Source organism: Prinia subflava, chromosome 15, assembly GCF_021018805.1.
Source record: "Prinia subflava isolate CZ2003 ecotype Zambia chromosome 15, Cam_Psub_1.2, whole genome shotgun sequence".
NCBI classification, from domain to species: Eukaryota; Metazoa; Chordata; class Aves; order Passeriformes; family Cisticolidae; genus Prinia; species Prinia subflava.
Window position 1 is genome coordinate 2,750,937 of NC_086261.1, and position 252,776 is coordinate 3,003,712.

Below are 252,776 nucleotides of genomic sequence, written 5' to 3' on the forward strand. Positions count from 1 at the left end.
ACTAAGTTGTTATGCCTTAGGGAACATCTTCTTTGTGTTGTGGAAACAGGCAGCAGACTGAGGTGTTGTCGTCAGAACAAAAAATGGGGTAGGTTGTTGTCTTAAAGAAGCAGAATTCCTTGTGTTGATAAAATGGTCAGGGATGGGTTTATTTAATTCAGTAAAAACATTTGCAAAATAAATAAGCAGGTCTTATCTGAACATGTGCTAATCTTTCTCTGTGTCTCAAGACTTTGCTTCTGGCTGGGACTAGGGATATGGCATTTTGCCCAGTTCTAAGGTTTAATAAGACATGTCAAGTGAAAATGAAATTATGTACGTATTTCTGGAAGCTTCAAACATTTCTCCTTTTTTATTTTTTATTTTTTTTTTAATCCTCAAGTTCCTGAATTTTTCTTAGTCAGACACTTCTAAGCTATTGAGCAGGATGGGAGGACGAACCTCAGTTCATAAAACTTTTGGCTCACAACCTGCACAAGAGGGAAGGGTTTTTCCTCTGACTTCACATGGAAAGCTCTCTCCTGACCACAAGCATTATGGAAAGGTGGTTGCTTGCTGCTTTATAGCTCAGGAGTGAAGCATGCAGAAAGCATTAGGTGAAAGTGAACTATTTAATGAATCCGTTGTTCCTGGTTTGGTATGAATTCCCAAGAAGTTGAATTATGAAAGATCATATTAAAAAGCCTTCAGGAGATTTGTTTTTCCCCCCACTAGAGCAGTTATGCAAGAAGCCTCTTGCTTTACTCATGCAGATGTTCTGGAAATACCTCTAGCTGGAAGAAGCTGGGTAATAAACTATTTAACTGCTGTATAATGGTATTTAACCACTGAAGAATAATCTGGTTTGGGTATTAAAAAATCCAAAAATCAAGCAAGTGTTCAAAGACACAAAAAATTCCTGAAGTTGTTACTTGCTTGTATTAAGTATTTTTTGTTGCTTTTAGATGATTTATATGCTGGAGGAGCAGAGTTTTTTGTTTTCTTTAAATTGCAGATGAGATCTGGTTTGTGCATAGTTCTCTTAACTATTCATCAGGAGATACTGAGCACTGGAGTTAAAACTGAACAAAACAACCCACGTTGTCAGGCTCATAAAAATTATTTGGCTTTATTTATGCCTTTAAAAAACATTGTGAAATGAGGAAAGATTTTAAGAGTGATATTGCATACTTGGGCGTTTAAAAAATATGTTTCTTATGCTGGAAATTCTTAATAACAAACAGAAGAGGGAGCTGGGGAAGTGAGGGCAATGGGGGACTCTGTCAGCAGAGCTGTTCCCAGGTGTTCCAGAGTTATCTATGTCTCAATCAAAGATCAAAATGTGAATGAAAATTATAATTGCTCCTGTATCTGCAAGGAACTGCTGTCCTTGCAAAATCTGAGTGCAGGTGTGAAATGCCAGTACTAACAAATCCCATCTGCTGTGTTTTATACAGCTCTGTACTATTCTGACTCAAAACTCCAGGAGCTGGGCTCTTCTGCAGTGCTCTGTGCTCACACTCTGCTGATACTCAGCTCAGGTGTTGAGATTGTTTTTTGGAGGGGGAGTTGTGTCTTATTCCCCTCCCTGGAAGATGACTTTGCATTCCACAGCTCTGTGAAGGGGGAGAGTCTCCTGTACATTTTACCAGCAGCCCTGTTGTTAAATTGCTGCATTTAAACCCCTCTAATGGCTGTTCTTTCTCCCTTCTTGTGCATTTGGGCCCTTGCAAGCCTGGCTGCCCATCAGCACACGTGTCAGCATCAGATGCACCTTCTGGATGAATTTTGCCCTTGTACAGGCTAAAAAGCATCACCTTTTCAGGGATCAGTTTAGCCACAAGTGAGGCTCAGAGTGTTTCTGTCCGTGCTATTGCTGAAGGGTGAAATGATGCAATTTCTAGCTTAAAAAAAAAAATCTGGTCTAGACTTGGATGGGCTGAAGCTTTGGGTTTTTCTTCTTTTTTTTTTTCTTTTTCCTCCCTCCTGTATGGAATGAAAGCTTGGCTTTTGGAACAGCTCTGCAACCACAAAGGAAAAGCACAGGGCTGCTGGCTGGGTGGTGTCCTGGCCCGCCTGCACCGTTGTAGCTGATTTTGTGAGAGCTTCCAAGCCAGCCTGACACACACCCTGCCCATATTCCCAGCTCCAGAGCCAGCAACTTCAAACACTTCCGCTGTTTTCTTTATGAGCAACCCATGTCTTCAGTGGAATAGGTGCCCTCAGCTCAGCTTTGGTGGGGAAAATACACATTTCTTGTTGAAGGTTTCTGTGGCAAGGTAGGCAGGTGCTGTTCTCGTGTATTTATTGCTGTGATTTTATTTTGAAGTGCACACCTGCTAAAAAGCACTTTCAGCACAGAGCAAGATCTCCACTGGTAAACTTAAAATTTCATTTTTTCCTCTACCATAGATTCTTTCTGTGTGGTGGTTACTGAGCTGATCTTCCGAGCTGGTTCTGTGGGTAACAGTCGTGGAGGGAGGCAGGGAAAAGAACTTTAAAAATTTTATTTAGAGAGTGGAAAGGAAATGGATACTCTGAAATACCTGGCATTTAGTCTAGTTCTAGTACCCTGCATTAAAATGGGGAGTTACTGTTAACTTGGCCTAAAAATGCACTTTGAAAGAACAAAAAAACCCAGGTTATGCAGCTTTACTTTATCACATCCTGGGAGGAGGCAACACTATTTGTGAAATCCATTTCTTAGGTAATATAATTGCCACTTCTTTAGGTGTTCTGCTTTTTAAGCTATGACATCTTGATGCTTGCTTTTTAAATACACATTCTGAGCTTGTCCAGTGCACTCCTTACTCCGGTCTGGCGGCACCAAAATGGGGTGCAGAGCTCCGGTGCCTGTTCCAGCCCGCAGAGCTGCTCCTGTCACCAGCAGGATGAGACGGGGAGGTTGGGCGGGCACTTGAGGAGCTGCGTGGGGAGCAGGAGGGTTTTCCGTGGCACTGCCACATGTCCCGTCCTGAGCGGGCTCCCGGCCCCGAGCGGGCTCCCGGGCAGCTGCAGCGCGGGGCCGCGCCGGGCGATGGCGATGTCGCGCCGGCTTTCGGACCGCGGACGGTGCTGCAGCCCCTGGAACGGGCACTTCTGAGTCATTCGGCTGAGGAAAGGTTGGGACTGCGCCGTGGCACGACCAGAATAGGATGGGGGGAAAGAAAAAAAAAAAAGTGGGTGCTGGAGCTGAGAAAGGAGTTTCCGCATCACTGGGGAAAATGCAGCGGTGCTGGAAATACTGTGACAGAGACAAATGCTACTGCTTGCCCAGGGAGATTTTTTCCACCGTGAGTCTGTTACATTGAATATATGAAGTGTGCTCATTTTCCAGTGCCTGGGCAGTTTTTGAAGTATAAGTTTGAGTACTGGAACATTCATAATTAAAGTTTCTGGAGCATTTGTGGAGTAGTTCACTTCTGTAACTATTATTTTAAAATGTGGTGAAGAATGTGTCTTGGAGAAGGTATATCCTGCAAGTATTGGAGTGGATCAAAATCAGTGGGAGAAAGATGTGGTAATAATGCAAAATAGTCCTTCTTTCCTCCACAGGACAAAGTCTCCTGTGAGGAAGAAACTTTTTTCATTTGGTATTCAGGTTCTTTATTGCAAAAGGGTGACATTTATTCTGTATGCACACATACACACACACACTGGCAGCTCAAGGACTCAGCTTTTTCATTGTTTAAAAATAGGATTACTGTTTTGTTAATCTGATTATGAACCTAAACCATGTGGGCCTGTCAAGTGGGCTCTCACCGGCTGCTCCGGTGCTAATCCCGCTGGAGGGAGTGGGATGGGATCTGGAGATGAGCACACACCATGTGCACCCTCTGCAGATTTTGGAGAGCCCTGGGAATACTTCCTGCAGCCATCCCACAGGGAATTGAAAACACGCTGCATAAAAATGTGTTTATGCTTGTAGACTGTGTTACAAAAGAAAAATAGCACGTCTTTGAATATACAGTAACCGTGATATATAGTGACAGCTATTGAGAGCAAGAGCTGTATTAATAGGGAATGGCACTTAAATGTGATTATGCAGTATGACCTTTCGCTGCCATCCAGATTAAAAATACACTCTAGGCAGGTAGCAGTGTTATAATTCCACTGGAAGAACTAAGCTATGCTTTTCAAGTTTCCCCTAAATCTCTTTTTTCCCCTTTTTTCCAGCAGCTGCTCTATGCAAGAATGGGGAGGGGGCAGAAACAGTAAAAGGGGCATGTGCCTGCTTAGCACTTGGGAACATGAGTTTGGCACAATAAATGACATAAAGGGAGGCATGTGGATGTGCTGTGGGAGTTGTGTGAGCACTGCAGCATTCCCAGGTGGCACCCCCTCTTCACAGCTGCACATCTCAGCCTTGCAGCTGGGGGTGTGATCTCTATAAATCTGACTGTGCCTCCTCTCCAGGTCAAATCCTGGCACCAGGAACGCTCCTCTTCCTTCTCCTGCCTCTTCCCAAGCATTCTCTGACTGCCCCTGCACGTGGTGAGCTCCACAATTGCTCTGGAGGTGCAGCGAGGTGGGAACATGCCCAGGAGAGCTCAGGGCTGAGGAGCTCCATCAGGGGAATGTGCTGCTCTTCATCATTTCCATGTGTGCTGAAGTCGCACGGAGTTTCAGTTCTGATGACGAACTTCGTTTCTTTGTGGGAAGAAGCCAACTGACAGCTCCTCAGCCCCAGCCCCAACCTTTCTCTTTTTTATTGCCTTTTAACCACGCTAGCTCTGCCTTTTCCTGTAATTCATAGGCCACAGTGGCTTTCCCTTGAATCAGGAGATTTTTACAGCTGATTTGCAGCACGCACAGAGGAATCTCATTCCTGCTTATGGACTTGCCACATGTTCCTCTCTTGGAAAGGAGTGGCCTTGCTTTTTTTTGTAGCTTGACTGTCTCTTAGTGTCGTGTATTTCAGGACCTGATAATCAGGCTTGTGGGGAAAGGAGAGAAGCAGAGTGTAATGAAGAACCTTTTTGAAGTGCAATAAAAGATCCATGTGTGCAGAGTGGCACAGGCCAACCCCTGGAAAGGATCAGTAGTTAGAAATAGTAAACTGGGAAGTAAAAGAAATTAGAGTGGTGGCTGGGGAGGGAATGGAAAGGACAGCCCAGCTGGCTTTTGCCAAGCAATGGTGCTCCTGCCCTTTACCTGCCTTGTGTGTATTCCAGTTTGGACTGTTCTTCCTTTTCCTCTCTTTCACCATTTAGTTCTCTTCCTCTTCATACAAACACATCTTTCTCAATACATCTCTGTTCTGCCTATGGGCAAACATAAGGAGATGTCCTGCTCCTCTTTCCTGTTCACTGTTTGTATTTCTTATCTAGGTTCTATTTGTGTTCAATTTTATTATTGTTTAATGCCATAAATCCCGGTGGCACTTTCCCTGTGTTATTTGTGCTCCTGACATCACGAGTTCATTTGTGCTGACCTCGGTATGAGCATTGCACCACCACAAGAGCAATAAACCCTAAACAATAGCATTTTTTCAAGACATATCATCATGCTCATTAGATAAGCAGATTGTGTCATTACCTGCTCAATCCCAGAAGTGTGACAGTTATTTGTGATCATAAAAAATCTGTCATGGATGTCTCTCTTTGGCTTATTACTGTAGAGTATTAATGTGGTGTGACATCCTCTTTTGCAACGGTTCTTGCTCAAGAGGTTGCTGGTTACACCAAGACTTTCTTCTGCCCAGCTCGTTGGGGATGACATCATGATATAAATAAAATTTGAAATGGAAAAGACTGGCAATTGGAAAGGCCAAAGTGGGCAGGAAATGGAAGAAACCACAATGATAAGGAGGAGGTCAGTGGGTGGTACTTGATAAGTTTCTTCTGTTGAGACTGGAAGGTTTTTTTCCTGTGAAATGTGGGGGGTTTGTGGCTGCAGCATTTGAAGCTGAAGTGCTCTGTAGATGAAATGCACGTGGAGTCAGTGTGGACAAAGGAAAAAGAAATCTTCACACAATACAGAAAAAATCTTCAATCTGTTGAGCACTCACTATAGCCTGCAGATGGAAACAGACTGACCTATTTCTGGTTGGTTTAATTAGCAAGGTGGGAAAAAACAGAGAGTGCCTGTGCCTTGGCCCCCTGGCACCACAGCTTGTGCTGCAGTGGAGCAAACTGTGCACCAGTGCCAGGCAAACAGGGCTGGCAGGCTGCTCCTCTCTGCCTGCATCCCCTCGGTCTGTGTGTGCTGTTGGGCAGAGCCGGGCTTGGGCAGCAGGGACCCGACCTGGTGCCTATCCTGGATCTGTGTCCCAGTGTCTTCCCACCCTAGTCTGAAGGGCTGGGCTCCCAGTTCTGGCCCCTCAGCCAGGGTTCTGCCAAGGGGTCTTGGCACAGTGTGCTGGGATGCCTATCCTGGGGTTATGCCCAGGATCTCAGTCCCAGTCCCCAGAGCTGAGCATCCACGTTCTCTTGGCCTCCTGCCCCTCTTGATCTGGACAGCTGTGCTGGTGTCCCAGTTCTGAGGTCCCAGTGAGGGATGCTGGGCCGGTTTCCCTGTCCCCTGTGTGGAATGCTTGGTTAAGGTGCCGGTCCCTGTCACAGAACCACGGACCGGCTGGGGTTGGAAGGGCCCTTAACGCTCCTCTCATTCCAACCCCCAGCCCCGGGCAGCTCCGCACAGACCAGGCTGCCCCGAGCCCCGTCCAACCTGGCCTGGAACACTTCCAGAGACGGGGCGGGACGTGCAGCGGTGCCGCTGCAGGGTGGCGCCCCGGGAGCTGCCTCCCGTCCCGGGCTCGCCCCGCGGCTCTCGGTGCCCCCTGCCCACGGCCGTGTCCCGGAGCCCCGCGCGGGGCGGGGGCCGCACCGGGGGCTGCGCGGCCGCGGCTCCGCCAGCGCCGGGCGGGGCCAGGGGCAGCGCGGCGGGGCCGCACACGGCGCCTGTGCCGAGGGGCAGGGCCGGGGAGGCGGGCGGCCCCCCGCTCCCCTCCCTCCGCTTCCCGTCCCTGCCCCTTCCCCCATGGCGGCGCTGGGCGCCTCGGCGCGGCTGGCGGCGGCGGCGGCGCTGTGAGCAGCGGGCCGGGCGGGCATGGCGGGCCGCGGCCGCCGCGCCTGGCTCAGCGTCCTGCTGGGGCTGGTGCTGGGCTTCGTGCTCGCATCGCGCCTCGTCCTGCCCCGCGCCTCCGAGCTGGCGGCGGCGGCGCGGCCCCACCGAGCCCGCCCGCAGGGCTGCCGCCCGCCGCCCGCCGCCGCCGCCGCCGCCCCGCCGCGCCGCCCCGGCCCGCCGGCACAGAGCTTCCTCTTCGTGGGGGTCATGACGGCGCAGAAGTACCTGCGGAGCCGCGCCGTGGCCGCGCACCGGTGAGCGGCGGGGGCCGGCGGCGCCCGGCGGGGATGGGGGTCCGGCGGGCTGCATTGGGCTGGGGTCTGGGATGGGCTCGGGGTCGATTCGGGTGGTTTCGACTCGTCTCAACTCGGTTCGGTCACGTTCAGCCGAGCCGGGCTTTGCTCGGTTCGGTCCCATTCAGCTGAGCTGGGCTTGGCTCGATTCAGTCCCATTCAGCCGAGCGGGGCTTGGCTCGGTTCGGTCCCATTCAGCTGGACTCGGGCCGGTCGGCCGCTCTTCCCGGGGTAAAACCGCCCGGCCCGGGATGCCCTTGCAGCCGGGATGCCCCTGCCGGCTCCGGGCACCGCTCGCCCTTCCCCGGGGCAGGTGCGAGCGAGCCCCGGGGCACGCTCAGCCGCAGCGCTCCTCGCTCCGGCCCGGGCGCGCTGAGGAGCCCCGGGGCGCTCTCCGGGCGGCTGCGGGAGGAGCGGTGCCCCGAGCGCTGCTCCGCTGCCCAGCAGCTCGGCAGAGACGCGAGGGCTCGGGTGAGTCGCGTTGCCGCTCCCCGCAGGGTCTGACTCAGCCGGGTTCCACCTGGCAGGTGGCCCCGGTGACCTTGCCTGAGGGTCAGGCAGCCCCGCCGATGCGAGGGGACGCTGGCTGCCGGTCACCGGCGGAGACACGGGCATCGAAGTGTGTCCCTCAGTGCCTTTGCCTTGGGCGCCACGCTGGTACGGTCCTTGGCTGCTGCTCGTGGAGCGAGCTGACAGCCTGATGGCGACAGAAATAAAGTTTGGACACTGCTGTAATCCCCTGGATGGGGAAGCAAAGACCACTGTGCCAAGCCGAAAGCGTGTGCTTGGGGATGAGACCCAGAAAAGGCATCTGGGAACAAAGAGTAAAACCCACCTCGGCTCTGCACAGCTGCTGCTGAGGCTGGACCAGGTACAGAAACAGCTCAGATGAGGAGAGTCAGCCTGGGTGAAACGCTCCGTGCATCAGACTGGTTGAGCTAATGCAGGAACCAGGGTCTCCGAGCCGTGTGTTTGTTACCTGAGCACACCTGATTTTGGAGCAGGAGCAGTCCTGGTGCTTTGCACTGTGTGCTGCTCACCGTGGTCCCCAGGTGTAGCTGGGTATGGCTGTGAGTGCCACGGGCTAACGGGAATTCTGTCCAAAGCCTCGGCAGCATCAGGATAATCATCTCTCCTGTGAGAGATGTGTGTGTGGCTTTGGTGAAACTCTCTGCTCTGTTGAAATATGCTGGGATATGCTCATTGCTCCGGTGCGTGCGCCAGCAGGCAGTGCTGGGAGGCTGCAGGGGAAGCCTGCTCGGGAAATCCTAAAGAGTTAAGGGGTAAAATGTCAGCTCGGGTGTGTACCCCAGCTCTAGCTGAGCCAGCACCCTCGGAGGAGCAGCCAGGAGCTCTGGGGCAAATCTTTAATAAAACATCCCCTTGTGCTAGAACAAACCCTTATCCGTGTCCTGCCTGCCCTGGCTGAAAAGTAATTGGTCCTATTGGCCAATAAGAGCAGGATGGCAAAACTATGTATGATGGGCCATCATACTATCATTCCCAGCTCAGCTCTGGTTTCAGGAAATCTGTCTTTATATCAGCATCCAATGCAGTGAAATTGCTTTATTTGGGCAATCTGAGGCATATTGTCCACCAGTGATGGTTTTAATGGAAACTTAATTCCTTCTTCCAGCAGTAGACCTGTAATTAAGTTACAGAGAGCGCATGATTGATGCTTTGAAATGGGGGAAGGAATCTGTTTCTTCAGGGTTATGTTCTCCTTTACCATGTGGGATGGAGCATTTTAGATTGCAAATCCCAGGGGCGGTGTAATTTAGATTTACATACAGAGAGACTGGAGTCATGTTGGGACATCACATAGCAGGTTTTATGGCAGAATAGTTTGTATGTCATCCATCAGATTTTGCATCAAGAATTCGGAAAAGGGGAAATTTATCACTCTGTTATCCAGAGTGTTCTTTGGGGAGGAATTCACTTTGCTGGTGGGGGAAGGATTCTTGTCCCTAGTTTTGCCTGTGCTTGCTGAACAGTCTCATGCTGTGGCGGAGCTGGGTTTAGAGAACAAGATCTGCAACATCTGCTCACACAAAACAATGGCTAAAGATGCCACTTAACAAATTCAGCTAATGGAATCGGGCTCCTTCAGCCCTTAGATGGAGATCTGAGTATCGCTTTTTACTACACTGCTATTTTGGTTTAACCTCTAGAGATGATGTCTGTTCTTGGAAGAGACAGATAAAGAGACTCTTAGTAGGGCTAAATGCGTTTTTCTCACCTCCGTTGGTGAAAGAAATGAGCTAATGTCCTGGTGACAGGAAGACATCTTTGGGGGAAGATGGGGAGGGGGGAAGAGGAAGACAAACCTGAAATCTTAAATGGCTTTTGATTGCCATGAAGTACTCAAGCAGACAATTGCTGGGATTACTACATTGACAAAGCATCCTGGTGAGCTGAATCGCTGGCACAGCCAGGGAAATGGGAAGCTGCTAGCAAGGCATTCCCGGGGTGGCAGCGTGTGCAGAGCCTTGATACCACGCTGAAAGGAATTAGGGATTCAGAGGCTGAATACCTCCAAATTGCTGCGGCTCAAAGGCCATTTACAGACACAGCTAAAAGGGGCCGGAGCGGAAGGCATTTGCTGATCCTGGCTGCTGTGAATCCAGATAGGGTCTAACAAGAGGGGAAGCAATCCACTTCCTGAACATCAATCACGAGCGAAATGACCACTGCAAGGCAAAACAGGCCCGCTGGATTTTCGAGAGCCGCCGGCTCTTTGTAACAGTCGTGCTTTTGTCGTCTGTGAGGCAGGAATAAGCTTTAGATCCACAGGTATTCGGAGGGCAGATTTGCAGCCTCAGCGGTGATTGCATGTGACAGGCAGGTTAGCAGAGCTGCCCTTCCAGGAGGCTGCTGAAGTGCAGCAGCAGGAGCCACGGTGTCACTCGGGAGGACAGGGAACAGCCAGGAAAAGAGCAGGGCAGGAAGGAGTTAAAGGCATGGCTGGGGTTCAGGGAAAGTGCAACAATATGTGCTAATGGTTTCGCAGTTGAGGGGAGTTGTCCTAAAAAAGCTGCAGGAAGGAGAGGATGGGAATAAGCATTCTCCCAGAAGATTTAAGTCTGCTGTCTCAGGAACAGAAATATCAGGCAGTTAACCCATTTTTTTTTTTTTCCGTTTGCGTAGCAACTAGATTTCCTGGGAAACGTGGCAGGAGAGTGGTGTGAATGCGGTTAATGGCGAGATGTCAGCGGCTGGCCTTTGGCAGCATCTCTGCGGGAACACAGCTGCGGCACTTCTCGGTTCGGGACATCCCCGCGGCACCGTGGAGTGCCACGAGGGATGCCCGGGGCTGGTCTGAGCCACCGCTGTCCTGTGGCAGGAGCATGGTGCCCTTCGGAGGCTCCATTTCCAACGTGCTGCCTCTGTTGGTGGTGGCTTTCTGGAAGCTGTAAGCTTCTGGAATCCAAATACCTGAGTGCTCGGAAGAGCTTAAGTGAAAGGCAGCCAGAAGGATTTGGGTGGGGTGTAAGGGAGTTTATCTGTCTTAGCCTGCACTTACACGTTGTTGTGCTGCTCCTAAATTCAGATCTGGATCTGTTGGGTGCTTTGGCCCGTTCTGGCTGCTGGTGAGGGGATGTGATGGATTGTGGAGGGGGCCCTGTGAAGTGACTGTGAATGCTGTGCCAGCACAGTACGTGTTTCACTTCATGTGAATCCTACCACAGTATTGCAGTATTGAGAACTCAGTGTCCTGCTCAGGTACCCTCCACCAGAAACATGATGTACTTGGGATTTCTGAGCAGTGACCTAAAATTTGTGAGGATGTTTAAGGAACAGTATGAAAGAAACACAGTGAGAGCAACTGACATTGATACAGGGGGAGTAAGTAAAACAAAGTTACCTGCATCCCCCAAAATAACCATATTGCCCAAAACTCTGACACACTTGGGCATTGATCTTAGCCTGCCCCACTGACTGTCTGTGCCTGTGGATGATGGATCCATTTCTGTCCTGTGTCCACAAGGAATGTGAAAATGCATGGACAGAAAGCTAGCATCGCATAAAATTGGAGTAGTTTAGTTCAAAGGACTCAAAGAGCTGTGGAAGCTGCTTGGGTTCTCGGTTAAAGCAATCCTTCAACAACCTGAAAGGAACTTTTCCTCAAAATTCAAATTCTGTAATGCGGATCTTGGTGACAGAGATCTGGAAATTTAAAAAACCAGCTTTTTCTGGTGACCTCCCACACTGGTTATCTACAATACCACGTGCAGGAGCAGTGTGCTGGTTCCATGCTCAGTTCTCCTGCCTAAGCTGTGGTTCACTGCTTCCCCTGTAGCAAATGTTGTTGGAAGAATGGGACCTTGAAGAACAGTTATGCTAAACTAGCCCTAATTCAGCACGGAATTTAGCTGCATTCAAGACATCAGTCTTTTATGTCTGTTGTCTTGCTGAGTTCTTCACAAATTATGATTTTCTTCAGCGTAATTATAAAAGATGACTGTTTCTCAAAACTTTGAATGATTTCTCAGATCTCCTCCGAGGGAACTTCCTGAGCTGCAGACAAAAACCAAATACATTTTTTGTCATAGTCTTCAGCTTGGGTCTCTACAAAGGGAGCACTGTCTGCATAACGCCACTGACTGTGCTTCTGCCGAGTCTGCAGAGCTGATAACAAAGCAAGATAATACAAATAAATAATAAATACTGGAAACTGTAGATAAAACATTCCAGGTCTGTGCTGCTCCTGCTGCAAGCTGTGCTTTTAAGCCTCTTTTTAAATGAAGAAATAGCTTCTGACAACCTTTCATGACTACAGTTGTGGTCACTTTTTAGAAAATACTGGGGTTTTTTAGCCCTCTTGGTATGCACAAGGTTTTCTGTATTTCATGAGTACCTGGGAGCCAGCTGGGATAAAATCTTTTCACCCAGTTTGCTGGTGACTGGCTTATCCTGGGGTACACGTAGGATATCCAGTGTGCAAAACTGAGGGAGGGAGGGATGGTAAAACTGATTTGGTAGCCACCAATACTGGAGCATTACTGGACTCATGTCCTCTGCTTAGAGCTTTTTTCCTGAGGAAGCATTGCTCATTTTGTTTGTGTTTGTTTAATTTTCACTTTAATTTCCTTGTCAACACAGCCTTCTGGTTTGTGGAGTTCTGTGCCCTGTGCACTGAGAGAAACCAGGTCACACAGCATCCTGCAGGTTTTTTACCTCCTGGGGAGAGTAACAGAGAGCCTTGCTGTCCTGATTCATGCACACCCTCCTGCTTAAGCAGCAGATTCAGGTTACACGGGGGAGATAAGGTTGGGATCTGTCAGGGTTTTTAAATGACCAGTTCAGTACAGTATCAGTTGTATTCACAAGCTGATATTTCTCTCTGGACAGAGTCAAAATGGCTTTGACTGAAGCCCTCAGTGATTGATCACTGCAGCCCAGGTGGTCTCTGCAGGCAGAAATGTTGTGTCAATGTGTCTGCTCAGGGTGACAGGGGTGATGAAGAAGGAGGTTGTCAAATTCCAATAAAAATATTTTTCTTGTGTTTTTTAAATTATCAAACAGACAATTCTTTTGCAGATACAACCTGCAGGTCTTATTTTGGAGAACCTTGACCAGGAAAGTGATGTCAGCTGGTGGAAGGGGGTGATGGTGGGGCCACAGAGGTGGGGAGGTGTTGAGACAAGAGCTCTGTGCTCAGGAGCTGAAGGGTCAGGTTGCTGCCCATAACCTCAGCACAGACAAGGTGAACTACAGTGGAGGTGGGGAGACTGGCAAGAAATATGGGTTTTACACAGTAAATTACAAAATTGCTGGTGACAGAGCCAGGTCTGATGATTTGCAACATGGGATAAAAAAGTTAAAAGCAGCTTTGATCAGATTTCATCCCTGCATTTATCAGTCCTTAGTTCTGCTGATAACTGGGGTCAGAAAAACCTGCTTGCAGTTCATCTCACCCTCTGTGGTTTGGCTTCTTTGGCCCAGTGCAACAACGCATTTCCTGAGCAAACTGTTCTCCCTGTACTCTGTCCCCAAAAAGGGGGAACATAACCCTGAAGAAACAGATTCCTTCCCCCATTTCAAAGCATCAATCGTGCGCTCTCTGTGCCTTAATTACAGGTCTACTGCTGGAAGAAGGAATTAAGTTTCCATTAAAACCATTGCTGGTGGACAATATGCCTCAGATTGCCCAAATAAAGCAATTTGTTGAGCCACAGCTCACTGTGGCTTCGACGTGAGGAGCAGCCCGTGGTGGCTCCATTGTCTCAGCCTCTGCCCAAGCTGTGCTGGTGTTGACACAGACACTCAGACTGTTTTTCCATGTGGGAGTGCTCCGTCCCTTTGGGTTCAAACAATTGCTCAAAGCCACGGTCACAAATAACACGTTGAGTTGTCTCATCCTAGGGACTGCGTTGTTGGAGGAGGTGAACAAAGGCTCAGTCAAGCTGTGCTGGTGCACGGTCAAAGTGGTTGACATGAGATCCCAAGGCTGGAGTGACGCTGTGGTGCTGACCCAGGTCCCACAGAGCTCCTTGGGATGGGGATATTGTTAGGGCACGGTCTTTCTGTCCCCACTGTGCTCTTCACACATGCAGGAATGTCTCTGTTTTACCCCCTCTAATGTGAAACCTAAACATGGCTCATATGGAAAAATGGGCTCAAACTGGCTTTGAGATGAGGGCTTCAGTGCAGTAAGAAGGCTGGGAAGCAAGCAGGCCAGGGTTTATGGGTGTGCATGCATTTTGTTCCCTTTCTGTTGAATGGGAGCTCTTCTCTTGACAATAATTAGTGGTTCTTGAGGTGTGGGTACCTATTTGGAGAGCAGGGAGTAAGTTTAAACTGGGAATCAACAGAAGGGCTTGATGATTTCCAGAAAGGAGCTAAAGCTCAGAGTGATAGAAGACATCCTGTGTTATCTATAGATTATAGTCTTGATAAAGGCAGATCTTTCAGGATATGAAGAGCAAGCCTGAAAATACATTGTTTGCTTTTGAATAAAAAAGTAAACAAACAGAAATTTCCATAAGACTTCAGTTTATATCTTCAGCCTGGTGGTTGTCTGCAAAGCGTCCTGGGTCCATCCAAAGCTGTGTCTCAGTGGATGAGATGAGCTGCATTTCTCAGTAACTCCTTCTGTCCTTTCTTTCTGTGACACTAAAATTTAAATGCATTGTTAGTTAAGGAAAGTCTTCTAAGCTTAGACTGGGAGTTGACATGGGAAGAGCTGTGGATGATTTGTATGTGGAGTGTGGGTGTCAGAAAATAAACAGCAGAACTTCCTTAATAGTTAGTGAAAGTTCAGGATATGACCATGTCTCCTTTTGAAAACGGGCAGTTCTCAGTGCTTTAACAGGATATGATTTATAAGCAGTAGTAGCGTGCATTAATTGCACTGCTGATGATTAAAGGCCTCCTCACCTCTGTTGTGAACTCAGTGGGAATGTTTCCATTTGCTTTACTCTGTGCTCTTCCGGGAAGCTCAGATCTAAACTTTAGCTATGAAACACTACCCATGGCAGTAAGAAATCCAGAAGACAAAGCTTTTAAAGTAATTGGGTGATATTCATTACACACAGTGGAATTAGTGAGAAACTGTTCAAGTGTCAAAGTTGATGTTTAGGTAGTCTCATTAAATATCTCTGCATTTTCTGATGGAATTTAAGGAATAATTCTCCTGAAGTATTTTTGGATTCAGGCTTTATATAATAGCTAATTCTGAAGATTTCAAATTTCAGATGGTCTGTGCTGCCCAAAATCTGCTCAAGTGTTGGCAAGAAGCCTGTGTTGAGAGGCATCTGGTCAGAGTGACAGTGATGCATTGAGGGAATACCTAAATGTCCTTTACCTTGAGAGTGTTTTCACATCAGATTTAGGTTATATTCTGAGTATAGTTGCCAAATAAATTAGAAATTATTCTCCCTACATATAAAAAGGGGAAAAACGTCTTGGTTTACCAACTAAAATAGTTTTCTGTGAGTTTCTGTGAGGGGTATGTGATCTCTTCTCTTATCCCAGATAGAACCTCAGAAAATGGTAATTTTTGTGGGCAAGGCTGTAGCAGTTATGTGACTGAAAATCCTCCCTGGAGGATGCTGTGCCTTGAGGAATCATCCATCCTACAGCTCTTGCTGCGCTATCAGTGACCCAGTTTGCCCACGCAGGTGGGTTGGATTTGTCAGAGAAGAGCACGGGAGGTGTGGAGCAGATGTCCTTGCTGTGCTGCTCTGCGCAGGAAAGGCTCCTCCTCTGTGCTGTTCCTCTGCACTAAAACCTGGAGTGAAGTGTCTGGAAAGCTGCTGGAGATGCTGGAGGTGTTGGGTAGCACCATGTTATTGTGGGAATTATGAGTTTTACAGGCATCTCTGAGAGCTTTGCTGGTATGGACAAAGCCACTTGAGGTTACTTCTGCTCTGTGCTCTGTGCTTTGCTTTTCCACACACCATCTGGAGAAGTTGCTGTTTGGTTGGTTTCCCAAGGGATGCTGTTTCCTTAAAAGTTCATGTGAATTTACTCCCTGGAAGTCTGTATTTGTGAGTGCACATTTGAGCTTTTTGGGAGGCTCAGAGGGAACAGAAGGTGACTGTGATGCTGAATAACTTGCAGGGAAGCTCTAGAAGCAGTAAATTCAGTTGTATGTGAATTGTTGCCCCGTGTTGGCTCCCCTCTGTGTTTTGTGATCAATAGCTGTTAGTGAAAAACTGGGTGTGCTGAAGGAGTCCTGCTTCCCACTAGTGAACTGCTGCTATTGAATTATTTTTCCAATATAGGGAGGTTCAAAAATGGTACTCAGATACTTGTCATATCAGAATTTTGTGTATGTTGTACCAATTGCTGTGTGTGCTGTGTGAATGTTCTCATTTGTGTGGTAAAAATAACTTTTCAAGGTGTTCAAAAAGGAAAATTTGTAAAGCAGGTGAGCCATAGTCTGTGGTAGCACTCTCTGCCTACCCTGGTTTGCATATTTAATTATTCCTTCTTGTCTTTTTCCATCTAGAACGTGGTCCAAAACCATTCCTGGCAAGGTCGAGTTCTTCTCCAGCGAGGGTTCGGACACCTCCATCCCCATCCCCATCGTGCCCCTTCCAGGCGTAGATGACTCCTACCCACCCCAGAAGAAATCCTTCATGATGCTCAAATACATGCATGACCACTACTTGGACAAATACGAATGGTTCATGAGGGCCGACGACGACGTTTACATCAAAGGGGACAAACTGGAGAACTTCCTCAGGAGCCTGAACAGCAGCGAGCCGCTGTTCCTGGGCCAGACCGGCCTGGGCACCACGGAGGAGATGGGGAAGCTGGCGCTGGAGCCGGGCGAGAACTTCTGCATGGGGGGCCCGGGGGTGATCATGAGCAGGGAGGTGCTGCGGAGGATGGTGCCCCACATCGGCGAGTGCCTGCGGGAGATGTACACCACGCACGAGGACGTGGAGGTGGGGCGCTGCGTGCGCCGGTTCGCGGGCGTGCAGTGCGTCTGGTCCTACGAGGTAAGCACCAGGGGAATTTGCTTTTGGGGGAGGTACAGGGGAGGGTTGTGTGCACAGCATTCATTCCCTCAGCCCTCGCCTGCCTCGTCAGCATCACCATTCAACTGTGCGGTTCCTACGGCTTTTTGTTTCCTGCAAGTGTCACCCTTGGAAAGACCTACAGAAATTTCCCTCCTTACTGCTGAAATGGAGGAACATTCATTATTCATAACTGATATTTTTATTTAGATAGAATGGGAATAAGCTTAAATCAAAATGGCCTCGAGTGCCTGCGGTCCTGACTGTCCAAGCCTCTTTTATCTTCTTTAGCCGAGTACGTCATGGTGTCAGCGTGGAAAATGGATGATACAATTGCCGTGTTTCTTACTGCAGTTGAGAAGTGTGAGGCTGACAGATGTTTGCCCTGACAGTGACAGTTTTTCCCCCAACTGGAGATGTCTCATGGTGGCTGGCACTGTAACCCTGGATGCTGAGCTGCCTCCTGGCAGCCCAAATCTGTTGTTGCTCAGGGCACTCACTGGCAGCCCCATCCTGCAGGCGCCTGCTCAGCAGGTCCTTGACGTCAGCAGAGACAAGCCACCACTCTTACCGAAACTCGTGGTCTGCCCACACTGATGTGCCTGCAAATTTGGCATTTTGGAGGAAAATAAATTAGACAGCCTGCTTGTGGCAGTTTCCTGCTGCTGTTTGTTGGGAGCTGGCAGCTCCTTGCCAGGGGTGACAGGGGCTTCTCCTGCCTGGGTGTGCTGGGCTCCTTGAAGCAGGCCCTGGGTGTTTACAGACTGCCTGGTTGAAAATACCTGCTAGCCTTGAGCTGCACCTTAGCCAGGGCAAATGCTGGTGGGTCTGCCTTAAAAATACTGGAGAAGTTGAAAGCAGAAGAGAGGTTGAGCAGTTTGTCTCTGTACACAAACATTTACGACCTGACGCAGCTACGGCTTTGTCCTTTTATGAGATGTGGTGAAGGGGGGGTTTTTCAGCCTGCGTGGCAGGAGCTGTGGTCACAATGACATTGTGGTCACAGACAGTGACAGATACTGCTGCTGAGCCACTCTTTCACTGGCAAAGACTTGGGTTTAACTTTTGACACTGAGTTTCTGCCCCTGAAAGCTGTTGCTTTGTTTCAGTTCACAGTTCAGCAATGGGGAAGCCTCTGAGGAAGGGGAAGGAGGTTTCCAGCTGCAGTTATTAATGAGTATGTTTTGTGCCTGGAGATTTTCTGGACTAACAGTGCCTCTCTACGTTCCCTGCTTTCAGACCTGGAACTGGTTTATGTCTTGCCAGCATTGTGGTTTAGCCATTCGTAAAGAGTCAGTAACTTTTTCCACCGTTTTGAGCAGCATAAAATTTTTACTATCGAGGTTCAGAGTTGAAATAACTTCTGCTGTGAATGCCTGTACCATCTGGCATTTGATAAGTTACTGAAGGTCAGCATTTTGGTCCTGTTGAAACTGCAAAGAGCTCCTAAATTCAATATAACCAAACGTTGGATTGAAATAGCCAACGATAGCACACAACTGCACTGGGAATACTGTCTGACAGAAATAGATGGGGCTTTCTCATAATCAGTTTTGTTTGATGAGCTTCTGTTATTATCCTTAATGCTGAATTCTCCTAAGTGCCATGAATTGCTTAAAATTAGTTTGTGTGAAGTGTATAAACTATTGTGTGTTCAGAAGTAACCCGTGAGTGTGGGATGTTAAGGCTCAGCTGTTTGGGAGAGTAGGAAGATTTTCAATTACAAAAGCACACAGCTTCTGCAAGAAGTGGGTCCACTCTCATTTAGTTGTGGCTTTTCAATTTAAATACCTGTCATCTTTTTTGATCTGGTCCTCTCCTTGCCTAGATGAAATGTGCCTGGTATTTTATTTCAGATAAGGCAATAGCTGTGTGAAAAAACACAGCTGTCACAACAGCTGTGTTAGGAAGGCTTGGTGTAAAAGTGGCATTTTCCATGTCTTGTACGTTCATAAACATCAAGTAACAGGCCACTGTAAGTGAATTGCAAAATGTTGTGTTTCACTGAGCTTCTGATGGAGCACAAAGTTTATCTGTGCCTGCTCTGCTGGGGCACAGCCACCACACCCTTTACAATTCCCATCACAAGAAACGCTGTGACAGCACAAGGCTCAGCAGACAGAGCAGTGTTGGCCTCAGGAATCCCAAACCTCAAACTTCTCCTTTGCAGACTGCACTTCTTATTCTGAAGAGGCTCCAGTGGCAGCACAAGCGAGGAGCTCAGGTCTCTGCAGTCACCCCCCAGCTCGCTGGGTTTCATTCTGAGCATCTCGGGTGTGGAGTGCCCTGCTGGTCCTCACCGTGGGTGGCTTTTCCCTGCACTGTTCTCGTGGTGGGCTCCCTGCCCAGAATCGTTTTACTCATCTCCATGACTGTCACTGCCCCTTTTCTCTGATTTTAGGATCCCACAATGTCTTCACTGTGCTGCTCATCTTCCCTGGCCCTGGCTCTGGTGGTGTGCCCGAATGCATCCCCAGGCCTGGCTCTGTGTGGTTTTTCTGCTCTCAGCAGTCTGTCTCAAACCCCTTTTTCCCCCCTTCCTGTGTTTCTGTCCCTGCACTGCTCTCTGCAGTGCCTCTCAGACCCCTTCATTCGAGTGGCATCGCTTAGTGCCCGTTTCAAGACTTGTGGGGATTCGTTCACTCTCTCCCTGCCCTCAGGAGCTTTTCTGCAGTATTTTCACTATAATTCACAGTAGCAGAATTGACACCACCATTCTTTGGACTTCCTGTGTCATCTCAGCCCAGAAAAGCAGCAGCAGCAGCTTGTGCAAGGTTGGGGACAACTGCAGCCCCCTGGGCTCTGGGAGCTCTGACCCACCCAGGCTGCTGCTTTGGGAGCAGTTTGCAGCCCACAATGGATTTTAAGCTCCTGTGACCGGGCTCGGAGCTGTTGCCTTATTTGACAAAGGTCGAGTGAGTCACAGATGAGACATGGCTGTTAAATGTAAGTTCTTTAGGGCAAGGATTATCATCATTGTAAAAACAAAACCCGGACTGTCGCTGCTGTTTGACAAATAGCTGTAAAACTCAGCACTCTATAGGGTGGAGCAGCCAAAGCCAGAGAGTTTATGCAGCAAATGATAAGAAAATTGTCATGAAAAGAATGAAGCTGTGGAATCTCTGCTTGCAGAATGGAGCTTGAGAGTTTATGAAGAAATACAGAGTGTGGTCCTTTTTCTTGAAGAGAATTAAAGGCTTGGAGTGAGCTTTCTCAGAAGTGGTTCTGCATTTCTAGTGAATGTTGGTACTTTAGACTTCTGGCACATTGCTGAGTGTTATTATCAGGAAAAGATTGCCTACTTAAGTCTCCTTCCTTCTCCCCTTTCGTCCCACCAGTATTTCTTCCAGTCCATCTCATGTGGATCACAGGGATGTGGAAGTTTTGTTTTCTCCTGCACTGCCGTGTGGTGCCATGCAGGGTCTTGGATTTCAGCCTGAGAACATGTTCTGGTTTTGATGACAAGCTCTTTCATTTGTGGTTTAAACCATCCCAAAAGTATTGTTGATCTCAGTTTTGTGTCTAATATTTCCTTTAAATGCACCTGAATTACAAAGTCACTGCTGTGTAGCTTGGTGTTGTTTCAGCCTTGTTTTGTAGCTGTTGCTGAGTATTGTTCTAATTTGTGGTTAACAGCTTCACAACTTTATTCCAGGCTCTTTGTAGCTGCTAGAAGTCAAGGCAGTGCTGATATACCTCATTAATTTCTTCAATATTAAAACCCTTCTGACACATGCTGCTTTCAGGTGATACCTAAAAATAATAAAATATATATAAAGTCCTGCAGTGATTGATCAGATCTAAAAGACTGGAAAGAGGTGCTGCTGTTAATGGCTAACCTCCAGCTCCTTGGCTTTATCCTCTGCGAAAACTCCTAGAATCAGATATTATTATATGTGTGTATTGTCCTGCCTTCAAAGCTTGGACATTTTCTGAAGTCAGAGCATGGAAACTTGTCAAACCCTGACAGCACAGACACCTTATCTCACTGTGTGTGCAGCCCACTGCATCTCTTAATTTCAAGAAGCCTGTGATGTGAATTGTGTGAGAGAGAGGGAGGATACAAGCATGCCCAGAGTTTTAGGGTGGATGATTATAAACCATCTTCCCTCTAGCACTAAATTTTATCTTTGGAACGCCTCAGAGATGTCGTTTTGGCTTCAGATTAAGGTGTAAGTGGGTGGCCATGCATTGTGGGGATGGATGGAGATTGAGCTCCCTGAAGGTAATGAGGAATGGCATTTTGTCAAAGGACAGACAGGTAAGACTGGAGAAGAGCATTATCTGGGCAGGGGAGGTGATGCATGGGGCTCAGGGTGAGACTCAAATCCATGACTGATGTGACAGGGAGTCCATGACAACAGTGGAGGAGGCAGCGTGGTGTGACCACTGTGGTCTAATTTTAGTGTTTGCTGAGGAGGAGAGCAGAGAGGTCAAAGGGGACAGTGAAGGCTGCAGACTGGGTTTGTGAAACCACGGTGTGGGTTAGGAGGATGTAGAATGTTTGGAATGGGAGATAGGTCTGCAGCCAGGTCTCGACATGGCTCTTTCTCTTCAGAAAATAACTGAGTATTTGAGAACCAGATAGTCCAAAGAGGGAGAACTTGACATTACTGAGTGGTTTCTTACTGACTCGTGAATGCAGGTTGGTCAAGGTTTACTCTGTTGTAGAAGTGAAGAACAAGTGTTGTAACAAAACTTGAGCCTGGGTCCCACTCACTTTCTGCGGAAGATCCTTTTCAGAGAGGAGGGCTGGGGGATTCATGCTGACACAGAGAGCCTTTCCAGGCTGTACAGCCTGTTTGGGACTGACCTAGTTTTTGTGAGCACATGGTTAATCTGTCCTTAGTTAGCTGGATGACTTGACCTAATGCCTAAGCTTTAGGGTTGCTGAAATGAGGGTTTTGATGGTGTCGTGCAAACCCTTAGGAAGCCTCAGCCCTGAATCCAGCAAACACAAGTATTGCTTTCCCCCCATTACTGTTGTCTTGGAGTGCATTGATTCTGTTATAAATTGGGATCTGTGCAGCCTGTTGAGTTGAGATAGACATCAGGATTAGTTGTTATCTTGAGGACAAGTCAGGAAAGGCTAATCCTTCATAGCATGACAGGACAAAGAACTCTAATAAAAAAGCTCATCATGCCAGTTTCTTAATTAAGGTACTCAGAAGATAGTTGAGGATTTGAGTTTGTTCTGTTGAACAGAAGTGGGGATAGGCAGAAGAGAGAGACTTTCTATTGTATGTTTTTCTTTTGAGCTGATGGGAAAGCCATCCTGCTTTTGCAGGGTGAAATCTTACTTTACAGCTTGCTGGAGCTGTGAGACTCTGGTACTTGGGATGTGATCAGAGCTGCCCTGCCTCTTGTAGGGGAATCCCACCTGACTGGAGACCTTGGAAGGACATTGTTAAATTCCAAATCTAATCAATGTCAAACCCAGTAATACCTCTGTAGTCAGTTATCTCCTATGGGTCAGTGATATCTGAGAAAACATTGAGCTGGCAAGTTTCCTTTACCATTTTCTTTTGTACTTATTTCTGTGTATAAAAGATGAGGGTGGGGGGAATAAACCATTTCATGGATATCTCTGTGTAAGACCAGGATCTCTGGAAGTGTCCTGTGTGACTAGAAGTGATAAGAATAGATTAAAAATTTGTCTTTCTTGACTGAATGGGACACAAAATGTTGCGAGCTGGGGCTCTAAGTGTGGAAGTTTTTAGCTGATCTCTATGTAGAGGGTGACTGTGACCTGGATGCTTTGGGGAGGGAGGGTTAATTGTGTAAATTTGGAGAGAATATTTGCATTTCTCCCCTCAATCTATTAAAGCCAAGTTCTGAGAGCAGCTTAAAGCACCAGCAGCAAGGAGGTGTCAGAGCCTGTGAGCATGGGAGAGGAAAGCCAGACTCGTTTGGTGGTGGGAAATAGAAATGAAGTGCTGATGTGGGGAAGGGGCTTAATATAAACTTAGCTGAGGTCACCAGCGGGAGGGTAGGAATACACAGCACAAATGTTTTCAGTGCTGCCTGTACCATAATTGGAGTATGGTGTTTTAAGAAATATACTTGATTTTTTTCAATAAAGATTATCAATTTGAATTATCACTGAGAAGAAACAAAACTTGGATTTGTTTTTTCAATGGATGGGTACGATGTATCTCAGTGTAATACCTGTTTGTTACTTTAAAGAAACGCCAACAACCAAATTTAGTGTTAAAGATCATTTTCTTTTGAACTTTAAATGAATGAGCACAGATAATTACCCAGAGTTGTTCTAGACAGTGGTTGTAGCCACAGTGGTGTGTAGCACCAGCCTGCTATGAATGGTTTTTTTAATGCTTTGGGAAAGAATATTTCCTAGCAGGCTGTGTGCTGAGACACTTCCCTTGCTCCCTGGGCTGACAGGGTACCAGGGCAGTGTCTGAGGATGCATTTGTGATCTCTACAGTCACATTTTCCCCAGTTCACTCTGTTTGCAGTCACTGGTCTGCTGCCTGTGCTGGGAGAGCTCCCAAAAAGAGCTGTTAACAGCAGCTGACTCGTCACCCTGGCCAGGAACTCCCAGCTCATCTCTAGCTTCTCTGAAATTCAGTATCCGTGATGAACATTATGGTCCCCCAGTGCTGACGAGGCAGAAAATGGCATTTGGTGCTGCTTTTTCCCTAGTTTGCATCTGCAAATGAGGACTGCACATCTGGAGTGTCCCTGGGTGTTGTCCCCGAGTGTACCTCGAATATCAGGAGAGAGATTGGCTTTTTAGGCTGTGGGGGAGAACCGCTGGCCTGTGGATGGGCAAGAAAGATGCAAGATGACAACCTGCAGCAGTTTAACCCTGCTCTGGCTGTGTCTGGTGGCCCTGGGGATGGGGGGAGTCTGTAATCTGACTGCACAGAGGATTAATTGCCCTGCATTTGTCTAACCTCATTTCCTGTAGACACCTCCCAGCTTCAGAGCTGCTGTTTTGTATTCTAAACCCATCTGATTTGAAGCAGAGAACTCAATTCCACTTTGCTGGACTGTTACACCATCTTAATTGATCTTTAAAATCTTTAAAACATTTTCTCACTAATTTCCTGTGTTAAAAGCTTATCTGGACTCCTGGTGGTGTGAACTTTTCTTGGTTATCAGCTGGAGACCTCTTAAAATCTTGCCAGAAATCCCGATTGCCTGAAGGGTGGGGATTATCTTCCTGCATGCCTAGACCAAAATGACCTTTATGTGTCACAAAGAAGTTGGGGACTTAATTGGAAAAGTTTGGGGGACTAACTGGTTTTGTTTTCCTAAATTTTAAAGTTTCAGCTAAAAGTGTATTTGGGAGCCCTTGCAAAACTGAAAGTTGAGTTCTGCGTATTTCTGGTTAGTTTTTTTTACATTAAACTTCTGCTGGTACCCTCAGTGAGAGCAAGTTAGTGTCTTTTTCAGTTGTATCTTGAGCAAATTACAAGTGGTGCTACAGTAATGAAACAAAAATAAAAGTTGTGACAGAATTTTGTTGGGGGGACTCTTGAGAACCTATTGAACTCCATGCCAGTTACTTGCAGCTTGTGTGGTAATGGTGAGATCAGGAAAAGAATCAATGCCTGCATATAATTTATATTGCTATTAGGAACCCAAGCTAATAGGGACCATTCTTTTAAAGGCTCTTTGAATAGGAAATGTCTGTTTATCCATTTATCTCTTGTCCATGCTTCAGTGAGGTGCACTGATGTGAAGTATTGGTGGTAAGAGCAGGACTACTACAGGGAGCTCCCTTTTCTAGGTGAGCATGGAAGCAGTTTTTCCTTTTCACAGAGAGCTCTGAAGCCTGTGTGATGCCATTCTCACCTGAGCTGCTGGCAGGGTCTCACTCCCAGGGCTGCAGTGGTCAGCTTCCATGCTTGGTGATCTGATGTCCTGGGAGCATTGCCACAAACTGCTTCATTTGGTTCTGTGCTGGTTTATACTGAGAGCACACGGGTGTGAGTCCTGAATATTTGTGCAGAGCTGTGAGATGAGGCTCCTGGAGCCAGTGCTTTGGAGTCATTAGCTTAGAAAGAGGTTTAGGAAAAGGCAAAGGCACGACATGCTCTTGTGTAATGAAGAGAGCACAGGTAGGGTCATGCCCACTGGATCTAAGTTTCATCCAAGTCTCTGGGTTTAATCCTTCCTACTGAATGGCTTTAGGGAGCTCCAGCTGAGTACTGTATTTTTGTTCTTGGAAGCAGTCTTCAGAAGCATCCGGTACTCTTTGTGGATTAAGCACAGGTTCTTACACAGAGGCTAGGATTAGCAATGAAATAAATGGGAACCCATGGTTTGGACTCGGCCAGCAGTTCATTAGAAAGCAGAAAAGAGTAGTAGAAAACTGCCTGTAGTTCCTGAAGTGCCACTGTCACCTTCTTTCAGCTGCAAAGAAAAGCGTGTTATCAGAAAAATAAAGGAGGACATTACCAGAAAGCTCCTGTACCTCAGGGCTGCCCCAGCCCTTCGAGGAGGCAGCCAGCACTTGGATGCTGTGTCCTCGCCTGCTGTCCTCGTGGCTGTGCTCAGCCATGTGTCAGAGTGTCTTCTGAAAGGCAGCCACAAGTCTGCTCATGAAAACTTGTTGCCTGCTCTTGTTCATGGTTGCCACTTCAGATTGGTGCAGCTGGTTCGAAAAGCGCTCCGAGAACAGCGGCGGGGTATTAATGAAGGTTCCTCTGCTCATGGGCCTTCAATGGGTGTAATTACTTGGCAGTAACTTCTTTAAACCTTATTTGAATTAAGGCTACATGTTTTGGCTGGTTATGTCACCACTGTATTAGTGAGGAATGCAGGAGAGAGTGCTAGTTTGCATTAACTGAGCTGCCTTAATCCTTTGTAACCATACTTTTTATTGTGTGTTCCTGTCTTAGAGAGAGAGAAAACACTTGCCCAAGGGGCAGCAGAATTCACACCTCAGCATCTCTGCATAAGGCCAATGTTCTTTGTCCTCAGAGGAACAAAGTTCTTAGTAGATGGTTGTTGAGAATTAATGTAATGTGTAATTCCGCATAGGTACTTAATGGGGAACTGTCTGTATCTAAGGTCTGAATTTTTTATAAAGCTTTTTTCCTGCAGTCTCTCTCAATGTTAGGGTGCAGAGTGGGTTAAATGCCTGATCCATTTTTTTTAATGGTTTCCTACAGTCTTCAGACCATATGCTTGAAAAAAAGTCTTGTCCAACATGAGTGACTCAGAACATACACCTCTCACATTCATTGTCCAGGTCAATGAAAATACTGTGCCCTTGCATGTGTATCTTTCCTGTCCTGACAAAAGAGAAATTTGCTTAACCTTATCACAGATGATTTGTCAAGAAACCTTACCCTCGCCTTTCCTTACCTTGTTTGTTCAACCTTATCACAGATTTAATGGGCATACTTGTTTTTATATCCTTTCCTTATTAAAGATGCTTCCTAACATCTTTGGCCAAGGGGAACTTTATTTAAAAAAAAAGCAAACAGCCAACAACTGTGAGACAATAGCAGATTTAATCTTCATAAAGCAGCAGGGCTTTTGCTTCCCTGGGAATGTTTGCTAACTGTGGCTTTTCCAGGTTTTGGACACAGCAATTTTTCTTTGACTTTTTCAAATATTCTTTTTTTTCCCCCCTCTCTTTGCCTCCCTGGAGTCCAAACATTCACTGCAGTCGCTGCGAGAGCCTTTTGCAGTTGCACTTTTTCGTGCTGTGTTTTACTGGGCCCAACTGGAAGCCACTTCTGATCCTGTGGAATAATGTGTTTGGCTGAATCCTGAAGTTTGCTGCTGCTGTGTGTGCGCTTGTGCTGAGGAAAAACCATCCACATGGTTCCTTATCTTCCCCAGGCCAAAAATAACACCGCGCCTCCTGCGGCCTTGAAGAATTAACCTAATTTCAGAACTGCAAACTAGGGCGAAGATGAAAAGTGTGTTTCAAAATATATAAAATAGCAGCTGGGTGCTTAAGCACAAGGATGAAAAGCCTTTGTCTGGGGCTCTGGCTGGTGGATCATAAGAATTTGTGATGATCTTCTGCAGGGACGGGCCTCTGCTCAATGGCAGGTGGGCCCCATTTAAACCAGGCCTGGTGCAGTTCTGACACGGGAGCTGCGAGCGAGGGGGATGGAAGGTGAGGGAAAAGTCACCTTCCCTGTGGCTGCAGGGTGGCTCCTGCAGGTCCCTGACGTGGGTCATTCCTCCACCCTGCCTTGTGCCATCTGCCCGGGGTCCCCGGTGCAGGGGAGGTGTGAAATGTGTAACCCCGTTTATCCTGCGAGGTACAGAAAATTCCTTGTTTCTGTTCAGCCGGCACAAAGACTCTTTTATGGCTGCTTGGCCATACATCTGTCGAGGTGCCTCAGACTGTTAGCACTGGTTACTGTTTGAGGTATGCAGCTCCCAGGCTGTGATGTACAGTGATATGTTGTTTATGTGTTGCCTCTCTTTCCTTTTGAGGATAGGGAGCTGTGCTGTGTCCTGCCCTGAACAAAGCTGGCATTAGTTATGGGATGGAGCAGTAGCCTGGAGATTTTTCTCTTTAAAAGCAGACTGAAATCCTTCTGTTTCACACTTTGAATTAAACATCTGAATTTGGCAGTGACTGCAGGACAATAGAACTTTCTCTGGGGAAAAACGTGTTCAATTCCTGCTCCAGAGACAGACTTGGCTTGAAAGACATTGTGTGCACCATAACAGAGGCACCCCAGTCCTTCACCAGGCACTTAAATGGAAAAAACCCCTGACTTCTTAAAATTTTTGAACTTTATTGCAGCCTTTGGATTAATTCCCCCATCTTTTCCCTGCCTCCACTGTTACTTTATTTCTCCTACACGTGTCCTCATGCTCGTTCCGCAGACACTTTGCTGAAATCAGTCCTGCCCAGAAATGCACACTCATCTTCTGAGATGTAGGGGAGGGAGTGAGAGGAGGCTCTGTAAACTGACAAAGTCCTGGTGATTTGGGAATGTCTGAGTTTGTCTCCTGTGGTCTTCAGACATCTTGAGGTTTGCCATCCCCTGGATCCTCTGTTTGGTTTTCTAAGTTGGTTTTTTTAACCCCACAAAGCTATCTGACAGCTCTTCAGTTCCATTCCCAAATAGCTTTCTGATGCTGTCACTGCTGGCTTCTTGACTGAAAGTAGAGCTTGGGTGGAAAAACAACTTTTCATCAAATTACCATGAGATGGGTCTCGTGGGATGGAGGAAGAGCTCGAGAGGGATGTGCTGTTTCATGTTAAGCTCTTTTGCTTTGACGTTGATCTTCCCCTCTGCCCCATTAGTGTGGATAAATTGTGAGATTTGGTAGCTGAGTGTGGCAAAAGGTGACTCAGGGTGGGTCCATGGCACTTTACCCCACCCAGTCCCTGTCCCTTGGGAGCAGCAGCTCTGCCCTGTCCAGGCCTTGATGTCGACACCCAGCTTTGCCTTGGAACATGTGCCTGTGCTTGCTCCCCTCTCCAGGGAGTATTTCTTGTTGAAGATCTCTTTTGGCTTTGAAGATGCATTTAGGCTTTTCTGTGGCCTGTTTCACAAGAGGGTGAGAAGTTACTTTTCAGCTTAATTTTAGACTGGCTGTCATTCTCAAGCAAACTGGAAGTGTGGTTTTGACCTTTCTCGCAGGGAAACTCGGAGGAACCTGATTTCCCAGCACATTGAGGGAACTGTTACCCTGGGTCTAGAATTTTGTGCTTTACCATCAAAGGGCTTTGCAAACCTTTCCCATGCTCCTTCCACGCTGTGGAACAGCAGCTCTCCCTGCATGGCACGGGGTTATCCCCAGGGCACAGGAGGAGGTACTGTCAGGGCAAGGTGTAGAGTGTTAGAGGTCCTGACTCTGTGTCCTGCAGCCAAACCACACCTTCCCTCCCCTCTTTCACCAGCCACTGCAATTAAAATTCCACCGTCAGGGCTGAAGTGAGGTGAGGCAGGAGCAGACTTGTTTTCAGAGTGAGGGAGAAAACCAAATTTTCTGCTGGAATGGACCTTTTCCTAGAGCAGGATCAGGAAATGTCCCCTCCCCACCTGTTCAGGGGCAGGAAAGTCACAGGCAGAAATTGCAAAAATAATCAGCACAGCGTGCTCTGGTTCCCAGAGGGCATCAGAAGGAATGAATTGAGCTGGGAGCGAGGAGCCCTGCAGACAAACCTGCAGTTCTCCATCAGCCTTTCTGAACCGTGGCCCAGGGCAATCACTGGAGATGATTTCCTAATAAAACTGAAGGAGCCCAGCTTGCAGGGGTGCAGATGAGACTCTTCACTGGCACCAGGGAGCAAAGTGGAGCAATGGGAAGAAACCTCTTGGAGGTGAAAGGTGGGGAAAGCAAGAGAGCCAGAGTGAAACCCGGGGGGGGGTCTTATTAATGTGCCGGAGCCTAAGTAATTTCAAATATTCTAAACAGAAGTCCCGTGAGTAGAGATAGGAGGGAAGCAGATTCCTTTGGCATTTGCAATACCAGGCAGGCTAAAGTAAGTGCTCTTGTGCAACGCTCTGCTGAGTGCTTACTGAGCAGATGTTGCTCCTTTTGTAACTGCTGCTCCAAGAGAACCAGTTTCTTGCCTGGGTAAATCAGGGAGCTGTTTACAGCTGCTCACCTTTGCAGTGGACCAACAGAGTGGCAAAATTTGAGGTGGGAAGTGCTGAGGAGGAAAAGCAGTCATTTGCAGATGTGTAAGGAACTATTTCCTTAAGGAGTGTCAGGATGATGTGAAACTTTAATGTGCTTAACCTTAGTAGCAGTTTCTCTGAGAGTAGGGAGGGCTGGGTGTGTGGTGAGGGTGGGCAGAGAAGGACTGGTAGGGCTTCAGAAAGGAAGTTAGTCTAAAATAAATGTGGGTAAACAATAAAATGTTACAAGGTGCAAGCTAAGGAACAACCTGCTGTTTTCCCTGGCTCTCGCTGGGACACAGCACTAATCCTTAAAGCCAGAAATCATATCTGATGGGCTACAATAATCTTATTTTTCCTAGACACAGAACTCCCCTATGCCTGTCTCCCTTAGGCAAGGTAGAATACCTGCCAAGAAAGCAACATGCTGTGAGCTTCAGCTGCTTCCACATGCCAGCAAAACCATCCTGCATGGAAGTGACAAGTGTGTTGCTGATGGGATGTGTTCTGGCGTGGCATCCGAGTTAAATCCAAGCGGGAGCACTCGTGCACCTGACTGATGGGCAACATAGGAAAAACACTAAGCTGCCTGAATCGTAGCTGGTGTAATTTCATGCCTAGTTACCATGCAAAACAGTCAACTCTTTAGAGGTCTGAAAGTGACTTCTTAGAGTATGTTTTCTTCCTGTCCAAGCGGAGAGCGTGCAGTGAAGAACAGTGGCTTGGTTTTTGTTTTCTTTGGTAGCCAATATAACGTCACTGGTTGTCTTTGTGTCTGCCTCTCTTTGTGTGGTGGGACAAAAAAGCCGTGTCCAGTTTGGGAATGCAGCCAGTTTTATCAATATGATGATTATATTCGGAAGAAAGGAGCTGCAGTGGTTCTTGTGGTGCCTCAATGGTAAATAATAGTAAAATATGGCTGTCTCTTAATATTCTGGTTAGACTCCCCCCCGTTGCCACACACTGGAAAGCACCCCTTTTCATGTGGCTGCATGCTCATGCACTCTGTGGTCAGCTAAAGTAAATGTGTGTGCTGGAATGTGGCAGAATCACTGTAAAATATTCCAGACCCTCTTCCTGAGCACTGTCACTTAGATGGTGCTGTTGCAGAGCTGGGTTTTTTTAAAATTTATTTTTAAATCTTCAAGCGTTTGATAGAGTTGCTGCAGTCCTTTCTAGAGGCTTTGGGGATAAAACCATTGCTATAACTTTGCAGCTTGGAAATATCTGCACAGACTCAGTCCTGCACCTCACACCAGACAATAATGAGCACTGAAAGCTAAACTGAGCCCATTGATATGGTGATGATCAGTACTTTTTTCTTTCTGATTAATATTCAACCTGTGTCTTCTATAACGTTTCAAACAGACCATGGGATTGTCCATTCTCCTCAGATCCAGTTGCCCCGTGGATTTGAGCGTGTCCTGCCAGGGAGGCTGCTGGCACCGTGTCCTGTTAGGGCAGTATCCTTGTTGGCCTGTGGTGCTGTGGTTATGTGGATGGTCCAATTTGGGTTGTTTTTCATTCCCTGAGAGTGGGTCTGGCTGAAGGTGATGGGACTGCAGCGTGGGGAGAGTTCCTGCCATGCTTGAGCCACTGCAGCGTGGATCTGTAATCCCACAGGGGCTGCGGGATCTCAGCTGGGAGCTGTGCAGGAGGTGCTGAGGACTCTGCTCCAGCCCTGGCCTTGGAACACTCACGTGCCAAGAGATTTGAGACAGGAGCAGTGAGTGGCAGGACACCACAGTGCCATGGCCAGCACTAAGCCAGCGAGAGCAGAACCACGTGTTTTGAATGATGTTTCAACTTGAGGCAAATTCAGTTTACACAAACAGCTTGGGAAAGGGAGAGCTTCTTGTCTGTGTTTTAGGAGAGCTTCCTGGCAGCTCTGCCAGCTCTCATCTGCCCTGTTTTCCTTCTCACCTCCAAGAGTGAGGAGTGGAGTGTGGAGTGGCCACATTGGTTCTCTCATGGGCTCAAGAGCTCACTGGCCACCAAAGGAGGCAGATCAAGAGGCCAGCAGGCTCTCAGAGGCTGGGGATGAGCTGTCCTGTGGCTCTTGGACATGAGATGATGTTTGAACGAGGCAATGTAGCATTGGGAGGGCCAGCACCCTCCATCTCATGCTGGCTTTTGGCAGGTATCCTTTGAGTATTGAGAGTGGGGACTTGGATGTACATGTTAACCAGGCTGGGATGGAAAATCTCCCAGGGGTAGCTACGGGAAATGTAATTCCAACCTCCCAAAAGGACAAGAGGAAGGGTCTGTGTCAGGTGGACAAACACACCTTCACCTTCCCTCCTGCCCCCAGCACTTTGGCTGAAGGTCAAGGCTGAGAGCTCTGCTTTTCATGCTGGGGTAGCCAGAGAAGCTCACAGCCATGTAATGTCAGTGGAAGTAGGAAATTCGTAGGATCTGAAGGGGAATTAAAACACAAGGGCATTCAGAGAGTGCTGAGGCACGCTCATCTCTGGATTGTGCACTTCAAACCAGAGCTGCTGCTGGGTAAATCCCTGCTTGCCCAAACCACAGCAAATTTAACAGGATAATAGTTTGGAGAGATGATAGATCTCTGGTTTTTCTGTTTTCTGTTTGTGGGGAAATGAGGAAAGAAATGGGGATTCGCACATGTAAATATATCTAAATAGGCCTGTGTATGTGCACCTCTGCTCCCTGAAGGGAGGAGCTGCCCCACAGTCAGGGATGGGGAGATGCTTTCCCAGCAGTTCTACATCTTCTCCCCAGGAGCCTTCAGGAACTGGAGCTGTTGGAAGGAAATGAGGAGGGAGAGGAGTGAAATACCATGTGAGGCTCATGCAGCCTTTATTTCTCGCTCGGCAATAAAGATGACCTTGCTGGCTTGATTGCTTTAGGTTTGCTGCAAATCTCATCCACTCAGCAAACTGCTGGAGGGAGCTGCTGGCAATGTCTCCAGGTAACAGTAATAAACCCCGAGTGATTATAATATTATTTCATTTGTAACTGAATGAAATGCATCAGGGATCTGCAGCAGAGCAGTTATTTGACAGGGCAGAGGGGAGGGCTGGGCAGTGGCTCAGGCTTCCCAGCACTCTCCATAGGCACAGCTCAGGATGTGAGCTTTTTTCTTCTAGAAAAAAAAAAGATTTCTAGGAAATGCAAGATGAAGTGGCCTTTGTTTGGACTGGCCACACAATCCCCTCACGAGCAAACACTTTATCATGCCAGTTAGGCTGTGATGAGTGATGGATTACAGTAGCAGGCTTGTTGCTCAGTGTGACTGCTGCTGCCTCTATGGCCAGAGAAAACCAGGCAGAGAGCTTGCTTGAGGAAGTTCAGTGCTAAAATTGCTGTTACAGCCCTTTCAAGGGAAATTCTTGTGGCAGGAGGCTTTTACATTTATTAGTCTCATTTCTCTACCTTGTGAAAGACAAATAATTCCAAAAATTAAGAATCCAATCCAGGTAAATTTTTATTTAATGAGGTAACGTTATAATGAACAAGAATTATAGTTATACAAAAATGTCTTAGAAGTGCCTTTTGTAGTTGTAAAATGCAGGGAGGGTATTTTTTTTTCTTCCATTCCCCCTCCTCCCCAGCAAAACCTCACTGAGCACGTCTGGACAATGAACGTTCTTTTGCAGGGATGAGCACTCAATCTCAGAGGTTAAATTTGCCCTATAAGATGTTTGCACTCACATAAAGCTCTTTTATGTGTGACATTTCCTGCATTATAGCAACCAGCTTCAAAAAATGGGTGTTCAACAAAGACTTAACTTCACGTAAGCAAGGCTTGAGTTACCTTTTAAAAACGTCAGTGTCACTCAACAAAGCCCTTAACACTCTCCTCAGATTGCTCCCAGTCCCCTCCCTGACCTGGTGCTGGGGTGTCCAGGACTTCAGTGGGTCCAGCTGGGCACTTCTTGCTGTTGTGGGTCTGGGAATTGCCCAGCCTGTGATGAAGGTGCATCCAACACCTTGGGTACCCCAGAGGCCACCAGTGATTTATAAATCACTCAAGAAGTTTCTCAGTTGGGCAGAAACTCTGCACAAGGCTTTTCTCACCACATCGCTCCCAGGGGAGGTGCATTTAAAAATTTTTATTTTATTTATTTATTTATTTTTTAAAATTCCTTTTATCCTTCCAAGACTATCATCCTTAGGACTTTACAGTGCATAGAGCAGACCTTTTTCTACCTCTTTCTTCACATGGGCAGCTGTGTGTCCACTTACTGGCTTAAGTCATTCCTCTTCATGCATTTAGCTGCCTTTTTACTTTTTTTACTCCTTTTTCGCAGTTTTTCTTTTGCAGATAGACTTTGGACACTGCCTTTAAAATTATTCAAATTTCCATCTTGACTACAAGAGGCTGACCACTGAAGCTGCCTTGCTTTTAATGCTATTCAGGATGTGTCTTTTTTTTTATCTCTCTTTTTTTTTTCTTTCCTTCTTCAGTCAAGTCTACAAAGAATACTCTGTTTTATGTGCTTTATATGTTTGATTTCTGCTTAAAGGACGACTCATTTCCTCTACTTTAGAGGTATTTTCTTAAATCTGTCACTTCCTGTCTCTTTCTTTGCTGTCTGATTTGCCAGTTTTTACATTTTTTCGTAACTGTTCCGTTCATTAAATGCTCAAATCCTTTGGGAATTGCATTTTGCCCAGGCGAGTGAAACTTCTTTTTTACTCTCTGGCAAGAAATATTTGACGATTAATTTAATTGCTAAATTGGCTTCTAAGCAGAAGCAGGCTTGGAAAACTGAAGGGGAATTAATCACGCTCGGTTAACAGAAAGGACTTGAAAACGTGAAAGCTGCACCAAAGACGTCAGTGAAAGCTGAGGTGCACAGTAGCTAACAAGCTTTTAGTATTTTATCATATTTTTTATTATTATTTCTTGCTGGCTTTCACTGCTTTTTGCCTGCATGAAGAACAGACTGTTCCCTCCCAGGGAGAGAGGAAAAGCTCAGATCCACGTGCTCGTGGGATGTACCAGGCCTTCATCCTTCACCTGTCCTGCAGCAAAAGGATTTTTCCTCAAACAGCCTCAGCCTGGCAAAAGTTTCTCTTGAACTTTGTACGGACACTCCCACTGGATTTGGATTGAACTGGCTTTAATGTACAAACAATTGGAAATTAATTCTGCTGTAGTAAAATGCTCAGTTCAAAACAGTGAGTGCTAGATCAGATGACATTTAAGATTATTTTGTAAAAAAACGTTTATACTGAAAGGGGAATACAGATAAGTTGCAAGAGGTACTGCTAAATAAGACCTGGCATAAGGTTGAATTTTCCTCTGATGTAAATAGGTGTAACTTGATCAGGTAGCAAGGTTATGCTGATGTACATCAGCTAAAGATTAGAAATCTTGTAGGTAATTACATACAAATACTGCTATAAAATACTGACGTCTAAAGGGTAGGGTTCTCAATATTTTATTAAAACAAATTGAGTCTCTGTGGAAAAAGTTTCTGCCTGCAAGACTACGTGTCTTGAGCTCAACTTCCTGGGTACTCCAAGGGCATTATTACAACTTCTGTAATTACCCAAAATAGCTGTTCTGTACATAAGATTGGCATGACATTAAAGCTCAGTGTCTTGGACTTTTGCAGGACTAGGCTCCAGTAAAAACTCTTCCATTATCGAGCAGGGAATCTCCCTTTGAAATGCATAAAACCCTTTATAAATACTGGGGGTGGGGTGTCAAGCCATAAAATATCTGATTTTTATTAACCATGTAACATCTGCTGGTGGGGAATACCAATAGGGCCTTGCATTGGGGAAAAATGGGAATTTAGGAAGAAAATTTGTGTTTGGAGAGGTAGGAAGCAATTTCATTAAGGGTTATCTGTTTTACCTGCTGTCTCCACTGACAGAGGGAGGGATTAGTGTTGTTGTGGCAGTATTAGGTTTGATGCTTGAAAGTTAAATAAAGTGGAAGAAAGAAATGAGAAATTACAGACATGAAAAATGCTCCTACATAGGTAACTGAAGTTATTCCATACATTAATAAGTGACATGTCTTGTGAAATGCACATATAATACTCACTTCTGTAACTTAAACACTTTCCTGCAACACCTAGATAAAGACATTGAGGTTTTCTGCATTACTTGCCATGTGTTAATTCAGACATGCAAATTATGACTGAAGAATTTGATTCCCATAGGACAGGAAATATTTTCTGAAAAACAAGCAACCCCAAATGGTCTCAGCACTGTACTGAACATGGACCTGTGCTTTGAAAATCCTTTTTCACTGGTTAAACTGGCTCCAGTCAAAAATATTCTGCTGAATCTTAATTATTTTTGCATTTGTTTTTCAGTAAACATTAACAGTCTGAGAACTGCAGTCTATTGATCATTTTCCCATGATTTGTGTAGTTAGTTGAGCAGAGCAAATATAAATCTGATTAGTTTTGAGCATTTTTGTTTGGTTAGGTTTATCAGCGGTTATAAGGCAAATGAAAGCACAGCTGTGGTTCAGGCAGTCCTGCCCAGCTGAATGGTTTGGTACTTACACAGGTGATTAAATTAACAATATCTCGTGCACACTGGCACATAAATTGAGATCTAAAGTGCCAGAGTTGTAAATACACATTATTGATGCACAAATTGCTGATGTACCCTTGTGCTGAAGGGCTGGTAAAGTGTTGAGCAGCTGGTAAAGGCTTCAACCTACGGATGGGAAAAGTAACACAAAAATACACAGTAAACATGAAATTTCCTACATGGAAAGGGGCAGGGTGTTTTTATAATAGAAAAGAGTGATTGGACTTGACATGACATCTGTAAACTTTACTTTTCCCCTCCCTTGAAATCCCAAGGGAAAGCCCAGGACTTCCTTTTTGCTCATCCTGTAGTTGTGTTCTAGACATTTCTCAATCACTTTTCAGTGGCTTTTTCATTAGTCCCTTGGGGAGTTCTGGTTTTTTCCTTTTAAGTTGTAGCCAGATAGTGTCTTGCCCTAGGGTCAGAGAAGAATACCTTAGTTACACTGTTAACTGGTTCCTTCACATTTAAGTTATTGTTTTACAAATCTTTGTAATATTTTCGTGGGTCATACCTTGGCTCCTTTCAAACCAGTGGCATTACTCTTTCCTGTGCACAGTCTGACACGTGTTTAGGGAATTTGTTGGGGTCATCTCCTCCAGTCTTGAATTTCTGGTGGTTTTCAGTCTTTCCCTGCAACCAATGGACTTGTGACCATTTTCTTTTTTTGCTGTGGTGGATTTGCACTGCTTCACCACTGTGCCTTGCACTGTGAAGCAGCATTTAGTTTGCTTCAACCTCTTTTCCTCTTCTTATTGCCACCCAGAGGATCCTGTGAGCTCATTTAACAGCCTTCAACCTCTACTCTCTACCTGTTAATATTTTTCTTTGGATTCCTACCATCCTCTGGAGCATTGCCTCTTACTAATTGAGAGCTAATGCTAAGTAGGGCAAACATTGTAAAGAGCAGCTTTTCCATGAAGAGCCTCTTTAATTGCTGGCAGGAGAGGGTAATATCTGTAGTGTTTCTTTCCCTTTGCTAATGCAGGTTCAAGTATTGCCCTTCCTGCTGTATGTGAAAGCACTTTAGTGCTTTGTATTTGATGGTAGTGATTAATGAAGCTTCATGGCATTCATGATTATTTTTGGTATCAGGTAAAGAAATGGGCATCTGACTGTGTTTCAGTAATATCAGCCTTAAGCTTATGCAAGAGCTTCTGAGATGCTGGTGATTTTCTGGTTGGTTTGGGAGAAAACATTGCTTGAGAAGCAGACAAAGGGACCCTCCTGTGTTAGGAAATCCTCAGGAATGCCAGGTCAGTGGCTTCAGTTCTTACCTGGCCACTGGACTTTGGCAGGTTTCTCAAGCAGTGTTCAGGCAATTACCCAAACCCAGTACCCAGTTGGGTGAGCAGGTGCTTTCTCCTGATTTTTACCAACATATCTTGTGCTTTCCTCCTCCTCCTCCATGTCCTGGAAACATGAACTGTTCAGTGGTAAAACTTCCTTGACCAGACTGAGATATTAAATATTTTTGTCAGCTGAACTTTCAATTCATGCATGGGGCTGGGTATCTTTTAATGAGAATGCCTCGTTTTGTTTCTCTTCTCTTCCATCTCTTTAATTCTGCTTTGTCCTTTACAGCACTCCAAAGGGCACAGCAGCAGAAAGGGAACACCTGAACAATGCAACATGAAGCCAAGAGCTTTCTATATTTGAGTTAATATGCTTTCTTAAAGAGATTTGGTCTGGGGCTAGGAGTGTGCAGGTGGGAAAGGTGAAAAGACACATCTGCTTTTTCTACTGATGTCTGAAGGTTTAAGGGCAGTTGTGGGGTTGTTTGTTCTTCTGGTGATCAATAACAGTGATGGATCGGGGTTTCTCAGAGTTTTTGTTAGATTTGTGTTTCTCCTCCCTCCTGAAGGAGAACTTTCCATGCTTTGAATAGAGTCACACAGCTGGTTAATTTGTGCCTGACTGCATTGATGGGATTTGGACAGGTTAATCTGTGCCTAACTGCAGTGCTGGGTTTTGGACTGGTTAATCTGTGCCTAACTGCAGTGCTGGGGTTTGGACTGGTTAATCTGTGCCTAACTGCAGTGCTGGGTTTTGGACTGGTTAATCTGTGCCTAACTGCAGTGCTGGGTTTTGGACTGGTTAATCTGTGCCTAACTGCAGTGCTGGGTTTTGGATTGGTTAATCTGTGCCTAACTGCAGTGCTGGGGTTTGGACTGGTTAATCTGTGCCTAACTGCAGTGCTGGGGTTTGGACTGGTTAATCTGTGCCTAACTGCAGTGCTGGGTTTTGGATTGGTTAATCTGTGCCTAACTGCAGTGCTGGGTTTTAACCCACATTGGAAAACCCCAGCTGGGCTCAGCACTGAGGCTTGGGCTGCTCCTGAACCTTTTCACTTATCCCAAAGTGGTGATGGACCTGAGCTGCTGGACCAATCTAACCTGAAATGGAGGCTCATTAAAATCTAGACCCTTCTTAAGCACTGGCATGGCCAAGAGAGCAGAGCAGCCTGGCACTTTCACCCAGGCTCCCTGAACTTTTTCATTTGTTCAAAATCTGATTTCATGGCTATGAGTCTGTATCAGTATTTAGTTTTAAGCCATCAACTTTAATTAGGCTTTTGACAGAGACAAAGGCACTCCTGTAGTAGTTCATTAACTTTACAAGAGTTTTGTAGACACTTGGATGTCACTTATTCCAGAAGGTGAGGAGTGTGTCTTTGTGGAGTCCTTTTTACCTCTGATATTCAAATCATCTTGCTCTTGAAGCTGTAGGTAGAAGTTATCCTGGTGTTCATTCCAACCCTGCACCACTCATTCTGTTTGTGTTGTGGGTTTTTCTTCTGTATAAAAAGGGGAGGATTTGGTAGTTCATCATAGCTGTTAAATTGGGGTCATGGAAGTGAATATTAAAATTGAAAGACTTTTTAGATGAGAAACAGTTTTGAAAAGTGAACAGTTTAGGAGCTGTTTCCTAAAAACTTTTTGTTAATAATGATTTTTGTAGTTGGAACATGCTATTTTTATAGTATTACCTTGAAAATGTTCTCCTTTTTCCTTTGCCTGCAGCCTTTAAAATAAATAGTATTACATTATTATGGAAACTTAAATAGCAAAAAACTCACCTAAATTTTACTAACATTTGCAATTCCATACAGTTTTCAAAATGCTGGAGTCTAAAGGACAGAATGAAGTTACTCTGTGTCCTTAATCCTTTTTTCTACTGCGAATTATGGCTCCCACAACAGAATCAGACACGAAAAAGGGATTTTTGCAGCCGGGCTTTGCCTTTGCTGTATCTTAAGCACAAAGATAAGCATGTTTATGCTTGAACATGATGACACTATGGAAAATAATTGTTGATCTGATTAACTCCATTGAGAGGGAGTTTTGCCTTCCTGTTCTTGCTGGGTGTTCACCTGCCCGGGGCAGTGAGGGCTGTGCCACAGGAGCTGCTGCTTCATCTCCACTCTGCAGCCACTCAGAGCATCCAAGTCTGGACAGCAGACAAAAGACAGCCCTGCAAGAGTCCCTTCTGCATGTCAGACTTTGACAAGTTTGTGTGTTTAAAGAAGATGGAAGCAATAAATGATGAGCGGAAGAGGCTTCTCAATACCTTTAGGAAGAACCACGTGTGATTTTTTTTTAATGCTGCTAGATTATTTTGTTGGTTTTGTTGTTGTTGTCTGTCTTGGCTGATTTTTTTTTCCTATAAAAATGGATTTTTATTTTCACCTCTTTTTCTTTCAATCCAGGCATTCAGGAAACCTGAAATTGAAATTGGCTTGTATTGATGGCTAGATAGAGCTGAGAAGCAGACAACTGGAATTTCTCTCTCAGAAAGCAAGTATTCAGTTAAATAAGTAAATCCCCTTATGACAGTTTAATCCTAAACTGAGCACAGAGTCTCGTGCAATGAAACAAATGTCCACAATATTAGGGAGGACTCTCAGAAGCCTCGTTTAACTGCTGGAAATAAAGACATGTTAACGTGCTGCTCATTCCATAAATATTTCCCAGTTGTAAGCCATAATGGGCCGACACATTACCTTTCACCACAGTGGTGATTAAGAGTGGCAGGATTGCTAAAGCACCAGCATACAAAACTCTCCTAGAATGTGCACCCACTGTGGTGGTGCCTTTCCTCTTCCTTAACTTTTGCCACAAATGCAAAGCTCAGGGCAACAAAGCTGATGCTGAGACTCTGCAGGGTCAAGCTTAGGGGAGTTATTCCCTAGCTGGGCCTGTGCTTTACAAATCCAGTCTGCAAGCCCACCACATGAAAGGATAAGGTGTGATGGAAGGATCTGTGTTTCCTAGGTTTGATTTAGTCTGGTTTTTGTCAGTCTGGAGCCCCGTTTCCTCCGTGTGTCCCTGCCAGGTGTTTGTGCCTCACCTTTTGCCTTGTGCTCTCTCTGCTCTGCCCGTGCTTGCCTCTTGTGTGTCACCTCACTTTTGGCTTGTTAAGTTTGGAAGTCAGAGAGAGGTCGGATTTTTTTGTTGGATTTTGTTGTTGTTTGTGTTTACTTGGCTGCTTTTTTCTTTTCTTATTGTTACAAGCCTCACGGCTCCTCCTCTGGGGTAAGAGAGTGCTTTTGGCCATCCCAAGACCATAAATTATAAACAGAATTGTCTCTAACTTGCAGATTTGGGGCAGATCTTTCTTGGAGTAGCTCTGGAGGTGGTGATTAGAGCCGAGGTTGGTTGTCTGTTGAGTGTGAAGTTCTCACAGCTGTCTGGCAGAGCTGTTTGCTTGCTGCAAAGCCTTCTTGTACAGTTGGCTCAGGTTCTGTGGTAATAAAGTATCTTTTGATGAGTTATTTTTCTTTTTTCCTTTCCTTTTAATTTTTTAAAATAATTTTTATTTCACCCTTTTCTGACTCTAGCACGTGGTTTCAGGTCCTGCCTCCATGACAATAAAATAGAGCTTTTCTTTTGGGCATTTCTGACTTTTTCCCAAATCTCCTGGGGTGGGGACATCGTGCTTGGTTAGAGACAGCTCTGCCCAATCTGTAATACCACTTAAACAGGCTGTCATCTGGCTTATTAAATGCATGGGAAAGCAGTTCCTTATACCTGTCCAGTTTCCATTTCCAATTTCCATTCCATGGAATGGACATTTCCCATAAGTCATACAGGAATTTTATGACAAAACCTTACCTAGAGCTTGTGTTGGACAATGAATCTTGTCTTTCAGTTTGCCTCTTTGTAAGGGATTGTTCATAAAATGCTGAAGACGCTCATTTAAATTCATCCCAGAAGTTCTGCGTGCTGAAGAAATTTCAGTTTATTCCAGACACTTATCAGGAGGAGACTCTGGAAACAGAAATGTGTGTAATTGGATACGTGCACAGAGATCCCTGCAGGGTGTGTGTTTCAAACTCTCTTGTCTCTGCTGTTAATAACAGCCCAAAAGGCCTCAGGCATCTATTTAAGGCTTTTTTTACTAAGGGCTGCAGTGAAAAATATATATAATTTAATACAGTATTAGAGTGCAAGTCACATGCAAAATTGACCTTTCTTATTTAAAGTTCTGTTAGTCTGTAAGTCCTCCTATTTGGTTTTGGTTCATATTTTTTCAGGGAGGGATAGAGGCAGCTGATGTTTAAAATACCTCTTTAATTCATGCCTGTCCTGCGAGCATTTGACAGTGCTGAGTCTCCTTGCACAGTGTCTTCACCTGGCACAGGTTTTGCAGGAAGGGCTGATCCCAGTGCTGCCCCAGCCCCTCCTGGAGGGTGAGTGCAGTGGAGAGGAGCCTCAGAGGTGCTCCCAGAGCTCTGTGTGCTGCAGCTTTGCCTTTCACAGGGCTGCACGGAGCTCTGGCCTCTGTGGCACAGGCTGAGTGCCCAAGCACCGCCCAACGCCCGGCAGCCTCTCCAGGTCTGCCTGGAACCACAGCCCGGCTGCTTGGCAGGGACATCAAACCCTTCTGAGAACTGCAGACACAGGGATGGGCACAGCTCTGGCTTTCCTTCCCTGCCCCTCTCTGTGCTCTCTGCTCCCTCAGCAAGGATATCCAGTTGTCACAGCGCTGATGTTTCCTTGCAGCTTGAGCTGTCCAGCCGTGCCTCACTGTTGGAGAGGATCCCCTGGCAGCAGCATAATTTGTTTTTGTTTTTTTTTTTTTTTGGGTAGGGTAGCCAAATTCTGGGAGTGATAAGTCAGCAGGGTATATCTGTATTCCTGCTCGTTGAGCACGCCTTTGGTGGTGGTGTCTGTAAATGTGAAACCATCCCAGAATATGTCAGACCATGGAAGAGATACATATGGTGGTACCTTGTTATAGGTTGGCACAGTTTGTTTTTTAGTTAAAGTGGAGATAGTTCCCTTTGAGGACCTGGAGATTGCTGTTTATGTTAATTAGCCCATATTTTTAGTCCTTTCAGTATCTTTTTTTTTGTATAAACTTTCCAAGACATATACTGAGTCTTTGTTATTATCTTCTTTATCTTCTGGCTTCTGTAAAATGTCTTCTCCTAGGCTTTGCTAATTGAATCATATCAGAGTCAGCTTATCAAAATTTAAAATTTCAGTCATTTTCCCAGGCTGTGTTCCCCCAATAGCAGCTTACAACATCATGACACAATTTGCTAAATGCTGGCTAGAAGTGATTTAAGACTTTAACACAGCTGCTTATCGTTAATTAAAATGATTAATTAAGTAGTGTAATAAAGCCATTAAAAAATTAGAAAAGTCGTATCATTCCCAAGAAAGCCTTTAAAGTCTGGAGGAATAGGCATCCTGCTGGTGTTCCCTGGCTGCTGGACTGAGCAGTGCTGGGCAGACCAGCACATTCCCAGCTTGAGGTTTGGGACATTTCTGGTCCAGGATGTGCTGGTGAAGGACATCAATGCCATGACATTGTGGGGCAGGGAAGCAAAGGTTGGCCAGGGATGGCACTGTACACTTCCCATACATGGATTTAGGTTTTCTCGTTGTTTAGAGAAAAGATTTGCAAACCTTTTGCTGTGTTCAAGCACGCAGTCCAAAGGTACGTTCATCATTTAATGATTTAGTGGTGAAGCCTTGACAGTTTAAGTGAGGGGAATTTAGAGGAGGACCGAGTTTTCTAATTTTTTTTCTAATATTATTTAGTCTGAGCAGAAATGTTTACAGGCCAACAGCCCATCTTCAGACTGGAAAAGAAGACTTAGATGTTGAAAGCTTGTCAGTCTCTTTGCTTTCCCAGCCCCTCAGGCTCCTTGTTTGTATCTGTTGGTCTAATAAAAGGTATTACATCTCCTGAAAAATGTTTCCTTGCTAAACATTTAAACACATTGGTTTGGATTTGTCAAAACTGTCTGGACGAATTAGGCAGGTTTCCATAACACTCCTGAACGGCCTTTAAATCATGAAGATGGATTTTGGGAATGCTATCCAACTTTTTTTTAAGTGGGTGGTAAAGTAGTATGGACAGTACAGAGGCCTTTAACGTTTCACTTCTTGAAAACTTCTCATTTTGATGTCTAGGTAGCGTCTATTTAAACACTAGTCCTGCAGCAGATGTTTGCTTTGCTTTTCTCCCTGCTAAGCCAGCCAGGCTTTTTGGTTCCTGGAGCCTCTGCTGCATCATAACCTCATTTACCTGCAGCTCTCGTTATGCATTTCTGCAGGAATCTTTGCTTTATTTAGTGCTGTTGTCAAAAGAACCCATCAAACTCTTTATTTCTCACTAGAAACTGCACATTCCTGTCTTTGGGAAGCACTGAAATGTGTCTGTAGCCAGCAGCTCCTGACATACCATAGCCACAGCTAGTCTCCTTCTTTACGAGGGGATGTGCCCTGATGAGCATTTGCTGCCAGCAGACTCAAGAATTGCCCCAGAGCAGACACCTCAATAAAAGAGCATTTTTGATCACTGTTTGTCAAATGCTTTCTGCAGGTCAACCTAGAAATGCTTGCTACTTTAAGGATCATGAAACCATTAACATCCCAAATTGTGACCTTTAAAACAAAAAGCATTTGGTCACACCTACAACAAGGTTGGTGCAGCCTTGGGTTTGTTCCCTTCCAAAACTGCGCTGCAGGAGAATTAAAGGCACTGTGAGGAGCTGGTTCTTGCTCCTGCTGCACTGCTTTTTTTGTATTAACAAGCAGTCTTTGTCAAAGTGACAGTGTACCAGAATCTGTGGTGCATGAGGCAGCTCAGCTGACTTTTTTTTTTAAATTACATTTTTTTAACCTGCGGAATGAAGACCTGTATTAGCTGGGGTCAGACCACCTGGTGCCTGTGAAGATCTGGCTTTTGAAGCATGCAGTGCTCTGCTTTTCAGTGGCATTGCTGACATTGCTGCCTTTTAAAATTATTTTGGGTCTTTGGCAGCCCATTGACAGATCTCACTTTTTTTTCCTGAAAGTGGGTAGTTCCAGGCTCACAGATAATGATTCCTGTGGGTGTCTGCAGTGCAGGGCGGTGTGAAAACAGGGCCTGAGTGGGAAGGTGTGAGAAACACTTGCTGGAAGCTTTCTTCCTGGAGTACAGCTGTACCTGGGACCTGAGCCGAGGCATTTCAAGTCAGTCTGGGTGTTGCTGTCCCACCATAAGGCAAAAACACCCCATGACTGCAGCAATTGCAATGTTTGAAGAGGCTGAAGGCATCTGATTTTTCTCGTGCTGCTCACAGAGGCCTCTTTAGATGTTTCCAGCAGTAGGCTTGTCCTTGAAATGACATTTTTGCAAGAGTTGGGTTGTAATTCTTCAGCACTAAGTTGATTTGGTCAGTCTCCAAACTTTAAAAGAGCACCCTTTAAACTGTCAGGAGCATTTCTGTTGGTCTCTGTCCCACTGAGTTCCCATTCCACACAACCTTGCAAGTTAAATACACAGGGTTTATAAACTTGGCCAGTATCTCTGAGGAAAACAGAGGCTGGTAGACTCAATTCAGTGGTGCTGAGTATCCTTTTGAAGGTAGGAAATAACAGCTCTCCAAAAAGGTGCTCCTTTCTCTTTGGCATGTAAGACGGAGCATGGAGATTTTTCATGGGAACGTGAGAACAGGGTCCTTTGGACTGTGCAGTCTTTCCTTTGAAATAATCTTGTATTTTTTGGGAGACAACAGATGACTTAGTCTTCACTTTCTGAAGCTCCTGACCCAGAGGAATTTGTGTTCTCCCTCTCCCTCAGTGTCCAGTCGTGCTGCCATCGGTCTGGGGTCACCATGGGAGGCTGGTGGCAGTTCCCTGCCACAGAGGCAGTTTCTCTTTCTGCTTGGATGGCTTTTTCATTTTTTGAGTCCCTGAACTTCGCAGGAAGGAGTGACTGTAGGAGTTCAGTGGAAATGGCAAATTTAATGGTTTCTAAAACTAGCAAGCATCTTATTTCTTCACATCCTACCCTCTGTGGAGGTTTCCTGCTGGTACTGTTGATGACATTTATAGCTGTTGCTAACAGGGAAAGGGCAAAAGGAAAAAAAAGAGACTTGTTATTTTTGCTGTCATAGATGTACTCAGGACATCAGCTTTAGGAAATTGGAACTGGAGAACTCTCTTATTAGCTGTTACTCTTCCTGTCCTGTCCATGTGTGCTCCCCCAAACTTCTTTGCAGTATTCTGCAACATGAGGCTTTGAAGAATTTGATTATTCACTTTCATTATTAACTAACCACAGCAACTGCAACCACATGCACTTTCCTCCATAAGAGCTAAAAATCTTTCTTTCTTTGAGCAAGCTGCTTTCACATCTCCAAGCCACCATACAGCTCCAGGATTCGGACTGTTTCAAATGTGCCAGGAAAAATGAAACATTCACTTCTGTTGTAAATTGAAGGGAATAAGGTCTTCTGCTCCCTGGCCTGGTCTTTAATATCCAAATGGCTGCTAAAAGGATTTTTCCACTTCTGAGCTGTCTGTGCAGCGACCAGGAGCTCTGTGCTCTTCCCCCACATGGGAGATATTCCAAATGTTTAAAATGGTTTGAGAATGAATCTAGAAGAAGCCTTGTAACAGACCGGTAGAGCAGGGAATAAATGTGTAATGTTTAGAAATGCAGCATTTGGTGCACAGTGGTTTTTTTTTTTTTTTTTTTTTTAATATAAAAACAACACAAAAGACTGAGGAAAATTGGCAGGAAAAATGAGACTGAAGATCGCAGTTCCTGCATGGAGTGGTGTTGAAATCTGCAGGGTCTCTTGAAATAAGGAGTTTCTAAAGAGAGACCTACTCTATACTCTCACTTTTCTGTTCTCTGTGCATCTTGCATGACCTGTATTTTGATTCCATTTGCCATGTCACAGCACGTACACAGGATTTTGTCCTACTTAGAGCAGTCATAGAATCATGGACTGGGTTGAGTTGGAAAGGATTTTAAAGATCATCTCACTCCACCCCTGCCATGGGCAGCGACACCTTCCACTGTCCCAGGCTGCTCCAGGTCCCATCCAACCTGGCCTTGGACACTTCCAGGGATTCAGGGGCACTCACAGCTTCCCTGGGCACCCTGTGCCAGGTCTCCCCACCCTCACAGCCAGGAATTTCTTCCCAATATCCCATCTTCTCCTGGGGCTGCTTGAGGTTTGCCCAGCTTTTGCTTCAGAAGGTGCTGCTCAGGCTTGCTGTGAAGCAGTGATCTGCAGGGGATGTCTGATATTTTAAAAATCTTTTTAAGATACAGTTTAACATCTGGTCTGGCATCATCCTCCTTTATTATGTCTGTGGTGCTGAACTTTGTCTTTATTAAGGACAACGTGCTGCAGAATTTGGAAAGAAATCTTTTCTTCCCGCCTCATTGCTTGTAGTTTGCACGGTTTGGTGAAGAAAACCATGTTTTGTTGTGTTTGTGGTGTGTATTTCCAAGAAGCTGTAGAGAAGGGAGTTCAGTTCTGGACACTTGTAAAATCTAGGTAGGTTTGGCTGCTTGCTTGAGAAGATGTCATGGGGAAGGAAATGGTTCTGGTTTTGAGCTCACCCTCTCACCCAAGACAGCAAAATTTCCTTAGGGTCTCAAGCTTATGGGGTTTTTTTTTCCTTTTCCTCAAATTAGAATTAGTGCATTACAGGGGCAAACTGCTACTTTCCCCCCATCGTGTCTTCCAGAGCCCTTGCTTTGTTCATGCTTTAAATATTAATATAAGGATTAATTCCTATGGTAACACCATGGAAGTCTTCCTTTGGTAATTACTAAAGGTAACACTTCTGGTTTTCTCACTGTGCTGCTCCTGAACCTCTCCCTAATCCCCTTTGACTCAGACTGAAGGTTGCTACTGAGACCCTACCAGGATGAAAAGGAGGGGGAGAGGAGTGAGCCAGCTTTAAAATTTGGTTCTTGCCAGTTTTCAGCCCAAACCATTCCAGCACGACAAAGGAGGAATGATCTCTTTTGCTATCTGGTCACAGAGAATAAAATATAAATGGATTTGCTGGCATGCACTTACAAGATGTTAAGGCTTTGACAGAGGCAGCTTTTATTGAAAGGGAGAGATGTGGTAGTTTGTTTGGCATCCCTTCACAATTAAGTTTTGGTAAAATTAACTTGATTTTCCCCTCCCCTTTCAATTCTGTTACGTGTGCAGTGAGAAATCAAACAACGGGTGTGTGCAGTTTGGTTTCACCTTAGGGAGAGCAGCTTTTGGCTTGGCTGTATTGGTCAGCTCTGCTCTCTGGGTGAAGGAGCTGAGCATCCCTGAAAGCCGTGGCAGCTTATGATTTTAACTCTTTTGTGCCCAGAAACGGAGCTGTCTCAGGGAAGAAGTGCTGCTGTGCCAATCTCTGGCACCTTTGTCACAGGGGCCAGCACGGTGCTGTGCCCTGTGTGTGTCCTGCTCACTGGGGCAATGGAAGGACTTGAATTTTTAATCACAATAACATAATTTGTCTTGCTTGCAGAGATCAAAAGGTTGTAATCATCTCCGGGAGGGAGAATGCAAATTTGAAGTGAGACAATTTGAAGGCTGTTTGAGGTTTTTTTTAAAGTGCTGTCTCAAGCTTTGATTTGACTGGCCTGCTCTTTGTTACCTTTCAGTTGCTTTTTAAGCCTGCAAACAGTAATTGCTGTGCTAACACTGTCATTACATGTTGTTTTACAGTGTTATTTCATCATGTGCTCTTCCTTCAATGGTTCCAAGCGCATTTAATTACGCCAATTACAACATTAGGCTGATTTTTTGATCCATATCTAATCTGAACTTTGTCTTACCCCCCATAAAGGACCTTTCAGGTGTCACACTGGTGGCATTTTGTGACAGCTCAATGCAAATGGGTGAGGCTCTGGGCAGGCTTGGGGCTTTGCCACGGGCTGGGTGAGTCAGCTGTTTGCGTGTGGATTTTCTGGCTGTGGGAGTGCAAATAGGGACTGGGGTGGGGGGAAATGATGTGAAAGAAGTCTTGTAACTTCACTGAGTTCACACAGGTCGTAGGGCGCTGGCTGAGTGGCTGGCAGTGGGGTGGGCAAAGAGTTCCATGTGAGACATCACCCTGTCCTTACAAAGATGGGGAGCAGCATCCTGGGATGCTCTGGGCAGAGCATTGCCAGCAGGTCCCAGGGAGGTGACGTTTTCTCTGCTCAGCCCTGCTGAGGCACATCTGGAGTGCTGGGTCCACAGCTGGGCTCCCCAGCACCAGTGAGACGTGGGCATACTGGAGTGCAGTGGCACACCTTGAGAAGGGTGTGAGGACTGCAGTGTCTGAGGTTTGGGGAGAGGTGAGCAGAGATGGGGCTGCTCAGCCTGGGGTAAGGAGGCTCAGGAAACCTCACCAGCACATATAAATACCAGGTAGAGTGGTAAAGAAGATGGATCCAGCCTCTTCCCAGTGGTCCCCAGGGGCTGGGGGGCGAGGCAGTGGGTCCAAAAGTGGGATTCAGGAAATTACATTTAAACATAAGATAGACCTTTGTTACTGTCATGGCAGCCAGGTATTCAGAGGCTGTGGAGTCTCCATCCTTGGGGACAGTCAGACCCAGCTGAGCAGGCTCTGGAGTGACCAACCCACGTGAGCTGCCCTCCCTTGAGCAGACTGGTGGGAGCTGATGGTCTCCAGAGATCCCTCCTGGCCTGACTCATTCTGTTACACTTACTGAAGCCTCTGAAGTGGCTTTTGGACTGGCATTGGCCGTTGGGTAAACCGGTGGAAAACGCAACCCTTCTGCAATCCTTGTGCAATTGGTGGTTGCCTGTTGGATGTACCAGTGCAACTCCACTTGCAACTGCTCACATGTATCAGAGAGGAGTCCAAGCTGCTTGCTCATAAAACATTTGAAACTTGGGGCTGTTGGCTGCAAATTGGGCAATGCATTCAAATTGGGATTGTGTGTGGTAAACCTCTATCTGTGTAATACAAGGGTAGGGAACCTTTTCATTGCTACTGGCCCAGTAAATGCTTTCAGCACTTTTAACAGGCCACATCTTGACACGCACTTGTTACTGTCTGTATTGTGCTATGCATAATAAACTGGAACAAATAATATGGCTGAGAGCCATATGTTCCCTGCCATTGGCTTACTAGGGCAGAGATTTTCAGAAGAGATTGAAACCTTTGCCTTCCTTGTACGTGTTGTCTTGCTTAGTCATCCCTGCTCATGCCAAGTAAAACTGCTATTGTTCTTGGGGCTTATGGTCTTGAGGTGGAGGCTGAGGCCTTAAAAGCTACAGGTCTGTCACTCTTTTAGCCCTATAACACACAAAATTTTCCCCATCAGACTGAGCATTTGTGTGTTCTGCACTTACACATCTTATCCATGTCAGCACAAGGACGCTGAATGTTTGCAGGGGAGAGACCCCCAAACTGCCTTCATTAATTTTAACTGTTGCCTGAAATGCATTCATATGCAACTAGAGCACTGTCCAGGAGGTCACCCTGCCATCCAGGCAGAATTACAGCTTGCAGTAAATAGGGCTGATTGTGGGAACTGCCTTTCTTGTAAGAAGACATCGGGATAGCAAACAGTTTGATGGGTGACTTTGCTTTTTGGCCTCCTGCAGTGCTTTGAAAGCCTGGGTGCCCACTTGCCCTGTCAGCATCTTCCTTTTCTAAGAAAAAGGGGGGTAAAAAGAACTTTAAACAGCTGTTGGTTCAAGGAGCCATAAATGAGAACAAAGCACTTGCATGGAGATGTGGTGGTGCCTGGACCTGGTGCATGGGAGCCTTCAGAGTGACAGAGAGATGAGCTGGAAGTGACAACACATCCCTTTGGGGCACACATGCAGCACACTGTGGAGCAGCACACTCACTGCCCCTGTGCTGGGCTGGCACTGGGATTTTGCCTTCAGTGCTGGCGCATTCCCAGCAGGGTCCCCTCCCTGGAAGGCAGGAGGGGTGCCAGGGGCCAGGGCTGCAGAGCTGCAGCTCCCAGCACAGCCTGCCCTGGAACTGAGCTTGCTCTGGGAGCACAGAAGAAGCTGCAGGAGGAACAGACAGGCACCTCTGCTTGGTGGAGAGGTGTGCCCCCACCTCCAGCCCTTCTCCAGCCCTTCCTCTCCTGCTGTTTTGGGAGGGCTGATCCATGACTACCTCTGGGCTTGGAGGATGTCAGCTCAAAGGGTTGAGCTGGGGTGTGGTGTGGGATGAAGATGAACCACCCTGGTAATGGATGCAGTCATTTTGACTCTGCTTTCTCCCCCTGCAGCTTCCCTTGACACATGAATTATTAACCATTTAGAAGGAAAATCCGAACCACCTCCACCCCTTCCCTGTTTTAGTTTAGTTTAGTTTCACCCTTCTCAGCAGTGCACTAGCCCATGAGAGCAAAGGGGCTAAGGTGGTGCCTGGTCCTGGCTGTGCTCCTGAGTTTGAAGCCTTTCAGCAGCCGTAGAAGGAAGATGTGAGGAGGAACAGCAGCTCTTTACATCCCCCTTAAGGTGAACAGCTGTTCTGAAAGAAGTCCAGTTCTTTCTTTTCCTAAATTAATGCAGAAAATAAGGAACACCAGGGCTTCGCTTGCCAAATCTGATCATTTAAGTGGTTTTCCAGGATGCCATGCTTTGTCTTCTGTTGATTAAATGTCTATTTATAGGGGGAGAAAAAAAACCATTATGGATTAAACTGCCCTGCTTTTTCTCTGATTACGTAAATGCCAATACATATATAGTATAAAGTAAAAATGTTCCAAAGTGGACTGTTTATAACTGTTAGGCTTTAAATATATTTAATATCCTTATGGTTAGTTCTAAGCAAGAAACAGCACTGGTTCAGGGCAGGGCATTTGCTGGTATTGTCATGTTGCTTTTGCATCTTTAGTGCCTGCCCACCAATAAACTTAACATCATCTACACCTTCAAAGCAGGAAAATTCAGTTACCCAGATTTTTATGCATTTCTCTGTGTGCATATCTATCACTTCTTAAATAAGGAAAGCAGATGACAGGAGAAATGCTTCAATCTGGTGTCACAGATATCACTGGGGATTTAATGTGTGTGTGTTGGAAGCCTGGCCAGCAGGATGAGGGACGTTCATAGCACCTGTGTTTGATACTGGTGAGATGCATCTTAAATAGTATCCTCTCAGCTCTAAAAGGTCATGGAGAAACTGCAGAGGGTTTAGCAGAAGGCCACCAAGATGACCAGAGTCCCATGAGCCACAGATGCCCTCCAAGGACAAGGTGAGGGAGCTGGCCTTGCTTCCTCCAGTGAAGGAGCTGCAGAATCACCTAAGAGCCACCTACAGCTCCTTCAGGGGCAGATGTGGACGTGATGGAACCAAACTCTTTGTGAGTTTGGGCCACATGGTGAAGCTCATGGGGTTGAAGGCTGTGCTTGTAGCCCTGCTTCCTTCAGGAGCCTTCAGAGGTCCTTTGTGATCAGAGCTTCATTAATCCTGTGAGGAGCGCACTCAGACCTCAGGGCAGAATGTGCAACAGCTGTCTACCGCTGTGGTCTTGAAGCAAACAAAACCTGATCTGGCAAGCCTGAATGTGGCTTTGTTCTGATGTCTTCTGAGTGACTAATGCTGTGAGGAGTGGGAGGGAGGGAGGCACGGACGGGGAACATCTGGGTTGTCACTGCGTGGCCAAATCGCCTCCAACACCGGCGTTCGGTTTGGCCACTTGCACCTCCTTGATGTGACTTTGGTTGTGGTGGGTCCAGTGTTGCATTTTGTGAAAGACTGAACTGTGGTGAGCCCTTTGGGGGTAGGCGGGGTGGATCTCCTCATTCTGATCTGGAAGAATGTCACTCAGGAGCCATTGTGTAAGGGACTGAAGCATGACGTGTTTTCTGGGCTCGTCTGCAGTGGGGACAGCTTTAGGATGTTGTTGTCTGCGTTGAATTTTTAGGCAGGAGGTGGCGAGGAAGTAAAACAGATTTTCTTGTCACATGCAGCACAGACACTCCATTGCAGTCCTGGCAATAATTCCTGCCTCTGAGTGATGTTCAGTTTGACCCTCTGTACTGCTACTGGGCAAAGTCTCCTGTGTGTGTCAGGTTAACACCTGGCAGGTTTTTAGGTTGACTCCCATGAACATGTCTCAGCACTCAGCAATGCCTGTGGTCAAGAAAGTGTCTGCTAAGGATGTGGTTTTGCCCTGTCACAATATTGCTAGAGGCAAAATAGTTTCATTTAGGGTTTATCAGCTGATGTCGAGATATCAGGGCTCTGGCTGCTTTCATGGATCAGCTGCACCTCGTTAAGATACACTGACAGCTCCTTCTCCCCTTTTGGCTCCTGGGGTAAACTCTTCCCTCACAGGATATGACAAATTTACATTGACTCAGTGTGATTTTGTCATACTCTGTGGGAAGCAGTGGGCCCAGAACAGAGAGTGCTTCTCTTGAGATTTTCCAGCAAAGATGTGTAAATGTCTTTTGTAGCATTCCCACTGCCTGCTGTGGTACCAGCCGTGTCACCTTGGACTCCTGGCCGTGTCTTGGGTTTTCAATATGAAACCAATAAGCTGACTTGAAACTGAATATTTGTGGGGAGGTAAGAGGATGCAGAGCTAATGTACATCCTTCATTAATTAAAGGTGAAGTTGTGCTTGAAAATCCACTATTCAGAGGCACTTTGACTGTAGGAAGGCAGAGCTTGGAGGCTTGCCACACTGCTTCACTGAGCAGTGGTGGTGAATGTCCACATGCTGCCCAGTCTGGTGCTGATGGCTTAATTTAAGGCTCTGCAAATGCTTGTAAGACCTTCCTGAATGTGAAATGACACAGTGGAGCAACGTTGGCAGTGCTGCTCTGCTTTGGCTTATTTTTGACTGGTTGGCTTAAACCATCCTATGCACTGTCGTGGCTTTTTATGATTCATTTTTAGAAAGTGCAAGCGTGGAAATCTGTCTGCCTGGCTTACTTTGCTGCTGATGTCCAAGATTTTCAGTAGCTTAGATATGACCACGGTCTTCCTTCCTTCTGTCTGAAGGATGGCCGCCAGATTGAGAAGTAGCATCATCCCACTGACGCACATCCAGGGAAATCCGGGAGCTGTCTGCTGGAACAGCTGCTGGCATTTTTTTTTTCTCCTTTTTTTTTTTCAAGGAAACCAGAAAAAAAGTCAGAAGAAAAAAATCCCAGGACAAAATTGAGCAACAGTGTGGGATACTTGAGCCACCGGTGCACAGACTGATTGTCTCCACCGCCGCCGGAATCAGACATTTGATAAGCAAGTTGGAGCAGCACTTGGGAATTTTGAATAGGCTTGAGATGTCCTAGTTTGTGAGCAGTCTTCTCAGGGTTGTGCCTGTGGGCAAATTATTCAGAATAATGATTATTCAGAATCTGAAACTTGCAAATCAGGGAGGAAGGGAAGGATACGTACTGAAGAGCTGAATTTTTTATTTTAAGTGGAAAAATTCAAGTCAGCATGCTTTTAATTGCACATGGTGCATTTTAATGTGTTTCCATCAGCTCATGTTGCTGGAGAGTTATGTCCATGCAGAGGATCCTCTTTATCTTACCACTTTGTCCAGAAGAAAGGGTTGAGAGGCTGATCTAGTTCCTGTGAAAACCCCTTTGCTGTGTTTCTGGGGAGCAGCCAGGCAGCAGAAAGCCCAGAACGATGTGAGAGCAGCAGTGAGAGCCTTTGCAGTGCTGGGACGAGGGATGTCAGCACTGCAGGAAGGAGAGTTTGTGAAGTGAGTGATGAAATCAGCCACTAGCACTGGACTTGCTAAAAGGCAGAAAAAACAATTCACTCCCTTCTCCTTAACCTCTTATTTCTGTTTCCTGCATCAGCTCTGCTTAATTATTGCTAATGAGTATCAGGGAATTTCAATGAGAGAATTTCACAGAGTCTGTAATGAAATCAGCAGTTGGACAATAGAGGAGTAAAATCTCTAATTACCCAGGCTGGGAGCTCAGCTGTGGTAGTGTGGCTGTGTATTCTGCAGTGTTACATTTAAGATTACGTGTCCTTCTGGACAGATCTTTAGCTTAACTGGCTCTGTGGGAGGTGACAGGAATCAGGCCAGAATCCCATAGTATCCAGAATAAGTCATGCTAGGAATTGCACACGCAGCTTCTGTTTTAAAGGGGCATTTTGTGAAGCATTTTGAGGATGGAAATGTTTGAATTGGTGGTCAGCGAGGAAATAACGTAGCAGGGGATGTCACCAGGGTGATGGTAGAGATACATATATAAAACATTGCAAGTGTATAAAATACACCTTGTATGTGTGTTCTAGCACGTGTGGTTTGAAAGCTGCATCTCTGCACTTCTTCCAGTAAAAACTCACTCAGGTGAGTAGTCTAGACAGAGGTGAGGGAGGATTTCCCTCTGAACAGGAACCCAGGAGAAGCTGGAAGCTGGAGTGAGTCTAATGGGACAGGACAGGGCTTGGGACTCTTTTTGCTTATTTCTTTTTTTTGTTTTTTATACTGTAGTTAGCCAGCAGTCCATCCAAAAGCAGTTGGCTGTATTAATTCCCCCTAAGTGAAAGCTTTACATGGGTGTAACTCTTTCTTTTCTTTGGCAGCCAAAGCATTTTTATTTCCAAAACCAGAAAAGTCTGGGTTTTTTTTTCTTTCGGTGCCACTTCTGTGTAATGGAGCTTCAGCTAAACCAGCACTTACCAACATTTTAAATTAAATTAAAAAGAAAAACTGGGGGAAAAGGGACACAAATGCAAACTGGGAAAGTGGGACAAGGGCAGTGCTGCAGCTGGCTGCTCAGATGGATAGCACGGAAAGGGCATGACATGGTGGGGGATGTCGTCATAATGTTTGAGAAAAAATGTGTTTTAAAGCTTCCAAGGGCAAGCTTTTAATGGAGCACCTATTAACCCCTAAACCTTGTTGCTGCAACACGCTGATCTCTCAGAGATCTCCGCAGGCAGCCGTGCTACAACAAAAAATGTGCATCAGCTGTGAGCTTCCCTGGGCCAGGCAGGGAGCTAAGGGGCGTAAGGGACCATTCCAGCACAGAGGGGGTGCAGAGTGGAAGGGACCATTCTTAATCCTGGATCCAAGTGGGTCTGGACCTGTCTGCTGCTCGATGCTGCTCGGTGGGACTGTGCTGCTGATCCCTCTGCCAGGAGATGGGCAGCGGGTTTAGTGCCCAGAGCCGTGGCATGGGTTGGGTTGGAGGGGACTGCAGTGACCATCCCGTTCCAACCCTGCTGCCGTGGGCAGGGACACCTTCCCCTGCACCAGCTGCTCAAATGGGGGAGTAAAGGGACATCACTGGAGGTGCTGGTTCAGTGGGAGCTCATGTTGGACACAGACCCCACAGAAAGCAGAGCTCAGCTGAGGAGTGAGCAGGTGCCTGTCCTGTCACTGCCTGCACAGCAGCAGCGTGGGGGGAAGATCCTTCATGTGAGCTCTTCCTCATTCTTCCCCCTTGATTCCTCTCTGAGAGCTCTCCTGGGTCACAGGAGACTTTGATATTAAATCAACTCTTCAGATCATGTCTTTTCTCCTTGCCAGGTGTCGTGGTTTAGCCCCAGCCCCATACAGCCCCTGGCTCACTCTCCCCTGGTGGGATGGAGGGAGTGTTGGAAGAGTAAAAGTGAGAAAAGGGTTGAGATAAAGGCAATTCAATAGGTAAAGCAAAAGCCACAAATGCACACAAAGCAACACAAAGGATTCATTCCCCACTTCCCATTGCAGGCAGGTGTTCAGCCATCCCCAGCAAAGCTGGGCTCCATCATCCCAAACAGTGACTTGGGAAACAAATGCCATTGCTCTGAGCATCCTTTCCTCCTTCCCCCAGCTCTGCATGCTCAGCATGATTCCATATGGCCTGGAATATCCCTTGGGTCATCTGTCACAGCTGTGTCCCCTCCCTGCTCCTTGTGCTCCCCCAGCCCCTTCACTGCTGGGATGAGGAGCAGAACGGTCCATGACTCCCTTAAAAGCACTTCCCAATAACTGAAACGTCCCTGTGTTATCAACACTGATCCAAACCAGCTCCCTACCAGCTAATTTGAAGAAAACAAACTCCTTCCCAGCCCAAACCAGCACACCAGGATGTCTGGCAAGGGATTTTGTCTCCTTTCAATCATGCTGCTCAGGCTCCTGCATTGAATCTTTCCTGGCACCTTCCTCGCAGTGTAGCTGGAGACGTTGCACAGGTTTATGGATTTCCAGATTTCCAGAAACTGGCAGTCTCCTCCTCAGCTGTGTGGTAAAAAAGCCTGGAGCTGGGAGGCAGAGCCAAACCAGCACATCTCTTCTGAGCAGCCGTCTGCATCCCAGGGGGGACAGGTTGGTTTAGTCTGTTAAAAATAAGTTTGTGCCAGCTCTGTGAGGAGTGAAACGTCTGGGTGTGGAAGCTCTCGCATGGAACAGCTCACACAAAATGTGCTTTTTAGACTGCAGCGTCCTGCATTTCTCCTGTCCCCCACTCCAGAAACATCCTCTGGGCTCAGCAGGATGCTTCCTTGTAAAAGGCGACTGAGCTTTTGAGTGTGACTTCACAGCTACAGGGAGGGAGGTGATGTGGGCTTTGTGTGTTCAGCATGGAACTCCTGTGATCTTTTTTGTACTTTTTATAGTACCTAGAGATTTTTTTTTTTTTAAATGCAAGGACCATTTCCCTTCCTTGGTGTCCCTGGGAGCTGCAGTGGCTCCCTGCAGGGGCTCAGCTCCTTTCGGAGCTCCTTCTGCCAGGGGTGCTGTGTGTGGTCGGCGGGGCTGAGATCTGGGAGCTGAAGGAAGTGAAGTTTGTGTTTGGGAGTTGAAATACTTGAGGAGAAGTAATTGAGCATAATCTGAGAGCGGATCTAGCGATGCAGAGGACAGCTCATCACCATGTTCACAGTAACGGGCTTGTGAACGGAAATGGAGCTGATGGATGTTTTCTAATTATTCCCTTGTGTTGCAAATGTGAGAGAGCCAGCTTGAAATCTCTGCCCAGAATTCAGAGCCTTAATTTGTTTGACCTTTCCACTGCTGCAGACACAAGGCTCTATGAATTGCAGTCATCTTCATTAATTTCTCTATTGTTCTGGGGATGCAAATGAGCGTGTTCTTCTGCAGATACCGTGTGGAAGATGGAGATCCAGCTCGGTGTTGGGCAGCACTCTGTGTGTTTGAGGGGATGCTGAGCCATGCCTTAGTGAGAGTGGCCTTCCAGACAGGTTGAGGGATGTCCTGGCTGCCTGGAGCTGGGATGCTCTTTAAATCCACTGATGCAGGAGAGGTTTCTCTGCCTTTCTGTGTCTTTCTTAGAAATAATCAGCTCTAGCCTTTGTAGACATCCATTTTGGCAAAGAATGGTACATTTCAGATAATGTATCTCAAGGATGTATAATGCTCCAGTATCATCCTCTTGGCTTAAAAATATTATTCCAACTAATCAGCCTAAAACCCCTTTGAAAGGCACATGTGTGTTTTCTACTAGTTTATCAGGGAGACTTTTTAGGCTGGGTTGCTCTCATGTTTTAATGACCAAAAGACAGAGCTGCCAGGCATCTGCTGGTTCAGATGGATGTCCTGGTACCAAATGTATGTCTGTGAATCACCAGTGGGTGCAGCAGTAATTTTTGGTAAGTAGGAGGCAGACAAAATTGCTGGTTATGATTTGAAGTCTTGCCCACAGCAGAGCAAGCAAAAGGGATGAATTAGAGACAGGAATAGTAGCACAGCCTTTTTTTCTTTTTGTGTGCAGGAAACCTCAGAGCATATAATAAACTATTGCCATTTTGATTACCAAAAAAGAAAAAAAACCCACCCCAGAAAACTGAAAGGAAAGATAAAATAAGAAAAACCTCAAGCTTAATGGGTTTGCCAGTAATAAAAATACAGCCCAGAACAAAAGGCTGCAGAATGGCTTTTTATATCTTGTGTTCAGTATGCTGGATTGAAAAGAAATTGGCAAAAGTGTATTTTTAAAGTCCCCACCTCGCTTGTAGTTTCTCCCAGGAGGAGGAGTTGCCTTCGTGGCAGCCAGCAGGAACAGTGGCGAGTATGAGAAAAGACATAATTAGGATAGCATTAATTGCTCTTATCAGAGGATTTATTTTACCACAGCCCTTTAATTCAGGCTGCCCCAGCAGAGTTCAGTGCTCTCTGCAGCGATGTGCAGGGCCTGGCCGGGGACTCTCCCAAATCCGGAGCTGCTTTTTGACTTCAGCGAACAAAGAGCCATTAAATTACACAAACACAAAGCCCCTTCGGGCTGCTCTGCCCGGTGGGACTTGTTTGAGTCCTTATAAATACATTGAACTGACGTTGGCAATTTAAGTAAAGCCTTTCATGTCCTTTCTATAGAATGAGTATAGCCTTGGCCACAGTCAGTAATCTGCTGCTTTCTCTCATCCCTTCCCTCCCCTTTCTGCCGGTTCCAAACCGGGGAAAAATTTTTTCTGACTGGGGAAAAATTTGTACAAGAATGCAGATTTTCCCTGGACACAAATTAGGCTGCATTTTAAAGACAATTTGCTGAGTGCATTGTACTGACACATTTTCTCACTGGAGTGTCTCAGGGAGCCCAAAAAATCACTTGTCCCTAATCCTCTTGCTGTGGGTGTGGGAACATAGCACCTTTCTAGCACTGCTGGGATGTGGTGGGGCAGGGGGGAAAAGCTAAAATTCTGAGTCAGCATTCCCTCTCTGCTGCTCTTTTAGACTCAGACCAGGAGTTTTTTGGTCTCCAGTGCTGACAAAACTCAGAGGATCCAGCTGTGCTACACAGCAAAGTGCCTTTCAGGGATATCTGGCCCGGCTGCCGTGCTCCACCCAGGGTAATAGTCTAAGCAAAGCAAAACGCTGCTTAATCCCAAGTCACTTTTTGTGCCCACAGCTTAACTCGGACTTCCTGCTCTCCAGTGCTTATCCTTCAGGGCTGAGGCTTGGGTTGCTCCAAACCAATGTCATTACCCAAGCGGTATAAAATGCACAGCCGGACCAGACCAGGAGGGCTCTTGTGTCCCTGCAGGTCCAGGGGCGTCCCCCGTCCACGTTGATGGGGAGGCTGCGGCTGCTCTGGTTCCTGGCAGCGTTTGGGGGCTGGCTTAGCACAGGGCTCGACAATGGATTTTCCACGAGGTGCAGCACACGGCGGTGCCCGGAGCCGGCTGCCGTCCGGCCGCTCCTCGTTAGGAATTTGGCCGCTGTGCTTGGCAGAGGCACCGGCACTGCGGGCCCGCCGTGGCTCTCAGGCCGCTTTTCCTGCCCAAAAAATTGGAGCACAAGGATTGGAAAAGCAGGCCATGTTTGCGTTTGGAGCCGTGGCTTGTGGAGCACTCGGTGGTGTCTCCCCCCTGGACTTTGCTGGTTTGATCTGGCGTGCTTCACAGGCTGCTCAGTTCCTCCCAGGTGTGTCTGTATTAACTCAAGAATTTCAGCCTAATCCAATTTTGCTCCGGAGGGATGAGGGAGAGGTTAATTCCTGATCGGCTCCACAGACAGATGATTGATTAGGGGAGAGATGCTTAAGTGGTCCTAAGAGAGAGGCATATCCCACACTGTGGTAGGAGAGGCTCTGAGGGAAGGATTGTGTCTCCCATCTGTCCTGGGATAAGAATTGTTTCTGACACCAGCTCTGGTCACCTACAATGACCTTCCCCATGGATAACTAGCCAGACCTCTTCAAAAGAAGTCTGTATCTTATTTGGGACTTGGTCTGGTGGGAGATGCTGAGCAACTTCTCAGAGCAAAGTCCCCCTGACCTTCTCCACTGATATCTTTTGCTACCAGAACTACATTTAACAGCAAACCTTCCCTGATCATGGTGGAATCTTCTGAAGCTCTGAAATTAAAGTTTGTTAATGCAGGACTATGAGTGGTAGGGACAAGTGGAGAAAGATAAAGCCAGTTGTGTAAGTAGTATATAATCTTGCCCAGTTTCTTCATTTTGGGGAAGCTCTTCAAAAGTTCAGGCACTTTGCTGGTGTGGTGTCCCTGTTTTCAGCTCTTGGCTCTTCTTACACCTTTAAATCAATAATGGAAGCCTGTTTCCATATTGTCAGATAGTAACTACCCACACTTAGTGGTCAAATTTGGACTTTCTTTGGAGGTGCCTTTCCTACCTTGTTGCTCCTGCTTTGTTTATCATAAACCCTCCAATGGCCAGTGCATGTGGAGACAATTCTTTTCTGTGCCAGGCACTGAAGTCAGTGTTGGTCTGTAGAATGTGCTTTTTGTGAATGTGCTTTGCCCAATGGAAGCTAGGTGTCAACAGCTCCCATTTCAGTTCTTGTTAGATCTTTTGTACTGGCTATTTTGCCATCTGCCACTGCTGTCTCTCACGTAGCAGAGGCTGATTCTGCTCTCCAGGCCTGTTCTGAGGTAGAAAAAGCAGCACATTTCTACTGCTGAGTCAATGGAACAGTGACACACAGCAGCATTGCTCTGCCGTGTGGTCCAGAGAGCATTTCAAATGGAATAAATCCTGCAATCCTGTTAAAACCATGCCAAAACGCTTTTCAGACTGGGTGAGTATTAATAGCTGGCTGACATGAGTTTCTTGCAGAGTGTCATCTCTAGCTTTAGCCATATTGAGCAGGAGGATCTGTGAGGGGTTTCTGAGCCAAAGTCTGTGAGGCTCTTTCTCTCCTTAGTGGGGGAAGGAACTGATGGTCAGATCTCCAAATGCTGTTTAATATGCTCCCTGTTTCAGCCATCGATCCAGGAACAGAAAGTCCGTGTTCCCAGATCTTTTAGAAGAGTCACTCTGACAGGATAAGGTTGCCAAGTCTTCCAGGACTTTAATTATCACGCTGTAATTCCATCTGCAACCTTAATGGAGATGATGTTGTGAGTGGTGATCTGCCTTCGTCCTCCTTTTGCACACCATGGGCTGATACACGAATGTTTGCATTTTTGGCATTCTTGATTTTTAGGGGTTTTTTTTCTTAAAATGAGAAGAGAGACTGCATGGAAGTCAAAAGAAGTACAGTCAGTCGTCAGTGTAGTCGAGGTAGAATTTGCACAGCTGCCAAAATGAGGTTCAGATATTTTACTGGGTGACACAAAATAAATGTTTAATTCATAGTGCGTAACACTTTAAATAAATATCACTTGGCCACCCTCTAATGAGGATATGCTTGACCATTGACACCTCGTATTCTGGCTGTAGTTTCTCTCACTAATTTTTATGGCAGGCTGTACATGTTTTAGAAAAAACAACATTCAAAATACAATTCATTCAATCTTGTCTAAAATGGGTCTTCAGTTTTGTAACGTCACGTTTGAAACCCTATGTTTAAATTGCTGCTTGCAAACAGCCTTCAGGATGCAAACTGAGCTTAAAACTGAGTTTTATGGAGCAATAAACTGCAATGTCATATACTAGGTGATGGCAGCATACAGCTACTGTCTACTTTTGACTAAGGACCTAAAGATTTCTCCTCCATTTTCCCTTCTTGAGAGACATTTTCTTGTTCCCTGCATCCCATGCCATGCTGGACCCACCTGTGTGCTGCTTTCCTAGAGGCTTAGCCTGTGCTTGCTGAGGGGAGCAGTGAGTTTGTGAGCCTGGCTGCACAAAGGAAGCAGAAGTTTGGTTAGTGATTATTCTTTCTCGCTGCCTTTTGTTGCATAACCAGAGCTGTTTCTTGGACAAACCAGCCAGAGAGTGAAGAGGAAGGGAAAATCTGTGGGAATAAAGCTGGAGGAGGGCTCCCCCTGCTCCTGGTTGTAACAGGTGGGAGGGCAAAGGGAGTAGAAGGAAAACATAACCACAGCCGTTGTAAATACGGATTTCCTAGGTAAACAGGGATTTGTGGAGCACAAATCTCATCCACTGCAGTGAGTTATTTGTTGCAGGTGTAGCCAGTCCCTTCTGCTCTCTCCACAGCTGCTGTTTCTCACCAGGTTTTTGTCCTTCTCCTGAGAGCTGAGCATCTTTGATTTGGGGCAGGCTTAGTTCTTAAGGTATTATCACATTAGCAGTGTGCTGTTCTTTCTGGGGAGGTAGGAAGGTAGGGTTAAATGAAGGTAGGAAGAAGTGAGGGTTAAATGAAGGTAGGAAGAAGTGAGGGTTCAATGAAGGTAGGAAGAAGTGAGGGTTCAATGAAGGTAGGAAGAAGTGAGGGTTCAATGAAGGCAGCTGATGGGGAGGCAGCTCTTGGCCACCGCTGAGTGCTCGGTGGGGCTGTGCGCTCCGGCAGCTTCTCAAATCAGCTCCCCCCTGGTTGATGTCAGCAGTGGGACCCAGATGGTGCTGATAAACCTTTGGCTATTTCAGTTTTGCTGAGGAGGGCTTGGCAGGAGATCACACACCTCTCCCAGCATCTTCCCAGGCTGCCTCAGCAAAGGGGCTGCAGCTCTTCCATGACGCTCTTGGATGGAAAGCGCTGCCTGTTCTGCTGGGGGAAGCTGCTCCAGAAGCTCACTAGCACCACTCTCCTGTCTTCAGGCACGGCTCTTCCTGCTGCTTGTGTAGCTGCCAGGACTCAAACATCAGGGAAACCAGAATGTTTGCACTGTGAGCTAATCTACTCTTTAAAGATGTTAGATAATGTAATAAAATAGCTCAGTGGTGCATTGCAATTACCTTTCACATTTCGTCATGCTTCAAAAATTTTTGTCTTCTGTAGCTAGGACTGTATTTTTAGTACAGTGCAATCAAAAATGTCTGGCCAAGAACCTGATATAGTACCTAGGAAAATGGAAATATTCCTTTAAATGTCTTCCAGAGCTGTGGTTTCCGCTAAGTATTAAACTCCATTTGTTATGTCCTGATTACACACTTTGGTCTGGGTGATATATGACTTGGTTTTATAATTCCATATACATGGACAGTTTGATCTTTTCCTTGTATTCTTAATAACAGAAAGCACAATGCAGACTTTTATTTTAGCATGATGTAAGCATAATTATTTAGTGGGCAAGAAAATCAAGATTACATTCTTTTGCTTGCCACCGAGGCTTACAGATTTATTATTGTTTTGGGGTTTTTTTCTTCATGGTTATGGCCAAAAGATTCATGCTATTGAAACCTAAACCATTATGTCAGGGTGATGGTTTCTGTAACTTGGAAGTGAAGAAAGAAACCAAATCTAGAGCTGGCTAAGTCACCACTGGGCTTGGAGTGGATTTGACATTTGGATTTGATATCACTCACTAGTGGCATGAATTAGTGGAGCTCTTACAAACCTCCACCATGATTCACAAAGTTCACTCCTCACAGCATTCAGAGCACAAATTATTAGCAGTGGTCTTGACTACTCTCATAAACTACAACCTCTTGCTGTCATCTGCTCTTTTGCAGTCTCCAGTATATCTCTTTTCCTGTGAGGAAATTTCCAGGCTGGCATTTATCACAGCATTCCTTTCCAACACGGTGTCTGTGCAGGACTGCTCAGCTCCTGCTGCCACCTTGAGTGAGCCATCGGCTCTTGTAACCACACACTTCTGTGGCCAGGAGCCGTCTGATCCCTCGAGTTGCTCTCCTGTGGAACAACTAGAGCAGAGCAGATAAATGTCCTTTCAAGACAGTTCCAGTCTCAGTACCAGTGTGAGTTGTCTGAGGGATGAAGATGAGAAGGATGCTGTGGGTAGGGTTGGGTTTTGATGTGGGTTTTTTGATGCCGTGGGGTTGTTTTACTTTCCCTTTAGCCCTCTGACAAAACAGAGAGGCTGGCATTTCAGGGGTTGGGTGGCTTCTCTCCCATGCAGAGTGGACAGGAGGGCTACACAGAAGAAATCCAACATGCAGGGAGCCCAGGACACTGGACTTCCAGGGAGAGGAAGGTTTTCCTTCACTTAATTCTTGACTCGTTGCAAATACCATTGTGATCTGCTGAGATGATTCTGTTCCTGTGCTAGTGGGTCCCAGAACCTGGACATTGATCCCTCTGCCAGGGGACAGTGCCTGCTGCAGTGGGAAGGCATCGTCAGGCAGGCGCCGACTCTGCAGGGTCCTCACGTTCTGGCCACGTCCCTTCAGTCCCAGCCATAAACCCTCTTTCTTAGAAATCCTCCAAGTGTGAAATCCCAGTCCTCCAAAGAACAGGCAGTACTTTGGTTGGAAATCAGCATAAAGCAGTGAGCAGTACAACATATTGTGTAAATCACACGTGTTTGTGTCCTCACCCCTTCCGAGTGAGGCAAAGAAGTGGCCTTGGGAGTTGATGGATTTAGTGGGGTTTGTATGTGATTTCTTTTAATGTGCTTCAAATTAGTCATGGTGCTTTATTTCCTAGGCTTCATTAAGCTTGTGGTCTGACCATATTGTGATAGTCACTCCTCACGGTTTGCTCAATACTAGTTTTAATATCCGGATATAGATTTCTTCAATATCCTGCAATGCATTTTTCGGTGCTTTTCTGGATAATGCTAATACTAAACAGTCTGTGATGCACCAGGGCCCTGAGCTACATTTTAAGGTCAGCATAATGCTTTCCATCTCTCATCTTTGTGCAACACAGACTCCTGTTACGTGTTGAGGTTTTTTTAGGACATGAAGTACCCAAAAGGAGGTTCTTGCTTAAGAAGTACTATGAGACAACACAACGGTGCTGCAAACTTGCCCCTTCGGGTCTGATCTGTCCTTCTCCTTTCTGCTCTCCCTCTGTCTTTGCTCCTCTCCTTTTTTATCTGTGGGAAATATCCAACGATGCACTGTTTCCATGGAAAGCGAATGCCCAGGAGATCATCTCTGTATTCTTCTGGCTTAAAGATCTGTAGAAACAAATGCCATTCCAGAGGGGAAAATAGAAGTTCTCTTCTGACAATTGGCTAAATAAAAAGGTGGCACACTGAACAGATTTGGCTCAATTTGTCGCCTCTGTTCCTGTGACACTACTGAATTAGCTGTTAAAATTCTGTGAAGGGAGGAAACAACTGTTTTGAAAGTCAAGTTGCCAAGCTTCTCTCAAAGACAGAGATCTGTTAGTTGCTGGTGTGTATTGAAGCACTTCTGGACCAGGTGTAGATTTGCTCTCTCCAAACAGAAGAAAGAGCCTTTGAACATATTATCATTGCCTTAAAAATAAAAAAGAAAACTCTAGCCTCAGGCATTTGACAGGAGGCCAGACCTCAGAGGACAGCTGAAGAGAGACAGACAGGTTTCTAACATCTGGTTTGGGTGGGTGGATTATATTTGACTTTGGCATTCACATCAAGACGAGGCAAAGGCAGGGCTTGATGAAGAGCACGGTCCCGCAGCCTGCACGACATTCCCTGGCTCTGGGATGGGAAAACCCCAAATGGGGATGGGCAAAACAGCCCTGAAATGAGAGTGAGACTCCTGGGGTACTTGCAAAGCTCTTTCTGTAGGCTTTAGAGAAAAGTACTGCCAGACTGGGCATCCCACATCAGGTTGTGGCTATGGAGGATGTCCCTGACAGATGTCCTTGAGCAGAGTGAGAGCTCTGGGGGTGCCTCTGGGCCCTGCCAGATGAGCTGGATTGAGCAGTGCTGCTATTTCAAGACCCAAATAATGTGTCAGTGCCCACGTTGCTTTCTGACACAAGGTGCAGCCCCCAGGACTGAGTCAGCAGTGGGTCCCTCTGCCACCAGCAGAGCCTGTTCCCAAAAGCTTGCTCTCAGTGGAGGTTTCCAAGCCTGCTGTTGGCTCGGGGTTGGGAGCACCTATTTGCTCATGGGGTGCACGTCAGAGCCCGGATTAGCTCAGCTCAAAACCGCACTGAAGTTGGGAACAACCTGCAGTTCAGATGATGCAAGTATATCTCAGAAGAGCACTGAGGGAAGGGCAGCAGAAAGTAGTCCTGTGTGTCCCTCTGAAAGCCCCATTGAAGGGCTCTGGCTCCCTCGTGGCCGTGCCTTTGTGGGACAGCAGAGGAACACAGTCCCCATCCATGCACCCTGCCCTGCCGCCCGCCTCTGAACCGCGGCGATTTACAACACCCCGAGGACACCAGGGCCCGTTTCAGTGCAGCTTTAAGCTGTCAGGCTGTAAATTGTCTTGGTTCAGGAGCTACTTCAAAGCAGCCCAGGCTTCCTGCAGCAAGGAGAAGGCTTTTTGGCAAAGCCAGCACAAGTCATTTGCTATTCATGAGTCAAATCCCTGAAACGTTCTCAATCAGCAACTAAAAATGGGTCATAATAAGACAAGGCATTGCTGTCTGCTGAAGGAAGCTGCAAACTCCACTGGCCTTCTCCATCTGTTGGCTAAAGCTCCTTCTGCATGCTCAGCAATGGCTTTGCCTCCCTCCCTGCCTTTCTCTGCAGAGCACACATGAGGTTGCTTGAAGCAGCAGGATTTGACCCAACAGGCAAACCCACCCAGATCTCCCATTGCTCCTGACTCCCAGATGGGTGGAAAAATGTCAGTGGAGTATGGGAAAGTCACTAATGAGAAGGATAAATTCTTCCAAGCTGCCTGGTTTCCAGATCTAGAAAGGCTGCAGTGGCCAAGGGAGAGGGAAAGGAAACAGCAGCTGGGTGCAAGCTGAGGCATGTAGGCTGCAGGCTGGCAGCTGGAGGGATGGAGGGACCAAGCCATGGTGGCTGCAGGCAATGGGCACAGGTTTTGGAGCTAGGTTTTTCTGCTCTACCAAAACTGCACCTGGGGCAGCTTGGTTGCAGCCAGCAGAACAAAGTGTGCTCCAGGTTGGCTGCAAAGAAGACCCTAGAAAGACACAAAAACTCTTTGTACGTGTGGCTAATATTCAAAAGAGAGTTCACTTGTGTAATTAGCAAATCCTTCCCCAAGCTGGGGAGTATTTGAGACAGTGGTTTTTTTCCTTTCCATTTCTAATGCATTTACATTCAGCATAATTGCATTTATTGGCATCCGCATCTCCTCTTTTAATTTAGAGCATTACAAAGGGAGCAGTTGAATATTCTTTTTGTCAGAGCTGGATGATGGATGGTGAACATCAGCAAGGCTGAAACACCCACGTGGAGGTGAACCCCTGGCTCTGACAGACCGTGTGTAATGCAAGAGGCACTTGGTTACAGAGCACTGCAGAGTAACACTGCTTGTTCCTTGTCCAAGCTGTGCCAGACAGCAAACTTCCAGAAAACCTCAGACCATATACAGTTAGCCAGCAACACTATGTGAAATCTTTAACCATATTTGAACGAACGGGCTCACTTGGACACGGCGAGGAGGGAAATGCCAGTCTGCCTGACAGCTCGTTTTAATAATGAGAAAGTTGTTCCACTGACAGGAGGACAATAAAAACCGTGGCTGCCTAGAAAGATGTTGCCTTCCTTCTAGTTCTGAGCATATGAGAAACTGCAGAGGAAGGGGTTGGTCCCAGACCTGTGCATGTGCAGCAGTGCTTTTCCCTTCTTTCATAACCTTTTCTCTTCTTTCACCTCTTTTCCCTTTCTTTCACCATTTTTCTTTCCAGGGTGTTGAATCTGCACCCACCCTGCCAACCCTATCCAAATGAGTAATTAGTAAATCACTGCTTTCTCCTAAAAAGTGACTTATTTTAAATATATTATCCCTTGTGCTTCAGCAAAGCAAGAAAGAAAAATAGGTGACCTTTGTAGTTAGAGCTATTAATGCACAATTTATGGTGCTTTTGGGTTACAGGGCATGAAAGGCAAACTCTTGAGAGATTTATCAGCTCTCTGAATGGGCAAACCTCGCCTGCTGATCCCTTATTGATCAAGGAGCTGTATCTTTAATAACCAAACTGCTGTGTATTGCACTTATTTTACACGGCAGAACAGTTTGAGGCAGGGACCTTGTCATGGAATGGTTTTGGCAGTGCCACGTCTACACTGGATGATGTACATATGTTTTCCAGCGATGAGACAAAGGGCAGATTTTGTTTTTAAACTCAGCCCAGAAGAGCAGGAAGGCTTTAAGTCGTGCGTGGTAATGGTACAAGCACTAGAGAAACCCTTGTGCAATCATCACCTCACTGTGGAAATTCTGTCTGCAGCAGCGGCGTTACTGCACGGTGCTTATTAACATCACAGCCTTCTGCAGCTCTGCTATCCCCAGGCCAGGGCTCAGCTGTGGATCCTCGTGGGCTGGCTGAAACATGTGGCTTCTCCACATAAAACAAGGGTTTGTGACTTTATTTTCCTCCCCTCCTCTGAGCAATTGCTAAACAATTCTTTGGGGGAAAAAAAAAGTGCACGCGTTTCATATAGACACTTGAGAACAATGCTGTGCAGCTTTGGTGAGCCCTGGAAGCTGTCACCCTGTGTGAAACAAGCTGGTGATTGAGTCCAGGCCCTTGTAGGCAGTCTTCAAACCAGCTTCAGAAATGGTGGCTCTGGCTGAAAACCCAGACTGAAGATGAAGAGCTGCTCTGAGCTCGCAGGCGGGTGAAAGAGGAGTGAAGCCTTTGCCTGTGTCACAAATGTTGTGTCTGTACTGGGCACTGCTTCTGTGGGAGGTCTGTGAGGAACCCCATAGCTTGTTCTGGTTTTCTACCACCAGGAGTAAAAGGAGATATTCTTTTAAATGCCGCTTAATTTGAGTTCCTGCTGCATTGCTGGATGCCCTGGAGGGATGTACTGAGATGAGCTCAGCTGGTTGAGCATGATGCTAATAACACCAAGGTCGTGGGTTTCATCTCAGTATGGGCCATTCACTTAAGAGTTGGACTCACTGATCCCTCTGGGTCCCTTCCAACTTAGAATATTCTGATTTCTGTGACTGTGATTGCTGCTGACAGCAGACCTGAGCAGGAAACCCAGCAGTGCCTCGTGCTGCCAGCTCCCGCCCCGCTCGGAGCAGACCAGCCTTCAGCAGCGGCCAACCATGGATATCTCAGCATGGCCCTGGAAAAGGCAGCCAGAGAGCAGCACCATGTTGGAGCACTCGTTGAAATCCAAGCCTGGAAAAGGGATGGCTGTGCCCTGCAGTTAACACAGTTATTCACCATCATCTTGTCCTTTGTGCTGTTGCAAACCAGGTGACACCGGTGAGACACGAGCGGAGCCGCGTTGTATCCAGCGGGACCCAGTGGGCAGAGTGAGCCCTCTCAGGGCTGGTTCTGTGTGAATGCTGGCTGGTTCTGTTAATCTGGTTTCAGATAACCCCACCAGCCTGAAGTGGTGTGCAGCTGCCACCTCCTAGGGACAGGCCATCAGCAATTTGGAAAGGGCTAAGGTTTCAAGAGTTCCTCCTGAACAGCATCCCTTCTTCCAGCTGCTTGCCTGGCAGAGGCACAGCACACCCATGGAGTGGCTGTTGTGGCTTCTGGGAGGAGAGTTCACCAGCAGAGGAATTAGAAATGTTATCTATTCCCAGTTTTCTGTCAGTTTGCATCAGCTGATACTGATGTGGCTGGCAGAAAAGTGCTTTTACCATCAGTTGTTAGGAAAGCAGAACACAGATGGATTTATAAATGAAGTTATAGAAGATGCTCTCTCACTTTGAGGCTGTGCTGACACTGCAGCTCTGAGGGGCTGCAGCTTTGACACAGGCAGTTGAGCACTTGGCCTTGTCTTGGGGATTTAATTCAGCATTCCCAGCTCCCTTCTTTCTCCTTTCCAAAAGGTGTATTCCTGACACAAATCTTCTCAAGGGATCAGAAACTGTAAGCATGGTCTGTTGCCATGAAAAAGGAGCAGTGGCCCTCCTCATCCAAAATGGTTCTGCTTAAGCTGGAAGTGATGACTGTCTTGCAAATGAATGTTTTTTAAAATACACCCCCACCTTTTTACATGCAGGGAAGAGCTGCAGCTATTGTGAGGCTGAATCTTTGCCTAATTAAATTCACAGTAATCTCCTGTGAGGGCTCAAGAGAGATTCAGAGCTTTGTGCTGATGTGACTGCCTCAGCCCTGTCCTTCAGTGCTGTTTGTGTGACATTGTCTCCGTGTGCCTGCTCGGGGGTGGAGGTTCCTGAAGCATCCTGCAGCAGGAGAAGGCTGTGCTGGTGGGCACGTGTGGGCAGGACTGACAGGGAGGGATCCTGCAGACACTGCAGCCTTGGCTTCTTGCAGAACCTGGTGTTGGCAGAGGTCTGGAGACCTGGGGTGGTGTGTGGTGCAGGATCACTGCTGTCCCCATCCAGTCTGGCAGAGAGGCTGTGCTGCTCCAGCAGCAGTGGATTTCTGATGCTGGACTGATGCTGAGGTGGTGGGTGGCTGCCTGGGCTGCAGCTGAAATTTCTCCAGGCCGAGGGTTTCTTCTCCCCTCCCCTTTAAGCTGCAGCTTTTGGTAGCCTTGCCAAGTGGACCAAAAAGGCTCATCATCCATCATGGCTCGCAACTCCTACCAAACCACTGGATGTGGAAACTAGCTCCCAAATAGGAATCTTTCAATTCCATGTACAAAAGTATTTCTAAATGATTACATTACTGCTTGAAAACACATGGTGGAAAATCACAGAGCAGTCCAGAAGAGGTCTTCTCTTCTGTAGTCTGTGTTCAGAGGAGACTGCATCTCTCTAACTCTGTTTTTAGCATTCAAAGAATATTGGCCAGGGTGTCAGAAGCTTTCTGCTCATCATCTCCAAGAAACTCCCCTCCGAGGGTCATGTGCTGCTCCTCTGGAATCTTAACACTTTGCATGAGAAAGAGCAGATACAGACTTCCAAGGCTGTGGCTCTGGCTTTCAGGGGCCTGTTGAAATTCATAATGAAAACCAAGTTTTCTTGTGCTCTGCCTGTACTGTGAGGTAAAAGTGTGGAGCTGACAACAGGGAAAAGAAATGCTGAGACGCAGTAGATTCAGTGGGCAAGTAATTTGGCATCATCCCTGAGTCTGGCCTTTAAATGAGCAATCAGCAGCGAGTCACTGTATCCCTGGTTTTGTTTGGATCTGGGACAGAGGCTGGAGAGGGAGAGCTGAATCATTTGCCCCATGGGTCAGAGCTTTGACTTGAGCAAGGGCGAGCCTCGGGAAGAGCAGCAGTTTGCACCAGGACTCATAATTTGGAAATTATGCTAGAAGCAACTCTTGATTACATTTTCTCAGGCAATCCCAATGACAATTAGTCATTTGCACCTACGATGTTCTGCTTCTTTCATAGCTGCAGCATGGAACATTTGTTAATATTTAGTGGTATTATTTGTTTTTGTTTCTGTCAAATCAGAACCTCACAATCACATCCAGCTCTCCTAAGGTTTACACGGTTCAATCTAAATATCCTGAACTGGCTTTTATCTGGTTTCTGTATCCTCATTTAGACCAGGAGGATGAAGCTCAGTTTAATGCAGGGCCAGGAGGAGGGAAGTTCTCTGCTTCCTCGCTGGAGGATCTCAGTTCCCAAGTGCCTTGGACTGCTCCCACGTGTAGGTTTTGGGTAATGAGATCGTGGAGCTCGGGGTCAGAGGTGAGGTACTCGATGCCAGTTTTGAAGACCCATTCATTTTTGCAGGTTTTCTTCTTTCCTTTGCCAAGCTGGAAATACTTTAAAGGCTACTGGGTTTGAGAAGCTGTAAATGAATAAGTAATTTTTAAGCTCTTCTACTTGCTTAAACAAGAAAGGATTGGGAGAAAAACAGTTGTTTAATTAAACAGCTACTTGGTATGGTTCACAAAAGCTTGAACTCCAGCAGTAACTCTCCTAATTCACAGATTCCTTGGGAATTCAATGACCTTGAGTTTGCTGTGCTTGAAACTTGCCTTAGTACTTGGCTTCCTTTCTGGAATACTTTGGAGAGGAGAGCGGTGCAGGAGGCACTGCAAGGCTCTCAAGTTAGACCAGCCCTGTTTCACTTAGGATCATATAAGAAGAGGCATTTGTGTTGTACAGAATAAACTTCTTGCTTCAGAACATGCCTGGGCTTACTGCACCCAGAGGTCACAGCTGGATCTGCCTCTGCTGCCCCAGCCATGGAAATTCTGAGTGCTGACAGCTCGGGGTGATTTTCTTGCCTCTCTTTATGAAACAAAGCAAACGTGAACCAGCAGTACTTGATGAAATTTGTGTGAGAAGTAACTTGTCTGAAGAATCACATTATTTAATTGTCCTCTAGAGCTCAGGGCCTCACCTGCCAGCTGAGAGGGAAGTCTGATGTCCTAGCACTGAGTGGAGTTTCCTGCATCCTTTCCTGTAGTGGCAACTGGGGAGGTTAAAGCCATGAACGAGTGGCCAAGTTCACTGGAAATGAGTGTTTATCCATTACTTCCCCATGTTTGTCTCCATCATAATAACTCTGTCTGAAGCAGTGCCTTCAGTCATGTCAGTGTTTAGCTGTGGGATATAAAGCATCAGGATTTAAACAGAAAGAACCCTGAATACACAGAGTTGTATCCAGGAGGTCCCTAGTCTTCCCCTCCAGCAGAGGGAAGTCAGCAGTAAACAAAGTCTTGCTGCTCCTTTCCCTTGGCAAAATTTTTCATCAGTTGAGCTATACTGGTGATGTATGAACCTGAAAACTGGAGATGCGTTGTGGTTAACCAGTGCAAAGTGGCTAAATTGTGCTAGTGCAGCTACAATTGTTTCATGCAGTTCCTTGGGATGTGAGAGCAGAAAGATTTTAACTTCACTTCAGGCAGCCAACAGGAGCTGCCCCTTTGCCCCAGCTCTGCCTCATCTTTGGAAGGAGGAGATGGACGTGAGCATCCTGCAGAGCTCTGGGGCAGGGTAGGGGCTGTCCCAGCACCTGCATTGCTCCTGTGGAACAGCTCCACACTGGGACCCACATCCTCATCTCCTGCTGACTGAGGTGCTCTGAGCTAGGTGACATTAACCATCATTCGGGCTTTTAATTAGCTGAGCTTTGTATTTAAGGCCCATCTTGGGCATTTTGAAACCTGCCATACAACATGTCTTATCCATGATTGCTTTTTGAGACTTGTGGGGCTGTGTTTTCTGGGCTCTGGTAGCACAATCTGGAGCTGTGAGAGAAAGCCCTCGGGGGCTAATCCGTGGCTGCAGGCCAGTTTCTGCATAAACTGGTCTTATTTTTAAAGTCCATTTTCTCCAGTACACTTTTTTTTGGCCTGCAAAAGACTTCTTCATTTAAAACGAAGAACGTAACACTCTCTCCTTTCAGTTGGTCTTTTGGACATGAGCCAGCAGTGCCCACAACAGCTGTACCACAGTTTAAACATTCAGTCTCTAATGGTTTGGGGAACATTAGGGTTTTTAAGGCTTCAACAGGTCTAGAGTAAATAGTGGTCAATAAAGAGTAGCTCTTCTTTGTATCCCTATGCTCTCAGTGCTCTGCACTAGAATAAAGCATGCTTAGAATATAATCATTGCAAAATTAATATCCATGAAAGGTTCTTTAAAAAAAAAAAAAAGAAAATTATCACAGAGTAACCTGTTTCACTAGAAGAAGAGTTTGCAAGAGTTCAGCTCTCATGGCTCTGGTAAACAGGCATGAGGTAGTTAGCACGTAATGTCTGTGGGAGACATGCACGTCCTGGGCTTGTGTCACTCCCCACGTGTGTGTTTAGTGACTGGGAGGAGCAGATAAATCACAGGTATTCCTTTCTCTACGGCCTTCTTCCACCCACCTATTGATGATATACACAAGAGTTAATTATGATTTTGTATTTTCCTTATGGCTTTCCAGTGTCGTGTGGAGTCGAAAGCCAGCGTGTGCTAATTGGTGATATCTAGCATAGTGTTTTGGACCCAAATATGGTAAGAAATTATATTAGCAGTGATTTGTGATAGTTGGGCATTGACTTTGTTAGTGATTGAACCCAGTGCTGGGGAGCCTGAATGATTCCAGCAAATCACTGTTGGTGGAGCTGCCAAACCCGGCGCCTCGGCCCGAGAAGGGTTAAACTGCTCTGTTGGCCACTGGCCATTTGGACTTTGTGTACAGCACTGGGTGTCACTGTGAAAAAAATAGTTTGTAACTCCTTGTACTCTCTGTAGGAGTTGATTAACCCCTTCCAGTGCCCTTCTTTGTGTTCCTGCCAATGTGGGGTGTACCTTGGCTCCCCGAGGGATGGGAGCTGCGGGATCCTGGCACACCCCGTGCCTGCTGGATGTGAGGGGACAGGGGGAACGCTGGAGCAGGAGAGGGGGAGACCTCATAGGAAAAACATTGGACGTGCCAGCCTTGCAAGGCATTCTCCTGAAAAATAGGATTATATAAAAGCCTGGGTACTGTGGTGCTTCTCATTAGCTGCACCGCAGGGTTGGCCGGAGCGCAGGGCTCGGGCAGTTGTCACCTTTTTGGCTGGAGCAAGGTGGCTGTTAATAGATGTTTCAGTTGTAAATTGCTTTGTGTTGAAGCCCCAGTAAAGTCTGGCTGAGCTATGTTTAATTTTCAGTTTTCAAAGCAAGCTAGTTTTGGGAAGGGGCAGGAAGGAGTATTAGGTCTACCTTCTAATTAGAAGATCTACCTAAGAGGTTACTCCTGAGTGTAGTCAGAGCTTTTTTAAGATATGCTTCTTCATTTTAATTTGTGCCATTTGCTAGGGGTTCCTATCTTTACTTCCATTGGGAAGTTTCATAACATTTTCCTACCCATCAGTATTTTATTAAGACTTTGTTGTGTAATCTGAAAGCCTTTCTGCTTCTCATGGTTTCCTCTTCAGAATGCCCTAGGTAGCAATTTTGGAGAAAATGCATTCAGGCTGCATGGTCTTGATTTTGTTGTCTTATAAATTCAAAACAAGACTTGAAATTAAATCCTATTGTCAGTTTTTTTTTCAATAGTGGCAGCCTAATGATGTGATTTAAGAATTTTTGTCTGATGTCACAGTACCCCTGGAAAAGCCTCTACCTATAATTGTTAAAATGCCAGTGAAACTGGTTACCATATACATTTAATACTTCTAGTTCTACATATGCAGAGTGTTAGAGATCAGTGTTGTCAGTAAAATGTGTCCTGCAGTACTGGATTGGTCCTGTTCTTCCTGTGAGAGCTCTCCACTGCAATAAATGGTGCTCACAGGACTGACCCTAAGTGGATGTGATTTAAGGTCTCCTGGAGCCCCTCACAGCAACAGCGAGGCTCAAAGTGACCAAAAAAATAAAGCATTATTAGTGGAGGAAACAATACAGGGATACAAATGAAGAACAGTCTTCTGGGTGAGTGGAAAAAACGTGTTTCTTGGGAAAGCATGAGGTTCATTCAGTTTGGATAACTCTGCTGGACGTGGGATTAGACCAGCTAACCTCTGCCCGTAGCGCTCTTTTAAATCTTGCACGACTTCTAAAGGGACTTTTATACATCTCGACAGGCAGCTCATCTGAGGCCTGCCAAGGGGCCATGGCCAAGATGTTCTGCTTTGGCTGCGTTGCCGTGCAGATCCATCCATCCTCTGGCCTGGATTGCTCCCAGACAGCGTGCACGCAGCAGGGATCACTTGGGGAGAGCGGGAAGAAGGTGAACTCGAAGGAGAAGGGGGTGGGGGACTGGTGGTGACCCACGAAATAAATGTCCTTTCTTTTCTCGGTCCGGCTGAAATCCCTCCCTCCCTCCCTCCTTTGCAGTGATTCACATTTGCTCAGATTAAAATCCGTGCTCCCGGCAGGCTCAGCTTGCTCCGTGCGATGTGCCCAATGTCAGGTTTCAGTGTGCACACAGCCAGCTCGTTAAGATAGCAGCAGTTAAATCCAGGTGTAAGCTTATCCCTGAGATTCTGTGTCTGTCCACAACAACGGGAAAAATGCAACCGAAGGCCTAATAAAACAGGACCTGTGCTGGCTCTGAGCTGGTGAAAGGAAGGTTTCTGTGCTGGTGATTTTCTTTTGAGTGCTCTGTTTGATTGCCATCATGTTTGAGACATTCTCCCTGGTTCTTTTTTTGAGCTTGGCTCTTTGCTGACCTGCAAGCCCTTTTACGCAAGCTTTATTGCTGTGTTTCCTGTGGCAGATTCCACTGCCAGTAACAGAGATTGGATCCCAGATTGAATGAAGGTGCTGTGTCAGCTCTGGCAGGTTGATGATGTTTGTGCTGTGACACAGAACCTGCCCACGGTCTTTTTAAATTTCCATTTTCTAAGCTGGTATATACCTTTGGCCTCAAGGTTTTTTTATCAGTTTATTTTCCACATTATCATCGTGGTTTGTATTTCACTGTATCAGCTACTGCCTGAGCTACTGAGGACTGTAAAGCTGGTTTGTCTGCTTTCCTAAGACTTGTGAATCTAATCTCAGCTCATTATCTTCTTGTTTTGAAACAGCAAATGCCACGTTAAGGATGTTTTTATTCTGGTGTAAACATGCATCCTGTATTACCTGACTTTTGGAACTCTAGGAATCTCAGGTGCACTTTACTGTCCACTGACATTTTAAAATGACAGCTGTAGCTTAGCATTGCAGCACTTGAGGTAACATATTTGGCATCTTGACTGAAACATGCAGCAACCTGCATTTTTAATGCCTAAACCTGGATTTTTAATGCCTAAATGGCATTTGGATATAATGGAAAAAGTGTTGTTAGGTTAGTTAGTATGTACATGCTTAGTGTGTACATGGCATCCCTTTTTATTCCTCTTTATTATTAATATTAAAACAGTGGGAAGTGAATGAATAATGAGAGTTTTGTAGTGAACACTTCACGGTGTTATTTTCCTGGTGATGGTGTGTTGTTGTGAAGAAATGAGCTTACAATCGACTTAGTGCAGAATTGTTTGGCCGCCGGTGATACCTCTAGAATGGGCTGTAGTAATCCCAAATCCATGATGGATGTTTCTTTCACCAGTTTACAATGAATAATCCTCTTAATTTCCTTGAATAGCAGCTGGTATTGCTACAACCTGTGCCTAAACCCAAGAACAGCTTATTCAGAAAGCCTTCTGGCCCTGTGAGCGAGGGGGAATTCTCTCCCAGCAGGGCTGCGTGGGCAAACTTTCACAGGGTCAGCACAGCCGAGACTCTGACTTCTCCTCCCTCTCTGTCTCTCCTAGATGCAGCAGCTGTTCTACGAGAACTACGAGAAGAACAAAAAAGGCTACATCCGAGACCTGAGGAACAGCAAAATACACCGAGCTATAACGCTGCACCCCAACAAGAACCCCCCGTACCAGTACAGGCTGCACAGCTACATGCTGAGCCGCAAGATCGCCGAGCTGCGCCACCGCACCGTGCAGCTGCACCGCGAGATCGTGCTCATGAGCAAGTACAGCAACACCGAAATCCACAAGGAGGACCTGCAGCTGGGCATGCCGCCCTCCTTCATGCGGTTCCAGCCCCGCCACCGGGAGGAGATCCTGGAGTGGGAGTTCCTGACGGGGAAGTATTTGTACTCGGGTGCCGACGGGCAGCCGCCTCGGAGAGGGATGGACTCGTCGCAGCGCGAGGCGCTGGATGACATCGTTATGCAGGTGATGGAAATGATCAACGCCAACGCCAAGACGCGGGGCAGGATCATTGATTTCAAGGAAATCCAGTACGGATACCGCAGGGTGAACCCCATGTACGGAGCAGAGTACGTGCTGGACCTGCTGCTTCTCTACAAGAAGCACAAGGGGAAGAAGATGACGGTCCCCGTGAGGAGGCACGCGTACCTGCAGCAGACCTTCAGCAAGATGCAGTTCATGGAGCACGAAGAGATGGACGCCAAAGAGCTGGCCAGCAAAATCAACCAGGATTCTGGGTCCTTGTCCTTCCTCTCCAACTCGCTGAAGATGTTTGTTCCCTTCCAGCTCAGCAGGTCCAAAGCAGAAAGGAAAGAGCTCAAAGACAAGAAGATCAACATCCTGATCCCTCTCTCCGGACGCTTCGACATGTTTGCAAGGTTCATGGGGAATTTTGAAAAGACGTGCCTCATTCCAAACCAGAACGTCAAGCTGGTTGTCCTGCTTTTCAACTCCAACTCCAACCCCGACAAAGCGAAGCAGATCGAGCTGATGAGAGATTATCGCTCCAAATACCCCAAGGCTGACATGCAGGTCCTGCCGGTGTCGGGGGAGTTCTCAAGGGCACTGGCTCTGGAAGTCGGATCTTCTCAGTTCCAGAACGAGTCTTTACTTTTCTTCTGTGATGTTGACTTGGTGTTTACCACAGAATTCCTCCAGCGGTGTAGAGCCAATACAGTTTTGGGTCAGCAAGTGTATTTTCCCATCATTTTTAGTCAGTATGATCCAAAGATTGTTTATAGTGGAAAGGTTCCTAGTGACAATCATTTTGCCTTCACTCAGAAAACAGGTTTCTGGAGGAACTATGGCTTTGGTATCACCTGTATTTACAAAGGTGACCTTCTTCGAGCGGGTGGCTTTGATGTCTCCATCCAAGGTTGGGGCCTTGAAGATGTAGATCTATTTAACAAAGTCATTCAAGCTGGCTTAAAAACTTTCAGAAGCCAAGAAATTGGAGTAGTCCATGTGCATCACCCTGTTTTTTGTGACCCTAATCTTGATCCAAAACAATATAAAATGTGCTTGGGGTCCAAAGCTTCAACTTATGGGTCTACACAACAGCTGGCTGAAATATGGTTTGAAAAAAACGACCCAAATTTTGGGAAAAGCAGCAATACTAATGGCTCAGTGAGGACAGCCTAATGTCCAGCTATGCTGGAAAAGACTTTTTTTTTAATTATCTAATTTATTTTTGGGAAAATGTTTTTTGATAATTCACTTTTAAAAGACCACACAGGATATATTTTAGAAATCATCGTTGTTTTCTTACAAAGCGCTCGTTTTGAGAAGAACAAGGCCCTTGGGTTTTTTTGTTGTTGTGTTTTTGGTTTTGAACAAAACTGTGATCAGTATTTGCCTTCAAAAAAAAAAAAAAGAAAAAAAAATAATTGTTTAAGAGTTAATCTGATCAGCGGAAATCTGACTTGAATTAGAATTTCCTTATGAACAAAAGATTGTTTCCTACCGTTTCCGTTGCCGTCTTCATGGCTGGGATTCTGTAAATGTGGACCTGAGCGTGCAAAGCCAAGTGACAAAACGCTGTGTCTAAATGTTTTTGGTGTGACTGCTACCGTGCAAGGATTCTGCTCCTTTGGTTCAGGATTTGCCATTAATTTTCAAATTGCGTTAGAAAATCCGAGTCGCTGTGGCGATGAGAAGGGGTGGTAATCGCAGGAGGGTTTGGTTGGGGTTTTTTTCGCTAACAGCTGATTATTTCAGTTTAAAAATACACTTCCACTTATTATGGGCAGGCAAGGGAGGGAAAGTAAGCACAAGCTGTGATCCGATCAGTCCTTGTAGAAATATTTGTGTTTGATATTGGGTCCATACACGGGCGGAGGGTTTGGGGAATCGCGGTGGGTTCTGTGTTTTGTGCTCAGCCGCCCTCCTAGGGCTGAGCGATGCGACCAGGAAATGCTGGAGCCCGAGGAGCGAGGGGAAGGGGCTGGGAAATGGGAATCTCTGGCAGCCAAACGACAGCACACAACGATCAATCCAAGATCCCTGAGGAGAACTCGGAGAACTCCCCCGCTCCGAGCGTCCCGCGCCCGATCGCGGCCATTTCGTTCAGTCACGTGATGTTAACGGGAACAATTATTACATTTGATTACTAGTTTTGTTTTGGGATTCTTCTTTTTTTTTTTTTTTTTCAGTATCTGCTAGACCGTTAATTTATTTAATATCCATTGTTTTAGGTTCTTGACCTTTCCTTGAATATCTGTTAGTCATTTTAATATTTTATATATATATATATGTGTGTGTAAATATATATATATATATTAGGAATGTATTGCATCTTCTCACTGATAAGGTAGTGTACATCATACAGTAAATGATCTCCAAAGATTACTTTCTAAAATATTTTTTCATGAATCCTTTTTTTTCCCCCCAACATTCCTTTAACATTTTTGGAATGACTTCAGTGAGTTTAGGAATTTTTTCGTATTCTAAGAGGAACTGGGGATGAGGAGGCTGAATACAAGGAAAGTATGATCCCTATGAGTTAACACCTAGCAAGGTAAGAGAAAATACGTGAAATAAAGTGCCTTAAAGCCAGATAGGGAACCCTGTACACTGAGACTTAGACAGTGACTGGACTTTGTCATTGAAGCAGATGATCTCTTGGGACTTATGTACCTGTAAATATCCTGCTCAGCAGAAACAAAAAAATAAAAACCAGCGAACAATATATTTTTCTATTGTATCCTCCAGCCCCATTTCATCTCATTGCCCTCAGTTCCACTTCACCCACTCTTTGGGAAGTGGAGGCAAGTGAAGGAATGGAGAAAACCCAAGGCTTAGGTGGTTGTTGCCACGTTTGAAGGGATCTTACAGAGCGATTGCTGTTCCAGTAGAAGAAATAACCATTGTTTACATGTGTATGGAGTATGAACTGCAACTAGCATAGAGTCTGTGTCTTACAATGTTCATCATTTCTGGTGACAGTCCCAACGATGTAGGTGCATGGAAAATTTTTCTTTTCCTTCTCTCTTTTTTTTTTCTTTCTTTCTTTCCTTTTTTTTTTTTAACTTGCTTCTAAGATGCAATAAAGATTTTTTTATTTGCAATCGGAGCTGCTCACATGTCATTCCACCCAGTGTAAGCACAGAGTAACTCTGGGGAGTGAGTCCAGGTAAAAGGATCTCTCTCTTCCAAAGGGTTTTGAGCTCTGTGTTGTGTTTTGGTCTGGGATGAGCCCAGTGCTCACACCCAGGCTCTGAGGGAAAGGAGAACAAACCCATTCATCAGGTTCTGGTGCTGATGAGCTGTGCCATTCCCTGGTTTTGACCTTTTCCTCATGAAAATGTTAAAAATACTTCTGCTGCCTGAAAATTCCCCTAAGTGTGCGTTTCAGATGCATCCAGTGACAAGGCTGCACAGTGCCCTAATGTTTTGTGTATTCAAAACACAGTAAAAATAATTATTAAGTGGGTTGAGCTCTTTTTTTAATAGCTCTAGGAGTAGTTCAGTATTGGTGTGAGGACAAATTAAGTTCCAAAACAAGAACCTTAGGGATTGCAGAGATGTTTCTTCACACAAGAGAAAGGGGGAAAAAAGCAAATTGTGTTTGTGGTACAGAAAAGAGCTTAAAGAATATGAACCCCAAAGAATGGTGGAAACATGGTGGGGGGAAGCCCTGTAGTTGTACTGTATTTATTAACATTTATGATTATGTAGGACTTTAGCCCGTAACAGCTGGTAAAAGCAGAATGTATACAACTGGAAAACACCATTTAGTGAACAGTACCCACCTGGTGTTTGGTTTTTTTCCTCAGTTGTGGCAGTTCCAATTCTGTTACCAAATCTCGATTAAAAGTGGGTTTTGCACCAAGCTTGGAGGCAGCCCTTGTGGCTTCACATCACAACTGATCACATATTTTATGCACTCGCAACTTAGAAGTAGTCCATTTAAAAGTTAAATTTTAGTTATAACCCTTTATGACAAGTCTAAATACATAAACTCCACGTTATACTAAAATAAGTTTGCTGCCCCAGTTGTAAGGAACTGGAGAGAGGTGGAAATCATCAGCTGATAGATGCTAACCCAGCCTTGACAAAAATCCCTTCTGGGGCTGGAACATTTCATCCTCAATTTACTCCGGTTGTTTGCTTCAGACAGAAATTTCCTTCATTCTGAGGGAGCAGGAAAATCATGGAAGGTTTTCCTTCTGGGCCATAGAGGTGTGAGAAAATGAGATGGTGTCATCCTGAAAACAAAGGATGTGGTGCCCAGTCATGTGCTATCGATAGAGATGCTTCTCCTCTTTATTAAAACAATTTAAAATGTGAGACATTTCTTTCCCTCGTTATTCTGGTGCAGGTGACCTGGGTTGGATGCTGTGTTTGCTGTGGGCATCCTCACAAATAAAATTCCCAACCCAAATAGAGCTTTGCAGCCCCTGAGCCCATGGTGTTAAATCCTTCACCTTCTCTGGTCACCCCTGGGTGAGGAGCTGCATTTATTATATAAATGCTGTTTGCCAAAAGGTTTTCCCTCCTGCTCAAGGATCAATCATGGCAAAAAGAGGCAAAGGGAGATGGCGAAAATGTGAGTCCAGAAAGGCAGCGGGTGCTCCTGGTGCCTGTGGTACTGGATGTGACCACTTACATGTGAGACATTCATCTGTAACTCTGCAGAGTCACAGGCCATGGAAGGATTTCAAGTTTTGGTCCTGTGGGCACAGTGGGGGTTTATTACCCAGAAAACTCAGTCTGAGACCAGCTCCAGCCCCATGCAGCTCCCCTGGACCTTTCAGCAAAATCAGCACAAAGTCCCGCTGACCCAAATCTGCTTACTCTGAGTTTTTGTGGAAGTCTCTAACTTTACATTGCAAATTATTATCCCGAGCCGTTTCGCATGAATACTTGCTAAAAATACTTGGCTTGCACAGCCAGCCGCAATCGGGAGCTTTTTGGAAAGAAAACCTTGCAGAACATTAAAAATGGGGAGAAGGTCCAGGCCCCACTGGGCTCCTCCTCTGCTCTGGCCTTGGTGATCCCTGGGCTGGTGGGACACTGCCCATGTGGGACCTGCTTTAATTAAAGCTTTTGTACCAGTGGACTCTGCCAATGTGAGTTACTGTGCTGACCAGAGCAAATTCAGGGGTTTGATCCCACTTGGAGCTCAAAAGCCACCTCCTTCCCAGGCTTAGGCAGCCTTGGAGACAACCTGGGCTCCCCAGCCAAGGCAGTGCATCCCATGAGGAACCCTTTCCAACTATTTTCCTGGATTTTACCTGGCTGCTGCTGCCAGAAGCACTTTTATTCCTCACGTCCAAACTGCTGCCGATACTTTCCCAGGTGTGAGAAATGTGTCCATGTCCTTTCCAAGCTCCAGAACCATCCAGGTCTCCTCCAGCCCAGGAATCCCAAACCACCTTTCAAATCACTTTTATGAGTGGAGTGAAAAAAATTAACATCAAAAAAATATCAGCCCAAATACTGGGCTGGCTGTGTTTACTTTCACACTTTAATTCAATAAAAACCTCAACTCTAATTGACCTGAATGGGCTCCAGCATTTCCAGCAGGCTGGGCTGGAGTCTCTTGGAAACTGGGGGTCCCCTCTCTTTGGCTGGGGGTGTCAAGAGGACTTTGCCAGGGTCCTGCTCCACCTTTTAGAAAAAGAAGACAAAAGAGTAACACCACCTTTGTGTTTTACTAACTTCTCACCTCGAGGGCTCCCAAAAGGGGCACAGTTTAAAGTAATTCCATGCTAAAACAAACTTCCAGTGCAAACAGGCTGGGATATGGGGCAGATAAAGAGAATAAAGGCTGTTTGCTGTGCCAGCATTGGCTCTGCCAGGATGGTTCTGAATGCTGGGTAGGGCCATAATGGCCCCGGGAAACCTGAATTACTGTGGATGTTCCACTCATGGACTGGGGATGTGCTCTGTCCTTCTGCCCACTGCCAGCACCACTTGGCAGTGACGCCCCCAGTGCTGAGCAGCTGTCCCAGGTGAGCTCAGCCCCAGCTCAATCCCTGGCACCATTCTTACCCCAACCCCAGTCCTGAGTCCATCCTTCTCCTCACTTTCATCCCCAACCCCAACTCCGTCCCTGGCCCCATCCTCACCCTAATCCTCATCCCAGTCTTCATCCCCAGCCCCATCCTTGCCCTCCTCCCCCCGGGTTAAGCCAGCCCAACCCAGCTCCCATCCCAGCGCTGCCGGCTGGGGTAAGCCGAGGACAGGCCGGCAGCCTGAAATAGCCACGATATTTCCTGTCCTTTTAAAGCTTGCTTAAAGAAAACTAATTTCCTCTGTCCCTTTGGTAGCAGAATACAAAGCAGCCAGCACTGCCCCTTTCCCCACCTCCCTTAGAAATCACCTCATTTTTCCTTACGCTGAAGCTGAGAGCCGTCAGTGCTGTGTGGGATGGGGAGCAACCCGAGAGCATCTGCTTCCCTCCCAGGGCAGAGCCCTTCCGTGTGCTCCCGCTGCTCCCAGGCTGGGCTGGGGAAACCTGGCCTTGACAAAACAAACCCAAAGCTGTGTTCTTGCCTCTCCTCGGCCAGCTGAAGGAATAGCCCCCTGCCAGGGCCCTGCTTAGGCTTATTCTTGTCAGCTGAAATAAAGAAGGGAGGACTGTGAGAGGTGCAGCTCCCCCAAACCCACACCTGGGGCTCGTGCTGCCCCTTGTTCCTGGGCTCTGCTGGCTTTTCCTGCCTTTGGCTGTGATCCCATCCCTTCCCTCAGGATGCCTGATGCCCCTCACCTGTACCTGCCATCAGGAGAACAGGCTTTGCTGGTGGGAGAGATGAAAAGGAGCACTGAAATCTCAAAACTGTTTGAACTGACAAACACTTGAATGCAAACCCCAAACACCCAGTGCCAGCTGGGTTTCCAATAAAAACCACCAAACAGTATCATCCTGGGGAGGAATCAGTTTATTTTAAGATACATTCTGTTTCTGAAGGACATTTTAGCAGCCTGCAACAGAAATGTGAACCAGAGGGTTAACCTGCCCGTTCGGCCTTGGCCAGCCTTGCCGATGCTCACACAAGATTCTTGGGATAAAAAACAAAAAGAAAGGTCCAAAATTCAAACTGTACACCTTTATACAGGGTGCTTAGCTGAGGGCACTTTTTACACTGCTGTACATGCTTGAGATAATTAAGTGCAATTGGATTCAGAGCCAATACAACATCCCAGGCCAGTAATGAAGATAAAATACAAGCTGTGGTGGGCGGAAGCTGCACAGATACACAGACAAACTGAGCTTATTGTGTTCCTGCTGCTCCAGACTGCATTTCCCAAGAGAAGGAGGAGTGGAGCAGACACAGCTTATAAACCTTCCTGGTCAGGGAGTTCCCTTCTCTTCCACCAGGAATATCTGTCACGCCCAGTGGCTTTGCTCTCCCTCAGCTCCATCAACAAGGCAGCAGTGCCATGGATGAGCTCGCCCACCCCTGGTGCAGCATTCCTGGCAGGTTGCTCTGGGCTCCCTCACAGGAACACTGCACCACTACAGCTTTTAGGAACCAGAAATGCAGTGGCCAGCCACAGCTTCTCGCTGGTTCCTGCACCAGGGTGTCTCTACACAGGGACTACACCTGAAGCAGCCCCTAAATGGAGTTGCAGGGAGGTGGGAAGCAGCCCCAGTGCAGGGCTTGCAGCAGACGCATTCCTCCTGGGAACAGGAGAACCAGCCCGCAGTGCCCACGCTGCCGGCCAGCAGGCAGCCGGGACTGGAACGTGCTCAGGCCCAGGAAGAGCCCACGGAGCTCTCCTGGCTGACACACACACAACAACAGCAGCAGCAGCAGCCAGGGCATGCTGGAGGTGAGGAAGGAATTCAAAACGGGGAAGAACAAACGGGAACTCAGGGGATGAGCAGAACTGCAGCCACCTCTGCCTCTGCTCTCAGCTCGTGCAGGGGAGCGTGTGACAGAGCAGGGGACCCGAGAGCCAGCCCAGCTCCCAGGCCTGTCCCAGCCCTGCTCACACCGGCTTCTTCATTCCCCAAAAGCCCTGATGGGGCTCTGGGAACCCCACGGTGCTCACTAGCAGCAAACCGGACACACACTCCCCTCATCACCCCTGCTCTGGGCCGTGTCTCCGAGTGCAGGACGCTCCCATCTCCCGCTGAGCCTCAGTCCCAGCGCCACGGGCACTACCTTCTCTTGCGCATGCAGGTCTCCAGCCGCCCCAGCTCCTCGTAGGCCTGGTAGAAAATGTCAAAGTCTCTGGCACTCCAGCCCCTCCAGACAGCCAGGCACCGCTCCGTGTTTTCCTTCTCAAAGCAGCACACAACCGTGTCCTTTGCTACCAGAGCCGCGTCCACCAGCGTCCTGGGAAGGGAGGAGAGAGCAGGGAAGGGCATTACAAGGAAAGATGTTACAGGGAAAGGCATTACAGGGAAAGGACATTACAGGGAAGAACAGCTCTGCGAGCGCAGCACTGGCTCATGAGCTTCCCTTCCAGCTACACAAGCTTTTTATAAGCTGCAAATCCTTCAGCAAGGAGAATGTAACAAAGAGAGGGATCAGAAACTGTGTCACATCAAAACCAAGCAGCTCAGTGACATGGGAAAAGGTTTTTAAAGGGATTCAGGTGCCTAAACATGCAGGTGGAGGCTTAAGTCTGCCGTGGCATTTGAAGTTGCTGCTAATCTCCTGATTTGCTAAATCCACAGACTCTTGTTCCTGCTGCCAGCTGGGCATTTTCAGAACAGTTCCATCATAACACAGCTGACAGGCTGCCGAGAGCTTCCAGAGCCTGGAATAAAGCACGGAAGTGGGATGGAGCCTGCCTGTGTCAGCTCAGGGTCTGAGCCCTGAGCCCAGAGCTGTGGCAGCACTCAGGGGTCCGTGTGGTCCGTGTTCTGTGTGCCTCCCTTCGTGGTCTCAATTGAAGCTGGCCCTGCAGGTACCTCAGAGGAGGTGGCTGGGCAGACAGTGACACTTTTTCCTTCCAGAGTCCAAGGGACAGGAGTCCAGCCCTCACTGGGCTCTTTCTACCACTCCCACAGCAGATGGGGAAGGCTGGTCCCAAACTGTTTCCAGAAAGGTGTCCAGCAGGGAGCACCGGCCACAGGACTGTCCTTGGCAGCTGGCTTTTATCACAAACTGCCCCTAGGAAGTTTCCCTCCCTTTCCTCCCCTCCTGCTCTTTATCCTGCTGTTCAAACAGGGAGGGTCAATGGCCATGGTGCCTGTCCAGTCAGGCAGCAGGGCAGGACAGGTGTGAGATGTGGTATCACTCTGCCTGAACTCCACACTCAATTTGGGTTAAGCAAAACCAACCTAAGAGTACCTGTGACCGATAAAGAGAATTCTCTCCTTCCAGCTAACTGATAAAGACACTCATTTCAGAGTAGAGGGGATGGCAGGAGCCTTTGATCTCCTGTCGTGTTTGCCTGGTGGTAATAAATGACCATTTATAATCCTTAGCACTGCTTAACCTGCATTTGTTTGGACATAAATAGTACAATCCCAGACCGGTATTTAAGTGATCAGCAGGAACACCCCCACCTCTCCAGCAGCTATTTATTTCCTTGGACTCTCCTTCGCTGTATGAAACATTTTAAATTAACGTATATAACTGCTCTCCCCTGTGCTCCAGGAGCCATCCCCTGGCCTGTCACTGCCCACAGCACAAAGGTGCTCATTTAGAGCCAGAACATCAACCTGACCCACGTGAATGCAGCCACAGACAAGCGCCGTGCTCTGCATAAATGCACTTCTTGTTCTGAGCGCGGGGCCTGAGCCTGCCAAGCTGCTCTGACCTTCTGCCAGGTGCCCTCAGAGCAAAGGGAGCCAGCACCAGGCAGGATCAGGCCAACCTGATCACATTGTGCACGGTCCTGTCTGTGTCATTATGGGGTGTTCAGTCTCTGTGGATTTTGGAGACCAGGCTGTAGTCACAGAGCCTTCCCCTTGCTGTCTGCCCTGCTCTTAGAGCATGCACACACCTTGATGTGCAACCAGCAACTCTGTGTCCTCCCACTGGGAACTCCCCAGAGGCTGCTGGAAGCCATGAGGAAGCTCCCAAGAGCCCTGAGGGCCTGCAGAGCCCCCCTTGTGCCCCTGGGTGTGCCCAGGCAGCCTCACCCGTAGGGAGCCAGCTCCCCCGCCTTCAGCACCGCGATCACTCTGCCCCGCTGCGTGCCCGACTCCTTCTCCAGCCCGATAACGATGATGTCCCCTCCTCTCCTGGAAGAGAAATGAGGCAGATGTCACATCCTCAGCACTGGGGATGCTGTCAGCTGAGGAAGATCCATGGTGGATTATCCATCCTCTGCACCATGCCCACCTGCAGCCACAGGATGTCCTGCAGGGGAGGGGGCACTGTGATGCCACTGAATCCTCTGCAGTGAGAGATCCTGTGACAAGAAAATCAGCTCCACAGGAGGCAGCAGGACTTGCCAGGGCTGTGTCCAAGCAAGGAGGCTGCCTGCTGCTCTTTGTTTCCTCAGTAGCTGGGGAAACACGGCTTGGAGTCTGACCACCCCCTTCTCATCCTGCTGAAACCAACCCAGCAAGGCCTTCATGTGGCCGTGCTGCTCAACACCACATACTTTCAAAAGGCACAGAAAATCCATGTTCCATTATACTGGGAACAGAATTTCTTAATGGTAACTTGATTTTCTGGCCAGGTGAAAAATACAGGGAACGCAAAAGCTTCTGAATTAGCATGAGTTAATCTCATGTTCAGCCAGGAGGGATTTTGACTAAGTTGCCTGGGTAAATGACACTTACCTGGGGATCCAGATGAGGTCTTTTACGGGAAGAATCTTGACTGCTTGGAGATGCTCCGTGCTGTCACCCACAGGCGAAGCATCGTGATCCAGAGAAGCCTTCAGCTCGGGGAATTTCTCAGACTCCTCAAAATCTGTGGAGAAGGGTGCACTGGAGGAGCTCAGGGGCGAACTGGGCAGGCTGGAGGGGCAGCGGGTTACCGCGTTGGGAGGCGAGGAGGAGTAGGAAGACACAGAGCAGTAATCTGTGAGCGAGTCCTGGTGGTTCAGGATCTGGGTGCCCACGTCCGGGCTGTACATGATGCTCAGGTCCCCCGGAGGGTTGCTCTCCATCGCCCCGTGGCTCAGGGGTGCTGTGGCTGGGATGGCAGCCGAGGGCTGCTGGATGGTGAACATGTCCCTGAGGGGGCTGCAGTCCCCGCAGAAGTAGCGCGCGCAGAGCTGGTAGGTGGTGGCGTGGTACATCACCAGGAAGTTGCTTTTGCTGTCCAGACACCAGACCACCTCCTCCCCGTGGCACTCGGAGTTGCAGGCCATGGAGGCGATGACGGAGGGCGGGCTGAAGGGCTCCAGCCTCCTGCTGATGTCCATGGAGGCGCAGTCGATGACGAGGACGCCGGGGCCGTTGCTGTACCACACCTCGGCCCCGCTGTTGGTGACCTCCATGGCCCGCACCGGGTACGGGTTCTGCCGCGGGTCATCGTCGGAGATGTTGAATTTGGACCTGTTTGCTGTGTGGGAGCACAGGTAGGAGCAGTTGTCCCCTGGCAGGCCCTGGGACACTGAAAACACAGCTACGAGTCCGTCCGACAAGCCAGCCAGTACCACATAGGAGTTCTGCAAGGAAGAGAGGAAAATTTGATGGAATCCTAGAATGGTTGGGTTGGAAAGCACCTAAAAGATCATTTCATTCCATCCCTCTGCAATGGGCAGGAACACCTTCCACTAGACCATGTTGCTCCAAGCCCTGTCCAGCCTGCCCCTGAACACTTCCAGGGACAGGGAGTCCACAACCTCTCTGTGCCAGGACATCACCACCCTCATAGCAAAGAATTTTTTCCTGTTTCTTTACTTCTCTATAACAGAAGAGCTTTCAATCCCAGACGCTCTGCCTGCTTCTCACATTCTACAAGAACACCAGTCATTAACCCCAAAACAGCGATAACAGCAATGTAAAAAGAAGTCACTCCCTAGAAGCTGCAGCAGAGCCACACTCCTTTCACCCAGTATTACCTCTCTCTTTACTGGCAAGGGTGGACAGACAGACCTGGCAGCCTGCCCTGAAGGTTAACAAATTCAAGCTGGAGTATGTTCAGAGACAGCCATCATGATCCCAGGAATCCAGCTGTAGAAACCCAGCTCACTTCCAGAAAGGAGTAAAGCTATTGCTAGGCTATTGCTACCTAATGTAGGTAGGAGAGGAATGGAAGAAAGGCAGTAAAAATGGAAAGAGGGAGCCAATATTCTCACAAACAAGAGCATCCAGTGATTGCTCCACATCCAGAGGCTGCTGCTTTGAGAGCACTGCTCCTGCCGGGGATGTGCTCTGGCTCTGGGATCCCTGGCAGCTCAGACATCCCAGCCGAGGGCATGGAAGCAGCAGCAGTTCAGCAAAGCACCTGCCAAGCTCCACGAACAATTCTGCAGGTTGGTAAAAACCTGTCCCCAAATGCACAGACGTGCTGGATGCAGCTCCAGCTCCGTGGCCCTACACCCCTCGTGTCCCAGGGGCAGGAGCTGCTGAGAAGGGCACGGCTCAGCAACTCCCCCAGCTCATCCCAGAGGGGAAAAATGCTGTTAAACAGACTGGGAAATGGATCTCTGGGGAACAAAACTTCCCGTGACCCTGGGCCTCTACCAGAAACTCCCCCATCTGTGAAGCAGATAAAACAATACTTACCTCAAAGGCCTTTCTATTTCCTCCCTGCGGAGCAATAAATTCTAAAAAAAGACCATTTTACCCAGGACTTTTCTGCTGCCTGGACTAAGCACAGCAAACCAAACAGAAGCAGACAGAGCACCACACAACCTCACCCCTCCTAAGCCTCTCCACAGTGGAAAGCCCTGCCTTTGGCAAGCCCAGGGTGCCAGTGAAGTGGGCTGAGAGTCACCTTTTCTGGGAATGCAAATATTAAATTAAGGCATCCCTGTGCCCTCCCAGGGATCTTGATTCTGCCAGGCCTGGACAATAGTTCCCAGGCTGTAAATCCACAGAAAAATCAGTATCTTGACTTGCCCCAGCTGTTAGGGGCAGGTAGTGCAGGGTAAGTGCTATTTAATTGACAGCTCTGCTGGCAAGGCTCATTGAGAGTCCTGGACAAAGAGACACTCTCTGCACACCAAGTATGAGTAAAACCACGAGAGTGCTGAGCCCCTATGACTAATCCAAATCACAGCAGAATTTTACTGTAATGGGAAAAACTAGGAAAGCAAGTGGAAAGTTGTGAAATGGGGCTTGGACTAACTCAGTCCAGTCCCAATTCTCTAGCCACTAATTAAAAGAAACCCCAACGACCTGCAGTGCTCAGTGCCATGTCCCTGCTGCCATGTGGATCTGGTGCAAAGGCTCCTGGAAGTGGCTTTGCCAAGGAGTTGCATCAGTAGGTTGGATCATGGCACAATGCTTTGCACAAGCTGGGTTTTGGGTTACTTTTCCTTTGGAAGGGAGTTCAATTATTTAAAACTGCATAAAACAAAGCAGAACAGCCCATATTTTTCTGGCAAAAAATGGTCCAACTTTTTCAGTCCGAAGGGCCCTGCACAGGAGGCATTTCTTACTAGAAATGGAAAATATAAATTGAAATGGGAACATCAGATAGATTGTAATGTGGGTATGTCAACCTAAACTGCTCCCAGCATGACATAGGACACTATTAAAATCTTAAGAGATTATAATTTTGTCTCATTTGATTTGATAATGCTGAATTATCCATGCATAGCCTTCACCAAAAAATTATTTTAAATTCCTTGATTAGTGTCAGCTACTACAGAACAGAATCCCTATTGCCTTTTGGGTTCCACAGGCCAAATTTCCCTGGCACTGAGCAGTCAGCACCATAAGCAGGCAGAGGTGGGTCAGGGACCCCCTCCTGGTGTTACCAGTAATACCAATGCCAAATCCTGGCCTGTCTGAGATGGAACAACAGTGGAAGCAAATTTGGAAGGTATTTTTTCCATTGGAGCATTTATTGCTCTCTGTCTTGGCTATCAGGACCTGTTTCTCTCCAGCCATTGTTGTTATCTCTCAGAGAGATAAGAAACAAAGAGCAGGGATTCAAATGCTGAGAAATGCCCTCACCCTGCCATCCCTCACTGAGCTGAGGGAGTGACCAATTCCACAGAAGACCATGTCAAAAACCACCTCCCCACAGTTGCCATCGCCTTGCCAGAATTCATCCAGCGCCGATGAGGCAAAACTCCCCTGAGCAGGGTATTCCAGCAGTGACCAAAGGCAGGCAGGGCTGCAGCCTCCAGAAACCTTAAGTAACTTTCTCAGAATTCATTTTCAACATTTGGTCTCCACGAAGAGCCAACAAAAACACACAGCAACAGAGCTGCGTTTGAAGGCCCCGCGCTGCCAGCAGCCCCGCCGTGCCGGGAGGAAGGCCCCGCGCGGGGCCGCGATGTGCGGGGATGAGCCGGCTCCAGCCGTCCCGTCCTGCTGCCAGCAGGTCAGGAGAAATGGCAAAAAATGCTACACCAGGGCCTGGTCACCTCCTCCTCCTCCTCCTCTTGTCCCAGCAGGGTCTGGCACTGCTGGCTGCAGCCTTTAAATGCAGCTTTTGTTTCCATGTGTTCCAGGTTTCTGCGCGAGGCCAGAGATTTGCACCCATTCAGGTTTCTCTCTCCCTCTGCATCTCTTCATCAGAAAGCTGCAAACCAAGGCAGAATGTGTCTTGCTTTGCCCTTTTTAACCTGCTCATTTGCTAATTTGTTTTCTCTTTTCTTCTGAAAATTGTATTGTTTACCAAGAAGAATCATCCTGGTGACAAAAAGCATGCAACAAAAAGCTTAAATTGTACAAGACTTTTCCTTGGCGGGTGAGTTTCAGATTCTGGGCCCCTCTTGCCTGCTTTCAAATTTCCATGATGCTTCCTTTGGATGAGAAACCAAATTTTGGAAACTATTTCTTTTGGATCAGCCTTCCCAAGGCAGTCGTAAAGAATTCCCCTTCCCAGCAACATCCCTGGGCAATTCTCTGACTGAAAGTTACCTCACATCTCACCAGCTAAAGGCTTTCTTCCCAGGGAAATGCAATTCTCCACTGGACAGCAATGACTGTGATAACTCTGAGAGAGCTTGCTGGCCAGGCAGTGAGTGTGACAAGTGTAAGCTTTCCACACAGGTTTTTTGGAAGAACTGGCTGGTTTAGTTCTTGCCAGCCTGGTCTGCACATCCCCAGGCTGCTGCTCTGGCCATTTCACTGCCAAGCTCATTCATAGAAAGGAGAGGGGAAAAAGTAAGTCCAATAAACTAAGAAGGAGTGAGCTGAAGGGAGGCGGATTTCTGGAAGGTTGGGTAGGGTCGGGGGAGGAAGGGAGGTGTCTAGACTCAATATTGCTATTGTAGGGCCTGGCATTATTTATGACATTTTCTAGGCAAGCCACAAACTGGAAATAGAAACCAGGAGACATAAAGCCACTCGTAACCCCTGAGGAATGGCTTTGCAAGCTGTGTGACAGTGGAAAAGCTGAAAGCAAAGGACTCCTTCGACTGTCCTGGATGGAACATCAGGCAGCATGAAAAAGAAATTTGCCCTCCACATCAGAAATGGAACTCCACGGCGGACAAACGCTGCAGGTCCGGGAGCCAAGGAAAGCCAACAGATCCAGAGATATCCAGCCCCGTGCCAACTTCACATCGATGCCCTTCTTTATTCCCACTTACACCATGTTTGGAAGTGCAGCAGCACACCTTACACAAACCATCTGCCTCAGAGCTGGTCCACTCAGCAATCCCAGCAGACGAGCCAGAAATGGGCAAGGCTCAGGACAGGCCTGGTATAAACCAGCAGCTCTGAGAGCTGCCCCGTGCTGAGCTCTCAGACACATCCCAGTCTGCTGGAATTGCAAACACTACACAGCCACCAGTAATGCTGGAACATAATTGTATGTTTTCACTTGAGGTGGCTGTAAGCAAACAGGAGGTAATTTAGCTTGAAAACAGTTTTTATACATCTCCCAAGGCTTGCCCGCAATAGGCACTCAGGTCAGATTTCTCCTGCCAGGAAAGGGACGTTGGCAATTCCAGGGCTAGGCAGATAACATATAAATTGTTTTAATGCCCATAAGAGTAATTATCCGTGTTACCCATAAGAGCATTACCCAAAACAGCTGTATTATCTAAGTGTTCTCATTCAAAACCAAAACAGGAGTGTGGCTGAGCCCAGATAACATTTAAGGATGACTGTGCACACAAATGACAGCACACAGCCCAGAAAAACAGTGGGTAAAAACAAGAGGCCGGATGCACCCATGTCCTGCATTAGCACTTAACAAATCTCTATTCTAATTATTGTTTCATGTCTGCTCTACTTTGCTTGATCAGCCTAAACCTTGTGTTCCAGTGAAGTGGAAACGCAGCTGGAAAACTTCCTTGTCAGGGAATTTGATCTGTTTTGACTATTTTCCCAGCAGGCTTGGAAGTGCCAGCTTTGATCCCCTGACTCAAGTTCTTGCCCACACCTCTGTCCTCTGGCAGAGGCAGAAAGACCTGGAAACCTCCTTGCAGTGCCAAAATGTTCCTGGGCATTGCAAAGTCCTTCAGCACCAGCTGAGAGTGGCAGCTTGGCCCAGCAGCACAGTCTCACTCCTGCCCCTTTTCCTTTGGGTTGTTCCTTACCCTTTTGACAAGAGGCATCACTAGGAAGCAGCTCACAGTGGCAGGAGTGTCTAAACCCTTCAGTGGAGTCTTTAAGGGACACATGCCCTGCAATCCATACACAGAAATCTTCTGGTCCTGTGAAAGAGCACATAAAATTCTATAAAAGAAAACCACCTCCCTGCTTTTTGTATCTTGACACCTGAGCAAGATCTATTTGGTTCCAAAACTGGTTTTTATTTGTGTTTTTTGATAACCGAAGTGTGAATTTCTGTTTTCTGTAGAGAGCCTTTGGCATGTGGGTATAAAACGGGTGCTGCATTCCCCATAATGGGACAATATATGCATTATCCAAAAGTCAGCACAAATCACCAGTGCATGGGTTTTATCACCACATCCAAAAGCAGCATCTGACAACCCTAAATGCAAAAATCCCAAACAACAATTGAAGCAGGTTGTATGTTATTTTTCAGTTATCTGTCCATTCAAGGGACATTACATTTTATGTGGAATTACACCTGCCCCACAACTCCTAAATCTACCAGACTAATGAAGGGCACCCAGTTTGGGAACTAGCAACACTTTTGATTCTGATCCAAAAGGCAGAAATACAATGCTTTGAGATCTTTGAATATTAATTTTTCTATACTTATTATAAAAAAAAAGTATTTGAGCTTTATCTCTATTTAAGAACAGAAAAAGTCAAAATATCTTATTTTCTTATGAGGAGAAAAAAAAATTCTATACTTACAGCATTCATGCCAGGGCAGAATGAAACAGCCAACACAAATTATTTATTCAGCGAGTGTGGCCTTTTTCCCCCCACTCTAAAACACTGAACTTCAGGTACATTTAATTGTTTTGGCTGGTTTTTTTCTTTGTTTTGTGTGAAACAATTGTGTCAGAACTGGCTGACACTTAACAGCCCTTTTTGATGGGTGGACAGGGGCTCTGGTGGATAAATCAGCCACACTCTCGTTCTTATCTTTTTAGCTACAATTTTCCACAGCAAACACAAACCTTGGGTACCCATTTCCCACCAACCTTCAAATCCCTCAGGGCTCTTCCAAAACCCCACCCTCACAGGCATGTTTTCTGTCCCTGCCTCCCTTTATCACCCACAGATAAGGACATTTCCCAGATGGACCCTTGGGTACAGACTGCTCCAACCCACAGCTTCCCCTCGGAAAGCCGAGGTTCCCACAACTGCCCTGGGCTCTGGGAGGCACAGCCTGGACCTGTGTGTCAGGTAGAAACAAAACACCTGGACACAGCAGATGCAAAGTCACGCTGCTCATCTGAGACACCCTTTTGTCTGGCACACTCCTGGCTTTACTAATTTAACAGCTCTTTCTTTTCGTTTGTGTCTCCCCTAACGAGGCCCCACTCGAGGGGGGCGCAGGCAGTGCTCACCTCTGTGGCTGCCCACAGGGCATTCTGAAATTTGAGTTGGCAGCACAGCTTCATTCCTGGGCAGCTCATCCTCTGCACTTCCAGGACTCCTTTCTCCAGGTTCACCACCGTGTAGTTCCTGAAAGGAGCAAGCAACGATTCCATACAGCAAATACTCCTCCTGCACAGGGCTTGTGGCACTTGTGGCCAAGCCATAACACAACTGCCCAGATGTGGATGATGCTGCAAGGATCTACCCCCCTCCAAACTGTAAATTCCTCATTGCAAAGGAAAAGAAAGATGTGCCACAGCTCTTCCTCAGGGGCAGATGTGCAATCGCTTCTGTGATGATTTACACTCGGCTCTCTGACTTTGCACAGGGTTAGGAGGACATATGTGGTCTGTTCCTGTAATTGAGCTGTGAGACAAACAGCTCCAGCTGAACAGCAGTAATTAATAGCTGGGAAGTGTCAGCCCATCTTGCCCATTAGGTTCTCAAGGGAATATCTGCTCTCCAAGTTCACTGCCTCACTATTATCTAGCTTCATTATTGTTATTCCAGTACATAAACAGAGGAGCGTGATTCTGCAGAGCAAAGATCTGTAACCAAATAAAATTATTTATAACTATGACTAATTAATAGTTTTTTGTAGCTAAAAGGATTTTGTTTGTTTGGGGAAGTTTATTGGGTTTGGATGTTTGAACAATAACTGGATATTCACAACCACATCTGTGAGTCCCAGATGTTTTACCAACTGTGGCACAAGCAATTACACATCCTGAAATCTGTCACATGTGAGTAACTTGTTATTCAGCAGTCTCCAGCAAGTGGATTGTCCAGTCAGGAAGCAGATTCACTGAGATATATTGCTGTGAATATTTGGACAACATCCATGTATTCAAAATACATCTGGGAGTGCCATGTGCTTCACCAGTTCAGTAGGAAAAGTTACACTGCCTGCACTGAACAACTGGCCAGGGACCACAAATGGCAAAGCAAATAGTTCAGCAACAAATCTCGTGCTTTTCCCATTAGCTTAATGGTTACAAATAATGAACACATTAATATAAAATTCAGATCAGTTTGTGAATGTTTCCAAATAAGAGCGAGGCTATAAAAATCAGCAGCATCCATAAAAATGAACCTAACTAGCCGCAGGTCACATGTGGCTGAGCAAAATGCCATCACCTCAGTCACAATTTAATAACATTTTAAGCACATGCCTTCAGTCCAGAACACATTTTACTGGCAGTGCACACTTGGATGCACACACAGCTCCAGGCATGTGGTTAACTCCCGATGATTGCAATAGGATTTAAGCATGTGCTTAATTGCTTTGCAGAAGAGAGATGGAACTGCAGCCTCAATTAGGAAAGGTTTAGTGTTAAATGGCCTCATTAGGAAAGGCAGAACACGTCTGTTCTCATGTGCAAATGCTTCATCCTGTGTGTGTGAATCATTACACTGCCCTAATCTTCTCCTCATATTAACTGAAGCAGAGTTAAGCTCATTAAATATCCTTTATAAAGCAACCACTGTTCCCAATTAAAAGAGTTTGGGAAAACAGTGTTCACCGTATTCTTGGCATTCATCCAAGTTCACTTTCACCTTCTTTACCTCCCTCCCAGAGGCAGAAGAGAAGATTCTGAAGGATTTCTTTACTTAGAAAGGAAAAAGAAAAGAAAGAAATTGCTAATGTGAGCCGTCTCACCTGGTGTCCTCCTTCCCATCCCAGAACACCACGGTGTACTCCTGCCCCGGGGAGCAGAAGAAGGAAGACTGCTTCCCACAGGGCAGCAGGTACATGAACGTTGCAAAGGTTGGATCTTTCATCTGCCCCACCACAGAGATGGCCAGGGGACGCTGAGCGGGGAGGAAGAGAGAAAGACGTCACACGAGATGAAATAGGAGAACCATAATAAACAGGAGGTTCAACAAGGCCAAGCACAAGGTCCTGCCCCTGGATCAGGGCAATCCCAAGCACAAGCACAGGCTGGGTGTCCCTGGAACTGGATTATATTTAAGGTTCCTTGTAATCTAAACCTCTGATTCTGTGATTATTTATTAAAGCTTGGTCTGACATTCTCTTACACATTTTACTGATTCATTTCTTCAGGTTTATGAATTTTGGAAGCTGACCCATTGCATGATAGTGTGTAGATGTTTGAGAGTCAGGCTGACCACTCTTTGAAGGACAACAGCTCTAAAACACCAACTGAAAATAATGAAGAATGTAATGCAGCATAATCCTTTTCTCACACTTTGAAGCTTTTCCTTTCTCATACTTCCTTTTATAATCTTGGGTATTTTGAAGTCTTTGTAGTTGCACTCACAGCACGACACTGGAGCTGTTTCTAGAAATTATGGGTAATGTCTTGCCTGTGAAATCAGCAGCCTAACTGCCATCGACATCAAGGGACCTTCAAGTCACCACAGATGTCTAAGGCCACAAATCTGTCATCATTTCATTCATAAAACTCTCATTTAAGTCAACAGAAATTCTGGGCCAGATCAGCAGGAGGGGTAAATGGGCAATGGAGCTGTTGTGCTGCACCAGGAGCAAGCTCAGCCCTCCTGCACGAAGAGGGCAGCCAGGTCAGAGAACAGGGGTCACGAGGGTGGTCCTGTACCTTTTCTGGCTTAGTGTCCCAACACTCCATCATGAGTGCCTGCATCCTGCAGAGCTGCACCTCCTCGGGCTGCCCCAGCACAGGACGGATCCCTTTGGACAGTTTCTTTGCGATCTGGAGCTGGTGGTGTCCCAGCACAGGCCGCTGCCCAGAGAGCAGCTCGTACAGGACCATCCCATAGGAGAACATGTCCACCTACAGCCACAGACAGAGGGAGAATCAGGGCAAGGCTCTGTTGGTGGGTGGAGAGAAAAGCAAGGAAGGCTGCAGTGGGCAAGCCAGCGCCACTCCCCACGCACAGATAAGGGAATTGAGCCGTGGGCTGGTGCCAGCCCCCCACTGCCCTCCCAGGGCTGCCCCACAGGCTGCCCCCGTCACCTTCTCATCGTAGACGATGCGGGGCCGGATCTCGGGGGCCTGGTAGCCCGGCGTGCCCTCCACGCCCAGCGCGCCCTCGTGGAACGACTGCCGCGAGATGCCGTAGTCGGAGAGCTTGATGTTGACGTGCTCCCTGACGTCCAGGGACCACACCAGGATGTTGTCCGACTTGAGGTCGCAGAAGATGATGTTCTTCTTGTGCAGGTAGGCCAGGCCCGTGGCGATCTGGTAGGCTATTTTGTGCGTCAGCATGTGTCCCAGCGGCACGAAGGAGGACCCTGGCACAAAGGAACAGCTCCATCTCCAGCTCCTGTAATTGCCTTAGCTGCTTCTTCTCCCCCCCTCTCTCCTCTTTTTAACTCCAGAGTAATAACTGACAACCTTTTGAAACATCACTCAATGCCACCATTTGAAATGACACTGTTCATGTTACTGTATGTGTCTGACAGTCCTGCTAGGCTCTTTTTTTAAACCCTTTCACTTCTAGGCCGCTAAATCTTCTGGTGAAAATTAATGTTTGACTGAAAGTTGACACGAAGCCAAGGTGCCAAGAGGGTCAGATGGCCTCAACTTATCTTGGAATTAGTGTTGTTCATTTGACAATGACAGCAATACAGATAATTATGAGATAATTTAGAGTACCAGACACCCATCTGCAGGGTGTTAAACACACCATCGATGCAGCACTGAAGAGAGATGCACTCCATATTAATTTGCAGAGAAATTGAAAATCCAGGTCTCCAAAGCAGTTTTGAGAATCCCGAGCATCAATTTTTTACTAGGTTCCCAGAAGCACAATATAAGAACAATTCCATCCCTCCCACTTCCCTTAAGTCTGGGAAAAAATTCCCCTGCAGCGACTCAAGCAGTAATTTAACCATCTCTGACCATTAGTCACTGGGAGAGCAGGGGAGGGAGGGGCTGGCTTTACCTTTGGAGTTCTCAGACAGGACGGTGGTGAGGCTGCCCAGCGGGGCCAGCTCCAGGGCGAAGCAGAGCGGGTGGATGCTGATGCCGATGAGGGACACGATGCAGGGGTGCTGCAGGGAGTGCAGCATGCTGGCCTCCTGACGGAACTCCGAGAAGTTCTTCATGGCATCCATGGCCCGCAGGTGCTTCAGCATGGTATCTGGCAAGACACACAACCCCCTCCTCAGTGCCCAGCTCAGGAAACGAGTCACAAACTCTCTGGGAGGTGATCAGCGAGCGAGGGCTGCAGTGGGAAGGCAGCTGGTGGGATTAGGTCACAGTAAGGCTTTAAGTTGAATCCTTATGCTGATGCAGGAGCCACTGAGAGACACCGGCCACAAGTAGGATCTGTCTGCTCCCTCAGGAAGCAAGAGTTCCCTTGGTCCTTAAACAGCAGGCTCAGGTGTGTCTGGCACCTGCTGTTCTCACATATCCCCTGGACAACTTTGGAAAAGTCGTGCTGTGCACGAGTAGGGGCTCTGTGTGGATGTCACACTGCAGACCCTTTGCTGGAAGGGCTCTTCCCTACAGTTTCCCAGCTTCCCTGCCAGAACAGAGACCCGTCACAGCAATGGTCCTGCTGCCACAGCACACCACAGGCTGCTCAGGCAGGTCAGCTCTTCCTGTCCTTATTTGTCACTGGGACAGCAGCTGGCCTCCTCCACAGCTCAGGGATTCACCACATCCTCCCCTGACAAAAATGAGGAATGTGAGGCACTTTCCCCTTTCCTCTGTCCATGGACTGAGGCTCTGCTGGAAATCTGGGCTCCACAGGAGAGCCCATCCCTGCCTGGAAAAGCTCAGATGGATTCCCAGTTTGCTTTGTGCAGCTGCTGGCACAGAGGGGTGAAACACTAATTCAGAGGTGGAGATCCACAAGTCCTCAGTGCAAACCCAAGTAAACCCACATTCCTCATGGCCAAATAGCATGGGAACAGGAGTTGAAATCTCACCTCCCTTCCCAATCAAGGGCTCTGCCTTGGCACCCTACAAATCCAACCTCTGATCTGCAAGAGAGAAGCCTCCTGCAGTGCCAGTGACCTTCATCACTACAAGTGCTCATGAAGAACTCTCAGATGCATCCTTCTCCTCCACTGAAACCTTTCACTTTTGCCATCTATTTCCAAGCTGTGTTTAATCAGGTGCTGTCAGCGCTTTGCAGACTCTTTGGTCTTAGCTTGGGATCCCAGATTGCAGATTCCCAGATTCCTGACACCAAATCTGTGCACTGTACCTGCAGCTGAAGTGGGAGAACCCTTGCATTTTTTAATCTGAAATCTCTTCACAGCCACTGGTTTTCCTTGGTATCGTGCCCGATATATAACAGTTCCACTTCCACCCTGGCCAAGAACGTTGTTTTCATTTTCACTGCATTCCAGTTTGCTATTTTCCAGGAACAGTCTGCCAAATAGAAATTGCGGGTTTTTAATTAAAGTTTCAAAGACATTGTAAATTCATGTTTTTAATGTAATTTCCATTTTCACAAATGCCTAATAGGTTCTTGCCTTATCTACCAAGAGGACTGCATCACCTAAACTACCTTGGTCATCTCAGTGCACTCCATGCTGGCTCACACTGTACAACAGATTTCTCACAGCAAAAAAGTCATTTGAGCAAAGAAGCACAAAAGGTTTTTTACTAATTTATCCCACAAGAATCAAACAGATCTGGAAAGCACATAAGCTCCTTTTCCAAGCAGATGACACAGGTTCTGATACTTGTGCTATTTATCTGTATTAACGATTTTTCTTTTGCTTCATTTACCTCCTGTTCCTCTTTTTTTCCACCAAGGCAGGACAGGATGTTTATGAACAGCTCCACACTCTGAAACCTGATTATTCAAATCAGCTTAGTGTTCCCAAGCTGCAATTCATCATTTCCCCACTCTCCCAGAGACTACTTTTACAGCTGTTCACACTTCAAACATCTCCACTCACCTCACACCCGCCAAATAAATCTGCAGGAGATAACAGTGTGAGGAGGGCTGGTGTGACAAGCTGATGGGGTGTTTGCCCAGAAAAATGACCCCAACAAAGCAACAGGGGCCAGTGAGAGAGCACAGAGAGCTCTGACAGCAGCCAACAGGACAGTCTGGTGTAGAGGTCTCGTGATTCTGCCTTGGGCACTCAGAGGTCTGAGAGAGCAGGAGCCGAAGGGGACATTGCTCTCCTGTCCTGCCTGCTCTCAGGTCTCCTGCTCTGCACACCAAGGAATAAGGGCTATGAGACTGAGCCCATCTGGGAATGCAGTTAAGCAGCTTAAAGATTTGGCAGTGCTGCAATGGGTAGGGAGGAGCTCCTTCAGCTGTTCAGGGCTGCCACACCCCCAACACATCCAGCAGCCCTCAGCCAAGCAGGAGCCCCAACTCAGTGGGAATCCTCCTGTGGCATCCATAACCTCACTCACCTACAGGCCCCTACAAAATTAAGGCCATTTCAGTGCCAATCTTGTGATGCAGCAGCACTTCCTTTTTGTTTTGCCACATTAAAATCTCCTTTTGTGGGATCCCAGAAAGGTTCCAACTACAGAAAGTCCTGGCCAGAGTTCTGGGCAATGCTGGACAGCTGTGGCTTTAAAAAGGGACTTTCACATTGCACCACAGTGATCTCAGAGGACCCCTGGTGTGATGACTCGGTCAGCACACAGCTATTGTCTAAGCAAGCTGCTGAACACCAGGGGTGCAGTTCAGGATGAATTGCCAGAGCATGGATTGAGAGCAGATGGATTTGTTTCCCGTGGTCAGTGCATCCCTCCAGCAGAGGCAGCTTTGGAAAAGGGCCCCACCAAATCACACAGGTACACTGAAACTCAATCAAAGGTTGTCACACATTACCTGGCAGGAAAATCAGTCATGAAAAGCTCTGGGACCAGCTCCTGGAGAGACACGGGGATGTCAGGGTGGTTGGGACAGGTGATGTAGTCCAGCTCGATGGCAGTCAGGACACAATCCTCCATGTTGAAGTACTGCACATCCTCTGCCCTCTCGCCACCCTCGCCCTGCTCCGGCCTGGCAGCTGCACAGATGTGGCAGGGCACATACTGCTCCATCAGCAAGGTGCCATCGCTCTCCGTGGCTGTCAGGGCTTCAGGGAGAGCAAACAAACAGGGAACAATGTCATTCACACCAGCTGAGAAGGGACAACAGCTCCCAGTGCATTCCAAGGTCCGCAGCACGACCTGGAGCCGCTGGCTGGAAATGGTCGCGCTTGCACAGCAGCAGCCCTGCTGCAGGGTGTGGATGGAATAGAAAATAGCTTTGTAAAGTACACAGGGACAGTGCTGGGGAGACAGGATTGAGGCTGTAACCCAGCACTCACCCTGCTCTGGTCACAGGTAATGCACAGGCTTGGGAGGCAAATGTACTCAGGACCAGCAAAAACTAGAAGAATGTGAATAAAGCATTGGAGAGACCCTTCTGCTTGCTGGGTGTCTCTGTCTCTTCCCAGACTGCAAACTGCCAGATGGCTTGAGGTGGGAATGGGGCTGGGAGCAGGCTGGCAGGCACAGCACACTGAGCTCAGGCTCAGCACTCACCCACAGCACCCAGGCTTGGAACACAGGTCCTATGGGCTCCCTCATGGGCAGCGTGTTCAGCCCCTCCAGGGGAATGTGGATTCTGCCACGACTGAGCCTTTGAGAGGTTCACACCTCTCCTATAACTACAGAGAGATTTTTGTGGTGACAGGCTCTGTTAAATGCCCACAATTAGTCAGGGTGAACACAGGCTGCAGCCTTTGAAGTCGTGGCTCTTCTCAAGCTTCACTGATTAACTTTAGCATTATTTTAATCCAAAGGCAAATAGAATGTTCTTTTATCTTCAGAACATGTAGAATGTATCTGAGAGTGCACCACTGTTTCCTCCACAGAGCCTCCAATTAAGAGACTTTGGCACTGCTTTCTAGACCAGGGTAGGACGACAAAGAGCACTTCAGATTTTGTTTTGGTTTCAAACAAAGTGTTTTGGGGTTGCAAACTGCCCGCTGGGTAACAGCAGGATCTGTGCTGAGCACAGGAAAAGCAGCTGCAGGAGTCAAGGAAGTTACCTTGGCATGGAGTCCTTGGTCCCTTGGAGTCCACATTCACTCACACTTCTCACATCAGGATTTTGTAACTCACAGAAAGTTAGAAACGATAGGCAAATCCTCATCCCAGCTGATGCCAAAATGAGTTCAAGGGACAACACCAAGCAGTTAGGACCAAATCTTGCCCCTGCTACGAGCACTGGACAAGTCTCTTGAACTCCTACAGGTCCTGTTTGAACTCTAATGTTTCACCTGTGCTGCTAAGACAGACAGACTGAAAGACACAACGTCTAGACCGAAGGGTGTTGGCAACTAATCTTGATCTGTCTGCAGGTTTATTAGCTTTTATCAAGTGTTATTGGCTTGAGACTGTCAGAGCCTGAGGGGTCTTCAATTAACACACAACACTGTGCACCTGGTGAGCCCTGTCAAAGAACCCTCTGTTGAAAAGATCTAACACTGCACAGAAAATTACAGTTGTTCTCTTACCAGGGAACCACTGGTCTATCAAAGAGTTGACATGATCCGTGATGAATGCCATGGCTGAAAAGTCTCTCACTTCTGACTGGGAAATTATTTTAATTCCACCACTTTTTTTCTTTTTCCAGTTCACATCAGAAGACTCGACGCTGTGTGAGAAAGCCAAAAGACAGACCTGTGAAGCTTTTCTGAAGTATCAGTGTCAACAAACTTTCTTTCTGGCAGGAAACCTGAGTTACATAATAACACACAGTTCATGAGTCATCGAAACACAAAGCAATCTAGCTTCGAGGGTGATTTTCAACTCAGTCTGTTCTGAAAGTGACTTTCAGAAGAGAATTCTTGCACAGAAATGCCAGTTCCTCACAAAGGGTATGTGCTATAGAAGGTCAGGCCCAGGGAAAACTGTGGCCTAAGCTGAGTAGGATGGAGAGTTTTGACAGAAATGCCCTATACAGAATGATGGAAGGTTGGGAGCTGTAAAATCAGTAATAAAATTCCTGTGGAATAATAATGGTATTTCCAGAAACCGTTAGGAAAAGTTTATGAACATAATTTTTGCCCAATTCCCATGAAAGTGTAACTCCCTGAAATACATGGGGAGGTAACAGCATGGCCACTAGCACGGTCCAGAATTCAGGATTCCAGCCTGTGGTTTGCAGTGTCTGGGTTCAAGTCTCTACTGAACTTGGAAACCTGGGAAAGTCACTGCTTCCTTCTGGCCTCCAACCATGCAACAGCACCAATGGTTCCTCCCTGTATTGCCAGAGACTGAAGGAGCAAGAGTCCTAAATGTCTGCACTTGTGAAACAACATGGACAGGAGGTTTTCCCCAGGCTTGCAGCCAGCAGACATTCTGCCTTGGCCAGCTTGAGGCACTTGCCCACAGTCCCTGCTGCCCAGAAGCACCTCCATTGACCTGGATTACTGCCACGCAGTGGCAAAGTTGTAGGATTCAGTGGAAAACTCACTGAGCTAAGGAAATCTTTGCATGTGAAAATGCACGATTTCAAGCTGCCAGAGCCCCGCTCTGAATCTCACTGTCTGTTCTCAGGCCTCTTTCAATTTGTGGCTGCAATAACAGATAAGGCTGATGCATTCAGACCTGCCAAATAATCAGTTACTCATCACTTTTGTCAGCAGTTGTTACCAGATGAGTTACGTCCATTAGAAGAGCCTCCTCTTCTCCTGATGAGTGAGCTCAGAGCCTGGGTCAGGCCCATTCATCTCCATTCAGCTGATGTGTTTCATACACTCTATTAGTCCCCTGTCACACATGCTGCATCATGAACACAAATTACCTAAGATAGCCTCCATCAAAGGTAACGAACAGACCTTCCTGCCAGTAAACAGTGTGAGTCCTTTTGACTCGGAATGTGCTGCAGCGGTTCCTTTGGGTGCCTGTGAAGCTGTAGATGGTCACCTTTTTGTTTCTTGTCTTGGTGTTCTTCTTGTTTTCAAAGAGCTGAAACAAGCAGAAAAGCATGAAAATTGTTAAACTGCTGAAGTTTCTCATAAGGATGTTTTAATCAAGCAAGAAAGTGATTTCTTTTTTTGGCTTTCACAGGTGCTGTAGTACCTTTTCCAGTAAAAGTGACTTGTGCTCGTATAAAATTTTGCGATGGAATGGAAATACATGTGGTAAAATTGATTTTTCCACAGTGGAAATCTTTTTCATGCCACTCAAAAAAGAACAATTTCATATCAGTGCACAAAGCTAATTCTGTAACTGTGACATTTGCCGTATTTATTCTGCATTCGCAAAAGTCTTATAAATCTGAAGTACTGAATGTTCTAGTGAATGATGAAGTCTGCCCTCAATGCAGAGAGTTAACTTTTCCACCTGTTCTAGTGGGAGGAAGATGGCTCTTCTCCAAGACACTTCAAACCAGCACTTAAAGCAAAATGTATTTTTGTTTTAAAACCAAGAAGTTAATCTGCAGGACTCTGCTGTGCTCATTGCTCCAACATTTATTTGCCTGCAGACAGGTCTGACGCCTGGCATCCTTCATGAGGAACTGGATGAAGCCCCTAGGAAAGGTGCTCTAGGATTATGTAGTGCCCAGGAGGATGTAAGCAAGGGGTTGCCAAGACAGCCCATTAAAAGAGGTAAAGTTATTACATGGTCTGAGAAGCCTGAACACAGAGGAACTTCCAAAAACAGGTATCATGTTTTCCATGTTCTGTACATCACTGACAGACCACAGTTTAATGGAGAGCTGCTAAGAAGATACCACAGCAGTACTGTAAATATTTTGCAGGTATTTACTACAGTTTCAGATCAAAACTGCTGCAGCCATGTCTGCAACAACATCAAAATTCACTCGGCTCTCAGAACCTTGCAAACACTACTTTAATGTCACTCATAGCACTTGCACTAACGGGGTGCCTCATGAAGGCAACAGTCCTGTAATTTTCTTCCCATTTAAACCCATAGAGATTCAGATATCTGGCTTTGCTGGAGCTATTCCAGATCTCCTCTGGCAAAGCCATGAGGGAGTCTGGCCTGGTGGAATGGTCATGGACAAGAGCCGCAGGCAGAACTCCAATTACTTGTAATTGGAAGATGCTGGAGGAACTGAGACCTTCCAGGGGATCACATTATAAAAAGGCTGTGGAGAACTCAAGTTTTCTCCCCCAGTGCCAATTTGTTGTTCTCAATGACACCTACTGTAAAAACAGAATCAGATTTTCAGCGCAGAGCCTCGTCTCTCCCTGTTTATTCAAATAATGTTACTGAAGCCTGTGACAGAAGCGAGCGGGATGTGAAGAGACATCCCTCTTACACTGAACCATTTTAGCTGTCTGCTTTTGTTTGCAGACAGACACAGCAACCTACCTGGAGGTCCATCTCTGCCAGGCTAATTAACATCCGGGCTATGAACCTTTGCCAAAAGCCAACGGGGACAAAACTCATCTTGAAGACCCTCTGGACTGTGTTCGCGGTCTGGTGGCAGAGCCCGTGGATATCTAACGCCGGCTTGGTAGGAAGCAGATGAGGGAGGAGGTAGCTGAAACACATCAAGTTCAACAGCTCAGATTTTAGCTACAGCTTTTAACAGTGAGTACATTGTTACCAGATAATAGGGCGATTCAGGCTCCAAAGAGATTTTTAATGGCACAGCCTACTGCATATAAAAAGCCTTTAGACTAAAGCGCTGCAGCAATACATGGAGAAATTAATTTACACTATGGAAGCAAGCAGAGGCAAAACAGACATTACATAATTCAGCCAGGGCTATTGGAAAGGGTTGAAATTGATGTAATGAGCATTTGTGTACTCACAAATTAAATGCATTAAAATATAAGAGTCATTAGAACAGCTGTGATGTCGGGACTCATTTTTTTGGTACTACTCTCCCCTGGTTGTAAGCAGGGAATTACAGCTGTGGAACAGGAGATCAGTGCAAAAATGACCTCCAGAAGCTCAGGTTCTGTAAGCCCAGAAGGAGGGGAAAGGAGTTCCAGGCTGCAGGGACTGGGCTGCTCTGCCTCAGCCCAGCCCCAGAATGAGAGCACCTCATGGGTCAGCTCGACAGCAATTCCTGCTGCTCCATCCTGCAGCTGGTGGATCCCTGCAATATCCCTGACAAACCCCTAAAGCAAGAGCTCACTTTGCCAGGCTGTTGCCAGCACAGAAATCACTTGTCTAGCTCAGATTCCTCTGTGATCAGATTATTAGATACTTTGCCCAAGTGTGAAGGAGACTTGATGTTATCTGTGCCTGACCAGTCAGCAGTAACTGAGTTATGCTGGTGTAGGGGACCACAACGTTTTCAAATTATTTGCAGATCTCCCAGTAAGCCCAGAATATTCATTTGTCCTGATCTTTTGTATTTGGGAAGTTAAACGTCCTGGAACACTGCAACTGTTTTGAAAACCATGAGCTTATGGCTTTCAATACTTGCCAGTAAATCCTGTCAGGGATACTCTTCTGTACCAAACACATCCCAGGACACCTGTACAATCTAAAATGTTATTTGCTTATAAGCAGACACACTGCTGCTTTATCAGTGTTGAGCCTGAGAAAATGTGTTGGCATCTGGGGCTCATCGTTGACAGGCACAACGACAGCAACAAGGCACGTGGCCAAGAGACCTGACCAAAATAACACTGGCAGGGACTAGACACAACCAGAACTAATGCTGGGTCAGAATCCACTGCTTTAAAGCCTCTCATGTTTTCTCTCTAGCAGCTGCAGCATTCTGTAAAATCTGAAGTATCAGCTCAGAAAACACAGCCATCATTAGAAAACAGCTCTTTCCATATGTCACACGTGATGACATATTACATGATCAAATTATCTGTTCCATGGAACATCTCTGGAATGTAAAACCGGCAAAAGTTTCAATTATAAATTGCAATAAGAATGGTCATGCTTTTAACTTTATTTGAAGAAGCAAAACACAGTTAAGTGACACGCACCTTAGGCAGAAAAGTGGACTGCAACAAACTAAACTAACTTCTCGCTCTATAAAAGCAGTGGATGCATCATCAGACAGCAATAAATTTTCCCCAGCACATCCAAGAAAAGGTCTAAGAGTGTAAGAAGGGCCAGTGAGGCCCTTCTGGGCCACACTATCTAGTGGATTATAACACAGATGGTGATTCGACGCTCTTGAACAACAGCCAATGCAAATTTTGAAAATATGTGAAACATGCCCCCATCCACCCTTTCAGAACAGAAACTGGCAGCTGCTTTCTCTACTGACTGCACAGAAACCCTATCTGGCAATCTAGACAATAATTGCAGCAGCACAGTAACAAGTAACTGCTCTGTGTCTGGCTAGTACATTAAATTAATCCAACCTGCTATAGCTACAGCCCGTCAGTGGGAAGAATATTCTGCTAATGTGGCTTGGATCGCTCAGAAAAACATCGGGCAGGCCACGAAAAAGCAGTTTCCTTGTTCCCCATTCACAGACAATGTAATTGTCTTGGTGAAAAATGGCAGATAGTGACAAGGAGTCCAAAAGGCATTTTGGACTGAGCAGAAACATTGCTGCTTTATCTGTGTTAAGCCTGAGAAAATTTGTTGGCATCCGGGACTGGATAAGTGACAGGCATAATGACAGCACAGAGAATGCTGCACTTGTGCTGGCATTCAGAGCTCCCCAGAGGCTCGGGGCGATGCAGCCGCGCTGTCCTGCAAGGGCAAGGAAGTGAAATGCAAATGCCACATCAAAAGTGCAACACAGCTCTGGTCTCACCGCTAGCCCAACAACAGGCTGTCGCCAAGCAGATGGGAGAGAGAAAAATCGCAGGGAACTCTGCCCAGAGGAAAAGGGACTGGGGGGCAGAGGGGAGGAGGACTCATTAACATTTAAAGAGAATGAGGTTTCTTAGACCATTTCGAGGAAAACTATTGATCAACACCTATTGAGGTTAAAAATCAAGCAAATCACGTCGCTGCTGCAGCTACGCTTTCCTGATTTCACCAGGAATAAAATGCTGCTGCTTTCAGGGCTGACACAATTATTGATTACCCAAAGTTTTCTGCCACACTGAAGTGAGGATCTTTCACTGGAAACAGATGACTCCAGCCCATCTATATTTCAGGCCTGGCAGCCGTGGCCTCACATCCTCTCCAGGCTGCAGCTGCGCCGGCTGAGCCCTCACAGCTTCCACCTGCTCGTGGCCACATCCCCGGCGGTGTCACTGCCCCTCCGGGCTGGTGGCTGAGCCTGTCACCAGCCTCAATGCACCCAGGGCACAAAGACTGCTCTGGGAAAGCTTTCACATGGGCTGGTTTGGCTCAGAGGATGCTCAGTTCAGGAAATACAGCCCAAATGGATGGGCACCTTCCATGACACTGCTGAATGCTCTCAGATATTTTCTCAGCACAAAAAGCCTGTCAAGACAACCACTTAGAGAGGCAAAGCCTGCTAACATCCACTGACTAAATGGCCATTTTTCTCCAGCCTGACTAAACCTCTCTAATTATCAACATACCTGTTATTGGCCACGGGCAGGGCGATCTCAAACTTGGCCAAGAACTGGAAGTACTGCTCTTCAGTCTGCTCGGTGAAACCCGTCCCAACCAGCAGCATCCTGAGGTCCTCTGCTCTGATGACTCCATTCTTAGCTACAGATTTGGAGCTCTTGATGTTGAAAATCCTCTGTAGACACTCTGAGAGCCAGACAGGGTCAAGGAAGTAGAGGTTCCTCAGGCCATGGCTCGTGTCTGGGAAGTGCAGCAGTGTCCCTGTTTCTATGAGAAAATTAATGGCTGCAAAAAAAGTAAAGGATTGGGGATTAGCAATAGAGCAGCATTAGGAAACCACAGTGCAGAAGAGTAAGACTACAAGGCAGTTTGTGCAGTTTTATGCATTCCAGATACAGCCAGCACGCAGCCAAGCCAAGAGAGTAACATCTATCTGAGGAGTGCTGCTATCTGACACTCCACTTGTAAAACCCACATCTCACTTCTTCACAGCCAGTGTTTCTGTCCCCATGACACCTCCCCTTCACCCTCCTCCTGCCATCCTCACAGGGAAGGGCTCTCCCTGCCTCCTGCACGGCAAGCCCGCCGTAAAGATCCCAACACTGGGGCCCTACAGAGAAGCCAGTCTTGAAACTATGGCAACCCTCACTCTACACAGACTAGAAATGAGACATAGCTTGTTAAAAAAAAAAAAAAAAAGAAATTAAATCAGTAACCTCAGATCATCTTAGAGATTTCCCAGTCCTGTCCCCAAAGTCCCACTACTAATGTTCTATCTTACAAATTTCCGAAGTGACCTCTACACTGGTGTAATTTGTATTTACTGTTTGTGGAATGTTTCAATGGATATACACAATAATTTCCAAGAAACTACTGGTCTGCTCTGACCTACCAGTTTGCAAGTCTTCATAGTCTTTGATGTCATTTCCAGGTGTTTGCTCGATCATCAGCTCTATTTGTCTGTCTGTTAAATACTGCACATCATCATTTTGACTTCTTCTATGCTGTTCTGCAAGGACAGCTTCTTGAAGGCTGAGGTAACTCCTTGGTATCTGCAAACCACGTGAGAAAACCAGCAGGATCAGTATCAGCCAGCAAGGGATGAACTGGCTGCCATCTTCCTTTCACAGGGATCTTTTAGTGCTGTCTTTTCCCAAAGCCAGATCGCCTCCTTAAATATTCACACGACTGCTGCATCAACTCCTTACTACATCCATAACTCCTGAAGTTCACCTCCCAATCCCCCCAGAAGCCCTGCTTTGGTAAGGACCAAGACAGCCCAGTGCTCACCAATCTCCCTGCAAGTTTCTGGGAGCAAATGGAGCTGCCGACGTCCTTCATGTTGCAAGTGACATGAAAAATCAGCTGCCGCAGTCCCTCCAGGCCTTCCAGAGTCTTACATGAGAGCTCACTGCAAAAGTCATGCAAGGGGCAAGGTTATCAAACCTTATCAGCACTCTGGCTTCCTTTCCAGGCTCACTTTCTCTTATCACTGACTTTAAATTTCGTGTGTCAGCTGAATGGGAGGAAGGCTGTCAGGGAGTATTTTTAGAATACTTTGGAGAGAACATGGAGTTGCCTGGAAAAGATGTATTAGGCCACATCTGTGTTAGTCCAACCTCTGCTCTGCCTGCTTCCCTCACTGCCCTGCTGTCCCCTGTGCACTGTGATGTCTGGGGACATCTCTGGCAGCCTGACCACAGTCATCCCCCTCTGTCCCTGCAGAGCCACACACATCCTGGAAGGGGCTGTGGGGAGGAGGAAAACTCTGTGCTCCAGCAGCCTCTGGAGACAAGGCCAGTCCTCCCTGCCCCAGATCAAAGAGGCAATGATGACTACCAGACACCTTTTCCCACCCTCATTCCGGTCCTTGATCAGCTGGATCCTGCAATCTGGGAATTGATGCTTAGATCCTAAAAGCTGGCCTTCATTATCTCTTTAACAGCTAAATACCTGCTCTCTTCAACTCCTACTAGTTTTAATCTTTTTGTGGGCTGGATAAGAACAGTTCTATTGCACTTTCCCCAACAAAGGGTTTTTCTAACTGATCCTACACATGTTCCCATGGCAGACAGAAAATCCTTCTCTAATGAAATATGCTTTATCTTAAACCTCAGCTCTCCGTGGCACTGGGAAATGTGGATTTCACAAGGATTCACACAAGGATTTCACACTCCTCACACTCCTCCAGCCCCAGAGCTTAATACCATGCATATTCCAGGTGGATGATGAGGTGTGGAGAGGCACAGGAAGAAGGGGGTATGAAATCAGGTTGGGAGGAAATGCAAGGGGAAAAGAAGCTGAAGAGAAATGTTCAGGATGCCTGTCGGGGGGAAAGGAGGTCCCCTTGAGAAAGAATGATTGAGATTGTGTTGTGATGCTCTGAGGTGATGGGAAAAGAGGCTTGAGGTGACACAAACACAGAAGTTTTCTCCTTCTCATGGTGAGTCTTTGAGCCTCACAGTGGGTCCCTGGTGCTCCTTCTAACGGGGAAGAGCTGGCTGGCATGCCTGACACAGCCTGGGATGCTTGACTGCCTGCAGAGCAGCGTGTGGGAGGTCGGCTGATGCCTTTGCCAGGCAGCAGATGGCAAGTGCTGGGGACATCACAGGGCCCTTCCTCACTTGCCAGCTGCCACCTGCTCTTGCCCCAGGGCAGAGGCATTTTCACGTTGTTTGGTGCCAGCCTGCTGCATCCATGTTCAGCCCCTGGCTCACAGACACGCTTTGCTCCAAGCCCGAGGAGCCTCCTCTTCCCAAGGGCATTCTCTTGGAGCGGTGTCAGACTGGGTGGCCTGAGTGACACCCATCTCCCAGGCAGCCCCAGCCCTCTGTTGTGACACCTGGAGATGGATGGCACAGGTTTGGCCTGCCAGGGGCTCGGGGGAGTGACCCCTCCTTGCCCAGCCGCCAGTGCCACGTGAGCCGTGCTCCCACGTCAGGTACCACCCACAGGCTCCCCTCAGCAAAGCCCCTGGCACCCCCCTGTGACAGTCACGCTCTCACAGCATTAATTAGTCAATCTGCACCTTCTCCCCTTGTGACTAATGTGTCACCATTAAACAGTGAGAAACCGGAGTGAAGGGGGAGCAGTAAACAGGCTGGTCAAGGTCATGACTTTAGAGCTTCCAGCTCTCAGACTCATCATCAGCCCCCTGAGCAACACTGACCTTCTCTCTCATTATAATACATTATCTCAGTCAAAAATAGATGAAATGCAATGCTGACGAGTCTCTAAATTGGTTCCGTTGCCAAGGAGATCAAGTATCTCAAAATTGTGAAAAGTGTCATAAAATAAAGAGTGAGTGACTGAACTTCACAAAGGCACAAGTACTTACTGCAGGTGCTTGAAGGTGATATCTGGGAAGCCAGTAGCTCTGGATCCAGAGGGAGACCGACACAGAGCCAGGACATACGCCCTCAGGGTTGCTATCCTCTCCACACGGAATTTCGTTTCAATCAGATCAAGGTGTGTTCCTACCACCAACACCACCGAGTTGGGAGCCTTGGCCTGCAAGAGAAAACACTGACAGTGACCTCATCCAGATTGCATCAGCAAGGACAGGTGGAAAGTGTAATATTTAAGAGGAGGGAGTCACATGTATTAATAAAATGGAATATATATATGTTTATAAAATGAAGGCAACGTGTCGTGGCAGCTTGACAACAGCTACAAGTGATCTGGGTATTACAGAAGTTCTGCAGAGCATGGCTTAAACATCTGCTGCTACTGCAGAGCAGAAACTGCCACTTTGGGTTTTTACATCAGGGTCTAACATAAAGGGAGTTGCTGTGAGTTAGTGAAATAAAGGGAAGCATGTCTGCCCAGACAAAGTTAACCTGCAGCCAGAAGATCTGAAAAAGGCTATTTACAGTCTGGAGTGGATACCTGGGGAAGTCACACAAACTTTTTTATAGGACCAGTAATTTTCATAGGATCAGACCAGTAATTTCATGGAGAGATGAGAAAAACCTCTAGGAGTCTCAATCTACTTAATCTTGAATCAGAGCAAAGGAATGGATTAGGTGACCTTGTGGTTTCTTCCAACCCTTCCATGACTGTATTACGACCCAGCAATGCATCCAGACCTCAGGGAAAATGCTGCCAAATACAATGAAATTGCACAGGCTGAAGCAGAGATCATTTGTCCATCAAAGTGACTTTGAGCATGGAAGAGTATTCAGAGGCAAAAAGATTTCCTTCTTTGCAGTCAATCCATTTCCCTCCTATGATGCCCACTGAAATCTCCCAACCTGGGTGACACCAAACAACCCCGGGAGTGGTGGCTGCACCAAGCCACACCAAAGGATCCCTGCTGCTGCCTGGGAGCTCATGGAGAGCACAGGCACAGGGCAGGATGGAGAGATGTTCCCCAGTGTGTTCCCCCAGTACCCAGCAGCCTGCAAGCTCAGACTTCATCAGCACGAGGGAGCATCTCGGGATTAACAGCACTTGATGGAGTTTTCATTCATCAGTTTGTCTTTCCAATTTCTGATATCCCCAGCCCACTGTATTTCCAGTAAATTCTACAGCTTAGCCATCCAGTGTGTTTAAGATACCTCCCACTGTTTGCTTCAAAGCTACATTTTCTCTTGTTCTCTCCCGATTCTATTGTAAAGGATCATGAACAAAGACTCTCTTGTGGTTTTCTCCTTTCCCCATCACGTCTACATACAGCCCTCTTCATTTTTCCCTTCTTTTAACCATCATGATCATATTTCTCTGCATTTTTCTGATGTTACTATTGCTTGCTGGGATGTATTAAGGACACATCATATATTTTTGAAATATAATGATTTTCCTTTCACCATTGTTACCTGCTTTGGGGTTTTGATTGCTGCTGAATATTAATATTTCAGTAATTACAAGATGCTTGTTTTTCAAAAGGCACCCATTTTTGTGCATTTAATGTTAAAACAATTATCAGATAGTAAAGAGTTACATTATGAACATGGTGTTACAAAAATCAATCCACAACAATTAATTTACTGCAGCTCTGAGTCTAAATGAGAGCTGTTCTGGAAAAACTCCCCATCTTACCTGAATCTAAAGTGTTAAAAATATAACCTCAAGACTAATGTGTGTCTAACCCACACAAGAAAGAAAAAGCTTCAAACCCCCCTTGGAGCACAGTGTGGTCAAACACTAATTCCAAAATAAGTATGTTCAGCCTTACTTAGCGAGGGTTTATAAATCAGCTTTTGTTTCGTTCTCTGCTGTGTGTGAGGGAGAACAAAGCAAATGATAAATTTAAACCATTAAATATAGCGATACGCCTACAGCGTAATGGAAAATGAATTCCAAATGCTGTGCAAAATTCATAGCTTGGGGAGCTTTTAAAAGCAGAGCAAAAAGAATCTGCAATATCACATATCTGCGTGCTGAGCTGCTACTTGATAAATAGATATCCCAGAGCCCACCAGTGACTTCTTACCTCAATGTTCAGCAACCAGAACTGTAAGTTTGCCACAGCTTCTTCCCCCAGTGCCAAGTTCCAGACCACTATGTACAATGCTTTGTCTGTGAAGAAACACTGATTGACTGTAGACATGCTCGCTGGGCCTCCGATATCCCAGACATTGAACTCCACTGAATCAACCTACTTAGACAAAGAGAAGTGTTCAAATCAAACCGTGGCAGTAAATCACTGGGAGATAATAGCTGAAGTATAAACCTACGCCTGCATAATGTATGACACAAGAAGGGGTTCAATGTCCTAATTGTGCCTCCAGGAAAGATAAATCAACAAGCAATTGTTAAGCATGGCTACCACTTCCCCACAGGAAATCAAGACTAATTACTTGCTGCTAAAACGATAGAGGTGCCCTTGATACTGGTAAAACTCCAGTTAATGCTGTGGATTCTCCAGTACAAACAAGGGTCTCATTCTGAGCCCTGCATTGCACTGCATCTGTAATAGAAAATGTTTCATCCTTGCCTGTGCCACGCTCGACAAGACCATTGAAGCTGCTTATCTGCCACTGCTGTGGGGAACAGGAAACCCCTGCTGAAATCACTTCCACTGAGCTCAGACGGAGCTGAGCCAAGCAGAAGGGAGATGCTCAGGAGGTGGGAAGCTTCTGAGCCCTCCATAAACACCTCCTACACGTTGCTCCCGGGCTTCTGACGTCTGTGCCACGCCAGAGATGGGCCAGAATCACAGTTGCTGTGAACCAGACTCACGGATTTCTGGGGGAATGCTTAAATGGAGCCTCTCCAGCTCTGGCTCTCTTCCCAGTGTCCCTGCATCCACTCCTCTGTGCAGCCCCATGACAGCACTAAGAGGGAGCCTGGCTCTCTGCCTCAGTGGCATTCAGGCTCCCAGTTGCAGCAGGAAGTGCCTGCATACCTGGGAAGCTCTGTCCCTACCTAAATCACTTGGCTCTGGAGAGTCAAAAACCCTGAGACTGAACATAAAACCAAACCCTCTTCCAGCCACCATCCTCAGAGCACCACACAACACCCAGTGGGCTCTTTTTAGGGGGCTGGGGCCAGGTCCTGACTGATCCCACGTGGAAGTTACCCTATGAGAGTTCAGCCAGGAGCTCAGCAGGGCTCCGATTCTGTGCAATCCGTGTGAAGTCTCCCAAAAACAGCTGGAAGGACTTCCATATTGTTGAAACCAAGCCCTACCCAGCACAAGGACTGCTTTGTTCATCCAAAAGACCTTCAGCTGTGAGTGTGTGTGTGGACAGACAGACTCAGAGATAGGGACAAAAGCCCGTTCAGTGTCTTGATCCCACTCCAGGTCTCTGGTGCTGTCTACACTTTTATTCAATTGCTCTTCAACACAAAAGACACAAATCCCTTCTCCCACTGAAGTCTACCCTTCAAGGAGTCAGCCTGTGTTGCTCTTTTCTTTGTCTCTGGCCTGGCACTCTTTGCTGTGGAACAGCTGAACTCAGCAGGCTCCTTCTCCCTTTCCAAAACAGTCTGGTGGTCATGGCTCACATCTGTGAAGGTGGAATGATGTGTTTGTACCCCCTCAGCTCTGACAAGACCTCAGAACCAATTCTGCATCCTCTAACCCCTGGGCTACTCTGCAGGCAGTGGACAGGGCCACCTACAAATGCTTGGATTAAATCAGTGCTCTCCAAATGAGTTCAGTGTGACACACTCCATGGATGAGCCATCTGAGATCTGGGTGTTTAAGATATGCCTTAGACATCCCTGGATCACACCTTCCACCCACATTCCCCACCTAGGAGAGTCCTGATATCAAGGAAGTCCAGCTTTAGGTACTGATGTCCCAAATGAAAGGACAATCTGCTGCAGAGAAGCTGATTTAAAGCACTCCCTCAAAATCAGTGTCCACTCGAGGTGGGAGAGCCAGAATCTCGGCCTAGCCAACACACGGCTCTCTTTAGTCAGGAAAACAGAACTGCCCTCTAAGTACCCACTGGAAACGAAACAGAATTGCAATGGCTCTAAACTCACACCACTTGCGAGGTAATGGAACCTGCTCTTTGCAAAAGGACAATTTCAGCCCAAAAGAACCCCACTGGGCTGGGGACCGACCGCTTTTCACCTTGGCCTTGTGCCCCACGGGCTTGGGGAGCTCCCACTTTGTGGTGCGGATGGTGGCATCGCTGTGCATCATCTGGGGCACCTTCCCTGTCTGCAGGATCTCCACCAGCGTGGACTTGCCCTGCCGGGGAGGGCCCACGACGATCATCTTCATCAGCCTGCACTTCTCCGCCCGCCGCAGCTGCGCTCGTAAATACGCCAGCACCGTCTTGGGGCCTGCACGGAGAGAGGGGCTGGGGACTGCCTGTGGCCACAGGGACAGCACACACCCCTCTGCACACACAGCTCAGCCCTGCCTCCCTGCTGGGGGCTGAGACAAACACAGAAACCTCCAGCGGGCACACCTGAGACAGAGACCCCGGGACAAGGTCGCTGCTCGGGGGGCTCCACACGGAGCGCTGTGAGGAGAAACAAATGCTGGGGCTCCTGTGCTTCAGGAGCTGCAAGGAAATGTGAAATGCTAATTTAGTGTTGGAAAATACTCAGTTTTTCCCTCTGCTTTTATGTTTCTAGTTAAAGTTAGATTGAGGCTTCAACAGTATACTGCTGGAGCAAGAATAATTCCTAATAGCTTTGTTCCCACAGGATTTTCTGATTAAAATGCACAAAAAAAAAAAAAAGAAGACGGCATTGTAATAGATCCAAAAACCTAGGAGCTCACAATAAAGTCACTTCAAGGGACCGTGACTGCTGATCCTAAACACTTCAGTCTTTAGAGAGACCATCTAAATATCCTAAAATATCCACATTCAGGAAGCGAGCTACGGAATTTATGCATGCTGCAAATGAAATACTGCAATTGTAAGTCATCATTTTAAATTGTGATCTGTCTTAGATTGATCGTAACAGCCAGAGCTTAGCACTGATTATCAAATTTGTAAATACAAGCAGGAGGTTTCCCTGTGCGATTCCAGTTAACCCCAACAAGGGCTCAGGCGTTCACTGTCTGTTCCTGCTCTTGACCACTAAAAGCAAGAGATTTTATTGCATGCTCAGTCAATTTAATAAAGAATACACAGCATCAGCCTTACCCTCTTTTCTGATCTCTGCAGGAACGTTACTGATATTTAGTTCCTCGATATCCAGCTGCCAGAGATTAGCCAGCTGTCCAAGTTCTGGAGGAAGCTCTCGGATACCAGGGTTACTGTACAAAAACAAATAAATCTACCAACAACCAGGCTTTGTGTGTAAGTAGCTGCTCTCACAGACTCTCAGATTACGCTATTCTATCCTTGCAGAAATCTTCCATTAACATTTTAATAAGACTACTCAGCACTTTAATAGCAATTTCCATCCTAAAAGTGATGTATAACCTCAATTCATCCTCTGAGGCAGACAAATGTAATCATCTTTGCTGGATAGTTGAGGAAATAAAGGCAAAAATGATGAGTTATTGAATGTAACACTACAGAAACTGACAGCAAAAAGCCAGAATGAACTAGAGGCACATTAGATTCCCAGGCCTGTGTTCAAAGCATTAGATCATCTTCCCTAATTCAAAAGACCAGCCTTCTCCTTATCTAAAGCAAACCATGGGCACAGTTCTCACAAGGGGCTGACTATTTCCAGCTTTCTGACTTCAAAAGCACTGGACATCTGGGGTGGGGCTCCACAGAAGACTGGTCACTAAAACAACATGGAAATAACACTGCAAAGCTTTTCCAGGACATGGACTTACTTTCCTAAATAAAGCTCTGTTAAACCTTTCAGGAGGCAAACGGACTGCGGGACAGAGTCCAGCTGATTGTCGTTGAGATAAAGAACCTCCAGAGAATCGCTCAGAAATGCTGGAAACTCCAAAAAAGGACCTGGAATGAGACAGGAAACAAAATGCACCTTTAAAAAAAGAAACAACAAAACAGGCATCAAGGCTCTGAACCAAGAGCTGCACCTGAACTTTGCAAGGCAGGACATGAGGTCATGTCCATTGGCAGAGGCCACCACCAAGCAAAGGCAGAAAAGCAAACGGCCTTCAATAAAACATCAATGTTCACGTCTCAGCGTCTCAAAGTCAAGATGTTGGAAGGTGACAGTGTCCAGGACCTATGGGATGCTGAGGGAGGAACTCCAAGCCTGCCAAAACAGCTCAGGGGATGAGTGACACCTTAGCTCCTGCTGTTGAATACGTGGTAATATCTTGTGAACTGCCCCTACTGCAGCCTGACAGCTGGCACTGAGAGAGCATCCCAGGGGCATAACTGGTTCTGAACAGGCTGAAAGGGCACACCCAGGGCACAGCTGGTTCTCAACGTGTTTTTTCCATATTACCTAAGAAAAGCCAGAAGCCAGTCAGCATTTATGTTCAGACCCCCATGGTGCAATTTATGGTGTATCAAAGTCAGTAACAACTGGAAAAAAAACCCAAACTGCAGCTGACAGATTGACCTGTGCTGTCTCTAACACATGCTGGTGGTGTTTGCTCCTCTGTTCTGTTCTAGATAGAAGGACTCAGGGAACTTCCCCCATGCCTGAGAAGCAGCTTGCGTATTTTGGGAGGAACCCAAGCACATCAACTGCATGGCTGAGTTGCTGCTGCTGGAGAGATTCAAACAAAGGGAAGCTCTGCAAGTTCCAAAGAGCATCAGTTCACTCCAGAAATGGCTCCTGGGATAGCAGCACAAAAAGCTGCCGTTGATTGTTGCTGTACTGAGGGTGTCACATTTATCTACCGAAAAGCATCTTGAAGTGAAGGGACACCAGGCAGGTTTGGAGTCTGATTGGGAAAGTACAACCAGCACCATCTGCTGCCTCCACGGTCAATCAAAGCAACTCCCTGAGATGCAAGACTCTCCCTCCCTGAGGGACGGGAAAGTTTCACTTCCACCAAGATCTTCCTTTACAGAGAAGACGTGAGGAACTGTAATTAGACTCAGACAAAAAAAGGAAAAAAAGAAATGGAAGAGATTTTCTCAGGAGAAAACTCCCCAGTTCTAATATTAACAGCACTTCCAGCCCAAGCTGTGATCAGAAAAGGAGCAGGATAGAGTCCCACTGTGTGCAGGGGTGTTTCATATACATGACAGGACTGTCTGGTGTGGGCAGTGTCACAGTCCGCCTTTGAGTTTTCAAATTAAAAAATCATCTTGGGGATTATTTTAGGAGAACAGCAGGCTTATTCATGGATGCAAATCACTTCCTTTCTGCCTCATCGCTGGACTTAAACTTTGCATTGTTGCTCTTCAGTAGGTACCTAGGCACAGACAGATTTAGTCCCTTTTGGACACGTAGGAGCAAACTCCTAAAATAGCAGCAATACTCTGAATTCACCAAAGAGTCCCAGGTGGAAAGGAGTGTACTATATTGGAAGCAAACTCGAGGTGTTTATGAATTGTAATTATTTATTCATGAGTTATTTATGATTTCTCTGGCTTCAGCTCAAATTTTCTTTTAAAGAACTGTAGAAAAATTAAAACAAATCCCATCTTGAAAATGTATTTTTGGATGAATAAATGCTACCAACACCACATATGCGTGTGCAGGAAGTTATTCTGAGACTTATCAATCAAATGTAGTGAGCACCCATGAATTATTCTCTTTAAATAATCTAGGCTTAAGTAAACAGCTTTGTTGGTAAATCATATGAAAACCTGTCCACCCCCACCTCACCAGGAGACTTCTGTGAGCAGCTGATGTACTCCAGCTTCTGTTTTCTCTTGATGTTTAAATTCTTGGCCACATTCTCTCATCTCACCAAGCTACACTTGGCGGAGGAACAGAGAGAAAAGGACGAGCTGGCTTTGCTCTGTCTCTGTGGCTGCTCACCCATGGCACCAGCCAGGTGGGCTACTCTGTGCCCCCCTGCTACCTGAGGCAACTCCAGGTTGCACCAGGGTGTAACGTGCCACGGCTGTTCAAATGTTCCTGATGCAGAGCCCATCCTCTCCTGCTTTCTGCAGGGGTTATGCTGGGTTTGCAGCATGCAGAGATTTCCATTAGGACAGCAATTCCCTTTTAGAGCTGGTTTTAGCTGCCTCTGCCTGCTGCTCCTGCCCTTCTCTCCCCTTTGGGAAACGCTGCTGTCGCACTTCACGGCAAAGCTCTGAGGATGTGTCAGACTCCACAGATTCACAAGTTTCAGACTCCTTTTGCAGTTGTTCCATATTCCAACAACGTCACAGCATCCCTATTTCCATTTTCTGCTTGTGAAGCAGCACAGACCAACCTCTTCTCCCCCTCGGGGGGCACACACCTCACTCAGCACAGCAGCCCCCACTTCCACGGACAGGAAAACGAGGCAGGACCAGCCTTGCCTGGAGGTGCAGGCAGAGCCTCTCAGAGGAGCCAGCTGAGGTGAGGATCTCCAGCCCTAACCTATGGCTGTACATGGTACAGTTACCAGTTTCACCTCAGGCAGTTTTCAGGGGAACTGAGGGAAGGATTTGCTGCAGGAGGGCCTCTTCCTCCCACCAGCAGCCGAGGGCTGCTCGGATGTGCGTCAGGACGACGCCGGCTCTTATCCCACTCTGTGACTGGCAGGGAATTCTGAGCCAGGCATTCTGCAGGCAGCCAGAATGAGCAAACTCCCCAAGTGCTTTAAAATAAAACAACAAACAAAAGAAATGCAGATGAATCCCACAGAGAGCAGGAAGCAGTGCAATATCTTCTGATATCCCTTTGTTCTCTCTGGGATTTCATGTGCTCTGCCCCAAACTAAGGGTGCAAATCACAGGCAGGGGAAAATGTCATTTACAAAGTCAGCAACAGAATCAATCCTAAGAGCCAGGGGGATAATTGTGGGTTAATTTCCCTTCAACATACCACTTAGTACTTTGGCTAAAAGGCATAACCTTCATGAAAGAGCAAAAGAAACAAGGTTTCACACCATCCTTCTTTATTGGTGGTACCAGCCAGCTGCATCATTTCTTTAGAACCACTTTACTGAACATATTTCCTCTTAATGAAATGCATTTGCACTTTAAATTGCAGAGGAATTTACTCTGCCTTCCCTCCAGCCAAACTGCAGATTCCTGCTGCTTCCCAGCTCACCTGGCACTGCCAGCACCCGCTGTGTGCCTTACCTGCCTCGGGGCCCCCACGCACCCTGTTCTTCATGGTGAAAAAGGGGATCCTCTTCGTTTTAAACCCCTCATCGCTCCTGTGGGCCAAACAAAACAGGGACTCGTGGGGAAAAGATCTTGGAAAGGTGCTGAGGGGAAGAGCTTGACCTCACCCACAGCTCCCACCTGCTGTGGAGAAACGGGATTGAAACCTGCTGTGCAATCAGACTCCAACACTTGTCCAGCCCAGTGGTTTTCTCCTGGCAAATCAACGGAGCTCCTCAAGGCAGCACTCCCAGCTCCCAGGACTGGAGCACTTGACCCCCGGTTTTATGGGTGTCAGGGTTAAGTGGTTGTCAAACAGAAAATTGAAGGAGTTTCACCAGAAGCGCTGGAGAACCGACCTGCTGCCACTGCCCGCCCTCCCCAGGGAGTCTCGGACAAGATGACCCACCAGCATGAGTCTGGAAATGCACTGAGACATTCAAAAAGTGGTAATCTGTCTTTTGCAACTGACACAGAAACTCCTAAGGACTCCAAAAACCGTGTTGGACAGGCACCCAAATGAGAGGATATCAAGATGACACAATTCAGTGCAATTTTGGAGATGATAAAGGACCTTTAACTCTCTATATTAAACATCCCTACTGGAATTTCTAAACAGAAGGACATCACTCTTTTATTGGACGACCTTATTAACATCAGTCTTAGAATCACAGAGTCCTTTAGGTTGGAAATCTCTATGAACTTGCAGCTGGTTATACTTCCATTTAAAAAACAAAGACTTTTCATTTTTTCCAAAACAATACTCCCACACTAACTAATAACTGCAGTCCAGCCAGATGGTTTATGGTTAAGATATGCTCCCCACAAACTTGTATTTGTAGTGATGAACCACACACTGGGCTGAAGAAATTCCTACATGCTCAGAAATTAAACTGCCTTTATCAATAATCTATCCACTTAATAAACGATACAGTGTGCTAAATGCCCAAAGAATCAGCAAAGGATAATTCATCACTGTCACAGACACACAATACACTTGGGGACATGGTATGTGGGTATCAATGCCTTCTATGCAGGTGATTAATTCTCTCCTGACACCCTTTGTGTTACACGAGGGATTGGGTTTGCTGTTATTTCTTCAGCTTTTGTTTTCTTAGCCAAAATTTGAAAGAAACACTTACTTCCCAAGCTGGTTTTTCGAAAGATCCAGTGTCTTAAGTTGTTTGCAATTCCACTTATCCTGTGAAGGCAACGTAACTAACTGATTTCCCAGCAGCTTCAGGGACACCAAAGCCTAGGATAGAAATAGCCTGGAGTTAGAGAGCACCAAACACACAGAAAGAGCTTTTTAATCGTGGCTATTAAATAACAGAAACACGAAGAAAGTACATCTTATTCATCAGAACATCCTGTCCGTGCTGCCCAGCATGCAAACATTTCCTCCCTGTCCCCAGCAAGTTCTGCACGGAGCAGCACCACTCACTCTGGGGAGATTATTGCTCCACTTGCTGACAGATGCACTTGGAAACAGCCCATGCAAGAGGACACCTTACTTTTTAGTGAGGAAACCTTTCCAAATGGAAAAGAACAGTGTGATTTACCAACACAGGATGCCACGTATGGATTACATCTACGTGTAATAAATGTGTGTGTGTGTACAAGCTGGTGTCAGAATGGGCTTACACCTGCAGAACATGCACAAAATCAAGGTGCAAAACATGAACCACTTCACACAAGGAAAAGTTCTGATTGCTTTTTTATGACATCTCTATTGAAATGGACAGGATTTATATTCACTTTCCAAGATTTATACAAGTTACACATCTTTTTTTATCCCCTCTCAGCAGAGACATGTATTTTAAAAACAAGTGAAGCTGGTTGATACCATACAGTTAACACCACGCAGACAGGACTCAGCTGGAAATACCAAGTTAAACGTAAGATCTCCTTTGAATTTAACTGAAATATATTTTAAAAAATGCAGTTCCCATTCAGATTTGTAAAGTTTATGCTCTTCCATCTGCCCTTAATAATGTTGAGGCTGAATTGATCATTTTCATTTGGCTGAAAATCCAATTTACCACTGAAAACCAGTTCTGTCTGTAGAGTTTCCAACCAGGTTTATCCAGCAAGACCCCCCCTCTGCCATGAAAAACTGAGATAAAGCAGAATGTCAGCTGCATTATCTCCTGCCAGAAATACAGCAATATTAATGAATTATACCCTATGGAAATCATGTTTTACCAGCAGAGACTTCAGCGTCAAGTGTGTTAAATGTTTTATGTGCTCCATGTTAATATAAAAGGTTTATGCCCCTTTTCATCGAGCAGGATTAACAGTGTCTCACGAAGCCAGTTTGTTGGCCTTCCTCCCCTTTTTTTGGATTGGAAAAATATGAGGTGTCCATGTGACATAAGCGGTGGACAACCAGCAGTGGCTGGAACGGGAATTACCGTGCAAAACGCTCCCTCTAGTGATGGAGAGGGGCAGAATTGGGTTTTGCTGGCATCTGGGGAAGGTGAAGGGAATACAAAACTGCAGACAGTGAGCCACTGAAGGAAGGGGAAACTGAAACACTGAAAACTGAATCCTGACAGGGAATGCTTTTACCATCATTCGTGTTCCCCTGGAAGGAGGGCCCAGCCTGCCCTTGGCTCCTGGTGTGGGGCTGTGCAAGGACAGTGCCTCAGACTTCTCCTAAAAACACTCCTGGGCAGGGGAAGGGAGGAGAGGGAAGCTGCACGCCCCGGAATTAGCACAAACTGTGTTCTCTGGGGTCTAACTGGGGTGTTCTTTTTCAGTCACTGTGTCTTTGTCCCCACAAACACTGACCAAGGCCACTCTCCAGGGAGCTGAGAGCCTGGGGAGCTTCTTTCCAGTGGTTCTGTGCACAGGGGGGAAATTAGTGACCATCAGCTGGCTATGATCTTCATGACTGAAACTCTGGAGATCTCTAGTCCTTTTAAATTGGCTCTTCCCTCTAATTTCTCCATTTTTACTGCCTCCCAGTGTGAGAATGGGGGCCTCCAGAAGGGACACAATGGCAATGGCAGACAAACTTTCTTCAAAGCTGCTGCCACAGCATGCAAAGGGGGGAGAGATGACACCTGAGTGAAGGGACTGCAGCAGCCAGATCAAGGTGCCTCAGTCAGGTCATGATGTGGAAAAGCTGACCAGAGTCTAACCTGAAATATTCCCCCCAGAGGGTGCCAGGTGTCTTCAGGACTCCTCCTGAACTAGGGAGAAGTAAACTCATCTAGAGAAATAAGACATGGCTTGGTTGGTTCCTTTAGAAGGCAACAGCCAGGAAAGCTGAGAAGGCTTCTCTTTCTCCTAACACCACATTTCTGGAGTACACATGGTATTAAGGACTGAGCTGGTCCCAATCTTGAGACTGTTGTGCAAACCATGCCAAGGCCAGTGATAAACTCCACTGCAGCTACAAGTGACTGTCCCATCACATGTGCTTGCAAGTCACAGGCCTCCTCTGCTGTCTGCTTTTCCCCGTTCACTGCTGTTCCTACATAAAAATAATACATTATCTGTAGGAACACTTCACTTCCCATTTCTGCCCCTTCCCACATCTGCTTCTGGAGAGGGCTGGAGCATGAGCACAGCCCTGTCCACCCACACAAACTCTACAGTCAAGGAGTATCCCAAGCCAGGGCTCCTCCAAGCATGGGGCTTCACCTTCTATTTCCTCAGCACACTCTTGCCCCTCAGAAAATACTTGGTATTTACTTCTTTTATGAATATAATGCCGGAGAGATATGGACTATTTAGGGCAGCCAAGGCTCACTAACTTTGAAAACATCAGCAAAGATTGCACTGAGGCCTCGCTGCCTTTGCACCCCTCAGCACCCTCGGAGCAGCAGCACTCAAGAATTGTGTCCTGGAAGCACCATCTAGTGTTTAATATCTGCCATGCTGGCTCCCACCCCCTGGGGTGGCTCTCAATGCACTCACAAAAACCAAGTTTTGGAGACAATAGTCCATAGGATTGGTTCTGTTTCAGGAGAAATGCCAATTGGAAACAAACAGCCACCAGAGAGCGAAGCCAAATGTGCAGGGATCACTGGAAAGAACTGAGGGAATTCAACCCTCTTGTTCCAGCAGGAGTAAAAGGCACCTTTGATCCTTGATCCTGAGATCAGGACTGGACATGGACATGAACCATCACTTCTGCATCCTTCCCACAGAGCCTAGCAGGGAAAACCATGGAGCTTCTGCACCTCTTTCTCTCTCCACAACCCTGAGTGTTTCACAATCTTGCAGAGACACTTGGGGGAAACCCCAAGTTCTGCTTGGTTTCACGTCAATACCATGTGAAAGCAGAAATTCTGAAGAATTCTGACATAAGCCCCTGGATCTGTGGTGTCCACAGGAAAGAATTATTTAATCTACCACCTTTAAGATTACAGAGGTCCCAAGCAGCACTGTTTAGGGCATTCAAACATGCTATTTTCAGCACAGAAAGAATAACTCCTAATTACACTTCACTTTTTTCAAGAAAAAGCACAGCTACTTATGAGTGTACTTGAGTACATCAATATTTCAATGGCTGGAGCTTGAAGCTACAACGCAGGGCTTGTCTTCCAAACTGTGCTCCCAAATTCTGCAAACCACAGGCATTCAGAGAGCTCTCAGAAGACCTGTGCCAGAAACTAGATATATCTCACTGGATAAGGGTCTGAATGTGGTGATTCAGGGGGTGACAGCCTGCTCGGGGGCTCTGTGCAACTGCACCAGTTCAAACCAGCACAGGGGCTCCTACCTTAACCAGGCAGCCAGTTTAAGGTCTGAGCCAGTATTAGGAAAAATAATGTGAGAACTATGAAGAAATGACACTTACTTCAAGCTGGAAGAGTCCTGATGGAACTTCTTTCAGTGAATTCTCAGAAAAGTCCACTTCTCTCAGGTGGTTTTTCCAAAACACAGTCAATGCATCAGGTAGGAATTCCAGTGCGTTTCTAGATGCTTTACAACATTTCTGGAAAACATCAAAAGCCCCACACTTACAGAGCAGCAATCATCTCTTTAAATAATGTGGTAGATCAGCTGTCACAAGGCAAAAGCTTCAATAAATTAATTTTAAGTGGTCTCTTTAGATATCTTGATCTAAATAAATTATTGGGCATGCAGGCACATAGGGTTTGCTAAGGAGATGCACTCAACTGCTGGTCAAATTTCTTGGTGGGCAAAAAGCATTCCAAAAATTCTTTTGAAAATCAGCCACCCCCATTTGCTTTTCAACCATCAGCTTCCCCAAAGGATATTGTTCCCCTGCTGTCCCTGTAAAAATGAGCAATAAAGTCACAGTGATGGGTGTGGATACAGATGTCCTTGTTTGCCACGGGTTTGGGCAAAGTCACCTCTGGTGAAAGTTGGGTGTTTTGTAAAATGATCCTAACAATACTTCTGCTCAGAGGAACTACAGAGAAAATCAATACATCCATGTAATACACATTTCTAAAACTCTTCCACCAATGCCATCAACATGGTGAGAACAGGGTGGAACCTCAGAAAAACTGGATCTGAAACCCATAAACCAAATTTGGCAGGGGCACTCTGACAGAACAGCCTTTTAAGCATCTGACAGTTTTTTAAGCATCACAGTCAATTTTTTTGCATTGTTTCAACAGCTTTGTCAGCCTCTGACTTTGTCAGAGCAGTTCAACTTACCAGGGGGCAGGCCCAGGGATCTGGAAACACTTTCAGCTGATTTCTGGAAACATTCAGTATGTTTAGGGACTTGAAGCAGTACAGAAAAACCGTTGGAAGTTCCACCAACCTGTTGTCAGAGACGTCAAACTCCTGCAGCTTCCTCAAACCAATCCAATTAGTTGCTGGAAAACATGAAATTGTGGCCTTGGTATAAGCATGAGAGCTTTAAAGCCATTTAAGCCATTATTTTAACATTTTTGGGTTCTTCCCTACAGCTCAGCCTTGAAATGCAAGCCAAGCACCGGACTGTACGTACTGTTTTCCTCGTCAAATAACTTCTCCATATAGTTTTTGGAAGCAATGAGTTTTTTAAGGTTTTTAAGGTGTAGGAATCCAGTAGGGAGAGTGGAGAGCCTGTTGCTGGATACGTCGACCTCAAGTAACCTGTGAGTACAGAACAATCTGAGTCAGGCATCAGTGAAACAGCAGCAAAGCCTCCTGTTGCCACAGACATCTGTTTTACCAGGACAGCTTCAGTTCTGAATGGAAGCAGCTGAAATGCACCTCACAAGGCAAAGCATAAAACCCTAATTAGAAAATTAACCCTTCCAGGGGGCAGAGACAGGTGGTCTGGATACACAGCAGATCAAATCATTGGTATCAGCCAGTAATGTCACTCTGAGCCAGCTTAGAGGAATGGGGCTCACCAGAGCTGGAGAAAAGCAGAGGCAACATGAGACAATACAGGAATCAAGTCCCCACAACTGTCCTGACAACAAATTTGGGAACGCTGAGAATGCAGAGGGGCAAATCCTAAATTAAACCTTGCAGCAGACAGCAAACAGACCGAGAAGCTCCTGCAGTGTGCTCTCCCCTTACACAGTCTCCCTCAGACCCAGCTTTGCATGGAGCACGCACCTTGTGCAAATGATCTCATCGGAGGACTGCACTCCGGGTAACTCTGTCAGCTGGTTGTCAGCCAGGCTGAGCTTCCGCAGGTTTATCAGCCCCCACGGGATCACGGATGGGAGGGACACCAGGCAGTTGGCAGAGAGATCAAGCTCAGTTATCTGGCAGGAGATATCGATCAGCCAGTCTAGATCCACCCAGGGCAGTTTGAGGTTTGACCAGTTCACACACAAAGCCTGCATGTGTCAAAGAAACAAGAGAAAACCACATCAGTGAAATCCCATTGCTCTCAGACAGTGCTGCACCACTGGGAATCTGGCAGAGCAGAGCACAGGCCATGAACATTTTGCACACTTTCCCATTTTGTTCACTTTCCAATCTGCTTCTAGGAATTAAACTGACTGAGAGATGAAATCATGCCTGGATATCAGCAGCCCCTGCTGTATCTGCTCCGTGATTTCACTCCAAAGACCACGAGCAAGCTCAAGCAGGGGACCTGGACTTCCTCATCAGCCAAATTATTCAGGGTCCAGCTTGGACAGAAGCAAGTGTGAACACACAGTGGTCATCAATGCAAGGAAACAACCCAAGGCTTCATTTTCAAGATCACCTCATTGCACTCCCAATTCTTGTCCTGAAATGCACATTTTAAAAATTATATTCCCAAAACGTTTTCATAAACTTGTTGGTTTTGACATAACTCATCCCAAAACCAGCCTCAATGCAAAGATTGTTGATTCTCCACCAGGAGGCAGCAAGAACCCGACAGCAAATTTAGTTTGCTTTGCGATGCCCAGTATTTAGCTCTTTGGACTTTTAACTCCAAATTTAGAATTAAAAGGAATGTATTTGGGGAAAGGAGAGGAAGAAAAGGGAAACAAGACCTCTCTCAAATGCTTATTTGAGACTCAGAACTCATGTACTCAGGTCATGTAGATCAGACAGTTCAAATGTTTAGGAGAATGGAACAAAGGGAGTACAAACAGATGCACTTTTTGGATACTGACAACAGTTCTACTTAGTGTAGACACTGTGCTTTTCAAACCTTCGCTTGTGATGCCTCAGGACAGCCCTGCAAATATGAATGGAAATATTATGCCCATTGTGCTATTGGGGAAACCAAGGCAGAGAGCTCCAGCTGTTTGTTTAAAGCTGCATCCACTGCCATGCCACAAGGCACCCCTGTAAAACACAGCATGCCAGCAGCAAAGAATAAATCAAATTAAGCAGAATCTCCACTGCTACTGCAAAGTGCACAGCACCCAATGGGAGCTGCACTGCAAAGCCTTCACTCTCACACCAAACATATCCTGCTTTACTGCTAGATTTCCCAAGTTGGCATATTTCACAGCTTCCTGCTTAGGAACTCTTGTTTTAAATTCAGCAGGCAATTTTTTGAACTTTTCTCTCACCTGTAACACATACCACAAATCCCTTGGCTTAGGAAAAAAGTAGTAGTCCTTGAGTAGACCAACCAATGCAGTAATAATACAACCTTACAGCCTTCTTTCAGGGGCTGCGAGCAGGACCTTGTGTCTGTGCTGCTCCTCTTTGCAGACTGATAACCCATCTCTATTTTGCACTTAGATCACTGTGTATCATTTCCCTCAAAAATGCAGAGGCATGGCCTCAGGGTATTTAATGTGATAAAGAGATACCTGCAGAATGCAGATAATGACTTCTCAAACCACAGACAAGATTGTGAAATCCAGCACCTGCTATCAGTGCTGTGGGTTGGTGTCCTGTATCCAAGGCAGCTTTTTGAATCCCAGCAATCAGTGCCCTCCTTCCCATCCAGAGACAAGGACTGACAGTGTCTCTGCAAACTGGAGGACCTGCCAAATCCTTCTATCTAACTTAGACATAGTGGACCAAATTCAACTGGTACCAGTAACCTGATATCAGTGGTTATGGTTGGCTCGGTGCTGTGCAGTGAAAATGTTAATTAAGTGAAAGAAATCCTGACAGCAGTGCCACAAAGAGAGGGTATTTATTCCCCAACTCATACTTAACCATCTGCACTGTTTTCCCAGAAAAGCTGTTCCTCTGATGCCAAAGGTCTGTGATGCCAAACTCGCAGAGCTCACCCCAACCCTTCTCCGTTTGGGGCTGGTGGTGAACTCTGTGCTAAACCAGGGACTGAGTTCAGAGGATGTTAGCTCAGAACTGACTGCAGGCAGCTCCCTGCCCTTCAGAAGCCAAGGAAAACCTCTGTCGACTCCCCTCTCCTGCCAAAGGACGCATTTCTCAATACAAGCCCTGAAGACTAAATTGAAATCTTCTACTGCAGCAATGTCAGGGGATGCACTGAGGCAAAGGACTGGAAATTGTGCAGGAGCAAGAAACCCTGCTGCTCTTGGGCAAAGGATCAACTATAAATATGAAAAATATTTACTTCAATCTGAGGCTGTCTGGTAAGGTGATTAAGAAGGGCTGTTGTGCATTTCTCCTAAATGACGTGACAAGCTCCACCAGAACCTCGCTCCTGCTGCAGATGGGATAATCTGAGGACAGGGATCTGCTCCCTGCATCAACAGCCCTGCTCTGAATGTTGTGTGGGACTGCTGCAGAGCTCTGCTGATGGTGATGTAAGTGAGATTAGCAGGATAAAGAAATGAGAGGAGGATCCCACACACACACATACATTTGTATGCTTGAATATAGAATTATTGGTAAAATATTTCCTAGGGAAAATAGAGCAGACAAAGCTCTTCTCAGACCTGTGATGGAAAAATTAAATTTATCTCACACTGTACACGCTGGAAAGTTACATTTATCTCCCTGCTGACTACATCTATTGAAGTTTGGAATCTGTGCCCAGCCACTTCACTGCAAAGGCTCTCTTTGGCACTTGTTACCTGTTCCTGTAAAAACAGACCACTTCCTCTCTTTAGCAAAACTGTGGTTTGCTGTGGGTATAAATTTATGCCAGGAAAAAACAAGAAAAGGAGAAACAGATATTAGAGAAATGAGATGTAACTCCTCTTGCCTGAGAAAGGGCAGCTCTGCTCTGTGCAAGGGCTGTCTGGAAGGTGTGGCAGCCAAAACCAGCTCTCAGGCACATTCTAGGCATAGCTCTGCATTCACTCCTGTGAAATCGATTGGAGCTCAGCTGTGCTCAAGTGTTTCCACTCAGAGATAGCACAGAAAGGACAAAGCCTTTTGAAGTTCTGGGCACAGTTCAGTGCTTGGTTTGCCCTCCCTGTCCAAGGGGAGAACTTTCTGACATCCAGCTGGCTGCCACACACGTCCCAGTCTCCACACAATCCAGTTTTGCTTCCTCCCAGTGCAAAATCCATCTCAGGATGAACCCTCTGAGACAAGAAGAAAGCGCCGAGGCAGTTTGTCTGCAGCTGCCACAAAGTTGTGTTTTAAAAAGTTATCAGGGCGTGTGAGTGTCACTTCCCAAAGATCTGAGCCCTGCAGACAAACCAGGACAGATCCTCCCAAATCTGTCCCAGTCTGCCAAAATGAATTCAGAGAGAAAGCATTAAATAAGCAAACATATTAAAAATAAACAGCTACTAGGAGAATCGAGGTCAGGTTTCTGTGTTTTTTCCTCTGCTTTTTTTCTTTTTCTTTCTTTTCAAACCAGGCCCTTCTGGCAATTAGCTGATATCTGAAGAACTGCTCTCTTCTTCTTCACTCAGGGTGTGACAACAGCAAAGCTGAGTCATTTTTACAGCAGCTAAGAAAAATATTGCCAGCAAATTCACATGGAAAACAGACCTCTTCCCTGTGATTCAAACATTTATTCCAAGTTTATTCAAGCTGAATTATCCAGTTGGATTTTTTTCTTCTGAAAGACATTTTATCAACTCTTATCCACATCTAGAATTCAGATTCCTTTTGTTTGTCTGTCAACAAAATTAAGAGTAGCACAGGGCATGCTCTAAATCTACTGATTGAACCTAAAGAAGTCAAGCTCACTTACGTGGTCTAACACCCAGGGGATCAACAGGAACCCAGTGAGAGGATTCAGACAGGAAAATAGAGAATGGAGAAGTTTGTAAAGCTACTAAAACCTCTCTTCTTATTTTCACTTAACACCAAAGCAGAACCAACAGCCTGCAATGCTACAAGCTGAGCAGACAGATACTCAACTAGATTGAACAGGGACATCTTTTCACTCCAAAATTTTTGTGACCTGATAAAAACTGTAACCTTTGAAGGCTCAGGAATCTGATGCTCCTATTCAGTGTTGGTTAAACTACATATTGAGGGGAAAATTTTAAAAATTCCTGATAATAAATTGCTGGAGTAAAAATAATACAAAATACTATGTGTTTCCCTATAAAGTGGTAACAATAGCAGTGTGAGAAACCTTTTTACTGCTGAGGATCTGAAGCAGGAAAGATACTCAGCAGATCATTGCTTTGCTCATGCTCCTTGTTAACACAAAGCCACCCAAGCCCATTTTTACCTGGACTGTCTGCCACAGAAGGGTTCCCATGCACACTCAGGGACACCACAGAGCTCGTGGCATCATCCTGCAACCAGGGGGCACAACAGAAACCTAAAGGAAAGATAACCCTGGAGGCACAGAGGAAATCTGTGCTAGAAGCAGCCCAGCTTCTTTGGAAGTCTGAGCCAAAAGCTTGGGTTTCCTCTCCCCGGCACAGCCTGGCTCACACAGCGGTGTTTAAATTTAATTTTAAATTAAACTGTTGCTGTGTCTTGCACAGTGATGCCATTCAAAGCCTTGATGTAATTCACCCTGTAATTCAGCATCAAAGCCACTGGCATGGTTTTCTAAAAGGGCAGCAAACCACAAGGTTTAGCTGAGAAGAATCAGCAGCCACACAGCATGCAAAGACAATTATCAGTTATTAACAGGATGCCCCTTTAAAACAACTTCTCTTCAGGCAGATAAATGGTTACTTACTGTTTTTGCTGGAGCACTACCTGGCAGTGGGGCTGTCTCAATGAAATACTTCCTCAGAAGGTGTTTGCTGGATTCAGGACTGTCCATGAGGATGTAGGAACAAAAGAAAGCTCCATTCCGCAGCAAAAACACGGCTACATCTTCATTCCCTTTGGAGAAAAGCAGATTGTTTGCTCCCTTCACCTCATGTAAATGAACCAGCAAGGAGCTGAACAGAAATCCTGGGAAATAACCACTTCTGAAAAAAACTGTGGGGGTGTTCAAAAAGGAAACTGAACTGTGTGAAGGCTGTTTCCTCCAGTTGCAGGACTCCACTTGGTCAAACTGAGACAGCAAAGACACTGTGTAAAAGTGCTGGCCCAGGCTCTTCCTTTTTTCTCTTTTTTCCCATCATATTAAACTATACACACAGCTGTGCTTTGAAGTGTAAATTATTCAGGCTAACTCAAGCATGTGTGCCAGAGTGTCCATAACAATAACGCTTTTACTTGCAAGGATTCTGGTTTTTAAGGGTCTTTTCCCAAGGAGTTTATAGAGGAAAGTTCAGCCTCTCAGTATTTACAGTAATCTAACTTCACAAGGCCCTGGCTAAGTGGAAAGATTCGGAGCCAATTTTATTTTAATTCACCCTGCTGGAAATCCAACTCCGGACAAGCCACGGATGCCGTCCTGTGTGTGAACAGCTCAGCCCATTCTTCAAAGACCTGGCAGAAAAGAGGCAAAGCGTGGAAGCAAATACCCACCTGCCTTTATAGCAGCGTAGAGGGGCAGGCGGATGAGGACGGGGAACTCGTTCCTCCTGACTGCACAGCTCTCGGGGTCGGCGCTGTAGGCACGGATCAGGAGCTTGACAATGTCCAAATGGCCCTGCTGGCAGGCGATGGCCAGCATCCAGTTCAGCAGCTGCTGGCAGGTATTAGGACCTACCAAAAAACACAAAAAATGGGGCTTAGCTGGTGCCACTAAGGAATGCCCGGGGTTTGGGACAGGGTGAAGCTCCTGAGGACAAAAGGAACAGGTTACACTGCAGAAGTGTGTCAGAGGAGGGTCCTAAGCTGGTCAGGCACTAAGTTTTCAGCTTTGCTTAACTGTTCTTCTTTACCCACCCAGCTAATGGGTGAAATTTTTTGTCTGTCCCCGACCCAAGCATTCATAAGGCAACAACAGTTCTGCTCAAACACTAGCACATAAATAAACGTCTGACCCCAAACAGGGATGATGAGGACTCTCTTTGCATCCAAACAGACATTAGATCCAAACACCTAAGATTGGCCACTTCTTCCATGTTCATGAGAGGGGATACAAAGAATGGGGAAAACCAGATGAGTTTTCATGTTATTGGATAAATAAAACAAAAATAAATGCTTCAGTCCATGAAAAAAAGAACTGTTTAGCTTGTTTTTGCTGCAACCTGAAGTCTCCCACAAAAACTTTCATTTCCCCTTCAAATATTTCATTTCAGGTCAACTCTTTACTATTAATTCATAATAAAGTCAGACAAATGTCATTTAAGGCTAAAAACTAAAACACCATGTTCTGATTTCTGCACGAATTTGCTGATACTTTGGTCATTCTCAAATTGGGGTTTTTTTCAGAAATAATGTTTTCCTGTAGAACTCCACTTTCCTCTAGGTGTGCCTAATTCTGGGCACATAACTAAATTCCCAGAATAGAATTATTTCTGCTAACAATAAGCAGGCCCCACATCTTCCCTGATTCCCTGTACTACCTCCATATACTTTACAAATTCACATCCTCTCTGAAACACTTACAGGAACATCCAGAAGCCCAAGTTTTACATGTCAAGGCTCTTTTGCAGCTTATCCATGTGGAAATTACATTGCTCTTTGCATTCTTAACAACTCCAATAAATCCCTCACCCTCCTGCTGCAAAAAATGGGCTCCACTTAAGCTGTAAGCCACAAGTGGTTCTCACTGTTCTAGGGAGAATCACTGCAGTGCAACAGCCAAATTGCAAATTTATGCAATTTATACCTAAGCCCTGTGATTGGTTTCTGTGTAACTTCCCAAGAAAACAGCTGGAAGGTCCTGCATAAGGATTTCTGAAAGCTGCTGTTTGCACAGAGCTCCTCCCCTGACCCCCCCGAAGCAAGAGTTGGAGGGAATTTGGTCACTTCTGAGCTGAGCAAAGTTTCCAGAAACTACTTAAGTCACTTTTCATTACTCAGTATATTATATTAATATAATTTCATTTTTGCTACTAGATTACTCATCTTCCTTTCTGGCTGAAGGAAATGCTACACTTAATTGCATCCCCCAAACTGGAACATTTATTTTGCCTACCAGTGCTCTGACAGGACACCAAATAAGCAGGTTTCCCAACAGGTTATTCCCGTTCTCAGTGAGGCCACTGGCAACTATTTAGTCCCAGTGAGGAGACAGAGCTATACTCAGGTTAAATATTGCAGAAGCCAGCTTAGCTCTTGTGTTACTGCAGTGTCTGAGGTCAAGGATTTGCCCCAGATGTTCTGCAGGACCTCAGGACCCAAATGCATGGAAAGTCCCAGGGAGAAGCAGCTGCCAAGCTCACAGAACACTGAGAGAGCAACAGGGACCCAAACACAGCTCCTGGTCCTGAGTCAGAGTTGGGCTCTGCCCCCCGCCCCCACTGCTGCCTTAGGAATCGTGTCTGAGTCAAAAAACGTCTCTGCTCCAAAATAATTACTATAATAAAAATTAAGTAAAATATAATGATTCTATTAAAGAAGGAATTCCCCTTTTGAAAGTCAAAACAAAATGTCAAGCAGAGAACGAAGTGGGTGTCAGCTGTGAACCCAAAGTGTCCCTGCCCAGTCAGGCCACTCACTGCCAGCACCACTGAGATTGTTGGATCAGCACTGGGATGATGCTGCATCCTGAAAATCCCCTAATTTCCCTGCAGGGTCTGGGATGTTACCCAGCTGTGAGGCCTGACAGGAATGAACTGTCTCGATGGCATCCTTCCCCACTTCCAGTCTGCAAACATGGAATACTTTTATGAACGGGTTTCTCTTCCCCGGGGGGAAAAGTTTTCTTCAAGCACGGCAGAGATCTGATCCCTCCACACGCTTTCCCATGGCTAAACCCCTCCCCTTCCAAAGAATGCAAAAAAACCCCAAAAGCCTGCTTGGAGCTGTGGCACACAGCTCCTGAAAAACTTGAGGAGAGGCAGGGTGAGCCCAGGGCTTACCACGCAGGGAATCCAGCAGCTCCTTCACGATGTCCTTGTGCCCAAAATACGCCGCCACCACCGCTGCGTTGTCGTCGTTGGGCTCTGTTGGTAACACCACCAACGCCTCCTTCAGCAGGTACCTCACCGCCTGCAGATCTCCATATGCTGCTGCAATGCCCAAAAGCTGACACTGGTGAAGGAAACACAGCAGAAGAAACCCTCTGTTCAGGGCAGCAGGCAGAGAAAGAGCGCTCCCAGAGCTGTGTGGGTTTCTTTGTGCCCACGCCAAGGCATGTCCACTGTTGCCGTGGTTAACTGGGAGTGCCACAAACACTGGTGGCCATTGTAATCATTGTTGATAAATGTATCATATTAATTTGTTGGGGTTTGTGTGATAGTTTTTTGTATGGTTTTTCACATAAGTGCCTGAGGCACAGAACTGTGAGTATAAACCCATTTTTCATGGACCAACAGAAAAAGCATTTGCACAGCTCAGCTGCAAAATGCAGTATTACCTGTTTAGGAGATGGCCGAAATGACTGGACTTGACATGCAGGGACCCTCCCAAAACACTCACTTCAACTCTGTGCAAAGAGCAGGCTCAAAAGGAGGGCTCTGAAGGCAGAGCAGTGCAGAAGCTGGCACAGAGTTTGTGATAAAATTCCACACATAGGCAGTAAAATCTTCCCAGGGGGCCATTAACCATCTTTGCACTGATGGGGGAATGCATTTTTGGCTAAGTCTATAAAGTGCTTCCCTTTTACAGGGAAAAATGCATTTCCCTGTTTTGGTGACCACAGCAGCAGCACCCCTGCTCACACAGCCTGCTGTTCCGACAGACACTGCTCCCTGTGATCTGTCCCACGTTCCTGATCTGTGTTCTCAAGGGCAGACCCTGTCCCTGAGCATGTTTCTGCAGCATTCCCACACAACCAAACGGATTTTCTCCACGAGAAAATGACAGAAGACAGCAGCACCTTGAAATTTTGGCATCTTCGCCAATAAAATCTGAGAGAGAGCAGTAACCCAAGCCAACCTTTTCCACCTGCAGTGCAGTCTCCTCACAGGACAACCTAATCAACTCTTGGGCCTTGCTGGTGTCCCCAGCCTTGTAGGCATCCTGGATGCTTTCTGTCACAGGGGTCTGGGTGACAGAGACGTCGCCACTCGTGGACTGTTTGCCACCCATGTCCACAGTTCCTGCAGGAAAAACAGGAAAGAGAAGTCAGGGAGAGGTACCTGCTCGTACTCATGCACAGCTGAATGACAGGGAATCCTGGGAACAGAAAGAGTTGGTGATTATCAGTGGAATATTTACTGCTCACAATTTAAAAAAGCCTGATAGAAGAAAGTGATAAAATGTGAAAGTACTTCCCAACAAGGACATGAAACTGAGAGGGATGGTGAGTTCCCCCACGGCTCCCAGAGGTGGTTTCCAAAGGAAGGTGTGGAAGCTCACACACATGGACACATGAACCCTTCATCTGCCTGACACATCCTCCTGCTGCTGAGGAACCAGGGAAAAGGAGCAATGACATGGGACTGGCACCTGCAGGAATTCGGACAAAGCCAGGAATCTGAAAGGCAAATCTGGTATCAGTGGCCTTGCTTTAGTCACACTTCACTCCTGACAACAGCCTGATAAAATCCCACTGTCCTCCAGCATTTTCAACCAGGATTTTAGGCACCTCTAGGAGTGTGAAATAAAAGAAATTGGAAATATTTATTCGGGGGGAAAAAAAAAAAAAAAAAAAAAAAAAAAAAAAAAAAAAAAAAAAAAAAAAAAAAAAGGAGATTTTGCAAGATGCCCAGTGTCACCTTAATCAATTCTGGAGAATCTCCTAGACCAGACTTTCTTTTCCTAAATGGTGTTGGGAGCCAGAAGAGCTTTTAAGTGTCAGAGATTAAAAGATGAAGCCATTAGAGAAGATGCTCTGGTGGGTGGGTAATGAGGCAGGCAGGAAGTCTCACACCCAACCATTCCCCAGCTACCAGCACAGGGAAAGCTGCACTAAAGTCACTGAAATACAAGATGTTTTCAGGTCCACTCCTGAACAGCAAGGCAGAGGAAAAAAGCATTTTCCTCTTGAAAATAAAATTATTTTTCCTGTTAAAACATTATGAATTATTATTGCTCACTTGCAACTGGTTAAATAAGGCACTTAAGCCCACAGTTCTTCACATGTATTAACAAGGATTTATTTTTTTTAAATAGTCACATATGTCACACAGGGCCTAGTTTAATGCAGCCTGGAAAGAGAAGTAAATTTGGAGCAATCCATAACTGTCAATAAATATCTTTGAATAATGCAGTCTGAATCACCAGTAGGTTCTGACTAACACTTCTCATCAATTATTTAAACGAAGCTCAAATCACTCAGACATTGGAGATGGCTCCAGAGGTTTGTGCCATTGAAAGTGTGCCCTCACCAATAACCTTTCCCAGATGATGCAGAACGTGTGAAGGACAAGGAGCAGAAATCAAGGCCCATGAAAGTGGGATTAAATTACAGCACAATAAACAATATCTCAGAGTTCATGGTAATGAGCGTAGTGCTTCCATAATTCTGTAATTTTAGGGAGTACACGAGAAAAGAAATTCTTCCAGCATTCGGTTCACTCTTTTAAAGCAGACCACACACCTTTGAGGGATCACTAATAATATCACATGTGGTTTAATTTAATTTTCATAGATACCAAGATTGGAAAAAATATTCTTATCAAGTATGTTTAAAGGATGATGGAAGGGAGAGCTTTAAAGCAAAGTAGTTGTCCAGTCAAAACAACTCCGAACTGGACTAAGAAAATTTAAAAAGTACAGATCCGAGCAAACAATGCAGTTACTGGAACAAGCAGCCTCCCCATTTGGCACCCTGTGATGAAATCCTGAACATAGAGAGAAGCTGTGGAATTCCCCTTGGAGGAAAAAATGCCTCACACTGGAGATACAAAACAGCTGGAAAGCTCCTCAGCTTCCTGCTCAAGGAGCCCAGCAAACCAGGGCTGACAGAGCAGAGCAACTTCCATTAGCTCCCTACAAATTGCAGAAAGGAGGGACAAATTTTACTCAGTTCTAGCCTCAATCCTGATTTTGGGGACTATCACTCAAGGTCCACATCTGCAGCCATTCCAGATGTAAAAGCCTTTCTGCCAAGGAATTGAGCAGGACCATCTCTCTTTGATTTTAGATCATGGCCTGGGTCACAGATTCATCAGACCCTGGTGTCACATCCCCCTCGAGCAGAGAGGCTTCCAGCCAGCCTCTCCCACACAGATCTCTCCTTAAAGGAGCATTTTCCACCTCTCCTGCTGGAGCTGTCCCACTCAAACCAGCACAAGAAGGGTCACAGGGTTGTAACTGAGGGAAGGAGGAACTCTGCCTGCTTGACCCTAATCCCAAAACCACTTCTGTGTTTTGCCAAATGACTACTTCACAAAACAACTCAGCCAATGTGTTGGGCTTCCCCTTACATTTTTGGCTCCCCCACAATTTCTGAAATCCTCTGTAGTGCAGTGGCTCGGTCACAACCCCTGGTGCCACCAGCACTGCAGGAACACAGGCTGGCCCTGAATTAGGTATAGAATCCTGGGAGCTCCAGGAATTGGAAGGTCACAGCTGGCTCCCTGGAGTTTATTCCCAGAAAAGGCTTCAGTATATTCACTTCAGTCCTTAAACTCAATTACAGTCTTGTTTTAGGCAAATTTTTACTGATCTAATCAAAGCTGCTCAGTTTTGAACATCCAAATGTCAATCAAGTGGAATTCAATAAAGGTTTCACTGACTGTAAGAAATCTGGGCAATTCTACTGTTTGAAACCAATATTTTCATATTAAATATTCTTGGCAGCAAGACAATGCTGCCCATCTCTCAAATTTCTTACACCAAAACTTCTTTCTATTGTGGAGAGTAAAGTGACCTCCTGCCTGAGAGAAGAAGCTGCCAAAGTTCTCCAGCAAAAAAAAAAATCCTTGTGATTGTCAACTGAAAGCCTGAAAAGAGCAAAACTGGTGAGATACAGATAAAAAGGTTTGCCCTCAACCAACAGCTGTACTCCCATGGTGCTGTCAGATTTTAGTAGAGCTTTCAGAGGTTGAATGAGAGAAGGTTGGCTCTCCATTCCCAAACTCCCAAAAAACACAAACACCATCCGAGGCAAAGCTAAGCATCTCACCAACAAAATCACCCAGTTCACAGAAGACTTCCTGCTTCCTGGTGACTTAGTAAAGGATATATTGGCTTCTGAAATACAAGGGCAAACTAAGAACCAGCATGTTTTATAAGCCTAATTTATACTCACCAGTGGGGGGAAAATAAATGAGGAAAACTACATTTTACTGACTAAAGACTGTCTTATTCCTACAGGATGTATGACTGACCTATCATCAGCAGTGGCATTCATGTAGGCTGGGAATAAAGTTTTGCCAATACATGCAGCAGCCATTTTTAGCAGAAATCTGGGCTGAAATCCAAAGAAATTCTGCTCTGCTTTTAACCTTACATGTCTCCTGCTCCTTGCCTGAGCTCTTCATGGTTTTCCCCACTCAGGAATCAGAGTCACCTCACTCACACCCAGCCTTGAGCAATGTGATAGGAGAGCAATACTGGAGCTCACTAACACTGAACCTCTGTTTCTGGACTTGATTGTGCAACACGTTGAGCATTTGAGCTCAGATGTACCAAAGTGCTTTTAGTTCTTAGATTTTATGGATTTAGGAACGAGACCCTGCACTTTGGCACAACAAGGGCTCTGTTAATGCACAATGCACATTTCTGTGTGCAAACCAGCACAGCAAGGGATGATATCCCAGCAGGACCTCTTGGATATTCCTGTGCTGTCCCAGAAACTCCAGAAACTTTACACACCCAGTGCTGTCATTTTTAATTTCTGCTTTATTGTACACAGATCTAGGCAGGTCCTGTGCTGGCACAGGCTCCTCTGAGAGCACTGCCCCAAAGCAGCACCAAAAAGAAGATAAACTAAGCCTATTTCAGCTGAGGAGGGTTCTTTTCTCTAACACCTTTGGACATCTATGAAAATAAATCCATGGAGTTTACTCCCTAATACACAGCCTCTGCATCTCTGCATCATATTAGTTTAACCTCTCCACAGATCCACAGCTTCTTTTCTTGTCTTGCTTTCTATTAAAAAAAGCTGTAACCAAACCCAGGGTTGTTTGTGAGGGGAAAAGGGGAGACATCTGCTGACACTAAAAATACATCCATCATCTATTCCTCACACCTCTTAACAGCTTGTACAAAAACAACTAACTTTGCAATTATTTCTCTCTTGATTTCAATGATTTATACTTTGGAAATACCTTTTAAGTTTGGCTTTTCTGTAACAACCCTTTATAAAAGCTAAGGGCAAGACTATTTTAAAAAAAATCCCAATGAAACCAGAGGTTATCAATAAAAAAGCAGAGTTATTTTATTGCCATTTGAAGGGCACAAGGTATCACTTTTAACGTGCAACAGACTGCTGACCCAGCTCAGAGAAACAAAATAGATAGAAGCCTTTTTACTAATAAAGAGTACCACGAGAATTTTCGGGCCATGTGTAGTTAAACCTTGTCACAGGCCTTATTACTACAGCAGGTGAAAAAAACCCTCTAAAAATTCTAAATTGACAGTATGCCATTAGTACAAGGGGAGGGTTTGCAGGTCAGTGCTGTGAATCAGCAAACAGCTGCATAACAAAGCAGCACAATGCACAGATGATTATTGTCTTTATAGCCCAAATCACTGCATCTCTGACATATGTGTCAGAGTTTGTAAATGCTACATTTACATTTACAATACAAGAGTTTGTAAATGCTACATCAGGCCCCTTGATAACCAGCAGTTCTTTGGCAACTAGGTAGGATGTTTTTATTTAGCAGAAAAAGATACAAATGAGATGCTTTACCCAGCATAAATCAGGAAGCTAACCTCCTCCAAAAAGCAGAATTAAAATAACAATACAACCTGAAAACAGCTACTGACCTTGTCATAATGTGTGCAGGTATTTCCAGAGACGGGAGCAAACCAAGCTGATGCTCTAGCACAGCATCCCACCCAGCGATGCCCAGTTCAGCTGGTAATTCCTGGACTGATAACCACCCACCTCTGCTCCAGCACCAGCAGCTCCTGCAGTGGCCACTGGATGGAACGGCTGGCTGGCTGCTCCTTTGTCTGAATTAACTACCACGGTTTAGCCCTGACAGATATTTTCATCCCCATGTCCCACTACAGCGAAATCCAAGCCTCTGGTGCAGAGGATGTGGGGATGGGGGTGGGCAGGGAGCCTCTCTGGCTGAGCTCAGACATTAATTCCTCAACAGCACCAGATGGCTACAGCTAACCTTCACCAGCTTAATCTTTTGCCATTTTGACTTCTGAGCGCTGCCACAGCACAGATAAAAAATAGGACAGGGAGATGTGCTGAATATTTAAAGTCGGCACCTCCAAACACTCTAAAACTCACTGGTGTCACTGAACATTTTTCAATACTACTCCACAAAAGATCTGCCCAGCTGGTTTGCAAAATTAATGAAAATCTATGTTATTTCTGAGTCTCTGCAACAGACTCATGCATCTCGTGCCGCTTTGGAAAACTTCAGGCTAACAAACTGAGCAGCAGCAAACGAGAGGCCTCCAGTGATTTCAAAGGATGGTGGATCTGCCCTACATTGCATTTTCCATTTAGATGGGTAAGAATAATTTTTCAGTCCTCTGGAAATTTTTGAGATACTGAAAAATCCCATCCCAAACCAGGAAGAAAACCCAAACCCCTGGATTTTTCAATAAAAAATAACGAAATTAATTTTTCAGTCAGCCCAAGCGGGTAAAAACGCTTTATGAAGCAAACGTATCTTTTGTGTTCCTTCTGTAATTCGGTGACACTTCAAGGTTTCTTTTTTTAAAAAAAAAGTTAAAAGATTTTGCTCATTTATTTCATTCATTTATTCTTAGAAGATAAAGCCACAGACCAAGATCTCCTGTGCTCCCCACCTGCCCACATTGCCAGAAACTGCCTCAAAACCATCCTGCAGCAGTAAGCCAGTGATCTGCCTCACCTTTTCCCAGATTTAGGTGAAATACATGGGGCTCATCCAATTCTGCTTTAAAATGTTCCTGTCAGCATTCAAAAATGGCCAAAACTACCAATAAATCTCCCTGTGAGAAGACACTGAGAACAAGATGGTTTATCTGGGAAGTTCCAAATCCCCAATGGAGAGTCTGTACCAGAACTGGGTCATGGCCCCTCTGACCCTAATTAATATTTTCCACAACAAGTGGGATGTGCCAGCTTCTCAGGACAGTGGGAGCTCTCCACACACTTTTTCTGCCTATTTCCTGTAGTTCCATTTCCCCCAAACATCCATTATTTCAGCTAATTAAAGGAGTGGCTCTGCACTAAGCTCTGCCTGCCAAAGGCACTGGAAAAGATGATGAACACAAAAGCCACCCACATCTACAACAGAGCTCACAATCAATGCTCACTGCCCCAAAAGGAGACTTAAAACCCCCAAAGAAACCAGATATGAAACACAGAGAAATGCTTCAAAGGCAAAAATCCATGCTGAAGGGATCTTTTTCACTATTACTGCCGATTCTGGAAATATTTTGAAATTGTTTACATGCCAACACCACACATACATCGTGCTGATCTGCACTGAACATTTTCCAGCAAGCACCCAGGGCACGCTGACAATTTTAGGTACAGTTGTGTAGAGTGAACAATTATCACCAAAATCATTGGAAATTTTCTATTTATAACACCTTTAACCTGCAAGGAAAAAAAGCATTTGCTAATGCAAGCCTGAAAGGAAAATATTAAGTCCCGGGTGGAAAAATGCTCTGGATTTCTGCCTTTTCACTGGGCTCCAGAATGGAATTATGAGAAACAGACGCCTCCAAAGGCTTTAGCTCCACACTTACACAATCATTTCTTCATCATCCAGGATAATGAGGGAAGAGGGAACAGAAAAGCCTCAAATCCTGGTAACACTGGGACTCAGCAGTATCAGTGGGCAGTGCCAGCACTGCCAGATCTGAACAGGCTCCTGCATTTGTGTGTGCACTTCCCAAATTCCTAGGACTCTGGGAATTGTTTGTATTGTCCAAGAAGTAAAAACAAAACTGAGCTGGTTATTCCTTGCTGAAGTAGAAAAGAGGCTGCACAAAGGCATTGCAAGGCAATGGGCTCAGAGAGAGCACAAAGAATTACCCTGGAATACGACTGTCAGAACAAACCCATCATGGCACTGTGCAAACCACACTGGAAAGTGCAAAATAAATCCAGGGTCACTAATGACACCTGCAGCTACCCATGGAAAAGGAAGAAGGGATTGGGACGTGCCTCTGCAAGAGGACAGGATGTTCCCCACTGGTTGGTTGTGAAGTGCAGCTCCACTTCCACTGCCCTGGGCTGTACCTGGTGGGAGAGGAGCAGGGCAGGAATGGGGCAGGGATGTCCTCCAGCCAGCACAGGGCAAGGCCTGCCTCCCACAGAAGGTGGGAATACCCCCCATCCCTCCAGCAATGCCCTCTCTGGGGGGCAAAGGATCAGCAAAGCCCACAGAGAACAGAGATGCTGTTAACTTCCACCCCCAAAGAGAAGCTATTGGGAGCTCCAAATGGCCAGAGTTGCTTATTGAAAATAAGAATGACTCAGCTCTGGAGTGAAAGTTTCTATTTTTGTCTTTTGGCCTCAGTGATTTGGTTCCCATCCTACAGCTTGAATCATTCAGAAATGTTCTTCTGCAGGCAAGGCCAGCTATGCCACTCTCGCTTTCCAAATTTTAAATTGGAAGATATACATTAAACATGCCGAAGTACAACACTTTAGGATTTTCTTTGTGTCCGTTTCCAGGCATGGCTGGAAAGGGAGGATTGTTAAATGATGAAAGGTGTCTCCAGTGAGACCATTCCTGTCCAATCAAATCAAATATTACAGTCATGAAACCAAACCAAGACTGGATTTCATTTGAAACTCCACAAAATAAAATTTCATGGCTAACTTTCTCCTGAACCTTTTCCCTTTCCCTAACATTCAAGCTTTCATCAGAAGGAAAAAAAATCCCACACACTAGTGTTTTCTCTCTTTCAGAGAAATAATTTACTCAAAATTCTTCTAAAAAAAAAATTAAAACATTAATTATTCCCATTGGGGAAGCACCATCTCATGGCCAGCCCACTTCTGCTGCTTAGACACATTTAAAACTTGCTTTGGGAAGAAGCAAATACTTTTAGCCCCAGCTGTGAGAGGCCACGTGTGGAGGGCTCAGGAGGGATTTGCTGTGTGTGAGTGAGAAGAAGATGGGCCCAAGGTCTCTGCTCAGGTCTCAGCACAAATCTTCTACCAGCTCCACCAAAGACACATCCAGCGATCCCACATTTTCTCTGAGTTGGGAAAAGCAGCTCCTAAGCTTCTGTCTCACTTTAATAACACATGTGAACACCTTCCTCAATGGAAAACCCATTTACAGCACTGCAACCCCACTGCTGGTCAAATATAAGAGCACAAAAGCAGCCAAAATCTGTCTCTCCACGACGACATAAGGTGCAGGGGTGTGACATGAGGACACTGACCCACACATTCCTTCCAGCTACTCCAATTAAAGTTTGGAGAATGAGAGAATATTTTTTTAATTAAAAAACCTGATAGGTTCAGGAGACACATCTAAAGGAAGATGCCTTTCAAGAGATTTGAGGGGGCAAACATCCCATGCAGCAAAATCCAAGCTTAGAACATGTTAGACACAGTTCAGTGAGCTTCTTTTACTGTGCCTGTTTGACTAATAAAATACTCCTTGCTACCCTCACTTCCCATTTATCACTAAGACAACCACCCTGGATCAGTTTAAGTAAAAGTATGCAGAGAAAAGAAAATGAAATCAAGATATTGGATATGGTTGGCATGAAGAGACTTGAAGGGACAATTTGGCAACAGCAGAGCCAAGGGAAGCGCAGAGCTGAGAAGAGAACCAGGGGAAAGGGATGGATGGATTAGTCTGGAAAAGAAAACAAAAATCCACACAAAACACTGAAGAAAATGAGGCTCCACTCCAGCTTCTACTGAACTCAGTGTGAGCACTTCCCACTTCTGACTCCTCTTCCACAGCAGTCAGAGAAGATCCTGGATTCCAGGACAGGCTCAGAGGGAGGATCACCTGAACAGTGTCTGGAGCAGAAGAGGAACCTGATGGAAGATCCAGACAGTCACCAAAGCTCTAATGGGGCTACCAGAAAAACCCTTCCCCTACCTGTGACAAAACCTGCAAGTGGCAGAAATGTCTGCTTTTGCAGGGAAGTGTTTTTCCTGGTGCCTGGGAATATCAGCACCCATTTCAGAAAGGGAGGACAAGGATTCTGCCTGGGAGGCTCCTGTGTCCATGCTGTGACCCTGCTGCAGCTCACAGCAGTTTTGAATGTCTGCTCCAAAGCAGAGACAGCAAAATGAGGCAGGCACAGTTCATCCCCTTCCCACCAACCTTTGATGAACTCTGATCCACTGCATCCAGGAACCTGCTCCTGTCCATGAAAATGGCTTTGATTTGGCAGCTTTTATTCCCATCCTGCCACTGTGTGAAAGGTCCAAGGTGCAAAACAAGGGAGAATTATGGCCAGGATTACAAGCTCACGTAAGGAGCCAGGCTTTTTGTTTTTCAGGCTATGTACAAGATCTGAAAAGGGATCCTGTCCATTAGTGTTGTAAAAAAAATTTAAAATGTTCCTGTTTGATGCAAAAATAAAAGCATTTTCAAAGGCTCTTTGATGTGAAAGACAGAAAGACGTGCAGGCAGATTCTGGAGGAGGTCTTGTCTTCAGCAATTACCAGCACTCTTTTTGAATCCTACTCCCCAGACAGAACTTTTATATGAAGCAGATAATCATGCTGCAGAGTGTATCAGCTCTAAACCTTGTGGCTTTTCAATTAAGCAGCAATAACCTCCAGTCCAAAAATGCCTCAACCAATTCGGGAATAAAACAAACAACCCCCAAAACAAATTAACTGCAGGTGAGACAGTTCCAAAGACATACTTGCTTCTAAAAGATTTCATTTTGAACTCTTCTCGGGTAGCCATGCCAGTTTTCCAAGCAATATTTTGATCATTAAAACAAGAAGTGATGCAATTTCCACAGTGACCACAAACATACCAAGAATATTTCAACTAAATTTATCCAGACTTCTTGTTTGAGTCACTGCTCTGGTTCGTTATTTTTCCATGATTTTCAGCTATGCACAGGGAGGAGCTGGGGCCAGCCTGGGACTGAGTTTTCCCCAGCAGTACCTGAAATGCCAACCTTTATGCCTGGGAGCCACACATTGACTATCAGAGAGGAAAAGGAGCTGCTCCTCCAGCTCCCAGCCCGAGGTCCCTGCTCCTTCCCACCACTCTTCCTGTGGCAGAGTGACCCCTTCCCTCACCCCTGGTGACACTGATGGGGCTTGTCTTGGCAGATGAGAAGCTCCTGAAGCTCACCAGGGATCTGCTGCCCTCTCCAACTGCACATGGAGACCAAACCCATAGATCTGCCCCAGTTTTCCCACTGTGCATCTTCATGGCAGACCCCAAGTCCTGCCAGCAACACAAACTGCTGACTCCCAGAGTCCCTCTGACTTTTGGAAGGGTGAGAGCCTTTCCTAAAACTTAAAGGGTTTTTAAATAGGTCCTCTAAAGTGAGGGCAAGGCACAAATTAAAAAGCATGGAGACACTTCTGTTGTGAAAATATCAGCAGCTTACATAAAAGGGCTGCTGCTGTGGTGATACATAATTATGCAAATAAGCAATTGCTGACCCACTAATGAGCACAGAGACTTGGATTAAAGGAAGGAATTAAATATCAGCCTGACTTGATGTAAAATCTGAAACAGAACCTATTAAGAGACAGACTTCATGGTTGAGTCACCCTCCCTGGGGGGGGTTTAAAAGCTGTGTGGATGTGGCACTTGGGGACATGCTTTAATGGTGGCTTGGCAGTGCTGGGGGAACAGTTGGACTCAGTTACCTTAAAGGTCTTTTCCAGCCTTAAAAATTCCACGATTCTATGATTTTTATACAGCAGATTGGGAGTTGAATGATATAAAATCCATTCCCTCCCCCATCTGCAATGCAAACAGTTCCTCCCAGCTCACTGCCTTCTGCAAGCACAGCCCTGGCAGCCCTGTTATTGATCAGAGCACTGAAAAACAAACAAACCACAGACTTGATGCTGTAAGGATCCCTGAAGATCCCATTATGTCAGTGCAAAGAATTTAATGGGTTTTGGATAAGGCCTCCATAGGCTCTGGGGAGGATAAAATCCCATAATTCACAACATTTTCTTAATACAAGTATAAAATCACCTGCAACATCTCTGTCAAAACAATACATCAATTACAGGCCTGGTAAAGGCTGAGTTTGTGTGAACACTATCAATTGTTTTTTTCCCACTGAAACAGAGGACAGCAGTTCCATGACCCCAGAATCAACCCTCACCCGAAAGCTCCCTCATAAATCACACCTCAGGAACATTGTAAAGAGCTCCCTGTGTACAAGTTCCACAGGGAAAGGATTTTCTTTACTGTCTTATCACCTTTGGTTTTTTCCAGGCTTCTTGATAGAGTTGTCATAAGTTACATTTCAATGTAATAAACCACAAGTAGATTTTAACATGAAGGTGTAAAAATAAAGCTGTAAAGCAGCAAATAATTCCAGATGCAGCTCAGATAAAGATCAATGTTTTACTGCTGCCTGTAAATCAAACTGGCTCTCAGGTCAGACTCCCTGCTCAATTAACTTCCCAAGGTCTTTACTGCACCACTGGCTCTCCCAGCAGCTCTGCCCTCCTTGATAACAGCCCTCAAGTTCAAGAGCAGGCTGGCTTTGATGGTTTTTGCGAGGAAAATTGTAAATGCCTCAGCATTCCTTGCCCCTTTTTGGAGGGATGTTGTAAGAGCCAGCTCTGCACAGGAGGGCAGGTTTAACCACAGGCATGTTCAGCTGCACAGCAGCCTCCTGCAGGAGCCCTTGGCCCCTTGTGAGATTGCACCACCTCAGTATGAAGTTTATTTAAATATTTAAAAATACAAGCCTATTACTGCCTTACTGGTGTACTTCCTATTCCTGCTGAGCATTTCCTACTTCTCCTTCTGCAGGGCACTCTGCACTGAGACTGACTCACATACAAACCTGTTGTATTTTCTGCTTTTTTAGCTCATAGGAACCCTTTCAGCTCGCTGTTTGGACTCGAATTTACTCACAGCTTAACATGCAGGGAGAAAACCAGAAAACCTTCAAGGCTGGTTTAGTCTGATTATGGAGAACTTCACACGACTGACACACTCTGCACCTCTCCAGTGCTCTGTGTGCTCAGTTCACCTCCCAGATCCTCTCCTTGTCCTTCTCACCCCACACTGTCACAAAACACTCAGGGCAACGTTACTACAGGGTGATGTGTGGCTGGAAAAAGCAGGACAGAGGCTGTGAGTACTTTACTCCTGTTATACAGCACAAGGTGCCCCAAGGCCCTGCTGCTGGTCCTGTCCCCACACACGGCGGCTGGGAAGGTTTTATGGTTTGTGTGGTGATTCCATGAGAACAAACTGGAATCAGTGGTGCTGATTTTCCCTTCCTCCTCTATTCAGCAGGAAAAGATTTTTAAACAAATTTATTCATGTGGCAAGTTCCTGCCCTTCACATTGAAGGCAACAATGGTGCAGAACTGTGAGGAAATCATAGAATCAGAGAACAGGCTGAGTTGGGAGGGGCCCATCAGGACCATTAAATCCACCTCTGCACATATCCTGCCCTGATGCCAACCAGGAGCAAAGCTGGAGGCACAAAGTGTGTCCCAGGAGGATAAACTGCTCCGTTTGCTCTTGAACTGTCACCACTCAAACTATTGTGAAACTTTCCTTATAAAACTGCCCTTGCTCCTGAGCAGTCCCTCTTGTTAAACAACCCCTTGGCTTTTCCAGTTCAACCCTTACTCACACCAGAGCCTTTTCCAGGATTCAGGAAGCAGCAGGGCAGGCAGCAGCTTTCCCTGTGAGTCAGATCTGAGCTGAGCCATGGTCCAGCTGGGGTTGCAAAGGTCACTGCCACTGTGGGCAGCTTCTTTCTGATAAAATGGAAAGCCCTGCGAGCTGCAGGGTCACCACAGCAGCTGCAGAGCACAGCTTTAGGGGCCTCTGCTCCACTCCAAATGACAACTCCACTCATATGTTCTGGTTACTTGTTTGCTCCCTCATGTAATATTTAGGTCTCTTTCCCAGGTACACTGTCCATGTCCATCTCTGCTTCCCTGGACCATGGAAGGTCACCAAGTTACATCTGATGTGCCTCCAAAGATGTTGTGAAGGTGCAGTCAGTTGATAACTGCAAAGCTACTACAAAGTTTCAGGCAGCTCTCCTTGGCATTGTTATCTCTAATTATGTAATTAATTAATTATGTAATGTTAGACACTTCCACCCTCTTCAGTGCTTATTTCTGGATTTAGCAGAAGAGAGGAGACACCCTCTGGCACATTTGAAGGATAATCCAATCCCACCTCTGAGACACACACCAGTGGCATATGAATGCTCTGGGACTTTGAATAAAGCTCACAGTAAGAAGGAGATAAGCTTTTTAACAAAGTACCCTTGTGTCTCAGAAGACAATGATTGTTCTCCTACATCTCTCAGGAATTGTATTCTAGAAAACCACGCAAGAATTAAATCTCAGCTGTGAAATTTTGTAAGATTCAAAGAAATCAATCGGCCCATAGAAAGGCGATGAATCTTTATGCTTTTCTACACATTCATAAAGTGATGCCTTTGGGCTTCCATTGTACTTACTACAAAATTCACATCATGCCACCTCCTCTGTATTATGCAGAGCTCTTTAACTAAGTTTAAGAAAACCCCAAACCCTGTGCTTCATGAGAGACTGCTGCCACCCCCATATCCCTGCTCAGTTTCTTCTAATTAGGGCAAGATGAACAAACCCAGGAGAGGGGAAGCAGGGTTTGAGGAGACAAGGGAGATGCTGAGAGCACCCACAAGGGAGCCTCATCCTGTGCTCCAGTGACAAATCCCCTCCGAGGGCTTGGTCAGCACCACAAAGCCCAGCACCATCCCCGGAGGGAAGAGAGAGTCCAGTTCTGACACACAGCTCAGCCACTCCTGGGAAAGCTGGAATCCTGCTGGGACACAGGGAAAGCTGGCATTCTGCTGGGATACAGGAAAAGCTGGCATCCTTCTGGGACACAGGGAAAGCTGGCATTCTGCTGGGATACAGGAAAAGCTGGCATCCTGCTGGGACACAGGGAAAGCTGGCATTCTGCTGGGACACAGGGAAAGCTGGCATTCTGCTGGGATACAGGGAAAGCTGGCATCCTGCTGGGACACAGGGAAAGCTGGCATTCTGCTGGGATACAGGGAAAGCTGGCATCCTGCTGGGACACAGGGAAAGCTGGCATCCTGCTGGGACACAGGAAGATCACTGGCAACCAGGAGGAGCAGCAGAGGAGACACCTGAGCAAGGTGAGCCCCTGCACCCTGTTACATTTTCTAACAAGGATGCCGTGAACCTTTTCCCCACATACAATTGGCCAGGGCTTTGAAGCTGCCAGGAAAAAAAAAATTCTAAAAAATCCTAAGGCTTCAGATAGTGAAGGTGCACAGGGACCTGCTGGAAGGGGTCTCCAGCCCTGCTGATCCAACTGAGCCATCCCGGAGCCCCCGGCACCACCGCGCTCTGGGTTAAACCCCCACAGCCACAAGCCCGGTCCCTCCTGCTCGAAAAAAAAAAAAAAGACTCCGAGCTCTGAGCACTAATGAGGTCGTCGGCATTAAAGAAATGATCCGGGATCTCACTCCCCTTCCCAGCAGCTCCCGCTGAATGGGAGCGGGAGGCTGCATCCACATTGTTCCTGTGTAAACAATGGGTTCTCCTGTGGGGGCTGAGTGAGTCACGGCTCCTGCTGCAGCCCTGAACGGGATCCCAGCGCAGAGCAGGGACCAGCGAGCTCATGGCAATCACTCTTGGCAGGACCCAAACAATCCTAGAATAACGAGTTTAAGCATGTACAATACCCTTATAAAGAGCAAATCCACCTAGGCAGTGCTGGTTGTACAGGGATCTTAAGCTTTACAAGGATCCCTTTCCCAGTTTTCCAATACTGTAGACTATTTTAGTATAACCTAGATATCCATATAGAAGAGTCTACCACTGGGATTTGCATGCTTCCAACTAACCACTTTAACTGAATATAATTACATAACAGCAACGTGTAATAAAGTTCTCAGAAGAAAAGAACTGAACTCAAAATGTAGAAAATATAACTATTCCACTTTTCACTTCATTATTCACTCCTACAATAATTTATTTACTGTATCTTTAAGCAGTGAGAAAACTTGTCAGATCACTACTGCAGAACAAAAATTTAGCAATTCTGAACAGTTAGCGCAGATTAAAATTCTTCTCATGGTTTATAGCTAAGTATTCAAGTGGAGATAATTTCTTCCAGAGAGAAACACAGAAGACAGAATTTAAGAATGTTAAGAATATTCAATAACCAAGCGTTACAGGAAGGTACAATGCCAATTACCAAAAGCAAACAGAAAAATCAGTATCACAGAACAAGCAGAATACGTACGGAGAAAGGAAAGAGTTCCCAGAGCTCCCTGTGACGCTGGCGAGAAACGTCCTCAAACAAGACAAGGAGGCCTCTGAATAAACTATCAGGTTTTGCTTCATAGTTGCTGATAAAATCCAAAATAAGGCTGCAAAAACATTAGCTTCTGCTGGAGCCTGCTTACTCACTACAAAGCGTCAAACACACCTTCTTCCCACACTTCAAACGCAGATGCTGCCTCCTAATGAAGCACTTGCTGCAAGGGGGGAACACCGTTACACAAGAACAGGAGGCTATTTCTTGCTGCAGAAACATAACTGGGGTTTGACTCAGAGAAAGGCAGCAGTGCTTGAGAGCTGAGGGTTGCAGCGAGAGAAATCATCCAAAAATAATTTGCCTGCTCAGGAAAAGAAGAAAAAAAATTCGCAGGAAGCAACCTGAAGCATATGTCCCTTCCAAAAGGGGAATTTCTTTATTACATAAACACAAACCTTCTAATCTAGCCCAACATGAAATCACTGCAAGCCACTGAATTGGAGCTGAGGGTAAAACTGGAGCAGGTTAATATCTGTTCAGGCTGAGATGTTCTGATTTTAGCAGCTTTCATACCCTGAATACCCACTGCATCAGTGACTGGGAACATATTTGCATCCACACACTGAAAAAGCACAGATCTTGTAAAACATATTTAGGAACTGGTGAGACGTGATACATGTATTGACTAATTCTGTAGGCCTTTGGAGAACATCCATCCTCAGGGGAATGCTATTCCACCTCCACAGTTCAACATCACTCTCCCTGGAAGTTAAATTCCTTGTTCTAGACTTGTAAATTTTCAAAGATTGAGGCTCAAAAAACTTCCCCATTTTTAAACTTCATTAGAGCCCAGTGGCAGCTGGCTACTCAGTTCTCTTAAGAACCTTTTGCTCCCAATTACAGCAAAGAACAGGAAAGAAATAAATCCTCCTATTTACCATTTTGTGGATCCATGTTGCTCTCCCTGCAAACAGCGGATTCCTCCGTTCCCACACACCAGTACATTCTGGGTCACAGTTGTGAAGGTCCCACAGACAAACTTTCCACCTCAGACTGAGCAGTGCTGTCAAAGCTGGACGATCCCCACCACATGAATCCAGGAGCAGAGGCTGCTAGTGAGCACCATCCTGAAGAAATATCATTTATTCTGTTTAAAAATAAACAACAAAACAAATAAATCGTTCTGCTCTAGAAATGGTGAGATGTTCATTCCTCTCCACTATTAATACAGTTGTCTAAGTGTCACACTAAAAATATACTCTTATCTTCCTGTAAATACAATTATTTTCATAATAGCTTTGTTAAGAGCATAACATGAATTAACAGAGGGGACTAACAATTTCTGCACTACAGAAAGATAATGTCCCTAATTTTTCACCACCAAAGCTGCCCAGTCTTGGGCAGAGGACAAGGGGGTGGGCAGGGGTCACAGCTGCAGTTTCAGATTCTCCACAAGCTGGTGTAAAGGCAGACCATTGAAACCCTGCAGTGCAGCTGGAAAAATCCTAAATGCAACCTCAAAACCTCTCCCATCCACAAAGACAACCACGGCTGTTGTAAGACTGTGAGAAACTGAAAAACACTGATGTGGTTACTGAGATAATCTCTGTAAGAAAGAGAAACACATCAGCTCCTGTCCACTCTGCCCAGTCCTTTTTGAGAACTCTCCCAGCCTGGAAGCATCAAGCTTCTTCATTCAGGGAGGCAAATCAGGCTGTTAGGAGCTATTAAAGGTTTGCTTTTTGTGAACTGCCTGGTGTAACAGGCAGCAGAAAATTGCACAGCTCAGTCTCCTGAGGCATTTCCAACTCCCTCCCTTTTCACAGCTGCACAGCCACCCCTTAACCTCTTCATACAGAGGTTCAAACTCCTGGAGGATTTGCAGTGTTTGTCCAAGAAGCATCAGAGCTCCTTCATCTTCTGCTTTCAGTTTCATTCGGCAAACACCTCTCAGATGTAACACGATGCCCCTCAACTGACTCCGACTGGTTCTTCTCATGTCTGGTGTGTGATGGTGAAGTTTTGGGTTGAGCTCTAGCTCAGCAAAGCTCATAACCCACCTCCCACTCCAGCCAGCAAGGCCCAAGATCTTCCCTGACTCCCCCTGAGCAGGGCTGGCTTCCTAAACTGGGATCAAAGGCCAAGGAGAATATAAAAATATGCTGATCCATCACCACTCTCTAGGAAAACAACACTCTCCAGCCAACAACACTAAAAATCACTGCATCTTATTTCAATTTTTCTAGGCAAACATTTGAATATTAGGTGCACTCAGCTTCTGCTGACCCTGACTTTGCAGTGCCTGGCAGCAAGAGCCAAAACTCACACCCAGTCTGGGCACTGGGTGCTGCAGGAGGCTGAGACGGAGGTGATCCCTAATCCCAGATCCATGCCCACAAGCTGGTGAATTGCACTGTGCTGGTGGAACACTAAATTCTGCCCTGGAACGTGCTGGGCCCCACCAAACTCAGCTTCCCTTGACCACACTGGCAGGAGGAGCTGCTCCCTCCATGCCATGGGTGGGACAGCCCAGGCAGAGGTGTCAGGGAGGCTCTCACAGCTCCCCAGAGCTGTCCAGGTTGTAAACTCTGACAGCAGAGGGGATGTGATGCCTCCAGCAGCTGCCTGCCCTGTGCCCTCGGTGCACTGAGCAGCTCCAGGGGGACTGAACACTTCCCCATCACACTCTGCCCCACCAGCTCTGCAGCAGATGATGGTTTCTGAGGCACTTCCTTGCTCTGAGATGGGGACAAACCATGTGCACCCACACCAACTGCACAAGAAACACTGAATGGGGGTCAGTGTGGACCCCTGAGCCTTCAAAACCATCCCACTCCTGATTTGTAGCTCTACTCAGCCTATTCCCCAGGCTGAAACTTTCCTCGTATAAAGTGAAAGGAAAAATAACTTTTAGGAAAAATAGTGGTGTGGTTCTGGTAATCAGTTCCCTTTAACTGCAAGTAACTGAATGCTGTAGCCATGTATATTACTGCCACACAGTGCCCATAGAAGCAGGATTTCCATATTTCAGAACCTGTTTGTATATAATTAAAAAAAACCCTACAGAGTTTTACCTTAAGCAAGTTGCACACAAGTGTAACACGTGCAAACACCACGTGTGGATTTGATTTAGGGAATCTGTGTGCGCTGCAGAACCCCGTTCAAAAGGAGACGGCCCATGAGGAGTACACCTGAACACGTGTGAATGGGATTTACATCCCATTTCACACATTCCCAGTCCTGACATCTGCTACTGCCCTCACCTGAACCTGCACCTCCTCTCCACCCGCCCGCCCAGGCTTCCCCTGTGCACTGAGCCAAAAAACAGCCAGGCCCCCAGCAACAGCAAGGCTTGCCCAAAATCCCTTCCTAATTCATTAAAAAAAAGCCAAAAAAAGAAAAAGAAAAAAAAAAAGAAAAAAAAAAGAAAAGAAAAAAAAAAGAAAGAAAGAAAAAAAATTCCCACAAACCCAAAAAACAAACAAACAAACAAACCACAAAAAACATACCTCAACAAACAAAAACCCACCACAAAAAACAAACAACCAAACAAAAACAAACTAAAAAATCCAAAACACAACACACACACAAAAAAAACCCTGCTAAAACTTCAGCGCGTTACCGAAGCCACCTGTTGTTTCGGACAATCCCACCTGGGGCTGGGCATCAGCCCGGATCTGAGGGGGCGGCCGGGAGGGCGCCGGGGCTCCCCTGCGCGCTGTCACAGCGGGGCCGATGGCGAACCTGGGGCCGGAGCGCCCGCCCACGAAGGACCCGCATCCTTCGTCCCCGGCCATCCCCTTCTCCCACACCTCGGCCCCGGCTGGGGGCACACCAGGCTCTACACCCCTTTTTGGGGGGTCTCGCAAGCCCTTCCAGCCGCTTTCCCGCCGCCGGCGTGGGGCGTCCCCTCAGAGCGAGTCCCGGTGCTCTCCGTCCCCGCCGGGCGGGGCGGCCGCGCTGCGCCCGCAAAGTTCCCTCCGAACTTTCATTTTCTTTAAAAACAAGCGCGTTTCCCTCCTCGTTTCCACATGAAACGCCCCGGCAGCCCCCCCCACACCGACCGCCCTGGCAGCGGGGCAGGTGCCCGAGAAGCGGCAGCAAAGCCACGGTACCTCCTGCGTCCCGGGCCGCGCTCCCGGCTCTGCCGCCTCCTCCTCCTCCTCCTCCTCCTCCTCCTCCTGCTCCTCGTCCGGCGCCGCCCGCACGCCTCGCTCCGGGCCCGGGAGGCGGAGGGAGCCCGGCGGCAAAGGGAGCGGGACAGCGGCTCCTCCTCCGGCCCGGGGCCCGCACCGCGGCCAAGGGCGAGTCCCCCGGCACGGCCCCCGAGGGCAGGGCTGGCCCGGAGGAGGAGGATGGAGCTCCTTCCCCAGACCCGACCCACACGCCCGCCCGCCCCCGGGCAGCTCCTTAGGCTCCGAGGATTTGTGTGTTTTAGGAAAACGCAGCCTGGGAGCGGCGGTGGCTGGAGCAGGAGCGCTCCCATCGCTCCGGCAGGGCCCGGCCTTACCGCGGGGCGCCCAGCACAGCCCGGACTTTGAAAGTTGCTCCTTCCCCGGGTCGCGGCGAGTTCGGTCCTCGCTGGAAGAGCAGAGCGCGGCTGCCCCCTCTCTTCGGAAGGAGTCAGCTGTTGGTGTGCGCAGCCCTTCCCCAGACTGACCCATTCCTGTCCAGGAGCCTCTGGTAAGCCAGGGATTGCTCCATTTCCAGCACCCGTCGGACCAGCTAAGAACAAAACCCGATCTCTGCGTGCCTTTTGCTTTGCTCGTAGTCATTCTGTAAATTAAACACAGAGGATGTGTTTTACCCTGGTGGGTACCTAGCGATGGGTCACCGGTGGTCACTTGAGGGTGGATGTGCATTCACAGAAGGCTGCGGCAGCCTGAGCTTTGCCTGGGGCCTTCTTTGGGTGACTGTGGAGACACAGATGCGCCTTCACCGCGGCTTTTCCCGGTGTTCAGGCTCCCATCAACCTGCATCCAGTTGCAGCCATGGATAGAGAGCAAGAACGTACCAATACTATTGTTTTCTAACTTTTAACACAGCTAAAAAACAGCATCACCTGTTTTCAGCACCTTTCCACCTCTTACTGAACCTGTTCCCTTTTATGCCTCTTACCTAGACCTTTCTTGCACCATTTTTAGCACCATGTTTGAAAACACCCTAAAATAACCCTTTTTTTTTTTTCCCCTCTGGCAATAATTTACCCACATATTCAAGTTAATTTCCCCCTTTTTTCTCTCCCCAAATTTCATCCCACTCTTCCTTATGTCTCCATTGACTGTGTCACTCACAGTAATGCCTTTGTATCTCCAGCCTTCCCTTTTCTGGAGTCTGAAAGCTTCTGAGTGATGCTGTCAGCGAGTGGAAAATTCAATGAGCTTGGCTTGGCCTGTGTAGGGAGCCAATAGCTCACCCATCAGATGGGGAGAGAGTTAAAAGACAATGGAACGTTCTTGCTCTGTATCTACATTGCAGATGAGAGAAATAAAACTGTGCTGGGGACACGTTTAGCAGAGCCACGCTGGTGGTGGATGTGTCTCAGGGGGTTTAGGGAGCAGCCAGAGCAAGGCAGGAAGCCCCATCTGGCTGCAGGAGCCACAGTGACTTGAAACACTTCATTTTGAGGCTCACCTCAGAAGGAAAAGAGGATCCATCCAACTTTGTGCTTCCTCCTGGCAGCTGCAGCTCTGCTCTCCTCCCTCTGCTTACACTAAAGGGCACAACTCAAGCTTTTATGTGCAGAACACTGACCACACTTAGCACATTACTCTTAAAACTTGCTAATTCTTCATAAATTGCAAAAAATTAATCCAAGTGCAGATTCCCTCACAGTCCCCCAGTGAGATAGTAAATCCTCAGATACACCCGTTTCACAAAGTTAAACATTTATTAGGAACAAGAACTATTACAAAAAAGATATCCATAGTCTAAATATATACATGAGGTTTAAACATAACATTTTCATGTACCCTTAGCTATAAAAATACATTAGATTAACTGTATCCTAATTTATAAATATAGTTCTTTTCTTTTAAAAAAACCAACTAGTATTCATATGAAAGCCTTACTGTGCAATGGAGGAATATATATACCCTCTAAGGGGTTATTTTAAAGTTAGTGTCTAGTGTTATATAACTTAGAAAATTCAGTGTGTAGAGTCGAACCCTGATTTATACAATAAGAGATACATTGACTTTTTAAAAACTTGATATGGGGAAAAAAGTGAAATATATATCATACATATAAAGCCAGAAGAGTAGGATTTTAAGAATTTCAGATTATTTCAGTTTCCACCACTGGAAATCAAAAATACAGAGATACATCAAGATAACCAGCCTTCTACTGTTTGCCTCACCTCCCTATTGTCTGGCTGCAGCCCAAGGAAACCCTCAGGTGGGCAAGAGTAAAATGTTTGTCTGAAAAGATGTTTGCACTCTTAAGTGTCTTACAAAAATAGAAACTTATTTACAATGATCCCATTTGGCCTTTCATGGGGAAGGGAGGACATTGTCATCACTGGATGGGGAGATTTTCCTGCCTCACACCCGTGGGAGGACAGGCTCCTGCTTACACTGTTGGAGGTATGTCATGTCAGAAGTGAAGTGATGTTGAAGTGCAATTTCAACATTCACTAACTAATAAGGAAGTTTAGGCTCATGCAAACTTTTTTCCTTACTTATCACCACCCACCTTCCTTCCTCCTCCAAAAAAAGCTCCACTCATGCAACAGAATTTGTTGCTGTCTGAGCCTATCTGTGAGCAAAGGAAGGTACTGGGTAAATCCCGGCTTGCAGCAGAGAAGAGAGGTTAGACCTGCATTTCTGCTTCGAGCTTTGACATCTGGAGCAGCAATCCTTGCCAGTGCTCCCTGGAGATCTGCTGATAAGCCATAGGGAACCTCGGTGGGTCTGTTCTCAGAGGACAATCCCAGAGGGATCAGCTGAACTTCCTAACAAGCTGTCACCACTAACTCCTGCAGACGTGGGACTGGCGGTGCCTTTGCCAGGGCTCTCCAGCAGAGTCAGGAGAGGAGGAGGAGGGAAAGCAGTGAACCCAGGAACTGAAGATAATGCCTGTGGCTTGTCATTTATCCCATAATATCTAATCTCATGTCTGGGCATGCAAAGAAGTTACTGCAGGAGGTGCTAAGGCATGAACTTGGTGTGACAGCCACTCCACGGACAGCTGTGAGCAAGGGACAGTCCAAGGCTGTTTTCTCAGTGAAGGATCAGCCACTCTGCGCTGGCCACGAGGTGACAGCACTCACAGGGACAGCGGCTGCCAAGCTGCTGACAGCCTGAACTCCAGCCACAGCTTCTTCCACGGTAACTGGCTTGCACACCCTCCTCTTAGCACTCAAGGTGTGCTTGGGAGCACCTGCCTTTTCACACTGCACCTCCAGGAATGTATTTTAAGCTACATTCATGCAGGATAAAGAAGCAGTGTGAAGAGCTTGTTTTACTCTCATAGTAATAATCCTGGCTCAAAAAACAAGGAGATGTTCAAAAAGCCTGCAAGTTGGAGAGAAAGAGAGTGCAGGACAGTTTCCTGCAGCTCTTCTGCTCCCTCCCCCAGATTAGGACTCATATGGATTGTTTCCTGTGGGCTATCTACCATGCTACATGCTCAGCATCCAACTCGGTGTCACCACGGTAAGTGCAGTGCAAAATCCTCTTGAGAAAAGTGCTGTAGTGAAGGTTTGAGATACAACTGTGACTCACTGGGAGCCAGAAGGGGCAGCATGTCAGCAACTTGCATTTGCAGCATGTGCAGTGTGTGCACACCCAAACATCAGGTTCCAAGGACACTTGAAAGTCTGGCTTTGTTGGGTGAGATACTGGCCCCAAAGGAGTCCTCTAGGAAACTCCCACAAATCTCATTCAGGGCTAGAATATCACCAGGATGGAGAATGCACATATCTTTAGAGAGACCATGATAGCTCTTTCAGAGAATTTCCTTACAGCTCCTTCCATGAAAGCTTGCACTCCCATTCCAAACTCCAGCTGCAATCTTCACATAAACTCCACAACTCCAGACAAGTTGTTCTAACCCCTACCACTCGAGTCCATCTCTGCCCAGGGAAACCCAAGTGCCTCTGAAGGTATTTGCCAGTACCTCTGCTGGCACCAGCAGTCTCTCTAACATGCCAGTGATGTCCACATCCTTCAGGGGTACAGTTTGGAAGCAGATGTCCTGCCAACACTGCGACAGACCAGCTTTGGAGTCACAGGGAGCAGGCAGATGTAGAGCCAGGGACTTGCAGAATACAAGTGTGTACTGCCAGTAGGGTCAGTGAATCAGTTTTTGAAGAGCCAGTTGGCAAAATGGAGTCCAGTAGATTCAGTGTTTATAGAGGAATAAAGACAGGTGTTTCCATTTTCCTTCCCACCCCTCCCCTCCCCCTTGCTCTGAACACGTCCCCCATGTGTCACATTCAGAGTGTCAGCATTTTAGGCCTCCTGTTTTCATGGACTCTTCTGGGAGAGTTTAATGGTGACTGTTTTCACTTCAGTGTATTCTGCCAAAGCATATTCCCCACTGCAAAAGAAAAGAGGAGGAAAGGGACAAACAGTTGTTGAACGTTAATGTGGATTTCCCTGAGAGAAGAGAGCTGTACACATGTGCATTTTTGACATCAGGTCATTAAAACCAGACCTGAACAATTTACACCAGCTATCCGCTTGTCCCACCACTTCTAATAACCACCAAGTACATGCACATAAGTGCATACAATTGCACTGTGTTGTGAAAGAAAAACGGAATGCTTTGGTCACTGTAACCCACAGGATGACACTTGTGACTCTGCCTAGTGCAAATTGAGTGCTGCTGTGAGAAGCCACACAAGAGACAGCCACATACACACAGTTATTGGTGCTTCAACAGCAACTGAAGTTATTTTTTTCACCAAAAAAAAGCTTCTATCTACAAGATACCATGTCATCAGGAGGGCACAGCTGCTCCAGAAATGCATACTGATGAGAGAGCCCACCACTGCATCGTGTCTTGGTTGATGATAACTGGCTCTGTTCCCATGCCTTTCCCATGGGAAACCTCTGACATCCTTTAATTAGCCAGGCAGTCAGGCAAAGCAAACCATAAGGTCTCAATGTATATCGATGTCCCATCTGAGGATTCATTTATTTGCTGTCTTAGCAAATGAGGCACCTGAATGTCTCGGAGCAGCAGATGTACCAGAACAGTTACTGGAAGTGGTTTCTGGGACTAAATCTGGCTTGTGAAAGAAAAGGTGTGTTAGATTCCTCTGAGGAGTCTGCTGAGTGGTCTAAGAAAACCTGTCTGCTATACAAGAAGAAAATTAAGATTTAAGACAATGTCTCAGCTCTGTGTCTAGCTCATGGGGTGAACTCGGTTTTAAAGTTTCAGCTTTAGTAACTATTAAGAGCTGAAGTGTCTGGTAGCCCCACTGCAACAGGCCAGGCTGGGGAAGAGGGACAGAGGGTTCTTCTGTAATTTAGCAGCAACCTTGGAAGGAGGGATGTAGAATTTGGGAGATCATTCCTTCCCACCTGAACAAGGAGCAATGATACAGGAGCCAAGAGAGGCACAGACACCACCATGGAAGGATAGAGCAGGTTTAGGGTGGATACCAGTGTCCCCAGCCATGGTGACATACTTCTCCCTTCATCTAAAAATCTAACTAGTATAGAAATCTACTTCCAGCTGGACTTGACTGAACTGGAGCTATTAAAAGCTAATAAAGCAGATGAAGGTGCTCCTAAAGGAATGCTTTACATCCACGCTCTACTGGCTTAGCACCTCCCTGTGGAGCATGCTGCAAGCCTGATTAAACTTTAAAAGCAAATTCAACAGTGTTTTCACAGTCACAAATGTTATTGCATTCACCACCCACACAGAAATAAAATGTTGAGCAAAACTTACAGTTCTCTGCCATTGCCTGACATTTTAAAGCCACCAAAAGGAGCCTGAGCATAGAGCGCATTGTAACAGTTGATCCTACAATAAAAACATCAATTTTAAAAAGACAATTCAATACCAAGGGAAAGCAAGACGATGACAACAGCAACAATACAAGGCTGAAATCTCTCAGTTTTCTCTTTTATACAATTCAGTCAGTTGAGAAATCAGATTTTTGCAATAAAACCTTCTTTTGCTGAAGAAACAGAAAACATCTGAGTAGTTCTCAGTCTGACCTACATCTCACTTCATATCCTCTAATGGCAGAGATATTCATGCTTGAGCTAGAATTTATGCCATGCTCAGAGTCATGATAAAATTAAAAATCCAAGCTATTCCCTAATTTATTAAGCACATTCTGCAATGAACATGTTTACTCAGAAAGCTGTCTAAACACTCACAATGAGGCCCCAGCATCCCCTTCCAGGTGTAGAAAACATTTGGACTGTATCAGACAATTGTGTCACAGTAAAGTAAAAGCACTGGGCCCATTTCTATAGATACTTGGTAGAAAATGCAGACACTTTCCCAGCATCTCAGCAAGACCAAATGACTGAAGGTCACACAGCACAGGTGTGGCTTGTGCTGTAGGTGTGCACCCCACGTGTGCTCAGCACATGTATCCTTCAAAGCCCAGCATCCCATTTCTATGTCAATATTTGAGACTGATTCTTCTGGTGCCAACTCTTGAAATTAATCCTGTGCATCAGAATCAGACACCAAATCAACTTCCTGTCTTGGGTGGGGGGAAAAAAAAAATCAGGATTCCATCTTTAAAACCATTCTAATATAAAATAAGAAATTTTGTGTGCAAAAACAGCTGCTTTTCTTTGTGACAGTGGTGTGTTGCCATCTGCTGTCCATACTGGTTTGTGCAGCAAAATCCCATCTAGTGCTGGCTAAAGGTCATGAGAATTGCTTTTTGCTACATACAGGGTTTTGGAAGGCATCACATCTGGTGGAACTTACTACAACCCCGACAAAAAATACCTCATCTGAAGGAAAAAACAGTCCATTTTTCAGCATGCTCTCTGGGCCTCACCACCTTATTTTGAGGAATGGATGTTGCTTCTGAGCAGAACATCAAGAATTAGGCAGGCTACTAATGCATCTTACCTCCAGCATTTAGAGAATTACAGATATTCTGAGCTGGGAGGGACCCACAAGGATTGTGAAGTTCAACTCTTAAATGAACGGCAGGTACGAGGATGGAGCCCACAACCCTATTAACAACCTTATCTTACCAAGAGGACTGCAAGTCCTAAATCCCTTTCTCCTCCCAGGAAACAAAGCCCCAGCTCCTGTCTGTTCCCAGCCTGCTCACCAGACTGTTCCTGACTGCAGAGCTGAAGCCAAGGTTAAGGCTCTGTCCAGGTTCTTGGTGAACACCGCGGCCGTGAGTCCGTACTCGGTGCTGTTGGCTCTTCTGATCACCTCTTCTATACTCTTGAACTTCATAATTGGCTGAACTGGCCCAAAAATCTGCACATATCAATTAAATTTTAGTACAGGAAAGCATCTGCTAATCATGGAAATTTTGAAGTAATCAGAATCAGATGCTCTGTTTGTATAATATATTTAAAATCTTATATCTTAGCCTTCTAGGGGTCACTGATACAGTGTCTTAAAAACTACTAATTAAACTTCAAAAGAAGCATTGTGATGTGCTGCAGCAGTTCATAAATGTTAAGATCCAACAAGTAATGGATCATCTGTAACAATCAAAATAAGCAGAGTTAGGTCTGGACAAGGTACAAATGATTCATCCTTACTCCATTTACAACTCTCTTTTTGAACTCTGAAGCTGAGTGTACTCAAGTAACAATTAATTTATTTCAAGGACTGCAAGTTTTCTTCCTTGGTTTTAACCCTGGTTTTGTCACTGTATGCATTTTATTTGCAAGCAGTGCATTAACCACGTCTGTGTTTGACCACAAACTTGGCTTGCCACTAGAGGCAACAGCCATACAAAAAGCTTCCCAAATTTTGGGATGGAGTCTCTCATCAGGTACAGCATCAAAGGTGGAGCCCTTTCTTGGTCTGCAGGCTCTCACGGCACAATAAATCCCATTGGATGTGAGATGCAGACTCATTTGGGTCATTTTTAAGCTCATACAAGGGTTTCTAAATGTCTTTGTTTGGGGATATCCAGGCTTATGTGGAGTCTCAATCCTAGGCAAAGGATGAATGTGCATTTGCAACAAAACTGCCAATGAATGGAACTGGATAAGCTTTGTGAATCATGGCTTGGGATTTGGAGTCAGTTCATTAAGAAAAGGTCTGTCATGGGATTTTCAGCTCTTTTTCTCTCTATTTTTAGCATGTAACTCATGCCCTGACTGATATCTTTCCCAGGTTCCTTAGAGATTCTGTGGCAGATCTGAGACATTTAAACATCTTGCCAGGAATGAACAGCAAGCAGCCCCATAAAAAGCACTAGGCTAAACTATAAACTACAAATGCCAGTTAGACTTTGGCAACTACTTATTTTCCATTAGGGAACATGATGAAAAGTAGATTAACTTCTATTTCAAAGGAATATCACAGGATCTAATCACATGCAGCTTGTTCAACATTTCTGCATATGAATAATGAAAGCCAGAGTATTAGATCTGCACTTTGCTGGCTTTGACCATGTTTTCATATAGGAAAGAAATAGTCAGTCTCAGGGGATTTTGCCATGAGAATGGAATCTGGGATTGTTTCAGACCCTAAGGCTGCCTCAGAGAACTTCAGTGGCTGTTCCTTTACTCCTTACAACCATCAGGTCCCAGGGTTCTTTCCCACCTTTCTGCAATAAAACAACCCCTTCTCTACAAAGTAATAGAGCAAGAACACACATTACACTGTCCACTGTCACTGGCAATTACAGGGTAAATAATTGCTCCAGCATGCCACAGTGTCAGTTATTTATATTTAAAATTAAGGATTCAGACAGAACACCCCCCCATCATCACTATTTCTGGTTCTGAAACTTCATTTTTCTAAGTGATTTGTACTGTACCTCTTCTTTGGCAATTCTCATGTTGTCAGTGACCTCTGAAAACACCGTGGGTTTTATAAACAGGCCTCTGTCTTCAATGGCAAGACCTCCACACTCCAGCTTAGCCCCTTCTTTCTTCCCACTTTCTATCAGCTCCAGGATTTTATCAAACTGTTTTTGGTCAATCTGTCAGACAAAAGGAAAATAAACAAACAGCAGCAACTTAATTATCATGGTTCCAGAGAGGAGTCATGGAATGTGGCCCAGGGGCACATGCAGGGCACTGTCAAACTGGGTCAGTTTACAGCTCAGTTTAGGATGGGGCAGTCAGGCAGTGAGCAGGGAGAAAGAGAGGACATGGGCACAGCTCTGAGGCACAGGAAACAGAAGGTTTAATCTGATCTAATGGTTTGCTGCCACATGGAGGGGTCTCCCCACTTTCCCTTCCTCCCTGTCCTGGGTATGTGCTCCCACAGCTCACCTCAGCTGAGCTCTGGGATTTGCTGACCTTCTCCAAGCACTGGCTGATTCTGTAGCAGTATGAGAACTGCCTGAGATGGACTAGAAAGCTCAGCAAGGCATCTGACCAGCAACAGAATCAGCACAGGGGAGGGAGGACCAGGATATAAGAACCACTAAATCAATTTTGCTGCAGTGTGCAGTTTTACCCACAGCTCTCCATCCCCAGCTGGAAGAACCCAGCAGGCTCTGCCTCCCTCTTCTTCCTCAGTGCACAATACATGAACAGCCTCAAAGATAAGCCCTGGTGGTGGGGTGACTTCACAACAGCTGCTGCACCAAAGCTTTGCTTTTAGAATCAGAATCACTTTTCACAGTTTTTAGAGAGCAGTATAATCCTGCATTATTCTTTTTTGCACTGGGAGCCATATCCTCACTTTTAACTACCTTTTCTAACTCCTCCTCTTGAATATGGAGTGATCTCAAATAGTAAGTGCTGCTGTCAGCCTTTAACCAGGGATTTCTGTAGGGGTGGGGAAATGCCAGTCGAGGGACAGGACCCTGAAGCTGCACAGCTGCACCAGGACTTGGAGGACTCATCCTGTACTCCACAAGCACAGTGTGTCCTGTGCTGGGAAGAGGTGCAGAAGGCCACAGCACTTCCAATCACTGCTGATCCCTCTTCCCTGCTCCGTGTGCAGCAGGGGGCTGCAGAACTGCAGGTTTCAGACAAACAGACCTTGCTCTTGACATGATGTGGAATTAAGTGATGAAATTCCTCATGACAGCACACGGGATACAGTAAAAGGCTTCCAGAGACTTTAAAAATAAAATCCCAAAAAAAGATCAACAAATTTATTGAGGTGATTAAAGAAAAGACTCCACCCACTGGTACAAGGTGTCCTGGAAGCCTGGGGGGTTATTCTGATTGCCAGGTATCTCCAGATGCTTATTCTGGCTCAATCCCCCTCCCTAGGCATCTGGTTTTATTTCAGCAGGGCCACTTGCCAGTTGGGACTGTTTACACAGAGTGTTCCACACTTGACTCCTCCAGATTACAGACTATATCCTGTCCCTAGTTAATCCTGGCCACACACAATCCAAGTTTTCATGCTTTTAGACAAATATCAAAGCTGCAGGAGGGTGTCCTTGGGGTACTTCTGGTACACACTGGAAACAGAGCTCAGCACATCTCCAGGCAAACAGATGTTTGTGTAGCACATGCACTGAGGGCAGCGTGTTCTAAGGGCTTGTGTTCTCTCCTGTGTTAAGGTGCTACCCAAGGACACATTTAATTCCTGCTACTGCCCAAGGAAATGTGTGCCCTCCTGTAGGATACAGTGTCACACTGAGTTTGGCAGGTGTCATACACATTGTCTATTTGTCTGGTTGCTTAGCTGCCAAGTGTAAATAATTCAAAAATATCTGCAAGTGCTTTCCATCCTGGCATGTCTGTGATCCAGACCAATCCAGTCCATCCACTTCACATCACAGAAAACAAAACAAGGATATTTATACAGCTGTAACTTGTTGCAAGGCAAACTACAGTTAGATGAAAAGACACTGGGGAAAGAAAACATTTGTAAAAATGACATGCAAGGGTGGAACTGTTTGTCATTGTAACTAGAGCTTGCAAGGCTTGTTTAAATTCTGTCCCCTACTCCACTATTATTTATGGTTCAAGCATTGAATTCTATTAAAAACACATGATCTGGTAAAGCTAATTCTACTATTTGTTCATCTAATTCAATAGAGAAGGGAGCTTCTAAGGATCACTGCAATAGTGAAAATCTCAGAACCCCCAAATCTTCATCTCTTGCTTAATTTCAGTCAAGACCGCAAGGAGAATTTTTTCCATGTGTAAACTTAGTATTTGTAATCCTAAAAAATAGCCCATGACTGGGTCCAACAGGCTGTTGGACACAACCCTGTCTACTTAAACGTTTTATTTTCACACTTTAATCCTAAAGCGCATGTCCATAGTATAAGGAAAATATTCACTGTCTTATAAATCAAATTTTATGTTTTGGGCTGAATAATTACTGGTTAACAAGTGCCATGATTAGTGCTTTTTCCATTTCTATAGACGAGGTCTTGCAGTCCATAAATCCCTGTATTTGGGGTTCTAAAATAATAGAACTAGTCTAGTCTTGTTCTAATGCAATCCCTGTTCTAGTGCCCCATGATGTCAGCCTCATCTAATGCAGTTTGCTGTTCACAGTTCTATAATGCACTGGTTAACCAGTTTGCCATCTGTGCACATTTACTTTATTGCTTCCTGTGATACAGCTCCCAGGAATCCAAAGTTAAAAGCTGCCCTTGGTCTGCATTTGAGGTTGGCACTCTGCTCAAACACTCCTGATCACCCCTCAGGTTTCTTGTGGTGTCCTTTGAATTCCAGCCAGTCAGCACTGCCAGACACATGTGAGTTTTGGAGAAGTCTCATCAGAAGCATGCCTCATTTCTGTCTAAATTTAATGCTGTTTAAAGTTGACCCAATTTTAATCAGAGCAGTATAGTTTGTATCAGCATAACTCAATACTGCAGCTGACACAGGCTTTTCCCCAGTGCCATGCCACGAGCATCTATGCCAGTGAACAAAAATCCACATCAGGGGACTGACCTGACTAAAACCTTTCTTCCTCACTTCCAAAAAGGCTGGGATAGACCTGAACCAGCCAGTTCCCCAATCTAGTGCAGTGCAAGGTAGGAACAAACAACTGCACATGGGACCCCTTTTCCAGGACTAGCTTAGATCAACTTCAAGTTCTTGTGGAGCAGGGTTGTCATCACCTAAGCTGATGTAGGACCAAAGAGATTGTGAGCTACAACCACTGTCAGCCTGAAGGGTGGCTTCAGCCCCTTCCTCCTGCTGGCTTCTAAGCCAGTGACCATCCCACTATGGGATCTATGCAGCATTGCTAAAATGCTGTTGTATATGCTCATCCTGACATACACCAAAGGAGAATGAAAGCAACAGGCTGGATCTGAAACATCTGATGAAGAGAGGTGAAGATGACAAATTATTTTTCCTGGTGATTCTTCCCTTATCCATCAGTTCAAGATAACAAATATCTTCACAGCCTAGCAGGTTACTTCAGGAAGAGAGAAAAAATTATCTGGACGCTTCACATTTGAAGAGTAACTTGTGGACAGGTGTGAATCTTTGCTACTTTTGGAGGTATTTTTAAGTCCTTGTGACACTGCATCATTTCTCTCCTCTGCTTACATTTCTGTATGTGCCCACAACACAGAGGCTCCAGAGAGTGAGGAGCCATAGCTGCAGAGGAAGTGGTTGTTCCTTTGAACTGACAACCACATAGGAGCTTTGGGATTTACAGTTTCCTCACACTCCCTCAACACCTTCCCATCCTGGCCTTGACAGCTGCACACACACCTGAACACAGAATTTCAGGTGTGTGGGTGTGCTCTCTCTCCTACAAGTGTAACAGGTAAGCCAGAGTAGGAAAAAAGAACAGATGGGCCAAAATCTGACCAGACACTGCTATTACAATTTGCTGTTACCCTTAATTACAGGTCTGCATGCAAAGGATCTCCCTTAAGCCCCAGCAGTGATCCCAGGGGGTGGAGCTGTTCCACAGTGCACCCTGGAAGTGCTGTACCAGCCTGGCAAGAGCTGGGAACACTGATGAAGTTAAATGAGCAGCCCAGTTCAACATGCCCCAATCACAGCAGGGTGTTTCACCCTTTAAATCTCACAACTGAATGGATTCAGGAGCTGCTCTCATGAATTGAGTGTTTGAGGGTCAGCTCGTCTCTGCTGGAGCAAGTCTCAGCATGTGATTCTCTTCCTAAGAGTCCTGAGCAGTTTGAAATCTCCAGGCACGTTACAGGGCCAGATGCTGGCTCAGCAGGAGCAGGGGGTGCACATCATCTTATTCCCCATGCAAGAGGGCAGGCAAGGAAGTTTTGTCATGTATGAATCATGTGCAGATTCAGATCCAGATAAGGAGAGGCAAATGCCCTCAGAGCCACCCCTTCTCTGAGGGATCTACACAGGCAGCATCAAGGAAGAAAAACCCACAGTGCAGTACTGAGAAAAAGAGCCTTGGCTATAGGTTTCTGGGAATCTTGCTTTATTTTTGGTACCAAACAGTGGGCCCGTTAGAAGATGTAACCTAAGGATCATCTTCCCCCAGAGCTCTCCAGCACAACTCAGATTGCCTCAAAAGGAAAAACTAAGAGGAAGGCTCTGGAAGTATTGAGGAGGCTGGTTCTGACAGCAGTTTGGCATGTTTCTCCCTCCTAATTCAGCTGAAACTTCTCCAAAGGATCAGAAAGGCAGCAGAGGAGGAGAGGGAAAGTGAGGACTCAGGAGTCTCTGGGCTCTAACTACTTGTCATCACCCACACAGCCAAGGAGCTGAATAGCCATTTAGCTGCACTCTTCTGCACAGAGCTATGGCTCACTGCAACATGCTTTGTGTTACTGTACCAAGGAGACAGCCCCTTCTATAAAGCTGGATAAGAACTGAATTAAACACATTTGTGTTTTTTAAAAAATTACAACATAACATTTCAACAGTTGTGATTAATTGATATTTAAAATACAGAGGAAAAATAAAGCCACGATACATTACTCACCCCTCGGCACTTCTGCTGGGACCGCATCCGTAAGGATAATATTTACACAAGGAAAATTAAACAAAACCACAACCAAAAACCAAACAACAACTGCTCTGGGACACACAGTTACCTGGGGCCCTTGTTCAGTCCTGGCATCAAAGGGGTCTCCAACCAGTCTCTTCTTGGCAAACTCCACGCTGCGCTTGACGAACTCGGGGTAGATCTGCTCCTCCACGAAGACGCGGGAGGCAGCGGTGCAGCACTGCCCCTGGTTGAAGAACACGCCTTGGTGGGCACATTCCACTGCCAAGTCCACTGTGAGATGACCCAGGAGGGAAAAGGGTTACCACATGCACAGCTCCAGATTTGTTTTTTTCCTTTCTCTTTGGAAAACTTCCTTAAAAAATGCTGACAATGGTCCACACCCATGGAAGGCACTCACTGGGCCTCACTGCCCCCAAAACCAGATTTTTTTTTTTTGTATCCACCTCCCTTTCTGCCTTTTGTCTTGAGGTCTAGCTGGCCATAGTTCCTGATATTTTCTTCCACAAGGACTCACTGAAGACAGTGACAAGTTTTTCTTGCTGTGGGAATTCTTGATACCATGCATTGGTTCTTAAATACAAATTTCAGCCATGATTGTTCAGAAAGCAGCATGCCAGCTTTGGCCAGCTCCTTGCAATGCTCACTATTAGCAGCTGGCACAAATACCTCTGATTTGCACGCTCTGCCGTGCAGGACTGGAGAGATTTTCCTGAAGCCAAATAGGATTTTCCAACCAGTTTGGTGGTCAGAGGTTACCCATCTCCTAGTACTACTGAGTAATGTAACAAAATAACAATGAAACATGAAATGAGCCCTGCAGAGCACCAGGATGAAGGTGAAGGCTGGATTAGATCAGGTCCTACAAAATTCCCCTATCACAGGAATGCCTGCAGAGGGGCTGCTTTGCAGAAAACTGCTTTCCCAGTGCTTGGCTCAGCTCTGCAGCACTGATAACCAAAGAGAAAGCCCACAAACAGCAAACACACAAGTGCAAGATTTAACTGCAACTGCAGCCACCGCCAGGGAGGGCAAAATGGGCCATGGGAATGATCCCCATGCTGGAAAAGAGCTCCAGGAATGCAGAATTATATCCTGCCCTTGGACAGAGGTTTCCTCCAGCCTTTGGGGTAGAAACACCAGCCCTGTGAGCTGCCAGAGGACAGCAGAGACACACAAACCCCACCACCTGCAATCCTCTTACAGCAAACACACCCAGCAGCCCATACTCACAGTCTGCATCTGCACACACAATGCAGGGGTTTTTCCCTCCCAGCTCTAACGTCACCCTTTTGAGGTTGCTTTTAGAAGCAGCTTCTTTGATCAGTTTTCCAACCTGTGAGACACAAAGAGGACATGAGATGTTCCCTCTGAAAACCTCGAGTGTGATTCCAACAAGAGTGGAAGAACCTGGGCAGCAGCTGAAGCAGGTAGAGGTCAGGGAGAACACTCTGAAATGGTTTGAGTTTCCTACTGCTGTGATGTGTTGGGTCAAAACCAGCCCCAGAATTAAGGATTGGTTTAGGCAGGTCTGAAAGGACAGGCTGTGTGGGAGAACTGCATCTGTATCATGGAGGGAAGGATTTACTCAGCTTTCAGAATTTAGTAATCTAACTTTGTTAGAAACAGTATGAATTAAAACTATTTGGGACCTTTAGTTGCTAGGGCAGGTTAATTTCTTAAAAGTGATGTAATATTTGAACTTGCTGATATTCTAACTGCTTTCTTGTATTTTACCTTTGCACATGGAAACCTTACTTTTATTTCTGACTAAAACTACTCCTGCCCTGGAGTGCAGCTGTGAGGAAGGAAAGCACGGGGCAGCTAGCTTGCAATTACAAGTCTGCATTTCTCTTGGCTTGCCCTTGTTTCTCAAGCATGACTCCTGAACTTAGGAGAGATCATCTCTAGTCACTCAGAGCTTAGGCCTAGAGACAGCAGAAATAAGTGATGCATCCTAGCTTTGCAAGAGGCATTACTGCAGGCTGGCTGGCCAAAGAGGAGCAAGTTAATACCTAAGAGAAAAGAGCTATATGGGAAAGTTCTCGTGGAGTTTAAGATCAGTATTTCCAAGCTGGCATTGAGCCCAAGCTAGGGCTTAATATCTAAGTCAAAATATATTTTGAATTAGCTTCACTTCCTGGCTCAGAAACAGTAGCATTGTGCTGCAAATGCTGCAGAGATGCAGCTGAACTCACAGATGGGTGGAGGGGGAAGAAAACACTTCTAAATTACACATGCATTAGCAAAGGATCTGTCTCCCTTGGTGTTTCCTGCACACCCATGGATTAGGAGACAAGCACAGTGTCTACAGGAGTCTTTTGCCTACAGGCTCCAGCAGCTGAGATTTTCCTCCTGCCACTAATCCACTGGATACTCCTTTTTCATTAAAAACCCAAACAGATCCATGTGGGCTGGATGAGTCTATAAGCTCTATTGTTTTCACACAGCTAATGTCTCATCTGGGCTAAACGTTTCTGATCTAGGATTTGGAGAGAAGCATGTAACTGAGTAAACTCCGAGATTAGAACAACTATCAAGAAAGTAAAAGCTCACTGAGAACTTCTACTTTGTGTTCTGTTTGTTCCCATGATTCCTGTGCAGAAACACAGGCTTAGCAGACCTTTTCCTATGGGAGAAGCACAGGATGTACACAAAGCCACTAGATGGTAGTGTTGGTAAATGCTGCAGCTTTTGAGTGTTTGCAGTTACCTTTACCGACCAACAACACCTTTCAAGGTAATTTGTCTTTATTACACGTTCACATCACACTCTGCAATTACGAGGGCAGACATAAGAATGGAAGAATTCAGCAAATGCTCAACAAGAATAGTGTTCCTCAAAGAGGTAAGAGACTGAATTTGCCTCAGCTGCCCCCACTGGTGTGAGAATTTCCATCCTTTGGACACTGCCTCTGTTCTGGAGGTGCAGATCTACTGCAAGAAACATCTAAAGCAGTCAGTGGAAAAATTGTCACTTTCCTAAGCAAGCTTTTGTTTGAGGATTTTCAGCAGGGATTACTACAGTCAGATTTGTTTGCATGTCTCAGCTGTGCTCAATTCCATGCTCTTGGCCAAGCCATATGCACTTTTCCCATGTAGGTATGGAAGAGGATGGCTGTAGGTGATTGACAATGCAGAGGTCTTGTGGCCACCCCTCTCATAAACAAGCCAGACATCTATTTACAGGAAAAAAAGCTAAATCGAAGGTGCTTTAATGTGCAAGTCTCAGAATAAAGCTCAAATGTTAATCCCTTCTACGTCAGCAGAGAAGGCCTTGGGCACGAAGCCATGTTTTTATTGAAGCCCTAGTTCCTCAGAGGTAACTAAAGCCAAGGAGGAATTGTTCAGGGCTCTGACTGACATGTTTTCCAGTTGCAGGGCAGGACTGGCAGGCAGACGTGCCCAGAAGCTCCACTGGGTCAATGACATGATGTTAAGTCACTGCCAGACTGCCTCACCTGATGTCAGAGCACCCTTTACTCACAGCTCTTACAGAAATGTGGTGGCTTGGCAAAACCCAGCTTTCAGAGATGTGGGATTCTTACAAGCACAAGGATCTGAATTAGACAAATACCAAATACTTCTGAGAAATCCTGTCACATGGAGTGTGACAGAACAAGCGTTGGTTATACAGAAATCACCGACATTTCATAGGTCCAATCTTGTATGGATGACAGTTGACAAGAAAATGCAAAGAGGAACAGCAGGTATCTTGGAGAAATCCATCACCTACCTCAGTTGATCCAGTAAAAGCAATTTTATCAATGCTCTCATGGGTAGAAATTGCAGCTCCAGCTGTGGGACCGTAGCCCGGCACAATGTTCACCACACCTGGAGGGAAACCCACCTGAAACAGAGATTAAAAATAGCTCTGTAGAGAATTTGAGAGCACAGCTCATTTCTCAGCAAGCCTGGATTAGTTGTACTGTACTCCTCTGAGCTCTTACCAGATACATCCCTGTTTTCCAGACTTTCCAGTAACATGGCTGCATGCTACCAGCTGGAGCAGACGTGGGTGAAACAGCCATGCTTAGCAAATGCCAAGTTTCAGTAAAAATTCTTGGAGAAGTCCCAGTTTCAAGTCAAAAAAGTGAAGTCTTTCGGCCAAACTTGGCCCCCAGCTACTGCAGGGCAGCTGCAGCCAAGGGGTAAATGAATGAAAGTTTGTTTTGAACAAAGGTTGACATTTGTGGTTCTTCAGGGACCAGGGGGATTAAGAAGTCAGTAAAACCTCACTAGATGATGGGGCTAATAAAACAGGAGTACAAAAGCAGATGGTAACAAGACTTATGCAAGTTTCCACCACATTTACAACCTAGATTAGCCAACTAGTAATTTTGCCAAAACAGACAAATGGCAAAACTTCAGGTGAAATTCTAGTGCAAGGAGAACTGAGGGACTGACTGGTTTGGTTTTACTTCCTCAAACAAGAGTTTCAAGGATTATTGCTCTTCTAGGTTAGCCTTCCCCTATGACTGATAGCACAAGGTTGTTTTCCCTGCAATTTCTCATGATGAGGTTGCAGAATATAACACGTTTGCTTCATTTCCTATGACTTTTTAATACAATATCTCAATAAATGCCATTTCTTTTTAATAGAGAAAAAAAGGAAGCAATTGCTCATGTACTGTAGTGCAAAAAAATTATCCTCATAAGACTTTTTTCCCCATTTTTTCTTCTCATAAATTGGAACACCAGTCTCATTTCTTCTGTGGATGTGACAATGACAAAAGTACATTTAATGGAGTTTGCATCTTGGCTAATGAGTTTTCAAGCAAATAGAATGCATGTCAAACTGTGCAAGTAATGGTGTTTGGAGTCAGCAGCAAAGCCACAAGGAAGCAAAAAATTGGTTCAGAATACCCTGAGCCAAAAAGTTTTCTCTGTTTTTCAGCAAAAATGAAAGCCAAAATATTTTGGTTGGCCAAAAATTATTTCATTGAATGTAACACATAGCTTTGTGCGTGTGGTAACATCTTCTACATCCTTTTAAAGATATAAACAAAAAAACCTTTAACTCATTTTTCTGAAAAACTGCAAATAATTTAGCTAATTTTGGGTGGAGAAAGCAGCATCTTCAAATAAAATTATTCTGCTGTAATTACACTTCTGCCTTTGAAGGACAACTGTGAGGAACAACAAGCTTAAAAATTCAGGTGACAAAAAAAATTTACCAGAATTGAATGGCGTGTTTGGGGAACTGCATGTCAGAATCAAAAAAAGCAGTGGTGTGGCAGGACTCACTAGAAGTCATGACAACTGCACCCTGTGCTCACTCACTCATCTTGTGTAATCTCATTAAGCCAAGTAACTGTAGGAGATGCTTAACTGGTATTATTTCTCCACTTCCTTTCCTGATGGAAGAGCCCTTACTGTCAACTATTAACATATCTTTCTATTTTCTCTCAGGCAAGGCTGGGAAAGGACAAAATCATCATTTGACTGAGCCTAATAAACAGACTTCCAGCTGAGAGGCAAAAGCCCATCTACAACTCCCTTAGTTTTCCTCAGTCAGTCACATCCATAGCTATAGGGAGCTGAAGTACTGAGCAGTGCTGGTTCTGTGCACCTCCCACACCCCCTGCACAATTAACAGATCTGTTGGCACATCAGATCCCAACTGACAAGCCCTAAAACAGCATTTTAAAATCCTAACCTATCATCTTGCCTTTATTTCAGTTGACTTTACAGGCCAGACACAATGAAATTGTTCTGTGAACCACAGAAATTATGAGGAATTGTTTCCCAGGGCACTCTGTCTTGGTTGAATTATCCCACTTAAAAACAATAAACACAACACTGCTGTCTAATCACACTGGTTTTTGTCTCATTGTCTAATAAAACTGAGCTATTGTCTTTCCCTCATTTGGGAGGGGGGAAGACAAGGTAGGGGAAGAAAAGCATGATTTTTTCTCTCTGCGGCTTCCTGAGAAAGAAGAAAAATGCACAGGTTTTGTGGTTTGCCACCTCCCAGTCAGTCACAGAGGCCTTTGTAACAAAAAAACTGAAGACAGAGTTTGTTCTCACTTTCCTTTGTGAGGCTATTAAAGCTGGGAATCTGTTTGTTATGCTCAGACTCTTTAAAACCCCCAAAAATGGACAGATAACTCAAAATACAGCCTTGCTTATGACCTTAAGAGAACAGAACCTCCACAGGCTGTTCAGATTTCCTCACCTCCTTGATCAGAGAGCCAATGTAGAGCGACGTGAGCGGAGTTTGTTCAGCTGGCTTAATGACCAGAGTGTTTCCACAGCACAGCGCCGGTGCCATCTTCCAAACCAGCATCAGCAGGGGGAAGTTCCACTGCAAGAACACAGGTCACTGGTCAGATCAGCCTGCCACAGTCACCTACTCACTTCCATGCAGCCTTTTCCCAGCTCAGGGAGGAAAGGAACTGGGAGGAAAGCCACAAAGAGAAGCGTCTGTTTATAATACTGTGTTTGCTTGGACTGAGGAATATAACTTCCTTGATTTCCCCCTGAGATCCCTGATATTGCTGGCAGTCCTCACACTAATCCTGTAAGTTGGACAACCTTCTGCATGATGTGACCTCATTCTTTAAAGGAGTTTGATCGCTTTTTGTGATTTTGGCTCTTCACAGAAACTGTGTTGGAGGCAGTTTCCTGATGTATCACTTCTGCACAGCATCTGTATGTGGGGAATTACAGAATGCAACTACTCATTGAAAGAAAACTAGTTTTTCTCTGTTAAGCACTGGCTGAGTAGTTAGGAGTTATATAATATCATTCAGTTCCAGTTTTATAACTAGGAAACTGCAGTGAGTTGTTCAGTCATGGATGGAAATCTAGGGGAGGTCCTATTCATATTGTAAATTCCTCCCTTCATATTGTAAATTGTTCCTTTCCAATTAGTTTTCTCATTTGGAATTAGGAACCAGTCTGCATCAGTTTTCTCTGTGCTAATCTCTTTCATGGTCATGTGTATTTGGGGATCTTGGAGTCTAAGCAAGAAGTGGAAAATCTAGCTCACACTGAATCTCAGAAAGGTCATTTGGCAGCAGAAAGGATTTCTTCATTAAAAATAATTAATGCTGCTTCAGGGATGATGGAAGCAGGCCAACAGCAAGGGGACTTCTTGTCAAGACTCAAGCCAAGGGCCTTCAGCTATCAACAAAGAAGCCAAGTATGTCAGGAATCCACAAATTCACACTTACAAATAAATTAGCAGTGTAGCTTTTGAGCCATGAGTTCTATTCTAACCCTGAGACAAAGCAGAATTTAGTCTCAAGTGTTATTCTTCAACTTGCTTCACCCTTTTTCCCAGACCTGTTCCATTTCAGTGATCTTCTCCAATGGCCACATCCCATAATTTGCCCATTTGTCTTTTTTCTCCTAAGTTTTCTTGGAGGCCTGGCTGTGCAGCTTGAGCCATTTACACCTACACTACTTGTCTACAGTTTCAGAGCATGAAATAGCTCCATTAGGAGCTTTCTGCTGCAGAGTGGCTGGTGAAAGTAACAGCAAAGGACTCCAGGGCTGCCTCATGAGATCACCTTGGGATCAAAATCGGCCATATGCTGCACTTCCTAAAAACTTCTCTTGCTAAGAACATTGCTTTAAATATAGTCAAGCCATAGGAAAAAGGGAGGACTGTTAATTGCTCTAGGGAAACATACCCAGAACAGTGACAGAATCTTTTTCAATCAAGTAGGAATATACAAACCCACAGGCTGTTGGTGTTACAGAGATCGAACTGGGAAAAAAAATTGGAGAAGATTTGTTCTGAGTAAACTGAAGACAGATGTGATTTTGTTGACCCCAATCATTCTTTATACAAACACAGTGTTGAATTTGAGTCAAACTCGGTTCTGTACTTTCTGTTGTATTTATTGCTGGTCTAGGGTCAACCTGAGCTCTTACAAGTCCCACTATGTCCCCTACAGTGGCCTTCCAAAGCATCCTGCATGTAGGCTTTTAAAGGGATAGTTTCCAAAGCACTGCTGAGTGCCAAAGGTGGCTGAGAGTCACAGGGAACACCTTTTAACTGGTGATCAGTGGGAGGAACCTGAGATTTTGATCTTAAGTCATCAGTTCTGGTCACCAGCAGTCCCATGGCTTGCTCAGCCAGAAAAGCTGTGTAGTCCCCAAGACAAATGTTTGATGACCTCCCACTCTGCCTCACCCTGACACTGCCAAAGAGACCATGTCCTCGTATCATCTGGGGTATAAATTCAGTCCTGCTGAAGGAAAAAGCTGAATTTCCCCAGAAAACGTTGAGATCTGGTCCAGACCTGGTATTCAGGGTCCAGCAAATCCAACGTCCCACATGCATTTCTTTCAGTCTTTAACTTATCTCAAGAGTAAAAATCATCAGTGAGCTCTTATTGATCCAAGTACCAAATAATCATAGAACATCCTGAGGTAGAAGGGATCCACTGGGATCATCAAATTCCAACTCCTGGACCTACACAGGACAGCACCAAAGCGCCCCCACAGCTCTGAGAGCATTGTCCAAACACTTCTCGAGCTCTAGCAGACTTAGTGCTGTATTCAAACAGAGAACATTGACACAGCACCATTTGCCTCACAAATTGTAGCATACCACATTCAAAGCATTTTACAACCAGACAGGAACAAAATCTGTCTCCCATGAGCTGTAAAGTCTTCCTGGCTGTCTATTGAAACAGAGCAAGCAACACATGCTAACACTGGAGGCATTCCAAGAGCTAGCCACACTGTCCCCTCAGCAGAGAATGAGTCCTCAAGGAAAAGAAAACTCCACTCAGTGAGATTTAATCCCAGAAAGCTCAGAGAACAGCCAGACATAATTAATTGATAATGGATATGATTTAAAACTCAAAATTATGCATCAGCACGAGGTAGCAAAAAGCCAGCACTCCTAATGACGAGATGGTTGTCCCAGCAGTGTGAGAGTCAGAGCTCTGACTGGTCTCTGGTGACTGGTGTCAGCCTCAGAGAGCAACAGAGCATCTGATTAGGAGACCCACCCTTCCACTGCAGAGCATTTCTGCTGCCAAGAGCAATTGGCATGGGGGTAAAACACAAAACTACATCAGGCCACTGAGATGGGAGTTCCCTGCAGAACAGCTGTGCTCAACCAGGCAGCAAATGGCTGCAGGGCAGGATGGAGTGCACGTGGAATTTCCAGTTCAATGGGAGATGCAGGGCAGCAGCACTGTCACTTACTGGGGTTATGGCTCCACAGACACCCATCGGCTCGTGCCGGGTGAAACACACAAAATTTTCATCTGCAAGACAAGAGAGTAAAAGGGGACAAAACAGTCAAAATTCTCACTTTTACAGAAAGCGTGTGAGACAACTGCACACTAACAGGTTGAGGACAGAACTAAACCCATGTTAGACAGAGAACACTGTGTCTGTTCATTCTGACTCAAGTCTTTGGAACACCCCAGGCAGAGGAGTGCAGGTCTTGTGTCAGCTTGAAAGCCAAACACCACTCAAGTCACACAGGGACCTTTTAAAACCAGGGTTCAGTTCCTTTTGCAAACTCCCTGTGTTGAGGCTGAGGGGAGGATAACTCTTTATCACAGTGAAGAGCAAACAAATTTCATTCAGATTGTGTCCTGCTGAAAAACACAAAGCTCTTGTCTCCCTGAGAGAGAGAGTTCTTTTAAAAACCATTTTAAAACAGGAACGCTGTTCAGTGTAACAGGAATTGCTGGTAAAAAATCACTAAAGGATGAAACTCTGGAACTAAAGTAATACCATTCACCTTCAAATACTGCTGTTACTCTTCCAAAGAGAAAGCAGGAAGAACATTTGCCTTTCAAATTCATTCTTGCTGAACACCTATTTTCATTGGGAAGATGCGACAGAAAGCAAGAACATTTCTAATGATGCCCTTTCAAAGTGATTTCAAATCAGGACAAACAAGCAGTGTCCAGACAAGCAAAGCTTTACAGCACTCTGAATGAGGCTGACAAATCTCAGTTTATATGACTGACAAGGCTCCCTTTGCTGTCTGCACAGACTGAACTAGCTCAGCCCTCCAGAGCTCTTCCTCTGTGATTCATTTCTGTCTACAGTGTCTGTCCTTCACACAGCCTCAGTGATCACCCACATGCAGGGACTGAAGAGGTTGAATTTGAAAAGTCTCCATTTTGCCCATTGTGCCACAAAGACATTCATTCTCTTGTTCTCACCAAACCCATATTTGAATTTCTGTACCTAGACCAAAGTGTTCTCTCTGTGTGACTGCTCTGACCAGAAGTTTCTCTGTCAAAACAGCAACAGAAGAGCCCATAGATTATTTCCCAGAGATCTATCTAAGCATTAACCAAGTTCTCCATTAGTTTCAATATTGAAACACATCTGCTTAAAATGCATCCTGAGATGGAAAGGAAGTGCAAGCTATTTTTGCAGGTTTTCAGAAGCCAGTGTTCCCATGGATCTTCCTCCCCCTCGAGCCTGATCCCATCCCAGCTCTGAAAGTGGGTCTGAAGGTACTCACCCACTGGAATAGTTCTGCCCTGGATTTTGTCAGCCCATCCAGCATAATACCGGAGTGTTTTTATACAGCCCTCCAGGTCAATGAAATAAGCCTGCAGAAAAGGTTTTCCGGTGTCCATTGTTTCCAGGGTCTGAAAAAAAAGCAAGTTGCATGCACTGTCAGACAAGTCAATGTTTCGGGGTTTTTTTCTTAAGAAAGAGCTTTCAAAAAACCCTCTTCCCTGTTCTGAAGACCTGGAATGTTCTTCCCTCCTCTTATATTTAGAGAAAGAACTTGTTAATAGGAATAATGCAGAAGGGAAAGGGGACACAGTAACTCTGATGTACAGGAGCTGCTTTGTTCAGGGGCTGTGCTGAAAGGGCACCTTCCAGAAGCCTCCAGAAGGTGAGTGTGGGTGGGATACAGGGCTGGGGTCTGGGGCACTGGTCAGAAACAATGTGAGCATCATGACTTCACCCTAACTGACCATCCAACAGATGTTCTGGAGTCCAGATGGTGTCACTGAAACCAGGCAGAGCTTCTTTCCTTCTGTTAGAAAAAAATAATCTCATTTTTCTACTTCATAAGCCTAAACCCAACCTCTGAGAAGCCTCTTTTGTCCAATGATAAATATACTTTTTACAGAGTTTTGCTAAAGTGCTGAGCCCCAGGCAAGACAGAAGTTGCTCCACTGGTGCTGAGCAGCTCTAAACAAAATCCAGGCAGAGCCTGTGTCCTTCACACTGTTCTGGACATTAGGTCAGGGAATGCTTTGTTCTCCACTCAGGTCATTAAATGGGATATTGGTGCAAATGGCCAGCACATCCATAAAGGAAGTACTATCCCTTGGTAGATTGAAACATCTTTGTTTACACATGAAGTCATACCCTGTCATCCTCCACAGACATTAGGGTCCAAACAGCACTCGAACAGACATTCCCCTTGGAATGGCAGGGATTGTTATCCACTGAATGTCTGCTAAAACAACTGAGTTTTATAAGTCCTTGCTTAGCACGCAGCCAAGGCAGCCTGGGCTGGTTTTCTGCAGTGCAAACAGCAATGCCAAACAAGCCCTCCCAGACCAGAGGGCCAGCAGAAAGCTTGAAGTGTGTTCTGGTTAAGGGAAAAGGAGGGTGCTCCACAGTCACATCAAAAAGTGAGCAAAAAATTAACAGGGTTTATTCACACATACACATTTTTCTATGTATTCTTTTTCTTCCCTCTTATTTGCTGCCCAGACCTGTTTTCAGAACTGAATGTTTTAGTTTTGCCCTGCTGGAACTGAAAGCTGGTTGAGAGACACTGTGCTGGGGAAAGAGACTCAGCTCAAAACAGTCACACAGGCAGAGGCTCCTGAGCACATCCCACGGGTCAGCTCTCACTGAGCTCTGCAGGACACTGACTCAGTCACCTGCACATCTGACAGCAGGGAACAGCATCAGTGCCCTTCTCTGAAGAGAAAAGTGCAGCACTGAACAGGAGAGTGCTCACATCCAAGAGCTGAGGTGGGGATGGACAGCAGCCCCAAGCTGAGCATCTGTGGGTGCCATTTGGAAAGATGTTCCAGTCCTGTGCAGTCCACAGGCTTCTACCAACTGAGCACATTTTAGCTCAGGCTCTTATCCCTTGTTCTGCACCAGCAGGACTCCTCCAGGAGAGGATCATGGAATCATTAGCAATAGTTCTTCAGTGCAAAAGTCCAAGTTAACACAGCTTCACAGCTATAAAGGGATTTTCCTGAGCCAGTACATTCAATAGGGAAAAAAACAGTTCCCACTTACATACATTTTAAACTTTGGATAATATCCAGCAAGAGAAAGATTCTCTTTCCAGCCCCCAATTTTAAGGGAAGGAATTTGCACAGAAGTCAAACCCACCTGCATTTTTGTAATAAAGAATAAGTCAGCTGTGGTGGTTTGGTGTCATTTGGTTGTTTTGGTATGTTTTTGAAATAAGAGCTGAGAGACAGCTATAAACATCAATGATTGTTAAAATAAAACAAAAAATATTGCTGAAAATTTAAGTGTTAATATCTTTAATCACTTCAGTAACTAGACAAAGTTCTGCAAAAGTCAACTATGTAGAAGAACTGACAGCCTTCCAAGACCCTTAAACTCCTGCAGAAAGAGGAACAAAGTCATGACAACTATATGGATTCTTCTGCCCTTCATGAAGGGAGAACAAGAAAAAATATTAGGTAGATATGGACACACCAGAGGGATGGAGCAGAGCAATGAGCCCCTGTTGCTGTCTTATCACTGCTCCCAGTACTCACAGCCAGGGTGACTCTGTCCCGCTCAAGGAGATCAGCCAGTTTGTGCAGGAGCCGTCCTCTGCTTGGGGCATCCATCTGCCTCCAGGGAGAGCCCCTCTGGAACGCCGCCTTCGCTGCCTCCACTGCATTGTCCACATCAGGCTGCACATCACACACAAGGAAACCTCAGGTTACAGGGAAGGAGCTGGACAATGGCACAGAGCATCCCCCAGGCTGCCTCCTGGCTGATGCTGTGGTGGCCAAAATGAAGTTGTCCAACAAAACCACTTTCATTTCACTCCTGGATTTGAATTCAAGCCTGGAATATGTTTTAGGTTTGGCCTGGGCTCATAAACAACCTTGAGGCCTGAATACCAATTGGGTCTTTCAAGGGTAATTTAATGTAACTGACTTGTTTATAAAATAATCCAGAATCATGTTCCTGCCAATACAGGATGTGACACTGGGGGAGGATGAAGAATCATGACAGGCCACTGGCCTACATGAATTAGCCTCCTCTAAACAAGTGTGGGCAGGAAAATCCCCCATGAGATCAAGATTTTACCCAGGGAAGTAACTACAGCTCAGATCCCACCATCCAGTTCCCCTGGAGCCCATGCCAAGGCAGTTAACACACTAAAAATCTCCCTTAGATCCCAGAACATTTCCACCAGATGGGAAGGGTTTTGCTGTTCAGTGCTATGACAAAGATATTTCCCCTAAACACACTTAGTGCCCTTCTCCCTTCATCTCCCAACAGCTTTACCATCCTCTGGACCAAATCCAACTCTGTTTATTCAAGTAACTAACCAGATAGGGAGCAAATTCCCTCTCTTCCCACACCATCACCCCCAGAGCTTCATGCATTTGTTCTGGCTACGGTATGCCCTGGACTCCTCCCTTTACCTCACATACATTGATTAAAAGAGTGAAGCCAAGGGTTCTCAATCCAGTGGAATCTCTGGGAACACTGCCACCATATATACCCCAAGCCTTGTGGATGACTGATAAAGCTTTGGACAGAATCCTGCTGTATGTAAGGTCTGGCACAGCCCAAGCCTCACTTCAGCTGATGGAGAAGCTCACTGCAATATATGGCTCAGAAGGGTGGGAAAGGAGGGAGGGTGTCAGACCTTGATCATTCCTCCCAGCACTTCACCAGTTGCTCTCATCTATACCTTTTCTCAAGTCTTATCTGCATACAACTAGGAAATCAGCCTCTGCACTGATCCAGCAAGGATCCAGCAAGGTCTGGCCACACCCCCCTCATGGGGGGGATGTGTGGAGCTCAACCAAGAAAAAATGTTGTAGGGAGACTCGTTGCCTTCTTAAAAGGTTCATGGTCAACACTGCAAGTCATCACCCAAGGCAATGGCACCTTGCAGTAAATTTGGCTCCATTTCTTTACAGAGATCACACAGCTTTCAAACAGTCTGACCTATACTGACAGGAAAAGAAACCCATCCATTTGGAAGAGCACTGATGGGAAGCCATTGGAGGAAACCTGTGGTGTCACAGGATGGCTCTGGTGCAGCAAGGGATGCTGGTGGGGCAGAGGTGTCCAGAGCCCCTGAGCACAGGCAGGAAGGCAGGTCCTGCCTGGGGCCCATCACCCACAGGCACAACAGGCTCACTCTGCTGGAGTTGATCTGAATTCAGCCTGGCATATCACAAAAGCCAGAAGGCACCACCAGCCACTGCATACTTATGTATCCCCCATCCTGCCTGCTGGAATGAAGGCTTAAGCTGAAAGAAGGCAATATTTTATGTGACAGAGCAGGCAAAGGAACATAAGTGTGTCAGGTTTAAACAAGTCCTCCCTTAGCAGCAATTAATTAGCTCTGCAGCCAGGCTGGGAGCCCTGATGTGCAGGGAACTGGGTCTGCAGTGGCACAATGCCTTTGGTACTGAGGGTCTCCCCTCCACCCTGGCACTCAGAACAGGAGGGAACTGCATGGGCAGAGGACTTCAGTGCATGCCCAGATCTTCCCCAGCCTCTAAAAATGGGAGCACATGAGCCCTGCTGCAGCTCCTGTAGAGACAAAAATGAAGACAACCATCTTTGTCAGACCTCAGGTTCTGGGTACAAATAGTGGCTCAGAGCTTGCAGTCACTGTTACACAGGTGAACAGGCTTTCCCTAAACACCCTCAGGGCAGCACCACCAAGTGATATCCTGAGACAATGCCCAGCCTCAGCAGGCCTGAGAGACCAGCAAAAACAAGGAAATTCTTCAGAAAGGCTGAAATGCCATTCTTAATCCATCCTGTTATGACTAGGCATTAGGGGAGTCTGAATGGCATGTTCATTGCAGGCATGTTGCAATAGGTAGGCACAAGGCGTGACAAAGTGACTCCGAACTGTCAAGGTGCCAGGAACACCCTGTGATGCACAAAACCACAGGAGGAGGAGATCCATGCATCCTGGTGCTCCACTTGGATCTATAACAGATTTACTGAGCATTACATAAAAAGCTCCACTAAGAATATTAAGATTGCAAGGTCTTTACAGTGTTGAGAAATGCCTACAAACCTTCATACCCACCTGGGGTGTTTGAATTATGATACAACCCCCAGTTACACAATCACATACCTTCCCCCCTGAACAAACTGAACACTGTTCTCTGTCCTAAGCTGTTCATCCATATTCCTCCTCTACCTCAAATCCTGCTCATTGCTACTCCTTTTTCCTTTCCCCTCTCCTGCACGAGCAGCAGGCTGCAGAGCACAGTGAAGACCATCACCCCACTCGCTCTGTGAGTGGGGAGAACACCTGCAAAAAAGCCTCTTTTTCAATCTCAGAGTGCCCCAGAGTGGAGATGCCAGGAATGGAGCACACCCACTGGAGAGCCTTTCTTCAATTCACCTACTGACTTCTTCAAAAAGCCTCCCCTGTGCACATCTTTGGAAGGGCACTCTTCTGACCTAGGGCATTAGAATGTCACAGATCTTCAGTCAGAAGATGTTCCCTGACCTGCTCCCCTGCAAACAGTCCACACATTGAATTGCTTTACGTTTCAGACTCAAATTCTAAACAGCTACAAACAGCATCCCAACAGCCTGAAATGTCCAAAATCTTTATTTAGGGCATTGCACGTCTTACCTCAGCCTGCCACTACAATCTGAAGGAGGAGGCAGGCTGACTGTGAACAAATCCCTCTCAAAACCCTCCAAAGATCCACATGAGAGTGAACTGTTAAGAAATGATCATGACAGAGACTTGAGAGTCACAGCTCTCAAGTGGACCTGCTGCCTATCCTCTGTGGCAACAGAGCCAGGCATCCTTTGAGGAAGCAGCACTTTTCCCTGGCCCTTGATGGATGTCAGCAAGCTGCTAGAAGGAAAAAAGCCTGTCTCAAAGTGTTAGGGACAGCACCAGTTGCTCTGTTTCCATTATCAACCTGGCAAACAGTTGGACACTAAGCTTTTACTTGTGAGGTATCCAGCATCCAGTGGAAACATCCACCATTTTATTTTCAGGGCTTCTCTTTCCACACAGACTTTTCTTTATCCCTCAACTGTCTCATGAAGGACAATTCTGTAACTAAAGAACAGACAACAAAACCTTTGCTTCTAGGCTTATAAAGCATTGGCCAAGTTTCAGCACCAGACTCAACTGTCATCGCTGAGATATTGGCTGCCAGATTTCCACCTCTCACGTGCAGCCCAAGCAAAACACTGCATGGCCAGGGAGGGGCAGGTTCAGGGCTTGAGAAGGGGAGTTCTGCTCCCAGCCTGCTGTGAAGGCAGAGCCAAACCTGGCAGAGCACAGCTGAAGCCAGAGGCAGTAGCAGGAACTGCCACCCTTACAGTGGCACACAGGGACAAGGCACTGGAAAGCACCACCAAACACAACTCACCACTTCCTGTGGTGACTCCAGCAGGCTGGAGGGGGTGAACCAGAGCAAGGGAAGCCCCAGGCACCTTAATTTGCCAGAAGAGACTGGGACGTGGTCAAGTGTCACCAGAAGGCAAACAGCTAGTTGGGGATGGTTGCCACCCGTGATTCTTTAATCTAGATCCAGGTCTAACCCCCCACTCAGTTTCTTGGAAAATCCTAGTTAGAGCAAAACTTTGTTTCAAAAGATGTGATGTAGAGAAGAGGCTTTCAGCACCCAAAGCACAGCTATCTTACATTTTTGGCTGCAATTTCCACTAAGAAATCAATCACCTGTACTGAGTATTCAGGGGGAGAGAGCTCCATTCACTGGAAAAGTTTACAGTGACCCTCCTGCAAGCTAGAAGCTGAATTCAGACAGGGACAAATCTCAAGGAGGCAAAACTGGCCTGATAGTTCTGTATAACCTTTTTCTTTAGCCAACATTAAGAAGCAGGCACAAACTGCTCATGTAATACTCTGTAGCTGCTTGAGGAGACACTTAGCTCAGGGAACAATAACAACGTCATGGTTTCTGCCTATCAAAATACAGTTGCATCAGAGTCAGCTTGAATTCCACTGTTTACATGCCACTGCAATTAAACACAGTTGTGTCCTACCCAGTCAGGATAAAGAAATTACACATAATGTTTGGTTCTGCCTCAATGTGTAATTGCCCCACGGATGCACAGATCCCCAGTGGCAGTAAGTCTTGGAGGCTGCCTCACAAGCACTGGACAAGCTTAAATACCAAGAAAAACATCTCAGTGCAGGCAGCAATGGCCACACTGTCCATAGCAGTGAGCTACCAAAGCCCTGGCACGGCACAGCAGCTGTGAATCACCTTCCCATGACTTCCTGTACAAAGCCAGATGTTGGCCCAGCACTTTTCCATAGGTCAGACCAGTTGGCATGTAGATGATGAGCTGCTTTGGACAAAAAAGGTGTCAGTGTGATCGTTCCTCACCTCAGACTGTTACCAAACCCAAGCAGCATCATCTCAGGTTACTCTACAGCACACCAGGGCCAGCCAGGGACTACTAAAGCTCTTGAGACACTGATGTGGTTTTAGTGAAAGCTGCACCACTTGTGCAGGAGGCCAGAACCCACAATACCAACTGGAAAAGCAGGACCACATCTCCAGCAGCAAGTGGTCAGTGCTTGCAGGACTGAGCTTAAATCCCGCCAAGCACTCAGGTTATTTGTGTTGAAGAAAGGGGGGATTTCAGTTCTGTGTCTCCAGCAGGCTGCCCAGGTATAAACCACCCCCAACACAGGGCCCAAATCCTATCGGGGTGTGCATACACCATCATTGCTCTTTCCTCAGGCTGGCTACTTCCTTCCAGTCTATGGCACAAGAATGATGCTCAATCTCACTCCTCAATTTGTGTTCAGCAGCCAGCTCCTACAAGGGAAAGTGCCTCTGACAAGCTGGACAGGATTGATGCCACCCAGCCCATGTAATTCTTGAGCAGCACATCCAGTGTCCCACACCTCCAGCTTGGTCTGGGCAGACAAATGCTGTTGTTAAAAGCTAGCTTTTCCTCTGGGTGCTTCCGTACAAAAAGAAATCCCCTGGAAAATGTCTTTTGCACAGCTTGTCTAACACTTACCTTATCTCCTTCCTCAATGTCACAAATTTTCTCCAGCGTTGAAGGGTTGTAAGTGGGGAACTTCTTTCCACTTGTAGACTCGTGCCATTCGTTGTTAATAAATATCTGAAGAGAGAGCAAGGGGAGTGGGATGGGCAGGAGAAAGAAAAACAACTGATATAGACAAAAAACCCACAAGTGCTCCTCAAAGATCCAGAGGCTCTTCAACTTCCATCCATGGCAGAGTCAAGTGTGCTCAGCCTCTCTCCCAGGGACACTGCTGGCAATACAGAAGCATTTCTACAAACCCTGTGCACCAGTTAGTTGTGAGCCAGAGGAAAGCAGAGCATGGGTCCCACACAGAACAACGCTGGGATTGGCAGTGAGAAAGGGGCAGTTTTTGAAATACATCTCCATGAGAACAGCAAGCAGACACCAAGAGAAACTCGTATGGTTGGGGCAGAAGGAGCCCCTTGTTACGTGTCACTGTACAATTATTACTCGGCTGTTGGTGCCCTGCCCTGGCCATCCTCCACATTGCTCCCCCCTCGGGCTGTGCCCGCAGGAGGCGGGTCTGGCTCGGTTCTACCCCACCATGCCTTGTCACAGGCCAGATCAAGCCTCCCACGTCACTTGGAGTCATCTGTGACAAGATTTAAGTGTTTCAAAATATTGCATTTCCAGAGCAAGAACAAACAGTCCCAGCGTTGCGTAACTGAAAATGCATTAAATACTGGAGTGTTGTTACTCACTGTAAACAGAACATGAATACCTATATACAATTAATTGATTCAGCATGCATCTTATCCACGCTGTGATCTGACTTGGCAGTGTTATATTTTATAAATATACTTTAAATAAGATTAGATGAAGTAATCTTTATTAGTAGCCTGCTAGTGGCTGTAAGCTAGTACTTTTATTTGGAAGCCATCCACATTTGCAATCTTGTTTATGAGTCTCTACACACCACCAGGAGATTAATGTTGCATCTCTTACATTCGGAATTCCCACTGCTTTGGGTCATAGTTTTCTTTCCTTGGGCAGCTTTTTTTCCTGAAAGGGCTTTTTCTTACTATTTCTGCATAAAGCATCCAAAGTGTAATTGGTGTAGAAACTGCACTGCTGGACCCACCTGTTTCACACAGGCTGAGAAAAAGAAAATTTCACAAAAAGTGTTGCCAAGAGAAGTCAGAAGACAAGATAAAATGTTTAAAATATTAACTTCAGTTTAGTGCTCCTAGACTACCTCTGTTACCCAAGTGCTACATTTTAACATTTACACATTTTGACTTCAGTTTATTTCCCTAATGAAGAAAAGTTGTATTATAAATGTGGGAAATATGACACAAACCATAAAATTACAGTATCAGGTATATGCTCACAGACTAAGGATTGGGGAAAGATACTGATTTTTCCTTTGCATTCTATGGTAATTCTGTGGGAAAGTGATGTTCCTACCAAGTAATAAAACACAAGTGACAGGATCAGGCTGTTTTAAATGTAACATATACACTGCCATCATTCTGGGAATCCACCACATATTACGAGTCCTTAGTGCCAGGAGTTGAAATCAAATCAAATAATATATCAGCAGTTCATGCTTCACAGCCAGAATTTGAAACAAGGAATTGTGGACAGATCACTTCCATCACACACCCATGACAAGCACTAAGCTGCTCTATAAGAAAGATCTTTGTTGAAAAACTTTGCCTCTCCCCGAGCCCATAACTGGTAGAACCAAAAATAAAAATCTCCTCTAAGCAGAGGGAAGCACGCTGTCAGCTGTAAACATCTGGTGAAACTCAGAGCTTGCACAAAACCCCTCACAGTTTTATGAAAATTGACTGCGGCTCATTATTTTCTCAGATGCACCAGGAGCATCAGGTCAAACATCAAACTCACACTTGTAATTTACGTTCGTTTCCACTTTAAAGATACTACCTTGACTCTTTTAGCACTCACAGTCCCTGGCAAAACCGTGGAGCACAAACTGCATGTTTTAAAACATACACGGCTGCAGGATAAGATCCCTAAGGAGTGTTTAAAAGTGTTCACAACAATAAAAATAACAAAAACCAGAACATTTGGATGTTTAAGAAGAACTCAAATGGCCGTGTCCATTTTGGCCGCAGGAAAGAGCTGTTTGTGCAGCATTGCGCCATTCTGCAATCAGCAGCTGCAGATCCAATTTGCTGCTAAATGACAAGTTTATCTGACAAATAAAGAGTAGATAAATTTCGGATGTTAAAAATTAATCTAGTCCAGTGATTACTGCTAATTGCTAATCTGTTTCAGTACTTTGGATGCATAACTCAAATCAACACCTCGCTAGATAAGCTACCGCTGTTCACTTCTTCTCGCTACAAGGGAACGAGCTTCAAATTTTGTTTTTTCTTAATACTTAACACAAAAATGCAACACTAACACACTCATTCAGCCCCTCCAGCTCTTTTAGTCCAGGCACAAGGTTGAAATTATGGCAGCCAAGGCTCCTCAGCAGCATAAGCGGCCGGGACGCTTTCCCCACTGCGCAAGGCAGCGCGTCAGGCTGTTGTGGAACAAAAAGCGACTCGGCGCTCGCAGAGCTCCAGCTGCACCGGGAGCAGGGATTTCTGCAGCCCTGCTCAGCTCCACCTCTGAGGGACAGAGATACCAAGCTCAGGAGCCTGTGGTTTATACCCAAAGGTCAGGAGCGACTGTTTAAAGAGAAACCCACTGGAGAGCGCAGAGGTGAGGGTTTGTGTGGGCTCAGTGCCCGACTCCTCATCCCGTGGGCAGGCCGCAGAGTTGGGCAGAGGAGTCTCCAACACGAGCAGTGCTCCTCTCGTGGAGCTGCAGGATGGCTCCAGTCCCACGGCAGAGCCTTTCCACAAGGCCCAGTCCTGCCGCACACAGGCCCTGTGCTCGCCACCACCCAAACCCACCACTGGCGCCGAGCCACCTCCCCGCAGGGGAGCTGTGGGTCAAGGGCGGTTGAACACAACCCCAGCAAGCGGATAAACCCCTCCTCGCCCTGCCCACGCTCACCCCATCCAAATCGGATTTTGCTGAGCGCCAGCGGGGAGCTGCAGGCGTTCACGGGTGGGTTGGGAGGGGAAGATGGTGTCGGGCGCCACAGCCAGGGAGAGGTGCCCAGGGCCAAGCAACGGCTTCGGTGGAGTTATTTTATTAAAAAGAAAAAGATAGCTTTTGGGCATTAGGGATTGGGGCAAGTGTAGCTCCACTAGAAACGCCACTGTCATCTGCTTGCTCAACCTCAAACCCCATAAACCTACCATCTCAAGCAGCAGAAGGAATAAAAGAAGCTAAGAAAAACTACACTGAGGATGAAATTTCTGTATTAAAAACATAACACCTCACCGCCACCCTGACTCCACCGAGCACCGACGACACACGCCCAGCGCCCCATGCCTGGCGAGCTCACCTTGGTATACTTCACCTCCAGGCTGCGCAGGGGCCGCGGCAGCGGGGGCACTTTCTTGTCGGGCTGCCCGTTCTCCACGGCGCCGTTGAGGGCTGCCATCACCCCGCCGTCGAACCCGCGCGCCTTCTGCCCGCTGACAGCGCCCGCGCCGCCTTAAGAACGCCGCGCGCGCCGCCCGCCCGCCCCCATTGGCCACCGCCCCCCGCCTCGCGCGCCGGCCCCGCCCCCGCGCCCCGCCCCGGCCCCTCGCGCGGCCGCAGGTGACGGGCGGCGCCGCCCCGCGCGCCGCCGCGGGGTCCCCTCAGCGCTCCGGCAGCGCTGTCCCCACAGGGGGTCACAGAGGGCTCCCGAAGGGCGGCTCTCGTCATCCCAAAGGACTCCCCTCAGGAGCCCAAAGGGCTCTCCACACGCCTGCAAGGGATTCTACTCAAGGGATTCCCCTCAGGCCATTAACGGTTCCCCTCAGGGTTTCCACAGAGTCCCTCAGGGCTCCCCAAAGGGCTCGGACATTGCTGCCGCGGTGCTCCCCTCAGAGCTCCTGCAGGGCTCCCTCAGAGCTCCATGCACGGCTCTGACATTGCTCCCCACAGGACTCGAGCAGAGCTCCCCGCAGCCCTGAGCAGTGAGGGAGGGGAGCTGGATGTGCCCAGATGGGCTTTGGGAAGTAGAGCAGCCACCCTGGCTTCCCTCCAGGGGTGGCACTGGAGTGGGCATGAGAGGATGTGCCCTCTGCTGCCTTCTGCCTCTGCATCCCACCCAAACCACACAGAAGTCTTCATGGAAGGACACTTGCAGACCTCTCCACGGGAATAACACCGTCTCCCAGCAATAAGGGCCTTTTCCTGCTATTCCTCATGCCGTGAGATCCTTACCTCAACCTGCTACACCTCATCCTCACTCAGTGCCTCTGGAGAGTTTTCCAGGACTGATAGTAAGAGAAGAACATGACATCAAACGTCTGATGTACATCTGACAGCAGCTCCTCCGCATTCCTGTGTGTGTACAGGAGTCTGGGACCAGTTTGCCCATCCCAGTCTGACTATCCAAGCCAAAGGACTCCAGCTGGCTGGGGCAGGACCAGGCCCTTCCACTGGAACGTCCTACACTGATAAAGCAGATTTGTGTCCCACTCAGCCAACTTCAGCACGGTCCTCATAGTAGCATAGTTGGAGCATCAAGAAAGATGCTGTCTTTCGAGAAGTCCTGAAGGATATGGAATATGTCTTAAGTGACAGATCTAGGCTCTGAGCCTGAACAAGTTCATTATGTATTGCTTAACTTTATTCTGCATAAAATATGTATAAGTCTTTGCAGGCTGAGGGCCAGGACACTCGGAGCACCCTCACACCCCCACACACATGGAAGATAATACAACATATTTTCCATATAACAAGTGGCAAGATGCCAGAAGTTATCTTCCAAAATGTTCTGCAAAATCTGTAATCCCCAGCCATAGTCAGCACTTTGCTGTTAGAATGCTTAAAAATACTCAGAGCTTCCAAAGGCAGATAGCCCGTGATATCACAGTGGCGTAGATTTAGTGCTGATTCAGAAGGGAAAGTACCTTGATGAATCAACCTCCACTCCCTGCGGCTTGCAGGATGTTTTTGGAGGTGCTCTGCCCAGCTGAAAACCTATCTTATGGTGATTGGTGCAGAAATGTTTATTTCTAAGCTGTCTATTTTTAACTGTCCCATTGCTGTTTCCTACAAAAGCTACAAATGCTGGAACCCAAGCTAGAAGAAATCTCTTAACTAAATCCTAGTGTATTCCTAGTCCCAATGAAGAGGAGTTTATCCACTTCTGTCTGTACCTTGCCCACAGAAACACTCAGTGGAAGTGGAAAAGACTTTTGCAATTAGTGGACAAAATATCAGGATGAGGAGAATGATGAATAAGAAGTTCCAGAACAAGCAGTGTCTAAAGAGTCATTCCAGTGGGTTGTCTCATGTGGAATGACCTTGTCTCTTATCTCTGATGAGGAAGATTTTATACAGGACACTCCTGGGAAAATTATTGCCTCTTCAAGTTAACATTGGTGCAGTGTGAAATACATATAAGGCAGAAATTCCATGTAGAGGATTTGGGGCTGTGTAAGACTTTTAGAAGGTTGTACAAAGTGAATGAATGGTGAGTCAGCAACATATGAATGAGCTGAAATAATAGACTTTAATGGATATACATAGCTGTGTGCAGTGTTTCCTCTGATAACGTCATAAGAAGATTAACAGAATGTTCTGCTGTCAAAGAGTTTTGTGGACACTAATGGTCCCTTGTTGTGCAAACTCATTCTGGATAAGTGGGAAGTCCACCAGCCCCAAAAGAGATGTGTCTTTTGTCACCAGATGAGTCTTTTGTGCTTCCAGCAGATCCACGGGTGGAAATACTCACGTCTCCAGACTTCTGAGTGGGAGAAACTCTAAAAGCATCAGCAAAGCCCTGATCAGAAAAAGTGTGAGACATTTTACATTCATTCCTGTGCCTCGGGGGGCCATGCCACTGCTAGGATAGAGGGACTGAAAAAATGGGTTTTACCTAAGTTTGCAACAGTTGATCAATGTGTCAGAAACACGAGCATGAGGGAAAGCATCTGTCTGTGAGAGGTCACATCACTACTGAGTTCCCCTGTTGTGTAGCAGAGATCTTGGCAACGTGTCCTTAACCTGCTGCAGTGACAGGAATGGCTGTGGATTCCCTGGAGCTGCTCTGCAGAGCTGTATCTCACTGAGAGTTTTTACACTGCCAGTATACCAGCTCTGCTGTGCCAAGGAGAACAAAGATCACCTTCCCACTGTTGGGTTGGAAAAGTGCACTCTTCAATCTGCCACCTTGAGTGAGACCTGACCACAGCTCTCAGTGCTGTCCTGCCTGTCTGTGCCAAGCACAGTCTTAGGACATGTTCCTGCTAGGATGCTGCTGTCTCTCTACGTTTTAGAGATGCCAAGTGTACATGTAAGAATTAATTTCTTTTACTTCCCAACCTTATTTAACCTTAATGAAGGGAATATTGCTGGTGGTAACTCCTCCAAATACATTCTGCTGTATTTTATGCCCTGGCTCCAGCCCAGGAGTGCAGGAGTTGTATACAGAGGGTCAGTGAAGACATCTCCAGACTACCTGGAAACAGGGTGTTTCTAGACCCCTTTGGCATCCTGCCCCATGGATGAAGGTAGATTTGGCAGTGGGGCACATATTAGGGGGCAGTGTTTGCCCAGCCCGTGGTGCTGTAGCCATTGACAGATACTCTACAAACTGATCAGTTGATATTTTAAAGATATTTTTTTAATTTAGACCTCAGCCTGTGCTTCCAGCTGACCAGCAGTGCTGTAGCTGTGTAGAGCAGTCAACCTGGCACGGAGCCAAAGTTTATCCCACTTATTTTCCATATACCCTGAAGCCCATGCACACACAAACATAAATACGTGTGTGAAACAATATACTCTGAAAGGCTACTGAGGCTCTACTCTCCAGCATTCAACAGCCTGGAGTGTCCAGAATTTGCCTGGTTTTCCTCATCCAGATGAACTGTAATTGAGTTATCCACACCCTTTTCCTACAGGCATCCCCCTCACTCTGCATTGGCAATGGTTGCTGCTCCTGAGGGAGCAGCTCCCCTCATGATTTATTCTCCTCTTGTTTAATGTGCAGCGAAGGGGCTTTTTACTGCCTGTTATTCAAACTGTGCTTTGGGCACAAAATTATTCATTTCCGTATGGTTTTTCCATGGTGCTCATGACAGCAGTGTCTGAGAGTTTCACATGCACTGTTTCCTTTTCCAGTCATTTTGAGAGGATGCTGACCCTGTGTTATCAGTGAAGAAAGAAGGCAGGCAGTGATGAATAAAAAAAAGGGTCTTCATCATTTCAGTTTCCCGATGTGAGTCACCCCCAGCCTGAGTGCTTTGATGACAGACATTCAGAGCTCAGCTCCAGCAGTCATTGCACAAGCTGGATCTAAAGATCTCCCACCTAAACACCCAGGTAAGGCAGAAAGTGCTGGGGAGTCCATTGCTCCCCAGTAACTTTAATCTGTGAATTTTCTGGTTTTTTGTAAGTTTACCATTCCTATAACTTTTATTTCCTACGGGTAGTTCTCTAGAGTTTAAGTTAATTCATCTAAGCAAACTTAAAATCCATACATTTCATCAGTCTTGACCAAATTAACTGTGATACAGGTTAGCAGCAGGATGGACTGTTTTGAACTGTGGTGTGATTGGCATTTTATGGGCTCCTTCCTAGCAGAAGTAGCTGATTGATAGAGACTGGTTTGTGAAGGCAGTGAGAAATACTTTGTTTCTCTAAATATTTTCTGGCTTCAAGATATTGATAATTGAACTGCTGCCTTCAGTTGTGAAACACATTGCAAATATCACCAAATTAATGAAAAAAATCTGCCTTTTTTTTACCAAAACTAACTCTACTCAGTTTATCAAAGTATTCACATACAATTTCAAAAGGATTTGAATCCAGAGAGGTGCCTAAAGAAGTGAAAATAAAAAAGAATAGCCTGTCCTGAACATACCATGGTATTGGTATGTCTCACACGAGGGTTTTTCTTGTATCAATCCAAATTAATTGGGCTGTGCTGGTGCCCACAACTCTCCCCCAGGGATAGTAGTGGAGAAGGGTTGTAGACATGGGATATATTTTGGAGTGAGAGCAGCCCCATGAACTCAGCACCCTCCCGTATTTGTGCTGCCCTTCTCATGCCTTGTGGGTTTAAGCTTCAATTTTAACACATCTGGGACTGAAGAACAGTTTCTTTTCCTGTTTCTCTCCACCTCCAGAAGTCCTGTTAGTAAAGGTGGAGAGAGGCAATGTGAGATACTGTAAGATGCAAACATTTGTAATCCTAAACATGACCTCATGATGCAAACCAGGACTTTGGCGGCTCAAGACAAAACACAGCCTTTTTATGCTTTATGCTGTAATTACTTCATGAAGCAAAACCCTCAGTCAAATTAATTTTCTTCATGCATATCATAGGTATTAAACTGCGACTGTGCACAAGGGTTGGCTTTTCCTTTAGCTAGCCTGGCTCCAAAAGTAAATTGGAAAAGTAAGTGGCAAGGAAATAACAAACAGCTGAACATTTTGAAGCCTTTTCTATTAAAAGGTCTATTTCCTCTAGTCTTCACTTTCCCCTGCCAGGCCAAGCATTGGAAGACGAGGAGAATGGGAGCAGGAACAGAAGCAAGTGCGAGATAACCTACTAAGATAGTGTCTGTGCTGTGGAGAAGTTCAAGGACCTGTTTCCTTACAAACCACTCAGTGTGTCTGGCACCACAGAGCCGATGGGAACTGCTCCCTGCATTGATCTGGCGATGCAGACCTGAGGATTATTTGCCTACAAACAGCTATTGTTTGCAGGATTGGCAAATAAAAAAACCAAATATGTTTGTTTTCTCCACAGATCACGTTGCTTCTTACTTACTCTTGATAAGAAGCGTTTGGGGATAGTGCCCAGGTTTTGGAAGCAGAGGTTGTCTAGGCAGGAACTGAAAAGCCTAAAATGTGCGCTCTTCTTCTGCTCCTTCCTCCCTGTCTCTTTGCTCTCACTCATCATCACATCTGTTCTGGGCCCAATGCCCAACAGTTCTGCATTAACGCCTCAGTACACACAGGCTCACACAGCTGAACAGTTCGCAATGCAACGTACCCGGTGCCGTCATGTCCTCCCAAATCAGGCTCCTGCAAACCATTTCTGTTTACAGGAAGAATCACTTGGCTTCAGAATGCTGCTTGTGAGCTGTGCCCAGCTGACTTGAGACACTCCACGTCTTCCCAGAGAAATGGTTTTGCAGGGTGCTGTTGTGAATCTAGAAAATACAGAACAGAGCAGGTAAACAAACATTCTTAAAGATGATCCCGTCTCAGACCTTGATCCTGAAAACCCACACGGGCTTAATGTTAAGCATATGAACAGTCCCAGATGACTTCAGCAGAGCTACTCACATGCTCACAGTGCAGAGCATTTGCCAGATCAGAGCCTTTATAGCTAATTGCAAAATAAAAGGCAAGTCTCCTAGTTCTATCAAGTATAATGAATTGTTATTAGCAGCACAATTTAAAATAGCTGCGGGGCAGATCCCTGGCAGACCACTGGGGATAAAGTGATGTGGACTTGTTGCAACAGAACCTGGAAATACTTTTTCTTGGATAAATTGCCATGCCAGTCATATGAAACACTAACACTGTGATGAGGTTGTTTTTGTAGGCTTCGACATGTGCAAGGCTTTTTTTTTTTTTCCCCCGCTATTTTCTGCACAATTCCTCCTTTTTCCAGCTTCTAGATTGAATTCTGCTGTTTGAACCAGGAGTCGGGAAACTGCTCTGCTCCTAACCTTGGCAGTCCTTTCTGTGAAGATTTGATGATGTTACGGTGTCCTGAGGCACCTTTACAAGCCGCAGCGGGAAAAAGCCCAAGCACGGCCCCTGTCCAGCGGGCCCTTAGGCACCAGGTCAGCCTCCGCGACCCCGGGCCGCGCACGGGGTCCCGTGCGTGTCCCCCCGGGTGAGGGGCTCGCAGCACAATAGGCGACATTGTGTCCCGTCGCTGCCGCTAACGGCGAGGCGGGGACAGGCGAATGTGGGGGCACGGAGAGTGAAACCCACCCATGTCCGTTAATGAAGGGGCAGCCCCGGGCCCTCATTAGGAGCCCGCCGGGCCGTGCCCCGGCCCCGCCGCCCGCCAGAGCCGGGGCCGAGCGCGGAGCGGCCGCGGCGCGCAGCGGGCGCGGAAGGTGGCGCGGCCTCTCCGGGCTGGCGTTTGCACCTGGGGCTGCCGCGGTTTAATGGACTTTAACACATGCAAACAAGAGCTTTTGTGTGCGGGCACAAAGGCTGCCCCGGCGCGGGGCTCTCCCCAACACTGCTGCATTGTTTCCCCTCCGCTGCTTCTTGTCACCCTCCTTGTCAGAGTTTAATGAGGACAACGAGGTTTCGCAGGCTCATTTCGCACTTCAGCAACTTTCTAACACTTCCCTAACGAGGGAGAAGGGGCCGGAGCGATCGGGGGCGCAGGGGAGGAGCGGCCCGGGAGAGACCCGCAGCCCCGGGGCCGGGGCAGGTGCGCCCGGGGCCGAGCCGGGATGCGGGACCGAGCCGGGATGCGGGACTCGGCCCCTTCCAGCCCATCTCCGGCACCTCGACGTGGCTCCATTAAAAAACCCCAACCTATTGCGCGATTTAAGCTCGGCCAAGAGGGCGAGAGTGTCCCCGCGGTGCCCGGAGGAGCAGCGAGGCTGCGGGGAGGCGGTAGCCGCTGGTACCGCGGCGGGCAGCGGCCGGGACCGGCCCCGTGACTCGCTGTGAGGCATTTCCCGGAGCACGTAGCTTTCCCGGGAGCAGGTAGCGTTCCCCGGGCTCTCCGGCCGGAGATCGGCAGTTTTCTCACTTCCCGCCGTCCCCGCCGAAGCCGAGCATCCCTCCCGAAGGCGAGGAGGGAGCGGAGCGGACGCTCGGCCCCTCTCCCCTCATCCCGGGGCAGTTTCTCCCCACCCCGATCGTGCGTTCGCCCGGCACCGCCCGGCGCGTTCCGCTGCCCCCGGGTGGAGCGGGACTTCGCGGTGGCGGGGACCGGAGGGTGAGGGATGCCGAGCGGGCTCGGTAAAATTGCCCAAACACTGGATCAGCACCGTTCAAAGCCCTTGAAGTGTTATAACCGCTTGGACTTTGGGGGAGCACCCTCTCCTTCCCCCTCGGGCTGGCTTTATTTCCCCCTCTCCAGACAGCCAACGGTCCCAGGCAGACCGTAGCTGCAGTTTTCAGTTTTCGGTGTTTCAGATGGAGATTTTGGAGAGAATTCGCCTTTAGCCTTTGCGAGTCCTTGTCTCTGCCTCCCGCTCCCACGACCGAAATCTCCCCTCCGCTTTTTTTTTCTTACTTCCCTCTTCTGTGCGTGTGAGAAATTTGGAAAACTCGAGAAGTCGTTTAATGCAAAGGGATTTTAAAACACAAAAGTATGCTGTGAAAGGAAAAATAACCAACACCCCAACCACTTAATTAGATACTTACCGAAGGAGCCATTAGAGCCTGCTGGGTATAACACGGTTTATAAGTTCTCTGGCCACAAAGAAATTCAATAATTACTATTTTGTAACTCCCTTACAATGGGATGGGTGAAGGATGGAGTGTGATAAACTTAACTCTGTTCCTGGGCTTTTTGCAGATTAGCCTTTGGCATTCGCTGGTAAATACCAAGTGAATAGAGACTGTGTGACCACAGTCCCTTGAATTAGGGACAAACATTTCCTCTGTGCATTTTAAATAATGCTACTGCCAAATATTTTGTTACCAGAGATCATTATCCTTTTGAATGAAAACTCGAGGAGTAAAGGCATTGGTTTTGTCTTTGCTGGTGTGGAACAGACTATATGATATCTAGAACAGCAACAAGCTTTCACAAATTGCTATATGATTTCTACTGCCAGGTTCTGTGATATTGGATACGACATAAAAATAAAAAAGCCGGGCAGATAGACACAGAAACTCACAGAAACCACCTGTATATTTTGTTTCAAAGGAAAATCTCAGCTATTGTCTTACTGGCTCTGGTTCTGTTAGGCCTTGGATCTGCTTAATCTTTAAAGCTATTCAAACAAATTGAATGATACAAGGCAAGTCTTCTATAATTAATCCGGATTCTTGAATTTTGATACAAACTTTTATGTAACCGAGAAGTTTCTCTTCCTTGCAAAGACATTAAATAGGCCCTAAGTCCTTCTGTCAAGAGTGCTACCATGAACAAAGTTAAAAGGAACAAACCTGGAATTTTTCCCTTCATGAAGAAGAAAGAGATGCAAACATAAAGTCATGGGAGAGCTGGTACTGGTGCCTGGACAGAGACCAAGGTTTAAAGTGGCCCCTGTGCTACAAACCACAGAACACGAACACAGGAATGGTGGTTTGTCCCAGGCACAGCTTCTGCAGGATGTTATTTTGTCAGTTTATCCCAACCTCACAGGGACTCAGCACTGGCACTCAAAGGTCTCATTTGAACCTTTTGAAATGTTTATTCTTTCACTCCTACAGTCCAAAGAAAATGGAAACTATGCCATCGGGTATGGAAGAACTCGTGACGTCCACACTCAGCTGCCACTGTGGATGATGAAGCTTCAGCTGTGGTTTGCTCCTTCTCATGTTATGCAATTTTTTCTTGGTATTTGGCAGAACTGCTTCAGAATGGATACTTTGCAGAGCTGTGCATCTTGTGACAAGGCATTTTTGAAATCCCCCAGTGTATGACTCCCTTGTAAGAGTCAAAACTTTATCTGGGTTATCAGGAAAATAAGAATTATGTTGGGGTTTGGAAGGGTGGTTTGTGATGTGCACTGTCTGGCTGCAGTGGAAAATCAACACACTGAGAAAGGTCTGTAGGTCTAGACCTGCTAAGCTCACAGGCTGCAGATACAATTCCCACTGAGGTTTTTGGTAAAAACCCTCACAGAGCCAGCACAGGTTCAGCCAGTGTCAGCAGCTCTCTGGGTTACCCCATGGCAGATCCACTGACAATCTCTGCTCTCTGACCCTCCATCTTTCCTCACACATTTTTCTTCAGATCCTGTAAAATCCAGTGAAAGAATGAAAACCTTTTGATTTTGAAGCTGATGTCTATGGCCGTGATGGTTTATACAGTGCAGTTCTGCCTCCAGGGAATTACCTGGAGGGGCCAAATGAGTTGGGTTTCCTTGACTTTCTGAGCAGCTGTGGGTCTGTCTGTTCATGGACACAGACAGAAGTGGTGCTGACTGGAGAGAGCAGAAAGCTGTGCCCAGGGTCACATCAGCTGCTGCACTATCTTGTCCTTGGTCACATCAGGCGACTCCCACTCTGCTGAATGTCCTGCTGCTCATGCCAGGCAACAGTTCCACCTTTTACTCACCAAAGTGTAGTGTCAAACCATGTGCCCAGGATGTTGGTGCTCTGTGCCAGCTTTTTATTGCTCACATCAGCAGTGTCTCCAGAAAGGTAACGCCAAGGCTTGTTCTCCATTCTCTACGGAGGTGTCACGTCCTTGAGGTTACCCAGAGACCCTGTGGAGTGAGGCTGTTCATTTTAGGATGGGAAAAGAAAGAAAATACAGATGCTGGTCCCCACAGAAGAGAGGAACCACCCAAGGTTGCCCATGCAATGGCCCAGACAGGACAATTTTTTGGGTGCCAGCAGCTGCCGGGTGCTGCTGAAGCTCCCGAATCCAAAGCCCCTGGGTCTTGTCACAGCTGCTCCGTGCGCCGGCCCGGAGAGGCCACTGCTGATAACACTCTCCAGGTGTTCAGCCCGAGAACAAAGGCCCTTTTCAGTGGCTGCAGAGAAGGAAGAAGCCTCCTTGCTGGATGGAAAATGGCTTTCCTGGATGGCAATATTTGGTTACAGTATGATCTGTTACTTCAGAAGAAGTCCCACAGAAGGGAGGGTAATTTGACTCAGGCATATAAAAAACATTGTGGGGACTCTTGTCTGCCTCCTTCTTCTCCCCAAAGTACTGAAACAACATTGAGTAGTGGTGTTTCATACAAGGAAAATAACAAGGAATCTGGGAGCAAAATGTGCCTCATCTTGCTACGCCCATTGTCATGAGGGTGAGCTGGGTCATCACCCTGAAGAACCCAGGCTCTCTGCAGAGCCCCAGTCACTTACCTGGCTGGATAGCACACAAAACTGTGTCTTCTGAGCACAAAATTGAGCTGAGAAAAGCTGTGTGCTGGCATGAGCATAGTCCAGGGGAAGCTTTCTCTCAATCCATGAACCTGAATTTCAATGCTTGTATTGGAACACCTTAATCAAACATTTTCACAGCAAAACTTGCACTGTTTGCACAGGGACACCTGAAAGGTAATTTGGTCCTGTGGATAAGGATGAGGAGGTGTGTTTGGGTATATTTGGGTATATTTCCAAGTAGCTGTGCACCCTCCTGGCACTGGAGGGATTTCCAGAAGGAAAGGTCTGGCGACCACCGACCGCAGCCGTCTAGAGGTGGCGCATTCCCCCTTTCCCACAGAAGCAGCCGCCAGGGGCAGGAGCACCCCTTGCACAAGCTCTGCTGTCCTGTTGTCCATGTTCTATCAAAAGCTGGGTTCCTACCACCAGCTGAAAGCTTTCTGTTCTCTCCTACAGCCTCACCATGGTTATAATTTCCATGGGGTACTCCCAGAATGTTCCTTTCCCATGGTTGTTCAGCCTGCCCCTGCATTATCCCTACACCCCATAAGCTGTTCCTCACACTCCAGGGAGTTGATTCCCTCAGATGTGTAGGAGGTGACTTATCTAAAATTATTTTCTCCACATCTTTCAGGTAGAAGTGGGAAGGACAATCCAAAGAACATTCCCACACTGATGAGGCATTTCCCATCTCTGAAAGAAACACAGAGGGATGCTGTCCTCACCCTAAATGTACGTGTTTAGTGGAAGAGCAAGGACATGAAACCCCTTTTAAAATATCTGCTGTTCATACATAAATATATCTCTACATAAAGCTGAACTTCTCATTTTAAGTAAGCAGAGGAACAGTAGCACAGATATTGCAGTTTTCAATCAAGCAGTACCATTTCCTATAAAAGACAAGGCTTCCCTAATTCTTCAAATGCACCAGCTAACATCTATACAAATAATGGGATTTGGCTGAGTACAGTTAAATATATTTGATTACTTCCCTTTTATCTAGTTCTAGGTTTACTGTACTTTTCCTTGGATGACAAATAAGAAGCCCTTTTCTTCTAAGTGACAGCAGGGAAAAGAATCAGGTTGCTAATTTACCTGAGACCCAGGAGTGTGTAATGATAGATGTGTGCTGGAAACTACAGAGTGGGCTTTCTAATTTTGGGGGGAGGAGAGAGGGAAAGCGTGAGATTTGTTAATCTTTCAGATTGATGGTGCTTTTGTTGATGGACTTTCATGGTTGTAATTACACACACATCAGGAAACAAATGCAGTGAGAAGAAGAGTTGACAGGAGGCTGGGACCCAACAAAAAGTGTCATACAGGAAGCAATTAAAGTGGAAAATCACTGTTCTCCAGACAAACAAGGGTACAGCGTGCTCGTAGTTAATCACAGTATCTCTCCCAAAGCAAAGGTTATAGACTTACCTGCATGGTGTAGGAAGTGAGCACACACATGGTCCAGGAGCAGTTTGGTTAAAGAAGCAGAAATCCTTGTGTGGATGCAGGTCACCAGTGCTTCCAAAGCTGTGTGTCACCTCGGTTTTTGCATGGAAGATCTCCAACAAAATCTCCTTAAAGAGATGTGAAGGAAAGAGGCAGGAGGGAGAAGGGAGGATGGATGGCAGGCAGGCACAGAAGGGTCCCACCTGTGGTTCAGGTTTCTTTGAAATGGATTTGTTTCCAGCCCAAGGGAAGGCAAAAGCCTGGAGCGTGCCCACGATGCTGTGATGGCCAAATCAAATGGTCCAAAGCACCAGCAGCTTTGGGTGAAAAGTCACTCTCTAGGTAGGAAAAGGAATCTGTGCCTAAGCTGAGTTTGCAGGGCAGATGTGCTGTTAGTCTGGTTTAGGAAATGCTCATCTCCTCCTCTCCTGGGATTCCTTTGCCTTCTTCTGGAATCTGGGCAGTCAAGTTCAAGGCAGGGTTTCACCTGAGGAGGTACATTCACACCAAGAGAAGAGCAGTGCTGCAGAGAGAGGATGACAGTCACACACAGGCCAGTGCCAGGGACAGCTCAGGTGATCTGAAGGAAAATCATCTAATTTAACAAAATATTTTAATATTCTAGTAAATTATACCTTCTTTTTATTCCTTAGAAGATTTAACCTACTAGTTCTGTCCTGGCTTTATTTTAGCTGGTTCAGATATGAAGTTGGTTATCCAGAAAAGCAGAAAGATGCCATAATTTCCTGTAGGCATGTTTGTGTGTATTCTACTTCCAGCAGACCCTCAAACATCCACTGGATCACCAAGCAAGCAGCTTTTGTCTCTTTGTTGTTTCATAGAAAAAATTGTATCATGGCTTTCAAGTAGAAAAAAAAAATAGAGAAATAATAACATGACCCAACTGCGAAAATATTTTTTTTCATGAACTATACCAATGAATTGGAAATGCAAGTAGTAAAATGAATTGCCAAAAGTATCAAATATATGTTTTCAATAACTTTTTTTTTTGTTACCTAGTAAAATATTTTCCTGGAGAAGGGTTGTTAAACCCCTTGGTGCAATATAAAGGTGCAGTGATGTATTGTCTCAGAAGTGGTTTAATGGAGTTTTGGGGTTCCATTTTTTGTACATACTTTCAACACACGCAGTGCGTGATCAATTTGGATTTATAAAATGCTCTATATTTCTTTCTAAGCAATGATCTTAACTTTTAAAGAATGTTGCTTAGTTAGGAGAGCATGTGTGTGTGTTTGCATTTTGGCAAGGCAGCAAATCACATACAATATTTATGTCATTTGAGAAAAGTATTTGTGCATTTGCCAAAACCAGTCCTTTCTAAGAACCTAAAGGTATTTGATCTGCTTTAAAACACAGTTTTAGGGAGGATTAGGTGTGAGGGAGCACTGGACAGAGAGAAGATCTGTCCAGTCTTTCTGGTGTGAAAGGGCAGGATTTTAGACAAACAAGCCAGATCTTGTTTCAGCTCAACTCTGATTCTGTTTTAGTAAAAATCTGTTTTCCAGGCCTACCTGTGCCTTTGCTGCAGTGAGCTGGATTTTGCAGGGAGGTTCATGGTGCAGGCTGGGCAGCATCAGGTGGAGTCTGACCCCAGCTCTCCTGCCACGCTCCTGTGACAGCTCAAGGAGGTCAATTGTTATAAAATGTGCTGGGCAAAGATGGCAAAAGGACGATGTCCTGTGATTCCAGCAATTCCTCCTGGTAACTGACCCACTTCACCCATTTTACTGGCAAAAGACAACCAACAGCTGAGTGTAGAGGGATGGGGAAAACGTGGGGGATGCATGAGCATGATTTATCCTATCTCTGTTACTCCTGCTTCATTTATCACAGAATATCGTGAGTTAGAAGGGACTCACAAAGACTGCTGAAGTCCACCTCCCTGTCCCCTGGTGTGCCAAGGATCAGGATCTGTCCCTGCCTGCCTGGTATCAGCTGCTGTTGATTCATCTCAGGTGAAAGCCCAGTGCCCTGCTCACACCCCAGCTGCCCGTACAGACCCCCCGAGCTGACATCTTTGTGCCAAATCCAATGATATAACGTTTCATGCCGAGAATTTCTCCATTCCCCCTCCCTTCTTTTTCTGCTTTATCTCTTCCTTCCATCTTCAGCCTGTCAGGACTTTCACATACCTGCAGCTGACAGCTAAGAGATCAGGAACTTTGATGTTGTAAGGGATATTTTATCTCAGGTAATTCTCACCAATTCCTACCTTATTGTGTACGATATCCAAGGACTCCGAGAGTGAGCAACGCCTTTGTCTGGTAAGATCAGAGCAATTTGCAAGCTTTTCTGGGAACAAGGTCCAATAAAGGGACTTTAGAGATATAATCTGTCAACCCCATTGAGCACCACTGTGACAGCAGCCTCAGGATTATTGACAGTTTAAGCATCACCCCGGACAGAACAAGGCTGAGGGCACACAGTTAGTTGCAGTTATTTGCAGTCAGACATCGTTTGCTAAGGAAGCATAGGAAACCCTTTATATCCAAATTTACCAAGTTTTGACCTAGTTTCTCCCTCAGGCAAACAACTGACTCTACAGGGACTTGCTGCTTTTTGGTAGGAGTTTGAAAAAAAATTCTAATCTTTGAGGTGCAACCTCTAATTCACAAGACTGACCTGGTTTTGTGGCTCTGTGTTGGAAGGGTCACCCAGCAGAGCCAGTCCTGAGCTGCAGCCACTGGGCAGAGGGTGGACTGGCACCCCAGTCCCCTGAGCCTGCTGAGTTTGTCACCTGTGCTGTGGCTTTGGCATCACAGGCAGGTGTGAGGACACGCAAAACCTTTTCTCTTGCCAGTCCCATGGTAAGCAGCATGTGGGGCAGTGGTAATGAGGGCTGTGATGCCCTGAGCCCTGTTGAAATTCTCTTCTTCACTCTGGACCTTGCTCTGTTTCTTTAAACCTCCTCATTCCTGGTGAGTCACGCTGAGCTGGCAGAGGTTTTTTACCAGGGATCAGCCATCCATCATCTCCTCAAGCAGCTGTGGCATGGAGCTCCCTAGAAAATAACTGATGGGAAATGCAGGTCTGTCCTCAGTTGGTTTTGCTACCTACTAGCTCGCTCACCTCACCAGGCCTTTCTGTCCTCACTACTTGATTTTTGAGGAATTTCTCCATTATTCCATATTATTTCTGAAATAACCTTTCTCCCTCACTAGGCAAACATTTGCTTATTTTATTTTCAAAGACACCAGTATCTTCTTTTCCAGCAAATTCCCAGGCCTCACATTTTATAAACATATTAACAAAGACCCCAGCTCGCCCTCAGTGGCCACAACTCGGCCTCTCCCAGCAGTAATTTTGGGATTACACCTTTCTGCAGAGGCAAGTAAAGGACCTCTATCCATTCATGCTGGTCTCTATCCATATCCTTGTTTCTTTAGTCATCAAGCTGATGTTAGTATTGCTCCTGGTAGGTGCTTAAGCGTCCAGAGTAATTGATCTCTGCTGATTGATGACCATCAGTGTTGAATGCCAACCCACAATCCAGCCTTGGATTGCTCCCCAAGTTCCTTTTCTCTTACTCTTTCCCAAACTTTTACTCATCCTTCACACTGCATTCTCTGCCTTCATCAAGGATGTTGCTGTCCTCACCCAGCACTTTGTAGGTAGAAATCCTCCTGTGGCTCAGTGGTGGCTTCTCAGAACGAGTTGCAGCCCAAACACTGACACCAGCATGTGGTTTTGTTTGGTTTCCAAGAACCTGCCCCAAACCATTTGGCTGGACCCCTTCCAGCCCTCCACTGCACCTGCTGAAAATGCTTTTGCTGATGGCAGAGCCGTGCAAAGCTGTGCCCACCTGGAGAGGCACCAGCAGCGCCAGGCAGTGAGCAGGGCAGCAAACATCCAACCCTCCAGCTGGAGCACAGGGGCTGCCAGCAGCTGCACACCAGGGCAGACCATCCTGGAGCTGCTGACAGAGGCTGAGGCTGCTCCTGAGGTGAATGCACGAGTGCAAATTTCACAATTACCATGTCTGCCCCTGCCCTGGGGTTTGTTTACTCCTGTGACAGGTGTCACACGGAGAGCAGTGGCAGAAAGGACCAGGAAGCAGCTGTGGGTGGAATAAGAGAGGAATCCCAGCAGCCTGCACTGGGCATGGATCTTGGCTCCTGCCACGAGGGCAGAGCAGCCTGGCCCGGGAGCGAGGAGCTGGTGGTGCCTCTGCGCACCCACCCAGCACCTGACAAGAGGCTCTTGCAACAGCTCCAGAGCGTTTCCTTGGTAATGAATTCCAACTTGTTTTCCCAAATCGCCTCATAATGACTCAGTTCGAATCTAATGATGCAATCCTGAAGGGAATCATTAGCTCCCAGCTAGGAGGGTCGGCCACTCTCCAGCTCCAGCCCATGAGGCTGCTGATTGTGGCGTGGTTTGGAGCGGCTCGGCGTGTGCCAGCTCCGGGGTGTACATTCTTTCTGGGGATACCTCACCCCTCCATCCCACTGCAGCTCATGCCAGCGCTTCCCTCCGAGTCACCAGGTGTGGGGCAGAGGCACAATGTGTTTTCAATTAGGTGAGAACACAGTGGTGGTGTTACCTCCCTGCTGAGTTGGCGTTTGCAATTCAGACCCTCTTATCAATCCCTCGTACGGTCCCCGAATCACTGCAGCTCAAGGACCACATGGAGAAGGGACTCAGGGAGAGTTCTGCACAGCAAACATCTTTTTTCCTGCCTGCTACTCATGGGACAGAAAATCTGACCAAATCATGGAAGAGAAAAAAAAGCAGAATTTTCAAGCCACTGCTGGTGTTGTGTCTACGTTGGGTGACACACAAGAGGTGCATCACCATTGCCAGATCCAGCCGAGATTAAAAGGTCTCCCACCAACAGCCTTTCCTATGACAGCCAGATGCAAACTGTGCATAGGCTGCTGAAATGCCCCTAATTCCATCTTCCAATTCATGATGCACCCCAGACTCCGTCACCCTGCTGAGGTAGAATCCTGTCAGTGACAGCTTTACCGAGGGTCACACCCTGATGTCTTTTGTTCACTGGAGTTGGGTTTTCCATCTTGTGCCTCAACTCCAGCACAGGGTGTAAATGATTTACTGCAGAGAGACAGTGGCCAGGCCAAGAGTAAAACCCAGGTATCCTTAGTCCCAGGATACTATGACAACCAACCAATGTTAGAAAACATTCCCTGCCACTGCCTCCCACTTCTATTTATCAACAAATCCAGATTTACTTTGTTTTAGTCTTAGCAAGACTCTGTTGCACTGGAGACCACTTAAAATGAGATTTATCTTCCTTGGAATAAATACAGGCTCTTGCATTTGTAATTCATTCCCCTCCTATTTCTAATCTCATTTCTATTGAATGCATTGTTTTGCTTCCCATTATTTATAAAATGAGATCATTAAAATGAATATTGGAACTCAACAGGTTTGAGGCAGGAAGAAACTTCCCTGCAGAGGCATCCCAAGTAGAATTCCTTGGGTTGCTGCAGAGCCTCATGGTTTGACATTTTGGGGGGCTTCCCCACTCTGCTCCCAACCCAAGAAGTGACAAACCTCTTCCCAATCCTTAAAAAGCAGCCACTTTTCATCTTGAGTGGGGCAAATATCAGGGATGGATGAAGCAGCTCCTGATGAAAACAATCAACAGATGCTCAAGGATGCTCTTACTGCAGGTTGTTATATGACACTTGGGAATACAGCAGCAGGTTCTGGATGCAAAGAAGATATTTGGGGAGAAGGATTTTGGGGAACTTCTCCTCATTAAACTTCTACATTTAAAAATAAAGGAAAAAGAGCAAATACTGATCTAAAAATTAAAGGGAAAAAAGAGCAAGTACTGTCTAACAAAGCTTAAATCTGGAGTGAATCCACTGCAAACTAACAAACTCTGCTTTAATACTGATAAACATTGGACTAAGAACTGCAAATCCCAGCTCTCTCCTCATTCCCAAAAGACACAAACATGAAGATCTAACTATCCACAGCTATGTATTGCCTAAAATATTTCCTGGTTGGGAAAATCTCATGGGACAACGATCAGGAACAAGATGGTGCAAATAATTAGTTTAATTGAAAGTAAAGGCACACTACCAAAAATAAAGAGATGAAAGTGGTTTTCCCTTTGCCAGTTTTAGTATGAGCAATAGTAGTAGCAGCTGCATTTCAACTCATTTTGCAGATAACTGTGAGGGGCATTCTGGAAGCTAAACAGTTCAATCGCACAGGCTACCCTTTAATTTAGGGTGGTGAGAATGATATGAAGGACTCATTAAACTGGGGCATTAACCATGGCAGAAAATAAAGTAGTTTCTTTGTTGGAGACGATCTCACTGCCCTCCAAACACTACAGTAAATTGTTCCTGGGAAAGGCAGTGGGGTAGGATGGGGAGATAGAGACACGTTGAGATAGAGGGAAGCAAATGAAAAATAATTGGTACAGTGCTCTGCAGATTGTATGTCACTGCAGACAGTTATTTAATAACTCTCCAATTATTGCTGCCAGCTGGGGTATATTAAGACACTGTGAGAAGTCAGGCCAAAATCCCCCAGGCACGACTGCTGACCTGGTCCTGTGCTTCCTTCCTCCCTGAGGATGAGGAGGGGGCAGGCTGGGGGCAGGCTGTGGCCTCTGGGCAGCCCAGGGGGATGTACTCCCCTCTTCCCAAGGGCTTACAGGGCTTTGCCCTCCTGCTCCCAGTGCTGAGGATGAGGTGGTATAAAGCCCATTTTGGTTTCCTTCCCGTGGGACACAGGGGACCCTGGCTGAGTCTGGGTGACACTCTGGTCTCCTCCAGTGTGAATAAGCGTGGTGTGATGGACAGAGCACCCAGCAGCAGCTCTGGTCTGAGCCAAGGCATCTCCCCCTGTCCCTGCAGCAGGCTCAGCTCTCACAGCTCTGGTACTGACAAGGTCTGCAAGGTCCCTTCTCCATGGCTGGCAGCTGGGAGCCCTCTCAACCATCTCACCTTGCTTCTCCTCTCAGCAGTGTCCTGGTGCTTTGAATGTTTTCCTTTCTTGGATTTCACTGTTCCCCCCACTCCTACCCACTGCAAGAGCTCCGTGTCACCCAATTCGTGTCAGTTTATTGGGTGATGCTGAGTCCCAGGATGGTTTTGGGTTGGAAGGGACTCTAGAGACCCTCTCATTCCAACCCCTCTGCCATGGGCAGGGACACCTTCCACTACACCAGGAGCTCATGTGCAAACCCCAGGTGAGCTCCAGCCCAGAGCCCATGGCTGGTGGCCAGCTAATATCAGAGTGGGCCCAAAGGAAGGGCTAAAGGCTCTTCAAGCTTAGAGCAAGGGTCCAGTGGTCAGTGGGGACCCACCAGCCATTTCTGTAGAGAGCCTCTCAACCTTAGGGGCTGCCACTGAAGCTCTGGAGACCAGAGCCCTGGGATTACATGGCCTTTTTGTTTATTTCAGCACAACCTCAAATCCAACAATCCAATCCCACTGCCTCTCTGAGCACTGCAGAGCAAAACCTGACACTGGGAACCTCAAGGGCTTGAAAGCCCAGCTGCAAACTGAGAGCCCAAAATACATTGTCTGAGACCTGTCACCTAGCCCTTATTTCCCAACAAAACAAAGCCTTTTTAACGACTCCTTCCCCAAGCTCAGGATTGGGTCTGTAAAATAGAAACTGTACTTCAATAGCAAATGAAAAACATGACTCACAGACTGTAATTCCTTTCTGCAAATACCAGAGGAGAATATTTCATTTGGCAAACAATCGAGCCTTACAGTTTAGAGCTCTTAATGTGATTAGGGACAGGTTCTGCAACACATTTGTAACTCCAGGTGATTTTGCTATATCTTTTTGGACTGTGACCAGACATAAAAATGCCCTTTTGCTAGATTTGGATCCAACTGAGACTGAGGAGAATCAGATGTCGGTAAGACCTTTACAGTTTGATCTGTACCCAGGGGTATCACAACATGTTTCAGCTCTGGGCTGTGCTGAGCCATCTCAGGCTCTTTTTTGCATTAAGCCCATATCTCCCCTGATGAGTGATAATTTTCTATAGCACATCTTCTGTAAGTGAGCACGTGCTACTCCTCTGAGTTACTGTGGTGTACTTACGGGGAGGGAGAGAGCACAGACACTTCCATTGGCTCTATGGACACATCTTGGCTTCCTTTAAATCTCTGAGCACCCTGGTCTAGTACAAGGTGACCCTGTCTGTGGCAGAGGGGTTGGAACTGGATGATCTTTAAGGTCCCTCCTAACCCAAACTGTTCTGTGATCCTGTGATTCTACAATTTTAAAGTGCTCAGAAGGTGCCAGTCTTGTTTAAAATGAGCTGAGACCAGGTTCCCCCTCCATTTAGAAGAGCCCAGTGTTCAATCCTGAAAGCAAAAGCTGCAGAGATTTGTAGGATCAGACCAATGATCTCATGCTCTGCTTGTTTCTGCCTCGCCTACCAAAGGTAGGGCTGCAAATAAATTAAACTGAGAGCAAAATTTACAGGCGAAGAAGGTGGAAGGACAGCTTTGCAGAGAAAAGAGACATTGTTCTGTACATGCAGCTGAGAAACAAAACTAGGCCTGACCTTTACACTATTGATAAGAAAATCTCAAGTTTCTTGTTCATGAAGACTCATCCACTGGCCTCACCAGGCCTGGTAGTCAGACTGTCCCTTGCCTCCTCACAATTCGCCAGGAACTTTTTATGGAAAGAGCATTCATTGCTCAACCAAAATCTGGATGAGTTTAGCCTCAACCAGCATTGTGGCAAGATGAAACTATGGAATATTTATGGGATAGTATTAAACAAAAAAAGGTAGGGGGAGGAAATTACACAGATCTAACAGATTTACCCCTTCATAAGAGGAGGAAAGTTGAACTAAGGACAACCCCCCACCATTTTACCAAGCAAGTGGCTCAAAGAAGAGTCACCAATGGGAGAACAAGAGCAAGGTTGTGCACGAGAGCCTTGCTCCCACTAAATGGCCATCACAGCCAAGAGACAAAGTGAAGGAATTTGCTTGAAGTGTTTTGTGATGTTGTTGGTCTCTCTGAACCTGACAGAGGCTGCTTTGTTGGGCAGCAGTGGCAGCCTGGGTATCCATCAACCTGGAGCTCCTCACTTCCATCAGGAACAGGCAGAAGAAGGTCCAATGGCAGGAATCTGAAGTCAGCAGCAGTCAGATCAGAGAGGAGACATCTGGTTTGGAGTGAGGGCAGCACACCACTGGAACACTGTCAGGAAGGAATGCAGCAGATGCCTCAGCACTTTGTCTTCAAAGCAAGGAGTGAATTTCTCTTCTGGAGAGATGTGCTCCAGCTATGGGTTACCAAGGCTGGGGGGAGAAGTGGCTTTGTTAGAGTGAATGGTGCACATCTGTAAGTGTCCAGCTTGTGCTGTACTGACCACAGTGTCACTGAATAGGTCCACATGTGAGTAATGTTTGTGGAACTGCATGTGCAAAGCCAGGGAGGGTGACAGAAACCCTGACAGCAGCAGCAGGCAGAGACAAGCCCAGCAGCACTTCAGTAAATCTAATTAAACCAAGTATCTCAGTACTTTATTCTGCTGTTCTTCTGTGTTTTTCCACTATTTTTTTTTAATGCCATGGGATAAACATTTAGGCCAGAACAACATACCTGGCCTTTACAGCGCTTTCACAACCTGGGCACGAGGCCAGACTGCAGAGCAGGACTGGCCAGGGGTGTGGTTTGGTGCTGTGGCTGTGCCAAGGCTGCTGGGACCCCAAGGGCCAGGCTGGACCCTCCAGCAGCCCCATCCCTTCCCTCCCTTGCCCAGGACTGGATTTCTGGGCAGTTTTAGATCCCTGAGCGGTGATGGGTTTATGGATCAGCAAACCCCAATCTTGGCAGCTGCACTGCTGGCCACGAGCATGGCCAGGCATGAGCTGCCCCTGGGGGGCATTCCCAGCCCCATCCCTCGATCCTTATTCCTGCCACCTTCATGCTGGCAACACCAGGACTTGTCCAGGCACACAATGAGCTGAAAACCCATCTGGTTTTGTGTGCACTGATATCTCAGCTGTATTTGGAGCTCCTCAAGATTTTTTGCCACCTGGGCACAAGGAGCTGTCACACACAGAGGGTTTTCCAGCATGCAGGCGTGGGATCAATTGCACATAAAATGCTCATCTTTTAAAATTATTTTTCCCATTCCTATCCACTCTGGGTTTTTAAAATTTTTTTTTTAAAAGCATTAATTTTGTTCCTGTCTGCACCATACGCAGTGATTGTCAAGGGCCTCAGTTGAGATGCAAGAGATGCAGGTCCAATTCCTCCCTCCAGCCCAGGAAGGTTTTTTCAGCTTCTGTCAAAACTACATCTGAGTGCAACAGGCATGAGAAAAAAATAATAATAAAAAAATATCATGATTCAGTAGGTCAGAAAGCCACACGCAAAACCCTCCGGATCTTGTGACCTTATGGTCATTCTCAGGAAAAAATAACTGGTAAAAGCTTGAAGCAGCTGCAGCATCTGGGTTCACCCCATCCCAGGGGTTGGATTCCCTCTGATCCCCTCAAATTGCTCAGGGAACCTCCAAGCTGCTCCCTGCAGTGCTTGACTCCAGCTACCTGGGGAATGGGGATGGAATAAAGCCTCATTTTATCAAAATACCAATGGAGTGAATCCAGGCATAGCCTGCAACAAGGATATGAATATCTGGAAAGGAAAACAAAAGCTCATCTTCCTCTGATTTGCTCTTTCAAAGGTTTCTTGAAGTGTTCTGATGTTCTTAACTGGTGTAAATCACGTAGCTCCCCATAAGCCAAGAAATCAACAACTATAATTTAGGGTTCTGAACCAGTTCTAAGGAGAAAAGTATCTTCTGTTCAGAACCATAAAAAGTTATATAAACCCCCCAAACGATCTGTTTTAAAACATATTCAATAGTTCTTGGACTGCAGTGGGCAAGAAGCTGGGTTGTTTTTACTGCCAAGAAAGAAAAAAATTTCAACGTTTTCAAATATTTGCAATACCAGATGCCCCGGTAAAAATCTTTTAGTCCATTTTAAAAATCCTTATTTCTTAAAAACCCATTTTGCATGGAAAACATTCCATATGTAAGCAAGACTCCAGGCACTGTGCAAGGACCACACGCTCCCAGCTCAGCCCAGGGACAGGACACCCAGCACTGCAGGGATGGACATGAGCAGATGGATGGGAAAAGGGAGCTTGGAGAGCTGTGCTGAACCTGCACTGAATCCAGCCAGGTGCTCAACACCCTCAGCGTGCTCAGGGAGTGCTGGAGACTTGTACTCAATACCAGAAAATTCTGTCCCAGTGGGAGCAAGAAAATCTGAAGGACTTGACTGCATGGAGATACAGAGCAGCAGCTGCCACGTCTTTAATCACCCCTGGCATATTTTATGACCCTGGAAATTGAAAGGTTATTTGCTGAGAGCCTGTGAAGGGAGATAAAGGTGACAGAACATCAGAGCACAGTCCCATTGTGGGACATCCCTCACTCCTGGTGCCTTTCAAAGGAATTGGCTTACAAAGGGCAAACCCACACAAGACAAACACTTTAGACGTGGAAAGAGAAAGGAACCCAGCATCCCTAAGGGTGAAAGCTCATGGCTCTGTGTCAAACCAAGCAGCTCCAAGCACCATAACTCAGCAATCAGAAAAGTCTTTAAATTTGCTGTGTGTGTGTCAGGGTGCAAGGACACGGTGGGTGAATGGGGAAAGGCTGGGGCAGATCTCCTTGCACTGAGTTGAACAATCCAAATTTTAATTAACAAAAGGTATTGCTAAAGGAGGAAATCAAAGCAGCAGGCTGATCACACAGCCTCCTTCCTTTGCTTTCAGAGCACTACTTCATTTCTAGGCACTTGCAATTAGAAGAACCCCAGAATGGTTTGGGTTGGACAAAGCCCACCTTATCCCACCCCCTGCCATGGGCAGGGACACCTTCCACTATCCCAGGCTGCTCCAAGCCCTGTCCAACCTGGCCTTGGGCACTTCCAGGGATGGGGCAGCCACAGCTGCTCTGGGCACCCTGTGCCAGGGCCTCCCCACCCTGTGAATCAGTAAATAATTACCATCACCACTGAACCTTCAAACTCTAAACAGGCAGTGAGAGCTGCTGGGTGCCCCCAGTTGGAGCTGTTGCAGCCAGAGTGTGTCTGTAGCTGCAGCCTCCCCCGTCCAAGCCACCTGATGGAGGGTGAGGATGGAGGTTACACACAGCCTCCCACAAGAGACAGGCTTCAAGGAGGTGTTTTATGAGCTTTTTCCACAGCTTGGACCCTCTGAGAAGGTTCCAGGTGCACTTTCCCATTGCTCCCTTGGTTCCACGGCCACAGGGGCGTGGTGTGTACAATGGGGGTGACAAGTAGCAGAGGGGTCTGCTAACCTGAGAAATTCTTCCTCTGTCTCAGTCTTTCACCAGAGCCCAAATAAAAACTGCTAAAGGTCACAAGGGATCCCTGGATAATGCAAATAACAGCACCACAGCAAAGAGCTGCAAGCCTGCAGATTCCTCCTGCAGGATGGCCACAGATGGTCACCACTCACCTGCCCCAGGGGGGCTAAAATCTACCTAAAACCTTCCACCTGCCCTCCCCAGTCACCCCCAGCTTCTGTCCTGCAGAACCATTAATTAATAAGCTTCCCACCACTGACATGGCATTTAAAGGGACACCAGCACGTAATATCTGTTTTCAATCAAAAATTTGGGAAGAATAAGGTTTTATATACCTTGAGGCCCCAGGAGGGCTGGAGTGGTGATGATGATGATCCTTTAAATAGCAGCAGATGTCAAGACCTGGAGGAATCATTTTTCTTCCAGAGGAGGAAGCAGTGGTGAAACAGAGATATCTTCATTGAGCAGAACCTGCCTTTCCTCCCATCGTGTCTGCTCCGTTGAGCCAAGGCAAGGGGAGAGCTCAGGACACCCCTTCTCCTCCCTGAGCAAACCTGAGGTGGCTGTGCCAGCTCTGAGGGACATCCTCTGCTGTGCAGCCACCAGCAGGGAACCACGGAACAGCAAGATCCTCATTTTATCTGAGCATCTCTGCTCCAAGACACCTCCATCCAGGACACAGCCTTGTCCAGGGCTTAGCACAGCACACATGGGCACTTCCATGGCATTAGAACGGGACTCAGCTCAGGCTGAACAGCTCAGTGGAGAAAAAAACCCTCAGAAATGCAATGCTCTCTAACATGATCAAGACAGATTTTTAAGGGCACCTCAGTAGAAGGTCAGTGCTTAAAATCTGAGTCCTGCTCACAGCAATTGAGCCCTTGTGTCTGGGTGCTGCTGGCCTGGTTCATCTTTGTCCCGTGGCTCAAACCAGGTGCAGAGCTGCCCCTGTGCATGCCCAGAGCAGGGGCTTCCTTGGCTGGGCTCAAGGAGCTGTGGGTATTTTCTCCAGGACATTGGTGTAGGTGGGTTTAACCTGATTATCTCAAAGCTGGCACAGCAGCTCAGCAGAAGGGAAAAGAAATCAGATCAGCCTGAGTTGACAACTTCTTTACTGCCCAGGAGAAACCCAGTACCTTCATCTGGTGACAGAAGCAGGGCAGAGAAAGTGAGCTCAGGGCACCCAGAGGCACAGCCCGTGCTCCAAAGCCAGAGCTTTGAGTTCATTTCAGTAACCCTGGGCTGGAATATCTGCTCCTGGAGCCCAGGACACAGAGCCTGGGCTCTGCCTGCAGCTCTTTGTGGTGTCCCACAGCACCTTTCTGGTCCCAAGAAGTTTCCAACTCCTTGTTAGCAGGATCAGGCCACAGCCTGTGTTCCTCTCCTACCCTCGCAGTACTATAATCAAAATGCTTTTTGTTTTGCTGGGGCTTAATTTTGAGTATGTGACTCCAAACTTATCCTTCTGGGATTGGATTTCCAACCCAGAATTCCATGATGGAAACCACTAATTTTCTTAGGACCATTTTCAATGTGGTAGAACTCTGCTTTTGGGCAGAGGAAAACTGCTTATTTTCACTATTTTTAATAAAAATATTCAAGAACAATTCAACAGATTTCATCCCTAGTGGCTCTCAACCCCAGATCCAGTTTCGACTCAAGCACAACCCTAAAACTTGACCCTCTATTCAGCCTCAAACCCCAAACCTTTCCACAGGCTCTGGGTGGAAAGTTACTGACCCTGTATCTGAGCCAACTTTCAAAAACAAAAATAACTTGCCTGATGAATTTTTTTTTAGGAAAAAAAAAATGCACACGCGCGCACACGCGCACACACGCACGCCATATATACCAGGAGGGATTAAATCCTCATGTTGCAAGAATTTAATTTAAAAAAGCTAAGACATTGTAGGAATGCAAAAATATCACCTCAGCCTGGTAACCTTTGGCTTAGGCATGCACTTCCACAGCTCACAAAGGGGAATGTTTCCTCTCCAGCGCTGGGAGGACCGGTGCCACTCAGGAATGCCTGGCTTCAGCCCAGTTCCAAGAGGAAACCAGCAACCCTTTACTAGTGGGGCCTCCGCGGGCTCCTGGAGGCTGCCTCTCCTCCCATGGGCTTGTTTTAATTCCCACTTTCTCCACCATGTTCTGAGTGCCCCAATCCCAAAGGAGCTGCTAAGCAGGACCAAAGAAAGCTCTTTGTGAAATGACTGTGAATTCAGATTATTATTTTCCTTTGTTCTTGGGAAGTCAAGCTCTATTTTCATCCCTACTCCAAGCCCCAAGGTGTTAGAAGGAGATCCGTGCCTGCTGCTGTCACCTCACTGGTGTGAACGCCATCAGGAAGGACACACTGGTGACTCCAGTCAAGTTCATTCAAACCAGAGAGAAACATCCCTTGGGAAATCCTCAGTACCTGCACAGGGGCACAAATAAGTTCATTTCACACCGGGATTAAGCCTTTAACAGGGCCCTGTGCATTAGCAGAATTCCTGGCATGTCCGAGCCTCGTTTAAAAGGTGGATGGGAAACTCTCTGCTGATCTCAAGTTAATCACGACAACCAGGGGAGCGACCTGCAGGAAACAATCCTCTAGGTGCTGACGTTACCCACATAAAGCCAGCAGTTCCTCTGGTTTATTGGCTGTGTTTTTCCCCCCAGCAGGCTTAATTTATGGTAATTACTAGGAACTATGGATTAAATTAATAAAAAGGAAATTATTAAGGTTTCCTGACCCAGAGGCCAAAGGTAAATAAAGAGAAGCAAACTGTTCAAGATGGAAACACTTCTCTGCTGCTTTTGGGACTGGCAGAGAAGTCTTTCAGTGCAGCAAGAGAGAGAACAGGATTTTGGGAAGGAGCTGTCTCATCTTGGATGCTGGGGAGGAGGATCATGTCCACCAGTCTGGGGAGCTCTGAACCATCATGGCTCAACTGTTCCCTGGCAGTGGAGGGAGCTGTGAATAGTGCATGAAACAGCAAAGAAAACAGAGATCTCTGTCAGATGGGAAGAGACTATAAAAATAATATAATACAGAAATCCAGCTTAATTCAAACTACACCAAAGTCCAGGGTCCTGCTCTACATCCAGCTCTGCCAGCTGATCAGGGGTAATTCTCTCCTGCCTGGTCAGAGCACATTTACTACTGCTTATAATTCTTATATACATCTCATACTTTAAATTAGAATTTCCAAGGTTATGCTGTTCAGAGGCAGGCCATTGGCATTTGCCAGGCCTGGCCCTGCAATGCCTGGGTATTAACATGGACTGTGCTCACCAGAGGCAGAGGGGACGGCTCCCACTCTGCTTTCCAGTACAGAACAAAAACACAGAGTTTTGCTCTCAGGGATAATCCTGGAATTCATCAGCCTCTCCCCTACCAAGGCTCTCCATACATTTCCTGCAGTGAGCACTTCCAGCTTCATTAGCTCCATTTCCCACCCTGTGTCCAGTGTAAAATGTGTCCGTGGCATAACCTGAAATTCATCTCATGCTCTGCCACCAACTTTGTGCCCTGCAAACAGATACATCCAATGTGGCCAATTCCATAACAAAAAGTTTCACAATTTTTAATATGACATATATCTAACTAAAAAAAAGGGAGGAAAAAAAGGGACTTGATACAAAGTTTACAAAGTTCAAAAGAATATCTGAAATCACCTCCTTCCTTGCACATATTAAGTAAATGCAGCACACACCTGAAGTTGTATTTAAATACACCCTGACTGTATTTCAGAAAGGACTACTACAAGCTTGAATCCTGAGAAATCCTCCTGGAAGCAGCTCTGGCAGGGCAGGCACGAAGCAGCGTAACCAACATTGACAGTGGCCAATTGTTAGGGTGAAAACAAACCTGCCAGATTGGATGTCACTGGGGAGGGATATCAGCGTCTGATCTCGGTCAGGACGGGCCACGGGGGGACCTGGAGCCTTGTCAAACTCAATGCTCTCATGTAGTAGGTTGAATAACAGAACAATGTTTACATTTCCCCCTGTGCCCTAAGTAGTTGGGAAGTTGGACACCTGAAAAGCCTGAATGATTTTTAAAGCAGTGCTGCTGAGGGGTCTTGATCACCAAGGCCTTGGCTGGTCCTTAGTGGTATTCAAAGAAATAAAACCAGAAAAAACCAAACAACCCCAAGTTATTTCTGCTTCTGAGCCTGGATATTCAGTATAAACAATATAAATGATGGAAAATCCAGGAGGTTGCTCCCATTGTGGGCACACCAGCTATGTGCAGCCACAGCAACCTAAATCACAACCATCCAGATGGGGACCTGATCTATTCCACCCAAGAAAGAGTTTTCTTGATTTTCTTCCACATTAACACATTGCAGCTTAATGTTGGAAGTTCCTTACATGTATGAACACAACAAAATGCAATTCATAGCAAAAAGTGTAAATTGAAGCATGTAGGAAGCAAACATCCTGCATGCATTAGAGAGCAATAAATGCTGCATAACAAATGCACCAAAATCATAGAATTATAGAATATTTGGAATTGGAAGGGATCCACAAGGATCATGGAGTCCAACTCCTGGCCCTTCACAGGACACCCTGTCCCAGAAATAGGGTGGAAGTAGTAAAAGTCCAGTGGAAGAGGGGATGACTTCTCTGACAGCATTTTATCATTCCTCCTCACTGCTGCCCTCTCCAAAGGAGGCCACCTCCTCCCATCCTCTCAAGCTCCCAGCTCTCTGATCCTCACAGCCAGCCTGCATCCCAACACGCTTCAAAGACAAAATTGATAGTTTCAAAATTCAGCTTCATCAATCTCTTCTAAACTCATGTGCTCTCCAGAAAAGTGAGTCCCAATCCAGCTTGAATTGGACCATTTCATCTCATCCTGGGCTCAAATGATTGTCAGTCCATCAAACGCTTCTTTGAAAACTGATTTCTTGCAGATGACCATGATTGCTATAAAACAGTATTTAAAAACATTCTAATATTTGAAAAGAACTTTCCTCTCCTCTTATATCAACCACATGTTTGAGAAAGGGCCTGGGGTTTACCACTGCTTGGTGAGAAAAATAGCAGAAAGGAGAAAGGATAATGGGGTGATAATGACTGGGAATGTATGGATTGAATTTGGGCTCTATTTAAATATAAGAGGACAATTTGTGACTCGTTGGTGTAGGCAAGCACAGAGAAACATTTGTGGCTCAAGCATGCATTTGAATATAGAAAAATATCTGGTGGCAAACTATATTTCTTTTAGCAATCTCTTTCTTTTAGACAAACTCTGAGGGAGTTGCCAGCTGCTGAAATAGTGGGACTCACCCCAGTCCACACAGATGGGCTCTGTCTGACTGGGAATCCCTCAGGAGATTTCTCATTTGGGCACAACTGCTGGAGGCTGGGAACCCTTTGCCACCACCAAGCAGAACCCACCCCACTGCAGACCAGAGCCAGGAATAAATAAAAACTCTGCCTCCACCTTGTGCCCCCAAACTCCTCCCTCTGTCTGACCTATTCCCCGGAGATTTAACTTGGCAGTACTTAGTAAAAGAGCCAACACAAAGCAACACTTCAGCAGAGTAATTTGAATTGTTGGCCTGGATGATGTAGTTGGAGTAGATGATTGTAGGTCCCATTCAACTAAAAATATTCTACTCCACCCTACTCTATTCTATCCTAATGAAAAAAACCATAGAGAAACCAGGTCTGGTCCTACTTGACTCAGGCCTAAAGGCTCGGGGTTTTCTGCTGTTTTTATGATGCTGCATTTTAAGGACTTTGGTGACAACACTTAACCCTCAGCTGTAGTCACTGCGAGGCTTCCATGAGTCAGATTATTTGGATAAACAGTTTGTCATGTGCTCTGCTGGGGGCAGGGAAGTCAGGCTGAATTTGGCTATTAAAAACTACCAAACAAAACTGATTTTTGACTTCAAGGCTGCTGCTCTGTGATCCCCCTTACAAGAGGTCTTATTTTAGAGCAGAATCACTTTGAGTGGGGTCTCAATAAGGACTGAATTTGTAAATCTTCATGAAAACTGAGGCACGTTGAAATAACCTTATTTGAAAAGTCACTCTCCGGGTTGGACAGAGAACCTGTGGCTTCCCCATCCCTGGAAATTTTCAAGGCCAGGTTGGATAGGGCTTGGAGCAGCTTGGTCTAGTGGAAATGTCCCTTCCCATGACAGGGAGTTGGAACAAAATGATCTTTGAAGTCTTTTCAACCCAAAACATTCTATGAAAATTAAGAGTTAAAACATATCAGTGTCTGAAGAACAAATAAAGATGTAGGAGACACACACAGAGCTGCTACACCAGATCCTGATGGCTTTTGTGATTATTCATATTCACTTGTTCTTTTTCTCCCTGGTCTGCCCCACTTATCTGAAAAAAGATGCAAAGCAGGAAACAGAGAGTACAGAGAGGCTTATAAAAACATTCTTCCCTATTAAGCAACTGGGCTGATTGTCACTGTGTGAAAGATGAAGCAGATTGAACAAAACACTTACCTGTGCATCTCCCTTCCTGATAGAAACCCTCAATTGCCTTTGTCACTTCAGCACATGAACACGAGGCCAAATGAAACACATGTTTACAGCTATAATGAGGATTAGCTTTGCACTAAAAAAGTTGAACTACAGTCAAAATTAGATGGTGACATGGGTATTTGCCAACAGCATTAAATGAGAAATAACAGAGTATGAGGTTTCTGGAATGAATAGAAAATGTATTGTTTAGAGACCTTTTTGGCCAAGTATCAACATATGCCAATACTTAAGACTTCTTGTTCTTATTTACTTACCCCAACAATAAAACAATTGTTGTTTTGTGCCAACAGCCTGATAGACTGGTCCTGTATCTTAAGAAATAGAGATGGGATATTATTTCTCTCATATCAGCTTCAACCTACTAAAAAAAAAAAAAAAAAAAGAAGGCAAAGTAATTGAGTCCAGAGCAGAGGAAATAAGTGAAGGAGGTAATCGATTTTAATAACATATAGCATCAACACACATTAAGGAAATTCATAAAACAGAGGGAAAAGAAAGCATTTGCCCATCTCAGAAGAGCAGGCAGTGGTTGTGACTTCACCCAGGTCCAGGCAGAGATTTCTGGTGAAGCCTCAGCCACAGCAGTGATTGATCTTCACCCAGCGCCCTCCACCAGCCTGAGCCCACAACAGTGAGCTGACCACCCTCACTCCCATTAAAACCCAGGCAAGCTGATGAATGAAAATCCTAGGAAATTCTCTCCAAAGCAGAGAGCATTACACAGATTTGCAGTTGAAACATTCAGACCCTTCCCTGGCCCAGCCACAACTGCCAGGCCACCCCTGTGCTCTCATCAAAGCACTCCTTGCAGTGTTTCCACCTGGGACTGTGCCTCCGTGCTCGTGCCATAACACTGCAGCTGGAACAGATAGAGACCCACGCCAGAGCTCACTCCATTTCAAGGCAGATATTGTCTGTAAAAACAACAGGAAATCCTTCGCATTTTGGAATGATTTTTCCCAAAGCTTTTCACTACACCCAGGCCAGGACAGATCTGCTCAAGCTGATTTTCAGGTGGCATTTGGGTGGGTGTGACACAACGTGGGTTTGGATGGGGGGATGACCTTGTACATGGCCGGGGGGGATCCTGCTATTTAGACTGGAAAAAAGTTCAGCTCTGTTACCAGTTTGGGGAAAACTGGGACAAAACTCTTGAGTTTTGCTGTCTTGTGTCCAGCCTAGTGCTCTGAGGACAGCTTATATACTGAAAAAAATAAACCCCATCATATTTACTTGACTTCCAGAGATGGACTCCTGAATTTGCAATACAATGCCCACAGCATCCACACATGAATAGAATATGTTTCTAGGGGTTCTATACATTCACCTCCTCCATGTCCTGCCATTCCTTAAAAAAATGTAAATAAAGGTACTGATCACTTACCACCTGTGCTCTGGACTACCATCCTGCAAATGTTTTTGCTCTGGGAAAATGAATAAACAATAAAATAAATGAATCATGAATGTTAGCATTAACTTTTCTGCCTTTTTATACAGCTATAAACTGATCCATTGATTTCCCCCACCCCTCCCTCTTTTTAATTTTGCAAAAATAAATGCTTTCCTGGACAGTCAGAGTTCATTACTGAGACAGAGCACAGCTCCCCTTGTCCTGCCCACAAGAATCAGAGCACAATTTAGGTTGGAGAAGATCATAGACTTTTTAAGGTTGGAAAAATTCTTTAAGGTCATCAAGTCCAACCATGGCCAAGGCCACCACTAACCCATGTCCTCAAGTGCCACATCCAGATGCCTTTAAATCCCTACAGGGATGGTGACTCCACCACCGCCCTGAGCAGCCTGTTCCAGTGCTGGACAATTCTTCTGGTGAAGAATATTTCCCTGATATTCAATCTAAACCTCCCCTGCTGCAACTTGAGGCCGTTCCCTCTCCTCCTGTCCCTGTTCCCTGGGAGCAGAGCCCGACCCCCCGGCTGTCCCCTCCTGTCAGGAGTTGTGCAGAGCCAGAAATTCCCCCTGAGCCTCCTTTGCTCCAGCCTGAGCTCCCTCAGCCACTCCAGACCCTTCCCCAGCTCTGTTCCCTGCCCTGGACCTGCTCCAGCCCCTCGATGTCTTTCTGGGCAATGCACATTTACCTGAGAGGTGGGACTGACAAGAACCTGCTTTGTCCCCCAGGAGCTGCTCCCTGCCCCCAGCCACGTCCTCCCCTTGGCTCCCACCTTGGCAGGCTCCAGAAGCCCCCAGCTAATCCCGTTTCACTCACATTGGGTCAGAGCACAAGCTTCCCAAAAATGTAATTGCCTGGAAAGCCCAGGATTCCCGCAGCTGGGTCTCCAGGAGGGGTTTTCACACACCCTCTGGCTTTGCAGCAGGGGATGAGGAGGTGGAACCAGCTCTTCCTCCTCCTGGAGGAACGCAGAGAGCCCAGAGCAAATCTCACCATCTGCGCAGCCCGTGAGTCACCTCGGGGCCTGGGCAGTTTACTCTATGGATTAGTCAACAGAAACAAACACAAATCCCTAGACATTAAAAAGCCTTAAAAGAAAAAGAATTTCTAACTCCCTCCCCCCAAAATTTGGCCACAGATCTCTAATTATAATTTTCTGGATATTAAAAAAATAATATTTAATTGTGGTTTCTATAAACATGAAGATAAATTACTACATGTAAATATTGGTTCTCAACAGTTACTAATGCCTCTCTGGGGGCTGTTTTTATTTTACTGAGACAGAGAAACTAAGTTGTAAAAGATTTTCTTTGTCCCTTTTGCTCATCATGGAGAGATCTGAAAAGTTTTCTTGCATTCGCCACTGAATGCTTTCTAGCTGATGACTTTTGACAGCATTATTAAGTAAATTGAAGGGGAAGATTGATTTCCAAGATGATGCATTGTAAAGTCATGAAGCTTTCATTCCAGAAAGGAAGAGGCAGTAAATGCAAGGAAGACACTAAGACAGACACTGTACCACCCACCAGTTCCCCTTTGAAAGCTTCCAAGCTGACTGGAAGTCAGAGCCATAATGAGAAAATTTTAAGAGTGTTGGGGTTTGGGTTTGGATGAGGCACACGATGTGTGTGAGCATCCCTGAGGCTGATCCAGGCTGTGTGAGTTTCTTGGATCCAGCCCCTGGGCTGCAAGATTTACAAGGGCATGCTGAGGTATCACATATTTACAGCTTCTCCCTGGGTTAAAACATTGCCCTGAGAGCATCATCTCTTCCAATATTGCCCTGTTACAGCTGTGGAAAATCAGTCAAAGAATGGATGAATGAGAAAATGGAAAGCAACGGAAGAACAGCCCTGAGCAAACCTTTTCTGAACAGAAGCAGCAGTGTGGGGTTGTGCAGCTGCAGTTACAACTTAGAGTTTGACCTCTCGATGTCAAAGAAAGAAAAAGTCACTAAAAAGGAAAATCATGATCCAGGCGTGTTACCAGGATTTGAATATATTTCAGTTGTGTTGCTACAGCTGGAATGCCACTGCCAGTCCTGTGACTCCTCTGAGCAGCCACTGGAGGAAAGCGCTTCTGTACCACCCTGGGTTTGTGGCCAACCTCCTGAGACCACGGCGTGGGAGCTCAGCTGAGATGCAGGTACCCCTGAGCATCCCCTGCTCTGTGTGTGACCACACTCTGAGCCAGCTGAGGAACTGCCCTCACCTCAAAAGGACCAAATAAACCCATCCCAGTTTATGAGAAACTTCCACTGGTTTGTTTTTTTAGTGCCAGATCAGTTCCCTGATTGTGGCCACAACGCCAGGGACAACTGAGGAACAGAGGCTGCAGCCTGGGAGCAGGAGTGGACAGAGAGAAAAAGGATGCATGACAAGCTCAAAGTAACACCAAACTGGACAAGAAACAACAGCCAAGGCACAGGGAGCTGAAGTAGAAACCCTGTGAGGGAGAAAGCACCCTGGGGGTTTTAGATGGGGACATTTGTAAAATCCAAGACTTCTTGAGCAGGAAAAACACGGACCCTGTGAGAGAGTGACCACAAAAGGGCAGGGAGGTGCTCACCCAGAGAAACCCATCCATGGAGTCCTGACATTGTTTCCTCATATCCCATGAAGCAGGTCAGGGGAAGGGATTTTGTTGTTTCAAACCAGTGACATTTTGCATTTGGCTCTTACACAAAGGCTTCAGCTTCGCTGCCTTGTCAGGAGTTTGCCTGGCCCAGAGAAACCACAGCACTTGGTGGGACAGAGAAATGAACACGGAGAGGCAAAGCCCAGGGAAGGAGCTGACAGGGAACCTCCTGCTGCTCCATTCCAGGCAGAGCCACAGCCCTGAGCTGTCCTGCCTCTTCCACCAGCCCGTGGTGTGCTGAGTGCTCTCCAGACAGACACAAGGAGATGTGGTTCCCACCCAAAGCAGCTTCCAGCTCCAGCTGGGCAGAACACAGGGAGAGCACACCCCACGTATCCAGCGATGAGAGCCGTGCACTCACAGACATGTCCCAATAACACAGCCCAGAAACTGCTCCCCAGTCACTCATCTCAGGCCAGTCCTCATGGTTTCCATAGGCATGGGGGAGAGAGAGGTGGGTGTCTTGCTTGGTTTCATAACAGCGCTGCACACTGATGTGCAATAAATAAAGATGAAATGGAAATAATCCAACCCATTCCTCTTTGAGCACAGTTCAAGGAAAATATTGCAGCTAGAGACCATAAGCAGACCCAATAAATTTGTTCACCCCCCACCCCATTCCCCTTTTGTTATTAGGGTGTGACTAAAGCCTTTGCAGCATCAACTTTAGGTCTTAATTAGAGATTCTTGCTGTGAGCTCAAGGGATATTTTAAAATCACATTAAAAATGTCATAGGAAGTTGCAGCAGGCACTCAGACACAATAGAAACCTGTGAACTGGGATGGTTGAAACACATGGTTATGGTCCCAAGATTTTTCCTGTATCTTAAACCACGGATTCCTCGGGTGGTGTTGATATTGTACTAAGAGAAGGCAGAGGGGGCTTCTTATACTGCATCCAGCTGTCCTCAAATATTTATATCCAGAGGACAGCTTGACTTTCTTGAGTCAAAACTGGTGAAAGTGGGGCTGTATACAAGGAAGAACTTATTGCCTGGGCTGCTGCTTAAGACATCATTGTCTGACTGTGCTTTCTGCCCTGCACTCGCTTCAGACGACTGAACTTGACCTATCCACCCATCATAAATTAAATTCTTTGATCTCATCTGTAACAACACAGAGCCCTAATAACAATAGATCAAACCCCGGCAGGGACAATATACTTATTCTTTACCAACTAAATTTTAATTAGTAAACAGGGCAGGGGAAGAATCCACCTTTGCAGAACAAAAAGGGAAAGAAAAAGCATTTAGTACTTGAAAGAAATCACTGATAAAGAGCAGAGGCATCTTTCAGAGCTCTACATCCTTGTTCTGTTGATCTGAAAAACCACATCATCCCCAAACCATTAAACCCAGGATGAATTTCACATTGTAAGAAATCGCCGTGAAAGCAAACATCAAAAGGGGCTGGGGAGGAGGAAGCGGATCAGGTGGGAGAGCAGTGGCACGATGCCTTTTATCCAGTGTTCATACAGAGCCATCCTGATCATTATCCACCCCCAGCATGTTTGGGCTGCCTGGTGCCTGTGGCTGGGACAGTGGAGGCTGAGCCAGGCTCCCACAGCTCCCAGGGCTGTTCAGTGTTTGCAGAGCAGCCGGGGAGAACCGCACGGCTCCCGTCGTTCATTTTCTGTTTGCACAGGGTGGGTTTGTTATCGCTGGGATCGTCCTGGGCTCCCCTTTACACCACATTACTTGGGTTGGCTCGTGATGGCCAGGTGCCCTCAGCAGCCTGGCTCCTTCCAGGCAGACATAAATACTTAATCCAAGTGTTCCTGTCAGCAGTGGCACTTGTTGAGGCAGGGATTTTCTGTGGCTGTGCATCTCAGGTCACTTTATGCCAAAGCGGAAGCAAATCCTAAGTAAATCTTATTTTACTGGAGCACTCACAATGTTCCCTGTCTGTCTGGAGTCTCACACCAGGGTGCAGCAACAGCTGGTCCCTTGGTGGGATGGCACACGGACCTCTCACCCCACCCCAGCCCATGGCTCTCACAAAACCAGCAGGTATTTTGCAGGAGATGCAGAAAGTCTCTCAAGGGAATTACATGGATGGAGATTACATGCTCATATCAGGCTCATTTCCTTGGGAAAGCAGGCAAAACTTCCAGCATGGCTGATTAAACCTGGATGGTGTAGAAAGAAGACAAGCCCAAGCCAGCTCACCCCATTTCTGTGGTGTTACCACATCCCAGGCAAAAAAATCCAGACCACTCACTAGAACCAAGCCCATGATCAGGGACACTTCACCAAACCTCCCTGAGCATCAAACTCCTTGAGTTGAACCTCTCCAATTGCCTCTTGTGCCAGCAGTGCCCTCGCTGGGGCTTGGAAATACCACCCCACCACCTAGGTTCTCAAACAGGTTTGATTTGACACCAAATTCCTGCTGAGCCAAGGTGCTGGGATTTTACTGGCTGTGCATGTCTGGTTGTAAACAGCTACTACATTAAAAAAACCCCAAACAGCCCAATTTTAATCAATAATTCAATTTTAAAAGGAAACTTCCAGACAGTGAATAAATAAGCCAACTACAGACCCTTTTTCCCAGCTTGTTGTCAGCATTTTTAAGCTATTTTACTAATTGATTGTACCAAAACTCCCCACGATTTGTTTACCACTGAAATGCAGCCCCTCTGCAGAGCAAGGCTGTGGGAAAGGCAAAGAAAAACCCAGGTTTCAGCTGAAATCATGGGATGAGTTTCATGTAGGAAAAATCTTAATACGCCAAGTGGAATTCAGGCTGGACACTGGGGCTTTTATCAAATGCCAAGTGACCCTTAGTGACTACGGGCAGGTGAGCTGGCCCTGTTTTTATGCCAGCTGCCCATGTCCACAACAGAAGTGTGAATGCCCTGCAGATCCTCCCTCTGCTACATTTCATGTCGGATGGGAACCAATGCCCAGCCAGGCCCCAGGTACAGTTCCTAAATCAAAACATTTAGATTTTCTTTCCATATTTCATTTTTACACCACAGATCATGCACAAACTGACAGCAAATTTCATTAAGAGGAGAAAGAGAACTGTGAAAATGACCATGATGGTTCTTTAGGTGAGTTTTCAGTTGCTCAGATATTAAAAAATAAACAAATACAGTAAAGTTTTCACTTAGACAGGATGAAACCCTGCCCACCCCAAATCAAGTGACGGAGTAAAAATTTGTGTGGCACAAACACACACAGGTAAGACTTGGGACACAGAAAGCACAAACCTCTGCCAGTTGTGCAGGGATAACCCAAAAATAAAGAAGCAAAATCCACCCAGAGCATGGGCAGGACCCAACCTTTGGTTCAATCCCAACTGGAAGGATAAAGAGGAGGAACCCATCACCCCATGGATTTTCAGCCCATGGTCACCACTCACATCCATCAATCTCTGGTGCAGCTACAGCTGCTGGGCAGTTTTGAGAAGCAGCTCGAGGCATTGCAAGGAGAGGGACTCGTTCTGCTCCAGTCCCCAGTGCTGGTGCAGCCCAGCCCGTTTGTTCCTCGGTGCAGTGACAGATGTTTTGCCACCTACACCACTCATTGCCTCGTCAAAGCCTCGTGTTGTGTGTGGTCCAGAGCTGGGTCGTGCAAGCAGCCAGAGCCCTCAGCTCCATTTCCAGTTCACATCACTCCAATAGGCCCTCAGCTGGCCTGAGAAATTCCCAAATATCTCTTTCTGCAAACAAGGAGTTGGGTTTCTTTTGTCTTGCAATCAGGGGAGACAAATTCTCCCCTTAACCACAGTTTAATTTATTCCTTTTGGTTGTTCTTGCCTCCACCTAGTGCAGCTGTCTAGACTGGGGTGGTGGTGGTTTGCTTTCTTTTTTTCCTCTTTAGTTGGGGATTTTTGGAAGCTGCCTTTTCTTCTTTCCAAAATGAGTTTATTTTTAGTGTCGCTTTTTCCATTGGCAAGATGCTATGGCTGAGGGGGCTGCTCTCAGAGGAACTGAGTTGCCTTCAGTGTGAAAATGAAAAAGTCTGCCTGGTTGGAGGGCAGGAGGAGGAGGAAGCAGCTGAGGTGACACGGAGACTCCAAGGGAAGCGGGTCCAGCACGTGTCAATGGGAAGAGCACACACATCCCCTTCAAACCCAAAAGTGCTTAATTAACCAAGGAGGGTTATGGCACCTCCTGACATCCTCCTGGACTGAGGAGCTCCACGTGGGAAGATGCCAACAGCACTCACACCTGCCCAAGCCATGGCACTCTCAACTCCTCTCCTGTTGGCTTCCAAGAACAAGTAAATTCTGCTCAAGGAGCCCCCTGAGAGCTTTAAACCACAGCTCACCTCGCCACAGGAACCTTCCACCAGCACCACACGGCTCCCAGGCGATTTCTCAGGAAAGGGGATCACAGACACAGGGTTGGTTTTTGCTGTTTACTACCCTGCAGCCTCCTGGCTGCCTTCTTGCTGTGCTGACCTTGCTTGCTCCTGCTCTTTCAGATCCGTATTTATTCCACTTTTCCTCAGAAATACATACTCCTCCGATTTTCCCACGACTTTGCTGGTGGGTGTTTTCGGAAAGCTGGGAAAGGGATGGCAGAGTTCAGGCCTTAGTCCCCTCCTCACCTGCAGAGTTTAATCCCACTGCAGTGATCATCTCCTTAATTACCACTAGTTTACTACCTTGCAAAGAGGAAGGGTGTAAAAATCCAACTTTTTTTTTTTTTGTAAAGGAAGAGGTGGACTTGAAATAATTGGATAAAAATAAGACTGGACCCTTATTTTTCCAATGCCAATTTTCAGCACTCAGAGTGCCCATTCCAAAGATTTCTTGACACCAGCCTGGCTTCACTGAGCTCAACACATCCCAAATACAGCGATACCAAGAGGGCAGAAGGAATGAAAGTAATATGTTTTAAGGCAAACCCTGCAGGGTTTTAGGGTGGGAGTGAAGAGGTGGGGGAGGGCATTAAAACACACACACAAAACCCCAGAATTAAGCAAGCGAGACCATTCCAGTTGAGCTGTTTCAGCCATTGTCTTACAACAACTTTAAACCCAATTGCTTCTTTTTAATGAGGTATTTTCTTCCTCTTAACCACCCAAATCTAATCCATGATGTTAGTCCAACTCAGAGAACTTAAAATCAGAACATTGGGGCCTTTCTTAATCCTCTTAACTTGCCAAAGGTTTTCTGATCACACACCTCTTCCTTCCTACTTAAGACTGGGTTTTTTTCCACCACCCTTTGTCTTCTGTTTACAGCTGTGAAAAATTAGAATCCAGGCAGTAAAATCTCTACATAGCAAATGTGCATTTAGAGATGGCTTGCATGTTTCATTGAAGGAAACCAGGCATGTTTTCTTAATTATTTCATCAAATCATATCTTTCCTGAGCTCAGATACTCAGCATTTCTTGAAGGACACTCTTGAATCCAGAGTCTTTCATTCTAATGAATAATTATCTTCAGAAGATAAACCCTGGCTCATGCTGTGGTCACTTAGCACCTTTCAATGATGTGGTAGGTGAATAAAGCTGGGACTGGATCTCATATGAAACCTGGGAATCCTACATCTCTTCCAGGTCCTCCTGAATTCCAGTGTCTCAGGACAGGATGCAGGGCTTGATCACTGCTGCAGTCTGGTCATCCCATGGTGATGCCAGGATTTCTCAGATGGAAAAGCTGTGATCCAGCACTGACTGATTTCAGGGCTCCTACCCAGAGTTGTACAAATACACCTGACATCGACCATCCCTTCCAACCTGGATCTTCCATGATCATGGCTAAACTGGCACAGGAGGGTGGCACTGTTGGGATCTAAAGGACACCCTGCCAGGAAGGCCAGGGAGCCACACTGGAGTGAAAACTGCACATCAGGAGGAACTGGCCATCCTTCGTGGGGTTTAACGACCAGTGAGGGCAGCAGGTGTCCTCAGTGATTTCCCAGGCTTAGCCACTTCCAGATTTCCCCTCGGGGCTGTGAAGTGCTGGAGCTGCTGGCTGAGCACTGCCTCCCAGGGCCATTCCCTGCTGTTGGACTGCACTGAGCTCACCAGGCACGGCTGATCAGCCTTTCCCACCACATCAGGAGCACATGGCAGGAGCTGCTCTCGAGATGGAAGGTGCTGAGCAATGCAGGAGCCATGAGCAATCAATTGTCCAAGGGACAGTCCCCAGCACGTCCCGGTACAAATTAAGTTTCAAAACAAAAACAACCAGAGACTTCCTTCCTGCCCCTCGCTGCATCTGAGAGAGATGGGTTTTACTGAGTGGGCCACTGAGTTGAGATCAACTAGGAGCCAAGCAAAGGGCTTGAACCAGAACACGACCTGGCACCTATCCCAAGTTCCTTTTGAGTTGGGTTAACATTCCCCACCCATCATTTTTCATGTGCATGTGCCACATCACTTCCTGGTTCTGATTTGCCTGCTATTTGCCCCACGGGTAGGGTGTTACCCATTGAGACTCAAAAACCAGCAAGTAACCCCTCCTCCCCCTCCTCATAAACCCCACACCCATCTCTGAGGGATCCAAGCATCCCTAGCAGGAAGAAGTCCAAGAATTCTTTATGCACATAAGAATGTCCCCTTGCCACATCATAATCCTGTTTGCTACCAGTGCCACACACTGATGGTCTAGGTCAAACTCCAGATGTTAATAAACCTCAGTAACAACTGCTCAGAGAAAATGCAGATAATTGGTCTCATACCTGCTATTAGAAGAAAAAAAACCCCAACTAAATACATGACAAAAAAAAAAAAAAGTGCTATAAAAAATGCATCTTGGTTGCTTTTAACATTCTTTTCTAAAAGCTAATTTTAGCTCTATGGCTGGAGCTTTAAGGCAGCTGCACATCTGGTGTGATCTGCCAAGCTCTGTGGGTCCAGCCCACAGCACTCCTGTCCTCCTGTGCTGAAAGTAAAGCTTTGGGATGCAAAACCACAAAACACAGAGGGTTAATTAATGGGGGATCCAAGATGTTTCCCTGTGTTCTCTCAGCTTTGGACAGACTCGGATGTCGATGGCCTTGCTGCAGTCAGGTGCTGACTGTAAAACAACTCCTTCTGTTGCTGTTGCCTGGGTTGCTGGGTTATAAAAGCATTAATACTTGGCTTGTTGTCACAGTTTTTTTTTCATTGCCTTTGCTACTGCTGTGAGCTTCACAAATGTGCTATACTTGGAAGAATCCATGAGCAACAGGCAGAAGATGTGCTCTGGGATGCTCACAGTGCTATCTGTAGGTGCATTTCTGCTGCCTTTGAACCCCCATCATTACCATATATGCCCTGCAAAAATAGTTTCCAGGCAGATGTTTATGTTTTGCCATTGGGTTGGCTGGGGTTCTGAGAGGATCGGATATGGTCAAATTCTGTTGCTGGTGCAGATAATGCAAATCCCCAAAAGATAAGCGAAGTGAACTCTCTACACAGAGTCACAGGAATTACACGCCAAGGAAGAGTTTCCCAATTAACCAGGAATCAGAGCTGTGTGGACCAAACTCCACTCTGACCTGAGCAGCTGACATTATTGATCAGTGTTATTTCCCAGGGTATTCCAGTCCTTACTCCCTTCCATCCAAAAGTTCTTCATGTTATTGGTTTTCAGGAATGTGGTGTTTGTCAGACTCACTGCTTCCTCTCACACACTGTATTAACTTACAGCATCAGTGTCCTGCTGGCTGCAGAGCACAGGTTAACTGTTCTTAGGAGGAAATCATCACATTCAAATACCTGAAACACAGCATCCACTTCTCTCCAGCTCCTGACTTCCACAGTGTGCAGTACAATTCTGCCCAGGGAGAGTCTTCTGTGCAGTGGGAATTTTCCTGGGCACTTGAAGGTGCAGTGAGAGGGTCACAGCATCACCAGCTTTGCTGATCTTTCTCAGTGTATCCATAAAACGATCCAAAATTGCCACTAACCTTTTTTGGAGATATTTTTTACACCTCTTCAGGACGGATAAAGGGGCTCTGGAGAAGTGCTCCTGCAAGTTGTTTATCCGTGTCAGTCCAGGGAAGGCAGCTGAGAGTGAATTTGTGAAGCCTCAAACACACGCTGGCCTCTGAGCAAGATTTCATCCAGGCTTTCCCTACCTGCCACCACCTCACTTGGTTTATATCCCTGCCTCCTCATGGATGTGGCCATCCATACAGATATATACACATCCCATGGACATATACAATGAGCACTCAATGGGCCAAGGCTGCCCTGCTCTGACACCATGGCCTGATTTCCCCTACAATAAAAAAACATCCTTAGGAGTCCACCTTGTGCCCTTCAATCCATCCTGGTAAACTTCCCCCTACGTTCTGGGTTTCAACAGACAAAGCTGTGAGCAGCAGTTATGTACAGGGAGGAAATTTATAAAACATTAAAAACTTTACAAGGAGAGCACATCTTTAAAAAAAAAAAAAACGAACCAGGAGCACAAACGAAGTTGTGCCAGAATCTGTTTGCTTCATGCAAGAAACATGGTGTGTGCAGGGCTGGTGAGAAGGGAACAGCCTGGAGATGAGGATGGTGCTCATCCCCTGGGCACATACTTCAACATCAGGACTTTCTGCATTTCATATTTTAATTTAGTGTGTGTACATGGCCTATTTAGGTGGAACAGGCTCACCCTAAAGAGAACAGTGAGATGCTGGAACAGGCAGTAACTTCCTTCAGAAGGAGAAGGAGGCAGCTGGAGAAGAGGGGAGCGGATGTGTGAAACCCCAAATCCAGCGGTTGTTACCCCAGCATTCTTCAGGAACTGCCGTGGTCTGTATAATGTGGGTAGTTTGGAGCACTTATGCAGTAAATATTTTTCCCCAAGTACTTTTCATGCTCGAGTTTTAGGTTTTCAGAGGGACTTTTTAATTTAAAAAAAAATTATTTTTTTGAAGGAAGATCAATGACTTAATGAAAAAAGTCTGAGATGCAAGAGCGAGGCTATCGCTTCAAGAGTGCTTCCAGATTTACATAAATAACATTCCTGCTGCATAAACATCTTGGCAAAGGCAGAACATCTAACCCCCCTCCTACTCTATTGGCCTCCACTAAATTCTGCAGAATATTAAAACCCCTTGATGGTAACGTGTTCTCGGCCAGAAACAAATCATTAGTTTGGATGAGGGCATCAAACTGCATCTGCTCTGTTCCCTGAAGTTCCAAGTGCAGGAGATTTAGGAGGGAGGGGAGAGGATTTCTTTGATAGAAGGATTTAGAAAAATGGCAGTTGATAGAATTTTAAAGCAGATACAGAGATGAGGGGACGCATCTTTCCCAGAGACACATGGGAATGGTCTGGAGTAATTAAACGTGGGGATGGGCTCAAGCTGTGCAGTTTGGAGGTGGATCTGAACACTCAGGAGCTTTTGTTCTGCCCACTACACATGGCTGAGATGGTGCATTGATCAACTTTATCAAGAATCAGGAAAGCGTAAATCCAAGCTCATCTCTAAGTGAAAAGAAGGGGGAAAATGGAAGAGGGGAGCTGTGAAATACTGCAGGGGACTGACTCTACCTGGCTGGCAGGGAGCTGTGGTGAGGGAGGCTCTCTCCATGCTGCAGGGCCATCTCATGGGCCTGGATGTTGCCCTCATTGCCAAAACTCCCTGGAGAAGGCAGAGAAGAGGGATGGTAGAGATGCAGTCAGTTTTTAATTCACCTTTGAGTTTTCTTACACAGAATGAATTATTTTGGCATCAGTTCTACACTTCCAAGAAAGCACCACATAGCCAAAGCCACTCAAAACAGCTCCTCCTCACCAGGGAAGCAAGGGATTGATTCCACCAGAGGAACCCCCTTTTACATTATTGAAAATTAGGGAGAGTTGAGGGTCCTTTTTCTCTTTTCAATCCAGTCTGTCTCTCATGCTTTCTCCCTCCAGAAGGAAGCAGCTTTCTGCCTCCTCAGAGGTTCTCTTCTAAGCCCACAAGAACATCCTGTGTGGATCTGCAGGGACAAATGATTTCTTGAAACACGCTGGTCTTGATCAAACCTAATCTCTCATGACAGGGCAGAGCAGCCTGGACATCCACTAGATTTAGCACAGCTACTCCAAGCAGTGCTGTTATGTCAAAATTATGCAACCTGGGCTTTGATAGGCTTTGGGGATTTTCTCAATGGTTCCTTATGAGCCCATTGGTGCCCCTCACATTTCAATGACCACAATATGAACATTAAATGTATTTCCTTTCCCACAGCTGGATGTTGTCCCATCTGTTCTGAGACAGCCAAAGTGTCAAGTAAACCAGGCAAGGCAGACAATTTTTCATGCAAATCTGTTGACTTTAGGATTTTTAAATATATGTCTTTTTAATAACCCACAGATTATCTCACCAAAAAAAAAAAAGAGGGGTCATTTGCAAGAGTTCCTCCAGCAGTCCTTGGCATTGCTAGCCAACATTGCACATATATTATCCTCAGAAGAAAACCTGGCAGAAGGACAGAGAGAAATGCCATGTACAGTCACTCTACTGGCTTAGCCCGGGATGTTGTATCCGACAGTGCTCGGCCTGGATGCTCCAGAGGGATGCACAGACCCCCTAAACAACTGCACCCTCCAACCACTCTCCAGCTGTGCAGCACAGGTGGAAGGGAGAAAGAAGAAGATTTCAAGCATTGCACCAGCCCCAGGCAGGGGGATCAGGATTTGTCACAGGCTTGGCCTCCTTCCCTGGCACCTTCAGCATCTCTGTGCCCCTGTTCCAGTGTGGGCAAACCCAGGCACCTCCTCTGACAGCCCCACACGGCCGGGGAGCAGCAGCAGCACCCACTGAGTCAGGACTCAAAAAGATTTGCACAAAGCCAAGGAAACAACCTGTTAAATCAGCCCATGTCAGAGGTGACCAGCTCAGTATAAGCACAGAGCTCACAACAGATTTAATTCCAAACTCAGGCAATGTCTGAGTGCAGGAACAGCCTCTGCTCGGCACACACTGACTCACGAGCTCATCCGAGCTCCTGGAGCAAGGCAGGGATGTGAACAAATGAAGGGACTTGTGCCCATGAAACACCACACCAGAGACACAGGAGAGCCTTTCTCACCTCTGGTTTTCAATCCACCTTTTCAATCCCTTTTGCTTTTTTAATGAGATGCTTCACAATAAAACAGGCTGGAGGAAGCAGCTGGCAAACCATCCTGTGATGAAAGCCGAGGATGCTGATTGCCTTCCTGCCTTGCTTCATGTGAGAAATTTGCCATCAGACCCCCACCTGGCAGGAGGGGATACCCAGAGGTGTAGCTTCCAGCTCTGGATTTAATGTTCTTTTCCAAGAAAAGCGTGTTCTGGGGGGCACCCAGAGCACACCTGGTCTTACCTGGAGTCTGGGGAAGGATCAAACCAAGAAGCAACAGGAAAACAGCAGAAACCAAACCTACTCCAGAGTTACATAAACCTCTCATTCTTTTAAAACTTAGGTGGATATTTGACTTACCCAGGTGCAGGTCATCTCTCCATATTTAAGGTCTGATTCAGCAGGGTCCAGAATAACTCTGGGAACCTCACACAGCCAGGGCAGCAGGACACTACTGGAATAACAGGAGGAAAAGAGAACATGCTGCATTGAAGACCTGTAACTCTTCTAGCAGCTTCTGTGGGGCACCTCTGCAATCACAGAGGAGAACTTTGCCATTTTAGCACCAAAATCACCATGGAAGAGGCAGTCATGGGCTCTGTGTGGAGCCACGAAGCATCATGCAGACCCAAGGCTCTGTCTTTCCCTAACACACACATTTTACCTGGGAATGGAGAAACCACAGGTCTCTGGATAACTTGGGAACTCTGCCACTTCCTCCAATTCCCTCTTTAAAAAAAAATAAATTAAAAAACCCAGCTTGTTTTCTGAAACTCTGCTTTAAAGAGCTGAGTTCCTAAACCCAGAGTGCATGATGCAGAACAGCTGACTTTATGTAAGGCTGTTATTAGAAACAGCCCATTGCTGAGCTGGGATTTCGTGGGATGCACCTCGTTCAGAGCCTGGGCAGACACACCACGAGTGTGGGTCCATCCACACAGCCTGGCTAAGAGTGAGGAGTTTGCTGCCTTCCAGTGCCTGGGGCAGATCCTGACTCAGAGATTCCTCCACGTTATTTTCCATGGGAGGAAGCAGGAGTTATTTTGCAGAGGGTCTGAACAGACAAGATGCCAGCTTCTTGCTGGTAAATACCACTTCCAACCTCGCTTGCAGGCTCCAACAGATGTTTCTGCTTTTCAGAGTAATGGAAATTTTATGGACCATTTTCTCCTCCTTCTCCTGTTCCCTGGGATGGAGCAGCAGATCCAAAATGCCCTGGGAAACACAGTGGTCTCCTCCTGAGACACATTTCAGAGCAGTGTCTCCAGCAGATCAGGGAGACAGAGTCAAACCACTCAGTTGTGGGTTGGGTTCCTCTGGAGAACCAGACACCAGGCAGCTGCACAAAGGCTCCACAGCTTTCACTGGAGAAGCTCAAAATCCTCCTGATGAGGATGAGCTGCTGGCTCCCAAGCTGGGTAGAGAGCACAAAAGTGGGTTAAAAAGACTTGGGAACTGTGGTATGATTTTTACGCCCGTGTGTTGGTCATCATTTGTTACAGCTGGAGAAACTGAGGCAGGTGAAGTCATTCAGTGAATCAGAGCAGAGCTGGGACTGATTCCACTTGTACAAGGTACCAGTGTGCTCATCACAAGACAGCACTTCCCCAAAAACACAGAAGGAGGGAAAACTTTTCCCAGTGCAGACAAAGTGTGGGATAAAAGGGTCTGATGTGCATCCTGAGAATCCACATTTTCCCTTGCCTCCCTCTCATGTCCCTGGGCTCAGCCAACTGTGTGAGAACCCCAGCATCCCCCAGATTGCTGAAATAAACCCTGTGTTGCAATGCTCCTTAAGCAAAAAACAAAACAGAAACTTGGGGAATCCCACTGACTCACAGCTGTATTAATTATTATTTTTTTAAGGGCCCAGGACTCAGTGAATAAGAATATTATCCCATGGGGATTGAGAACACAATGGAAACAGGAAACTTTTAAAAAGCATTTCTGTGGAGATATTATCTCAGTGCTGTAGGACACAGGATTTACTTAATTGCAGCCAAGGAAGTTTTAGATTACGCTCTGCAATGTCTGCACGAACGTCTCAGCTATCACAGGGAAGGCTCCTTGCTTGGCTATTTCCTTTAAGATCTGTGCCTTACCCTGAACACGTTCACTGGAGGGGATTTGGTGATAATGCAAGAGGCTTCGGAGCACTTCAAAGCCTTAAATGAGATTCAGGGCATCACAGCCCATGATAAAGAATATGAAATTGCCTTTCTAGCAGATGACATCCTGCTTTCTCTCAGTGAAACACAAGCCTCTATTCAATGCCTTGGAGAAGTCTGAGGGGTTAACAATCCTGTTTTGGGTTCTTTTTGTGTGCATAAATATGACCAAGACAGAGGCAATGCCTCCAGGCACCTCCCCAGCAAAATCCCTCTTTATTTTCTATGCCAATAGTCCCTAGAAGGATTCAAATCCATAAGAAGCCAAATCTTTCTTCACTTAAATAAACTTATAACAGTAAGTCTCCAACCCTTTTATGTGACACACATCATGATTTTCAGAGATGGTCTAACTCCCCATTATCTATGCTTGATTAGGTCCACTTAATGAAAATGGCCATCCTCTTGAGCACTTCATTTTCTGCAGGGGCCTCAGTACTCGAGCCTTTAACAACACTTGAACCTAATTCCACACCCCATTCCTCAAAAAAAAACCACCCACAAAAACCCAAACCAAAAAAAAGGAGAAAACTAAGTAGAATACTCAGCAGTTTTATACAGTCTCAGTGGGATGAATTTCACCCTAAGCAGCACCTAAGAATCCAAGATGCTCATACTGCAGGAGTGATGGAAACTGATTCACTGCAAGTTTGTGTCCTGTGTCCCCAGTTTTACTCCTTACACTTCATTTTCCTGCTCCTGTTGCCCTGGGGTTCTCAGATTCAATGGCTGGGTCACTGCAGCAGACCAGGGAGACACTGGCACCTCCAGCAAATCTGTGCTGAAAGGTGTTCAAAGGAATCAGCAAAAGCCCATGGCAGCTTGCCACAGTGGAAGACCTGATCCGAGCACTGGCAGATTCCAGCTCCAGCCTTCAGAGAAAAGATACCTTGTAATGGAACAACACCAAATTAAGCAGCCCAGTTTCCTTGGATTTCTGTTAATTTAGAAAGGATGCTAGGTAATCCAAACAGCAATGAATTCTGTGCACACAGAGGTGGGCAGCACAACATTCCAGATACATTCCATATACAGTGGGCATAAACTCCCAGAATCTCTACAGTCATTCCACACCTCTGGACAGAACAGCTTAGAATTCAACTAAAACCCCCAAAACTTTAGTTGTACAAGAGAAAATTAAGAGATGCTCACATTTGCTTGTTTTGGAGCAGAAAGAGAGCACTTGTATGCAGTGAGTGCTCCTGGATCCATTATTACATCTGTTCCACCAGATTTCCCTGCAACTGTTCCTCTTCATTCCCAGGAACAATAAAACCCATGAGCTGCAGGCCAAGTGGCAAATGTCCCATGACCTGCTCCAGCTACTGAGTTTGAAGCCACTGAGAGGTTTTGACAGCTACTATGAAATGATGCAGCCCAGTTAATTCCATGTGCTGGCTTTCAAGGTATCAAAATAAGAACTGTCTTTCAAGTAACACCAGAAGAGTAAAAAATTATTAATTTTTAATCCTAATTAATTCTTTCCTGATGCTGGAACAGCAAGATGAGGTGTTTGTACAGCTTCTTCTATGCCTTTGAATGTACCCTTACACCACAGGGAGGCTTTGATTGTCCCTCAGAGATCTTAAAGTCTGGCCAGGGTTGTTTATTGGTAGTTGCCCAAAAAGCTCCTTCCAGGGAGCTGGATCTCTGGGCTTCCTTTCCAAATGTGGCACCACCAGACCCCAGCACTGGCAGTTCTGCTCCTGAACAGCCATTTAAATAAATCAGAACACCAATAAGAGTGTTTTCCTATGACACAGCCCAGAGGTTGTCTGGTGCTGAAGGTCACCTCCATCAGCACTACAGCTGGAGCCCCTTGCTCATTTTAAGCTTGTCCAAATGCTGCCTTCCTGTCACCTCCTGGCCTCACATCCTCCCTCCCTCCTGCCAGCCCCAGCCCTGGCACAGTCAGCCCCACAAAACCAAGCCTAGCACCAGCTCTGCAATGAGTTCACGGATTTTGGTGCTGCCATGAGAGCGCGAGAGGTAACCCACAACTGGGATGGAGAGGGGAAGTGAAACCTTCCTTTTGGCAGCATCTCGATTTCATCATCTTGGACTGCTCACAAAACACCACCTGAGGGACTGAAGTCAGCATCTGTTTTTTGCAAACTCAACCTTCTGCAAAGTTATGCAAACAAGAAAAGACTTTGAGTGGGGATGTAACAAACAAGTTCATTTTTCCAAGCCTCAAAATAAACAAAAATTTGTTTCTTTTTCTTCCTGTTCCAAACCAAGATTCAAAGAGATCCTCTTTCATCCATCATCCAGCTAATCCATCCTTTTTGCTAATGTGAGGAGATATGTCCTACGGGAAAGCACATGTAGCTTTTTAAGAATATTGTGCTTTTTAAAATTTATCTTTAAACTAAATCAGAGATTCCTGAGCATTTCTATGGTGACCTGGGCAGCTTTGTTCATGGTTGCATGGCTTCCAGCAACATTCCCAGAGGCTTTAGACCAGAAAGAAGACACAAAGCTATTCCCCTTCTCCACTGAACATTGCCCAAAATTTGCCTGCTTAGTTAAACCAATTCTGACAATTCCTGTGGATAAAAATCCTTTTCAGTTTCTGCACCAACATAAGTTTGTTAAAGTTGGTCTTAAAACCAAAAGACTTTCTAGAACACCAATCACCAAAATGTCTCAACACTTGAGCCCACAGCGCCACATCTATTATTAATATAACCATCATTTAGAGCTACAATCAGAAATGGTAACAAAAATGTATCACAGTAGTTGTTCATCTGCAAATCATATGTATTTCTTCAAAATAAATGAAGCCTACCCTGCTCTCTGTCCCTTCCAGCCCCCCATGACAACCCCCACCACAACCAACCTCAAGCAGAAAAAGCCATAATACAGAACAAAAACAAAATAAAATTGAAACCTGATAAGACCACATTCTCAGGGAGAAGCCATGTGTGAGATATTTTTGCTTAATTATTTCAAGCAATATATGGCCCCTTGGCTGTCACCAAGGTTGGCCTGTCAGGGTAATATGAATGTAATATGTCTGCATTATTGTGCAGACAATCACTAGATACTTCAAATCTTTGAGACCCCGCTAATCAGCTCATGTTTCATATTCATTTACCAACTTTTACACTGAAATAGAGCCCTTACTGGTTTGTATCAAGCCCTTTTTCTCCTCTTGTAGGTGTTAGAGAGCAGGTTGGGAGCAGAGATGTGACCCTTTGCCAGTTTGCATGTACAGACATGGCTGCTGCCACCGGTCCAAAAGCAGATTTTCAGTGTCACCAGACCCGCAGAAAATGCAGAGTAAAGTCAGATTGCAGATAAACAGTGACTGCTGATTATGGCTAAAGAAATAACTCAGCAGGAGGGAATTCCAGTGCCCGGGCTCCAGCCGGTCACACCTCAGTGCCTTGTGGATCTGGCTGAGAAGACAGGTGCTTTCAGCCCTAAATTATACAGGATATTGAAAAAGCACCCACTGATGATACTAGAAAGGGAGCTGTTTGCTTTCCAAACAGTTTCCCTTTGAGCTGAGCTGGGGTTTATTATCTGGAGGGAATAATGACATGATTTTTCCTCCATCACACAGTGGAGTACATAATACACATTGTGTAAGGAATCTGCTGGATGATGTAACTCTGCCTCCACGAAAGCTCCAGCACTGGAGCAGGCAAAGGAAAGTCAAACTCAAACAAACTAGAACACCTTGCTGGCTAGAAAGTTTCCAAATAACTTTATAAGTGTATTAACATTTACAAAAAAATCCTAACCCCAAGACAGAGCTCATTAATGAGGTTTAATATTTCTAAAGGAAATAAATGAGAAAGGTAAGGATAGGACTGGTGCCCTGAGTGCTGCAATACAGGAAGAAATCGCTTTATAGAAAATAAAGAGAAGCTGCAGAAATCCCACAAGTGAGAACTGAGGAACTTCAGTGCTTTTAGATGGAGAAACAGAACAGCAGAATGGAAACCCAGAGCAGCACTCACTGCAAGGGCTGATTTCAGACAATTTTGGGGAGGAAAGTGCTGGCCAAGGGAAGCAGGGAATCTGCAGTGTTTACAAACACCATGTGAAGAGGTAGAGCTTGTAATGGGAGCTGAGCAGAACGTCCTCTGCTGAAAGGGAGGGGGTGGGAAATGAAGGAATTCGGTAACTTAACTTCCTGGAATAATGCTTTTTAAATCTCTTAACAAGGCATAGATCATGACTTGTGAAATGTGAAAATGATGCCTCTGACAGTAAAGGGAATATGAACATCAGACTCATTCCTTCTGTGGCAGCAATGCAGCAGCAGCCCGCGAGCTGCACACACTTGAAAACAAAGCCAAACAAAAAAAAAAAGCCTCCTGTGCTGTATTTTCAAACCAAACATTTAAACAGACTGCTGGTTTTGGAAGTATTTAGTTTCCTTTGCAACACAGTAGCAATAGCAGCATTCCCAATGACACAAACAAGAAATCGTGATCACAGAATGGTTTGGGTTAGACGAGACCTTAAAATCCATCTCGTTCCACCCCCTGCCATGGGCAGGGACACTTTCCACTGTCCCAGGCTGATCCAAGCCCTGTCCAACCTGGCCTTGGACACTTCCAGAGGTGAGGCAGCCACAGCTTCTCTGGACAACATAAAATTAAAGCTAAAAAATGGATCTTGCAGTTAACCAAAGAACAGAAGCGTGTCTCAGGAAGCAGGTCTAAAGCTTAGCAGCAAAACCAAACCCAGGTTTCAGCAGCTGATTCAGCTCTGCCTGTGTCAGAGCATCCCTCTTACAGGCACAGACAGGACCCCACACGCTCTTGTGCAAAGGGATATCCTTCATTACTCTCCAGCTACTGAAAAATTGAAGATCTGCAATACCCAGTCTGATTCCTTTCCAGTATAAAGTCTAAAATTCTTCTGTGTTGAAGTGTTCAGCTCTGGTCTTACTCTTACTACTAGGAGTTAGACTAGGGGAATGATGATTACTTTTCTTTTGGAGACTTCTTCATCCTTCAAGTTGTGACTTTCGAACTACTTAAATCCCACAAATATTCCCATTAAAATGTTTATCCAAGACAAAGATTAATCAGTTGTTTCTTCACTTTGTTTTTAGAGCTCCTCTTACACAGATTCTTGTCTACCACTGTTCTATCAGCTCAAGTGGTCATCCAGAGGGGACTGGACATCCAGGCACTTACATTCCAAGCTTCACTCCTTGTTCCGTGTACATGTCCTTTTCTTGTTTATATCTCAAAAGATGAATTTCTGCCCCAATGCACATTTAGTTTGTTTATGGGAAGCTGCTTCTGTCTGCATGATTTTCCTCGTAGAAGTTTAGAAGAGGTCCTGCTGTAGCTGCTGAACTGTGAGGGGTTTGAGATGAAATGACCAAACCCATTAAACTTCAACTGACTGAAACCAAAACACCCCACTGGAACAGCAGCAATAGTGCTTGAAGGAGCAGATGGAGACCCTGGAGTACAGAAAATGTCTTAACCTTGCTACTCCAGTGGCTGACTGTATCTGATGGAGTGAAAAACTGAAAAAACAGAGTCAGGTATACTTGTCACTAAATAGTCCTGTTTCTGCCCCTTTCCCCAAGAACTGAGGCACTCCTTTCTGGCTGAAAACACCTCCTCTATCCCTGATTCCCTGCTTCATCTGCTTGTTCAGAGGCTGAAGTCTCTGCTCCACTCTGATTGCTCCTAATTTGTCAGCCCATTCCTTTAGGATTGATGTGCTCTTAACCAAATTGTGAGAAAAGCTCAAGCCTTGGCATTCCCCATCCTCAGGCAGTGAGGTCGAGACACTGTGGATGGTCCATATTCATAACTGGCTCATAAAAGTGACTACAAAAGGAATTATTTTACCAACAGTGCAAAATCCTTCAGGGCATTCAAAACTGGAACTCTGGAGTGTTGCAAGAACAGGCTGCCAGGGCAGTGGTGGAGTCCCCATCCCCGGAGAGCTTTAAAAGATGTGTGGATGTGGCACTTGAGGACATGGGTTAGTGGTGGCCTTGGCAGTGCTGGGTGAACTTGATGACCTCAAAGGCCTTTTCCAACCTAAATTCTTGTGTGATTCTATGAAAAAGACACCGTGAATTTCATCGGCCTTTGAACCATGGTGGTAACACGAGGTAACTCCCACAAAATCCACAGCTCACCCATGATCTAAGCTCTGGAATTGTCCTTCCCTACATCTCAAGAGCTTGTAGTAAAACCAGAAGAGTGATAAAAACGGGCTGTATGCATAGAAAAGTGTACAGGAATGACAACTGGAGGTAAAGCATGAAGACGAATGGAAAAGCTGTACAGACAATTCACTCCTTTCTTATTACATCGACAAATTAGGGTAAAACCCATTAAATAATCAGTCAGAAAAGGAAAGTGTGGAATTTAAGTGCCATGTACAGAACTCCACATATTTATATATTAAGTGTATGACTCCAGGTCTTGTTTTCCACCTGCTACTTTTTCCAGGGCAGTAGAAGCATTATTTACCTTGACTTTCTTCAAGGCTTTGGCCACAGCTCCTTACTCCTTCTCTGAGTGCTGCTCTGCTCCACCTCCATTCCTGCCTCCACCTTGTGTAACAAGAACATCATGTCATTTAATATTTCTGGATTCAAGGAAAAGAAAACCACATTTCCTAAGATCCCACACGACAACACAGCTAATTTAGTGATAATGAAGATGACGCACAGGAGGTTGGAGGGGGCCAGGAGGTTCCATCTGCCAGGCAACTGCTCAGACTGACAAAAAGCTGCTGGTTTGAAATGAAGCTTTGAACATCTTAGAAGGATCCACTTTATTCACACCTGCAGAACCCAGAAAATTCCATAAGAAACCAGAAGCAGAGCGTGTTGCATGTAGCTGCCATCCCCAGCCAAGCTGGGATCTCATTACCAAATACTCCCCTGGGATTCTCCTGTGGGCAGCTCCCCATCCTTTGGGACTGATTTCCTCTGACATTTAGGAGACACTCAATATGGACCATGGGGCTTCGCTTTCACAAAGGGATTAATTTCCCAAAAACCAGAATATGGCTTGAACTCAGTCCCAACCATGTCCCTGCCCTCCCTGACCCCCATCTACCCACACTCCATGCCTCCTCCTAGGAGACAGCCTGTAAACACCAAGTCGAAACAGTCAATAAATATAAAGATAATTAGGCACTCACGATCGAGATAATTAGACACTGTTGACCAACTGATCTTACAAAAATGAGAAAGGACAAGCTCACATTTGCCAGACATGCTGAGCACAGACTGCTGAAAGCATGACATACATCACAGGGTGGGTGGGAGCATTTCTCGTCTTTTAAAGAGCCTCCCAAGCACAATTACCTGTGAGCAGCCCAGACAGGCAGGTCCTGTCTTAACATACCAGCACCTGGATTTCAGCAGCTGGATGAGGCATGTACAGCCCTGGTTTATATTTATGGTTCTGAAGATTTTGATGGGAAGTTGTTGGATGTGTTACAAAGGTTTATTTATGTTGATACTGTGTGTTCTTTTTGTCTCTACAATTAATTTAAGTTTTTCTTGGTTTCTTTAGCAGAAAAACTCAAACCAGCTTGCCCTTCTGGCAGGACCTGCTTCAATATGAGTTTCCAGTTGTGTCTGCTCATGAGCATCCTTATCTCAGTGCTGGTGCAGCTCCTCCATCCTCCCACCCTGAAGTACCAAACCTTGTGCTGCATCTTCCTTATATTCATCACCAAGGAAATACAGGTACAAATTCCTTGTCCAGCATTTGCTTCATTTTAAGTTTGGAATCAAACAATTGGCAAGTAAAATCCCTCTTGGCCTTGAGCTGCCTGCAATATCCAACGAGTTTCTTTCCACCTTCCAGCACTGAGGCTGAGCCTGTCTCTAAGGTCTTTGTCCTTATGTTACAACTGGACATAAACGTCAAATCCACAGAAGGTAACTGAAATTAGTAACCAGAAATCATCTTCCCCTCTGTGCAAAATGCAAGAATCACCTTTTCCAAAATCTTAGCAATGCAGTCTTCTTCCAAACCATGGAAGCTCTCTGCTGTTCCCTAATCTTTGCCTCCCTCATGGAATTTTTGGGTGTTTCAATACTTCCAATTCATGAGTCTTCCTATAGGGTAGAAAAAAAAAATCTTATTTAGAGCTCTCCACTCTCAGCTGAAAAAGGTTAACTGACTTAAATTTTTCCCACATCTTGGCCATGTCTCTCAGCCTCCTTCTCCTTGCCTGTGATTCTCACTGGCCTACAGAAGAGTTACCAGAAATCCTCATCTTGACTCATATCTTGCTGTTACTCATCCTTAATCACATTACACCTAGACTACTGAAATATCTGCTTAAAATATTCCAGGAACTCTCCAGCTCACTGAAGCACTCGGGGTCTGGAATAATTTGGCCAGAAACGTCTCATTTTCCAGGAAATGGATGATGTAACCCCATTATCTGTCAGCTGCACTGCACTGCCCATCATCCTGGCCTTCACAGCTCTCTGCTGATTTACTCTCCTCATCCACCCACTTCACTCCAACAGACGCAAGAAGTGACGACAGTTTGGATAAAATTCTGCCATTTTCAAGTATTTTGCTGAAGCCATCAAAATGTACCCCTGTTGATTATCCTTGTTTTCCCTGGAGCAGAGGAAAAGTGAGAAATGACCTCCTTTGGGACTCTGGAAAGGTTGTGGCCACCCCAATCTCTTTGATCGATGCATCCAGGAAGTTTGTGCCAAGAAGGGCTTTGCTAAGGCACAGCTCACTTCTGAAAATCCAGTTGTGAGAAAGGCAAGGACATGGGAACATATCATCAGCAGCAGGAAATGGGCTTATCTCACAAGGTTATGTGTTCCTTTGGAATAACTAACTAACTAGAGTTTACTCACTGAATTCAGGACAACTAAACCACAATATTACTCACAAGGAAGCCAGGTGTTCTGGGCTTTCCTTACCTAGTAAAGCAGCAGCAGCAGCTGGGTTTTTGCAAATACACAAAATGACAGGGAATAGTGGGGAAGCCTGGAATTTTAATTTTTTTTTTATTTTGTAGGGTTTTTTCTTTACAGTAGTGTGTGTGGAGAGAAATAGACACCCTTTGATTAGCACAAGAAAGCACGACATGCTCAAGCAACAGAAGAGATTGTGAACTGTGGTTTTAGCAGAGATTAAATTAAAACACAGCAAAATATCATCAGAGAAGTAAGAACAAAACAAAGCCTCACCAGGCAACCACACTGGGTCAGTGGGGCACCAACCCTACTGCTGTCCTTGCAGAGAGCCTACACAGGACAGAAGGAAAATCTTTGGAAAGCCCTGGGGAAGGACCAGAATGGGATAATTCATTAAAAAAACATAGACTGCAGCACACAATGATCAAGTGTAGTGAGTTCCATCAGTCATTGCTGCAGTCCCTGACAGCCAAGCACGGAGGGAACCAGCTCCAACACACGTGGCAATGGGATTACCAGAGTGCTCCCTTAAAAACTCTGTTTAAGACAACTGCACAACAACTATCAACAAACAGAGCATCACCATATTTCCCACTACACCTAAGGCTCGCATCAGGACAAGCTACCCAGCAGCTGTTCTTCAGGACAGCTTTCCTAAATAATTATTTCTGGGTGTATTGCAGACCTCAGGTTTTTTGTTTCACCCTTTTGGACCAAATCCTTATTTATCCTCCTACTGTCCACAGCTTCTCTGGAAAGCTCCCCTGCCACTTGAAGCCAGCTGGTGTGACTGTGAGCAAAACACAATGACTCCTATTCTGGATCAGCTTTTACAGTCCCGCCCTGGAGGTCTTTCTCCTTTATCTCCACCTCTTCCTTACTTCTTTTCAACATCTGGGTAGCTCTCCCGAGGCTCCAGAAATAAGCACACACTTTACATCCTGTTCCTCCACCCCCCAAGACATATTGTAATGAATACAGAAAACACATGCTCCAGGATAATTTGTTATCTCATGCAGAGCCATTAGCATCAGCTTCCTTCCCTGGATGGAGTCAAGTCAAGCTCAGAGACAAATTTTCCAGGTTGCACATGCCACATGTCTCCTTGTTCCTTCCTTCCCTCTCCTCCCATTAGGGACAATCCTTCCTGCTTATCAAGCCCAAGGAAAAAGAGCCAAACTTAGGAGATCTCCTGAGATACTGATCTGCCTGTCCTATAATGCAAAGCAGCTTATTAGGTTCACTGGAATGACTCAAAAGCCATATAAAAGCAACACAGATTTCACTCATTCCAGCAGCACAACAGCACCTTGCAATTCCTGGTAATAAAAATGTAACAGCACTGGCGGGACAGAGTCTGGAAGTGCTCCAGCTTGTCTCAGCTGAGGAACAGAGGGATTTCTCAGGGCTCTCACAGCTTACACCAGACACTGCAGGCACAAGGGATGGGGGAGAAGGATGGAAATCACCTACTCTGAAAGCCTCAGGGACAACTTTATGATGAACCCAACAGACTCATACACTGTACACAACGAAACTGAGCTCTGACACACTGGTCAACAGGCTTCCTGTCCTCTTTTTTTGCCAGAAGCTACAAAAACTGCTTATCTCTCCCAGTTTCAGCTCAAGGGGCTGCTGGCTGTCTCATGCAGTCAGAACAGGTTCAATGCTTCCAGCTCTTGAATTCACCACATCAAGCCAGTGGCCAATATAGGTGACAACAAAAATTTCCAAAGCTGGACTATTCTTCCTGTGAGCTGGTTTTATTCCCAGCACAGGAAAATCCTTCCTGATACAGGGAAGCTCCTGGCAAAATCAGAGAGGCTGGTAACAATTTGTTTCTTTCCTCTCTCAGACCCAAGTCAAAGCCCACCAGTGGTGGTGGGAAGCTTCATCAGGCCTTGGCATAAAGCCTCAGCACAAAGAGCTGATGGGGATGAAGTTTTGGAAGCATGGAGGTGGCTAACAGATCCCAGAACATGACAAAGCACTAAGAGCATTTGCATACAAATGCTCTTTGCTTGTTTATTGCTTCATCTGCTGCTTGTAAGTCCTTTTAACACACCCTCTAATTCTGTTATTACAAAAAGAGTGCATGCAAACAACTGCCTGAAGTGAACTCAAGCAGAGAACAATCCATTAACCACTGTGCTTATATTCAAAAAAGTGTTAGAAACCCTCAATAAGGAATGGTGGTTTGAGGGGAAAACCCTCTGTATTCAGGCAACTGCTGCAAACACACAGCCCTGAGTTACACGAGCTGGAAGGCAGAATTCAAAATGCAAATGTTCATATTAAAACAAACTGCTAATTAAGAGCAGGCTTCATTATAGAGATGATCCATCTTTAAAGACTCTACCAGACATGCACATTTCCAGCACAAACCAGGAAGATACAGAGAAACACTCCCAGGCCGAGCCCGTTCTCTTCTTGTCCTCCCTGACCCTAGGACGGCCAATACACATCTCGAATGTTTAGTCTGGAAAAGTTGGGGTCAGCTTTCGTGGGGAGCCATGAGAAAGGAGCGGCCGTGGCAGGGCCAAGTGACACCGTGCCCTGTCCCCTGCCTGGGCGAGGACCCCGGGAGCGGCCGCCAGCAGCGACCCAGCGCCGATTCCCAGGCCTCTGACGGGCTCTGTGGGTTATTGAGCAAAAACAACTCACTCCAAAAATACCAGAAGTGACCCTGTCCAAGGATTATCTGCAAAATCTCTCCTGCTCCTTGTATTT

The 252,776-nt window shown here is 46.3% G+C and overlaps 3 protein-coding genes and 2 long non-coding RNA genes across 6 annotated transcripts; 1 reads left to right on the plus strand and 4 right to left on the minus strand.

Moving 5' to 3' along the window:
- Nucleotides 1-6,723: 6,723 nt before the first annotated feature.
- On the plus strand, nucleotides 6,724-80,350 carry CHSY1 (chondroitin sulfate synthase 1). The gene is made up of 3 exons (XM_063412218.1): nucleotides 6,724-7,301; nucleotides 16,297-16,792; nucleotides 76,833-80,350. The coding sequence occupies exons 1-3, from the start codon at nucleotides 7,030-7,032 to the stop codon at nucleotides 78,423-78,425; spliced, it is 2,361 nt and encodes a 786-aa protein (XP_063268288.1). The 5' UTR covers nucleotides 6,724-7,029; the 3' UTR covers nucleotides 78,426-80,350.
- Nucleotides 80,351-84,158: 3,808 nt separating this feature from the next.
- Nucleotides 84,159-158,039, minus strand: LRRK1 (leucine rich repeat kinase 1). Of its 2 annotated transcripts, none has more exons than XM_063412404.1 (34): nucleotides 157,910-158,039; nucleotides 154,338-154,546; nucleotides 137,813-137,976; nucleotides 136,795-136,966; nucleotides 134,348-134,527; nucleotides 133,605-133,753; nucleotides 128,729-128,955; nucleotides 128,127-128,254; nucleotides 127,829-127,992; nucleotides 126,999-127,136; nucleotides 123,328-123,440; nucleotides 122,162-122,238; nucleotides 118,822-118,951; nucleotides 118,175-118,287; nucleotides 117,145-117,359; nucleotides 115,051-115,215; nucleotides 112,954-113,126; nucleotides 110,907-111,027; nucleotides 110,509-110,668; nucleotides 109,625-109,901; nucleotides 106,512-106,683; nucleotides 104,974-105,137; nucleotides 103,682-103,821; nucleotides 102,004-102,253; nucleotides 100,405-100,571; nucleotides 99,133-99,330; nucleotides 98,202-98,479; nucleotides 97,824-98,018; nucleotides 96,905-97,056; nucleotides 95,214-95,331; nucleotides 93,822-93,938; nucleotides 87,982-88,817; nucleotides 87,334-87,435; nucleotides 84,159-85,573 (listed from the first exon to the last, which is right to left on the minus strand). In XM_063412404.1, exons 2-34 carry the CDS (start codon nucleotides 154,402-154,404, stop codon nucleotides 85,396-85,398), a joined length of 6,000 nt encoding a protein of 1,999 aa, XP_063268474.1. In that variant the 5' UTR covers nucleotides 154,405-154,546; nucleotides 157,910-158,039; the 3' UTR covers nucleotides 84,159-85,395. The 2 variants fall into 2 exon arrangements, with proteins under 2 accessions (XP_063268474.1, XP_063268473.1); XM_063412403.1 differs by lacking the exon at nucleotides 157,910-158,039 and adding an exon at nucleotides 157,515-157,898.
- Nucleotides 158,040-159,270: 1,231 nt separating this feature from the next.
- Nucleotides 159,271-193,142, minus strand: ALDH1A3 (aldehyde dehydrogenase 1 family member A3). Its single transcript, XM_063412366.1, has 13 exons — nucleotides 192,988-193,142; nucleotides 189,585-189,689; nucleotides 184,118-184,258; nucleotides 181,864-181,993; nucleotides 180,579-180,640; nucleotides 177,586-177,714; nucleotides 175,144-175,257; nucleotides 172,642-172,744; nucleotides 171,497-171,681; nucleotides 166,343-166,507; nucleotides 164,663-164,820; nucleotides 163,303-163,377; nucleotides 159,271-161,940 (listed from the first exon to the last, which is right to left on the minus strand). The coding sequence occupies exons 1-13, from the start codon at nucleotides 193,084-193,086 to the stop codon at nucleotides 161,868-161,870; spliced, it is 1,539 nt and encodes a 512-aa protein (XP_063268436.1). The 5' UTR covers nucleotides 193,087-193,142; the 3' UTR covers nucleotides 159,271-161,867.
- Nucleotides 193,143-195,137: 1,995 nt separating this feature from the next.
- LOC134558707 (uncharacterized) lies at nucleotides 195,138-200,857 on the minus strand. The gene is made up of 3 exons (XR_010082397.1): nucleotides 200,383-200,857; nucleotides 198,646-198,805; nucleotides 195,138-195,406 (listed from the first exon to the last, which is right to left on the minus strand). It is a non-coding gene; the product is annotated as an uncharacterized LOC134558707 (long non-coding RNA).
- A 780-nt stretch (nucleotides 200,858-201,637) lies between these two features.
- On the minus strand, nucleotides 201,638-207,480 carry LOC134558708 (uncharacterized). Its single transcript, XR_010082398.1, has 3 exons — nucleotides 206,621-207,480; nucleotides 205,071-205,611; nucleotides 201,638-203,020 (listed from the first exon to the last, which is right to left on the minus strand). It is a non-coding gene; the product is annotated as an uncharacterized LOC134558708 (long non-coding RNA).
- Nucleotides 207,481-252,776: the final 45,296 nt, after the last annotated feature.

Coding starts and splice junctions, on each gene's coding strand:
- CHSY1 (XM_063412218.1), top strand. CDS start 7,030: ATGGCGGGCCGCGGCCGCCGCGCCTGGCTCAGCGTCCTGCTGGGGCTG. Junction 7,302..16,296: donor CGCGCCGTGGCCGCGCACCG/GTGAGCGGCGGG, acceptor TTTTCCATCTAG/AACGTGGTCCAAAACCATTC. Junction 16,793..76,832: donor AGTGCGTCTGGTCCTACGAG/GTAAGCACCAGG, acceptor TGTCTCTCCTAG/ATGCAGCAGCTGTTCTACGA.
- LRRK1 (XM_063412404.1), bottom strand. CDS start 154,404: ATGTACTGGTGTGTGGGAACGGAGGAATCCGCTGTTTGCAGGGAGAGC. Junction 137,977..154,337: donor CAACATGGATCCACAAAATG/GTAAATAGGAGG, acceptor TTTTTCCTGCAG/GAACTGTGGACATGGGTGGC. Junction 117,360..118,174: donor TGCAGAGATCAGAAAAGAGG/GTAAGGCTGATG, acceptor CTCTCCGTGCAG/GCCCCAAGACGGTGCTGGCG.
- ALDH1A3 (XM_063412366.1), bottom strand. CDS start 193,086: ATGGCAGCCCTCAACGGCGCCGTGGAGAACGGGCAGCCCGACAAGAAA. Junction 181,994..184,117: donor GGGACAGAGTCACCCTGGCT/GTGAGTACTGGG, acceptor CTTTTTTTTCAG/ACCCTGGAAACAATGGACAC. Junction 163,378..164,662: donor CTGCAGTCAGGAACAGTCTG/GTGAGCAGGCTG, acceptor TTTTTATTGTAG/GATCAACTGTTACAATGCGC.